The sequence below is a fragment of the Microtus pennsylvanicus genome, chromosome 2 (assembly GCF_037038515.1).
Source record: "Microtus pennsylvanicus isolate mMicPen1 chromosome 2, mMicPen1.hap1, whole genome shotgun sequence".
In the NCBI taxonomy this organism is placed as follows: Eukaryota; Metazoa; Chordata; class Mammalia; order Rodentia; family Cricetidae; genus Microtus; species Microtus pennsylvanicus.
In genome coordinates this window covers 2,631,446-2,919,803 of record NC_134580.1, presented here as the reverse complement: position 1 = coordinate 2,919,803, position 288,358 = coordinate 2,631,446, and the positions used below count along the sequence as shown (strand labels likewise).

The 288,358-nt window shown below is 50.8% G+C and overlaps 3 protein-coding genes across 5 annotated transcripts; 1 reads left to right on the top strand and 2 right to left on the bottom strand.

The window, feature by feature from the left end:
• Positions 1-169,368: 169,368 nt before the first annotated feature.
• Positions 169,369-172,861, bottom strand: C2H8orf90 (chromosome 2 C8orf90 homolog). Its single transcript, XM_075959501.1, has 2 exons — positions 172,795-172,861; positions 169,369-169,829 (listed from the first exon to the last, which is right to left on the bottom strand). The coding sequence occupies exons 1-2, from the start codon at positions 172,859-172,861 to the stop codon at positions 169,369-169,371; spliced, it is 528 nt and encodes a 175-aa protein (XP_075815616.1).
• On the top strand, positions 169,868-245,222 carry LOC142842935 (maestro heat-like repeat family member 5). Its single transcript, XM_075959502.1, has 30 exons — positions 169,868-170,505; positions 187,514-187,695; positions 188,653-188,798; positions 189,575-189,703; positions 204,404-204,563; positions 205,705-205,757; positions 211,755-211,862; positions 212,128-212,244; positions 213,003-213,122; positions 213,956-214,114; positions 214,658-214,780; positions 215,424-215,503; positions 216,622-216,757; positions 218,634-218,729; positions 219,793-219,897; positions 221,086-221,221; positions 221,507-221,676; positions 223,970-224,119; positions 224,961-225,115; positions 233,915-234,074; positions 235,160-235,341; positions 240,100-240,237; positions 240,680-240,794; positions 241,567-241,710; positions 242,841-243,017; positions 243,571-243,726; positions 244,235-244,357; positions 244,508-244,610; positions 244,764-244,838; positions 245,087-245,222. Exons 1-30 carry the CDS (start codon positions 170,465-170,467, stop codon positions 245,185-245,187), a joined length of 3,840 nt encoding a protein of 1,279 aa, XP_075815617.1. The 5' UTR covers positions 169,868-170,464; the 3' UTR covers positions 245,188-245,222.
• A 1,735-nt stretch (positions 245,223-246,957) lies between these two features.
• Positions 246,958-287,830, bottom strand: Ptp4a3 (protein tyrosine phosphatase 4A3). Of its 3 annotated transcripts, none has more exons than XM_075959498.1 (6): positions 287,713-287,830; positions 252,444-253,844; positions 250,296-250,388; positions 248,753-248,883; positions 248,104-248,178; positions 246,958-247,398 (listed from the first exon to the last, which is right to left on the bottom strand). In XM_075959498.1, the coding sequence occupies exons 2-6, from the start codon at positions 252,546-252,548 to the stop codon at positions 247,281-247,283; spliced, it is 522 nt and encodes a 173-aa protein (XP_075815613.1). In that variant the 5' UTR covers positions 252,549-253,844; positions 287,713-287,830; the 3' UTR covers positions 246,958-247,280. The 3 variants fall into 3 exon arrangements, with proteins under 3 accessions (XP_075815613.1, XP_075815612.1, XP_075815614.1); XM_075959497.1 differs by lacking the exon at positions 287,713-287,830 and adding an exon at positions 256,350-256,464; XM_075959499.1 differs by lacking the exon at positions 287,713-287,830 and adding an exon at positions 255,689-255,916.
• Between the last annotated feature and the right edge of the window lie 528 nt (positions 287,831-288,358).

Below are 288,358 nucleotides of genomic sequence, written 5' to 3'. Positions count from 1 at the left end.
ATAAAACTTCTTGGACTAAATCACACTCTCCCCAGTGCAATTAGAATGTGCTGCTGCCGCCCGCTCTCTCTCTCTCTCTCCCCCTCCTCTCTCTCTTATCTCACTCTTCCCCCCACCTCTCCCCTGTCTCTCTCCGTCATTTTGCTATTTTTTATAGAGATATAAATGCTTTACCCATTTTTTTTGTCTTTTCCTTGTTGATTGACTTGCAGATGTTCTTGGCAGCCTGGAGATTAATGTTTTGTCAGTTGTACACATGAACATCACTGTCTCCCATCACTGAACAGAAGAGTCTCTGTAGTCTGTCTGGCATCTTCCATTTGTGCCAACCCTTTAAGAGTTGATAAACTTGTAGCGTGGATCTATAACTTGTTCCTTTTTACAGCCAAGTGGTATTCCATGGATGGAATCAAAGTTGCTGTCACTATCGTGAGCAAGCTTTGCTGGGATCCTTCCCCTCCAGGGAGGATGCTGGGTCACTTTGTGACCATCCCAAGCTTTGCTGGGCTGCTTCCCCTGCAGGGAGGATGGATGGGTCACTTTGTGACCATCCCAAGCTTTGGTGGGATGCTTCCCCTGCAGGGAGAATGGCTGGGTCACATGGTGAGCATCCAGGGCCTTTACTCTCCACTGTAACAGCATGCCTGACGAAAGTAATGGAGGGTGTGGAGCTGTTACCTTGGCTCAGAGTTTAATGGGAAACTGTCCATCCTGGTGAGGAAGGCGTGGTGGGAGACCGTCCCATGATGGCAGGAGTATACAGCACTTCCTCATTCCTCTCATCTCCAAAAACAGAAAGCAGAGACAGGACAGGAAGTGGAGCCGGGCTACAAACCTCACCCCCACCCCTCTATCCAAAATCTATTTCCTCCAACTAGGTCTCACTGCCCAGCATCCAGGAAACAGGTAGCAAAACAAGAGGCCATGGGGGACATTTCCCATCTAACCCATAATAGTATACTTGGTTTCTAGGAAGCAAGCAAACACTTTCCAAGGCCATGGTACTGTCACACGCAGTGTGAGCACTAGCCCCATTCCCCGTGTTCACTCTGACGCTGTGTGGCTCATCTTCCTAGCTGTGACTTCCAACAGGTGGTCAGGTTCCCCGACATGGCTTTCCTCCACTTCCAAGGATGCTCACTACCTTCTCACACACCTATTTGCTCTCTGTGGAGAGTCAGTTAAATCTTTCCTCACTTTTCTTTTTATTAAGTGTTCGCATTTTGAGAGCTCTCTATGCATTTGGGTTAGAAGTCTTCCATTCAATACATATTCAATTCAATATTTTCTTCCGGCTTAGGTTAGTTACTTTGCTTGTGCTGTCCCAAAATACCCAACAGAAGTCACTTAAAGAAGGATGGCTTTGGCTTATGATTTGAGGGATGGCCCATTACGGTGACAGGAGTCAGAGGCAGCTGGTCACACCGATTCAACAGTAAGGAAGCAGAAATAAATTCTGGTGCTCAGCTCCCCTTTCCTCATTCAGCCTGGGACCCCACTTCCTGCTATGATGAGCAACCCACAGTAAGGGTGGGTCTTCCATCCACAGCTACCACCACAGACACACCCATAGGTGTGTTTAGTTGATTCTACACCCAGTGATGCCGCCCATGAAAACAAACCATCAAACTACCTGTGACCTCTCCACATTCTGCCAGTCATGCCTTGTAAAGACCAGTTAGCATCTTGCTGAAGTCCACTTTACCACTCTTCGTGTCTGCTTAGCATCCTGTGATGAAATATTTGCCTGACCCACAGTTAAAAGGCATTCCTCCATGTTTCCCTCTAGAAGTTTTATAGTTTTGCATTTCATATTTAGGTCTCTGATCCATTTTAAGTCGTTTTTACATATGGTGCTTCCCTGGGGGTGTGCGGAATGTATCATTGTTCGACTGTTTGTGGGAAAGCTGGTCCTTTCTCCTACACTGCTTTGGCACCTTTTGTGAAAATCACTTGTCCATATGTGAGCAGGATTATTTTAAGCTTTATATTCTGTTCCGTTGATGCGTCTGTCCATCTTGTGCCAGGGCCGCACTGTCAGCTCACCGTGGGTTTCTAAGTCTTGAAGCCGTGTGGTCTTTGTCGTCCATTTTTCAGGGTGTGTGCGTGTGTGTCTGTGTGTGCATGTGTGTCTGTGTGTGTGTGTGTGTGTGTGTCTGTGTGTGTAAATTGTTTTGCTGCTTCCAGACCTCCATAATTACCTCTGAGATTTCAAACTAATTGATCAATGTCCTTAAAAGGAATTTCTTCTGCTCTGATTGAAATCACATTGTATCTATAGACCAATTTGGAGTCTTCTGACCCACTTGGGATAGATACCTCTATTTTTGTTGATGTTTCATATCTGCGCTGGTTGTTTGTTTTTTGTTGTTTTTTTTTTCAACTTGACACAAGCTAGAGTCATCTGAGAAGAGGAACCTTAGTACAGAAAAATGCCCCCATTGGACCAACCTGTAGACACACCTGTGGGGCATTGTTTTGACTAATAATTGATGCAGAAAATCCCAGCTCACTGTGGGTGGTATCACCCTTGGGAAGGTGGCCCTGGAATGTACAACAGCATACCGAGCAAGTCATAAGGAACAATCCAGGAGGCAGCATTCCTCCGTGGCTTCTGTTTCAGTTCCTGCCTCAACTACCCATAATGAAGTATGACCCGAGAGTTGTAAACCCTTTTCTCCCCAAGTTGCTCTCGGTCACAGAGTCTTATCACAGTAATGAGAAGACTAACTAAGGCTTTGAACACAAGTTCAGCAACGTTTTGTGTTTTTTTTTTTTAATGAAGGTCTTTCATGTATTTTGTTAGGTACGTTTCTGAAGATTGATGTCTCTAGAATACTCTTAAATTTGGCTCCTGGTTGTTTCTGTTTGTGGAATATCGTGTCCTCTAAAATCTCTGAACAGAGGTATTGGTTCCAGCAGGCTAAAGGGCCTTTCAGACTCTTGTCAGATTCCTACAAATTCAGCCATATTGTCTGCTAATGGAGACTTTATTTCTTCCTTTCCTACTTAGATAAATTTTCTTTCTGTTTCAGACTTATTGACCTGGCTGGAAATGGTGAGACATCCTTGTGCTGGTCCCGACTGGAGGGACAGCACAGTCAGCCTGCATTAAGAAGGGTGTTGGCACAAGCTTTTGTGGTACAAGGCTGTCATCAATTTGAGAAGCTTCTCTTTCTCCCATTTGCTGACTGGAGGCAGACCTGGTGGTACAGACCTATAATTCCAGAGCCTTGGGAAGCTGAGGCAGGGGAATTGAAAGTTCAATACCTGTTTAGGCAACTCAGTGAGACCCTGTCTCAAAATAAAAGACCAAGGTCTGAGGTTATAACTCACTGCTAGCATGTGAGGCTCTGTCTTTGATCTTCAGCACTACATAAATGAAATAAAGAGAGAAAGAAAGACAGAGAGAGAGGAGGAGGAGGAGGAGGAGGAAGAAGAGGAGGAGGAGGAGGAAGAGGAAGAGGAAGAGGAAGAGGAAGAAGAAGAAGAAGAAGAAGAAGAAGAAGAAGAAGAAGAAGAAGAAGAAGAAGAAGAAGAAGAAGAAGAAGAAGAAGAAGTGGCTTTGTTGGAGCAGGTGTGACCTTGTTGGAGGAAGTGTGTCACTGTGTGGGGCAGGCTTTAAAGTCTTCTATGCTCAAACTATGTCCAGGGGACACATGCTCTTTCTGCTACCTATGAATTAATATGTAGAATTATCAGCTCCTTCTCCAGCCCCATATCTGCTACAGACTGCCTTGCTTCCCATCATAATGATAATGAACAAAATCTCTGAACTGTAAGCTAGTACCAATTAAATGTTTTCCCTTATAAGAGTTACCTTGGTCGTTGTGTCTCTTCACAGCAATAAAAATCCTAACTAAGACAGAAGCTGGGACCAGGGACTGGGGAATTGCTGCGCTAGGCCTGACCATGTTTTTGTTTAGAGGAATATTGACTTTGGGACTTTGAATTAGAAAAGAAGTTGAATGCTCTAAGTGGGGATAAATGCGTCATCCCATTAGGAACATGGAAGACAGTGGTACTGAGGGTGGTGTGAACTGTGGGGACCTGGCTCAAGAGGTTTCAGAAGAGAAGAATGTTAGTATGGGGCCTAGAGACTGGTCTTGTGATATTTTGGTGAATAATGTGGCTAATTTTTGCTGTTGTTCAAGAAGTTTGCCTGAGGCTAAAATAAAGAGATTTAGATTAATTCCATGGGCATAGGAAATCTCAAAATAGCCTCCTATTAACTCTGTCCTGTGGTTATTAGTGTTGACTCTAATGAAGATTTACAATGAAGAGGAGCAATGTGAGAAAGGCAATAAACAAAACATACAATTTGAGGAGAAAATGGACACCAGAAGTAGAATAGAGCTAAATCCTGTGTTCAAGGAGATAAAACAGATTAAGAAATGGAATAAAGAAAGTGGGGACCTTAGGGCAAAATCTGACCCAGCTAAGCTTCCAACTTGTGAAAGGGATTAAAGAAAAGTTCAGAGCCAGGTGTGTTAGTGCACACCTTTAATCACCACACTCCAGAGGCAGAGGCAGGCAGATCCCTGAGTTAGAGGCCAGGCTAGTCTACAGAGCAAGTTCCAGGACAGCTGAGGTTAGGCCGTGAAAGTCACCAATGAAAACTGAAAGCTGATGAAGATGCAACTGAATGAGAGGGCCATGTTCCAGCCCCAGCAAGCAGGAGGACTTTGCAGCTTTGGGCATGTGGCCATGGCTTTAGAGTCGAAGATAGAAAAAATGGGTTATGGGTTCTTCCTCAGCGACTAAGGAAAGTTTTGAGGACAGGCATGTGTCAGGAGTGTCTCTGAACGCAGGCCTAGAGAGGCCATTGAGTGTAGCTGTGAAAGTGAAGCCTGAACTGCCTTGGAGACTCCAAGATGTATTTAGATGACAGAGTCATGGGGTACCTGCTGCGGACAACTGCTAACAGGAAGAACCAGCCCAAGAAAAAGAACAAATCTGAAATGAATTGGAGATCTGAAGAGCACTTTGACATCAAGCATAGAGATACAGAGTTTGTCCAGATAGTTTCCAGTCTTGTTTTGGTCCAGTATTTCCTCACTATCTTCCCTTTCCTTCATTTTGGAACAGTAATGTATATCCTATGCCATTTTATGTTGGTTGTATGTGATCTTTTCAATTTGACTTTAGAGAAAATTTCAGTTAAGAGATTGTATGAATCTCAAGAGAGACTTGAAACTTCAGACATTTGAATAAGTTTGAGACTGTTATAGTCTATGAGGACTTTTAAGGTTAGGCAGAATGCATTTTTGCATTATGATATGGCTATAAGCCTATGGGAGTCAGAGAGTAGAATGTGATGGTTTGAAAAAAAAATGGTTGCCACAGGGAGAGGTACTGTTAGGAGGTGTAGTTTTGTTGGAGTAGATGTGGTCTAGTTTGGAGGAAGTGTGTCACTGTAGGGGTGGGCTTTGAGTCTCCTATGCTCAAGCTATGCCCAGTATGGAAACAGACTCCTTCTGCTGCCTGTGGATCAAGATGTAGATCTCTCAGCTCTTCTCCAGTACATATCTGCCTGTGTACCACCCACCATGAAGATAATGGACTAAACCTCTGAACTGTAAGCTAGCCCCAATTGAATGTTTTCCCTTATAAGAGTTACCTTGGTTATGGTGTCTCTGCATAGCAACAGAAACCCTAATTTAAGACAATAAATAAGCAAACAAACTAGAGATTGCCTAATGCTTTTAGAAACCCATGAAAAAGAAAACCTTCCAAAAGGTTTTAGTTTGTGTAACAGAAAATGGTATTGATTGTCTTTTATTAAGTGTTAAACCAACCTTGCATTCTTGGTAAATAAATGCCACATGATCATGATTATTTTTCATATGTTGTCAGATTTAATTTGAAATAATTTGACTTCACATTAACATCTCTATGTACATAAGAAGTATTGGCCTGTGGATTTTTTTCCCTTTGTTTGAAGATGAGGGTCATACTGGGCTCATAGGACGACCTGGAGAGAATCCTGTCTTGTTCAGTTTTCTGGAAGAATATGTGTGGAACTAATACAGTTCCATCCATAAGTGCTCAGCTGAATTCTCCAGGGAGACATTTGGGGCTAGCTTCTTCTGGGGAAACTTTCAACTGCAAATGAAATCTCTTAGATACAGGATCATGCTGGTGGCCTATTTGTCCTTAAATAAATCTGTATGTCAAGAAAGTCATCCATCATAGGTGCCAGATAGATTAGCAAAAATTGTTCCATGTTGTCCTTTCATTACTCCGTCCACAGCTGTGGGATCTGTGAGTATTTGAGATCTCCCCTCTCGACCCTAAGATGGGAATGTATTTTCTTAAAATTAGTCTTGCCTAATGAGTTTAATAAGAGATTTATAAGTTTTATCCATTTCAAATAATTACCTTTGTTTTGTGTGGTGGGGTTGTATTTTGTTTTATTTTCTTTTGTGATAGGATTTCATGTAGTCCAGGCTAACATTGAACTCTGTGGTTGAGGATGCCCTTGAACTCCTAATCCTCCTGCCTCTACCTCCAAGTGATGGTATTATTTGTACGCATTACCACATTAAGCCAAGAATTTTTTAATTTTATCAATTTTCTCTGTTGTCTTTATATTTTCAGTTTCGTTGGCCTTTGATCTGCTGTTGATTTTACTTCCTCTGGGTTTAATTTGTTTAACTTTCTAGTTTCTTAAGATAAAATTTAAATGTAATGACTTTGGATCTTATTTTTAATGCAGGAAAATATTTCTGTAAACAAGCAAACACTCTCACACACATACACACACACACACACACACACACACACACACACTGTCATGATGCTAATCCCGATGTCTCATGGTAATGGGTAAAGATACTTTCTAATTTCCCATTCAAAGTTTTTTTTCTTTTCTTTTCCTTTTTTTTTTATTTAGACTCATGCATTCATTTCTCAAACACCTGGAGATACTTCGGAAAGCTTTCTGTTATTAATTCCCTTTCTCCTTCCATTGTGGTCAAAGCACGTACTATATATGGATTGATTCCTTTTAAACTTACTGAGTGGTCTCATGGTTCCCAAAGGCAATCCAGTTTTAAAACGATTCTTAAATATTTAAAAATAATGTGTGTTCTGCTGGTGGCGCCAATTGTTCTTTAAATGTCAATTAGATCAGGTCAATTGTCAACATCATTCAAATGCTATGCAACCGGAGTCTTACCAATGTCTTGGGTTGGCTCTGGAGAGAGTGGGCTAGCTTCTCCTGTATTACTGCACACTCCGCTCTCCTCAGCTCTATTGGAGACTCGTCGTGGATTTTAAGGCTGCTATTAAATGTGGGAATATTGGATTTCATCCTCTCGACAACCCAACTCCTTTATCATAAGATAATATCATATCATGGTATCATAAAATGAAATCATTTTTATCCTTGGCAATCTTCTTCACTCTGAAGTTCAGATAGGAGCATAACCACTCTGGTTTTCTTTTTGAAATTCATAGAGCAGTTTGGTAGGAAACTTGAACAGTGAGAGAATGCCAGTCCCCTCTCAGCAGCTCGCCTATGAACCTTGCCTTGGGAATTCGTTAAAACTGGCAAATGACAGAAATGTATTAGATACAAGCACAGTCTTATTAACTAAGAGCCACAGATAACATTAGGATTACACTGTACACAGCTCCCCCATTTATGTGCATCTGGACTGGTGTGCGATATCAAGCATCCACTATCAACCACACACATTAACTTCACTGCCCAATCTTCTATGACTCCATTTAAGTTCCCAGCCAAATGTCATTGGTTATATAGCTAACTTTCACTCTGACCCTTGTCATCTGTTTTAAAAGTGCACTTTTATCCATTTTTTAAAATTTGTTTCTTATTTCATGATGTTAACTAGACCTGTCTGGGTTCTGTTTCCCAGCCTTGGCTTTGTGATTCTAGGGAACACCCTGAGACTTCTAGAATGCATGTTTAACCTTGACACTGAGCCATCAGGCAACATTTCATGGCTGAAATATAGACTAAAGGTCTTGCTGCATTAATCCCCACAGGATCATGGGAAGTTTGCCCTGCTGTGGTCATGTGTCTGCTTTTAGATCTTTTATACATCCCATACGTCTTGAGTATCTGGGTGTGGCTGTCTGTTGCTACTGCCCTGCCCTTTATATAAACACTCAATTTTCCTTCAAGGGTGTTTGACAATGAGGGAAAAAAGAGTCCTATGTGCTTCTAGTATGGTGCAGCTCCATTGTCACCCTACCTGTATAGTTTACACAGAAAAGTTGTCTGCCATCCTAAATCTTCTACTATCTGCATGCCTTCTGCCTCCAATATCCTCTCGTCTCCTGCCTTCTGATTCACCTCCCACTTCCACCCACCTCACACCTCTCACCTCCTGCCTCAACCAGGACCTCGATTCATTAAATATTCCTCCCCATCACTAGCTTCAAGCAGGTTGTTTATGGTATACCTGGGTATAGATCTCTTCATCATTTCTGACCTTGAAGTTGACAGGCTATAGGGGGTCCTTCAATCATTTTTCCACTAACTTTAAGTTCTTTCACCACTTTGAGTTTTTTGACCCACCCTATCCTATAGACTTTCATTATACACATACTAGGCCATTGAAGTTGTTCACTGATTTTTTTTTGTAGCATGAATTCTAATTGGTCTTAATAAACAAAGCCCAGGGCCAGAGATTATGGGGTGAAAGCAGTCAGAGAAGCAGTGCAACCAAGCATTAGAGAGACCTTTTACTTCTACCAATGCTCAGACCAAAGGGGTGATTTTGTCCTCAGACTGTCTCCTCAGATGCATCCTCAGACTGCATGAATAAACTTCAGACTGCACTGAGCACTTGTCTTCTTCCTCCTTAAATTCCTCTCTCTGCCCAGCCATCGCCCTTCGTGTCTCCACCTCGCTAATGCTGGGATTAAAGGCATGAGACTCCCAAGAACTGGGATAAAAAGTGTGAGCCAACACTGCTGGCTTCTAGTGACTTTGGACTTGGAATAGTCTTCTTGAAACTGCAAAAGCCCAACCCCAGTGACACACTTCCTCCAATAAAGAACAACCCCTAATCCTTTCAGAGAGTGACACTCCCTGGTGACCAAGTATTCAAATCTATGAGCCTATTGGGGCCATTCTCATTCAAACCACCACAGTAAGTAAGCGGTGTCTTCAGAATTAGGGCCTTACCATCAAGTAAGATGAGCAATGGATAGCCCTAGCCTGTGACGTCTGGGTGTTCCTATGGAACCCCTTTGGTCAATGGCTCAACAAGATGTAACCCTTTCCTGGCACTGGAGGTTTTACTTGGTGGCATAAGATGTCTAATTGGGATACTGTCTCCTCAATTACATAACTCCTTTTAAATTCTTTTCATATATGTGTATATTTTTTCAGAATATTCTACAGCAGTAGGCTTCCATCTGGTTTGTCAAGGCCTTTGGTGCTAATTGTCTCTCCCCATATTCCCTTCTTTACCCTGCCCTCCCATCCTCCTCCCCACTTAATGTTCCTATTCTAGTTTCATGTCTAGAAATCTCACTTCTATAATACCAAGTAACATCCTTGTTCCATTCATTAAACCTTTAATTTATTTCTTCCACTTCTACCATTGTATTTTTTTAACTTGGGGTCTCACAGTGCAGGCCAGTCAGGCCTCAGACTTGCACCCCCTTGTGTTTCTATCTCAAATGCTGTGATTATATGCAAGCCCCATCACACTCAACTCATTTTGACTTAATGTTAAATATGCATAGTCATGTGCTGACATCTGTGTTCTGGATTTATTTCAATTCATTCTTTTCTCCACATTAAGCATCATATTGTCCTCATATTGTTTGCTCCTGCAAAGCATTGTAAATTTTTTTTCTGATTGCAAGATTCCTTTGTACGAGTATTTTTGAGTTTTCTGGGATGCAGGCAAGTTCCTTGGAAGCAACCTGATGCTTTCACACTTCCATTGCACCTCACAAGTCTCTTGCCTTTACAGCAAGACCCCTTGTGTATGCTCACTATCCACCCATGCGACTAGTTTTCCAGGCTAGTTGGCAGGTCAGTTACTATTCCCGATTGTGCCCCTGTCACCTACTCTCTTCAGGTGACTCTTTCTCACCTGTAAATCTCCTCCCACGTGTGTGTTGTTTAGCAGCTGGATGAACAGTAAAGGAAACCCATTACCTCTCTCCATGTTTTCTTCTCCAAGGGCCACATGCCCTTCATTCTTGAAAAACCTCAGTTCCGTCTCATCCCCATTCCTTCCAGTGAATGGAATTCCACCCATACCTACCCACTCCATGGACTGCTTTTGTGGTTGCAGTGGTGGTGGCAGTGGTGGTAGTGATGATAATATGTGTGACTTTTTCTGGGGATTAGTGAACAAATATCTGTTCGCCCCAGATAGGAAGTCAATGGGCAGGCTGAAGACATGTTTCCAACTGTCTTGGTGAACCAGTGAATTTATTAGGGTTACTTACAGGAGCATGGGTGACTCAAAGACAGTTGCATCATTGGTAAAACAACACTAACATGCGTGATGACTCATGAAACCTGCATTCCTGGAGCTCCCTACATGACTCGCTGGCAGCTCTGCTGGTCAGAGTCTCCTCTCCCCCAGCAGGCCTTTGTATCTACAACCCTGGAGAAGGGACTTGAGAATCATTTAAGTTTCAGGAACTTCCTAAGACTTGTGAGTTGTTTATCTCCTCATTCTTAAGGAGCCTCCCTCCAGGGAGGAATGATTCCATTCAGAGGACTTGCTATGCACCATGTATGTGCACTATGGGTAGATTGCATGTGTGCATGTGGAGGCCAGAAGTCACAATCAGAGGACTTCTTCAGCCACCCTCCACCTTATGTTTTAGACAGGGTCATCTTGCTGAACTTGGAGCTCACCAATTAGCTAGGCTAGATGGCCAGCAAGGTCCCGGATCATCCTGTCTCTGCCTCTTCTATGCTGACATTACATGCTCATGCCACAAAGCCTCTCTTTGATGTGGGTGCTGGGCATCTGAATTCAGGCCCCTTATGTTTGCACAACAAACACTGTGTCGACAACTATGTCAGTGACCCCACTCCTGTGTTTCTGCTTGTGCCTCTCAAGTGTTATTGATAAGTTCTTCAGCCAGCCTGCCCCTGTGTTTTGTATGATCCACTGAATTTCATTTTTAAACCCATTTATTTTGTTTCTAATCTTATTCATCTGCCTACCTATTTAGCTGAATTATTTATTGATTTTTACTTTATGTTATGTATATGAGTGTTTGCCTGCATGTATGTCTGTGTATCACGTACTTGCCTGGTATCCACGGAGGACAGGAGAGGGCACTGGTTTCACTGAAACTGGAGTTTCATTACAAGGTGATTGTGAGCCACCACGGGGGTACTGGGAATCAAGCCCAGGTCCTCCGGAAGAGCAGCCACTACTGCTGAGCCTACTCTCCAGCCCTGCATTTTAGTTTTGATGACTCTCTTGTTCTGTATCCTAGACTTTTAGACTCTACTTGTCCATCTGCTCAACTTTGCTCCTTTTCTGCTTTCCTTACCCACATTTTCCCATCCTCTCTCCTTTTAAAATCTTCTGTAGGACTTCTATTTTGATTGACCTGTCACTTTCTGTGCAATCCAAGCTTGTCTTGAACTCACAGCAATCCTCCTGCCTCAGCCTAAGTGCTCTTATTCTTTCTTAATAGAAACTGTATCTCCATTTGTTCCTTACACATACTGGAAAGTCTTTCTCTGGCTGTCCCAGTGGTTAATCTCATCTGGAGTGGATACGGGATCCTGTTACTGTACCTTTTCCATAGAAGCCAAACCACTGGAGAAAGGTAAAGAGTACAGTTGGTCACTCTCCTGGCCTCCTCACTCATGTCCCTCCGCCGAGACAGTGTCAGGAATAAGGCAGGAAGGACCCCCCCAAAGATGTCAGACAAACCATGGCTCCCTACTCAACCACTCCTGGCTCCCTGTTCCTCTCCCCCCCAACACCTTGAAACCTGAAGTCAGCATGAGCCTTGCTTCTCATCCCTGCTTCATGAAGCCTGGTGTTTGGCCTCAGCCCTAGGCTCTGCTCCACCCACTGTCCCCATCCTTCCCTCTGCTATCACCAATTCCCTTCCTACCCTGGCCCCTGGCTGCTGGCTGCTCCCTGGTGCTGCGCTCTCCTGATGCACAGAGAGCTGTGGTCGGTATCTCTTTCCTTCCCTTGTCCTCCTCTCTTTGCTCCCCTGTGCACCTCTCTAACCCCTGTATACCGCCTAGAACAGGGATCCAGGCCATTCCTCAGGCCAGGCTGAGGAGTTCTCTCTCTCTCTCTCTCTCTCTCTCTCTCTCTCTCTCTCTCTCTCTCTCTCTCTCTCTCTTTCCATTTACTTAACTCCCTCAGCCCACTTTAGGCCAGGTTTGATCTTGATCTTATGCTTCCTTATTGCTGCCTTGAGCAATGAAAGACAGCCTGGCTATGAGCCAGGAGTCTGGCCTCAGGCCATTGTCCTGCTGGGCTTTTAGTACCATTTACCTACAGGAGCCAAGTATCCAGCCCCTGCTGTTGGCTTTGTGCCCTCAGCTCAGGTCACCTGTGGCTTCAGCACCCCTCCCTGAGCCATGCCCCTCCTCCCCCACCCCCATTTCCCAGCCTCCCTTACTCAGCCCCTTTCTCTCTAGAGCCTTCCTTTCTACTCTTCCTAGGAGCCTTCCTCTATCTTTGAAGCTGCATGGGGTGGGGTGTCACCTCCTCTGGGAAGTCACCTCCGCGGTATCTCCTTGACTTACACTGTGGGCCCCTGTGTTTGATCCATCCCCCATCTTCTGTATTTCTGTCCTCCTCTGAGGCTTGAGGCTGTGATGGGCAGGCAGGCCCTGTTCCTTTTTGATTTCCTAGCTCCCACATGATCCCATGGAGAGGAGAAGGAGCTACATAAGTGTCACAGTATGAATAACTGCATCCTGAACTCCTGTTTCCTGTTAGCGAGCCCTGGGAATCTCGAGTTTCACCTCATCTCTGGATCCCCAGCTTCAGCACAGCACAGCTGATGCAAGGTGCTCCCCGCCCATCACTGTGGGCATCGCCCCACTGCCATCACTGTGGGCACTGCCCAGGCCCCATCACTATGGGCATTGCCCCACTGCCATCACTGTGGGCACTGCCCAGGCCCCATCACTATGGGCATTGCCCCACTGCCATCACTGTGGGCACTGCCCAGCCCCCATCACTATGGGCATCACCACACCTCCATCACTCCGGGCATTGCTCAACCCCCATCACTTTGAATATCATCCCACCTCCATCACTCCAGGCATTGCCCAACCCCCATCACTGTGGGCATCACCCCACCTCCATCACTTCAGGCATTGCCCAACCCCTATCACTGTGGGCATTGCTCCACACCTATCACTGTGGGCATCATCCCACCTCTATCACCGTAGGCATTACCCCATACCTATCACTGGGGGCATTTCCCAACTCCCATCACTGTGGGCATTACCCAAGCCCCAGTACTGCTGGCCATGGACCCTTCTCCTAGAAGGGATCATACAAGAAAGTCTCCTGCACTGTTCTGCCTAGTGGGACCCTAGAGCATCTTGTCACCTCAGCCTGGCTACAGAGTGAGACCACCTGGGAACAAGGAGGAAGAAGCTGTCCCTGAATCCAACCCACAACAGTGTTAGGTTAATGGAGAGGATCTTCTAGAGACCAAGGGGCTGTGCACAGAACTCACCACCCTCGGGGTACCTTGTCTGTCCTTCTTAGTGAGGGCTTGTTCCATGCCAAGGACTGCGTAGCTAGAAAAAGCTAGAGACAGGTGACAGGCCCATCAAACACTCAAAGAAAGAATAAAAAGAAGCTGACATTCAGGGAGTAGTAAGAAGGGTGACCCCTGACCTGTGGCATTCAACAGGAAGAAGACACAGGCTGACATGGATGGCAGCATTTCACAGGCCACAGATAGCTCAAGGATGGGGGCGTAGGAGGGTAAAATCCCAGATAGTTGGAACATTGTCAAGGTCACAGGTAAGATCTAGGCCTAAGTAGAGGTTCAGAATTCATCCTGGAAGCTATGGCCAGGACTCTGCTCTCGGGTGGGACATCATCATAGCTTTATGACAGTATGGAGAGCTTTGCTCAGACAATGTTAATCTGGCTCTGGGCCCTCTCAAGGGACAGAGACCAGGTGAAGAGCTTCATCATGGGGAAATGCAGGTAGGGCTCTGTCAGGCGGGGGCACCTCTCACAAGACAGCTTGAGGCCGGTGATAGAGTAAAGTGGGCAGTTGAACAAGGACAAGGACAACACCACACTGGAGACACTCTGAACCTAGTCTGCCTTTCCCTAGCGGGAGGTGCCGAAAGGAAGATGCATGGGGAACTATAGGGGCACAGAGAACCCATGTGTGAGCTGGTCATGGGGCAGGAGTAGAGGGTGGGAGATCTGGGCTGCAGGGCCAAACTTGTTACCATATACCAGGACAGTTGCTTTATGTTTGGTTTGGGTTTTGGTGCTGAGGATGAAGCCCAGGGCTTTGCTGATGCTAAGCAAGTACTCTACCCCCAGAGCTAAAGCCTTATTCCTTATTCCTAAAAGGAGAATGCCACAAGAGACTATGAGGATGTTTGAGGTCCTTGCTAGGGAAAAGACTCAAGCAGCATGGGATCTGTTGGGAGCCAAAGAGACCCTCCTGCCAGGAGCATCCTCCTCCGAGTCCACATGGAGCCCCTGCCACTCCTCTGAGATACACAGGCCACCTCTGGGACCAATGGAGCCAGCCACGCACCACAAGACTCCCACCACCATTGAACTGCGCAATTGCCAGCCCTTGCAAGCTCTTTAGTAACTGCGATTGATTCCCAGGCTGGGGTCTAATTGCTGGTCTGTTGCTGTGATCTCAGAAAAAGGCTGCCACCATGGGGGAGCGGGAGTACAGGCTCACCGCCTTCCCTAGATAAAATGAAGGAGGTTTTCTCTTTCCTCCTTTGAATGGCTGGCGGGCAGGAAACTGGCGATTATGCATCAAAGCTCAGCATTTGTGCTGCAGGACTGATGGGAGAGGACTTACTTGCAAGCACAGTCCCCGGCAGCAGTGTTCCAGGAGCCTGGGGTCATCTGTCCAGCTCCTCCCAGAGAGAACCTGAACTGCCTACCTGCCTGGAGCCACACAGCAGAGGGAGTGGCTGGCCAATGCAGAGCCCCCCCCAGGTGGGAGCAAAGGTCATTCTAAATAGCTTTGCCAAGCCACCCAGAGCATGGAGGTCTCCAAGTGCATGGTCTCCTGGAGCTCAGGGGTGCTGCACAACTTAGGTAGGTGATGGTCCTCAAAGAGTGGCCCTCTGGTCAGTCATCACGGCAGATAAGGAGTACAAACAAAACGGGACTGAAGTCAGTGGCACTATGTGGCCTATCTCCTGCTGCCATGCTGCCTAGGACCACCAACCAAGCCTCTCCCTCCGGAACCAATGTCTCCCCAGTCCTCTGTGACGGTGGTGCTATGCAGGGTCACTACCGTCAATACACCCCGCCCCCGAGTTCTCTGCCTCCCACCTTGGACCATAGTCTAAGAGAAAAGGATGAGGTGCTGTGGGGTGCAAGTGAGGAATGGGTGAGTTGGGTTCCATTTAGAGCAACAGACTTTCCTCCAGGACCTGGGAGAAAACAGCCCAGCCCGAGAGCCCAGGTCAGGGCACTGAGTGCTAAGCAAAGCTAAGAACCTCAGGCAGAAGAGGCACCATCTCAGAGCCCTTGGTGTTCTCTTCACCCTTCATCTGGTGCTGATCTTGCCTAGAAACTGCCTGGCTACGGTTTAACCTCTTGCTACCATTTTGAAATATGTTCCCCAAGTACCACGTGTTGTCTTGGACCCCAATGTGGCACTAATGGCAGACAATGCAGCCTGTAAGTGGTAAAGTTTGGTGGAAGGTCTTTGGGTCATTGGCACGGCGGGGGGATGCCCCCAAGGGATTGTGGAACCCTAGTCCTTCCTCACTTTCTTGCTACCTAGGCAGGAGGTGATTGCTTTTGCTCCAGCATGCTTATCAGCCTCGTACATAAGCCCAAGAACAATAGGGCCAACTGATTGTTAGGCTGGGACCACCAAAGATGCCACCCATGATAAACCTTCTTGCTGTATAAAGTGACTGCCTCGGGTGTTTGTGACAGTAACAGAAAGATAGCTGCCACATCTCCCTATTGCCCCACCAGAATCCAGCTCCCCGCCTTCTCCCTGATCCCAACCCCAGCTCTAAGACTGTACCAGGTCTCCAGGGCCTTGCCATTGATCTCTGCAGATGCTCCTCCCAGTGCCCTCAAAGAACCGAGCACTTTCCTGCTGGCTACTGTCAATGTAGTCCCCGTACACATGCATGTCCCAGAGAACAGGAAGGAAGCCAGAGAGAGAGAGAGAGAGAGAGAGGAGCTCATTTACCCTTTGACCCAGACACCTCACGTATCCATTGTCTACCACTTGTGTGTAACACCACCTTCCATAAAGAAGTGTGTGTGCAACACACGCACACAGCTGTGCAGTCACTCCCATTTTCACTGTGGGAAAGGAGGATTCAACCGGAAAGGGTAGAGTCAGGGCTAATGCAGCCCAGAAATCTAAAAGCCAGGCTTTTTGTCATCATCCAGATACTACAAGGACACAGTGCGCGCGTGCACATGCACACACACTCACACACACACACACACACACACACACACACACACACACACACGCCTGTGCCAAGTCTGCAGTTTACAGCCAAGCCCTCACACTTACTTTTTCTTTCTCGGATTAACTGTGGACATTTTTGTGACCTCCCAACATGTGCCAGGAGCTCTGTGTCCTAGCTGAGTGGCCATTCTGTAAGCCTGGTTTTTCCACAGTAAAGTGGGGATTAGTCCTCATGGGGTCATTCTGAGCATTTGTTAAAGAGTATGTGTGTGAAACACCTAATAACTGTATAAATAGCTATTGTGCCCAACTGCTGAGGGGCGGCTGAGCCTCAGGCTCGTGCCCAGTTCTGTGATGACATTGAGGGCACTGTGTTTATTCTCCATCCATAGAAGAGAGCAAACTCAGAGAAGGTATCAAGGTGCCCAGAGCCACCCAGCAGAGGGAGCTGACCTCCACGCTGAAGGACCCTGAGGGAGACCAAGCATCCCCTCTCAGTCATTGGCTCACATGCTCACCAACCTTCTCACTGCCCACTCTGCATCCAGCGTGTGGCCCACCAACAGATGGTAATGCAGAAATGGACTGGCCTTAGGCTGACATGGACAAGGCCAGTCAGGGAGCCGGATTTCCTTGTGGGCTGGGGTACAAGGAGGCGAGACCACACAATCCAGGCCCCAAGACCTCTTGGGATGGACTGTGTCCCTCTCAACATCACAGCTGACTCATGGTTTCTCGACTCTTCCGGGTGCTGTCTGGGAGTTGGAAGGTTTGCTCCAGCTGCTCCTAGGAGTCTGCTCATCTAAGTAGTGGCTCTACAGAGCCAACTAGATATTTTGTCATAGAAGGAGCATCCACTACCCCTGCCCAGCCCTTCAGGCATTAAAACTGAATTCTTTGGGACTATGGCAGATCAGAAGATGAAGCAGAGTTCCTGGGGCCAATAGTTCAGGGCCACTGAAGGACTCAGTGGACATCAGGAAGTGCCACACAGAGAGGGAAGAAGAACCAAGGAAGCAGGCATGATTTGTTCTGTCTTACCATATGAGGCTGTCCCACCTCCACTGGGACAGGAGTACAGAAAGTAAGACCCACAAAGGAGATACAATGCTCTTGTTACATTGATACCAGAACCTCTTTCTCCTGGTCACTTCATCCTCCCTGATTCCTGTCCACTCTGTCACCACTGAGGTGAGGGTGAAGTCCAAAGAGAATGATGTGAGTCAAGGAAAGCCAAATTGTCCCTAAGTGCTCACCATGGGGACATTAATTCTCTGGGAGCTCAACTGACCTGTGAAGCCAGGAGCCTGAGCCATGTGCCCTGACTCCTGAGCTCCCCACGCCCACTACCTTCTCTATAGCTCAAAGCCTACCACAGTGCTGTCCACAGTGCTGTGGTGCTGAACTGAGTGGAAAAGATGTGGGTGTTGATGGCTCTATGATATTGACAAGGATGAGGATGGTGGAGAAATGACAGCAGTAGTAATGGTGACTGGTGGCCCCAGAGAGACGCCCCACTTTGGATTGAGAGATGGGACAGATAGTGGAGTCTAGAACATAGTTCCACTACTGCCAGAGGGTGGGGCTCTCTCTGATCTCTGCCTCGGCGACCTCTCAGATCTGTAGACTGACACATTAAAATAGAGAAGAGTTGGGAAAGACCATGTCCTGTAGCAGAGCCCACAGACAGATGGTGCAGGCTCTGGCGGGCAGGGCCTCTGGCTCCTTCAAGCCCCAGCCAGCAAGATGCATCTTTGCCTGGCACTATTTTTAAAGGTTATTTTTAGTATTCTTGGAAAGCTCTGACTCTAGACATCAAGAGTGAGCAGACCTGCTTGCTTTTGCTCTGTTTCTAGATCTGGATGGTCCACACAGGAGCCACTGGTCACCGGTGGCTCTTTGGAGGTTAAAGAACTTTGAGCATTGGCTCCTCATCTCATGGAATCCATTCGAGTCTATGTAGCCAACTATGGCTGGTGGAGATGGTGGATAACTCAGATGTGGACCATTCCCACCATAGAGATCTCCAATAGAGACTGTTGTCATATATATCAACCCAACCACAGAGACCCCAGACCTCTTGAAGCCTGCAGTAAGGTCATGCCTCTAGTCCTTCCAGATTCCAGGCTCTACCAGATGCCAGAATGCAGAGGTCAATCCTAGCTGAAACTCTAAACTCAATACATAGAGCTACTGTTAAGGTTATGGTTTAGGCTACTGTGTAGAGTAGGGATCCTGTTGGGACTTGAGAGGTGTAAGTGAGCCCACTTGATTTAGACATGACACAGACATTGCTGTGCTCTTGGCTGAAACCATGTTCCCACCTGGCTAGTGCTATATCCTTAACAAGCATCACTCAATGGTGGCTGGCTTCTGTACAACTAGTGACCACAAATTAAGTTATGAGTGACACAATCACTGTCTATATAATGATGACCCTTCACACTGGCAGTTTCTATTGGTTAGAAGCAAATTATAGCCTTATCCATCCCCAGGGGAAAAATAATACAAAAATATGAATACTATGAGGATCATCACTGGCTTTGGGCTAGAGACTGGCTACCACAAATGTATCCTCAACTTAATGTATGGGAAAACTGAGGCTCAGAGGCAAGTATCTCCCCACCCTCATTCACATCCTCACACAGCCTCTCCTTGCAAATGTGAGATAAGAACATCAGGCCTACACTGTTACCTTCTCCAGATGCCCAGGAAGCCAAATGGCAGTTTGAGCTGTCACTCTGGGGGCCCAGATCCCAGCCTAAAATATGATGTGACATTCTTTAGTACACAGGGACCTGGGCAAAATGAAAATGATCTCATAAATATGTAAATCATCCCACGTTGCTTCCCCAGGGAGACTGTCCAGTGCCATCTCCCCTACCTGGACTCCCCACCATCCCTCAGCACCTGCCTCAGCAAGATCCATAATAGCCTTCTTAATGAGGATAGAATTGAATGGGGACCAGAATGTGACTGGTATAGAGTAGGGAGATGCACCTCTCCTTCCTGAATAGTGGTGACATGGGGGGCTCAGGGCAGCATGACCTCTGTCCATGGTTCCTGGGAAATAATTTTCCCCAGTTCTGAGAGCCCCTGTCAGGACAGGGAGGGGCCCTAGAAGGCTGGGAAGGCACTGGGCCAGGTTCCTAGGTGAATAAAATGGGAAACTGAGTCCCAGGGTAGTACCCTAACAGGGCCAAGGACACACAGCAAGGCCCAAGGCAGAAGAAACAGCAGAGGCAGAAAAGTTACAGCCTCATCCTTAAGGCCAGTTCTCCTGCTTTTCCAGAGTCACCCAAATTCCCTCAAGCTGAGGTGTGGTCTTCAGAAGGCCAGTCTGCAGCCACATGCAGCTTGGTATTGCTCCTCTAATCTGACCTTGTGTCTCCTGCCTGACCCAACGTGGATGGAAATGAATGCACATGCACATACAGTGCTCAAGAGTCAAGACTGCCAGGACACCAAAGACGCTGTTCTCCAAACTCTAACCAAGCCCTCAATGACCTTGACTCTGTCAGGGCTGTCCCTGTCTGGAAGCCTACCCCAGAGTTCCTCTCCATCACTGTGGTCTGTCTGCCCACCCTCAGAGGGCCTTGTATTTCCCACCTCCTGCCCTACCCATGCTCTTTCCAGTGGGCAGGACCATTTCTCATCTCTAGCAAGCTTAGAGTCCTTACGGCCATTGCTGGCCTTTCCTCTCTCTGAAGGGTCCCCCTGTCCCCAGCCACTCAGCCTTTCCGCAGTTAGTCTCTACCTAGAACTGGCCAATGGCCCACCTCGATATCTCCACCCTAAGTTGAGTGGGACAGGAGAGGAGGTGTTGAGATGGTCTGGGTGTCATGTCATATCCTGTGGCTTTCTGTCAAAAGGTGGGTTTCAAGCCCTGTGCAGATGGCACATGGAGTTTCTGACACTCCAGAGGTTGGAAGAATGAAGGACTCACTTGGATCTGAGACAGGCAGGTGAGCCTTTACTTGGGCGAGCCTCAGGATTCCGCCCAGGGAAGTGCTGTAAAGTGCTAAGGAGCAGCCTCCTCCCAGGAGCCCCCAAATCCAGCAGTAGTTATGATAACACGAGGTGGGCAGTGCCAGATCATCCGGACCAGCTCAGACGCTCAGTGTGCCCCTCTCGTTCTTGCTGTGGGCTTTCACTAGTACGCTGGAGGTTGGGAGGGAAGAGAATGGACCAGTCACCTAGTCAGCCAAACCTACAACACAGGCAGGTTCCACAGCCACCTTCCTCACCGAACCACCCTAGCCTGAGACCGGAGTAAGACCTATGACAGTTCCCAGGTACCATGAATTCATGAGGAAGACAGACCCAGGCGCCATGAGGTAGCAGTTGAATCCGCAAGGCACTTTGCCTGTCAGGAGATGCAGCACCCACAATCTGCCGAGAGGGCTGTAGAGTGTATCCCAGAGCCTAAGCTTTGGGTTCTGGGTTCCAGGGCTGACATCAGGGGTCCCACAGAGTTATGTGGATCTGAGCTGCACTTGGGAGCTAGCTGACTTAAAGCCTTATGTCCTATAGAATGGGAAAGGAAATGTACCCTGCAGAGTCACTGTGGGACTTAAATGAGATAATAGATCAAAGAAGTTGCTGCTGTGTGGCCGCAGACGCTGAACTATCAGTGGCAGAAAAATATCTTTTCTGCCTCAGTTTCCTGGTTAGGGAAGATGAAGGGTTCTTGCTTTGCCTGAGTGTTGAGAGGGACAGGGGCTGCAGAATAAACCCCAGAGAAAAGAGCCAGCATCCTTGCTGCCTGCCCCCCATACCTAGCAACGCTCCTTGCTCCTTGTCAGTCATTGGTTGTCCCTGGGTCACGTGCACCTCCCTCAACCAATCACCATGGATGTTGAAATGTGATGCCGTAATTGGTTGAATTCTGGGTCACATGTCTTCGATGGTTTAATGTCTTCTGGTCTCCAGAGCTGGAGGGAGGAGGGGAGCCAGTGGGCATCAAACACCAAATATCCTTCACACTGACCACACTCTGAAGAAACAGAACCACCTCTACGGGGCCCTATCCATACCATGGGAAAGGGGGGCGGTATGGTGGAAAGAAAGAGCATCCAGGAGTTTCCAGCTCTGGCCGGGAGCATCTGGCTCAAGCAGAGAGGAATGCAGGAAAGAAACAGTGCCAGTCCAAGGTCAAGCCGAAAGTGAGGCTCAGGAGAAGAAATTAGACTCCTTCCATGGACCCAGGGAGAGCCACACATCTTCTAGAAGGACCACGAGCAGGCAGGGATGCCCGGAGGAACATGCTGCCCACAGGGGCACCGCCCACTGCCTGCCACAGCCCGAGGCCTCTGAAGGCTGAAATCCGCTCCAGCTCGACCCCTGCCAATAAAGGTTTGTGAAGCCGGTGGTGCAGGTGGGAGGCAAGTGTGTGAGTCATTCCCCGAAGGAAACAGAGGAAATGCAGAGCCCGGAGCTGGAGGAGGAGAGGAAGGAAGAGGAGGAGGAAGGAAACAGAGCATGGGGAGGAAGAGAGAAAGGGGGAGGGAAACAAAGCAGCTTGATCCCTCCTGTGACGGTGCCCAGCCCAGAAGATGGAACTGTTTGTTTCAAGGTCACATATAGGGTTGCTCATCCCCTGGTGCTGAGATGAGCGAAGAATTGTGTGGGCCTTTGTCCCCAGGTAGGTAAAGGACAAAGAGGCCAGTGAGAAGCAGGGACAGGGCAGGAGAATGGAGAGTATGTGTCAGGTCAGAGTCACAGGAGGAGTGATGAAGCCAGATCATTCTACGTGCCTTGTCTGCTCTGCTGCAAAGTGGGTGATGAGCTGACTCTAGCTGGGGAGACTGAGGCTCCCCCAAGGCTGGGGTGCTGGCATTCTGTAAAGAAGCTACAGATAAATCCTGGGTACCTCAGCTCCAGGGCTTTCCACACAGGGAGTCACCTTGAAGAGGTTTGGTTTGCTACAGGGGTCTATTTTAGGCCAAAGAATCCTAGGGTACTCATGCTGCGTGAGCCTGGGCACCGCTCTGAAGTCGAGAACCTTGGCTACAGTGATAGGGAGGGCAGTACAGTGCAGGCAGGGAAACCTGTAACTTCCAAAGGCACTCTGGATGCTAAGAGGAAGTCCTGAGGACCCACACTCTCCCACTGAAGGCCACTCAAAGCAGAGCTTGGGCCAACAAAGAACAAGACCTGCCACCTGACCATGCCAAGGCCTGCTGAGTGAAGGGTATGCAGGGTGACTGAAGAGCTGTTGGCCTGAGGTGGCACAGGCCATAGTCTTTGTTCTTACCCCTGCTGAACCTGTTGGAAGTCAGCATTGCCCAGTGGCCAAGGACTAAAGGGCATTGAGATCACACGGATATCCATCCCTCCAGGAGAGCAGAACACCTCAGAATTTGTCCCCATCCCACTCATTCCCTTCACAGCGACCCCAGCCTTGTCTGACCTCCTGTCTCCAGCCCCCCTCCTCCAGGAATTCTAAAAAACCTAGGAAACACAGAACAGAACCACTCACAATGAGCACCAGCCAGCTCCCGAACTTCCTACAGCACTGGCCCCACTCACTTGGGGCCTCAGACACAAAGCCAACCTGAGGAGGCTTGTTCGCAGGCACCCTGCTTAGACCCGGGATCCACCCTAGATCCAGTGTTGTGGTCCTTGCTAGCCAGCCTGATCCAGGTAATGAACCCTAGGCACTGAATCCTGCCGGTATCCTTGAGCCTTCAGTGTGGCTCTTTCCCTAGTCCCGACAGAAGTCTCAGCTTCACCCCTGTCTCCGAACTCAGTTCCCACAACCTCCATTTGAGGACTCCTCCCTCTTGGCTGGAGACCCTGCTCAGACGCCAACTCATTCCATCAGCCCTCAAGTAATTAATAAGACAATCTACCTCAAGACATGCAGAGGAAATGGCACAATGGGGCAGACAATGATGGGGCAGGCCGGTGGACCGGGCACAGGTGTGGAGACATCCGGTGTCCATCTTAATCCTTTTTTTAAAGAACGAGCTGTTCGTGGCCAACAATAGAATCGGGGAGAGTGGGCAGGAAGTCCAATAGGGAGGGTGGCTGTTGTTCCCAGGAAGGAACAATGGCAGCATTGGTTCGGGGAGGCAAGACTGGCAGCTGCTGAAAGGTTGAGACCCCTTTGTGTACACATGACAGACCTCAGAGATGGCTGAGCCAGGAAGAAGGTGGCAGGAACGGTGGGGTAAGGCCTTGAGGACTAGATGGAGGGAAGAGCTGGATGAGGGCCAGGATAGCAAAAGCCTATTGTGAGTCTGAGAAGACTGAGCAACTCCAGAGAGCCCATGTCTTAAAATCCAGGCCAAGAGAAGCCTGCTCCAAGATTCAAGTCCTGAAGCTCGCCTTGCATCCAGGGACCATTCTTCTCTACATATTATGTTGGACCAAGAACTCAGCAGACTTGGGTTCTAGGATGCACCCAGCCTGGCACTTAAATGCAATGCTGCAGGGTTTTGTCCTCAACCAGTTTCTTCTATGTACCCAGGAGACCGGAGGCAGAGTCCAGTGCCCCCCAATGTGTTTCCCTCATGCCTACTCCCAAACCCAGCACAGAACTCTATAGACCAAGAGCCGGGCAGCTGGTTGCCCAGGGCACAGGCGGGTCTTGGAACAGGACCAGGGCTACCAGCAATCCAGTGGCCCCCAAGACTCTTCACCCCATCACTGGCCCTGGGGTACAGCCCACTCCCACAGGAGCTCAGTCGGAAATCAGACTGTCTCTGACTTCAAAAACACTTTGAAAACTGAAAATTACTGCCGAGCTATTAATACAGTTTATCTGTAGGCGCCCCATGTTGTAGATAAAGCGCCTTGACCTTCCTTACCCTGGAAAGAAGCCATAGCAAGCCATTTCACTGCCAAAATCTGAGTTCCCAGCACCCATCTTCTTCTCAAGGTCAAAAGTGAGGGAAGGCAGGGCTGACCCAGGCCACTCCTACATCTGCTGGAGCCCCTGTGGTCCCATCCACCCACTGACACCTGCAGGTCCTCCGGGGAATCATCTTACCAGGGCCTGGCTGAGCCCACACCTTCCCGGCTTCTCTTTCACAGCCTGGGTAATTGGCACAAGAAGCACAAATACTTTGTTCAAATGCTGGGAAGTGGAAAATTTTCTAATCTGTCAGGCAAAATCTCCCTTTCTCCTTCTGCTTTTTTCCCCAACAGGAAAAGGCTGCATTTGGAGCCCTTCAGATGCAGATGTGTGAAGACTTTGGAAGCGACTACTGGGGGACTGAGCGGCTTCTATTGATTGGAAAAACACACAGCCCGGGCACTTTGCATATCACAAGTCTCATTTTTCAGGGTTTGAGCAGGCTGGAAGCCAGCAGCAGGGCCTCAGCGCCCCCTGTGAGATGAAGGTGGTATTGCAAAGGGGCAGGGACAAGCAGAGGCTGATGAAGAGGCAGCATCCTGGGGGATAGGGGACAGCAGACACACCCACCTGCCTGTCACCCACTGGAGCTTTTGCGAGAGTCAACTTAACCTTCTCTGTCTAAAATTTGGGGCCATTTAAACACTTCTGCCCAGGACACACCCCCAGCCTCCCAAAAACAATTAGGAAATCAGATTATCACTGTAAAAATTGGAATACAACCTTGTACCCCCGAGAACCTCGAAAACAAGCTGCGTGCATGACTTGAAGGCCAGGAGGCTTCTCTGTGCACCACCCACCACCCCCACTCCACCTCATATCAGGCACTAGAACATGTGTGCAGAGCCAATCTGAGGACGACCCCATGGAACAGCCAAATGTTTTTGTCTATACCAGCCTCTTTGCATTTGATAGAAGGACAGACCACCTCCCTGCCAGCTTCTGAGTCCCACCAGTGACAGAAAAGGTCATGCAAAAACCAAGGACAAAGGGATGTCCCTCATGTGAGCAGATTTGGCCCCGCCATCTCCTAGGGAATATGAGCAGGGTCCTTGGTTGTGAGCCCCTACCTTTGTGGCTAGTCTCTGCCTCAGTACCCTCTTCCCATTTTTATATGTGGACAAGCAAGAATAGAATCCAACTGTGCCAATTCCCCAGGCTGGAAAAGCATCTCTGCAATGGTGCATCCCTAAACAGATGCAGGAGTTGGAGGTGGGAGTTCAGGAGCAGAACAGGTGATGGAGAAGCACATGACCATGCCAAAAAGGGACTGATCCCTGCTGTCTGTCGATTGGGACCATCCAGCCCCATTCAGCTTGTAACCTACTCAATCACCCCACCCCCGCAACACACACCCATCTGTAGAGCCACCAGTGGCCAAGGACACAGAGTTAGGGTCTAGACTTGAAGTGGTCCTTTTGTAACATCCTGTAGTCCTGGGCCAGTCAGCGGCTCCTTTGGAGGGTTAGGCCTCTGGAGCTTTGAAATGGGGCCAACATCAGTATGTATGTATGTGCTGTCCCTGCAAGGCCAAGCAGCTATGTGCCCCTCCATCTTTCAGAGGCATCCCTGGCTCTCCCATGGGGAACTAGGCTCAGAGAGGCCACAGGGTACAGGGCACAAGGTGGCTAGATTGACACCTTCCAAAGCTCTGGAGTCAGGAATGGCAACTTTACCAAGGCAGTCTGCCTCCCCGTCTTCCAAGGGGCACTCAAAATGTCCCCAGTACTCTTAAACACTTCTCACAAAACAGACAACTAAGGCCATCTCCAGGGTTTTGTTTGTTCACACAGAACAAGCCTGGGGTCACAGACATAATGAGCAGAGTGAAGTTCCAAATTCTGTGTGTAACATCTGTGAACAAGGCCAAGGACACCACAACATCAGGAGCCATGGGACCCTGGCAGAAAAAGCCCCAAAACTAACCTTGCCTCTTCACACCAGGTCTGGTGAGTGAATCTGACCCAGGCTGGGCTTGCAGGGCCAGAAAGGAGGAGATCCCAGGAGGAGACAGGAGACCTCAGAAAAACAGAAGCGCCCATCTGAGTGGCTAGGACAAGGAGGCGGTAGAGAGTCCCAAGTGGAAAGCAGAAGGGGCCGAAAGCTTATGTTCCCAGCAGATGCGGCTGCTCCCTGGGCTGTGGCTCTGTGGGAGAAGAGGCCTGAGAAGTAAATCTGGTGAGACAGCGTGAGCAGATGGACTCACAGCTGGCCAAGCACATCTGGATTCAACAACTCTGCTGCCCTAGGGGTCTCCAAGGGTCAGTGGGGACCTCTGGGCTTGCCTGAAGAGGCCAGTTTTAAATTCAATCTAGGGAGGGAATGTTTGTGAGACATTCCCCGGGGTTCGGGTGCTTGGAGATGGACCTCAGGATCCCAGTGTCCCGGCAGATACCATCAACATTAGGGGGATAGGAAGGAATGCCCTGGAGAGCTCCGCACCTGGGATCGAGTCCACTTTCGCCATTGCTTCCTAGATTATCTGTTAGGAACTGACAGTAGAACTTCCATACCATACTCCTGGATCCTCATACCAGTCAAACAGCCTGGGAGAAGGAAGACATGCTCGTGAAGGCTGACGTCCAAATGTAAGAGGCCTTGGGAAGACAGCAGAGAAACTGAGGCAGAGCCATGGGCAGCTCAGGAGCTTTGTGTTCACAGTAACAAGCCCTAACAAAAGGAGTTCCCAGCTTCACATTGAGGTCACAGGCCCAAGTACTCTGCCAAATGGAACCAGTGCCCAGGAGTACATCCTGAAGTCAAGGACCAAGCCCAGCTTCCAGGTAAAGTGCCAGTCCAGCTGCCCTCTACCTACCACTCCTTGGTCTCAACTTCACTGGGCATCCAGGAAGCCAGAGCTCAGACCTCTGCTTCAGAGATGACCCAAAGAAGCTAACTGTGCTCCACGTACGGAGCCATCGGCTCTAGGGGACGATGCAGAGTCAGATTTCCCTGGTGCTGCCAGTGCGTGTGATTCAGGCCCAGAAGGAACCAGTGCTAGCAACTGAGCTCCCCAGAGTTTTGAATGCCTCCCTCTGAGCTGCCAAGACTTCTTGAAAGAGACATCATCATTGCTGTATTCTGCTCCCTTCAGTGAGGTCGAGTCTCTCTCCTGGATTCCAGAAAGCCATCTTCTCAGTACAGGACAGTAGCCCTAAGAAGAGAGGGTGACAGAGCCCCATCCAGACCCTTGGCTCAGGCAACTTACATAAGGAAAGTCCTGTCATTGGGAGAAAAATGGAGAGAATGGCTGCACCCCAAAGTCTGGCTGCTGTGAGGGGTGCCTATGCATATGTAGGGCCTAGGAAGAGAACAGGAATGGAATTTTTTAGTTGGGGAGACTGAGGGCCAGAGAGGTGAAGTAACCTGTTCAGACCCCTCACACCAAGCCACTGTTCACTGTCCTTAGATGCATGGCATGCCGGGGTGGCTACTGGGGTCTCCAGAACCCCCGTCAGTCCTGCCTTAGGGCCAGAGGCAAAGGAACTGGGACCTTCAGGCCTCATCTTTGCCTACCGTGTGACTTCACAGTTTCACCCAGGGCGGGACTGGGACAAGGTTGTCCCAAGCTTTGGTGATCAGCTCACAACAGACAGTGCAGTTCTGCTGTCTCTACCACCCTTGTCACCCGGCTGAGGAAATGGGTCCTTCATCTACTGAGAAAACTCTCTTAGTCAAAGACCTTAGTGAAGATGTGGTGGCTAATTTGTGGGCTAAGCGGTGCCAGCAGCATGCACCTCCCCAAGCCCTCTCCTTATTAAATTGTTGAGGAACTAATAAATGACAGTATGACATGCCGTTCCAGGGAGCTTTAATATCCGCGCTGACATTTGGAGAGAGACGGCAGCACTTTGGCTGCCCCTGGCAACCAGGACTCCAGAACCGTAGTGTCGCCGGGACTGGGGTCACCAAGCAGTCTACTCCTCCTCAACATGCAGGTGGGGAGACCTAGACAGGACCATGACGTACTCAGTGCACAGAGACACACACTGAATGCACGCATGTCCAACACCCAGCAAAACATGTCCCTCCAGGTGACAGAATGACTGGCACATTTTCAACTGAAGTTTTCCTTCCATCCCTCAATATCCCCCACCTCATAGTAGGATAAGGTGGGGCAGCTTAGAGAATCCACTGAGTAGCTAGTCACCCCACTTACAAGGTGGGGAACCCCTGAGACATCACAAAAAGCAGAGCACTGGTGGGGGGGGGAGGTGTCTCCCCGTCCAGCCAACAAGCTGTTAGAGAGAGAAGAAAGGACCAATCTAAGCTTGCTGGTCCAGGGCCTTGCTGATCCCTGGGATCCTGGGGGGCCGTCACAAGCAACAGTTAGCTAGCAGAAGTGAGCTGACCTCAGGATAACTGGATCTGGAGAGGAGGAAGAGACGGGCTTAAAGGAGATGAGCAATGAGCCAGGCAGGGTCAGGGTTGGCTCCTCCCTACACACTCCCCCACTAGTGCACCAGCCCAGACTTGTCAACACTCCTCCTGGGAGCCCCCCTGGGACCTTGATAATTAGGTTGGAGATCATGTAGTAGCAAGAGTTCAGCTTCATCTCCGCCAGACCTGGGCTCCAGGGAGGCAGGAAGTGTCCATCTGTCATGCTGTCATGCTCACTGTGAGAGCTCCGTGCCCAGCACACACCAAATCGGAGGATGCCCTCCTCGAGACGTGACAGAGCAGAGGCAGCCCACCTCGAAACAAGCAGAGTTTCCAAGCAGCTGGGTCACAGCGCGGCCACTTGGGCTCCACCCTGGACACGCATGTGCAGGGGCACGTTTACAGACCCCACATGACACACAAATACAGATATGTTCAAGCTCACTCAAGTTAAAGTGACAGGATGCTGAGAACCCCAGGCTGGCTGTGGTCATTATGAAAGGTCAAAGTATAGGGCCGGCCAGCCTGTCCACCCTCAAAAGAGATCCACACATGGTCTCTGAGCTGTGGGTTAGGTCAGCTTTCATGGGTCACCTTATTACCACTGTGGCTGTGGGGTCACCTCCAAGTGATCCGATGTCTCGAACATTCCTAGTCCCTTGGTGAGATAGCTGTACTCCAAGGGTAATGGGGAAGATTCCAAGTGCTGCTGGGACATCCCTGAGCTCACACACAAGGGATTTGCTGCTTTCTCGATGGTTTATGGCCTCAAAGAGGTAAGAGGGTTTCACAGAATAGCAGTCTCCCAAGCCACCTGCAGAACCCCCAGCCTCATTCAGGCAAGACCCCCATTCTTCCCTGGAGGCTGGAGGGAGGAGGGGCAGTGCTGGAACTGTCTCCATGGAAACGCCTGGGCTGGGAGAACTGAGCATTTCCTTTCCATTCTGTGCCGTTATAAGGTGACTTCTAGGGTCCCCACTACGCATGAAGCCCTGTCTTAGGGTGCTGAGATGGGGTGGGAGGGATTTACTTTCTACCCAGGAAGAAGCCCTGGTCTACAGAACATCGTGAACATCTGGGCCCTGCATGCATCAGATGCTCAATGGGTTTGTGCTGCACCGGTGAGAACGGGTACATATGTGCTCATGTTAACATTGACAGGGCACATCTCCCCTTTCCCATAGGGGGTTAGGGAGGGTCAGACATGCCAACACTCTAGCACCTGGACCAGCGATTGCACCTGTGAACCTAGGGAAGCCCTGTTCTAGAACCATCCGCACCTTCTTGTGCAAAGGGGAGGCAGGCACAGAAGTGAAGCAGCCTCCTGAATGAGGCAGGAATGGAGCCGGGGACAGGACCAGCCCTGCACCACAGGCCAGTCTCACCTGGCCTCTGCTTCCTTCTTGTGCACCTTCAGGCTAGCCCCTTCACCTTTCTGAGGCCCTGACTGCCTGACCTGGGAAATGTCGGCTTCCACCTTTCTTCTGTGCCCAGCTTCTGTCCTCTGTCCATGACCATCTATGCCAGTTCCACTGTGGCTATGACACTAAAAAGCCACCAAGGGAGGAGAAGCAAAGTAGCTCTCTAGGTAAGAGACTTTGGTGGAGGGTCCCAGAAGCAGAGGACTGGTGGTGGGCCCAGGCACAGGGAGAAGCAGGTACCTTGAGCTGACATGCAGAGGATGTTCTTGGCCGCCACCACTTAGCCCGCTGCTGTTCTGCCTAGACCCCCAGAGTCAAGAAGTGGCTAGGAATTTAGATAGCAGAATATGACTTCCAGAACCTGAAAGTATGCATAGGACTATGAGGGGGAGCCGCGGGCAAAACCATAGATAGTCACGTGAGAGGGGATCTGGAGGACATGGAACATAACTTGTGTGCAGGTAAAACCATAGCTTGCTACAAGACAGTCAGGCCCCAAGCCTCTGTAAACAGAGTAGCTGAAGCATGGCTGAGGGGTGGGCATAGAAAAGATACAAGCCAAGATCTCCTGGGAACATCTCAGCTGGCTGGCCCAGCAAGTGATGTCTTCAGTGGGAGGCTGTCCTCCTCTGGGGCCTTATCAGATACATAGTCGCCCCTCCAGCATCGTTTCTAGACACTCCTCAGGGGTCAAGGTGCAAGTCTGGCTAAGCAAAGCAACATCTGGACACTAGGGATTTGGGCAGTTCTTTAGGAGTCCACATGGAGTATCTGCCAACACACCTTACCCAGCGGACCTGTGATGACAGGCCAGTGTCCTGCTGAGCCAGGTGGATGAGGCTTTCTCTGCCAGAGGCCTTTCCTTAGGATTTATGATTGCTCAGTCCTCAGGCAGGGGCTGATTTTCAGGGACTCATGGTACCCTTACAGTCAAGCCACCTCACCGATGGGGTCCTAGGAGAGTGAGGATGCCTGGGATGTTGGAGCTGCTAATCCTCGCTGCCCTCCCAAGTCAGCCTGTTATCCTGACTCCCCAGCCAGGTTGTCACTGCAGACAGAGCACTGAATGCCATGCAGGGTACACCACACTCATTAAAGGGCATAGTTAGCAGGAGTTAGCACTGTGAAGTGGGGTGGAGGGTCGCTGATACATCCCAGCATATTCTGCAAGAGTAAATGGCCATTTCTGGGAAGGACGCCCTTTTGCTGAGTCTAAGGAGACAAGCTTAGAGTCACCGTAAGGTCCAAGACTTGCTCCACGACAGTAGAGCGGCAACAGAAGACCCTTGACCTAGAAGAGAGTCAGGAAGGGTTATTACAACCTGGAAGCCTGGGACCTATCTCAGACCCCTGTTGTTCCCTGCCAGCTCTCACCATCCAGTAACCAAGCCAATGCTACCTGCCCCTAGAGCCCAAATCGCATCATTCCTTGTGCTATTAGCAAGATGGCATCCTTGGCATGTACAGGCACCTCAGCGGTAGCCAGCTCTCCTAGCCTAGCTCCTGGACTCTGTTATCTGAGTCCTCCTAGAAGTAGCTGCTGTTGCACATGCGTCTTGGGCCCGGTGCCTCCTAGAGTTGGCCACAAATGAAGGTTCCTCTTCCTGAACTCTCGAGCTTGCAAGACCCTTCCTACTCAGAGCTCCTGCCCTCAAATAGAGTCCCTGCTCTTTGTCTCTGGAGACCAGTAGACAATGTTAGCCTATGACACAGGGGACAGACACTGCATTGGAGACTGCTTATGCCCGGTGTCCAGAGGTCAGGGTGCAGCAAGCAGGAGTCACTCCTTGGCTTCTAGACCCCAGAGCCTTGGAGAGGAAATTATGCCAGGGTGCTCTCCAGCTTCTCAGAGCACAGTTGTGAACAGGTGATATTAGCCAGGTCCTAAGATGGCTCTCCAGCCTCTCTGCCCAGAAGGAATGCTGCTCAGGGAGGGACAGAAGCCAGCGGACAGACATGAATAAGCCAGAACCAAGCCCTGAGGGGGGCTGCTAGCATGCCTGTCCAAGGGTTTTCGCTACAAAAGTGATCAGAAGCCCCCGTGTGAATAAGGATTAGGGTTGCCACCTTGATCTTGGCTCCTGGACACAATCTCATGGACTGCGTGTTCACCTCTCCTTTATCTCACAGAGCCTATGGGCAGAGAGACAGAAAGGAAGGTATCGCCCAGGCTTCCTCCTCGGGATTCCAGCCCCACCTTCCCTAGCAGGCAGATGAGAACTGGAGCCCCAAAGACAGCTGCCTAATCCCTCCATTGCTGGACATATTTGTGGTCCGTTATGAGGGAGCCTCACCATACCCTGGTAGAGTCATGATATTTGGTGAGACTATGGAAGAAGTTTCCGGTAAGATATTGGGTGGGGGGTTACCAGAGTGCAGCTGTGGGCAGCATGGGAGACAGCACACCCAGCTAAGCAGGCTTCAGCTTGCCCCGGGCACCTCTCTGGTGACACAGACCCTACCCTGCCCAGTTTCCCAGCCAAGCCTGGCAGCCTGCAATGCCTAGTCTTTCTTAGGGGTCTTCCCAGTGTCCCTGCCCGGCTCAGTGTCCCCTCACTATTTGGCCTGTGTTGGTGTGCACATCCTGTCCCTGTCCTCAGTCTACTGTCACCAGGCTGCCACATGGCCTGTCACCTCTATACGTCTGCAGCCTGTTTTCTATAGATCCCAGTGCTCATTCCACCCATGTTCCACATATGCTAAACTCCGCTAGGTGCACCCTGGGTCCTCCATGGCTTCACCATGGCAGTCAAGGGCTCGCCCCCGACTGGATCAGTTTCAACTTACTTGATGCTTGTGCCCCTTCATGTCCGCCACACTCCCAGACCACAGGACCTTAGCATAGATGCTTTCATTCTCCAATCCGTGTGTCTCTCCTTCTCTATGTAAGTCTATAGCTCTTCATATGAGTTTTTGTGACATCCCCTGTCACTCTGCCACAAAGCCCCAAGGCTGGATTTTGTATACGTTTTCCCCACCAGCCACCCCCTCCTAGCTTACTCCTGGCTCAGGTTCCATAGAAACACATTAACTGGCTACACAGATGACAGGAGTGTTCCCCTGCCCTTGTCAGAGAGGCCCTGTCTCTGTGCCAGATGGCACAACTCAAAGAAACAAACCTTCAGTCACGCTCCTGAGAGAGCTGTCACCCCTCACAGAGGCTACCTCCTGGCAGACCTCATATCCTACATCTCAGACATGAGACTGTCCATCCCTGTGACAGAACTGACTGCCTATGTATGGGGACATTTGCCTATGTCCTGGTCTGATGAATCCAACATCATGGGTACTAGTTACTTGACTGTGCCTACCCTGGGCCCACGAAGAGGAGCAGCAGGGACTTGGGGCAGAGTGAGGATCCATAGCACAGCCAACCCCTTACTTTTGAGCTCCCGGGGCTCTGCACATGGAGCGGGATGCCAAGGTCTCATTTTCCAAACACGTGTGCAGCTTCCCAGAGCTCATGAAGACCCCTACAACATCTGGGGAAGGCAGAGGACGGGGAGAGGAGGCATCCAAGGCACAATCAGAGGCTTATTAACATTTTGATTGCAGCTCAGCTCCCCTGGCGCCTTGGCCTGGACACACACATTCAATCTGGGAAGAAAGATTGAGCTGGAGAGAGGGGTATAGAAAGGAGCGAAGCCGGCTTGTTTTAATGAGGCTAAAAATAGCTGTGTCAATATCCCCTCTGTTTGGGGAGTCACGCTGGTTCTCAGTGCACCTTCTCAGCTTGGCTGTCCAGGACTAGGTGAGAACCAGAGAGAACAATCTCTCCCAGGCCGCCCACAGGCTCCGGGGTGAGCCAAAGGCTTCACAGGGACCTCTGCACCCTACCTGTTCCCGGGCCTCAGTAAACTTGTAAGAACATCCAGCCTGTGGAAAAACTCATGAGCCTGTGCTGAGGCCAGGATGGGACTTCAACAGAGGAGCCCTAGATGGCTGAAGGTGAGTGAAGAAAGACCTCAGCATCGAGCCAAGAGTGCTCTAGCCAGGCCTGGGTCAGTAGAACTAGAGTCTAGACTTTCAACCACCACCAAGAAGCACTTGTGAGCAGGCAGTGTGGCTAGTCCACTGAGGTGGCAGGCCCACCTGGTGCAGCGTGCCTGTGGGCTTCTGATTGAACCCAATTCCTTCATGTGGCATGATCCTGGGCCCTCTCCACCCGGATGACTCATGACTGTGTCCAGACCACATGCTAACTTCTACTGGACCTACCCATGAAGCTGACCTTTCTTGAGGCAACTCCTCAGATTTTTCTGACATGTGACCATCCACTAACACTTCCTGGACACACGCCCTGCCTCAGGCAAGCCGCTCAATTATATACTGTGTCAATACTTTAGAGCAAGTGGGGCTTTGCCGAGCTCCTGGGCTGGTGATATGGAGTGCTGGATTCCAGATCCTTAAGCTAGACACATGTGGCGCTGGCTTCCAGACCTCTGGTAAAGGGTCCTGTGGCCTCCCATAATTACATCAACTGCTCATCATGCCAAATAACTAGTTCTTCCGCCATCACCATCACCACCATGTGGCAACACCATCACCATCATCAGCATCACCATCATCACTGTCAACTCCATCATGCTTATCACCATCACCACCACCACAATCATCCTTATTCCATCACCACCTTTACCATCACACCATCATCATCACCATCACCATCAACTCCACTGTGCTCATAACCATCATCATCATCACCACCAGCATTGCTCCACCATCACAGTGACCAGGACATGACATCATCATCACCATCATTATACCATATCCATCATCATAATTGCTCTACCACCATTACCATCATCTCCTTCATCACCATCATCATCATCACTATGGCTCTACCACCATCTTTACTATTTATCACCATCGCCAGTACTTTAACCATCCTCATCCTCACCCACTGCAGCAGCGTTTCCTCAGTGGCCTTCCTTCCATGCTCCTTGCAGGTAAGAACATGCATGAATCATCATTGTCTCCCAAGCATGTGACCTGGCCCATAGCAAATGCTTATGGATGTTGGATGATAAAATAGCTGGGCAGGTAGGCACAGGAATCCGTGTGCAAAGAAAGGGTAGGTAGATAGCTGAATGAATGAGACTCTGTGTGTGTGTGTGTGTGTGTGTGTGTGTGTGTGTGTGTATAAAGAGGGAGGGATGGATGAATGAGTCAGTGAATGAGGGAGTGTGCTGCGTAAGGAAGGGCAGATGGACGGGTGAGTCGGTTCCTCCCACACCCACACTGCAGATGCTGGGCCTCTTAGCAACGGCAGACTCTGCAGCGTCCCCATGGAGCCATGATATTAAAGTCCCTGAGTGCTGTGCTATCAATTTCCGGGGGAGACTATCTCCAGAGCCATCAGCAGCAGGAGGGAGCCTCCCCATTCTCAGTCCTCCACCCTGCTGGAACAGCGACACATCCATTCTTAAGCTTTCACGGGGACAGATCAAATCTGCATAGACTAGTAGATTCCAGCAAGCTAGGCTGGACAGCCCATGGGAGCCACAGAGGACAGAGGGCTGGGGACAGTCTGCACACCCTCTCCATACTCTGCCAGGCCCTTCTTTTCACTACCTGTCACAACCCCGCCCAGCACCCCTGGATAGGAGGAGCTAGCTCTTGTTTCTCCATGGGCCAGCCCTGCCCACCCAGCAGGGCCCCTCCACGGAGCCACCCAGAACTCCAGCTCCACCAAGAAAAGTCCATCCATATACCTCCAGATGGAACTAGCTCACCAAAAGGGTCCCAGCAACCCACAGCCAAAGCAAACACAGGGCTTGAGCCCCTGCTCCTCAACTCTGAGATAGACCCCTTGCACACACCAGAATCTGTGACACCCCCAGAAAACATATTTATGATGCAGTACAAACAACAGAAATGGAAGAAGGAACATTTTTTAAAAAACATTTTTTAAATGGCTCCATTAGGTTAACACATGAACTACTTTTTTCTCTTTCTTTCTTTCTTTCTTTCTTTCTTTCTTTTCCCCCCCACATCCCATGCCCTAGCAGAATCCACACCTGCTGCCTCCATGCAGGCTTCCTGGATTGTCTTACTTTCTTCCTCCTGCACTTGGCTGGATAGGGCTGAGCTCTGCCTCCTGAAGCTGTACTGGGTGTGTTGACATGGAGACCAGCTCTGGGCTTGAGCAACTTGAATTGTGTGGTTTCCATGAGACTCGGCAGTTTTGTCTATCACGTTGGCATAAGAGGCTCTCCCATGACAAGTCATAAATAAGCAACCCTCTTTTCCCACTGTGAACTGTCATGGTCCGGCAGCTAGGGCAGCAAGCTACTGTCTAAAGGAACTGACCATCTTGCCCCATGGTGAACTCCTGCCTAGGGCCAGAAATCTGTGTCCAGGTTCCCTACTTCATGGAGTCCATCAGATTAGGGCGGTAGTTAGGGAGTCAGCAGCCAACAAGGAGGGCAGCAGATAGATCCTGTAAGAGATGAGCCTCCAGGAAGGCCTTGGGGCTGGGGTTGGAGATCTGGAAGCCCAGAGGCCCGGGAGGAAAGAGGACCTTAGAGAGCCCAGGGAGGCTTTCTCATTGCTGAAGTATCGGGCAAGCTCTAAACCAAGGGGCTGAAGAATGTTTAGATTGAGTCACAGCGGGAGCTGAGGGATCAGGCAGAGGACCCAGGAGAGGTGGGGTTTAGGGTTCAGCTAGGTGCAAGCCACAGTGTGGTAAGGAGAAAGGAGCTAGAGTCCGAGGCCTGAGCCGAGAGCTGCCGGTCAGGACACTCCTTGCTGAGAGCCTAGTGCACACAGACACGGGACAGGGCGCTCTAGACACGTGGAGGGAATAAATGAGACCACTGCGAAAGGACACAATGGCCCAGGCAGTCATTAGTGCGGAGCAGATGCGCTTAGCTGCTCCTATTGAATAAAGAGAAATTCACAGGGGCCTTTCCAGGGAGACGTGAATGGGTTGGCAGCCTCCAGGACTATCCCAGATCTGAGAGGCTAGAAAGGTTAGGACCCTCCTTCCAGAACCAGGTCCCAGTTTCTGAGGGGTAGAACTCGACACAAAGACAGGAACCTGCCTACAGGCTGACATTCAGCTCTGCAGCACAGAGGGCCCCATGTCTTATCACTGAGGAGCCAGCCTGCCCACTGTGCCTGGCCTCCTGGTCAACCTCTGCCCCTGAGCCCCAGACAGCTGATGTGTCTGTCACTCTGTGCTTCCAAGGCTTTTCACAAAGCCCCACCTCCTAAATTTTCCACCTCCCTATGCCACGGGCTATAACCAAGTTAGTATTTGGGTCTTCGGAGAATATTCCAGACCCAACTGTTGCACGTGGGTTTACAGAGAAGGGGTGGAGCCCAGGAGCACAGACAGCTCTGTCCTGTGCAGGCTAGGGGCATGAAGAGGGGCCAGCCCTGTATGCTTGCTCGTGAGTGTGTCTGTGTGGAGGCAAGCATTCGTGTGTCTGCTTGTTTGTCTGTACCCCTAAGTGTGGTTGTGTGAAAGAGGAGGCTACAAGGGCAGGTTAGGGCCCCAAGACAACGACCTAGACTCAGATCTTCTGGGACAGTGCTGTCCTAGAGCCCATGAGCAGGTGAGATGGTCTCAGGACCTTTGTCCCTTGGATCTAAAACCATGTCATTCTTCCATAGAAGACTCAAATTCAGACTCAATTGGTCCCAGGCCTGATATCAGCCAGCCAAGGGTCTGCGGAGATGGCAGGAACCCTGGCCTCCGCTTTCAGATCCTCTCCTTGCCTCTGCCTTTTCCTCTGTCCTTTGACCATATTGGCTGGGCCATCCCATCAAGTCTTGTGCCCCCAGCCATGGCCTTCACAGAAGACCGATGAGACGGTTTCTTTAAGAAAACTATAATCACAATCCCCTAAGACCAGAGCAGAAATTCCTGTGGAGCTCCCCAGAAAGTGCTGTCCATCTCTTCAGCAGGTGTGCTGTGGTCCTGTGTTGAACAAACTGATACAGAGTGTAAAGTCCATGCCTGCCTCGCTCCAGGCCAGTAGCCCCAGAGGCATCCAGGAACTGAAGGACCCCCCAGCTATCTCCTCCCCTGGCCTCCACACTGCTCCATAGTGACATCTTGTGGTTCTCACCATTGCTCTGAGGCAAACAGAAAGAGCTAGTGGGCTCCCCAGCCTGGCACGTAGTAGGTACTCAGAGAGGAGAGCAGAGTAAGGGAAGAGAGGTCGCCAGTGGCTTTCTCGGAAGCAGCCTTCCCTTCCTGTTCCCTCCTCTCCGCCCCCCTTCCCCGGTTGGCTGGGCTCCCTTGTCCTGAGTCAGCATGCCTTGTGCATGCGCCTGTGTGGCCGTGGGTGGTGGCAGTGGGCTGGGACATTCTCATGCCAAGCAGGCGCTTCTTGCTGTCCTCGCCGCCTGCACAATTCTCGCTGCTGCGTCTGAAAATGTCAACTTCTTATCTCGCCAGAATTTTTCCTGACTTGGAGAATTCAATAAAGCGGCTGAGTAACACTTAAAATAATAATGAAGGCCGGTGTTTCTGCAACTCCCGGCTGGCTCCGCGGCCAGGCTGCCTTTCCGCCATGATCAATCTTCATTTTCACACGGGGCCAGACAGCTCTGTGGGGTGGGGCTGGCCGGAAGCCCTGGGGAATTGGCAGGCCACCAGGATGCCCAGGCACTCACCTGCTGCTCTGAACAGTGGTGCGGGGGAAACTCCCAGGCCACACTCAACCTAAATACCCTCACAGGTTAAGCCCCTCCGCAACCCAGTATCGCATCCACATCTGTTTCTGACACCTGCTTCCCTGTGCCTGGGCCATTGCTGTTCCATCCACCCAGGGCTTTCATCAAAGAAACTCCTATCTACTCAAAACCCATCTCAGAGTTCAGACAGGCCTCACTGATTCCACAGCTTTTGACGACGCACTTTGTTCAGAGGGGTTTGTGGATGGAGCCCCTCAGCTGCTTTCCTGTTTTACTGCCGCGTGTAAACCAGCTATGCACCCTGCACTAGATATGCAGAGACAAGAGGCTCACCCAGGATTTAGGGCTGCAGTGGCTGGATCCAGACAAGAAGGGGACTGTCTGTTAATACCCAGAAGCCCAGATATCATTATGGGGACCAGGCAAGTGAGCTCTGGGTCCTGGCTGACCTGCCCCTACTTGTTCAAGTTCACCAACACTGGAGGAGCCCCACTGTGTTCATCTGTGAGATCAGAGCCTAGCTGTCCAATCAGCAGGGTGTGTGGGGTGAAGAGGCAAAGGTAGGCCCATGTCCCCAGGGGAGAGCTATGTGAGATCCAACCAACCATGAGCTGCAGCTTGTCACTTCCCGCTCTCCAGTCCTTCCTTGGTCCCTCAAGAGCCTCGCCGTTTGGCTTGAATATACTCCAATTTGTCAACAGCTTTCTTTTCAGGGGCTCTTACCGAATGTCTGCAAATTGACTCCTAGGCTAATGAGAACCAATTAATCTTCCCTCCTCCCTCCAACCCTGGTGAGTATCAGCATAGCCCATCTCTCACTGGTCTATTCTCTAGGTATAGAGTAAGGCCAGAGCTAAAAAGTTCCAGCCTAGAGCAGCCACAGGACTGGAGTGAGATAAGAACTCTGTGGGGGGGGGACCTAAAACCCAACCCATAGCTGATTTGTCATCCCAGAAAGGAGAGCAAGTCTCCACTGATATCTCAAAGATGCTTCGATGTTTGGATGGGGAACCTTTCAGGGATCTAGGAAAGCCTTGGAGATGGCCGGAATGAGAAGGGGAACCGAACCGACTGGGAAGGAAGCTCAAAGAGGAAACAGTAGGATATGTCTCAGTGGAATGCTTGTTCAGTATTTGTGGATCGCTGCATTTGGTTCCCAGCACCCCAGAAACCAGAGGTAGTGGCACAAACCTGCATTCCTAAAACTCAGCTGATGGAGGTGGGAGGATGAGGAGGATGAGGTCATCCTTGAATACACAAGTTCAAGGCCTGCCTGGGCTACATGAAAGCAGGTGTTAGCAAACCACCCACCCAACATCCACCAAATGGTTGTATGTATGAAGGCCCCGTCACTGACACAGCCTTACACACTCACCACCATGGAGCCAGGCTGTGTAGGGAGCTAAGACAGATGAGTTTTTCCCATTGGTGCCCAGAATCCTTTCGTCTGCCTGTGCTTCAGAGACACACTGCTTTAGAGGACTGACTGGGGCGGAGAGAGACCATTCTGGCTGGGTCAGTACAGCCGTGGTCATTCCACCATCCTAAGGCTCTCAGGATACCGAGCAAAGCTAACTGTCTCTGCCACCAACCCACTCCTCCAAATGAGGATTCTGCCTGTCTCAGTGTCTGCAGCCCAATAGCCTTGGTGTGGCAGGATGGTGACTCTGCCCATCCATGCCTGTACGTGGGGGACAGTGGCCTCCCATTTCCCCAAAGGCATGGCTGTACTCAGCCCTTTCTGCTTGCAGAGCTCCAGGCCTCCCAGGGATGAACCCTGGGCCTGGTGTCTGAGCAGAGTCACCCTTATTGAGCTGCACCCCAGACAAGGTTGCAGTCTCTCCTGAATATGAGGTGGTATCCAGAAGAGGATGCTGAAGCATGCCGTGGGGAAAAAGAGACACATATGGGCCATCTGTATTTCTCTCCCAGGCTCAGGAGCAAAAGCAGACACTAGAGTCTGTAACAGCCCTGTTCTCTCCAAGTTCCTGGAGTTTCAGAGGAGTCCTAGGAGGAACTGGAGGTGTCAAAGGCTGGCCACGTGGCCCCGGGAGATCATATGCGTAGGCAGGAGAGATGGGAATGACAGGTAAGGGTAGAGTCTTGCTGGTTGTCAGGGCCTGTGGGACTCAATCTCCAGTCAGCTTGCAGCAGGCACCAGAGCAGAGGAGGCAGGACAGCCAGGCCCTCAGTCTCAGGAAGATCAGATTTGTGCTGGGGTTGAGCACTGATCACCTGACCCCCCTCTAGTCGTGTTCAGGTAAGAAGTGACACTATGACAGCAGTGGTGGAGAGTGGAGGGTGGACCACGACCCTGGCCTGCAGGGTCCAAGCATGTCTTACCTGATAAAGGAGAAGCCATGGTCAATTTGGACAGCAAGCACTAGCGTGGACTGTCACGTCCCAGGTGGGCAAGAGGGTTTGGAGAAGGCCTGTCTGGCAGAGGTGCAGCAAAGTTGAGACAGGAAAGCCCAGAATGTGGAAATGAACAAGAGGTCTCGGGAGTAAGGATAGGAGCCTATGTGCTACAACATGGAGGATCTAGGTCATCACAGCCAGGGATAGACCTGACTTATGGAAAGATGAAGACCTGCCTGGCTTCTTAGGGAGACCCCCATGGGGCCTCCCGTAAGGACTCAGTAGTGACAGAAAGATGGAGCCAAGAGACGTTGTAAACTGGTGTTAGTCACAGCCTGATCTTCCCAGCCAATCAAGTACTAACAACAAAAAGCATGACTCAGAAGCCAGGGCGCCAGTGACACTGGAAGCTGACATCTGACTCATTGGTGGTCCCTGAACGGCCTGAAATAGAAAACCACGTGCCCTTCCTCCTCCTTCCACAGCCAGCCCTGCCCCATCATTCAGCCTTTATCTTCAAGTGATATTACCCACGATTACGTGTGTGACTGTCATAGACACCAGTTATCGCGGCCTAATTGGGTCATAATTTTGATAAATTGTCATCCTGGAGATCCTGCCTGCAGAAGAATCTCGCACTCTCAAGGGGGAACAGCTTGCTCCTTACACTCTTGGTCCTTCCTGTTGGTTCCTCTGCTTTCATTACCATCTTCCAAACAGAAGTATTGGATCTCTGTTGGTGGGACCCACCAACCTGCCCTGCTGGGGGTGCTGGAGATGTTTGGTCAGTGTCTATATGGAGATGAGGGACTCAGGGCAGAGAGGGAAGGGAGGCTCAGAGCTGAGTTCATGAGCACAGGATCTCAGCAGGACTTTGGTAGGAAGAAGATAAAGGCTGGATGATGGGGCAGGGCTAAGACCTTCCAGGCCACCCTTTATGTAGTCAAAGAATGGCAGATCCAGGTAACAGCTTGTAATGTTCCAGTCCTCCAACCTGGGCACAGAAGTAGTTGTCCAAGTGAAGGGATAGACAAGAGGACAGCTATGAGGAGCATCCTCCAGCCCACAGTATCCTTGTCTGGTCCGCCAGGAAGGCAAGGTGCTGACAACCTTGGTCAGTTTATAACAGACATTGAGCTCCCCAGGGAGTCTGGCATGATGGACCACAGCAGTGCCCAGCCCTCACTGCCCGGTGATGTCGTTACTGTTATTGCTACCATCGCCAGCATCATTAGGATCTCACCTGGGAAAGCTCTGTACAGAAAAACTTCTGTCCCAGCAAAAGTAAAGTCAGAGCTGGACCATATGGCACAGAATGATTACAAGTTCAAGGCCATCATGGAAAACTTAATGAAATTCCATCTCAAAATAAAAGTAAAGAAAGAGCTTGACTTGTATCTCAATGGAGGCTCGTCCCTATCGGGTGCCAGGCCTAAGTCCAATGTCCTGTACTGCCAGGAAAATAAATAAAAGTAAAAACAAATAGATAACATACAAACACCAATGTCTTGACAGAGGAGTCCATTGTACCAAACCACTTTTCAAACTCCTTTGGTTCTACTTTGTAGTCAAGGACAAGGGGTACTCCATCAAAGTCTTTGTTACCCTATCCAGGGTCCTAAAAATCCGCACCTCTCTGGACATTATAGCCAACCCTGTCTCCTTTCACTGAAGACTTCAGAACATCAGGCTGTGACAATAGGGACAATGTACCCTGCATGTCGTGGAGATGGGACTGTCCCAAGGACTGGGCTCTGGAGTTAAAAAATACCCAGGGATTCACCCTGGCCCTACCTTTGTGGCAAGAAGCCCTCCACACTCCTGTGTCCCCAGCAGAGTGGGAAGAGGCACTCCGGGTGCCTGGGAGCATGTAGTGGGTGGCATTGCGTCGAGGAAGCATGCAGAGAGGAGCCTGGCCATCCACACACCTCTCTCCTACGAAGAGAAAGCGGGAAAGCTGTTCTAAAAATACTGCCGTGTCGCAGGCTGTGTGGGTAGCTGGCTGCCTCCTTCATCTGCATTTAAGGCTGGCTCTGCTCCAGGGGCCCAGGGGACTGCCAGAGAAGAGAGTTCAGTGGTTCTAATGTCAGTACATGCTCCCCACCTACAGCAGCCTCAGGGCCTGCTCAGCCTGGGTCCACCATGGCTAGGGTTAACTTCCTCGGGCCAGGGTCCAAGATACAGAAACATTCTTTGCGGTCTACTGAGAGGCATTCGTTGAACAACCAGAAAAACAGAGCCCCAAATACATAGAAATGGGGTGGGCTGTGACCAGTATTGTGGGCGGAGGATAGGGAAGGCTAAAGATTTCTTGGGAAAGAAAGAAGAGCAGGAGTCAGGGGCTGGACTCTTGGGCAGGAAGGGGGATGTTCTTAAGAAAAGATAGGCAGAGAATGGACACCCCTACCCCAGGCCTCACTCTGGCTCACCCTAAAAGTCAACTTCAAGGCAATGCCCAGATCATCTCCATTCCCTGAAGTCACGGTGACCACTGAGTGGCCCACCCATGCCTTGGAGCCCGGCGTTTTTCTGCTTCCTGAAAGACAAGCAACTAACTATACATCTCTACAATGCCAAAGGGTAGCCCATCCTTGCCAGTGTCAGGAGCCAAGCAAGTGACAAGGCCTGATGAGCCAGCCACCAAGGAGATGCTGATATGTCTCTGGACTCAGAGATTATGTTCTAGGTGAGATTTCTTAAAAGGACCAGGAAAAATAAATTCTGTTATAGGATTTTATTTCGCAGTCCCCCCCCCCCCCCGAGTTGAATAGCAACTGCCGACATGGGGTTGGTGTTATAAATAGAAGAGCTTTCAGGGCTGGGAGGCCTGGGGACTGCCTGCCACCCCCTCACTTTGCAGGTGGATTTCCTTTGTCACCCTGGGCTGCTGCCACAGAGGGCTGAGAGGGAGGCGGGACAGAAATGCCATACCCCTAAAACCAGTGGCACCAAGCTACAGGGTGCTGTCAGCGTTAGGGAGCCTTGCTAAGATCACCCCACACACACCAAAGACAGCCCTCCTTTCTTTAATAAATACTGAAGAAATTGCTAGAATATGGCAGGCAATATGAGGGGTAGGGGGAGAAAGGGGAGGGAAGAAAAGAGTGGATAATGGAGGGGCTAGAGAGAGAATAAGAGAGAGAGATGAGAGTAGAGGAGATAGAGAGGGAGGGAGGGAGGAAGGAAAGGAGGGAGGGAAGGAGGGAAGATCTCTGTTGCCGGGGGGCTTTGCAAGTAAAGCTAAGGATGCTCCCATGGCCCTGAGTACTAGAACACAACTCTGAAGTAGCTGGAGTCAAGCAGGGTGAAAACCCTCCCTGAGTGCCAGAACAAAGGACCTAGGGAGACAGGGGACAGAGCTGTTGGCTGTGACCCCTCAGGAGCAGAGGGTCTGATCCCAAAGGCAAAAGGTGGGAGGTCCCAACTTTCTCACCTAATCCAAGGGCCTCAGAGCAGTCCTCAGAACCCTGCAGAGGGGTAACAGTGCCAAGAAGCCATTTTAGAAGCATGGTGTAGGCCCTCTGGGAAGTGGAAGAAAGTGGGCCACAAACAAGCTGGGACATGGGAGTAAATCAGAAATAGTCTTAAGCTTTCTGCCAGCGACAGAAGCAGAAATGGCCTGCATTTGTGGGGAAATACACATGGTCCAGCATGTCGTAGACAGTATTTTTCTCTAGACTGGGTGGTTGCTTTGCACCACCTCTCAAAGCCCACAAGGACACACACATCCTGCACCGCTGGGTGGGGTCCTAGGCCAGGCCAGTGCAGACATCGAGCAGTGTCAGGGATGCTAGCTCTTTCCAGCATTTCTTTGTTAGGTTCTAAGCCTCAAGATGGAATTCAGAACAGTCCCGTATGTACCGAGGGAACCAGTAACACCAAGAATAGATGGCCACTATCCCTGGGTCGGATACAGAAGAACAGGTGGAGTACTAGGTCTGCCTTGGAACCTCAGATGGGCCTGGACCTTGTGCTCTGGGAACTGTCCTTTGCAACATGTCCTGAAGAGGCTCCAATTGTCACCGAGGCACCCAGAACTGATCATTCTTCCCCGTGATGATGCCCGCCCCCCAGAGCCAGGCCCTCCTTGCCCAGAGCAGCTGTATTTTCCATGGCCCCGTGATCCCCTGGACCCCAGCACTGCAGATAGCCTGCCTGCCTCAGTCTATCCGAGGAGCTGCCCTTGAAGCTCCTTGTCTCTTGCTCTGGGAAGAAGCCTGACAGAATGGTGTGGCATGTATGCCCAGCAATGCTGCCCCTGTAAGGTGGAATCTAGGGGAGGACCTGAGGATGACGCCCTTCTAGGCTGTCCCAACAGCTCAACAGCACTGGGAAGAAAGGAAAGGACAACAGAGAGAAGGGACTCTCATCCCAGAGCAAAGGCAGGATCCCTCACCGCCTTTCTGCCCTCACTGGAGTCTGGAGGGGCTGTGTCCTCTGGGCTGGGGCAGACTCCTCTGAAGTTGTGGCAGGGGTTTGAGTTCATTCTCCACATGAAGGACGAAGGCAGTCTATGAAGGACAGGCCATGGTGCAGGAAGTCACAGCGACAAGCCTTTCCTTGCCAAGACTGGGTGCTCAGAGATCCCCTCAGGGTTTTAGGGTGCTTATGTCTCTGGCTATCATGGGAGAGGGGCTGGAGAGAAGGATTTGCACAAAGGGGAATAGGCCACTAGGCTATTTTCACAACCTGATTTTGCCTCCAACTTGGAAGGAACAGGTGCCACCATTCCCTGTGGCTCCAGGCTAGATTGCCCCTCCCTGCTGCTGCTCAGCCTTCATCTGCCCCCCACCATGCTTGCCCTGCTCTCTCTGGCTCTCTTTCTTCTCTTGTCCATTCTCTCCCCACCACTCCCCTCAAACACTCTTTATTCCTCTTCTCCTTCTTCTCAGTCCCCCTAAACGCTGTGTTGAGGGAAGAATGAGCCCTGAAATGTCCCTGGCGTTTGGCAGGGATATGCCCTGGTGAGAAGTGGATTCCCAATCCTAACCTTACTCCCTAGGAACTGACCATGGTCCTGACCAGCGCCGAGTGCTCTGTGATACCTAGAACTCCAAGACGGCCTTAGTTATCCTTTATAGGATATTCCTTCCTTTTCCTCGCGTGGGTGGCACCTGCAGGGTTGGGAGCCCGAGAGAGATACAAAGAAATTTTACAGATACTTAAAGCCTATCCAGTGTAGCTTTGAACTGAGCTAAAAGCTCCTTTTTAGAAAGGTGGTCCCTCTTGAGCCCAGAGTACCTTCTTTGGGGACGCAAGCTACTCCACAGCATCTCACAGCTGCCTACCCATCTGAAAAAAGGCCCAGCCATGGCTCCAGGCTGTGGAAATGGCAACGTGTCAACTGTGCACTGCACTGAGTGGTACTTGTCATGCCCCACAGCCTCTGATACCCTCTGTTGCATTTCCGGCCTCCCTAGGTGGCCACTACTTGGTTCACTCAGTGAGTCTAAAAAGCAATGGATAGAGCTGCCCCCAGGTCTGGCCATGGGAACCTTTGACACAGCAGAAATAATTTTTAAAATAGAAGAAAGGAGGGCAGGAGGTAAGGAGACAGGGTAGCCAAGGCGGGTGGCTCCCTGCCCTAGAATGCAGACTCAGAGCTGAGATGTGTGTGGCTGTCTTCTGTCCCCTGGGAAAGAGTCCTGCTTGTGGAATGAGTGAGTTGCTCTCCTGAAGCTTTTGTGGTTTGGGATCCTTGATGTCCCCTCTGACCTCAGAAACCCCATGACTGCCCAGAGTGTACCGTTTAAGGCTCCAGCAAGTGGGGATGCTTACCTAAGGCCCACAGCTGCCACATAGTAAATGGGAGTGAGCCTCGCATGGGGCTTCTGACATCTCAACCTGGGGTCTAATCTTCAGATGTGTAGGGTGGGGATGGCCAAGGGTGCTGCATCATCAGTGTTTTTAGGACTGGCCAGGTGCTGAGGGGCTCTTGGGTGCCTGTGCCTGCCACTCCTACTATCTGTACCACCCTGGAGGGAAATATAATGGAAACAACATCCTCCTACACAGTGTAGACAACTACAGCTTCCCTGAGATGTGTCCAGATCACAGACTAGCATTGCAATGAGAGGACCCGTCCTATGGTAGTGTTGTTGGACCGTGCAGGTCATGTTAACTCCCAAAGCGGGTTACTTGCTGCAAGATTTAACAAAAGGTAGGAAGTTCCCCATGAGGACATGGGATCATAGTAAGAACACAGCTAAGGACAAAGCTCAGAGGAAAGGGAAGCTTCCTGGTCCAGAATCAGGGGCCACCATGAGGGTTTGAACTTGAGATGTCATCTGTAGGCTCAAGTGTTGACAACTGATGGGATGTCAATGGTGACTGGACTGTGCCGGTCCTGACCCCGATGTGTTAACCTCTGATGGCTGCATTTTTGGGTGTAGTTGTTGAGAAAGAGATGGCAGCAACTACAGGGTGTGGCATGGTTGGAAGCTGTAGCTCGCTGAAGTGTGCCCTGGAAGGATGTCTTGTTCCCGGTCCCTTTTCTCTCACTCATAGCCACCGCTCTGAAGTGAACAGCTTTTCTTGGCCACACCCTCCCTTTGCCATGACACTCTCCCCTTACCATAGAACCGTGACAGCTAACCATGGATTAAAACCAAGAGCCAAAATAAGTCCTTGTCACCTTTAGGGTCATTTGGTCAGTTTATTATGGAGACAAAATCCAGTCAGCCTACTGTCCCCCGTGTGAATGGCTACCCTAGTATCCCCAACCATGGGCAGTTGGGAGGCAGCAGTGTGGCCACATGCAACGATCTCAGAAGGCCTGGCTGGGTATAGTCAAGTGACAGAAGCCGTGCTCCTGACCATACCAGGTGCCCAGAACTGTTGTCGGCAACTTAGCTTCAGAAGACCATAAGCCATGTTTGCATAGGGATGGCCTGAGATGTGGCCATTCTAGCATGTTCCTTGGCCTCCAGCTGGCCCTTGAATTGTTCAGTAAGTTCATAATAGCCCAGACTTCTCTAAGTAGCCATTGGTTCCTACCTAGATTCTAGGTGCCAAGTGGACAATCCAGGCACATCTGAAGCCAGCCACCGAGGAGCCCCTGAACACCCCCTCAGAAGGCAGGAAGGACGGGGCGATTCTGTGATTTCTCACCCAAATCATGACATGACCAATAATTAAGCTGGGACCAGAGGCACAAAGAGGGTGACGTCTAGTGACCCTGCATATGTGATAGTCAGAGACTAAAGGTCAGAATAGCTGCTGTGTCGTTAATGTGAAATCTGTCTCTCCCCCTCAGGTTGGTGCCTGAGAGAGATGTCTTCACACAAATACCTATCAAACTTACAATCTGTGTCTCGAGTTCAGCACGTGCCCCTGTGAACACAGCCAGGGTCCCTGGTGGCCAACACCTTCTTGCCTGCGTGGATTTATCAGGCATGTTCACACCTACCTCCAACCACATACCTGACGAGGGCTCCCTGGGCGAGGAGAAACCTGGGCGGGGTGCTGTCAGCAAGCCTGACTTCTCCTCTGTCATTTATTTTTCACAGCTTACTAATCGTGGCGTCTTCCCAGGTCATGCAACAATCATCCGCCACAAACCGTGTCTCTTGTGCTTTGGGAGGCTTTTGCAAAAATATGTCTGTCTGGCAAGGCAAAGCAATCCAGGTATGGAGAAATGTGGAAACGAAGAGTAAATAAGACAAATAAAACCATGCCTCCGCCCACCAGGCAAAGACAGCCAAAGCCAATGCCGGAGGCAGGGCCTTCCATTATTTTTAATGCGCTTTGTTTCGTTGCCTTTTTTTAATATGGTGTGATGTCTTATTTCTGCATGGTTGGAATTGGATCGTATTATATTACCTATTAGGTTCCTCCTGTTCACTCCCCGGGCACCCTCCTTTGCATACTCCTCACAAACGTTATTTTTTAATGGCTGTAATATTCTCTCAAGTGGGTAGACCACCGTTTACTTAAACGTCCCCCCACATTCAAACACTTAGGTTGGCTCTAATTATTTTGTTACAAATATATATTTTTTGTGTGTTTCAGATTGCTTTCTTGGGACGGCATCCTCGCAATCATCCCGCTGGCCTCCGGGAGTGTCTCCGCAAGTGTGACGTGAGTTGACAATTGTCTGCTTGCCCCTGGGGGGGTCCCTGCCCTCCCTCAATGCCACCGTGAGCACACAGCTCACAGCCCCACCACACATGCCAGCCATTGCCACACTTTAATGGCTGTTCCCCCATGTGCCCCAGACTAGGCGTTTTGTCCAAATGTATACCTTTATTGCCAGTGAGGGGAGCGCTTCTCCAAGTTAGTTTCCTAATTGCATTTGTGGTTCCTGCAGGCTGGGTCGCCATGTACTTGGGCCAGTAATCTGTTTGGGATCGGGAGTGTTACTTGGGACTTCTTATAAACTCGTTACACACGAAAGCTATCAAGCCTTAGAATGCCTTTGCTGGCAGCTTTTCTCTCCCCGTGAGAATTGCCTGTCACATGCCTCCTTCTCTGTACTGTAGAAGTTCCTGTTTGCCTGCTAGCCTTTCCCTTTGTGATGCTGTCTACTGTATGCCTGGCTGTAAACTGCCCTCTTTCTCAAATTTTATTCCATTTTATTTATTCAGCGTATGTGTATGTGGGGGTGGAGAGGCGCATATGCCATGGTGCCCATGTGGAGGTCTGAGGACAACTACAGAAAGGTCAATTCTCTCCTCCTCTGTGTGGATTCTGGAGATTAAGCCCATGTCGTCAGGCTTGTCACCTGCTGATCCACCTGCTGGCCCTGCCCTCTTCCCTTGAAGTCTTGATGCTCTGATCCCTTTGGGTTCCAGGATTTCAGAGACCAAATCAGGAAGCTGCTTGGTACATGGTGGTTATCTGCTCTCAGCTCCCAGACTATGGGGGGGGGCACTGTGACATGGGCTAACCCTGGGCTACCTCCATTGACCACAGAAGGCTGGAGAGTGGATAGCCCCTGGAATGGAACCTGGAAGCCCCACTGACGGTCCCTAAGGACCTTACTTCTCTAGATATCTTTCTTCCATTTTTGCTTTAAATCAGAGATTCTTTAGCAAGGACTATTTGCTTCCCCTAACCTCACAGCACTGGTAACTTTTGTCACAAGTGGAGAGTGTTACTAACCTCTGGGGTGATCTGGAGTGGTTATTTTTCCAACTCCTGTAGCCAAATATTGGACAAGAAGCTACTTAAGAAAGGGAGGGTTTATTTTGCCCAAAGGTTTGACAGGACAGCCCATCACAGTCGAGAGTCATGGTCCACAGTAGTGAGAGACTTAGTCCCAACTCACTCAGGTATCTGCATCAGAAGCAGGGCCAGTCTTTAATCATCAAGTCCTGCCACCAGTGACCCTGCCCCAGCCAGACTCTACTTCCTAGAGGCTCCACAGCCAACAACAACAACAACAACAAAACAGTGCCCCCTCCTGGGAATCAAGTCTTCAATCACATGGTCCTATGACATTTCATATTTAACCCATAGCAATGTCCTGCCCTGCATAACATGGAGGCCACTCCCATCCTAGAACAAAGGCTCATTCAGCTCAATTAACCAGCAATCTTTTTCATTTGTGTGTGTGTGGGGGGGGGTATTCTGCTTGGTTTGGGTTGGTTGGTTTTGTTTTTGTTATTCGTTTGAGACACAGTCTCTTCTATGCCAGCCTGACCTCAGGCTCCCCATATTGGTCAAGATAGAGACCTCAGTCCTCCTGTCTCCACCTCCCAAGTGCTGGGATTACAGGAGTGTGGTGCTGGGGATGAAGGCCAGGGCTTTGCACATGTTAGGGAAGTTCTCCTCCAAGTGAGCCACACGCCACTGCCCGTCATAGTCTTGAAACTGAGAAGTACTACTTTAAACTGAGCAGAAGCTCCCTGGGGGGGGGGGGACAACTTCAGACATGACACAGGATTGTGTGCGAGGCATCTGGTCCTCCTCTGATCTCCATCCTTTCTTGAAGACGTGGTTTAGCAGGAGCCCCGCCTCCCCACACACATAAGTTTTGCCCTATCAACAGGCCCAAGCAGTTTCTTTATTCACCAATGGTATTCACAGCATACAGAGGGGAATCCCACATTGGATGCCCAGGATCTGGGCTGCCACCTGATGCCATGTTGGTATCCAAGAGCCAGGCTGCTGCTGGGCCATACTGATCCGAGGGAACAGCACTGCCACCTAAGGCCATGGTGATGCCCGGGCCTGATCTGCAGTCAAGGGTCATGCCTTGACTATCTGTATCTGTGGTCCTGATGTAGCCAGGGTCTGTATTGATGCTGTGGCCACCCAGGCCCACATCTAGGCTTTTGCATTGTCCCACTCCAACATCTTCCCCATCTATGACTGCTGGAGTGTGGAGGGACTGATCCTGAGGGAACCATAGCTGCAGGATCTCTATGACTTGGGGTAACAGTAGGATATCTGAGAGGAGTTTCAGTGAGGGTCCAGAATTGATGGAGTTCCAGAAGCCAAGGCCTTGAACCTAACCAACATCTCATTATACAATGGATGTTTTGCAAATAAAGCTGTTTGGACAAAAGGGTCTGCCTTGTGACCCACCACAGATTCCAATATCACTATGACAAATGAACACGTGATTGGAGAGGCGAGAAAAAGAGAGGAGCAGAGTGGTTTTGGTTTTTGTTTGCTTGGTTTTTTTATGATTTTGTTGGGGAGGGGAGGCTACAGGGGTGGAGGACAGACATGAAAGGACTGGGAAATGAGTGAGATTGAAGTGCATGAAATGAAATTCCCGAAGACTCAATTTAAAAAAAAAAAATGTTTAAAAAGAGAAGGAAGAAGGGCCTTCCGTTCATTTATACCTCTGCTGTTTTGCCTCTGTGTTCTGCCACTGAGTCTAACTGCTGCAAAAGGAGAAACGGGAAATGTTTACAAAGTCTCCTTAGAAAAAAACCAACATGACATTAGCAGAATTAAATAGAGTAAAATATGCAAATTGCCTAGCTGGTCATGAAACCCAGCAGGCACTCAACAGTGAGCTCACTGGGCTATTGTGAATCCTGCCCTGTGGCAGGCACCATGGCACATGGCTTACACCCCATGTCTCAGTTCTCTCCTCGGGAAGCTGTCCCGTGGCCCGTGTTAGAGACACAGCAAGCAGCAGACAGGCACTGCCCACCGCGTGCACAGCGACACTGCCAGGGCAGATCAGGCCAAGACCCCACACTTTGGAAATGCTTAGGATGTCTCAGCCGTAGATCGAATCCTCTTCTACGGAAGTTTGCTTGCTTACCTAGTGCCATTAGCTTTTTGCTGTAGCTCAGCGCGGTCGCTTCAGCTCCAGCTTTCAGAGCTCCATTCTCGAATGCATCTCTAACCTTGACAGATATTTCTGGTGGCCCCTGAGTCTTCACAAGGAGCCCGAGGCACAACAAGAGCTAAATGACTTTGTCCAGCATCACACATGGTGTTTCAGAGCTGCGACTCAAACCTAGAAATATGGCCTATCAGTCTATGCATTTCTAAGCCAAACTGACCCCACAACCAATGCCACTCATGACGGTGGGGACAGAGGTGACGCATACTGCAGACATGTACTGAGACACACTGATTCATTCAAGCCCTGCTGACTCTCATTGCACAGATAAGGAAATGGGAACTCCAAAAGCCTGCCCAAGGCCACCAGTCGGGCAAATGTTGGAAACAGATTGTGAAATAGTAAACCCCTCCTGCCACGTCTGTGATCAGTAGTCACTGGAGTCTCTCCCCCAAATTGTCCCAACTGTCGCCTTGGCCCTGAGCTCCCTCCAATCAACCTGGTGTCTGGGTATTTAGCTGACCATGATCCAGAAGAGCCTACATCCTGAAGACCACCTTTATCCTGACCTCAGCCAGGACTGCAGTGCCAGGAAAGAGTGGGACCTCGGGTCTCTTTGGGATCCTTCCACCACAGCAGGCCTGAATAATGGCCCTGTGCTGAGAACCACAAGTGATAAACCCATTTTTCTTTTACTGATGTTCAGGAAGAGAGGGTACCTCTCATGGCAGGGTGGGCAGAGATGTGGGGGTTCATCTGTATTGTCAGTTTGACAGGAATTAAACACCTAGGAAATACAATTTTGAGAGTGTCTATAGGGTACCTACCTATTCAGAGAAGATTAACTGTGGAAGAGGAGGCCCATCCTGAGTGGGGGCAGCACCATCCTACAAGACAGGATCCCAGGATGCAAAATTGGGGAGGAAGTTAGCTGAGTGCCAACATTCATCTCCCTCCACTCCCTAGTCCTCCCAGGTGTGAGTTAGCACCCTCGTGTTCCTGCTGAGAGCCTTCCCTGCCAGGACAAGCCTTATCCCCTGAACTGGGAGCTAAAACATAATTTCCCTCCACTTGAGTTGTTTCTTCACACTGAGGAGCAAAGTCACAAACGCAGAAAGCTTCCTGAAGGAGGTGAGATGTGACTCTTGCCTGCAGGACTGAGGCCACAAAGCTCTGGTCCCAGTCCTGGGCTACTGGGTTTCCTGGATGGGAACCTGCGAATGCAACTGGCCTGAGAACTGATTCAGGCCTGGGAAGAAGGTGCCATCAGTTCAAGTGCTCATTGGGATTGTTAACTCCTAAAGAGGACATAAAACTGACTTATGAGCTGAAATCAGGTGTTCAGACATAAACACGCCGTGGCCTATGATTGATTTGACTGGGTAAATAGCTTTTATAATTGGTATGTTTTTTATTAAATTTTAAAGGCTGCGTATTTATGTGAGGGGGGCTGATACATGCTGAGACCAGCATGTTGGCACCCTCCATCCCTCACTGGCTCCCTGCTGGCCGAGATCCAGAACCATAAAGAATCTTTCTGCTGGCTGAGCCCTTGGGACCTGGAGGACCTGGGAAGAAGACAGGGAAGGATCATGGTCACTCAATTGCATGAGATGTCCAGGTCCATCCTAGACACTGGAGTGGCTCTCAAGAGGCTTAGGGAGAGAAAAGGGGGGTCAAAAGGTCTTCTTTTTCATGATGAACACTTAAAATGTCAGATCCATGGGTGCAGAGGGAGGCTTAACTCTACCTGCCTCCTCTGTACACACCAGACCAGGCTGCAGGCCAGGAGGGAAGCATCACTAGATCACAGGAGCTTTGGAAGACGTCGAAGCGCAGGGCCCCTGGAATGTCTGGGCTCTCATTAGGAGCCATCTGAATGGTGAGCAAGGCTGCTAAGGTCCAGAGACCCCAAGTAGTCCTAAGCAGAGAACCTTTGCCTCAGTTTTCCTATCTATAAAACAGGTCAATGGTCTGTCTTCCAGGATGTCAGGACCAGGGTGGAAGGTATGAAGAGGAAATCAAGTCCCCAGTCTTCTCAGCTGCCTGCTTTATCTTATTTCCAGACAGCGACCCAAACTGAAATGTTTAGACATTGTGGGCAAAGAGCTCATTCTCCTACTGGAAGTGACCTGAGTCCCAAAGACAAGGAAAGGCAACTTAGCCAGACTCACACTGCACGTAATTCCTTAGCTTCCAGGTTGGAGAGGATTGAGGCTGACCAGGTTCAGAGCTCACTGTTCTCAGTGTGTGACCAAGATCCGTACCAGTGTGTAAGTATGGACCAGCTCAGTGTGTGAGCATGGTCAGGCTCAGTATATGACCAAGATCAGGGACCAGTATGTCAGCATGGGCAGGTTCAGTTGGCACCAGGATCAGGGACCAGTGTGTGGCCAGGATCAAGGACCAGTGTGCGGGCATGGGCAGGTTTAGTGTGTGAACATGGATAGAGTTCAGTGTGTGACCAGGGCCACACTCATTTAGTGAACAGAGTTGAGGCTCAACATTAAGTTGTGGTATTTTTAATGAGAATGGCATTCAGGCTCATATGTTTGGATGTGTGGTTCCCAATTGGTACAACTGTTTGAAAAGGATTAGGGGGTATGGCCTTGTTGAAGGGAGTGTGCCATTGGAGGTAGGCTTTGAGAGGTTTTAAGACTTAAATCTATCTCTCTGTCTTCTACTTCCAGATCAAAATGCGAGCTCCCTGTTGCCGTGCCTTTTTCCACTGTCCTGGACTCTAACCCTCTGAAACTGTAAGCCCGATTAGACACTTTCTTTTCTAAGTTGCTGTGCTGGCTAGTTTTGTCAACTTGACACAAGATATGGTCATCTGAGAGGAGGAACCTGAAGTAAGAAAACGCCCCCATCATTGACTCCAGCCACAGGAATGCCTATAGGCATCTTCTCAATTGGTAATTGATGTGGAAGGACCCAGCCCATTGTGGATGGGGCCACCTCTGAGCTGGTGGTTCTGGGTTCTATAAGAAAGCAGGTTGAGCAAGCAAGTAAGTAGCACTCCCATGTGGCTCCCGCCTCCAGGTTCCTGCCCTGACTTCTTTCAGTGATAGACTGTGATGTAGAAGTATAAGCCAAATAAACTCTTTCCTCCCTAACTTACTTTTGGTCATAGGTGTTTCGTCACAGCAATAGCAACACTAGCTAGGACTGTTTTGTTGGTCGTGGTTTTATCATGCCTTATCATAGTGACAGAGAAGTAAGACAAGAGCCAGGGCAAGGAATAAGCTTGTGCTGCATCTCAAGATAAAGTCTTCAGCATTCCCAAGCTCAGGACCAGGACCAGGACCAGGGCTCAGTGTGAAGTAGAATAAAGAGTCTTGCATGATGAGGATCAGGGCTCAGCTTATAGATCTGTGAGACCCCATTCCCTACACGTGTCTCTCTGTAGTCTTGAGACATTTGAAGAACAAGAAGTAGGAGGTAGGCTCCTGTTTGAGACACCCAGAAAGGGACTAGTCACCTCCCCTCCAGAGCAGGTGACCAAGGCCAGACCCCCTTGGGCTGATACTTGGGCAGAGATGCGGGGATAGATATGCCTCTCCTACTTCCTACTTATCCAGCTTCTGTCTAAGCTCCAGCAAATTCTGCTAAGCTGGGCCTGAGCCTCAGCTACTCATGGGAGCTTTCCATCTGAGGTTACAGCTGAGGCTCAACCTGGCTCCCACCTCCCTGTCTGGGCTGCAGATGGCATTGGAGCAGGGGAAAGGGTCCTATGTCTGGCATTGGAATTGACATGATGAGGCATTGGTTCCTCTATGAAAAAGTCCTTTCTTCCCTCCTCACCTGCCAGCAGGCCACAGTTGGGGGAAGTGAACATCAGTGGTCCCAGTCTGGCCTACAGCAGGGATAGGAAGTGTAAAGAAGTGGCCACTCTCAACATCCAGTGTGAAATTCGGTGTCCAGCTGCTGGGTTCTGCAACCCTTAGGGGCCTGGTTATCATTAATCTCTGGTGGTCCCCTGTAGTCTGAGCTTCCACTGTTCCTGTAGATGGGGAAGAGGAAGTGGTCTCAGTAGAGCCAAGACATTGCCCTGTGCCCCACAAATGACAAGCTGAAACTGGACCATGGATTCTGAGCCTATTTGCTTGAGGTCTAGGCAGAGGAAAGAAACCTGGTAGTGAGTTCTATGGATATCTCTATCAACCCTGAAGTTCCCCAAGGAGTGTGGATGTAAAGCCAGGATCTCAGGACTTGGGAAATAGAAACAGAGCAAACTGTAGTCAATCTTATCTAGATCAGCTCTGGCTGACATCCCACCCCTCCCTGCTGTGCTGGGCACCACAACCCAAATTCTCACTCTTGACCTGCACACCTGGCCAGCTGCTTGGCTGCCCATAAGCTACCCACCCTAGATCAGGATCTGACCTTCTCCTAAGACTTTTTCCAAGATGTCTTTGGACTCACCATTGTGATCAGGGCACCGATCTTTCTGCACAAATGTCACTGACTGATGTAGCACCTGTCGCCACATTCTGTTCCCACACATGGAGCCAGCATGAGGGCATCGTCACACTGAGCATAACTCTCTGCTAGGTGGCAGCTGGTCCACGGCTACTGGGAGGCTGAGAGAGAAAGGGTCAGGGTCTGTGGTGGTTTGAATAAGAATGACCCCCATAGGCTCATAGATGAAATGCTTAGAAGGGAGTGGCCCTACTTGACAGAAATTAGGAGGTGTGGCCTTGTTGGAGGAAGTGTATCACTGGGGGTGGGGCTTGGGGTTTCAAGTGCTCAAGCCAGGCCTAGTGTCTTTCTCTCTACTTGCTATCTGCCTATCCAGATGTAGAAGTCTCAACTACTTCTTCAGCACCATGTCTACCCGTGTGCTGCCATGCTTCCCACAATGACAATAATGGACAATAATGATAAAATAAACCTCTGAAACTGTAAACCGACCCCAATTAAATGTCTTCCTTTAGAAGAGTTGTGGTCATGGTGTCTCTTCACGGCAGCGGAATATTGACTAAGACAATGTCCAAGGCCTACCTTTGAGTGGAAGAAGCTTGGCCTCACTCCAGAACTGCCCAGTAAAGGAAATGGGAAGGGACGAGCCAGTGCCTAAGAGCTTGCACTAGGCCTGGCAGTGGGCTTACCCAGGCTGAAGAGGCATGTGACAGGAGGGGTCGTCAGAGGCAAGTAACATGGCCTGGACTCCATCCTGAGGCAAAGGGAATGTCTGCAGGTCAGACATTCGTGAAAAGGGATTCTAGAGGTCCAGAGGAGTGAGGCCAGGTTGGGGTGCTTGAGGTAATGGTAGACTGTAGATCAAATGAAGAGATGGGGGCATTATCTTGCTGTAAAAGCACCCCCAATCTACAGAGCAATGAACCACATTGAAGGGAAGTTATAGAAAAGTACTTCCACCATAGCTTCCCCCAACTCTTGTCCTCCAGAGAGCTGCAGCCTTTCCTAAAGAGGACTGGCCTAAGAAAGGTGATGCTGTCTCAGGCTCTCCTAGGTGCTGGGGTGCTGTCTAGAGCAGCCTGGTTCCCCTCTGAAACACCTGAATCGGGCTCACCAGAGAGGTAGAGGCATTCCGGGTCCAGAGTGCAGTATGGAGATGCCCAGAGCTCTGCCTCCAGCCCCCAGAGCTGTGAATGACACAGAACCCCATTCTGACATCACTAGCAACCCTCCCCGAATACCCAGCACCTCTCCCAACCTGAGTCAGGCCACCACCTTGTGGGACTGGTGTGGGGGAGTCCTACACCCCTCCACCTTCAATCCTTCCTACCTAGTACCAGTGTCCTTCCCCAGCATATACTTCCCTCTGCTGAAACCCACCAAACCCAGTCAGACTTTTGCTGTGGAATGTACAGATTCAGAAAGTGGCAAAGATGATACAAAAGAGAATTTTGTCACCTAGCATCATCCAGGCCCTCTCCAGCCTCGGCACACAGGAAACTCAAACCCACTCCAGTCCAGACCATAGGACCCTAAGCCTTTTACCAGATGTGTGTGTGCACCTGTGTATATGTGTATCTGTATATGAGTGTACCTCTGTGGATGCATATGGCTGTGTCTATGTGTGTATATGTCTGTGTGGGCCTATATGTGTATGTATTCCTATGTACATGTGTATCTTTGTACACATGTCCCTGTGTATGTATACAAGTACCTAAATGTACATGTGTGTTTGTATACATATGAGCCTCTTGTATATTTGTATCTATGTACTTATATATGTATATGTATGTGTGTCTCTGTATCTGTGCCAGTATGTAAATGTTATCTCTAGGTATATGTCTATATGTGCATATACATGTGTTAATATGCATAAAAATGTATGTATTTGTCTATATGCATAATGTATATGTATGAATAATTTTGTATCTGTATACATAGTATATATTCGTGTGTGTCTATATGTATCTATATGTGTAAGATTGATCTGCCTTTATGCATAGCACCTATATACATCTATACATGTAACATGTATCTATATATGCCTCTAAGCGTAGGATATATGTATATCTATGTATGCGTCTATATGCATCATGTCTGTGTGTATGTATGTATGTACATATGCCTATGTGTAGAGTGTATTTGTGTGTCTATGTGTATCTATATACTTAGTTTCTCTGTGTCTATTCTGTATGCATGCATTTCTTTGCAGTTCTTCCCACACACTCTGAGAGCCACCATTATAGTAAGTAGCACAACCCCAAGGACCTGGCAAGCTTAGAGAGCTGCCCTCCACACTTATGCCCGTCCTCACCTGACCTCACCCCTGCAACCACTTGCCTGCCCTCATCTACATAATTTCATCATTCATAGAAAAGCTCTCAACTCCCTCAGTGAAATCTTCCACGGCAGTAGTCTTGAAGGCCAGCCAGAGTCTAGGACTCCAGAAGGAGCCCACAGACATGGTCCAAGATCCCTTTAAGGGGCTGGAAGGGAATTTGGGGGACCCCGAAGTCTTGGTGCCTCCTGGTTTTTAGTCCAGAGAGAGCAGTGCGGTGTCTTATGTGGCTCTGAGTCAGGCTATGTTGGGAGGTGGCCAGACATGGCATGAGAATTTTCAGCTTTCAGGAAGCCCAGAGTTTCACCAGCACTACCACGTCGGTCCCATGTACATCACCAAACCCGCAAAGGCTTTGCTTTAAACAAGCCACGACTCCATTCTGCAGAAGCAAGGAAACAGAAAGAGCTCTGGAGACCTGGAGGTAGAAAGTCACAAAAGGGCAGAGTGGGGAATGAACTCCCCAAGTGTACATGGACAGGAGCAAGCTGGAGATGAAACCAAACCCAGGGCTCACAGGAAGACTAATGACAGCTCTCCCAAGGGATGGGGCTGGAGTCACCTGGGTGTTCTCATGCTGTTCTTCCTTGTTCTATTTTGGAAGTTGATGTGATGAAGAGGCCATAAGGGGTAAAGATAAAGTAAATTAAAGCATCTGAGGAATGGCAGGAGGCAGTGGGGTGTGGTCCCCTTGCAGAGAAAAGGGCTTGAAGCTGAGGCTCTGAAGCAGGACAACCAGAAAGAGGTGAGCAGAGCCAGAGCACTTACATACACTGGGAACCTCAGCCGGGGAGAGGCATGATCTTTGCATGCATGAACCCAACTGAAGCTTGGAAGAGAGGGGAACCTGAGCAGGAACCTTGCGGTCCAGCGGGCCCCAAACCACTGCCAACCTTCTTCTTTCCTGGGGCCTCAGTTTCCTCAATTGTACAGTGAAGTGACAAGATTGAAAAACCCTCTGGAAGATGTTGAGGGAGGACAGTGTTTAGCCTCATTTGGTGATGGTGTGCAAGCAAAGATTATATGAGATCAGAGGCACCAGAACCAAGAAGTGCTAGGGAAAGGAGAAGCTGTCCCCAGCAGCCCCATTCCTGCTTCTGAATATGTACCAGCATTTCCCCAGGACAGCCAGCTTGCCTGCCTCAGTTCTCACTCGAGTATAGATATCCACATAACCAAGGTGCTGGAAGGGCCAGGAGCAACATCTCGAGCATCCAGGCTGCCCTCCCCATGTTCACTAGCATCCTCACACCTGCTTCCAAAGAAAAGTCACTAGCCCCCCTCTGCAGCCAGCTTCTGGTGCACATCAGGTCACCAGGAGCCCCAGCCCTCTGCCACTGTGAGCATGGGCCGCACATGGCTGCAGTGAGAGCCAGACAAGGGCCCGAGGCTGACCTCCACGGCTCCCCAGGCTCCCCGCCTGTTTGCTCAACACAGAACCTGGCAGACGTGTTTTCTCCGGCTCCAGCCACCTTCAGAGCCAAACTCAGTTGGTTTCTCATCTTTATTTTGGCAGGGGAAAAAAAATGTAATTTCTAATTTAAAATTTAAAAACACCACCACCCTCATCAACATTCACCAGGCTCAGATGGTGTTTGGGAAATTATCCCTGTCACTCTTGCACACACCGGCACACGGGCTGGCAGCAGGGATGGGCTCTCTTGCCTCGGCACGCCTAAACAGCGCCACTCTGTCTGCCGCTATTTACCTTGTGGGGCTGTGCCGAGAGCCTTGGGCACTGTGAGAAGGGTCTGGGGAAGGGTGGTAGATGCTGGGAAAGCAGGACAATGAACAGACCTCCAATTCATCCCCACCCCTCGGCCCAACTTGTTGGGTGACAGGTAATAGCATCCAGCACTGACTGCCTCCCTGAAGCTCACAAGATGAGTGGAGAGAGGTTAGAAAAGACCCCAAGTTAGAGGAGCAGATCAAGTAAGGATTTGCCCTAGGTGGACCCCACACCTGCTGGGCAACTCAGAGAGCCACAGACCCTCCCTTGCTCTTCAGTTCCCTCCTCTGTAGATCTTCAAAAATCTGGGCCTCCCAAAGTCATCCTGAGGCAGGCAGGCAGTCTGAGTGCCTTGAACTTCCATCAGAGTTCAACCCGGTGAGCTGTCAGGGGGCCGCTCGCATCCTGTGCTTTGAGCGAGAAGATCAGTCGGGTTGTTAGAGATGCTACTTGTGGGAGGTAAGGCTGACCTCCTCAAGTATGCACTTCCCAGCTGGAGAGACAGATGCTAAGAGAGGCAAATTCATCCCCACTTCCCTGTGTGTGTGTGTCAGGAGGAGAGACCCACATTCCAGGGCTGTGATTCTCTTCCGCTCTACAATGAGCCATATGAGATTCAGCTTCCCACAGCATGTTGAGGGGCTGCCAAGCACCAAGCTCTGGCTTCCATCTTTCAATCTGCAGGTGGAAACCAGATGCTGAGGGGCAAAGAGACTAACACAGACCAGAGACGTCCCTGTTATTCAGGTCTTCTCTTTATGCAGGGGAAAAACACAGACAGAGGTGAAAAGTGCTTCCAAAGCTCCCAGCAGCCACCACCTCTACTCAGCTAGCCCAAAAGAAGTCTCTCGTTCTCCCTAACAGTGTGAGGCAGAAATGTGTAGGAGGTGTGGGCGGTATGGGGACTGGATGTCTGTGAGGTCTATAGTGAGAAGACTAAGTGTGTGAGTTGTGTGCAGTGTGAGAATTGAGTGTGTATGAGTTGTGTGCAGTGTGAGAATTGAGTGTGTATGAGTTGTGTGCAGTGTGAGAATTGAGTGTGTATGAGTTGTGTGCAGTGTGAGAATTGAGTGTGTATGAGTTGTGTGCAGTGTGAGAATTGAGTGTGTATGAGTTGTGTGCAGTGTGAGAATTGAGTGTGTATGAATTGTGTGCAGTGTGAGAATTGAGTGTGTATGAGTTGCATACAGTGTGAGGCCTGAGTGTGTCTGAGGTGACTGCAGTGTGAGGACTGAGTATCTACTTAGCTAGCAGTGACCTCAGCACTGATAACATAGAGATCATCAAGGTAAGAGGTGCACAATTAGAAAATTACAGGGGGCTGAAGAGATGGCTCAGCAGTAGAGAGCACTGGCTACTCTTCCAGAGGTGCCCGGTTCAATTCTTAGCACCACATGGTGGCTCAAAACTATTTCCTGCAACTCCAGCCCCAGGGGATGCAGTTTCTTCTGGTTTCTGTGGGCACCAGGCATACATATGGTACACAGACATGAACACATGGAAAATCTCATATACATAAAAGAATAAAGCAAGAAAAGAAAAGGTTAGGGAGTACCAGAGTGTGAGGACTCAGGCAATGACAGGATGGACGTGACGGGAATATCTGAGATTGCACATGTGGGCTCTTCTCTTTGAGGATATCTAGGCTCCATGAAGCACTATCTTAGGTCACCATCAAGTGCTCCTTCTGACCTTTGAGTGTCAGCCTCCTTCTCTACCTACATGAAAGGATGGCTGCATCTCACACTGAAGAGCAAGCCAAGGCCCAGAGTCTTTGTGACTAGGAATCTTAGCAGAGCACTTTAATTGGTCCAGACTGGAGTTGGTGATTCTCTTAACCAATGAGCAACAGGCAATGAACAGGGCCAAGCGAGAATCAGCCACTGATACAGCACACACATGAGTACAGAAGGAAGAACTCGGGATCTCTCAGCCGCACCAGAGCCAGGATTCAAACACAGGTCTTGCACTCTTCTTCCTACCTACATAGATGCCAAAGTACTCAGCATTTTCCTACCCTCTGCTCAGCACCAAGCCCACAAGGAAAGCTTTGTGGGCTTTTCTTTGCCCTCCTCTGCCCTGAAGAATCCATTGCAGCTCTTACCTGAGTACTGACCTGGGCATTGTCCCACTTATCAGGCTCCCTGACTCCCAAACTGTGAGCATCAGCTGCCTCTATGACCCAGCAGCTGCATCCACTCTGAAAGAGCCTGAAGGGTATCATGAGTTGTGAACAAAGTGGCCTTAATCACGTTCCAATTTTATAGAAGTCTCAGCTTCTTACCTTCAAGTGCAGAACCATGCCCACCTCCAGGGTTGTTGCCTGGAACCTAGCATGTGGCTCTCAGATGTGCAGGGGCTGATACTGCAGCTGGCCCATGTGTAAGCAGAGGATGTCTGTGCAGATGCTGAGAGCTCTAGGCCCTGGGTGCTGTCCATGGAGACAGATGCTGAAATTTAGCTTGGGCCTGCAATGGGAGGGTGGGTAGGAGGGCTCAGGGCCCTCTGGCATGCAGATGCTATAAACAGTTGCACTTCCTAATTCCCAGCCTCTTCACCAAAGGGTCCAGATATGCAGGCCCAGGAGGAGTGGGCCTTGGAGATAGGAGAAAGGACTCTTGGCCCAGTCTTCCTTAGAACTGCTTGTTTTGATGCAGAGCTCCATAAAGGAGAAGAAATTACCCCCTCTGGGTCTGTGGACAAGCCCTCCAGGAGGCACCTGCCCATGCAACCTATGAGTCACATATCCCTGGGGAAATGGTAGCTCCTGCAAAGCCATCTTGAAGCCCAGCTGAGGTGACAGCCACATAAAGATGATCTCTAGTCCAGGAAGAAAAGCCAGCGGGTAATCCAAAGACATTCTCCACGCAGATACAAGGAGCATTGGAGGCCAGCAGCAGCCTCCATTAAAGTGGTCTCCATTTCTCTCTACCAGCCTCTGGGTATGTGTTCATTCTCATAAGAAAAGAGGCCAGCCTTAGTCATGGGCAGTAGCAGCAACAAAACGACCCAATGACACCTTCGCTCCTTTGTGTCTTGTCATGGCTAACATCACACTATAAATTCCCCATTCCTTGAGTCACCACAAGCCTCAGCCTCACCACATCAGCAATGCCAGAGGAGACTTGGCCAAATGTCAAGCTGGGGTCTCCTGCCCAGGTTTATCACTAAGGTGAGTCTCATGAGACTGTTTCCTCCGTCTGTCCGCCCCACCATCTGGATCCCAAATTGGACAATGGGGTAAGATTATAACATATAACTTTCTGTTGAGCACCTGAAAAAGTGACCCAACACCTCCCAAGGCATCCCATGTAACAAGTGAGGACTTGGGGTCCCCGTGACACTGAGAGAGTCAACAGTTCTGTCTACTTCTCAGGAGAGACCCTGCATATCCACTATATCTTGGAGGTACCTAGCTGCACCAGGCCAGATTAGTCATCACAGAGATGGATTCTTGGGACTATAGCTAGGACAACTAAGGTACAAGGATGGGGGTTAGGTTGACAACCAAGCCTTCCGGGGAGCTGTCCACAGAGACAGGTGCTGAAATTCCAATCCCTCCAATACTGGGACAGAGACAAAGCCAAATAATTTGGTGGATGAAAAATAAAAGAGATAGGGAGCTAGCAAGATAGCTCAGTTGGCAAAGTGCTTGCACTTGCAAGCACTAGAATCTGAGTCTGACCCCAGAACCCATATTTTTAAAAAGCAGACATGAAGGTACCTGTTTGTAATCTCAACACTAGGAAGGCGGAGACAGACAGATCCCTGGGACTTGCTGCCTGCCCTTTACAGAGAGCTCTGGGCCAATGTGAGACCCTGTCTCAAAAAGCAAGATGGATGATGCCTGTGGACTAATACTCGAGCTTGACCTTTGACCTCCCTGTCACAAGAACATATATGTACATGTGCATGGCACATGTGTGTACACCACATGAACTTTCACACACATGTGCACACACATACAAAAAGAAAGAGGTTATCACATATACTGACCTTATTTCTGCTCTGAATGTGAGTCTTCTATAAGAAAATTAGATGTCCCCAAACTCTCTGGCTACTCAGTCCTCTGATTTGCATTGCCCTAATTTCACTTGTATTTATCCTCTGTTGGGCACTAAGCTCTTGTTCCCACTTCTTGGATTATCCTCTTAGCCTCGTTGTCAAAGCCCTGCTACTTCTGGAAGGCCAGAGCTCAGCTAAGAAGGCAAAAAATGCAATGTTGAGCACAGCAAGCAGGGTCAGCACAGCACAAGTCAGAGAACCAGAAGGACTAGAGAGCTAGGTACCTGGAGCAATGGCACCAAGCCAGATGTTACCTACAGACTGGGTCATGGTACAACAGGAACGGAGGGGACAGGCAATGTTTGCAGAATCTGCAGTGGAAATAGTGGTGTGCAGCTCATTGCTGTCCATAACAAACATGGGAAGGACTATGTAGGATGCTTAAGCCTCAAGCAAGTGCCTGGCCCCAGATGAGAGTGATCTCTGATGCTTAGGGGAAACAGCATTTGTTCAGCAGCCTTGATCAATGTCTTTTCTGTGTAGGCATACTACTCCCTCCCCACAGAAGTCTCTCAATAACCACACTGGTCATGTGGCCTGCCACCTTCTACAATGAACCTTAGGTGCCCAAGGGTAGAATCATAGCAGATGCTCTCACCTTCAAGCCTTAGGACATAGCAAACACATAACATTTTTTTTAAATATTTATTTATATTTATTTATTATGTATACAATATTCTGTCTGTGTATATGTCTGCAGGCCAGAAGAGGGCACCAGACCTCATTACAGATGGTTGTGAGCCACCATGTGGTTGCCGGGAATTGAACTCAGGACCTTTGGAAGAGCAGGCAATGCTCTTAACCACTGAGCCATCTCTCCAGCCCAACACATAACATTTTTGAATTGTTGAACAGCATTATCAGAAGATGGTATTTTTGAGTAAATGTCAAACAAGAGCTTCACCATCAATAGGCCAAGTTCAAGGCATGCACCTGTTTTCACTAAGGCCCCAGCATGGTGCAGACATTGTCTGTTTTCTTTATCTGCCATGGAGGTAGTGGCCATGGTACAGACATCTCTTTCTCTCTTGGCACTGTCCTGAGAAAAACAGGAAGTGACAGATGTGCATAGCTTTGCCACGGCCAGCGTATGTGTGGATGGTGTTTCTTTTCCAAAGCATGCTGCCTCGAGGGGGTTCTTTTACAACCCATGTCATGGAGAATGGAGCCTTATAAGGTGCAGGAACTCAGACCTAGAGGCCAGAATGAGATCATTGTACTACAGCGGGCACAACAAGCTGCTGGCCCAATACCGGTTGAGTCAGCTTGGATAGAAGAGAAAATTTTTAGTGAGTTGAATTGGTGGCAAGATTGGGTTAAAAGACAAAATTCTGGCATGGGGACAATTGAAATGAATTGAAGGAACTGAATTTAGTCCCGCTGGAGAAAGGAAATAGGATTGAATAGGAGGGGCCTAATAGAACAGAATTAGGATGGACTGAATTGGTGCTATTTGTTTTGAATTGAAAATTACATGGAAAATGACCAGGAGTTGAGTTGGGGTGTGAGCTGAGCTGGAGAGAAGGAGCAGAGAGGATCTGGGGTGAGTGAGATAAATTGAGTTGAGCTGAGCTTTGGAATAAGAGATGATGATGTTGGTTAAATTTGCTCAACGTCGGGCAAGCCTCCCACCCAATGTTCCCCAGCAGAAGTGTGTTTGTGCTCTGGATCTGGAAGCTCAAAGAGCTTCTTGAAGCACCTGCTAGATGCAGAAACTGGAGGCTTGTACCTGACCAAAGAGTGTTCAAGCTTAACTTCATGTCAGTTCCAAGGTCCTGAGATCAAGCCCTGGAGAAGAGCAGCAGGGCCACCTAGAGAAGCTTGACTCCCAAGAGGCACAGTGAGGCCATCCAAAGAAGTGCAAGTCCCTACAGCAGCATCAGGGCCACATGGAGAAGCTTGAGTCCTGAACCTTGGGAGAAGAGGAATCCACCCTCCTGCCCTCTGTTGGTATCCTTGCTTTGAGTCATAATGAGAACGCTGCCCTTAGGACAGGTCACAGGGATGACAGGATGTCAGATTGTGAGACACAGGCTCTGAATCTCCTCTGTCTCTTGTTTTTTCTCACCTTCAAAAAGGGGAAAGTGGTAGTTCCTTCAGAATAATACATTGATAGCCTAAGAAACCAGTTTCTTCTCTCATTATTGGCAACACTGTTGGGCAATTGTTTCTAGATCTTTCACTTAAGTTCTGAAGACACCCAGGATTTGTAGAAGCTGCTTTGAGAGGGTTTGGCCATCTTATGGAGGTTGGTGACCCCAGTACCACAGTCATGTTGAGCCATAAGGACCTGCATTTCCTTATACAGCCATCTCTGCCTCTGCATAGTGGCTCTGACCCCCAGCAAATGAAGCACTTTCAAACCTTCTCAGATGCCCGTGAGCCTTCATCTTGCAGCAACTGCAGCCCTCCCTCCTAGGCTTGACACCACAGATACCGCCTCCAGACAGGCCTCTTGTGATCCTGGGCACAACGAGCACCACCCCATGCTCTCTTGGTCCCTTCTACCAGAGCTACCTGCCATGTCCACTTTCTCGAGTTCTCCAAACCCATACCCCCACAGACAGGCTGGGATGTCACTCCAAAGTTCAAAGCAGAAGACAGAACACACACCCTGGAATCAAGGTACCCAGCTCACCAACATTGGGGCTCTTTTCTGGGACTTTCATCTCCTAGTCTGATCCTGTTGGAAGCCCTTCAAGGACTTTGGGCAACTTGTCTGAGTACACAGTATAACCATTTTGAGAATTTGCCCGGGACAGCACGCACCATCCAGAGACAACTCGCCAGCTACCTCTGAGTGCTTTTGTCTTTTCTGTTAGTTTCTCCAACTTGTATTGAGTCTAAGGATGTTTCATCAATCAATTAATCCAGGAACACCTTAGCCTTGTTTTCATGTCACAAACACGGGCAACTTCACATAAGGCTCCTTCTGCCCTCGAGGGGAGCCATCTCAGCTGCCTGCACTGCCTTCCAGGTTTTTGTCATTGTTGTTTGTTTACTGGAAAGAGAAGATGAAGCAACAGGAGCAGGGGTACACTTCCCTTTCCAAGTGGCAAGGGTTCTCTCGGCCTCTCCATACCCACTCAGGGCTGGTCTAGGTGGGAGTGGAGCATGGAAGGCCAGGGCCCCTGTTCTGAAGATTTTGGGAGCCAAAGCTTCATGTGAACCCATCAGAACCCCAACAATTAGCTGGCATCCTGCCCTTAACCTTAACCCTGCTGAGCCTTGGTGTTCTTGTCTTTAAAATGAGAATAGGAGCAAACGCTGCTGTGGGAAGGGGAGAATTAGCGCATGGTAAATGGGTGGCTACACAGGACCTGCTTGCTGCACAGCCTGGGATGGCTACTGCTCAATAATAATGGGTCACCGATACTACTGAGCACATATCGCTTATATTTATGTTTTCTTTCTTTTTTAAAAGCAAAACATACTCCCCAAAGAAAATCCACATAAAAAAAATCTACTGGAGCTGGAGGGATTGCTCAGTGATTAAGAACACTGGATGTGCTTCCAGAGGATGAGGGTTCAATTCCCAGCACACACATGGCAGCTCACAACTGTCTGTAGCTCCCGTTTCAGGGGATCCAACACGATTTTTTTCCCTCCACAGGCACCAAGTACATGCCTGGTACAGTGACATACACACATCCAAAACATTTTACACTTAAAAAATTTACAACAATAATTGGAGTAATAGTTTTAACATAATGAATGGGAGAATGAATGAATGGCAAGGCATTGTTAGCCCTGCCCCCAGCCCAAACTCTGCCTGTCTCGTGGCGCTGGTGCGGCTCTTCCCTTGGTTACCTTCCGCTCTTGAACACAGCCTGAACTTCACAGCCTCGTGTGCTCTCCCACATCCTCTGAGAAAGTTGAGAAGCTCTTTCTTTAATAAAGAAATTAAGCCTCGCCTGTCACACTTGCCGCAGATGTCTTTTCTGGGCTGCGCAGCCCGGGCCTTTGGCTTTGGCAGTTTTATCTGACACGCACAAGATTTTCATTCCGATGCAGCCAAGCCTGTCCATATTTTCTCTCCTGATTCCTTGTATTAGTTCTAAACTTAGGAAAGCTGCTCTCTCCCGAGGCGGGATGAATATTAAATTCTACTTAATTCTCACTTTTCTGGGTCCCCCTTTTTTTTTAATAGACTTAACGCTAATCCAGATGGAATTCAGTTCCACGGTGGGAGTGGGAGGGTTCCAGTGGGCTGAGTACTTGCAGGGGAGGAACAGCCTCTTCACACCCATCACAGAGCAGACCCCAGCAGGAAGTCTGAGCCCACACCCAACTCCAGCAGGAGATACAGTGCCTCTGCCCACAGCCTGCACAGATTGAAGAGGGAGCACCTCTGTCCATAGTCTCCGCCAGAACAGAGCAGGAGGCTCAGACACCTGAATGATTAGAGGTGAACTGGGGGGGGAAGGGGGGTCAAGAGTGCCTGCAGGTCCTGGGTACAGGACAAGAAGTGCTGGGAGTCAGGCTTGCATTTTAGGGACAGCCCTCCCACAGGACCAGGGACAAAGTCTCCCCTCACCAGCTGGATTCTCCAATGGCAGTGAACAGAACCTATGCTCCACCATCCAGTAGCTCCTCTAGTACCCAGGCTGCTGGCTGTTGGCTGCCGCATTCCTCCCTTGCACAAGCAGCAAACACAAGCATTAGAAACAATACTGGTGGGGGTCAGCAAGAAACCCAGAGCTGACACTGAGACCACCCTGATGCCCATGTCCAGCCTGGACACAGCTGATGCAATAGTGAGCCCCACAGCCATTTTCTGACTTCCCGTCTACAATTCAAGTACTGCAAAGGTCCATAGATCTTAAGCGGTTGTTGGATGGGGGTGGAACCAAACTGTTCTCAGCAACTGAACTCCAGAACACGTATGGGATTGTAAGAGCTAACCAAGAGCTGTGGAAGCATAGCCTGGGTACAGTGACTCTCACAGTATTGGCTAGCACACAGCAACCTTCTTCACCTGCCTGTGGAGATCTTAGAACAGTCTGCCTTGTTTTACTGGCCTCCCTGCACCCAGCAAAGTCCTTGGTCTTCACCATGGTGACCTCAATCAGGGTTCACCTGGAGCCTCTGACTTAGATTTCATCCTATAGCCTACCTGGATGGGATCAGGCTTGGAGCAGTTAGTTAAAGGACCTGTCTGGGGTGCACTGCCCAGGAATCAGAAGCCAAGCTATGAAAATGAGCCAGCTTCTTCATCCCTGTGAGACAAGCTTGAAAGACCAATGAACCAAAGCACACAGGGAGAGAACTTGCCATGTAGAAAACCACCAGGCTGGGCTCAAAAGGTATGGACATGTGCATTGGACCCCAGCATGGCCTGCCTACATGGGCCTGAACAAAGACAAAAGATGACACCTGCTATAGAGGCCTCAGTGTCTAATGAAGGGATGGGTGCTGGTCAACAAGAACGAGTGTGCAGGGGTGGGAGTGTCATGGGGGCAAGAAAGGGACCTGTGTATAGCAATGGTTGTGCAGATTCAGTGGGACATCATGGCAATAGCCATTGACACTTGGTGAGTGTCTCTGAGTGGCCGGTGTGTGTTTAAATCATGGGTGCAGGGAGGCCATGAACTCCAGAGCAGTAGATCTTGCTCTTGATGTGGTCCTGCCAGGTAAGGGCCTGGCACTGTGGTGTGCAAGGCAACTCTCTTCCTCAATGAATGGATGAGTGGCCGGCAAATGTGCCCTGGAGTACTGGTTCTGACAGTGCAGAAGTCTGTGGGGATGTGTACCCCTGGGTGTGGCTATTCTCCAGAGTCAGGGGTCCTGTTCCTCTGGGTGGAGTCACTTGGGGTTCATGGATAGGATTATCTCCCAGATGTCAATCTCTTTGCCTCCCTTTGGGTTCTGTAGCAAGTGTCACTGCTCTATAGAAACACATACTGTGATCCTGGCGGCCCCGCTCCACACATACCGTGGGTGGCTAGAGTTGCCCAGGTGGGCTGTCCTTCATCTGTGAGCCATGTTTTCCCTCTGCGAATGCCCTGGACACCACTTACAGCACCCCACAGCTTCCCTCATCCTGAGAGCTTCAGCCCCTTCTGCACCCATGAGGACATGGAGTGTGGGGAGAACAAAGAGCCAGCAGATGGCAGAGGCCTGAAGCATTTCCATCAGTGTCGCAGAGGGATCTGGAGACACGACCGATGCGGAAACCCTCTTTTTTCTCTGAGTTTCACCTGTAACATCAGCAAATTTCCCTCTGCAAAATAAAGGCGCCTCTCAGCTGATTCAGTCCAGCAACTCCTGCTCAAAGGCTGGGAGCCAATCCAGAGCCCCAGGGAGCTTATGTGTGCTTTCCATTTCTAAGTTAGGGCTGTTTGTACAGCCAGAAGTTGGTTCATCTACACCCCCAACCAGTATCAAGCCCAGACCCACCAGGATGCCAGGGAGGGAGAGAGGGAGGGAAGGAGCAGCAGGGTCTGAGCCCAGGCTAAAAAGGGCATGGAAAGGAAGAGCAGGAGGCTGGCTTAAAATAGGCTTAGGACCCCTGAGCTGAGAGCTGCCTGGGCCCAGGAAAAGGCAACAGGTACAGAGACCCTGAGGCAAGAAGAGCTTGGGAAATTTTTCTGATCAGGACTGGATAACATGAAGCCACAAACTGCACTCAGGACATCTTCAGAGGGGAAACATGGCTCACAGATGAAGGGTAGCCCACCTGAGCAACTCCAGCCATCCAGGTGGTGTGTGGACCATGGCCTCCAGCATCATCCACCAGGACCACATCAGCTACATACAGCCGGTCCTCTCCTAGACCGCTGCACTTTTCTGACCCCCAGCTCAGCTTCTGGGCCTCTCACCCCTCCTTTCTACCCAAGGCATATGTTTGAGTATGATTCACCTCTGCTCAAAGCCCCCCAAGTCCCCCATGGACTCAGCTACCAAGAGCTACGCAACATAATTTCCAGCATCCCTCTCTAACACCCCACCCATGGAGTCCACACCCCTCGCCTTAGGGACCTGTTTCTAGGCTATGTCCTCAGCCTGGCTCATCTTTCTTATTTTCCCTTTTATTCCTTCCTGTTTTTCTCTCTGTGCGTGCACATTAGTGTGTGCGTACACCAATGGACACATGTCGGTGCACACACATGTATGTGTTGGTGAGGATGAAAGCCAGAGGTAATCTCAGTATCTTCTTCAGACACTGTCCACCTTTTTTTTTTTTTTGAGACAGGCTCTCTGGCTGTCCTGAAGCTCACAGGTTAGGCTTCATCGGCTTGCCAGTGAGCCCCGTGGAGCTGCCTGTCTCTGCTAGGAACAGTGCTGGGGTTCCAAACAAGCCTCTTCATGACCCAGTTTTTACATGGGTTCTGACTCATATCCCCATGCTTGCACAGCAAAACATTTAACCAACTCAGCTAGGTCCCCAATCCCTTTATCTCCCCCAGATCATCACCCAAGCCTACTGCCCTGAGGGGCCTCATCTGCTCTCCTAATCAGCTCAGACCCTACCGTAAGATCCATAAATCACCTTCTCAATCTCACAGGATTGCCACAGCCACCACTTTAACCTGCCCCGTGAGATGCTGGCCGGGCACTCCTGGAGGAGTATCGCCCACCGCTTCTGTTCGTGGAGGCCTAGGGCCTCTCCGGATGACTGTGTAGCAGCCGCAGCACTGTTGATGAGCTGTGGAGAAGAATTCTCACAGTAAGCAAATGTCATTTAACAGGCAAGATGAGGCCGACTCGGGGTTCAGTCTGGGATAGGCAGGTGGAAGATGAATGTCTGCCCAGCAGCCTAGAGAGGGGCCCCTGGGAGCTGAGACGCTGGGTGATTCAAACCACTTCCTTTTACTTCCCAGGCTTTGAACTAAACAGACCATGATCAAAAACCCACCACAGCAAGCAAAAAAGTGCTGACCTAAGTACTTCTGAGGCGAATAGAGTCTGGGAAGCAAAAGGCAAGAGGAACTGTGTGTATGCACCAGCTGACACAGCACTGCAACATGCGGGTGGGCCAGCCACACCTCCGCTCCTGTTCGTGCCCCAAAGATGACCCCTGGGATGGAGAGCTAGGGAGATGCCTACCGGTGAGGGAGGTCAGAGACAACTAATGAGGGGCCGGAATAGTCCATGTGGCAATGGAATGAGGTGGCGGGACCTCAGATGGACATGGGGAGAATGGTCTAGATGTGTGCGTGGGTGAGTGCACACACTCACCTCCTGGACCTGTGAATTGAAGCATCCAACAACAGTGCCATATCAGCCGCAGCAAGCAGCCCAGCAACCAAGTCTTGTTTCCAGAAACGTCTCCAATGAGAGGCAGTAAGACCCCTTGGGACATGGCTGAGAATGAGCTGGGGTAAGAGGTAGACAAGTTGAGCCTGGAGTACCATGTAGCCAGAATGTAGGAGAGAGCTGATGCGACAGGGCCCATGGGGGCTCACAGGGGCCACTGGAAAAGAGAAGTATGAAGTTCATAATATGCATGACTGACTTCATGTATGCTTACATGAATGGCAAGAAGGATGGATAGATGGATGGATGGATGGATGGATGGATGGATGGATGGATGGATAATGGATGGATGATGGATGGATGGATGGATGATGGATGGTGGATGGATGGATGGATAATGGATGGATGGATGGATGATGGATGGATGGGTGGATGGATGGATGATGGATGGATGATGGATGGATGGATGGATAAAGAAAGAGTGTGTAGATATATAGAATAGTTTGTTCTAGAAGGCTCTACATCTTTCATGTAGGTTCTCCATCCTCCATGACATGATACATGCCTCCCATTCCTCAAGTATGGGGCATGCATAGGATGTCTTTCCAAATTACAGTGTAGAAAGTGGATGGGGTGAATGACAACCTAATAATCATCACCCAAGCCTAAATTCAGCATCCACAGAGATAAGTCGTATGAACAGGAGGATGTTATGAGCCCCTTACCCTTGGAGATCCCTCCCAGGGACACATTTGACAGCTTGAAGTTCCACAAGAGATCTGGTGGCTGGGCAAGGCGGGTAGGAGAAGGGCCCCGCCACGAAAAGCCTCACCCTGAGACCCAGCAGGAAGTCACTGCCAGCACAGAAAATGGAATGGCAAATGAAGTTAGTTGATGGGCCGTGTGTCAATGCTTCACAATTCTGACGCTTGCACCACAGCCACATGCTCACAGAAAAGGGGGGCCTCCTGGGAGTGCCACCCTCGTTGAAACCGCTCTTTCTATCTAAAACCACTACCAGAACATTTGTTTTAACCCATAATGAACTACATCAACCGAGTAAGGAAACGTGGCAAGCCAGAACCTGACATTCAGAGTCACGTGGGATACCTGATACCCAGAGTGCGGAAGAAGCCCTGAGACAGTTCAGTGGTTGCAGCTGACATGCTCTTGTGCTGTGCAGGAGCATCTCTGGCTGTGTCAACAGCACAGAGACCAGATCAGAGGAAGGGTACACACCTCCACACACTGGCTCACTGGGTAGCTCCCAACACATCCACTGGAGGGACTGAGAGTTGGCGCAAAAATGCTGCTGTCCAAGACAGGCTCTCTTCCTCCCTTTGTCTGGACTGCCTCTCTCCCTGTCTGCCTTCCCTGCAGATGCCAGGTGTGTCTGGGGACAGCCGGCTGTGTGGTCTCAAGAGACCCAGGTGTACCTGGAAGGAGAGCTTTCCTACTATCAAGTAGCCCAGTGTCCCTGCCAACAGAGCAAGGGACAACATCGAGGCCATGTCAGTACCTTAACAGCCAGCCCGGGCTAGACAAGGAAGGTGTGCAAAAGGGAAGGACAGTGAACAGGTGACTGAGTGACCCAATGAGAGAGCAGGTGTGTAAGTGACTAGCAAGTGAGTGAGTAAGTAAACAGGTGAGTGTGAGTGAGTGTGTGAGTGAACAACGGGGGGGGGGAGTTGTGAACAGCCAAGAGAGAGTGAGCTGATGAGCAAGTTGGTAGCTGAACGAGCGTGTGAGCGGGTGAGGAGTGGAGGGGTAAGTAAATGGATGAAGGGGTGAATGAATGAATGAGTGAGTGAATGAATGATAGTGGGGGAGTGAAGGAGCTCCCCAGGCACTGATCCAGCCTGCCCCGTGTGCTTGTCTGGGCACTTGTCTTTCCTAGATGTGTGGTCACAAGGAGTCTCCAGGCTTCTCTGGTTCTGTTTCCTTACCCACGGCCAGGGCTGAGCAGGTGCCACTGAACATTTGCTGCAGAGAACCCTGCCAGGGTGGCAGGGCATCTATAAGAGACTCCCACTGACACCCAAGTCCACCAACCCCAGGGGAGGCACAGAGATGGAGTGAGCTGGAAATACGCTGCTTGAGGAACAAGATGGTTGATGGGAAGACAAGCCACGTGGGTCAGGGGCAAACTTCACCTGTGCTCTTGGCTGGGTCTCCAGCACCTGTGACGTAAGCACTTCCTTTCTGCTGTGGACCTCAGTATCCTGACTTGTGAGGCTATGACCAACCCTAAATTTGCCCTGCGATGGTCACCCTGGTGTCCCCTTCAACTGATGTTCCTGCCAGCATCTCATGGCGGAGGCTAAAAGTGCCACATGCCCCTACTTCCCTGCCCAGTCTCTGCCTGTCCTAAGCCTGCTGAGAGACACACTTAGGAGCTGATTTGTCTCCAAAAGGTACAGTGCAGCCCTGGGGCAAGAAAGCCAGACAGACCTCAGTGCCCACACGAGTTGTGCCAGGAGAAACTAGGGCAAAGGCAAAAATGGGCCCAGGACTCGGTACTCACTACTGGACCTGAGCTGAGGCCAACTCTTCCCTCACCTGGGCCTCCATTCTCCTAACAGTAACGCCTGAAGGGATTGTGTCTCTGTCCACGGACTTCAGGGTCCTCACGGATGGGCAGAAGAGGGATCCATGTCTGCGTCTGGGGCAGCAGGTTGGATCCCTCTGTGCTGTGGAGTCAGACTGAGGCAGTGTAGACCAGAGCTGAAGGGTCCAGACTACCAGAGCAGCTCACCAAAATCCTCTAAACCAGTGGTTCTCGACCTTCCTAGTGCTACAACCCTTTAATACAGTCCTTCATGTTGTGGTGACCCCACCCATAAAAATCATTGTGTCGCTACCTCATAACTGTAATTTCGCTACTGTTATGAATCGTAATATAAATATCTGATATGTGACACCCCCCACCAAAGGGGTCATGACCCACAGGTTGAGAATCACTACTCTTAATACATTGGTCCATCTCAGTGCACAACTCTGATCTCAGGACAGGCAGGATAGACCCAGCTCCCTTTTCTGACCCCAGGCAGAGGATGGGCAAGGACTGCCCATTGGCTGCTCATTTCACAAGGGTCCTTCAGTCACAGGAGAGCAACTCTCCAGAGGAGGAGAGAATACATTCTTCGTGTGTTATGTCACCAGGAACTTGTAGTGAGCAGTCTCCCAGATCCATATCCACCCAGAATCCTGGAAGAAAACCATGTTCGGGGAATGGGGTGTTTTCTTAGAAGAGTTAACGACGTTGAAACGAAGCCATCTTGGATCTACAAAGTACCCGGATTCAATGATTGATAGCCTCATAAGAGAAATCCCAAGGGTCCAGGCTCAGGGACATAGGTAAGCCATAGGGAGTCACAATAGAAGCTGGGGTAGAGCCCAGGGCAGAGCATTTATCTTCTATGCTTAACCCCTGGCCTTAATCTCCAGCACCACCAAAAAACAGGCAGAAAACTCGGAGAGAGCAATCAGAAAGTGCCACCGTCTACGCGAACACACCCAGTTGAGTGACTAACAACTGTTCAAGAAATGTCACAGACAACCTTCCTTCCTGCAGGGTGAGTCGGAGGCGTTCTGGAGACAAGGTACCGCCTTCAGTACCAAGTGCAAAAGAATGGCTTTAAAAATATAAAAATAACACTTTTATGGTTATTAAGGTAATAAGCATTGACTGCAGAAAACATCAAATAAAGAAGGGAGATGATGCCTAAAGGACTGGGGACGTGAAGGGAAACTGCTGACGAGCTTGTCCACTGGAGCCATTAACGTCCTGGTAAACAGGATGTTAAGATGCGAGTTATTCTCGCTCGGAGCTGGCAGCCTAGTGTGGAGACGTTTCGCAGAATGGCCCCGCTTGGACTCCCAGCCTAGGGTCTGCATTCCTGTGCAATAATGTGCTCTGCAGGCATCTTTCCACACCAGTAAATGCCGTCTACCTGCTCCACTGCTGCCAAAGTACATCCAGCAGAAGGGCTGACCTCCACTGGAACACCTGCTGCACGGACAGGACACTATTCCAGGTATGTGTTAGACTGCAGGTAGTGAAGAGGTCATCCATGATTTAACAGGTGCCCTAAATCCAACATGTTCCTGCCAGGTGAACGACAGGGCCCTGGGCCCTGAGATACAAACAACACCTGGAAAGACACCAGAGAAGGCTGGAGGAAAACAGGCAAGGACTGCGGTATGGCCTGATGAGAGAGCCCTTGCCTGCCATCCCCAGCATGGGAGAGAGATGCACAAAACCTGTATGAGGTTGAGACCATAAATAGCCAGTCATTGGTGGGGTGGGGCTCATGAGACCCCACTCCAGCTAAAGAACTGTTAGTAGTCAGTCACCTCTGGGGAAGGAGGGTCATTTTCTTCAGTGGGGTAGCCACTGGCAAGTTGGCCATGCTCCAGAAAACAATGACTTCCCTGCTCAGTGTGTGCCACCATAATTAAAACTCAGGGGCTCTCTTTTAAAAAGACATAAACGTAAGAGGAAGACTTATTGGAAGAGGTGGGGGGGGGATAAGAAGGTAATGAAGTTAAACATGACCAAATATATTTACACATGCATGAAACTGTCAATACTTTTAATTATTTTTTAAAGAATAGCATTGTATAAAGTTCATTCATCCACCATTATTTCCTGGAAGAGAACCACTGCCCTGAAAGTTGAGCATTTTAAAGTCCCTAGCAATGAGGGGCCAATGCTTGCCCTCTAGGAAGACAGCCTCAACATCCCCCAAACTCCAACAGCAGGCTTTCTGCCCTTGCCAGTCCCTGCATCCCATCTAGCCTAAGCAGCCTGAAGCAGACCCCATATTTGCTCTGATGCTGAGGGGAGCAAACATGGACAAGACACTATACATACAGGAAATATGTACCGCTGGCTGTCCTCACCCCCTTCTGGGGGACTTAATGCCTGGGTCCTAATCTTTTGCTCTTGGGTTCATTTATCGGGCATCATTTAGAGAGCTTGCGGTGATGTGACAGACAGGGTGAAGACCAGAAAGAAAAGAGTCCCAATTTGACCAACCATATAGGGTCCACATTCTCAGAAGAAAGTGGGCAGTGCGTGTATACACACAGACACACAGACACAGACACACACACTCTTATGTCCACACATGGATATGCACTCTCAAATGTAAACTCACATACACAAAGACAGATGTCTTAATTAGGGTTTCTATTGCTGTGGTTTTTTTTAAAAAATGACCAAAGGATTTATTTGGTTTGTGTATCCTGGGTCATAGTCCACTGAAGAAAGCCAAGACAGGAACAAGAGGCAGAGCCACAGCAGAAAGCTTATAAGAAGGCTGTTTGTTCACTGGCTTGCTCCTGTGTTTCACTCAGCATGCATTTGATACCATTCAGGATCATAGCCCAGGGCAGGCAGCTCCCCCAAGCAAACTGGACCTTCCCATACATAATGAAGAAAATTCCCTAGAGACTTGCACATAGGCAATCCAATGCAGGCATCCTTTTCTCAACTGAAGCTCCTCTCTGATAACTCTAACTTGCATCAAGTTGACAAAAAGAAAAAGCCATGACAACAGGTGAACTCAGGAGCCAAAGAAGGCACAGAGTGGCAGGAGACAAACAGCACAGGCAGGCCCAGCAAACCCCTGGGTCTAAAGCACACAGCCCAGAGACTGAAGGACCCACGCATGGAGTTTGAATTCTCACCCTTGCGCCTCACACACAAGTACCTGACAGAGAAATCCTGACATCCTCAACACTACAGTGAGGAAACTGAGGCACAGAGGGGCAACACACTTTGTCAGGGGACATAGAGCCAAGATCAGAGCTGACTCTGGGTATTGTGGTCAGCAGGAGATGAGGAACATTGGCATAGCTACCCAGCAAGAAGCAGGAAGTGGCACACCTGAGGTATACAGTGGTATGTGAGAGGAAATCACTCTTGGAAACCCTGCTGGTACCTCAGTTTCCCCATCTGTAAGGAAGAATTGGCAGTGTCCTTCCATCACACTATCAAAAGACTCGATCAGGTTAATGGATGAGAAAAGGTTTTGGTGCCAGGCGGTGGTGGAGCATGCCTTTGATCCAGGCATTCTGGAGGTAGAGGCAGGCAGCTTATCCTACATAAGTGCTGATCTGTGAGGGACACACTGGAGAGAAAATACGGCTTTGTTCAGTGGGCAAGGAATAGAGATTTGCTGGTCAGTCAATCTGCCACTCCACAGGTATGAGGGGACACAGAGGACAGGACTAGTGAGGGACGGATGTGGGTTAATGAATGGAGGCACATTAGTCTGTCCTGAGGAAAGCTGGAGCCTCCTAGAACTCTCCTTGCTCCCTTCCCTGTCCAAAGTTTGAGGTCATGGTGGACAGTATGTGTCTTTAGCCTTGAAGAGGGATAAAAGAGAGTAGCTAAGTCCAGACCAAATTCAGCCTGCATCCCAGTTCCCAACAAGGCACCTCTCAGTGGTCAACATGTGTGCATAGAGGCAAGCAGGGTCTGATGCAAAGGTTCAGCCAGTGAAAGGTACAGACACACTATAAAGAGACACTGGGCATCCTTGCCTATTAGCTGCAGGCGAAATAGGACTCAGTGTTTTCAGCAACAGTTGCCCAGGTCCATGCAGAGTCGCCTAGGCAACCGTTAGCCCAACACACAGGGAAATGCTGGCGGGAGCTTCATACTGTACTGCCCAGGTGGGACTTCTCATCTTAGAGATCTGTAAGCCACTTAAGAGTGAGTGAAGCTAGCTTTGTTTAGGGTTTCTGAAGTTACAAAACTACAGCAGCCAGAAAGTCAAAGCTCAGTGCACAGTGGCACAGCAGGGTGAAGAAACCAGAGAGCATACTTGAAGATAAAGCTACAACAGCAGGGCTACCTCACCTAAGTAACAGAGTGGGAGTTGCTAGGGGGGAATGAATGAGCAGAGCATCGGGAACTGGTGGTCTTCGGGAAAGTCCCATTCTAGAGTCCTTGAGGGAGAGAAAGATGGAGGGAGGGAAGGAAGGATGCAAGGAGGGATAGAAGGAGGGAGGGAGGAACTGGAAATGTATTTGAAGAAATAGCGGCTGAAAACTTCCTAAATTCATCAATACAAAATACATAAACATTCAGATTCAAGGCAATATGTGAGCCCCAAGTTGGTCGAAAGAACTACACACAAAGACATCGCAACCCAGTCCCTGGAAACAAAGTTTGGAGGGAGGGAGGGAGGCAGGGAAGAGCAGTAACTTATCTCCGAGGAGGGGGGGGGGAACAAGCAGGGTGACAGGGACTCTCTCATCACAAATCTCAGGTGCTGTTAGAAGGAAGGGACAACATTTTTTAAGCGCTGAAAAAAAAAATCTGTCACCCAGCGTCATACATCCTGAAGAAAGGGAGTGAAGACATTCTCGGGAGAAGGGAAATGTAGAGCCTGTTACCAGTGACCCTACTCCTGAAGAATGGATGACAGAACCTCTCTAACGGGAAAGGAAAGACAGGGGCGGGTAGAAGGCTCAGTGGGTGAAGGCACTTGTGACTGAGTCTGACAGTTTGAGTACAATCCATGGGAACCACGTGGTGGGAGGAGAGAATCCATTCCCTCAGTTGTCCTCTGACATGGATGTATATGCCATGGTATGTACGCACACACACACACACACACACACACACACACACACACACACACACACAGATTGTCATTGAAACAATGTTGAATCCTGGCTTATTCCATAGGAGAAGCAACAGTGGACATCAAGAAGGAAGAACAGAAGGAGAGAGATGGCTGCTTTTCCTTTTGGGGCTTCCTGTGTGCAGTACCACAGTCCTATTGAGGGGTTTAACCCATGCACAGAAATATTTATTCTATTATAGTAAGGGGATGGCTACTTAACAGAAAAGGAAGCTTGCTTCTCTTCACTCAAGCCAATAATGGTGGCATCACGAGATTACACAAAGCTACATACATGAAGTACCCATTACAAGCACTAAAATAGAGACACAGTCAAAAAACCACCTAGATAGACCAAAGGAGGAGTTCTCTGCAGGGTAAGTTCAGTGGGCCCATAGGATGACCAGAAAAAGAGAAAAGCGGGACACAAAACCAACATGGCGGTCCTCATGTAACAAGAATTACATTAGCCAGCCTGGTGGCACATACCTGCAGCTACAGCACTTGGAAAGTGAGGCAGGAGGGTCATGAATTTGCAGCCAACCTGGGTTACACTGTGAGACTTTGCCTCAAAATTGAAATCATATTTAATGTTAATTTCCTAAAACCACCAGGTGAAAAACAAAATGACAGAATACATTGATCAATATGGTCCAACCAAGATACACAAACATCACTTCAGGGGTGATGATGTAGGTGACTTGAAAGGAAAACATGGAAAACTATGAAACAGTCATCCACAGAAAGGATGTGTCTACATTGAGCTCTTACAGAGAGAGGGAATAAGACTATAGTGGTAAAATATCAATCCTCCCCAAAGGTAAAGCTTTCTAAATGTATAAACATCAAACAACACAGACACAAAACACTTAAAACATAGGAATGAAAACAAAATGGTGTAGCCCACGATTATAGTTGGATGCTTCAATATTAATCCATCAACAACAAAATAACTAGACAAAATCATCACGGATATGAAACTTCAGCAACACTAAGGTTCAGGAGAATCTAATGACATTCACAGTAGTCCCTCCATGCTATGACAGCAAAACCACATTCCTTGTGAAACCCACTGAAAAAAAAATCAAGACTAGACATGTCCTGGGTCAGAAAAGAAACCTCATCAAATGAAAGATTACCAGCATCAGAGTGTTCTCAGTCCAATCAACTCCAGCTGGAGGCTGATAACACTAAACGGCAAGAGGAAAGCCTTCAAACACTTGAAGACTACTTAACCCATCAGTCAGAAAGGAAGTCTCAGGGTTTTTTTTTTTTTAAAAAAAAAAACTACATTGAACCAAATAAAAGTGAAAGTACAGCACACCAAAATGTGTAGGACAGTGAAGGCAATGCTCGGAGGGCCTCTTATGGCACTAAATGTCTGCCTTAGACAAGCAGAACACCCCTAGTCAATAATCAGATTTCCTACTTCAAGATCCTAAAAGAAGAGGAGCCAGGATGGGGAAAAACAAAAGCTGAAATCGATGACATGGAAAACAGAAAGCAATGGAAATCGATGGACAAAAAGCTGGCTCTTTGTAAATGATCAATAAAATTGATAGTTCCTCGTGTGCTGAGGAACTCCACACTGTGCGCTCCACTGCACCCTCTCCTCTTAATGTTACAGGGTCCCTGCCCTCAGCAGCACGACAGACCTTCAGAGCACCCAAGTCTGTTATACTACTGCATCATTAGGACACTGCCCCAGTGTGGACAGAGGCTGCCACCCAGGTCAACCATGGAAGCAGGGAAGGGGGTGAACAGCATCCAGACTGTGATCCACTCCAAAGAAAACAGCAGTGGGGAGCAGAGTGATGGTAGTGGAAGAGTGGGCTCCTTGGTTTCTGGTCCCCACTCAGTAGATGTGGGGCTGATGCAGGGCATGAAGCTTTGTGTTCCCTTCCAGGAAGCCCATCTACAGGAGCACGAATGGAGCACACACCTTGGTGTGGCCTAGGTTGGGAAAGAGCTCATGGGTATTGCCAGCTGGGTGACTTCCCGGCGTTCATCCATTACACTGGCAGGGTACACAGAAGTGTGGTGAGCTGGAAACGCTGTCAGTGTGTAAGGTGTTGTAGGCACCAAAGCCTACCACTTGGGTTGAACCCCTGCCCTGCCCTGCCCTGCCCTGCCCTGTGTACTAGGCAAGGAAAGCTGACCTCACTGAACTCCAGAGTCCTAGCCTGTGTGTCAGGAATAGTGATAGCAAGGTGCTACCTCACAAGCCTGTGTCGACAAGGAGGAGCAATGCAGGCAGTTTCAGGCCATACCTAGAAGACCCTGGAAAAGCAGGCATCAGCTGGCTCAGATCTTGCCACCCCTTAAACCATATCACAGCTGGTACTCACAGCACCAATGTAATTGATGACCGTAAGTCATTGATGCTGGCATTGTTGAAGATTTTGCTGATATTGATAATGATATCGTCATTGATGTCAGTGGCGATATTACTGATGTTGTGGATGATGTTGTCATTGTTGATGATAGTGTCATCAATGATAATGATGTCACTGATGTTGCTGAAGGTAGTGTCATGGATAATAGTGTCCCTGATCTTAGTGATGTGGATTGCATCATGATGGTGATAGTATCACTGATATTGCTGATGGCATCTCTGATGTTGCTGTGTTAGTGTCACTGGTGATTATGACTTTGATATTGCTGATGATGCCATCATTATTGTTAATAATGCCCTGAATTTTGATGGCCACATTTTGCCTTTATGTATTTGGCCACGTGTTGCTTGAAATTTGATGCCACTCCTTTCCTTGGCCACCACTTGAAAGATCCTCAAGCCCACTCCTGGGAGGGCTCATGGACCTCCTCCCAGAGGGCAGCTTAGGCTCCTGCTTTCGCCAGGCTTGTTGCTATGACACACACCCCAAACAGTATGACTTGAAGGAAGAAAGGTTCATCTCAGCTTGTAGTTTCACATGTCTCAATCCAAAGTCAGAAGGGTCTGAGATAAGGCAAAACATCATGGCAGAAGGAGTGGGTGGCAGAGGCTGCTCACCTCATGATGAGGAGGAAGCAGAGAACGAACAGAAAGGAACCGCAAACAGGATACACTACACAAGTGGTTCTGGAATCTTCCTCTTGCAGCCAGACCCCACCTACAAAAGTGTCCACCTCCTCCCAAAATACCTACCACTTCCTGAGGACCAAAGGACCAACACATGAGCCAGCGGGGACTCAAGATTCCAACCAGGAGTACTTTGCAGCAGGGGCATCATGGTCTATGGAGCTGGGCAGGTTTCTCTTAGACACAGTGAACCTGAGCTCTACAAAGATGGGTGTGGGGACACTCACCAAGCTCTTCATGACACTGAAGCTAGTAAGCCCTTAAGGAGTGAATCCGTAAGTGCAGGACAGAAGGAGTGGGCCCCTGAGCGTACATGAGAAAGCTTGACAAAGTCACCGAAACAAGAACCAGGGTTGGCACTGCGGGGCATACGGCATCAAAGATCTCATGCTGGGCGGGACCTCTTCCAACTGTGTGGTCTCAGTTTCTTCATCTGCAGCATGGAAATAATGATATCACCTCTCTCATAGGATCATGATGAGGTCAGACTTCAAAGATCCAGGAAGTGACCCAGGCCCAGGTGCACAGGTAAATGGGACCTGTTCTCTAGCACGGAGTGGCATCACTGACAGTCTGGGTGCAAGGTGCAACTGTTCCCCCTGCTTGCTACATGGCCATAGAAAATCTAGCTGGCTTCTCTGCATTGTCCCTGCCTCATCTCCTGAGAGGACTCCTCCCTGCCATAGAGGTGAAAGGATGGCTAGACAAACCAGCCATCCTTGGAGCCCAGGTTGGGGTGAATTCCATGTCGGTTCATTATCATTCAGGAGAGAAGCAGGCCGTAGGATGTGGAAGGAAGCCCTCCCCACCCTGTCCCCACTTGGCCTGGAACAGACATACCCAAAGAGCCAAGGGTGCTCTGCCGTCTGTGTCCTGATCCCAACTGCTCCTCCTGTTTTGCATTCTCCTTTCATGAATGGCTTTAATAAGCAGGGTCCTGCCTGCTTCCCAGGGTACAGAAGGAGGAAGCAGTGCAGTGCCTTGGTGGAGCTTGTGCAAGCCAGGTACCCACAGCTTCCTCTCCCCTCGCCCAAGGCCCAGAGGCCCTATGAGGTCCTGATAAGGCCTGGAGCACAAGCACAGAAAGGAGGGTCAGGGCCTCCTCACGCTAGTGGAGTCCACTTGCTGGACAGCCCTCCCTACATCCAGATCTCCAGGTCTCTAGGGCAGAGAGTAACCCCTCTGCAGACACCTACCACCAACCTGATGGCTAGGAAGACACAGGCTACAGTGACCCCGTAGTGCTGGGTACAAGAAGCTGAGAACTGCTTATCTCAGGACCTAAACCACAAGGCCCAGGACAGGGTGGAGACAAGGCAGTGTTTTAAAATGAGTCAGGGTATTCAACCATATGTGGACCTGGGCTTTGGCTGCACCCCCCCACCAGGAGACAAGAAGTCACCTCCATGTCCTTATCTGCAAAATGAATTAGATGCCCTCTACTCTGCTGTGTCTTGGGACTGCTCTGAGATGAACTGGGTGAGCTTTGAGAGAACAGAGCCACCCCAAACCCCAGAGAGCAAAGGAGCAAACACTGGCTCACAGCTCAGAAACATCCAGCAGTGAGGACTCACTGGGTCTGTCTGCTCTATCCTGCACCCAGATTTTTGGCAGAGGCCAAAGTGAAGCCAAGGTCCCTGACACCCTGGGAGGATGGTCTCGAAGCAGACAAAGATGTGAGTGAGGCCATTTGCTAAGCGGAAGGCACCACCATCATGTTCCCGCATGGTAGACCATCGCCAACTAAGCTATAAGTGGTACCCATGAAAGCCCTGAATAGCCACGCAGGGTCTCTTGGCTTAGAATGACTTCTGTGTCTCCCAAGGCATTTGGCAATTTCTCCTGTTATCAACTGCTCCACGTGGTCTGTGTGAGGCAACTTTGTGCCCTTCTTTGTCCTCTCTTCCTCTCTCTAGGTACACCAGACACATGAAGGAAAAACAGAACTGCAGCAATTTCTGCAAAGATAAGTGGGTAGCTACATTCTTCATATCGAAGAAAAGCCCTGCACTCTGGCTCAGCCTTGCTTGGTGACAAGCCCATACTGTGCTAAATCAGGCTGCAAGCTTCAAAGTCACTTTAATTTTTTAAACTTTTATAGACTTGTTTTATTTATTATTCTGAGGTGGTGGAAATGTGCATGCCTTGTGTGTGTCTGTGTGTGTGTATGTGTGTCTCTGTGTGTATATATGTGTCTCTGTGTGTGTCTGTATGCATGTCTATGTGTGTCTCTGTATGTATCCGTCTGTATGTCTGTATGTTTGTGTCTCTGTGTGTGTCTGTATGTATGTCTATGTGTGTCTCTGTATGTGTCTATATGTGTGTCTCTGTGTGTATCTGTATGTATGTCTATGTTTGTCTCTGTATGTGTCTGTATGTATGTCTCTAAGTGTGTATATGTGTGTCTCTGTGTGTGTCTGTATGTATGTCTATGTGTGTCTCTGTATGTGTCTGTATATGTGTGTCTGTGTGTGTATATGTGTATGTCTCTGTGTGTATGTCTATGTGTGTCTCTGTATCTGTATGTGTGTGTCTGTATGTATGTGTATCTGTATGTATGTCTATGTGTGTCTCTGTATGTGTCTGTGTGTGTGTGTGTGTGAACATGCACATGCCATGCTGTGTGAGGGTTGGTATAGGTCAGAGAATGTGCCTACTGAGCCATCTCATCAGTTTAGATCAGACTTAAGATACAAACATCAACAATCCACATGTCTCTCAGCTGAAAAGACAACACAAAAACCACTCTATGCTAACCACCTATTACTGTATAATAAACTACTCTGAATGAAGAATTTCTTAGGATAATCTTATCCAAACAATGCTGGGACTAGAAAGATGGCTCAACAGTTAGGAACGTGTATTGTTCTTTAAGAATACCCAAGTTCTATTCCCAGCACCCATGTTGGGTGGCCCACAAACACCTGTAACTTCTGCTTCAGGAGGATCCAACACCTCTGGGTCTCTTCAGAGCTAGCGTTAACATGTACTTACCTACACAGAGACACACACTTATACATGTGATTTAAAATAATAGAATAAATTGGTAACTTAAAAAAATACGACTACTTCAAACCATAGAGTTGAACAATGAGCTCAGAGATGAGGGGTCCATGCCTGGCTCTGGGCTCCCCAAGGCTAGTTCGACCAGCTCTGAGTGGGGAAAGCTAGCTCTTCTGCTCTAAGCTGGTTGGTGACTGGTCCAGAATGGCCTTGGTTAGGACACCTTGGCTCATCTGCATGGTGGTGATATCTACCCGAAGGCTCGGCTGGGCTCGTCCCAAGAGAGTGGGTTCTGACACCAGACCTGCATAGCCTTCCTGGGGCTCGGCTCTATGCTTCGGACATGATTACATCTTTTCTTTAACCATTCACATGCCTCTTCCTAGCTTTGGGTACCGGGACATCCTGTTGGCAGCTAGAAATCAGTGTGATGAGAGTATTTACATGTAGTATCTTCCAGAAGTATGCACAGGGCTTTAGGCTTTGGGTGGAGAAGAAGTTCTTTGTTAACACACAATTGGTCACATTCAACTAGCCAGACAAGAGTCACTGAGTCAACCCTGACCAGGGAAAGGAGGGACAACAGACCAGCTCCAGGTTCCTGAATTCCCCCTGCTTTATCCTTGATAGTTTTACATCCCTTGGATCTCCTCACCCAGGACAATCCAAAGAAGGGGCATCTCTGGGACCTCTCTTCACAGAAGTGTCACAACACGTCACATTATACAGGAAAATCAGGTAATAAAGAGACGTGTAGACATGTAATCAACGCCCCATCAGCTCTGACCAAGTTCCAGTTCACACATGAGCAAGGCAGGACAGCTGTACCTTAGCTGTCTCCCCGCCACAGCAACCACGATACCCCAGCCTTATAAAAGCTCCCCAATCCAAACAACTAGGAATTTGCAAAAGTTATTGCTGTAAAATTGGTGAATGAGCCCATTAACGATATGGGCAGTGAGCCTGGGCCAGGCTCTGAGCCGGTAACAAAAAGCGAACAGGGCTGTAGTGAGGACACCCCTGGCCGAGCTCTGAGGCACTCCTGAGTCCCAGAACAAACAGTGTCGGCCTCTTTTCTTTTCCCCTGGGCAAGTGTGCACCTCAAATGGCTTTTTTAAGTCCAGCAAGCTGGGGCTGCCGGCTCCGCGTGGAGGGTCAGGGGAGTGACAAAGTGGGGTCTGTCTGACTTGGGCATCCCTGGGGGTGACAGGCCAGAGGTGACCAAGCACTCAGGCTTGAAAGGATTCTGCAGGTGGATGAAAGAGGAGGGAGAGGGGAGAGGGAGGAGGGAGGAGCGGGAGGAAGGAGAGGGAGGCGGGAAGGAAGAGCTACAGCACTGACAGACCAGATAAAGCGGAAGAATGTGACAGCTCTCAGGGAGGGCTCCTACAGCTCACAGAATGACAAATCGGAATCCGAGATCCCAGCAGGCTCTCAGAGGGGTGGAGGCCGCCCCAGGGGACACTCGGTAATGTCTTGAAGTGTTCTCATTGGTTTAACATGGACAGAGGGTACTACTGGCATCTAGTGGGCAGAAGCTGGACATGGAGCTCCCAGCCCATTGTGCACAGCAGAGCCCCCAGCAAAGGAGTCCTGACCCCAGGCAGCCTTTGAGTGCAGGGTCCAGAGCAAGAAAGCAAACGCAAGCATAGCAGGGACAGCTTTCCCAGGCCAGACAAAGACCTGCCCACCACGTGAGTCTGTGCTTACCAGAGTCCAGGGGTCATGACACCTGAGCCCAAGAGGACCTGCCTGCCAAGGCCCCTAGAGCCAGCCACCCCAAGTCTGCCTGTGAGGAAGCTGCTTGCTATTCTGCCCCAGACCCCAGCACAGCTGGCTCCCAGCCCCGGGGGGTGGAGGGCCACCCTAATTACTCTAATGGCTTGTAATCAGGCGTAATGGGGGTGTTTGTACACACCAGCGAGTGAGCTGCAGGTGTGGAAGACAGGCGAGTCCCATGGGGCTCCCAGAGGCTCCTCTGTGTGCCAGCTGACAGGCCAGGGGGGCCCACAGGCGACTTTGTTTACCCCAGAATGCCTTGAACCTCCAGTGGGCTCCCCAGCTGCGTGAGAAAAGCCTCTTCCCTGCAGACCATTCATAGAGACACCCAAAGTTCTCAGCTGTGGATCCCATCAGCCATTGCTTACTGGGCCTTCAGGCTAGCGATGTAAAATGCAGCCTTGACGTGGATGATCCCCAAGTCACAGTGGGGAGGAGGGCACCACCGCTGGCCCAGGGTGTCCTGGTCCCGGGTTAGCCCTGTAACAAACAGTGATCACAGTTGATACTGCTGCTATCCCCAGTCTTCACGGAGCGAGCATTTCCCCAAACATGAGCCCATTCCATAGTTGGGGCACCTACATAGGACATTATTGCTCTTGTTCCCTTTTCATAGACTAGGGAAACTGAGGCTCAAGGAAACTGATTCAATCTATGACCACACAGCTACTCAGGGAGCACATGCTGCAACCAAATCAGAGTCTCTGTCCTGGGGACTTTCAGTGGCCATGCTGAGGCAGAAATGGGTCAGAGGGAACAGAGAGGAGGCATGGACTGAGCACAGTGTGTAAGAGATTTCAGGCTAAGATTCAAGAGGATGTGGTCCTTACAAAAGCTCAGGAGAGTCCAGTGCATCTAGGGTCAAGTTGTGAAGCTTTGACTTGGATCTACTTTCTAGAGTGTCCCTCCTGCCTCAGGTGAGGATGCCCTTCAGGTCAGGAAGCCCAACGCAAGGTGCTGTGCTTTCCCAAGCTTAAGGGACCAGAAAAAAAACACCACACACACACAAGACAGGAGGCATCTTTAGACACAAAGCTTGGCTCTACCAGAAACATGCTGTGTGACCTTGGACAGAGCTCGCTCCTTCTCTGTGCTGTAATCCACTCACAGGCACATTCAAACTATCATGTTTTCCTGACCAACTTAGACAGGTCTGGGAGACCAGCTTGAGGGAAGAGGAGGCCACTTCAAGTGGCCAATACTGAACTCCAACCCTCCATCCAATACCTGGACTTCGCCTCTTTGCTGGGGCTGAAATGCTTCCAACGTCACCCCAAACCTAGGTCCTTCATGGTGCCCTTCATAGGAGCTGTAGCTATGCTGTCAACAGGGGAGCTAAATATTGTCCCTCCTGTCTTCCTCGCCGTGACAAGTTCTACCTTGTAAGGACAGGTCTGCCCCCCCCCACAAACAGTCCACAGAGAGGAGAGGGAGGCAGAGGGAGATGGAGGAGCTGATGTGGGCCCCCTCAGAGGGACCTGCTCCATTCAGTACAGACTTCATTTTGAAAACAATTTCAGCAACGTAATATATGCTAGGATCAGACAGATTGGAGGCCACAAGTGACGCCAATAAGGTGTCATTCTTTCTCAGGGACAGCAGGACAGGAGGAACGGTTGTATATTTTTAAGAGCCCTCATCTCTCAGGATACTCTCCTGAGTGTTTATGGATAAAAAACGAACTGTTCCCTGTGCGCTGACATGGAAAATGCCCATAATTTATAACTCTAAGTGAGCGCGGCATAGTGCAGATCAGCACATCCAATGGGTTCCAATTTGTTTCAGAAAGAAACTGAGCTCCATGCCTGCCTGCCCCCACGCACTTGCTCACACTGGAGAAAGATCTGGAAAGGCCATAGTGACTGCTGGCACTGGGCAGCACCAAAGGGAGGAGTGGGGGGTGACATGTGGCTCTCAGCCTCTCTCTTAGTGGAGGACAGAATGATGTTACCAATGGGCAAGCTCCAGGGCACAGAGAATGTGCATATAGATATCAGCCATCATCAGCTGTGACAACCCCCAAGAAAGGAGTTCATGCTGGGAGAACCCAACACCCACCCAGACAGGAGTCCTAAGGCATAGCCATCAGCTCTGGAGATAGCAGCAAAGGGTCCCATTGGGACATGCCACAGTCACGCAGGTTCCACGACTCTAGCTGAACAGAAAGGAAAAGGCTGAATGGGAACCTGTGGACAGCACTGAATGCCAATGTTTACGGTGTTCTTGGGTCTGAGACCCAGGTGTTCTGGAAAGCTGTGAGCCCCCAGGCTGGACCATGGGCCCCATGCTCTCTCAGGATGTTTAGAAGCCACAATGGGGCTTTTAAAGATCCACTGTATGGATGCACAGAGAGATGGACAGACATAAACGCACTGACGCCTGGAATTTATTCCTGAATGCTAAGTGGTGGGGCAGGAGGCAATGTGTTGGCACATTGAAGTCAAGACAGGTCATGGGCAGCTGTGGCCAGCATGGTAACCAGAGAAGGGCACACTGCGCAGTCTTTTTCTGCTTTAGCCTATGTTCAGAAGATCCCTCGTGGTCGTTAAAATTATTACAATGAGTTGTACTGATGAATCAATCATGTTTGAAAGTGGTTCAATGGGAGGTATTTAAGATAGCATGGTACCATGTCTACATAAGAGGGGATGTCAGGAGCAGAGTCCATTTACAAGGTGAGCAGGATGTTAGGGCAAGATGCTCAGCCATTCTGCGGCCTGTCGTTTCATCCTCAGAGCAGAGGAGGCAACATCCACTGAGGATGATATTCATGAGGTTGGAACCCATGGAGAGACAAAATTACTGTTCAGGACCCAAGAAACCTCTTCCAGAAAATTCCAGAACACTTGGGTCCACCAAAATGTGACCCTGGGGCCAGAAGCCTGTGTTGGCATCTTCCACAGACAAGGAAATCAGGTAGCACCAACAGTGGGACAAAGATGGGACAGGGTCCCCTTGGCCACCAGCTCTCCTGTGGACAGACTTGTCCTATACTGAGGCGCCTGCCATATACAGACAGTCATCCTAAAGTCATCTCAAGTCCTTGCCTCACTTTCTCTCTCGGACAGGACAGGACACAACTTGCTGCCTGACGCTGGTCAGCAGGAACACTGTAGATACAAGCAGGGGAAGACGAGAACTTCTTCATACACAGGAAGTGACGTGGATCACATCATCTGATGCTCCATGCATGGGAAACCCACCTTGAGCAGCCATGAGACCCCATGCAGCGTCCATATCCCACCTTTAGGATGAAGATACTGTAGGGTTCTCTGTGAGAACGCCTGTCATGATGATAGAGCTCTCTGCTCTGGCTCTTGAGCTCTGAAAAAGCACAGGGTAAACCCTGTTACCTGTCAGGGACCTAAGGTTCAGTGAGACTGTGATGTGCCAAGTCACAGCTCAGAACATGAGCTCGGATGTTCCACCTCTGGTCTCTTCATCCCAGAACACCCAAGCCAGGTCCTGGCTCATGAAGCTGAAATTCTGCTTTACCTTTCCTTCAAGTTTCTCCCAGTAAACCTGGCTAAAAGATGCCAGCACTAACCATGCAATGCCTTGAATGCTACGTTGCTCTGAAACCTCCTCCATCAAACTAATTAATCCAATACTTTTGAATTCAGCATCAATCAGATTTTCAAGACACAGACACAATGCAGCCAGGTTCTTCACCAGAACATAGCACAAGTGGCCTAAGTATTGTCCTGGCTCCCCTGAAGCCCTGTGAGCGGTCTATGTTTCCACTATAATCCCATCCTCTGAGCACTCATCACTATGGCTCATACGCTCTCCCAGATCCCAGAGCCTCTAGAGCACAGGTCTCCAAACACGTCAGCATTCCCCCAGCAATTCAGTTACGAAGGTGTAAGAACCATATGGTCAAGTCCATCTGATATCACCAATCCATAGCAACGGCTTGGCATCAGTGGAAACAAAACAGCCAACAGACTCAACTTAAGGAAGGGTAGGTTTGCCTTGGTTCACGGCTTTGAAGGAATCTCGGTTTGGCCTGACAAGAAATGCATGGTGACAGTTGTGGGTCCAGCCATGACTGGGAGCAATCAGTGGCTACTCACGTGGCAGCAAACAGAAAGTAGAGAGATCTCGTCAGAACCAGGGATTCATGCAACTTTCAGACCCCTATGACCTGCTTCTATCAGCCAGACCTTGCATCCTAATGACTCGCAGTCTTGAAAATAACACAGAAACGGGAGGTCACAGAAAGCATCAGCCTTTGGGGGCTATTTCAGACCATGATACCTCAGAAAGTTCAGGAACAAGGCCTTGGTTGGATCTATGGAGCCTTCCTCTGCCTGACAGATAATGGCATGCTTCCGTATATTGCCTGGCTGGCAGGCTTATGTGGTCTCCTCTCCCCAACCCCAGCTCCCAAGCCCCCCCTCTATCAGCCCACTCCCAGTGTAAAGAGTGGCCATTGCCCTCCCCACTGTGTCTCCAGGTACCACTAGCCCCGTCTCCCTTTGAACCAAAACACCGCCCTGCACTCTGTTCCATGTCAGAGAAGGTTTCTGACTTGGGATTCATCCCTAAAAGTCCCTCCATCCCCAGCTGAGCTCTTAAGTCCTGGTTCTCAAGTTTGTATGACATAAGTAGGCTTGGAAAGACCCATTCATGGTCCTTGTTGTACAGCACTCTGAAGGCATTCTCCCAAAACTGAACCATGGGTATTTATTGTTTGACTGGAGAAGGTTAAGGCAATGAATGATTTGCTGACTTGGCACAGGTACCACTCAGATCCTCCCTCAGTGTGTCCTGGTCTGGGTCCCTCAGTTCTAATCCTTAAAGCCATCAGTCACCTGGAAGGAGGGACATGTCAGAAGGATGAAACTGAAACCCTAGCCCTTGGGCTTCAGCTCTATCTCCATGGGCTTTGTGATCCACTATGAACGAGCCCCCAAAATCTCTCTGGGTCTCAGTTTCCCCATCTGTAAAGTGGACCTGAGAGTGCTTTCTTTTGTGCTTGCTCTTACCCAAAGCAAGGGCCCCTATCTTCCCCCATGTCTGGAGCATCCTGACATCAGGACCCAAGCCTGCCTTGACAGCCATCAGTCTTTCAGTCAGCTCCACTGAGCCACAGGGGGAGACCTGGAAGGAAGGAAGGGCAGTGTGTACTACCTCACAGGCTTTGCCACCTGAAAGGCTGTCGTGTTCTCTGAAAAGGACAAGTTCTGCTGGTTATTAAGCGCACGCAGCCCGGCTGACTGTAGCTGAGAGATAAGGGAGCCTCCCTCGGCTGGGAATAGAGTTTTTATCCTGATGCTTTTTGTGGCTTTTTTTTCTTCCTTCCTTCCTTTCTTTTTGGTCTTTTCCTTCTTGCCTCAACTTCAGTGTATTCAAGCTCAGAAGGGACTCTTGTAATCAGATGAGAGAGCAGTGTGGCAGGAGGTGGAGCTGTGCACAGCAAATGGAAGTTAAAAAGAACACACACACACACGGGGCAGGAGGATGCCTTCTAGAGACATGGAAAGGCATAGCAGGATTGCATGGAGATGCAGGGGTCCCAGCCTTCACAAACCATAATTGTCCTCTGTCCACTAGCAAAGGACAATGCCTAGACTTTGCTGGCTCTGTCTTAGAGGAAGCAAGGCTCCAAAGGGACAGCAGAGGCACAGCCATACTTGGAATTCTCCAGACCCCCCAGTCCAGCTCTCAGCACCTGCTGCTGACTTCCCTTCAAGGCCCATACAAGTACACCTGTCGCCTCCCAGGACTGATAGGCCCAGCAAGAGTGGAGAAGGACTCACACATTCCCACAGCTCCCCTGGGCTCCAGGAATGTTCGCCTGAGTCCTCATATCTCATGTCACTGTCCATTTGACACCTCTAGTGGAAGCCTCAGCAACACCATGGCTCCCAGAGATGTCAGCTCACATCCAACCTCAACCTTCACATAGAGGTGAATCTGAAGGGCAAAGACCCTACTGTAAAACACTGCCAGATGTGACCATGTCCTTGCATGGGGACAGTAATCTCTCTCTGTCTCTCTCTCTCTCTGTCTCTCTGTCTCTGTGTCTCTCTCTCTCCCTCCTCTCTCTCTCTCTCTCTCTCTCTCTCTCTCTCTCTCTCTCTCTCTCTCTCTCCACCAGCCTCTAGCACCTGACTAGTCTCCTCTCTAAATCTTGCCTTCCTGGTGTCCACTGCCAGGGTAAGAACCACAGCTGTATCTCTGACACACACTCTACGATGGACAGAGTCTGCTGACACCCAGGAACCAGGCTGGCTGTCATTTTGTAAGCCACAGACTCTACCTGGAGAGGCAATATGAGGGTCCAGAGCCTGGTGGCCTGGCAATGCCTATGCTCACTGTCTTAGAGACCAGTGCCATGCAGAGGAGTCCACTGCCCCCTATCCTTCTCATTTATACTCTGTCCCACCCAGGCAACAGCTCTAAAGGAACCCAGGGAGGGTGGCCTTCAATGTGACAGAGACCCAAGCACCAAGCATATCGGCACATAGGATAGCAGCAACCAGCCACCTGCCTGAACGTATCTTTGATCAGAGTCTCGGGTTCCTGCTATTTGTGTGCTGTGGAGGACGCTACTTTCAACTCCTGGGGATTTCATTTCTTGAAGGATTCTGGGAGAACAGAGTGCAGCAAGTATTTTTTTGAGTAACCCTCATCATAGCGCATCCTTTAAACAAGAATGTTGTCCCTTATGGATAAGACAGAGAGTAGGCAGGAATTTCCAAGAAGCAAGGATGTCTGTCCATTGGTCTTTCCATTCTTTCTTAGCATCAGCTGTGGTTAAAGCCAGCCAAATCCCCAGCTAGACCTAGGCCCAGGTACCTGCACTGCCAGGGTCACAACTTGTGAATTTTCATATCAGACCATTTTCCCATGTATGGGGTTCAAGGACCCCAGTCCCTCAGACCCCAGCAAGAACAGTTGTGGAACCCTTCAGCCACTCAGACCCCTGCCTCATCCACTATACCCACCCACTCTGCTACAGTCTCTGCCTGGTTTCCCTGGTCCCCAACATCACCATGCTCTGCCACCACAGGTCCCTTGTCAACCTGACCTAGAAGAGTCACACTTCCCAGTGCCCAGAGAAGATTGTGCCCGTGACTCACCATGACTTGAGCTCTTACACCCTTGTTTTCCATTCATTCATGGCTGCCTCTTAGGGAAGGCAACTCTCCAAGCTAGGGTCATACTGTGCCTGGCTCAGCAACATGGTCAGGCCACTAGCCTGAATCTACAGGGTGCCAACACCACCTTGCAACTCACTGGTGACAATTAGGCATGTCCCATGACACTGATGATCATCACATGCATGGACAGATGATCCTGGAAGTTGGCACCTCCCCTGGCTCAAGGCTGATCCTACCTCATACTCTATACTCACAGAAGTCAGCTCTCCACAGCAAGGGCCATCCTGTGCACTAGGAATGTCCACAGCCTCTGGCACTGAGCAGGAAAATATGTGAGCTGGTTCCCACCATTCGTCCTCAGTCCCCAGAGGCTCCACTTTGAGGGCTCTAGACCAGCAAAAGACTGGGTGCTACAGGCACCCAAGACATGTCCAGTGTGGAACATTTCCAACGTATCCCCTGAGTCCACTGCCCTCCCCCTCTATATCCACCATTTCTGCTGCTGACTCAGCCTTAGCCAGACCCCTCTGGTCCCCAGCATTGCTATGCCTTACTGTCAGTGTCCCTCATGCCAAAAGCAGTACCTTGTCACCCTAACCTAGCAGAATCACACTCCTCAACAACCCCCAGGGACGGTGTGGCATGCCCAGGCATCAGGGGCACGTGGAGACACAGGTGGGGGTATTTAACCAGCTCTGAAGGGGACCAGGGGTGAACACTGAGTCCAGAGACAGGACAGATCATGAGACCATGGACAGCTGAGGGGTATGGCTAGGACCTGGTGACTGCCAGCAGATGAGTGACTGGCTGCCCTTGCACCCATCCCCCGCCCCATTCTACTCATACCTCAGCCTGCATAGTGCTCTCTTCCTACAGTCGACAGCTGGGCCTTAGGAGCTGGGCCTGGGACAGGGAACCCTGGCTACAGGGAGGAAGTTGGACCACCACTGCCCTCCAGAGGCTAGGTGCTAGTCAGGATAGCCAGCACAATGACAACCTTGGAAAGGAAACCCCACTCAGTCAGCCGGGCCAAAAACAGGAATCAGGCTTACCTGAGCCCAACTACTCCCTCTGCAGATCTGGGAGCCCTCAGGGCAGATTCTGAAGCCTGAGAAGACCAGAGTCACCCAAGGACCCAGCAACAGGTACTGTAGCCTTTGGAGCCTGTGCCTACTTCCCCCAAGCCAACAATGTTTCTTGAACTCACAGAGGGAAACGGATGTTCCTCAAGTCCCCTCATGCAAGGGTATCATTGCTTGGCTGCACAGCCTTGTTGAGTAAAGGAACCTGGGGCCTTAAAAGCCCGTCTGCCACACGGAGTCCCTGACTGCTCCAGGACAGGAATTCCTGAAACTCCAAACAGAGCTAGCTGACCCAGGGCAAAGGCTGGTGAACTAAGATATGCAAAGGCCATGCCAGCTGTCCAGAGTCACATAATCTGCCTCCCACATCATCTGAGCTCTTCAAAGGCCCTCAGGTTCCCAGGATACACTCACCTACCTGTTCTACTTACCACCAACATCTAAATGGGACTCCACACCTCACAGCCCATCTATGGGCTAGAGCCAAGCCTCTAGCAGGGACCATACATACAGTCGTTCCCATTTTACAGAACTGGATGCTAAGATCCAGAAGGGAAAATGAGATCTAAGGACTCTGCAGGTGAATGAACACAGGGTCCAGTATGGAGAAAGGCAGTCACAGACAGTCTTGGGTCAAGCCGCATCATCACTGCCCTCCAGACACTGCAAGGTATCACACAAAGATAGCTTTCCTGCACTGGGCCTCAGGCATGCTTCCTTCCCACAGAGCCTCAACCTTAGCAGGGGCTACCCTGGGGTTGTCATTGTACACAAGATTCTATGCAGCTTCAGCAAAAGGCCTAGGTAGGACTTGAGCCCTAAATGAACTAAGGGCCCAGGACATAGTGCTTGGCAAAGAGGGGCAGAGCACATGGCTAACTTCCCAGAAGCCAGGGCAGAAGGGACCAGAGATGCCTACTGTTGAAAGTCCGTCGACATGTGATTACCATAAAAAATTCATGGTCCTAACAGGGGACCCGAGGTCAGACATATTGGTCTACTCTCTGTGCGGGTTCACTGTGATGGTCCACACTTCCCTGGGTCTCTGAGGCCAAGGAAGAGTCGGAGCCCATAAGACAGGGTTGAGTCACGGTACCCCCACCAGCATCTATACTGACCACAGGAAAAGGCAGGGGTCTCCTGTTTAAAATGTACAGGTGTTTCAACCAACAAACACGTGTTGGGCACTGTGTCCAGCTCTGGAAGGTGCCCTTCTTTCCATCCTCCCAACTGCCTAGGAAGCAGGTCATGACCTCCCTGGTTCTACAGCAGGATAGCCCTGAGGATATCCAATCTTCAGGAAGAAAAGGGGAGGAGGACATCCTGGACAGAAGAGCTCAGATTCTGAGACATTATCCCCAAGGACTGCTGCAGTGTTCACTTTGAATGCACTCACAACCACAGGTGTCTCTCCACCGGCTCTGTCCTGTGGTCACTGTGAAAGAAATCTCTCTCTCTCTCTTTCTCTCTCTCTCTCTCTCTCTCTCTCTCTCTCTCTCTCTCTCTCTCTCTCTCGGATATCCTGCCATTCAGTTCCTTCTCTTCTATTGATGGGATGGTTGGGGAAATAGCCTACAGAGTTACCTGATTAATACCGACACGCTGTTCTCAAAGATAATATCAACCATGCCAACGTTAGTTCCTGACCACACTGCCAGGTAGCAGCTGCCTGGGGCCAAGGAGGTAACTGTGTCCTCATCTGGGGAGGTCACACAGGCAGACAACCCCTTGCAGTGCTGAAATGACAGCCTGAGACCTAGCTGGCACCGCTCAGATCTCACCAGGAGGCTGGCATGGACTGGTCCCCTCAAGAAGGTACCCCAGCAGGCCACCTGCCAGTCTTTCGGTCATAGTCATCTGAGAAACCATCCCCTGAGAGAGCCCTGTGATAAAAGTGGATCGGGGATGAGGAAGCGGCCCTTGCCCAAGAGGAGGGGAGATGACAGACTGGGTAGAAGACACTGGTACTGTACCCGAGCAGACGTGATAGGTCGGTGGCCAGCCACCTTTGTTTTGTAGATGAGGAAATGAAGGTCAGGAGGGTAAGCAACATGCCCAAGATCACAGTGGTAGGTGGAAGCTAAGCCCAGGACTTCTACCACGTTCGTGTTATGAGGAGTGTTCCAGGGGTGGCATAACTAGCAAGGTCACACCTGTGTATCCACTTACCCGGCCCATCTATTCATCTGCCTATCCTTCACCCATCTATCCTCCCACGTGCCATCTGTCCTCCCACTGGTCCACTCATTCATCTTTGTGTTCCCATTTGCACCCAAACCACCCCTTCTTCCTCCCTGCCATCTACACATCTATGCATCCTTTATCCATCTACATCTCTGTGCATCCATCTCTCTCTTACTCATATTCAGCCACCCATCCATCCTTCATCCACCCTTCTACCACTCATCCATTCACACACCACCCATCCATCCACCCATCTGTTCATCTCTGTACATCCACCCATTCACTCACCTGCTATATATCCATATGCTACCCGCCTCTTTGTCCATCCATCCACATACCACATATCCAATCCACACACCATTTACCCATCCACACATCCACCAATACATCAGCCTGTCCACCAACCAAAGGCTACCTACTCACCCACCCATCCATCCGCCTGTCTACCCGTCTCGCCACCATCCATCCCGCACTTCTCCATCCATCCATCTTCCCACCTCCCACCCCTCAACCTGATCATCCATCTGGCTCTACACACCACTGTGATGGGAGAAGGCATCTTGTTCAATATTGGCATCATGATAATGGGGAATCAGCTTAAGAAGGAGGAGGAGGGGGAAGAGAGAGAAGAGTCGTTCTTAAAGACACCCACGACAGACTCTACAGAGGTCACACACCTCACCCTTACCATTTCTTTACCAGGATATGGGTACCAATCCCTTGACTCTTCCTTCCTCTCCCTCCTCAAGCTTAAACAAAATCACCGTGGGCCCTGCCCTCATGTTGACATAACCCTGAGAAGCAGATTGGGGGTGTGGCGGTTTGTGTGATAGATGTCCCCTCTAGTCCCAGCTCAATGGCTTTGCTTTGGGCTTTCATTTGAAGAAGTGATCTCTCAGCTTCCTTCCTGCTCTGGCAACCATGCCTACCGCTGGCGGCTATGCTTCTCTGCCATGATAAACTCTTATCTCTTTGGAACCAGAAGCACAAACAAACTCCTCCCATTAGCTACTTTTTGACCTGGTGTTTAATGACAGCAACAGAAAAGTAACGGGGCCCTGTATCCCCAGCACCCACATCATAGGACTCTCATGACTTTCTCTAGACCTTAGTCCTTCCATCTGCACCATAAAACAATGTGACCAGAGAGTCTCCAGGGCTCAGAACTCCCTGGTTCATAGACATAGCAACCTAGGGGAGGGGTGAGGCCTGGGTAGGTACAGTAAGCATGTGGGGTGGTTAGTTGCCAGGCCCGCCTCCCACCCTCCTTCCCCATGACTCACCTGTCAACATTTGATGAGTCAGTGCTGTGAAGGGGAGCACGGCTCCAGCCACCCCCGTAACTACCGAGGACGGGTGCTCTGGAGGGAGTTGCCCAGTGTGGGTGAGAGTATCCAGGGGATTATCTATTTCAGTCACTAAGGTTATCAAGGCCCAGAAAGGTGACCTGCCTTGTGCAAGCCACACAGGTGGGGGCCACAGTGTAAGCTCAGCAAATCTCCCGCAGGACACTGGGCTGACCTTTAGTCTGGGCTCAGACTTCAGTAAGGCCCTGGACTGGGCAGAAAAGCCCCCCCCCCCAAAGTCAGCTTCCTATATTCCCACCTTTTAGTCTTGATCCCTTCATCCTCTTTGCTGCCTTAGAAAGGAGAGGCTAGCTGGGTTGTTCCATGGGGACCTCTGCATCCTCCTGGCTCAGGGCTAGCCCCACACTTGAAAGAGTTTCTAGTCCTGGGTCAGGGAGAATAGCTTCTGTGGGTTGTAGCCCTGTTCCAGCTCTTGGATTGGCAGGTAACCCGGAGATCCTGGAGTGGGGTCTGCCTAATGTCCAGCCAGGGTATCTTCAACATTACAATGGGTAGGACTCAGCGGGAGGACTGCATAGCCCTGGATCCTAGGGTCCTGGCATTCCCTATAGAGAGGATAGAATCCTTAGTGACCATCTTCGGCTTCAGGCAGCCACTCATTTGCTCTCTCACTCGTTCATGGCTGATGGGTCCACTGAGCATGTACAGGGACTTAACAACTACCAGCTCTTTCTGCCCTGGATTCCTAGATGGGGCCTGCAAGGCTGTGCGGGCTAATTTTATATCAACTTGACACAAGCTAGAATTATTTAAAAAGAGGGAAGCTCAATTGAGAAAATGCCACCATAAGATTCAACTATAGGGCATTTTCTTAATTAATGATTGATGGGGAAGAGCCCGGCCCATTGTGGGTGGGGCCATCCCTGGGCTGATGGTCCTGGGTTCTGTAAGAAAGCAGGCTGAGCAAGCTATGAAAACCAGGCCAGTACCCGTCATGGTCTCTGGATCAGCTTCTGCCTCCAGGTTCCTGCCCTGCCTGAGTTCCGGCCCTCAGGACTTTTAATGGTGATCTGTTCTATGGAACTGTGGGTAAAATAAACCCTTTCCTCCCCAAGTTGCTCTTGGCCATTGGCCATCACAGCAATAGTAACCCAAACTAAGCCACTTGTTCCCCCTCTCTGCCAGGTGCCACATGGCTTGGGCACTTGGTCTATTCAGGACTCACAGCCTCAGGCCCTTTGTTTCAGCAAGCAGAGTAGGGTATGCAATGAAAACCATGCAGCAGTTTCCCCTGAGGTGCCCAAGGCTGCATCCCTATGCTCTGGGAGCAGAGAGCGGTCACACTGAGTCTCCATAGATAGGTGAGCACAGACAGAATCAGGGAGCAGAATCCAGTATCTGTCCTGGTCATAGATTCTGGAAACCCAGTAGGAGCCACAGTAGGACTCTGAAGTGGAGAGGCTGACACTGACCAGACGTGGCAGAGGCCACAGAGGGAAGAAGTCACCTCTAGTTCCTCCTCTTGACCAATGCCTTATTAATCTCAGATGTTTGGAAGATAGCAGTGTGGCCAGACCCAGGAGCTGCTCACAACTCTTTCTCTCCACATTGGCTCTTTACACAACTCTCTGCAGAATCCAGAATGTGGTGGGACTACCCTCCACCTGCCTACAGGTGCCCCCCCATGTCCATGCCCACCCCTACGGCCTCTGCCTGATATAAGAGCAGGCCCACAGGCAATGACCACTCTGGACTAAGCACTTAATGAGTGACAGGGAGGTGAAGAGTCCATCTGCCATGTCACCAGCGCCCATCTGGAGTTAGCATGCAGAGCTATGTATACTCTGAGCTGGGAGTTCTGAGCAATGGCTGTCAGGCCACTGTCCTGTGGGAACTTGTGTGGAGGTGTCCTCAGCAGAGCCCCCATGGAGGAGAAGGTGCCCTGCTTCCTCCAGGACACTATCCATCTCCTGCTGCCCTGCGGTCCATTCTCGCCTGCTTCCCTTAATAGTTTTTATTATCTGATTCACGGGATCACTATTTTAATACTTAAAGTGGATTTGAATTAGTATAACTGGCCCTAAGTGAAAATAAATTAATGTTAGCACATAAGAAGTTTCTCCAGACAATTAGAAACCAAACCAGATAAAATTAATATGTCTCATCTCCCCCGCTCCCTCTCAGAGGCCGGGCATCCAGATGGCATCGGGTGGCAGGTGGAGATGGATCTTGATGGCCTAGACCTTCCTGCATCAGGGAGGGAAGTGCCCAGCATCGCTTCTGCCCACAGCTTCATAGACAGGCTAGGCCAGGAGACAGAAGGGAAGCTAAGCAGCCGTTGGACAGCTGAGGGTGGGGGAGAGCTGAGCAGGCAGAGGATGGCATCAGGATGGCTTCCTCTCCTCGACACAACCCTCAGCAGCAGAGGTGAAATTGCTCACAGCACACTTGCACCCCAGTCAGAGGAATGAAGGCAGGGGATCCACCAGGGCCTATGAGGACCTCCAGAACCACCTACTTCTTCCATGGCTGTGAGTCACCCATAGTCACTACATCCCCATACCTGCCGCTTGGGGTGCCAGGGGGCTGGATGCTAGGCCTTCCCAGAAGCCTCTGATCCAACCTACCCTTCCCCAACCTCCACCAGCATCTTCACAGGAGGACATTTCTGCTCAGAGATGAACTGGCCTGCTCAAGGTCAAATAGAGCTGGGTCTCTGTGGTCCCCTTCCTACCTGCCCTCCAGCTCCTTGGGGGACCAGAGTGGCAGGTGTCTCATGGTGGGGAGGTGTATCTTTGTTCCAAGGACTGCCTGAGGCATTAGCCTGACTCCTTAAAATCCTCATTTCCCAGGTAGAAAAGAGGTTCCCGAGGGGGGGCCCAATCAGTGTCACCCCAGGAGGACACAAGCCCCCTGCCCCGCAGGCAGCTGTTCCCAGGACTCCCCTGGAATGAATCAACTCTCCTGGCAACAGTGACGCACGCCACCCACCTGCACCCGCCAGCCTCGCGCCCTGTGCCCTTGCCGTCAGCAGTTCTCTGAAAGATATTCAGGTTTTTCCTTCTTCCTTTTTTCTCTTTCTGTGGGCGTTGAAGGGAGAGACAACGTCACCTGGGATGACTTCTACCAGAGACGGCATCATCGACAGATCTGCCCAGCAACCTCCTCAGGTGACCTGTCCTCCGCCACCTCTCACTGCCATTTGAATGCTGCTTCTGGCCCCTCTGTGGTTCCATGGCAACTGACAAGGTGGCCCTGACCCTCTCCCTTGTGACATGACAACTGTGAGCATTTCAGCCTCTTGCCACAGGCTGGGCAGACAGCTGTTTGCAGAGCACCCTCCACTGCCCACAAACCACGAGCATTTACTGGAGACTGGTGCCTCCCACCCATCTGCACTGCCCTGAAACCCAGAGGGCTCAGTCAAACCTGTTCCCCATTCCCCTCTTCTTATCTGTACCCCAATTCTAGCAGGTGGATTCAAGCCAGATTCTCAGAAAGTCTGTGCCCCATCCCAGGTACCCAAAACCAAACCACACCCTCAATTTGCATGTGGAATGGGGAAGCCACTCTACCCCTCACATCTGGGACAGAGTCAGTCACTTCTCTGTTGGAGGGGGCCTGGGATTCACCTTGGTGTGGGCCCAAGAGCTTTCCTCACAGAAAGAGTCCATCCCTGTAGGTGCTGCAGCCCTGAGAGTCCCGTTGTGGATAGAACCACACATGCCCTGTTGTTCAGCTCTTGCTCTTCAGAACTCATTCTGCAGCTTGACCCTGGAGATGAGGGAGTGCTCAGTGCAAGGCCAGTGGGAGGAGTCCAGATACATGTGAGGAACACAGCACAGGGGACCAGGTAAGCAGAGCCACCACACAGCCATGTCGAGAGCCACACAGGAGCATGGGGAGGAGTCTACTTGAAACCTGGCATAGGCCTGCAGGACAAGGACAAGGCTTTGAGGAGTTCAGCAAACCTGAGGGTAACAGTCAGGAGAAAGGGTGGATGGAGGCACAAAGATGCACACGGGAGCACCGGCCACTGGGACATACTGTGAGCTTGTCACAGGGGTGGGTGGATAGATACATCGCCTTCAAGAGCAGCCTCAAGAACCTAAATGTGGTGCTGGAGAAATGGTTCAGTCAGTAAAGTACTAGCTTGAGGATCCCCACTCTGGGTCCCTGTCATCCGTGTAAAGAGGTGAATGCCGCAGCACATGTCTATAATTCCAGGACCAAACAGACAAAACGAGCAGCTTTCTCTGGACCTTAGTGGCCAGCCAAACTAACTGAAATGATGAGCTCAACCTTAGAGAATAAAGGGAGAGCAATATAAGGTGATTGACTGGGCTCAGCCTCTGGTCTCTACATGGACAAACACTTGCATATACACAGAAACACACACACACACACACCAAGATAGAAAAAACAAAAAGCTAACAGTGCCAAGCATTTTGACTGAACTCATCCCTATAGATAACCTCTCCTCAACTCTGGTCAGTACTGCAGGTGAGCCAGAGCTGCAAACCCCATTTTTAGAAGACAGACTTGAGGGCAGGGCAAGAGGTATGCAGGAAGGTCATCGCTCGGCAGAACGGTGGTGTTAACTTAGTTGCAAGAGGCAAAGAGCCGGGCCCTCAGGGGCCTGAGTGCTGTGCTGTGCATGTGGGTGTGGGACTCAGGCACTGACAGTGTGGTCATGTGACTCAGGAGAGGCTGGATCTGGGATCCCATGATTCCTTCACTCACTTGGCACTGTCCCCTTTCCAAGGCTCTATGTGGTGGCAGCAAAGCCTTGCCAACTCCAGGCCACATCACCCCAGGTCCAAGTTCAGAGGTAGCAAGCATTCAACACAGAGAGCACTCATGATCACAGGAGCCGAGCATCACATGGCCTGGATGCTTGCTGCCGCAATGTCCTTCGACACACATGAAGGAGCGTAGCCATCCTAGATCCAACACTGGGAACCACTGAGCAGTTTCCAAGGTAGATTCTGCAAGGATTCTTTCTTCTGCCGAAAGGGAAGAAAGGACCAACTGTCTCCAGCCCAGGCCATACTGAGGAATCCAGGACCCCAGCCTGCAGATTTGCAAACTCAAGCTCAAAAATCCCAAAGAGTTCTCGAAGCATTCTAAGTAAGGAGAGATGGGTGAGGCCTGGAGGTGCTTGTTCCTTCACCCTCAGGAATGGGGTGCCTTTGTCAAAAGGACCTAGGCTACCAGGGGGAACAGCTGGACTTAGGGGGACCATGAGACACTCGCTCTTGTTTCAAATTGCCAGAGCCAGAAGTTAAGGGGGCTTTGGGATGTCTTCCTGATATTCTCTCCTCATAGAATGCTTAGCCAGCCTGTGAAGCTCCTGGACAGCTCTGCATACATGTCTCTCATGATGTGGTTTGCGGCAAGATTTCTGTCCAGAAAGTGACTTTTTATGCCTATTTAAAGAAATCATCGATCTGTATATAGGGAATTAATTGAGATAAGAAGACAAAAAAACAAAAGACTAGAGATGGCAGGGGCCACAAGCACTGGCATGGTGTCCTGGGAGAAGAGCAGGGAGGAGTCCAGGAACCTGCTGACACTGTCCAAATGTATTGTCTCTGTCTCGTGCACCCAGGAGTACTCGTCAGCCAAGTACAGGGATGGGGGGGCAGTCACTATGAGACCATGCTGCCCCTACGGGAAGTGGCTGGGAGACATCATTATAGTGTGGTTCAGCCTTGCAGCAGGAGAAAGCTAAGCTCCTGGCCAAGGGCCCAGGGTGTGGCCTCTTTGTTGTAGTCTAAGGAAGTGGAACACTGTTGTATGGCCAGGTATCACAGGAAGACGGGCCAGGATGTGCCATCTAGCCAATGCCAAGTGGTAGAGCCAAAACAACCCATGCCAGTCTCGATAACCTTCCCGTCAGCAGGAGTGAGGGGAGGGGCCCATCCTGCTCCATTCACCTGAGCCTCCAAGGCCTTGTGCTTGCTAAACATTGAAGCCACTCCCCTCACACAGCTATGAATCCAGCTATTTGTTCTTCCTGCCATCAACCCCAAAGCATGTGCACGAGGGGAAGCTTAGTCTCTCTGTTGATGCGGGGCTCCCCTGCTTGAATCATTTTCTAATTCTTGGCCACTTATGACTTTTGAGGTAGGGAGGGACAAAGTTTCATGGATCCCAAGCTGGCCTAGAACTTGCTGCGTAGCTGAGGATGTCCTTCAACCTCTGATTCTCCGCCTTTCTCTCCCTGCTGGGATGAGGGGTGAGCACCACTGCACCTGGTTTCTGTGGTGCTGGGGTTGAAGTCAGACCCAGATACATGCCAGGCACCACTCTGCCGATGAACTACTACAATCCCAGCCTTTTTTCTACTCCTTTTCTGTGGTTGTGTTCATCTCGTCTCCAAGCTGACCACACCAGTGGTGTTTGATTGCATTATTGCCCACAGAGCTCTCTCTTCAGAAGCAAACATCTCCCCGTTGCATTCTCAGCTTATGTTTGCGCTAAGGTACAAATTCCGCATCAAAACCACCTTTTTCCAGTGGATCAAAGAGGGAGCACAGGGGCCTGAAAGCCTGTGTACCCCCTGCGCTCCACAAGATGGGGACTCAAGCAGAGAAGAGCCAGCCAAGGACCCTGGCATCTCTGACAATGCTCAGTCTGACTGTCCCAAGTGTGAGGACTTTGCTCTGGCTCCAGTCAGGCCCCTCCCAGGGTCGGGCTGTCCTGCCAAAGGTGACAGGATTCCAGAAGAGGCTAGTAGCAAAAACAAACAAACAAAAGCCACAGATTCACGTACACATGGTGACACTACAGGCTAGGAAGGGACTCTTGTGGCCTGTTCCTAACACCGTGCACTCACACAGGTGAAGAGGGCAGCTCTATGCAGCAAGTGGCTTTCACATTGGGACTTCCTGGGACAACCCTCTGGACTGAGATCCAATGCCTTGGCTGGGTGCCCAGATCCCTCTCGTACATCCACCCAGGTATCTAAACACCCTACAGCCAGCTGCTCAAAACCGGAGGCCACAGTGTTCACACCACCCAGTACTGGATGCCATGGTCACCAGTTTACAGCCTCAGCCCTTCCCATAGGCAATGCCCATGTGGGGTGAGAGGCCATGACACAGAGCTGTGCAAACAAAGTCTGATTACAGTGGAGATCCCAAGATGTTGGAACTGCCAGAGCTGCGGGACGTCTGCCAAGGGAAGCTGCATAACACAAGAGGTGGAACCAGCCCAAGGGAGAGGTGTATATAGCAGGCAGCAAACCTGGGAGGGCGGAGCTAAGTCATCTGGACATCAGACACGGTGCTACAGAATTTGGTGTTTGCTCAGCTCGGTTCTGGTCTTGTTTTGGTCCACTATCTCCTCACTACTCTCCATTTTTCCCCTTTTAGAATGATAATGTATTGCCTGTGTATTTAAGTGTTGGAAGTATGTACTTCAATTTTTTTTTATTTTACAGAAGGTTGCAGTTAAGAAGTTGCCTTAAGTCTCAAAGGGAACCTTGGAACTTATGAACAGTATTGGTGGTATTGAAAATGTGGTGGACCATAGGGACTTTTTAACGTTGAACTAAATGCATTTTGCATTATGATACGGCCACGGGAGACTGTGGAGGCCGTAGAGTGGAATGCGACGGTCTGAATGAGAACAGCCTAGGCTCGGGTATTTGAACACTTGGTTCCTGGTTGATATTGCAATCTGAGGAGGTTTAGACATGCAGCCCTGCTGAAGAAGTGGGTCACTGGGGGGCCTTTGAGATTGTGTAGCCTCCCATGCTCTCAGTTTGCTCTCTCTGCTCCCTGCTTACACTGAACAATGTAGGCTCTCGGCTTCCTCCTCCTGCCACCACACCTGCCTGCCACTTGTTGCTCTGCCTCCCTGCTGTGATGAACTCTTACCCCTTGGGAACTAAGGCCAAAATAAGCCCTTTATAAATTGACTTGACTGTGGCGTTTTATCACAGCAAGAGAAAAGCAATCGACACGATGGCTCACAGATACTGTTTACTTGATGTTTCCATAGAATAATTCTCAGCCTTTTAGGGCTTTTCCTCCACCCAGGCCTGAGGAGCAGGGCCTTGAGCTCTCGGCCACCCTAGCCTCACCCTTCATCACAGAGGCATCCCTTGGACCCGGGACACTGAGAGAGCCACTCAGCTTCTGCAAGCTTCTGGGGTTGTCCTGTGGAAGCAGAAGCCCTTTATCTTGTGGAATCAGATGACAGTGTCCTGTGAAGGTCATGAAGGCAGAACCCTGACTAGAAGGATCCCTGAGTGACCAGATGCTAAGGACAGGGAGGAAACAAGTGTCCCAGAGAACAAGGAAGAAAAAAGATGGCAGGAAGGGCCAGTGAGCCTCAGCACCAAGGTTGCCTGAGCTGAGGCCTTCAACCCCAGCTCCTGCTTCTAGAGGGTCGGAGCCTCTCCACGGAGGGGGCTGATGAGGCCACAAGGTTATCTGGGCTTTCCAGGACTGAGGCCAGTGGAAGCCAGCATCCAGGGCCTTTGAGGGCTCTGCTCACACAATGACCTTAGAAGCATCCTGAACCCCTTCCAGGTTTAAAATTCACAGATACACAGATTTGCTCTAAGGGAACAAGCACACTGAAAACAAGGTCCCCTTACACTGGAAGCTTGACCATGCAGCTGCAGTGCCAATGCGCACAAGTCACGTGACACTATCACTCATGCAAGACCTCAGCTTTCTACCTAGTCCTTCATGGGGTCTAACAGGCCTCCACTCCCTCATGTTATCAGAAAAGGTCCCAGGGACTCAGGGACCCTTGCAAGCCCCCAAGGAACTGTCCAGAAGCATTAAAGTCTGAGGCCAGCCTTGAAATCACACTCTCACCAGGCTCTCAGCCAGGGAAAGCGAGCCCTGTGGGCATGAGGCAGTGGGGAGCTTTGAAATAAAAACAGGAGGAGCCAACAGGATTTGATGTTGCAGGACAAGGTTCTCCCTAGCAGCAGCTCAAACCCGGGATCATGGCTGACAAATTGATCATCTCTGTCCCTCAGCACTGAGGGCTGAAGGAACAAGAACCGGTAATGAGGAGCAGTAAGGACAGGCCACACTTCCTGTCCACCACAAGAAGGCCTCAAGAAGACCAGCATGACCTGAACCACCAGAGAGTTCTCTCCCCTCCCTTAGGCCATTACCCTTAACATCACCCCATTCTCAACTTCCTCCCAGCATGCTCACTCTCCAGGCTCTCACCTTCTTGTTCTCTCTCTTAGGAGTCTGGTGCCCTGAGCTACACGGCTGACAGGGCCACATCAGGGAAGCAGATGGACAGATAGGGACAGCTGATACTGGCCTGAAAACCAGCTACACCCAGAAGCACAGGACTGCAGACAGTTCAAGACAAAGCTGAGAAATAGAGGGGCTGGGGGGTGAGGGCATGGTGGATAGGGTCTGCTGGAGGGGAGCCTGGTGGAGGGGTCTAGTGAACAGGGCCTGGCGGACAATATCTGGTGGACAATGTATTATGGATGGGTATGGTGGACAGGATCAGTGGACAAGGTCTGGTGGGTGGGGTCTGGTGGGTGGGATCTAGTGGATGGGGTCTGGTGGATGGAGTCTGGTAGATGAATGTCTGGTAGGTAGAGTCTCGTGGGTGGGGTCTGGTGGGTGGGGTCTTGTGGGAGGGATCTGGTGGGTGGGATCTGGTGGATGGGGTCTGGTGGATGGAGTCTGGTGGGTGGGATCTGGTGGGTGGGATCTGGTGGATGGGGTCTGGTGAATGGGGTCTGGTGGGTGGGATCTGGTGGGTGGGGTCTGGTGGATGGAGTCTGGTGGGTGGGATCTGGTGGGTGGGGTCTGGTGGATGGAGTCTGGTAGATGAATGTCTGGTAGGTGGAGTCTGGTGTGGGTGGATGTCTGGTGGGTAGGTACCCTGCAGGATTGAACTCCAGGTGACAAAGGTAGAAGCCCTGAGCTGGGCCAAAGGAAAGTGTCTCCTTGGACCAAAGACATACAAGGCTCTTCTCTGAACACTACTGCATGTGTTTCTTGCCTTATTGCTGAACAGAAAGGAGGTGGGTGAATAGGACAAGCCAGGCACCCCACTTACTCAGAAAACCAGTGAGCAGTGTAGCTGGAGGAAATACTTCCTTCCCTACAGTAGAAATACTGCTGCAAAAACAACAAAGGGCCCTGTGGTGTCTGTGGAGTGGTTCTTAACCTGCAGGACAACGACCTCAAGGGTCATAAATCAGGTCCACTTTAGACCCAGATTCTCTGCTCTCTAGTCCTCCAAGAATGTGAGCATGCAGCTACATGACCGTGGTACCATGGCTGTGAATATCTCTCACTACCACGTCGTCTCCACCATGGTGGACTGTGTTCTCTCAAACTGTAAGCCAAAATCAATCTTACCTCTTTTAAGTTGTCTCTCTCCAGGTATTCTACTACTGCAAAAGGTCTTCCCTCGAAACCTTAGAACTTTGCCAAGGTTTCCAGAGGACCTCAGAGCCCCTTGGGCATGGAGCAGGGGCTACTAATGGAAGGAGAAATAAGAGGAAGGGCCTCAGAGAAGGGAAGGAGGGTGACTTCTCAGTTGAATGACACAGGCCTTTTTCACCCACCACATTCTCAGAGAAACAGACCATAAATCATAGGAGGCTTGTGAGACAGTCACAGCTATTTTCCCAGCATTTCTTTTAGACAGAAAGCCTCAGTGGGGGTTTCAGACAGAGTCATGAGGAGGAGGTGCCTGACCAGCCTGGGAAATAGCTCCTGAGAGCCTTGTTTTTAAGGAGAATATATGAAGAGCCATGTCAATTTCCACTTAAATCCCAAGCCTGGGACGCCTTCGCCTAGAATTCTATTTTAAAACGTTGAAAGCACTATTTCAGAGTAGAAATCAATAAAATACACCAAAAAAGAAAAAGAAGAGAAGAAAGGGGGTCCTAGGCAAAGCATCTCCAGGCTCCTACTAAATGCTATTTTTTGAAAACATCAATAGTTGCAGCTTTTAACTTAATTCTCGAGTATGCAGTTGGCTCACTTAGAGGTTTTTATGGTGAGGTAGCCCCACTCTCTGCCTCAGCTCAGGTGGGCAAATGAAAGCCAACCAGGATCACATAGCTGCCTCCTGCCCCCCTTCAAGGTGGGCACCTTGGCCACATGAAGACCACTATTCACAGACCCTGGCCCCTCTCAAATGGGTGCACACGGCTTAAACTCCCTCAGTTCGATAGACATAGCTTAAAGAAATGAGCAACCAAGCCTCTGTCTGTAAGCTGGGCCATTCTGTGGCCACATGGGGACAGAAGCAGACATGGAAGGACAGAGGACAGAGCAGAGCCAAGAGACACAGCCTGGGCCCCACCTGCTGACCCCTAGCCTACCAGAATACAGGAGGACAAAGCACACACCCCTCCAAACACATTCCTTGAGCCAGTTTCTCCCACATTCTATGGAATTTTTCCTTTGTCTTTCCCAAGAACTGGCAGCTTGACAATTGTCCCTGCACCCCAGTGTTGGGTGGCAGCTATGTGGAGAAGACCCACTGGCACAGACATGATCTTTTGACAGTCTTGGAAAGGGGCTATAGCTTTGCCAGGTAGATGCACAGGTAACTTGGTAAGAAGTAGGGTGGGGTGAAGGTAGGGTACTGGTTCATGGCTCATGTCAGTCCCATCTCTGTCTGACTAGCAGACAAAGCACTCCCCCGACCCCCGCCACTTTGAGCCCCAATCTTACTGGGCCAAAGTGTCTACTTGGCAGAAATTAATTTAGACCAGATGACATCCCAGGTTCCTCTTCAATTCTGGGATTCAGTTAGGTGCTGGGAGGCTGGCGATCTGGGCCGGAGCTGTGCCAGCATCCAGCACACCTTACCTCTCTGCACCTCAGCTTCCTCAGAGCTGTGTAGCCTGGACAGGGAGGAAGGAAGAATCAGGGTCAGACCCAGAATCTTTCCTACCTGAGGGCCACCTGCCACCCTCAACAAGAGAGAGGGGCCCAAGGCCAAGTTCTTGAGGGGAGTGTGATGAGGCTCTCTCAAGGACAAGCATCCATTGAGGCCAGCTCTGCCACCCTTCTTGCCATGATGCCACCAATCTCCCAGCGGGAAGTCAATGAAGACTGAAATTACAAAACATGGTGAAAACCAATATGTGCACCTTTGCCCAGCCCCCATGGCCTTGCAATGAAGGCATGGCAGATAAGTGGTAGCCAGAGATTGGGGGAAGGACCACAGGAGCTAATCCTGGGCATCCTAGCCATGAATGTCAGAATAAGAGGATCAAGGTAATGCAGAAAGGTAAGGCCGTAAAGCCCATCTGTAACCTTAGATATCTACCTTGAAGTAGCTACATTGGAGCACTATTATAGTTTCCGTGACTAAAGGACAAGGAGACAGTGTCTCCCAAGGCTTGCAGAGTATCTCTGGTCTTGGGATCAGCTCTGGGTCACTGCAATGAAGCCAGATGGGCAGACACTTCCCAGGTAAGCTTCCAACTCAGCAGCTGCAAAGTAAGGGACAGAACGGGGGCAGGACAGGCTGTCCCATCATCCACCCAGCCCAACAGGCCTGACGCAACTCTTTGCTCACCTCCAGACACTCCCCATCCAAGTTAAAACCTACCTCAAAGATCCCAGAACCAGTAGGCCTCCTCTGACCCCAAATCCACCTTAACACAGAACCCCAAAATGCACCTTAACACTGCCTGCCCACACAACCCTGGTTTTCCCCCTGTCTGCTTGATGACCATGCTATCTGTACAAGGCCCTTTGACACCTTATCTCCCTCTGTACTAAGGTAAGATGACCTGGCACAAGGGGACCTAGATCTGTGGCACCTGCTGCCTGGGGCTTGATTGAAGCATCCAGGATTTCAGAGCACAGATGCTGACCACCAGGGCAGGTGCACTGGCCTCCTAGAGCCTTGAGTCCTGGCTGCTCTGAGTTCCTTCTCTATTCTTTGGGCCCTCCGGAGCCAGAGGCTCTCCCCATAGCATCCTCATCCTCCACTGAGGCTTTCTCATGGCCACACCCCTTCCTCCTCATTGTCTGCACACTGCAATGTCAGCATACCCTGTCATTAGAGCACTCCAACAATCACAAGCAGCCATCAAGGCCCAGCATCCTTTCTGAGCCTACTTTCTTGCTTCCTGAGGTGGGCCAGGTAAAGCTCAGGAGAACCAATGCCCAATGGTCCACCCCCCCCCCCATAGACCTGTTCAATTCCCCACAGACAGCACTCAGCAGACCCTCCCCACCCAGGGGACAACATGCAGGGAGAGCAGCAAGGTCATAGCCTCTCTGTCTTCCTCAGTGGATCAGGGCCAGAATGGGACTTTCTGTAGAGCCCCTCAGGAGCTGTGTCATTGGTAGTGGCCACAGCTTTCACTCTTTGTGCCTGGCCACTCACCTTCAGCCTCCTGGAACAAGAGAGGAACAAATAACGGAAAATAACGAACAGGATACAGCCAGCCATGGTAGACCTCACTGCCCCCTATCGCTCTTCTATGAGACATTGCTGTGCAGTGTAGTTACTCAAAAACCAGATCTCTCTATCCTTCCTTTACCTAGCCACTCTTCCCACTATCCTTGGGCCGTTCCTTCACTAGCTGCTGCCCAGCCCAGGGTCTCCACACAGCCTCAGAACGCAGACCACCCACGACACAGTCTAGACCCTAAGCTTCCTCAGTCCTCATCACTGTAGGAAGGAATGAGGGTGTGACAGAGCTGCGTCCCTTTGGCCTGAGAGCTGGACAGCACCGTTGATAGGTTTTGGCACAATCTGATTTCCTGAACCTGCAGGAAGCCTAATTAAAGATGCTGTTAACTGGAGGCCATGCTGGGTAACCTGAGGGAGCGCTTCCAATGACATCTGTCCCAATCCATAGGGAAGAAACCGAAGGAGACTTGAGAGAAACGAGAGGCCACATGAGGACAGAGACGGAGATTGGAGGGACATAACCACAATCACAGAACGCCTGGAGCCTCCAGAGGTGGAAAAAGACAGTCTGCTCCACTTCTAAAGAAAGCTCCTCGGGACACGGTGGCCTGTGGCTTCAGATAAAACCTGAGCAGTTCATTTCTGCTCACTAACTGTGGCCATGCACAGCAACCAACACCCCTCCCTTCCAGGAAGGGAGCTCTCAGTCATGAGGAAATGACATCCAAGGCCTGTCAATGATCTGTTACCTGCCGGCCCAGGCCAGTGCACAGTAGACCATTCTCTAGACACCCAACACCCCCTGGCCCAGTCACCCAGGCAGGCAGTCGTGAAGAGTCTGGAGTTAGCCAGAAGTTTTGGTTCAGCTTCTGATTCCCAGGAATCCCCAGTTGCTTTTTGGCCAATATGCACTGCCCAGCAGTGACCCCGCTCCTTGTTGTGTGTGCCACAGGCTAAGGAACCCTTTCACTTGGCATTCTTGCTCATGGGCACAGGTTCCTCAGGCTGTCCCTCATCCATCATCCCACACCATCCCGCACCCCATGTGCTTGCCCCTGCTCTGGACCCCCTCTGAGGTTCCCACAGGAAGAAGAAGCGCTTTCTGCAGACATTCACAGTACACCCCTCACTCGGAGCAGCCGCCATTGATCCCTTCTGCCCAGACTCTGAAAATCAGACCACACTCAGTTTCCCGTGGGCAAACATCCAGGAAAAGCCCTCAGTGGGCATCCATGCCAGTGGGGAGGATGGACTGATTGACAGGGAGAGGAGAGAAGGCAGCAGGAACCAAGGCAGAGCCTGGAGAGGCCAGGAGGTAGGGGTAACCTCTGCACAGTGTGTTCTGAGGGAACAGGAACTCAGCCACAGCCACAGCCACCCGCTCCGAGACCCAGAGGGCTGTGTGCAGCTTGTCCTCACCCTGGGAGAGGGAGTGACAGGGGTGACAGGCCAAGGCTTAGGCTCCAGGCTGTGCAGGTGGGAACTGAAGGGATCTAGTCAGATAAGCAGATGGGGCAGGGGTGTGTCCCAGGGTGAGGGACAGCCCATAGCCAGGATTTAAAGTGCTCCTGATTCGGTGCAGGATGGGAGGGAGCATCTACTTGGAGTCTTCCCAGCAAGTCACTCGACTCCTCAGGGAAAACCTTGGGGACCAAGGAGGCATATCTGTTACCTTCTACCACACACAAGTAACGTAAGAAGGGAAGACTTATTTTGGTACACAGTCGTGGGGACAGTACAGTCCCTCACGGCAGAGAAGGATGACATCAGGATTGTGAGGCAGCTGATCCAGTTGGGTTCAGGCAGGGAGCAGAGAGACATGCACACTGGCGGGCCATGGCGTTGTGCCATCCCCAACGAACCTTTGCTCCTCCTAATGTCTTTCCCTCAGGTATTTTCTTACAGCAAACAGATGCTGCCTGACACGAAGTGAAACTCTTTGGGTCTGACATGTCCCCAGCGGTCATGTGTGGAGAGCTGGGTCCCCATCTTGGCGCTGTTGTGGATAGACCTTTTGAAAGATGGGAGTGGTGGGAGGTTTCAGGAGGAAGACCCACTGGGGCTGTGCTCACTAAGGGGACTGTCGACAGGTTGACCCTCCTTCTCTTTCATTTCTTAGCAAACCACAAGGCGGGTAGTTTTGCTCCGCCATGATGTGTGATCTCATCCTGAATGCAGGCACATGAATCCACCTGATTCTGACAAAACTGAGCCAAAATAACCTGCTATCTTTATACAGTGACTGTCTCAGGTGTTTTGCTACAGTCGCAGAGAGCTGACTAACGCACCTGTGAGTCTCATCATGGCAAACTAATCATAAACATCCTGGGCCAGGCTCTCACAGCTTAAAGACCCACATGACCTCATCCCTCCACCAATGGGAAAATGGGTGATTGGGCTGTCGATCAGTTCCCCCAAAGAGGAGGTCGGAAAGGGAAGGAAAGTGTGTCCACCACAGGTACTAGTTAGAAAACAACCATATTGTATCTGCTGAAACTTTAACTATCTCAATGTCTGCCATCTTTATTCTGGTGGAGAAAACACCCAAAATTCAGAGCTATATGCCCAAGGACATACACCTCCCAAGGAGAGAACCAAGGTTAAAATCCATTGTGGGAGTTAGAAGTCGAAGGTCTCGGTATCACAGGACCATGCTGAAGGCTCCAGGGTAGGCTCCTTCCTTCCTCCCTCAGTTCCCAGTACCTCAAGGGCTGGCATCATTGCCTCAGCCTCAGCTCTTTCCACATAGACACTCGCTGCTGTGTGTCAGTGCCTCTCTCTTAGAAGGCCATCAGCCGTTGGACTTAGTGCCACCATAACCCAGAGCTGTCCCATCTCAGGACCCCACTGTAATTGCACCTGCATGCACCTATACTCTAGATAAAGCTCATGCTGTGAAATCCAAGTGTACATGCTTTGTGGGTTCAGAGGAGGCACCCCCCCAAAAAAAAAAGGACAGAAGTGTCAGGGGCTCTCTCTTGCCTTGGGCTGCCTGGCCAATAATAGCAGGAGGATCCCCCAGCAGAAGTCAGTAAGGGGGTCCTGCAGGTCCAAAACCTCACTCTCGCCCTTACTACTCAAACACTTCCCAGATAAACCTGTGGTCCTTCTGGATGCCCTGACAAGCATGCTGGGCTCCCTACACGGGGGATGTCAAGTCTGGGGAACTTGTGTGAATGACAAGGAACAGTCCCTTCCTCCCTCCTAAACATGCCAGCTTATCTCTTTTAGACTGTTTAACACTGGGACCTGTTCATGGCATAGAGCCCTCCACATGCACACCTGCCTGACATTCTGAGCCCTTATCTGGATGCAGCCTGTGTTCTGGGGAAGTGATGTATGGAACGTAACTGCCTCCTCCTGTCTCCCTGGGTGTGCCTCACTTTACCCCCCTCCCACACACACATCCATCCTTCCCGTCTAAAAGAGATGCCAAGAACCTACCAGTGCATTCTGGGATCCAGCTAGAGAAGACCAACAAGAGGCAAAAGAAGCAAGCAATACAGAAGGTCCTTTAGTGACCAAGGGGCGCTATAAGCCCAGAGATGGTGATCGAACTGCTCAGAGACACACTGCCCTGAGCCATAAAGGCAGGCTCGATCACTCCTGTTGTGTGTATCTGAGACCACCATCCAGCATCCACACGCAAAGCGAAGCCGACTGCTCACCCACAGCCCTCCCCTCCTGCCTCACTTCTGCCTTCCCAACCTCCTTTCTCCAGGGGAGCCAGGCCTTTTCACATCACAGTTCCGTAGCAGCGATTCTCCCATTGCAAACGCTCGGAACAAAAGCGTGCCCTCCCAGCCAGGTAGGTGTCTCCCTTATACTGGCATCTGTTTATTTGATATTAATGTTCAATCCAGTGCCGAACCCCTCCATGGGCTCCACCGCGTTCAGAGGGAATTGCTAGCTGGCACTGAACAAGATAAGATATGTTAGGCCTAACTTGCTGTGACCTTTCCTTTCTCTCTGAAAAACCACTTGCTTAAGGAAAATCCCAACCATCATAAATCACCATCACTCAGAAGCATGTGGGCCAGAGCAGAGAGCATGGGGGGCATTTATCACAGTTTGGGGACTTTGACAGCCAGTCGCAATGGAGTTTACAAACCGTAACCCTTCCCCTCGGCCACTACCCTTCCTGTAGTATAGAAATCTCCACCAGTCCCTCCACTCTCCTCCAGAACGTGTCCATGTTTCAAGGCTCTGCAGACACACCTCCTCCAGGAGGCCCAACCTACTGCTAAGTTTGCACTTGAAAAGAAACTAGCTCTAGCTGGGTAAGGTGACCTGGTTGGCAGGAGACTCTCATCCCTGCAGAGCACTATAGAGGGGTTTCCCATGAGGAGCAGCAGTCTGCAGCCTGTATAAGTTGAGCCTGGCCCACAGCTTGTTTTATAAATAAAGTTTTATTGAAGCAGCCACTCTGTTCGTCTGTGCAATGGGAGCTGTTGTCAACTGACTGACCTTAAACATAGTACAAGGGCAGAGCTGAGGGGTGACCACGAGGATCTCACTTCCACAAAGCTCCATGCCTGCTATCCTGCCTGTGTCCTGGACTCCAGCCTCAGGTGGATGTCCTTTCTACTGGTGGAAGCAGAGAACTAGATGAAACAGCCTGCCATCCAGTGAGCACAGAGCCTGCAAAGGGAAGAACCAGGCTACAGACAGAGCAGGGGTGCAAGACAGCATGCTTCAAGAGTCCTAGGACCAACAAGAAAAAAGTTCATCTTCCCCAAGGTCGAAGCCTCTCGGGGGCCTGGAGTTGGAGACTGGGGTATTTCAGAGGGTATGGTCAGTTTAGCGATATGAAACAAGAGAGCTATTTGGAGGTCCTAAGGCAAAATGGCAGAGGCAGTACAGGTGGCTAGCTCCCAGGGTCCAGGCTTAACTGGCACCTTAATGGGGGGGAGGCCAATCCAGTGAGCAGTTTTTCCATGCATGGAAGGCCCCATCTTTCACTCTCATAGAGACCCAGAAGAGGCTTGCCCAAACAGGGGGGCTCTATGCACCTTGATCTGGTGCCCTTCTTCCTAGCACACTTGCTACCCCTTGGAAACGTAGCTGTCTAGGCCAGACCAAGGCCCATGACTATTGACTTAACCTTCCTGATTCTCCAAGGGGACACAGGTGGGAAAACGCAGAGGACACAGCTTGCAGGACAGTGCTTGGCAGAGCCACCTCAGGTCCAGGACAATCATGGGCACAAAGCCCAGATCTGTCTGTCGGAATTTTCTTAAATGCCTGGAGCTACAGTCTTGTGAAATCTGCATACATATTCATGCAAATCATATGCAAATAACACCTCCCCCAGATCAGCTGCAGGAAGGCAAGGCGGCTGCTTGTCCTTCCTCTCCAGGGTCAGCTCCACCCACACAGCCCAGCCCATGGAGATGCTTGGCCAGCCAGAGAGCCCGCGTCAATGTTATCTGCCCTTGGACAATGGACAAGTGAAGAAACTGAGACGGGAGGCAAGAATGGCCAAATGGACTTGCCCATGTCCAGAGCTGGGCAGGAAAGTCTATGGCCAAGACACTTCCAACCCAGCAGCCGCCTCTTTACAGAGAGAGGGAAAAAGGCTGCGTCCTGGCAGAGAGCCAGGCACACAGGCCCAGTACTCTCTCTGGACAGAATGAGCATCTGCGTAGGACCACCCCATGCTTTCTCAAGAAACAGTGACATTTACTCTTAAATCCTCTCTCAGGGGACCCCGCGAGCAATCCCTCCCCAATCAAAGGCAGCTCCAAAAATAAAGCCTCTGCCAGCCCTGCATGGATTAAATGTCACCAGAGAGTGGAGGAATGATGAATCTAGATTATTGGAGCCAGGGGAGAGAGCTGGTACCCCTGAGGGGGTACTCACACACTCAGACAACCGCAGGAGCCCCGCTGTCCTTGCAGCTCTAAGCACCTGGCCCCTGTGCTCAAGTGATGAAACTGAGGCAAGAGGTATGGTTTGAGGATGAGTCTGTGCAAAGACTGTGATTACAACCACCTCTTGCTCCTCCTGGTCTCTAGAGAACTCTTCAGAAGCCCCGATCTACCTCTTGAGGGACTGGCCCCTCTACTCAGCAGCCTGAGACCCTATGGACCACACATGCCCAGGCCACTGGAGACACCCCAAGTTCTCATGGGATCCCCTCTTACACCTCATTCTTATTTCTGCCTAAATTTCCCATTGGACCCTTCCTGTACTTTGTACCTGACCCCCAGTTCTGTATCCCCAACATTCTCATCCCCTTTCTGTCTCTCCCACTTCTAGCTTCCTTTAGATCTCTAGATGGCCCTGGTTAAGAAATCTGTTGGACACGGTCATACATCGTGGTAAGTTTGAAGAAGATGTCCTCCACAGTCTTGAGTGTTTCAACACTTGGTCCTCAGTCAGTGGTTCTGTTTGGGGATGCTTAGGACATGTGGCCTTGTTGGGGGTTGTATGGCACTGGGGGCAGGCTTCACGAGTTCAAGACCTACTCCCAGTTCATTCTCTCTGTTTTCATGCTTGTGGCTCTAGATGTGAGGTCTCAGCTTGCTGCCCCATGCCTTCCCACCTGTCTGCTGCTTCTGGTTTGTCCCTAAAGTCTCTAACGTGCTGTCCTGCAGTAGACAGGTTCCACGTCTGCTGCTGGCAGTACCCTGTGACTGGAGCCCTTGACTTTGCAGTGGCCCATTGGTCACAGCACCCTCTTTCACTATACTGAAGTCCCCCAGATTCCTGCCAGATACGTGGGAAAGGATAACGCTATGCTAGCACGCAGCCCATCACTGAACAACCCTTTCTCACCAGGACCTCAGCACTTAACATCTGTCTAGGAACCAGTTGGGCCACCTGCTAACTGTAGGCTCCTCAAGGTCCAAGCTGGACAAATAAGGATCCTGGGTCAATGCCTGTAAGCAATAGTACCCTGCCTATCCCCATGACAACAGGAACAAGCTATAAATGCTCATGCCCCACATCTACCCACAGGGGTCGCTGTCCTTTAAGTATGGCCATTATCAGGCTGGTCCAACCCCAGAGGGAAAAAAAGGTGCCTCCTGGGTTGCAGAATTAACTTCACAGCTAGTGCACAGGACTCCTATCCATGGTCAGGGGCAAGGGCTCCAGTGGAATAGTGAGGAGAGCAGGATTTATGGGCCTGCAGAAGACACTGGCAAAGGAGCTCTCTAGGCATGAGTCCCAGAGTTTTGGCTGACTCCCATGATAAAAGCTACTCAGTTCAGGTGGACAGCACCAGAGCGCCTCAGGACAAGGGAGGCCGAGGCGTCTGTGCATATTCCACACTTCATCTCCAAACACTGAGACTCCAAACAAGGATTAGACCAATGAGGATTCTGAGATGCACGTGATGAAGACAGATTTGGCTTGCCCAGGCTCTGGGTCAGCAGAGCCCCGTTGCTCAAAGTGAGAAGAACCGTCTCTGGCCATTGTGTTGCTGTGGTCATACTGAACCTAAGGTTGTCTTGCCTGGGACAGGGAGAAGAAGTCTGCCAAGGGAGTGCAGGCCTGGAACAGGGGCATCAGCATGAAGCTGGGGTTTGTCTTAGTCTGTGTTCTATTGCTGTGAAGAGACTCCATGACTGTGGCAACTCTTAACAGCAACAACAAGCATTCAGTCGGGGCTTGCCTACTGCTTCAGAGATGTAGCCCATTATAATGGCAGGGAGCACAGCGGCACACAGGCCGACATGGTGCTGGACAAGTAGCTGAGAATTCTACATCCAGATCCACAGGCAACAGGAAGATAGAGAAACTGGGACTGGTTTGGACTTTTGAAACTCCAAAACCCATCCCCAGTGACACACTTCTTCCAATAAGGCCACACCTCCTAATCCCTCTCAAGTTGTGCCACTCCCTGATGATCATGTATTAAAGTATATAAACCTGTGGGGGCGGTTCGTACTCAAACCACCATGGAGCTGAAGGTCAGCAGAGTGTCTGCAGCCCCATTGCACATCTATGACCCACAGTCCCGCACTGCACCCCACAGTATGGCTAGCAAGCTTCTGAGGTCCTACCCTACAGATTTACTGAGACCAGAAAGAGAGTAATAAGTAAGAGTGCACTGTACAGCGAGGTGGGCATTGTCATGGCAAGGAGTACCATGCCAGGAATACCGAGGCAGATAGCAGCATCTCCAAGGGTGGGGCACCCTGGCTGAGGAACCCTTGCCCTGCAGGACAAGGACTGATTTCTAGCTCTTCCACAAGAAGCCCCCACTACCAGGTGGTGGTAGCACATGCCTTTAATCACAACACTTGGGAGGCAGAGGCAGACAGATCTCTGTGAGTTTGAGGCCAGCTGGGTCTCTCGAGTGAGTTCCAGGACAGCCAGGGCTACACGGAGAAACCTGTCTTAAAAAAAAAAAAGTAGGATGTAGTAGGAACACAGAGAAAACCCAGCTACAGGCACATGGACACCTGACAGGCCCACTGCCAAGTAGACATGGGCCAGGGGACCACTTAGAAACTGACCCTTGCAAGGCCTATTCTACAGGTAGCCAGGATGGGGCTTTAAACTCCCACATGCATCAATACATGGAACATTTATGGGCTCCCAGTTAAATAGTTCCTGTCCCCTGGAGAAAGGGTAGGGCCTTGAGTCAGGATCCTCTGCCCTAGGGACCCTACAAAATCTCACCTAGATGGGCTCTTGTTCTAAGAACTTGGGATCTGGCCTCAGGCAGCTGCCACCAGTATTCAGTTGGCCAGACGACCCATTAGTAATATATATCAGTAAATATCTCGTTGTTTGCCCAGCTATCCTGCCCTGGAGATGAGGTGTTCCACCTCACTCCTACAGAGAGGAGCCATCCCAGCCCCTATATCCTGGCACACATGACCCCCTTGCTCCCTGTGACTCAGCTCTGTGGTGACACCTATTGCCACCTCTCCCTGTGGAGGACCACCATGTTCCTCCTCTCCACAGGGCTCCTTCATGTAGTCCTTGCCCTCTGAGTAGCTGGAAGGTGTCAGGTCCTAGGCAACGGCACCTTCATGGCCAGCTCGGGTCCTCAGCCTCTTTATTCCATCCTTTGCCATTACAGCAGCTCCCCGCCCCCCGCATTTGAATCAGAAGTGTCCAAAGTCAACGACCCAGGATCCTTGAGCTCCATCTGCCAGTTCCTGAGTAAAGATCCTTCCAGAACCAGGAGACAGCACCTCCAGGTGGACAATGCCTCATTATCCCACGCTGGGGCTCCTGCCACCAGGCTGTGTATGGCGCCTTCCACCCACAGGTGTCAATCAGGCAGGTTACCACTTCCTCATCCTCAGCAGAAGGCGGAGCTGAGGCCCACTGTTTTGAGCTCCGCCTCTACCCTGGGTCTATGGAGCATCTGGAAGATTCCTTGGCTGGTGACAGAGTCCCGGGATGCGAAATCCAGTTAAGGACTCTAGATGCCTCCAGTAACAGGGCCCGCTCTTTCCCTACGGACCCCACCTGTGATGTGGACAGACCGCTCCCCGCTCCCAGAGAATCTGCCTGCCGGCAACCCCAGTTCTGGTTCAGCACTGCTCATCTGCAGATAATAAGTTTCTTTCCCAGAGCCTCAAGGGGCCCAGTCCCTGGAGATGTGCTTGAAATGATGACTCATGGGTCTGAGCCTGTCATTTTCTCTCTGTATCAATGGCTCTTAGCAACAGCCACCTGATTACCATGCTCCAAGCTATGAAACCTCCCAGACTCTTCAAAGCAAAGCCTAGCATCCACTCCAGTGTCTCCTACTGACAATCACAGCTTCCTATCTCACCTAGCCCCCAGATTATCCACCTGCTTCCCTCTCTCTTGCCCCGCCCCAGGCCACTCATCTGCTTCCCTCCCTCACACTCACCACCCCATGCTTCCCCGACAGTAGAGCTGCTACTTTAGCAGCCCCAGCTGACCCAAGGAGGAGCCCAGGAAGGCAACAGAGCCACCACTCCCCAGGGCTACTTTCCCTTGGCCCAATTGCTGGGGCCATTTGTGGTATCTGATGTCTTAAGTCCATTCCCTAAAGATGACAGTTCCTACGCAGGGATGGGGAGGGCCTGGGGAGAAGGCATGAGGACAAAGGATGGAGCAAAGAGCTGCAACCCCATAGTTACTTGGTCAATGGGAGCCAGTATCAGGCCAGTATGGGTCTCAGAGGTCCACTGAGTTCGGCAGTAAGGGTCACAAGTGTCCTGGTGAGTTAGAGAATGTCCTCCTAGGAAGTAGGCCGTGAAGCTGGGGCAGATCTCCAGTAGAGGGAGAGAAGGCAGCCAGGGTCCCTTGTGCATGCACTGTGAGAAAATGGGGCTGGGTGGGGCTGCCACTCTGAGGGACAACATGTCACTGCAGCTCCAGGATCTGGCTCAGAACCCCTTCGAGAACTCCAGCCAGTGTCCCCCTGAGCACTGTTCTCTGTAACCAGAGAGATTGATGGGAGACAGCATGGCAAGGCTGAGGTGGGGACAATATCTGCGGTGGGAGCCTGTGACCCCGGAGAAAAGTCTTGGGGTCCTGATAGACGATTCCATCAAAACCAGCTCATGATAACTGTCTTAGGAGACTCAGCCTGTCTCTCCTCCCTCTGCACCACCAGGCCCGAGCACCTCCCCTCCTAAAGGTCTAATGGATTTCCTGGGCTTCCAGGGTTCCCAACAAAAGGAAGGGAAAGTATTGAAAGGGGAGGGACAGTACCCCAGCTCTGCCTTCTGCCAGAACCTTCAGTGCAGGGCTGGCGAGCCCTCGAGGACTGCCCCAACCCCTTCCTTTACTCCTCCTGCCCCAGCTCCCCAGCAATTCTCCCAAGAACTTGAGAATCATCATTGACTCATGGAGAATAATAGTGGGATAGATAGACTGCCAGGATCATAGAGTAAAGTAGCGAGATTGCAGGATAGACTGCCAGGATCATAGGGTAAAATAGCGAGATCGCAGAGTGTGTAGCAGTCAAACCCACCCAAGCCACCCAGAACAGCTCTGTGGCACTGAAGTATAACCACAGAGGTGAGTCACAAGCCACCATGCAATAGGCACAGGAGGCTGAGGGATGGAGGAGGAGAATCCAGGAACCCACAGGCCAGCCTCCATCCATGAGTCTGGGTTTGAAACAAAATTGAATATGAAAGCAGAGTCCCAATCCCACAGTGCAGACGGTTCTAGGATCGCCCCAGGTGTGGATGCAGCCTGCTGGGGCTGTGCTCAGTACAGCCCAACAAACAAGGTCTAGGCAGCCTATACAGGGAGGAAGGGCAGCCTGTAGGGGAAGGAGGGACATCCTGCACAGGGATGAGGGGCAGCCCGAGGACACAGGCCTACAAGTAGGATAGTGAACAAGGCTGGAGTTTGCCCTCAGGAGAGGTATATCATGGAGCCTCAAACAGGAATAAGAATTTGCTGAGTGAATAATCAAGCCACCAGAAACACACACACACACACAAAAAAAAACCTGTGAGAATGAGACACACATTCATATCTTCTTTTTTTTTTAATTTATTTATTTATTAAAGATTTCTCTCTTCCCCGCCACCACCTCCCATTTCCCTCCCCCTCCCCCAATTAAGTCCCCCCCCAGCCCGAAAAGCAATCAGGGTTCCCTGTCCTATGGGAAGTCCAAGGAACCCCCACCACCATCCAGGTCTAGTAAGTTGAGCATCCAAACTGCTTAGGCTCCCACAAAGCCAGTGCATGCAGTAGGATCAGAAACCCATTGCCATTGTTCTTGAGTTCTCAGTAGTCCTCATTGTCCGCTATGTTCAGAGAGTCTGGTTTTATCCCAGGCTTTTCCAGACCCAGGCCAGCTGGTCTTGGTGAGTTCCCAGTAGAACATCCCCATTGTCTCAGTATGTGGGTGCACCCCTCGCGGTCCTGAGTTCCTTGCTCATGCTCTCTCTCCTTCTGCTCATATCTTCTGTAAATACATTCGTGTCTAGTAAAAATTACTTTTTTGGTTTTTTTGAGACTAGCTTTCTCTATATAACAACTCTAGCTGTCCTGGAACTTGCTTTTATAGACCAAGCTAGCTTCAAACTCCCAGAGATCCGCCTGCCTCTGCCTTCTGAATTGCTGGGATTAAAGGCATGCACCACCACTGCCCTGCACATTTTTTGTTTGCTTGCTTTGTTTTTTTAATGAGGCAAAAATCTGGGCATGGTCTGTAACCTCAGCAGTAGAGAGGGAAGGCAGGTGGATCTGAAGAGTTCATGGGCGGCCAGCCTAGCCTGAACTGAAAGTTTCTCCTTCAGTGAAAGATTCTGGTAACAAAGGTGGGAACCAGCAGAGGAAGATGCTCTACTCCATGTTCTGACCTCTGCATGTGTGTATGCACCAGCATGACACCCCACAAACTCATGTGCCTCTGCACGTGTGCGTGCACCAGCATGCAGACCTGCAAATGCACACGCTTCTGCACATGTGTGTGCACCAACATGCAGCCCCGAAAACTCATGTGCCTCTGCACGTGTGTGTGCACCAACATGCAGACCTGCAAACTCAGGAGCCTCTGCACGTGTGCATGCACCAGCATGCAGCCCCGCAAACTCACATGCCTCTGCATGTGTGTGTGCACCAACATGCAGACCTGCAAACTCATGCACCTCTGCAGTGTGTGCACCAACACATCACCCCACAAACTCATGTGCCTCTGCATGTGTGCGTGCACTAACGTGCAGCCCTGCAAACTCAGGAGCCTCTGCACATGTGTGCACCAACATGCAGACCCGCAAACTCATGCATTCATGCACCACACCACATCCCATAAGATGATTTTTGCCAGCTGAACACAAACCTAGACATCCCTGGGGAAAGGGAATCTTAATTGAGAAAACACCTCTGTAACAGTGGCCTGTAGGCAAGACTTTAGGGCACATTTTGATCAACAGTTGAGATGGGAGGCCTTAGCATGGACATGCCTCTCGGAGGAGGTTGGCCCATAGGGTCTTCCCACACTGACATCATCTGAGACTTGAGTTCACTGCACCCACACTCATACACCCACCCCCAGCCAAGACTAAGCTATGTGTTCTTGCTGACCCCCAAGGATGGCCTCAGCACTGAGATGCCATCACAGATGGTCCTGGATACATGGTCCTCACTGACTTCCTGCTTCATCCCTGAGTACTTGGTAGCCCAACCTTGGGTTAAGAAATTGTCTGGAATGCAGTTTTGCATCTGTGAGCTCTTTGGGGTAGTGAGGTAACAGAAAAGATCAAGACTCAGTCTGTGACCAGTGTCAGAGTTCAATCAATAGCCAGGATCAGGGTTCAGTTTATAACCAAGATCAGGACTCCATATGTGATCAGGATCAGGGCTCAGCATGTGATTAGGAGCAACCATTGGTCAGCGATAATGTCATGCCTCAGCCTGGAGCTAGGATCAAGACTCACCATGTGACCAGCGTAGGTGCTCAGTGTATGAGGAGATCACAGCTCAGCCTATGACCAGAGTTTAGTCTGTGGCCAGGACCAGGCTCACGGTGTGATGACTATCAGTACGTGATACCCACCATCTCCCCCTAGATTTCCTGCAAAGCTGGAGGAATCAACAGACCTCACAGCACCCTCCTGGGCCGCACCTCTGAGAGGCCAGACTTCAACTCCTGCTCATCAGGGCCTCATGCACTTCCTCCATGCTTGGCCTGCAGTGGATCTGTGGAAGCCCCAGGAAGGAGGAGATGCTGCCAGTGTGGCTCGTGCTTTGTGCCACATCCCACCCTGCATGCTCTAACCCACATCCTTCCTTCCTGTAAAGTCCAAACAACTGTGATTCTCCAGCCACCCATCATGGTGGTCACAACCCTAGACAGTGCACACTGCTCTCTCAAGGGAAGAGGGGCAAGGCCATATGGTCGCCATGCTGATCCTGGCCTGAGGACATCTCAGAAGGTGCTCACACCTTGCTCTCTGGTCCTTGTCCTTGGGACAGGATTGAGTTCTGCAGATTACCCAGGGGCAGGGGCATGTGGTTCCCAGAGATGTGTACTCCCCCTCCTCCTGCCCTTGACGTTTGGGAGTTGATCTGATGGCTTTACCTTGGGATTCTCAACTTCAGCCCAGGCCTTTCTGCCAGGGTCCAGACATGGAATCCCACTTCCCTAACTCAGCTCACTCATTGCCACAAAATGAAGTGTGGAGAGGCTTGGACCCAGGGCAGATACCTGGGTTCAAAACCTGGGTATTTTTTTTCTACTTTCTCACAGTGCTACCTTAAAGAGCCTCATAGACTTCCTGAGGTTACTTCCTTTGAGACAGGTGAGGATCATGAAAACTGTTTTGTAGGGCAGAGGAGGCCCATAAAAAGTGGCCAGAAAAACACTGGGTACACAGTGGGTTCTTAAAAAATGCCCAGTGGTCATGCTGGATCACCGTACTGGGTCATGCAACCTACTCAAGGGTATCTTGGACCCTGGAACTTCAAGAGGGTCAGTCTCCGATCCCATGACCCCAGTGACAGTTTGGTTCTGAAAGGACAGGTCCCAATGGAAGAAAGCTTTCCAGGAAAGATATTAGAAGAAAAAGATACCAATTGTGCCTTAGAAGCTTCCCTCGGGATCTTGGAGGAGATGACTGCGCGTCAGGTGAGCAGGGAACCAGGACAGGAAGAGATGGAATTTCCACAGAGGCACAGGAAGGTTGTGGAGGTCAGGACAGTCAGACCTGTTGGACCCAAAGGTCAGGGTGATGAGATATTTGGAGGTTCTGAAGATGAGCAGTATATGCCCACCAAGAATCCAAGTAATGTTGCCATAGGTTATTGGGATTTAGGGTCCCATTAGTCTCTTCCCTTATTGGACAGGTCACTGGTCCTCCACACCCCCTCCTTCCATTTCCCCTTACCCCTCTGCTGCAGCTAACTTTATACTTCCTCTTCAGTGTGGTCTCAGTGCAGGGGCCACCTCCTCCAAGATGAGCACCATGGTACCCACAAACCAACGTGTACCAGGCCAGCTGCAACCTGTCATAGGGCTCCACCCATCCAGTGCTCATTGCTTCAGGGGCCAAAGCCTTGTCTTCCCAACCTCCCACACCTAGGATAAACAGCAAGGTGATGGAGCCAAACCACTACTATGCAAAAACTCATCCTACATGCCCCTGGGTGAGTCATATGTCCTCCCATGCCCATCTTATGCCTCTACAAACCAATGCCCTCATACCCTTCCAGGGAGGGGTCGCCAGCATGATCATGTTTGTAGAGTGTCTTCTTCAGGAGGACACCTGGGCTGGACCTGAAGTGTGAGTCACACTTATCTTGGATGTGGTGGCAGTTACAGATTTCTGGCTCCAGAAAATGCTAAATCCAGGCCCACCACTGCCTCTGTCTCACTGAGTTCTCAAGAATATCTCCTGAATGAACAGACAAGCCCTGGCTCTCAGAATCCTGGAGTAGCAAACCATCATCACACTAGGCTAAACCTGCCAGACAGCTGCTGTGGGCAAGGGACACTGCCTGCCTGGGTCTCCCACAGAAGATAGAATGTGGACAGTAAGCTGCAAGCCCCTCGTCAGGTACCCAGAAACTTGAGGACCCAGGCCGGCAGTCTGGACCTTGCAGCCCTCTCCAGAACCTTCTGCAGATAAAGCGAGCTGGCTACCCTTCCCTCTGCACACGCAGCCTGGCGTGCTTAACTAACGGGCCTCAAGCTGTTTCGGATGACGTCTGCTAAAAAGCAATCGCGCCCTAATTTATTCAGCTTGTCAGCTTCCATCTGCCACCCACAACTCTGGGCAAGTGTGTCAGGTTTGGAAGCCAGCACGAGCCAGTCTCCTCTCACGGGGCTGCCTCCTGGAGGGAACCCAGCACCACTGTTTTCCTCCAAGGGGAGCCAGGCTCCTACAGACACTCAGGGTCATCCCTGGTGGCAGCAGAGATGAAGCCCAAGAGGCACCGCTGCCTGTGGCTGGAAAAACAGACTGATGTTGCATGACATAGACCACCCAGAACACATACTGGTCACTCATTTAAAATACGGAAATTGAGGCCAGGGTCTGAGATACTGCGGACCCCATTCGAGAGCCTACAGTACCCCACAATGGGGATTTTAGCACTTGTCCCAAAACAACGTGGCATCTACTGCCAGTGACCCAGGTTCAAGTCCTCATGACACTGTTCAGCCAAGCCAGCACCTTAAGTCCTATGATCATGCTGAGCTACTGTTTTTGACCGTGAGGTCCATAAGAACATAATCCACAGCAGAGCAAAGCAGGTTATCCTGGCCTAAGGTACCAGTGCCCTGAACAAACAGAGTCCCACTGACATCATCTGTTATACCGTCAGATACACACTGTGTAGCCAGATGAGGGTGCCTCCTGTGTCCATGTGAGGCAGGCGCCTCCCACAGTCAGACCCAGGCCTGAACCCTTGAGCTGAGCTGAGGTCTTAGAAGGAAACTTCTGGGTCTAGGAGACAAAGACAGACACAAGAGGCCTCCAGTACTACTGTACCACTGTCGCCTTCTGCCTAGATACAAAGGCAAGGGCTTGACGCCATCATGATGCCACCTGGGGAAGAAAGAGGCTGGTGGAGCTGGGAGGGCCATGCTCACACAGCAGCAGTGCCCATGTCTCCAGCTTCCTACACTTCCAGGCCACTTGCTGCTTTCCAGTGGATGACACCTCCTTCCTCTGGGCTCAGCATGGCCTCTGGGTTAGTTCAACCCGCAGCACTGGTTGGTGCCTCACTACTGTTGTGTGTTATGACCTACATGGTCTTCTGTTCCCAACAAACTCCTCAATGCTCCCCACTGAAAGGTCATCCCCACACACAGCCTGCCTTCTGGGCTCCTATGAACACATGGATTTGCCCCACCACAGGGCACCCCCCTCTGGGCTGAGACTGCCTCCCCTCTCTGTGCAGGGCGGGGCATGCCCTCTACTAACCACCCCTGTGGGTCCCTGCATACAGAAATAGATGCTCTGTGCAGAGATGAAAGGGTGGGACCTGTGATATTCCATCTCCTTGAGCCTCGCCAGCACCGATGTGTAGAACCTGCTGCTCCGGTCTTCCAGGGGCTGCAAGGGACATGAATTTCTCACCACAGAACTGTGCAGATCTCTGGTCAGGGCTGAGCTCTGACCCTGGCAGTTGTGTTTGCTGTAGGAGAGCCCTGGTCCATGGAGAAGCAAGGTCACCGGAAATAGCTAGGGCAGAGGACTGGGGGTTAATAACTAAGGAGGGAGAAGAGCCAGGGGTTTCTCTCAGAGAGGACAGTACAATGACCACCTACTATGTGTCCTACTGAGAAACGTCTGTTGTTTAGACGTACTCGGCTGTTGTCACTATGTGGGTTCGTGAGTCCTCAGTTTCCCCATCTGCAAATGAGAGAAGACATGGCCCCACTATGGCTGAGGTGAGTCACCGGTGGAGGCACAACGTATCCAGCATGCCCTGTGGTCTTCTCCTCCCGTGCTGCTGGCTTTGGTCATCACATCTGGTAGGGTCTCTCTGGGTCCCCAGAGGAACTCAAAATCTCTCTTTGTTCAGGTTCCTGTGGGTCTGTGGGAGCTCAGAATAAGCTACTCATTCAGCTTTAGGCCAGAGCTCAGCCTGGACCCAGGATGATCCTGAGGGGCCCTGACCAGCCTCAAGCCAAGCATAGTGCAGGAGATGGAGTTAATTGACCCTTGTTCCTATGCTCAGTCTGTCCTGGGCTATTAAATGGTTAGTAAAGCTTAATACTAAAGACATGTTCTCAGTTGATTAAGATTTGTGAGCAGCGCAGGTTCCCTAGGCACAGGGCTTCTGAGCCCCAGCCTTTCCTCATTCCCACCTCCTGCCCCACCCCACCGATGCCAAAGAATCTCTGGAAGTCTCCAGAAACCAAGTCCAGAAGTGGACACAGATCTAAATCACTGCCACGCAAGAGACCCTAGATGTCGCTGGAGAAATGGCTCAAAGGTTAAGAGCATTGCCTGCTCTTCCAAAGGTCCTGAGTTCAATTCCCAGCAACCATATGGTGGCTCACAACCATCTGTAATGGGGTCTGGTGCCCTCTTCTGGCCTGCAGGCATACACACAGACAGAATATTGTATACATAATAAATAAATAAATATTTTTAAAAAAAGCCGGGTGGTGGTGGCGCACGCCTTTAATCCCAGCACTCAGGAGGCAGAGGCAGGCGGATCTCTGTGAGTTCGAGGCCAGCCTGGTCTACAAGAGCTAGTTCCAGGACAGGCTCCAAAGCTACAGAGAAACCCTGTCTCGAAAAACAAAAACAAAAACAAAAAAAATAAAGAGACCCTAGATGTCCCCACTGACCACTCCCTAGGGATCTACAGAGGAAATCTGGAGCCTGTGATGGAAGGCCAGGCTCTCCAAGCAGAGAGGTCCTGAGAAACCCATTCTCTCTGGCAGTGAAGCCACTCCATTTTTGGAGAGGGGCCTGGGCTCTCAGCCATGCACTAACCAGACCAGGCCTGAAGTAGGCACTAGTGGATGAGTAAACAGACCTGTGCAGCCCACAGTAGGTCTTCAACCAGACACTCTTATCCCTTCCCCCACCTCTCCCATGAAGCTGTGCACCTGCCCTTTGTGGAACAGCCATCAGCACTCATGAGAATGGTATTTATAATTAGGCTTGGGCTATGAGGTCTAATTTAGTGTATTGAGCAAGCTTCTACCCTAATCCCAGCTCTCCAACTCCTATGGGGCCTGGGATACAGCATTTCTTCTGGACTTCTACACTGTTAATACTTATCCTGAACCCTGTGGGTGGGTTCAGAGCTACTCAGAAGGTTCTGGGGTCCTAGGTGGACTCTAGATTCCCCAGCCACCCCATAACACCTCTCAATCCACAAACCTGCAGGTTTTCTAAGATGCATGGTTTTGTAAACCAATGAGTCCAAACACACTTTCTACAGATATAAAGGGGCATGATTGACTGAGGGTCACTACTGGGCCATGACCTGGGTGCCTTAGCAGTAGCCTGGCCTTGTGCCAGCTTCCTCACCAACATTCAGCCCTTTGCTCCTCTGCCCTCCTCTGAACAAGAAAGCCTCAAGGTCACCATCGCTCCACCCCACCCTACTCCCCACCACAACTCCAAACACTCTCAGAAATGGACTAAGCAAGAAAAGTCAGCCCGGACTGGGGAAGAATTGCAGGCAGGTGGGAAACCTAGCCAGTGGAGATGAAAGCCAGGTGCCTCCACTCAATTGCATCTTTTCGGGAAGCTGAGCTCAGAGGAGCATCCCACCCAGCAGGACTGGGGCCCTGCTGCTGCCTTCAGAGACAAGAACCTGAGAGTAGCCAGACTGTCTGCCTCTCTACTCCCTGCAAAGTGGATTGAGGCCGCCATGGGCTGGCTGCTAGTGGAGTCTGGGCCGACCACTTCCTCCTGGGAGTCCTGACTCAGCAATCCCACACAGGCCAGGATCACTTCTCCTTCCACTTGGCAAGCAGAATTCAGGGTGTCCTACTTGAGGCCCCTTTTTGTCCCTCAAGGGACCCAGGCCTTAGAGCCCTATACCTCCCTGCTTTGCTGTGGCTGTGCCTGGGTATTTCAGTGATTTGCCCTGGGTTCAAGGCTTTGGGCACACCTGTGCTAGCTCTTCCTGAGGCCCTTCTGGACCCACAAAGACCATCACACAAGACAGAGGACATGAGCCTTGGAGAAGCCAGATGATACATCTCGCTGCAACCTTACTGGGGTGGAAGTCCTCAACTCCAGCTTCTTAGAAAGTGGAATCCCCCTAGATGTGGCTGAGACAAGACTAGATCATAAAGATTGTGAAAATGGCCTTGACCACAGCTCCTCTCGGGATAAACATACTGCATTCTCATGTCAAAGTCATGTAATAACAGCTGTTGACCCAGGATCCCCACACTGCAGGTGACACCAGCTCCAGGACCCCCAGAATTCCTTCCAGGTGACAATGGAAAGGTGTGTATGCTAGCTCAAGGCAGAGAGCAGCTCAGAGTGGGCCACAGCTGCATGGTAGGTTCATTACATCTGGGGCTCCCAGAATGCTGGACCTCCTCTTCTGGGATCCAGCTAGCTAAGAAGAGTTGCTATCTCTTCTCGGGGTTTGCCCCTTACCTGGTCACTATAGGAAGGCTGCTTGAACTTTAGGGCCTCCTATAGCCCCTCTCTGCATCAACACCCATGCCCCCCAGCCAGACTCCGGCTGGCCCTGTCACCCTCGAGGTCACTGACCACCATCATTCTGTAGGAGTCACCACCACTGTGCCCATGGGCTTCCAAGAAAGAACACAGAAAAGTCATTCCTTCCAGGGGTGACTCAGAGGGCATGCTGGTCCCTGGGTTCTGCAGGGAATCGGGAAGAGAATTACAACCTCTGCTTTATTAGTGGGTATAAACGTCCTGTGTATTTGATGCCCCCAGCTCCCGCCACACGGCCGTTAGGAAGAAGGATCATATTTCTCTGTCTTCCCATGGGTCTCATTCTTGCCAAACCTGCCAAGTCATCCAGCCGACCTGCCTTCCAAGATATCTCCTCTGTACAGGCCTGCCGGAGCCATGCTGTCTACAGAGCCAACCTCTGGAATGGAGCGAGTACAGGATCACAGTTGGATGCCAGGAGAAGGGAAAAAGGGAAAGTCCCTATGTCCCTCCTCTGCCAGTTCCAACCACTGATAGCTACTCTCAAAGCTTGCATAAGCAGTCCATCTCAGGGTGTTTTTGTGGTGATGCAAACAGCATTTAGAGGGATGTGTCTATGCTGATAAAGAGAAAGCCATGGTTCAGGGTGTACCTGGCCAAACCACCCAGCAGAGGGCAGCAGGAGGGCCAAGTTATGCTGCTGATGTTGGGAAACCAGGCTGGATACGCAGCACACATTTCGTTGGCCTCATGCTCAGCCTTCTCCGTATTGAGTCTGATTTTCACTCTTGCTGAACTTGCTTGGTCTACAGCAGAGTTCAGAGCTTCCAGACTGCACAGACGCAGACCTGAGACTCAGAGAGGAGAAGGGTGACCAAGGCCTCTAGCAGGGCTACCTAGACCATGAGTCTGGCTGGAGGAGAGAACTGAACATGTTCAGGTGAGGTGCCCTGGAACACAGAGCCTGAGGTCTTTCCTTTCGGGCTTCAACTAGAACCCCCCCCCCATCATGTGTGTCTCCATAGAAATGGAGGGAGGTCTTGAACCTAGGAGTGACTCCATTTATGCCTCTACTCCTAGGCATTCTGTATTGGTCTTCCATCGCATCCTCAAGGCTGGGCAGAGACAGTAAATGTGTGAAGGTCAGACCCCTGTGTTGGTCTAAGAGTTGGATGGCAAGGTCAAGGGACTCTTGAGAAACTTCAGTGTGCTCTGTCTCTCTAAGTCCTCCCTATGACATCTTTTGACCACCCCTGCCTTTCAAATTTGCCACCCTGTCCTCTAATTCTGCAGGAAGTATGGCTTGGGACACAGACTCAACTGGTGAGGAGGTGGTGCTGTCCGTGGTGCTGAATAGGGAGCGCTCTCACACTGAGCAGCTATCATGGAAAGAAGTCTGCCCCATTCCACAGGCCTCCTGGAGCTCAAAGTTTGATCCCGCTGTTCACATGATCGCTAGACCTCTCACCAGACTCTGGTCCCTTCATAAGGATAAAAGTGACAAGCTGGAACACAACACTGATGACCGGGCCTGCTTTTATCCCCCAGGGGTGTGGGTTGAGGAGACCCTCCCCGCACCTGTCTGCATCTCTGAAATCAATATCCTTTTGAGATGGTGTCAGAGCTCCACTGTTTGATCTTTAAAAGCCTTGTTCTTCTGCAGAGAGACAGGCAGGTCGCATTTACTCTCAGATCCCCAAAGGAGAGTCCAGGACCCCATCTTTTAGGAGAAGAACAAGAAAGACCCCAGGCCTGGCCTCAGTGCTCAGCCACAGCAGGCTCAGAAACACGGTTCCAGGTCCTCACTGGCTCAGTCAGGAAAATGCCAGATTTTAGCAGTTATAATATGTTTAACATACATGAGTGAACCTCTAATGTCCATCAGACACAGAGATACCCGGTGCACAGTGAGGGAAGGGGAGGTTCAGGGGGTTAAGAAACTGAGGTCACACAATCATGAGTGTAGAAACCAGCACTTTAACTCAGGCCCCAAGCTCCAAGGCCAATGTTCTTGTTATATGCTGAGAATGAACATCAGTAATAAATCCAAACTCTGCAACAGCCCTCCATGCCATTGACACAACCAGAGCCAAAGGCACTTGTGCTCCCACAAGGATAGTATCCAGGCCAAGTGTAAGAGTGCACAATGGTCTTCCTCAAGCCAAGAGACATCTCACTATCCTTCAGGGTCCACAAGTACCCTATAACTGAGGGCATGGAGGTCCCAAGACCCCCATGGTGCCATAAGAAATTTTGGTTCAGAAATTGATTTTACTTCAGACAAAAGGGAGCGCTAACCTGAAGGTTGCTAGTACCAGGCATGGCTTCCTGGTCTGCAGAGAACACATTTACACATCACATCTTGGAGAGAGGAACTAGTTCTTTTCTCCTCCCCGTAGGTCTGCCACCTCAGATCTAAATCCAGCCATTATGATTCTGAAATGTCTCCCTCAGGCTCATGTGTTCAATTGGTCCCCAGCTAGTGGTGCTATTTTGGAAGGTTCTGGAAACTTTGGGGGGTGGAGCCTATCTGGGAGAAGTAGGTTACTACTTATGAGTATTTGGGAGTTCCATCCAGTCCCTGGTTCTGGCCTCTGCTGATTTCTGGTCTTCATGACACAAACAACCTCTACCACATACATTCGCCTTTATGATAGCTCTGAGTTCCTGAGCCAAATAAATCTTTTCTTCCTTGAATTGCTTCAGTGGGACATCCTGTCACCACAATGCTGAAGCTAAAATGCTGCACTTCCTTCCCTGAGGATGAGCACAAGATAACATCCAGCCTGTGGTAGCCTTGACCTCCTGCCCATGCCGGCTCCTCAGTCAGCCTTCCTGTAGTTTCTGCTCCAGCTCCCCAAGGACTGTCTCCTGCACCCCATCACTACTCCATCAGAGTTGGGCTTCAAGGATTTATACTTAGCCCAGTTGGCCCACGAGGATGCGAAGGACATGTTCCAAACCTGGCATTCAAAAAAAAAGTCCAGAAGCTACAGCAGGCTATATGTTTTGGACTCAGTGATTAGGAGAGTTTGGTCCATTGTCTGTCTCCAGAAGAGCTCTGAGTATATCTTTTGTTGTGAATATCCCCACCCAACCTCATTTTCTTAACTAGGTTCTTGGCTGGGGTGAGACAGACCCTCCAATCAAACTGAAATATTTTTAAATGTAAAAGACAAATTTAGAAGTTACATGTGTGTCTCATGCTAACATAGCACACTCTCACAATATGCCCAGCACCATTTTAAATGCCTGACTTAACTCTTCCAGTGCCCCACTACAATCCTGAGAGAGAAGGTATCATAATTAGCCTTATCTTATAAACGAGAAAGCCAAGTTACAGAGAGAGTGGTGGCTTGCTCAAGTGGTCAGTGGATCCCTCCCTCTCTCCAGACCATAGTCATCTCTCTGACCCCCTCTCCTTCAGCCCTCCCATATGCCTCATCTGGCTGCAGCACAGAGCCAGGGAAGGGGAGGAAGCATGGTTTACCTATTTGCATAGACTTCAGGGTAGGGCCATGGGAACCGTCCATTCCTGACCTCAGAGTTATCATAAAGGATTAACATGTGAATACTTAATGACAGGATGAGAGCTTGGAAACTGGGTAAACTGGTTAGTGGATGGACAGACTGGGGGTGGATGAATAGATGGAAGAAGTAGGTAGATAAATTGGTGGATATATATGGGGGAAATGGATTAATAGACAGATGTTTAGGTGGCTAAGTGGAAGAACTTATGAATAGGCAGGTATGGATGATGGGTGGATGATGGACAGATGGATGGATGGATGGATGGATGGATGGATGGATGGACAGATGGTGGTTCTATGGATGGATTATGAGTGAATGGGTGAGTGAATAGGCAAATAATAAATGGATAAATGCATCACTTGGAGATATATAGATGATAGATAGATAGATAGATAGATAGATAGATAGATAGATAGATAGATAGATAGATAGATAGATAGATAGATAGATTTGTAGGTGGGTGGAGAGATGGGTGGGTGATAGGTGGATGTGTGGGTAGGTGAGTAGGTAGATGGATAGAGGGATGATGAGTGGATGAAAGATGATCAATGGAAGGGTGGATGAATCAATGGTTAAGCAGATGTGTAGGTAATGGAAGGATTGATTGAATGGATAGGTGGATAATGAGTGGAAGATGGATGGATGGATGGATGGATGGATGGATGGATGGAGTGCGGTTGAGTAACAGGTAAGTAGAGTTGGTATCCACCACACCATATTATCTGCTATGTATCTGCTTATATCGTGGAGTAATGCAGGAATTAGTCATAGTTTAGGACACCTGTGAATCGTCTGCAAATTAATTTGCTCCTGTGTTTTCCATACATGGCCATCATTTCCGTACTTAACAGCAACATCAACAGTGATGACAGACATGTGTCCCAGTAGGCAGCAGCCAGATCTCCTACTAGGCCCCATTACAATCTTGGTGTTGAGGTACATCCTGGATCCCCTCACAGAAATAAGGTCACTGAGGGCAGAGAGGGTCATTGCCATAGCTTCTGGGCAAGAAACATATACAGCTGAGTCACTCTGCCTATATGTACACATGAGTCAGAACACACAGGCAAACAGCTTTCTATGTGTGTGGTCTGTAAAGTTGTGGGGCAAAATTCTCGGGCCCAGTGCTTGGTTTAATATCCTCTTGAAATCAACCAATTTTTTTTTTGCTGTGGACTCACAGATTCCACAGCTGGTCCTGGCCATGAAGGCTGCATTTGGGGGACTCAGACAGAGCCCACCTGCCCTACACTATTACCTCATGAGGCATAAGCATCTCCTTCCTTGACAGGAGAAATATGCACAGCCCTCTGTGGAGGGTTAGCCACAGACCCTTGGCATTCTGCCAGGCCTGGCATGACACAGGCTCTGGACAGGCACCAATGCTGCTTGCTACCCTCTCCTCAAACCTGGCTCCTGCGAGTCAGAAAAGACCGTCCGGGGATAACAGATAGTGCCATTAGGAAGCGGAGCAGCCCGTTCTTCCAGGGGAGAGAAATGAGGCTGTCAGTCGGTGGGGGCCCCGGGCCTCCAGGCGTGATTAACGGGATCAGGCGACCCACACGCTGCAGCAGAAGGTGCCAGGAGATGATTGCTTACAAAATGTACCAATTACCTTCGCGCCTTCCCGCCCACCATGCCGCCAGGCAAATAAACACATCAGCTGCCAGCCTGCACTTGCCTGGGCTTAGAGAGGGCCCAGTGTCCAGAGCCATGGGAAGGGTACCCAGGCCGAGACAGGAGGACCACCCCAGCCCCACGAGTCCTCCACAGCTGATGAAACAGACAACTGGGACAGGAGGTGGTGCCTTAGCCACGGGAGAAACCGCCAAAGGTGTCCCCATAAAAACCTGTTGTGAGGGCCTCCCTGCCCTGCTGGGAGGTAGAGCATTGACTGCTCATAAGCTATCAGTAACCCCTGGCCATTCCAGACCCATTAGCCATGGCCCACCAGAGAGACGTGTGTGCATGTGTGCACCTGTGCATAAGCCTATATCCATGTATGTGATCTTATCTGTGTGCTATGTGTACATATGTGATGCATGCAAGTGCTTCCATGCAGATATGCACATAAGTGTGTCATGTTTATGTACTTGCATCCATATGTATCAGAGTCCATATTGTGCACGTATACCTATATTTAGGTGTGTCTGCTCTGTGTGTTACATATGCATGCATCCATGCATGTGTGCACCATGTCCATGTGTATGGTTAGTGCATTGTGTGGACTCATACTTGCATCCGTGAGGATATGCTGCGTATGTATGCATTCATGCAGAGGTTTAATGTTCACATCTGTGCCCACACATCCAGACCTGCCTAAGTGGGCAGAGGGAGGTGCTGGTGATGATAGGAACTTCCTGAAGGACATCCTGTAGCTGAGTCAATCATGGCTGGATGGAGGTAACCGGAAACTGGTTTCCCCATGAGGAGGGAGGGCACAGAGCAGCTAGTTAGCCTTCAAGGGGCTGATGCTGTGGGGCTGATGCATGGCTCAGTCCAAGAAGAGGCTGTCTCACATTCTCCTATGCAGAGGAGTTAGTGGGGGCATCTGTGAGATCCTGAGCATCCCAGGTCAGGAAGAATGTAAGCAAGCAATCTCTCCCTCCATGGAGTCTGCCTTCCAGGTCATGAAGTAACTCATCCCTAATTGGGGATGGGCCAGAGTAACAGAGGAAGCTGAAGGAGGGAGAAATCAAGAAAGTAGGGAGCAGAGTTATACATGCATGCACACATGTACCTGTACATGATCAAGCATGAACATAAAGTGTCCCATCCTCCCAGCTCCGGAACCAACTCCACGTTATTTCTTTACAATTAGATATGGGTACAACTTGAGCCACGCTGCACACCACAGGGTCAGGGACCTCACTCCCGTTGATGGGAATGGAGCAATGAAGAATCTTTTTAAGGACTCTCCAATTCTGGACCCACCACCTGTGACGTGGCTGTGACCACAGGCTAGTCACTCACCTCTCTGAACTCAATTTTCTCACTTGGAAATGAGCTGCAGAGTAAGTGATCCTCGCTGGGAAAGGCAATGCAAGCATTGCTGCTGGGCTCTGGTTAGAGCTGGGTGTGGGCACAGACTTTGAGAACAAAACTGCCGATGTCCCTCCCTCTCTCCACCTCCATCCAGGCTCCCTCTAAGGTAGGAACATGCCAGTCTGACCAACCAGACCTGGGAGAGAATGATGCCCAGAGCATGGATCTGATACAGAATATGACAACAAAAGCCTTCTGTGTCCACCCCAGGCAGCCTGTGCTGACTCCCGATTCTCAGTTGGAAGACCCTTCCCTCTTTCCTACAGACCAGAACATCGTGACACCCTAACCTCCCACCAAGCCCTCTGCTGGCATTTCCAAACAGGGCACAAGACAAGGCTGCAGTGGCCCATCGCTGCTGAGGGATAATGCTCTTGAATAGATTTGTCACTTGTATTGGTTTAATAAAACACTGGTTGGATAGAATCCAGGCAGGAAGTATAAGTGGGGCGACCAACTAGGACAATTCTGGGAAGAAAAAAGGCTCAGTCTGCAGTCACTACCCAGAAACAGAGGAAACAATGCAGCACTGGAGAAAAGGTACCAAGCCATGTGGCTAAACATAGATAAGACAAGGGTTTATTTAAGTTGTAAGAGCTAGTTAATAATAAACCTGGGCTAATAGACCAAACAGTTTATACGTAATATAAGCCTCTGTGTGTTTCTTTGGAATGAACGGCTGCAGGACCAGGAGAGACAGAAACTTCCATCTACACATTGTCAAATAGTCTGGTCTTTGCAGCCTGTTCACACAGTGGCCAGCAGGGCTATAGAAAGACAATAGGACTGTTGGGGGTTGGTGTGGAGAACTTGTGATCCCCGTGTGTTGAAGGCTTGGTCCCCAACTGGTGGGACTATAGGAGGTGATGGAAACATGCAAAGGAGAGGCCTGATGGGAAGAAGTGGTTGCTGGGGGCTTGCATTTAAAGGGGGGTACTGGGACCTTAGCCCTCTCGGTGTGTGTGTCTCTCTGTCTCTCTCTCTGTCTCTCTCTCTCTGCCTCTCTCTATGTGTGTGTGTGTCTCTCTCTCTGTCTCTCTCTCTCTCTGTCTGCCTCTCTCTCTCTCTGTCTGCCTCTCTCTCTCTCTCTCTCTCTCTCTCTCTCTCTCTCTCTCTCTCCCTCCCTCTCTCTCTCTCTCTCTCTCTCTCTCTCTCTCTCTCTCTCTCTCTCTCTCTCTCTCCCTGTCTCTCTCTCTCTCTCTCTCTCTCTCTCTCTCTCTCTCTCTCTCTCTCTCTCTGGCTGGTTGCCATGAGGTAACAGCTCCTCGCCCACTTTCCCTTACCCTAGTGCTCTGCCTCCCCACAGGCCCAAAGCAGCAGAGCCAAGTGCACATGCACTGAACCTCCACAGAGAGTCCTTCTGAGCCCAACCCAACTTCCTCCTTTATGTTGTTTATCTCAGTGACAGAAAGTGACTAACAGGAGCCCAGTGGGAGCTGAGCTGATCTGGCATTCCCAGTAGAGCTGGCCTCCCACTGGCAGGCGAGGAAAACCAGCTCCATAGACAACAGCCCCTGGTTACTGAGCCTGGAGGCTTAGGTCCTGGGAGCTCCTGCTTCTAGGAGTCCCAGGCCTCCAAGTGCCCACTAGATTCATCAACTGAACCTGGGATTCCTCTGCACAAAAATGGAGAATTGCTAGAGGACCTGATGGCTGGGGACATGACTGAGGGTGTCTGTGAGGTGTGGCTGTGGGAATGTGGGTGTCTCCTCATGTCCTCTCTGCTCAAGAGGGTCCTCTTGCCATCTCTCAGCCCAGTCAACCCCTGACCTTGCTGAAACTCAGTTCAGATGCAGCCATTTCCAGGAAGCCCTCCCTAACAGCCCTCCTGGGTCATCTTTCCTGCTGACCACATACAGATGCTGCAGCCAGAGCAGAAGCCAGTGCCTTTGTCCCAAAAGTGTCCGTCCCTCTGTCTACTTTCCCTCTATCCCTCTGTGCTCCTGCCATCCTTCACTCTGTCTGTCCACCAGACCTGCATCCCTCTGTGTGCCCTCCGTCTATCCTTCTACTCTGTCTGTCTTGTGTGTCTTCATCCATTTGTCTTCTATCTCTTTATCCATCTATCATCATCTCCCAAAGTATGCATCAAACATCAATCTTTCCATCCATCTGTCACCTTCCTCCCTGTAATCCTTACCTGCCTATTTATCTATCCATCACCTCCCGTTTCTACCCATCCATCTATCTGTCATCTTTCTCTCTGTCTACCTTTACACCCATTTGCCTGTCCATCTCCATTGGTCTCTGGAGAGACCATGAACAATTCACAACCCACTGAAAAGCAGGGGCTCCAAGATCAACAGTGACCATAGAAAGGCAGTTCTAACAGGGATGTGGACAGCGCATTGAGCCACTAAACCGTGTACTCATGGCATGAGCTATCTCCAGTCTGAGGCTGAGGGTATCATCTGCCTAGAATGTCACGGCCATGTGTGGCAGAGCCAGGAAGGACACCATGGGCATACAGTGCCAAATCCCAGCCCCCTAGGGTCTTACTCATTGGCAAGGCACGGTAACATCTGGTTTTGGGGTTTTATCTGCCTCCTGCAGCTTCTGGCACAAGTCCCTGTGTGGGCTGAATTCCACCCCACCCCATCCCCACACTGAGACACATTACAGGCACCTAGATGCTGGCTGGGGTTTTAGACTGATGTTGCAGCAAAGAGAAGCTAGCAGCCTGTGGGTCGTGCATGGGGATGGGGCATTTATCTTGTTTGACTGTTCTTGGAATGCCAACAATAAACACCAAGATGAACAATGCATAGAAAATACTCCCCAAAACAGCAAGAGAGCTGATCTCCCGAGGTGGACCCATGGAGGGTCTTGGAGGAGCAGGGACTGGGTAGAGAAGTTCTCAGCCAGGATCTCCCCCGCCTCCACCCTGCTGGGATGACAGGATCCCCAGGATAAGACAAGGAGTGCTTCGTAGACAAGAAGGGGCCTGGGAATCCTCCCAATGCTCCCCCACTACCTGCCTGATACCACTTCCATCCACCTACGGGGAAAGTGCCAGCAATGGCTGCCTCCAGCAGCACAGCAGTCAGTGGGCACTGTTCTTGCTTGTGGGTGGCTGTGCTGGCCCCAAAGAATCAGGAGACTGGAGACAAGCTTCTCGGCATGTCATCTGGTAACTTGCCCTTTGTGGGTACTCTGTGCCAGGCTGAAAAATGTTCCCCAACAGAATGTTGGTCAGAGCTTATGAATGTGACCCGACTTTAGACAGAGCTTCTGGATGTTACCAAGGTCATGAGCTCTGACCAGATCTCACACTGGACAAAGGTAAACAATGTGGCAAGTGTCCTCAAAGGAAAAGAAATCTGGACACAGACACAAAAGGGAAGAGGGCCAGGTGAGAAGAGCCCAAAGTGGCAGGAAGCTTCACATGCTAGGGGCTAGGGACTTGCAGGGCTGGAGAAGGCAAAAAGGACTAGTGACACTTGACTCTAGAGGGCTCCAGAGGCAGGAGGATAGGTAGCTGTTGCTTTGGGATGGTTTAAGACACAACCCACTCACCTGCTCTCTCCAACCTGGCTGTGGGCTTCATAGCCCACTGGCCTTGGCCATGTGCTTCTTCAGGGCTGTTTTGTGTTCATGTCTCCAGATTATATGTACCAACACACACACACACATACATACACACACACACGCATGCACACACTGTTTACTGTTTATAGGTGTTAGCCTGAATATGTGCACCCTAGGAGCTCAGGCCAATACTGGAACCTCAATTCCTCTGTATGCAGTATCAGGCGAAGGCCTGGAGAGAGACTTGGCTCTGGGGACATAGCCTTACCAGTAAGAGTGGAGGTAGGCCATTATTCTCCCCCAGCCCCACACCCCTTCTGCTCCCTGCCCTGAATGGCAGGTGTGCTAGACTCCTATGTCCCCCTCACCACACCACCATGATGCAGCAGCCTGCCTTTGACCTTCCCAGCTCCTTGAATGAACTTCCTCCCTTCTCGGTTACCCAGGTTCAGGCATTTTGTCTCCGCAGTAGAAAATGAGCTAGGACAGGGTGAGGAGGTCACAGGACTACAGCCTCGTCAGCGTCATTACCGCTGGGAACAGTCAATTGTCTTTCTCTATTTCTTTATTTTTTTTTCCTTTTTTAATTTCTAACAAGGATGCTAAGAGACTAGGTCCATGAACCCATGTCAGGCCAGGCCAGAATGAACAAGTTCAAGCACAGGAAGCTGAAGCCACTGAAGGAACAAGGTACCTCCGAGGAGGGGGAAGAGGAGTGTTTACTGAATGGCTGGATGGACTAAGTCCCCACAGGAGCTGCCATTCCACCTACTGCACAAACCTCCAAGTCCCAAGGACCTTCTGAGGGCTCCCTCCCTGTGGGTAGTTCCGGGGCATTGTGGTCTGAGCCTGAGTCCCTTCTGTCCCTGCAGAACTGTCACAGGAGCAGTGGTCAAGGAAGGAAAAGCTGTAGGCTCGGGCTACGCAGAAGGGAGGAGGACGTGGAGTGGAAGGCTGCCTTGTTAGCCGTGCTCTTTGCCTCCCGCCGTCCATTTGTTCTGAGTAATTGTGTGCAAGGTTGGCCTGGAGCAAAGCAAACACATGAAGCAATTCTGTGTCCTGATCAAAATGAGATGAGGTTAAGTAGGAGACCAAGTCCATGGGAAATTCAACTCGGCAACCCACTTAGTCCACTTTGGCATTGAGAAGGAATGGGTTTGGAAACAGAGACAGAGGGAGTTATAGCCCAGGGTGGGTAGAACAGGATTACTATTCCAGGGGAGCAGGGGGCTGCAGTGCAGAGGGACTGTGTTCAAGCAGAAGGGGTGCAGGATGGATGCTGTTCAGTATCCCCATGGACTGGATGTCAGGCACACAGAGAGGACATAGATGCCATACATAGGGATGTACTGCTCACCGACTGCATGTGGACTTGCTCAGACCCTGGCAGAGACTAATGGTCCCCAGAGTTCCCAGCATCAGCTGTGCAATGTCCCAGTTCAGAGTGCTGGCCCTCACCCTTGCTCTCCCTTGCTCACCAGTGGAGACATTCCTGGTCAGGTACATCCTGCTGCAGGCCATGCACCCCATTTTCCTCCCACTAATTCACCTGGCTCATCCTGCTGACCACGGTGTTCCCCCATAGAACGTAGCGCTAAGCCATACAGATTTTGTTATAAGACAGCTGACCTCCATAGAGAGCCAGGAAGGATGAGATGCCCATGGGACACCCAGCTTCATGACCCTACTCAATGTCTGAACAAAGGGCAGAGACGCCATAGAGCATACACACACACACACACACACACACACACACATACACACACACACACACTGCATAACAGAAGTCTGTGGGTACCACGAACTAGGTCTTGCCTATCCAGATGAGCCAATGTGAGAAGGCATAATGAAGCGACCACAGGCTGTCTTGACATCTAGACCCACAGAAAAAGGTGACTTCTTCATGGCGTCCCTGGTTCTATATGACCTGTGTTTTATGGCTAGGGCTGCAAGAACCAGCAGAGACCAGCAGTCAGCGGAGGACCCAAACAAGGAGGCTTCCCAGGGAATCAAACCCTAGCCCAACCTCAGAAAGGCATGTAGGACATGTAGCATAAGGAGGGAGGGTGGGATCTATCCCCGGCTTGCCTGAACTCAGCCCAGGAAGAAATGGAGCACGGACAGTTCTGCCTCCATCTCAGCAGCATCTACCAGGAGGAAAGAGGCCTGGTGAGGGACTGAAATTTGGCCCCTTCCTCAGCCTACTACTCTGAGGATGGCCTGCAGGGTTCTTCCTAAGGCCCAGGAAGATCTAAAGTTTTCCACACTGACCCTTGCTTCCCACCATATACAGTTCCAGTAGAAAGGAATCCCAAGGTTGAGGATGCACCACACCACATGGCCATACGTAGGCCTCTGCCCTCGCTTGGTGGGATGGTTAATTTGAGTCAGGAGGTTAGGAAGCTCGCCTCTGAGGTATCCGTGAGTACTTAAGAAGGCTGTGGTTTAATCTGTTGACGGAAGCAAGTATGAATGGACCATTTAGGGTGGTGATAGAACTGTAAATGGCGGACCCTGGCTGGAGGATGAGTCACGGGGGCACATCTTTGAAGGGTATTACTTGACCCTGGACCCTTCCTGTTTCTTCTCTTCTCTCTGCCTGCTGTAAGCTGGCAGCTTTTTACCACTGCCATATTCTCCTTGTTGTGGTCCAGAAGTGACAGAGCCAAAAAGTCACGAACTGAAACCATTAGCCACATTACTGAACCCTTCCTTCCTCAATCTGTCATGGTCCCTACAGAGCTGCAGAAGCCGGGAAAAGGAAAGTGTGGACTTTCCCGGCTCTGTTCCTTTGGCTACTCAGTGTAGTGTAGACCACTCCTGCAGACTCCAAAGTGACAGCCTGGATGTAGAGCGGAATACACAGGCCTACTGATCATCACGTGGAAGAATCCTTTAGTTGTCACATTGGACTGGGGGACACTGCCAAGGTAAGGAGTTAGAAGTATCAACCCTGAGCCAGAATCTGTAGATTTTGCTTCAGGCCACTATGAGGGAGGAAGGGCCAGATTCCCCACACTTCCCCCCTCTCCGTACTCCCTACCTCATCCCTCATCCCCGTTCATCCCCAATGGGGCCTCTGCTTAGGAAGAGAGGACAGAGCCTTATCATTGTTAACTCAGCAGCTGTATTTAGCTCTGAAATCCTGCCCGCATGTCCCATGCCAACTGAGCCAGGTGGCATGTAGCTGCAAATGCGACCTCTGCCCCTGGGAACACTCAGTGTGACACTCAGCTGCTAAGTGAGCTCCTGGCTGCCTCCTCCAAATGTCACTCACTGAAGAGCATCTTGGCTCTGCTGTGGAGCCCCGACCCACCCCCATTCTCACCGTTCCCTAACCTGGGGCACAGGAGGCAGCAGAACTTGCCCCAGTTCTCCCAGAAGGTTGTGAGTTGTGATTGGAGACATTCAGTCGAGGCCACTGAGATCCCAAAGGGCAGACAGCTGAACCTGCCACCCCCCCCCTTTTTCTGAGGCTCAGCAGTGTCCCAGAATTGGGATCTCTATTGTTCATTGTTTCCAAGTCAAGTGACTCTGCAAAGCAGAGCTCCTACCTCTCCACCATCCCCACCTGTAGCATCGGGCATGAGCAAGAAGCAAATGCTGACTGTCCACACTGGTATGAGGACCAGCAATGCAGCATTGCGTAACTCTCTGCCAACGATTGGTTTAAGCTGGGTCAGAACAGGCTCTGAAGTCCCAGATGATCCACAGGGTCCCACAAGAAAGAGTCCGACTATAAGGCCCATTTCTTGGTTCTTTCCTGCTCACCTATCCACCTATCCTATATGGTCCCATGGTGGGCCGCTGATACCGCATAACACAAGATGGAGCAGAAGGCCTGTCCCAAAGCTGTAAACCCCTAGAAGGCATTTTTGGCACCTAAAATCCCATATCTTGGATGAAGATACTTCATACCCTTTCACGGGTCATGGTACCATCCAAGGACCAGAAAGCAGCCATCAACAGAGCTTGCTTAAACTTCTAGACTTCAATACAGGGGAACAAATGTCTGTTATTGTTTTTGGAGCTCTCAGTCTGTAGCATTTTGTCAAAAATGCCAAACGGACCAAGATACCAACTTGTAATACACTTTTCTTGAACAAGAGACTTATGACATGATGTCCCAGGATTGGGTGTGTTTGTTCCTGTAGCCTGACCTCATCTTGCTGACTGATACACCTGTAACTCAGGCTGGCTATAGAGCAGCAGCCAAAAATAACCCAGCTAGAAGTCTAGGGGAGTGATAGGTCCACTTGGGACTTCTACTGGAATTTCACTTTTCCCATTTTTTTAGAGGAGTCTCACCCATGGCATGGAACCATATTTGAAGGACCAGACACTGCAGCCCAACTTCATCCATGCCCCAAAGCCACTCAGTCCATAAGGATTCCACAGGGCTTTCACCTCCACACAATGGAAAAGGCTTTCCCTGGGCTCAGAGACAGGCATCTAGCCCACTAGTCACTGTCAAACAAATGTTGGCTGCTCCAGGCTCTGACCCAGATGAATACATGGGCCTCCAAAGACTAGAAGGTCTCAACAAAAACCATGGTGAGTCCCAGCCTGAGAACTCCATCCACCCACAGTTGTCATAAACCCAGGGTTTTACATTCCATGCCTGTTACATAGATGGTGGAGGTTGAAAGGAGGGAGCCCTGTCTCCATTAAACACCTCATGGCTTTCTAGATTTGAGTGACAGGTCAAAGCAGTGCTCTTCCTCAGGGAGACACAGAGGAGGACACAGATGGGGTAAGAAGCAGGACACAGAACACTTTGGAAGGTCAGGCAATCCCCTTCCCTCCCCCTGCTTAAGGCAGCTGTCTCAATGCAAGTCCAGCCCCATTGACATCAGTCTGCTTAGTCTGTAGTTGAAGATACTGTCTATGAGCAAAACCTTTTCTTTGCCTACACACAAAAAGCAGCCAGAGTAGGGGATAAGAAGGGGGTTGGGCTCTGGAGTCTGTGTTAGATGTCTGTCTTGTGTAACAAACACGTAAACACAGACCTCAGGCCTTCAAACATCTACACGTAGGCTAGGCTTGAGTGTTCCCTGTAATGGTAGCAGCTAGGAGGTAAAGGTGTAAGGGCTTCAAACTCAAGACCAGTCTGGGCTACATAGTAAGATCCAGTCTGGATGGATAGATAGATAGATAGATAGATAGATAGATAGATAGATAGATAGATAGATAGATAGATATCTGTGAATCTCAGGTTCCTTCAGAGGCCAATATAGCCTGGCTGACCCTTGACTCAGTCACACATGTCAAAGCCTGGTTGTTGTCTGTCAGCTTCCAACACCCTTTAGGCTGTGGAAAGAATTTGGGACTGAGGCTGCAGGACCTCAGTTTGCTGTTGTGTGACCCAGGGCTCTTGTCAGCCCTGTAGAATTATGGGCAGTTTTAGTATTATGAGGACCTTGCTCTGGGCTCCCCTCAGCTGCTCAGTCCTTGTGATCTCCTTCATGAGACACACTGAGTGTGGTAAGGAAGACAGACAGACTTTATTCCAAGGTAAAGTGGAACGTTCTCAAGGGTGAGAGTGAGCAGTGGCCAAAGGGACCGCTCAGAGAGAAACCCTCTCACAGACGGAGTGGGCAGTCCCGGAAGGACCACTGGGCCAGTTTATGTGTTTACAAAGGCTTTATACTATTTTCTTCAAGTCTCTAGACATTGAGGCAGTTGCCGGAGAGACATTTTCCCACCCATGTGATTGACAGGCCCATTTGGATTAACTCTGAAGGGAGGGGGCAATGGTCTTTATCAGAAAGCCTCTGCTGGATGGCAATCTTAGCATCTTTAGGACAGTTTAAAATATCCTGTCTCCGCACAAGGCCAGAGATTCAACTCAGATCCTAGTAATCAACGTTCTGCAGCTCCTGGTTTCAGATGCTGCAGATTATGAGAGAGGGGTTTGTCCTCAATGACCTTCAGGCCTGCTGATAGCCACAAAAGCCCAACTCTGACTGCCCCACAGGTTAAGCTCGGCCACCAATCCAATAAAGTCAATGAAAGAGATGCAGGATGTTAAAAAGTCAAGGAGGTGACTTAGTCAAATGCTGGGGAGCAGAATGAAGGAGTCCAGGGAACACAAGCCTGTCTTCAAGGTGCTGACATGAGGTTTAGGTTTAAAGAAAGGAAGGATTGGGGAGGTGGGTGAGACAAGAGGTCTGAGTAATTAAGTAGTCCGGGCCGACGTACGGTCCTTGATCGCTGGGTTCTGATTCCACAGGATGAATGGAAGTTCTTGTTGCTTGAGGGACCGGTTGGTTCCTCCTAGATGATGTGCCCAAAGAAGAACCTCTCTGCCATCAATAAATGGCCCCATCCTACTCTGATGTTCTGGAATCTGGAACATAGAAGGTCACCCAATACAAGTACAGTACCACGGCCATCAGCCTACCTGGCCCACAGGGGAGAGAAGACTGGGAACACATGCCTCACAAGGCACAGGAAAACTTGCATAGGAAGGTTCCCAGTATACAGAAACACACAGCCATCTTGATCCCCCAGAGGCCCAAGAGTTAGGATTCAGAGCTTGGGTCTCTAGTCTCCCCCAGGCTCCCACAGCACAGTGAGCTGTGTGAAAAGGCAGCTTCAGAGGTCTGTGGCCATGGGCTTGGGTTCCTAGTTTGCTTTCTCTGTTTCTGTGATAAACACCATGACCAAAATCAACCTAATGAAAAAAGGCTTTATTTATTTTTTATTTATTCCATCTTACATGTTACAGTTCATCTTGGAGGGAAGCCATGGCAGGAACTCATCAAGTCAGAAAGAAATCTGGAAACAGGAACTGGAGCGGAGACCGCACAAGTACTGGCTTGCTCCCATGGCTTGCCCAGCTCCCTGTCTTATACGATCCAGGCCCACCTGTCCAGGGATGGTATTGCCCACAGTGGGGTTGGTCGGTCCTATCACATCAATCAGCAATTAAGAAAATGCCCCCACGGACATGCTCCCAAGCTAATCTGATGAAGGAGTTACTCAATGGAGAGTCCCTCTTCCCAGGAGTATCTAGATTTGTGTCAAGATGAGAATTAACTGTGGTGGGTTGATTCTGTGTAACCTAACATTGACCCTTCTCCTCCCGTCTCTCAGATAGAATTCTGCCACATGCTTCCGGGGTTAGGTGAGGTTGGGTGTGGCGTGAGTAGGGCTGGATGCTAATCAAAGCATCACTTTCTGTTCAGGGCTGGACCCAAGGACACAGCTGGTGTCCAGTCAACCTGAAACACAAGTGCCACAGCAACGCTATCACCTAGGAAGAAAAGACTTGGGGAGGAAGGAAGCCCATGCCCAATGCCTTCCACCCACAGAAGAGTCAGCCTTCCCACTCTCAACTCCTGTGGCTTTGAAAAGGAAAGACGGAACACAGCCCAAGGCTTTGAGGAATTTCCACACAGTGTGCTGTGTGGGCTAAGAGGCTTGGGATTCCACAGACCCTGGGGCAGAGGGACCAAGGGATGTGGTTGCCCCTGAGCAGGTCGGCTTGGCTGCACTCCACAGACCCAGTCATCCAGCACTGACACTGGGTGCCAAGGACGGCACCCTTGGCTGGGCAGAAAGGCTCCCGCACAGGCTGGGGCCAGGAGACAAGCACTTCCTGCCTGATCCTCATTTCTCTCCCTTTCATGGCAGATTTCCGCCTCAATTGCAGTAATTACTCTCTACTCAGCCTTATTCTTGCCTTCATTCAAGAAGGGGAAAAGCACACCAGAGTCTCTTCGGAGGAGGGAACTCTTCGAGACAGTGCATCTGTTCCCTTCACGGGGGCGGCGGGGTGGGGGTAGCGCCTCGAAGTTCCACTCTTCTGTCCTTGTCCCCTCTCCGTGTGGCTTCTAGTCTACCATCCGGGCATCCATACAAACCCCCTCCCAGGGATATGAAATCCAAAGGTGGCATGGTGTGGCAATCGCAGGCTGGCAGGTGAGATGGGGCATCTCTTCAGGCAGAAGGTGAAGAGATTAGGATCAGCACACAAGGCAACCGACACCCTCACCCAGCTCTGCATGCGTGTTGGGAACCAAAGCCTGAGAGCTGCGTTCATCGTTCAGCCAACCTGGGGTGCTCCTGCACTCGTCACACAGAAAGGCAGGTCAGATCACACGTTCACAAGTTTGGCCAGCATTTACCAGGCACTTAGGTATGCTGCATGGGGAGCAAACTGGGGACACTGTGTCCCCACGGCTCTCAAGGAATGTACAGCCCAGCAGGGGGGAAGAAAACAGAAATCACAGCCATACCCCCAGGAAGAGGTGGCATCACCGAGCAGGGTGCTACAGGACCCAGGCACAAAGCTAGGAAAAGATCTCCAGGGTAGATGGCATTTAAATAGGCCGCGAACCCCTTGGCACAGACCAACCAAGGCAGCCCCTGAAGGCATCGCACGCCTCGCCTCCCACAGAGACCCAGACCTCTGAATGCACTGCTAAATGCCAGAGCATTTAGTATGATTTATTAATCTGCCAGGAGACTTCTGGGATCTTAGTGTGGTGCTTGGAATCATTTAACTGGGCAACAAAAACCCCCAGCACCAGGCAAAAGGAGATCACGAGCACTGGGCTTCGCTGGCCCCGGCTGCCACTCCCTCTCTGTACGCTCCATGGCTCTCATTTGGAGCAAGTGTCCACTGCATCAAAGAAGGCACCACTGTGGGCTGGGGGTGGCATAAGGGACCCCTGTACGTATGTGATTAGAATGCAAGAGGGATGTTCAAGGTAATAAATTGTTTTTAACTTAGGAAAAAAAATAGTTTCCCATCAGCTCCCACACGCCTGCGTGAATCCTATCTGCTTATGTAAATAATGCTAACAATGATAACATTAATTAGCAGAATAAGACTCGTGCTCACCCGGCTGCAGATAGCAGGTAGTTGGGGAGAGGATTAATTTCTGTTTTAATTAGAAATGTATGTTTTCGGCAGCTTGGCCTCCAGCACCAAACAGTGTCTCATGTCCTGGGACAAACCTTGCTTCCTTCCAAATGTGGTGACTTCCTAAAGGACACCGGGGGACATTTGCTTCCAAAGAGCATCCCTTTGCCAGCATAGAGCTGGCTAATGACAAAGGAAGGGACGGGATAAAGACAGTCCAGTCCCAGGGGCCACGGGGCCTGTGCAGGGCCAGCTCCTCGACTGGCCCACCTACTCTGTTTCGTCTGCAGCAATTGTCCAGGTTGTTCCAAGGGCTGAGATGCAGCCAGCCCTGTGATGCCGTGATGGCGGAGCTGCAAGGATGTGGAAGGGTACCAACCATGGGAGGGGCATTTGTTTCTGATGCACCCAAGGCAGGAAGGAGCCATGACGTCAAGAATGAATATAATAGACCAGATGACTGCAGAGAACCCCTGCCAGAAAGGGCAGAGGGCCACACCTGCTCCACTGTGCTCCTAATGCTGTGCTCCCAGAAAGAAGGGACCAAGACTCTTACACACTGTGTGTCTGCAGCACTGTGCTGGCATAAATGCTGGACTGTGGCTTTGCATTGGTATGCAGGAATGGCAGTGGGCCTGGAATGTGTGCATGCCTGGGAGGGTGGGGTTTGTTTCTGTTTGATACTGCACACAGAAGGCTAAAGGACACTACCCAGTGGACAGCGATAAGTCAGGGAGAGAATGGCTCTCCCCTGCCCACATCCTAAGGGAACTGCAAACTAAACTGTGTGTCTCATATTCCCACGCTGAACCCCAAAGAGCTGTCTCCCCGGGCTGAAGCTGAACTTTGAAACTAACCTTTAAGGTGGTGGCAGAGACAGCGTGAGGCTATTGAAGTCCTGTCTGTGACATTTGCCACACAGCCTGGCAAACCACACTGGGATGGGAATCTTCCATTCACAGACCAAAGAAAACTAAGGTGCTATGTGACAGGAAGTGGATCCCACTGTGGGCTTGCCACTCCACCTGCAGAACAGAGGCAAGCTGGCTGGCAGGACAGAGGTTGACCTTGGAACTGGACTGTTGCCAAGATCTAGGTGTCCATGGGGATACTCCTACTCAGTCGGCCCTGGAGCTTGCTACTGTCCCCCTGAAGCAATGTATCTCCACCTGTGCTGGGGACTATGGAGCCAGTGAGAAGCACTTCAGTGAGTTCCTGGGCCTAGTCAGACCCTTTGTTCGTTGTCCTCCACAAGGTAGGCAGCCAGGGACAAGACATCCTGGGTCTGCACCCATGTTTGTGTGATATGTGTACACATGTCTGAGTGAGTGTGAGAGGTGAGTGTGTGTGTATGTGTTGGTGTGTGTTCATTTTATGCATGTGTCACTGTGGGAGGTGGGGGTGGGCATCTGTCCCACGTGGTAGGTGTAAACTTGGGGTCCAGCCCCACCCAGAGAAACCCAGTGACTGGGCTATAACCTAGATACACTGCCTTGCCGCTCCTGGCCTCAGTTTCCCCATTTGAGAAATGCACCTTGGAGCCTCTGTGTCACCGATATCCTACTGCAGTGTTGTGGAGTGTGCTGGACTCCTCTAGGCCCATAACTGCTCTGAGTAGGGAGGCCGGGCCCCCCACCTACACTACCTCCAATGACTCCTAAACCCCCAAGGTTTCCCAAATCCAATCTCCTGCTCCCAAGTGACCTCCAGAGTCCAAGAAAGCCCTCAGCCCAAGTTTCTGAGGCCGGCATAGACCTAGGACTATGGACGAGCACCACGGCTGAGGAAAAGGAACTCTCAGAAATCTGGGGGTGCCCAGGGGTGTCTGGATGCCACCAATTTCCTCTCACAGAGCTGTAACAAGACACCAAGGAAGGGAATGATGTCCTCTGTCCCCACCTCACTCTAGAGGAGGAATGTAGCATGAGGGGCCTGCTTGTTGGGGTTTCTGTCCTGTCCAGTTCCCCACAGCTGGCAAGCCCCAAAGAAAATTACACACAGGTCCACATAGGTTATAAACTGATTGGTCCATTAGCTCAAGCTATTTATTAGCTCTTGTAGCTTATATTAACCCATAATTCTTATCTATGTTAGCCACATGGCTCAGTACCATTTCCAGCGGGGCAGGTCACATCCTGCTTCTTAGGTGTCTGGACAGGAGCAGCAGAGGAAGCTTCCTGCTTCCCAGAATACTCCTGTTCTCATCGCCCCACCTCTACTTCCTGTCTGGTTGACCCGCCTTTACTTCCTGCCTGGCCAATCAGTGTTTTAAAATACATGATTGACATAATACAGATAATTCTCCCCCATCAGGGGAAGCCGAGCTTGATGAGGAGAGCTTTGCTCCCAGCAGCACTGCTTGCTATTTCTCCCCAGCTCAAGGCTGCTCCTAGCAGCAGGCAAGAATACTGGCCCTCCAAGTGAGTGACTGAGTGGAAGTCCCTCCTACAGCCCTCTCAACCAATCAGGTTCTAGAAAGTGGCTGATAGATACCACAGCATAGAATTCAGGACAAATGAGAAAAAGGACTTCCCAGTCTCTAGAAGGGACTCTAGAAGTGGGAAGGGGCGACTGATTAGAGCCTAAAGTGGGCCCCAAACTCTGCTCAGGTCACACAGACATTGATCATCCTAGTCCTGAACCCCTAGACTAGCCAAGACACTGACCTCACACCATTAGGCCTGCCAGTCAAAAGATGATGATTCCCCCGCTGGCTCCCTGAGTCAAGCCCTACACAGTATCCAGGAGCGTCTAACCACAATAAAAAGCCCATCCCTGGAAACTAGCATGTGCCAGGCCCTTCTGTGCCCAAGAGTTTCTATCCCCATGGCTTTCTCTCATATAACCCTGTGTTGACGTGGGGCCTATTTTACACTTTATCCCACTTTACAGATGAGGAAACTGAGTCGCTGAGAGACTGGCTTGTTGGAGGGAGTGACAAAACTGTCTGAGTTTCCTGACTCCGTGTCCGGCCATCTGTGCTGGGAGTGGACAGGGATAGAGGGGAACAAAGAAGGGGAAGCCTCACTGGTCTCTGACCCAAGCAGCCCCAGATGGGACTGATATCCAGACTAAGGAGCTAGGCAGCCAAATGTGTGAGCCAGCTAAGCTAAAAAGGGCCTTTGGGGCAGTCCTGAGAGCTATGCCGAGTCCATCACCCTTGAGTCAATTGAGTCCCTGAGATGGACTCGGCATAGCCCTCAGGACTTAATGAGCCAGGCCAAGTACAGGTGAGAATCAGCCCCAGCAAGGGAACCAATGAACGAACGAATGTCTGCTCTCCACCCTACCAAGGTCGGTGCGCCCAACCCCCACCTTGACTTCAGGCAACCTCACCTTCTGTGGGACCTGGTGAAGTCTTGATCTCACTCCTCAGATTTCCTTACCTAAACAAGGGAGCACACACCTGCCAGGTAAGTCCTTTGGGATGCCCTAGGGGCAGAGGTGCAGCAGCTGGCATGGGTTAGGGCCTCCCAGACTCAGGCCCTGTCCATCTCCCAACCTTCTGAGTCAGTGACAGCAGTAACCAGGCCCATAGCGCTCAGGCTGGCAGCGTGAGAGCTCCAGCTCACAGCCCAGCCCCTCCTGCTGCTGGCTGCCTGCCGCCTCCTTGAGGCAGCATCTGTTCCCGGCAGGGGTGAAGCTGCTATTTTTGTGCATGTTGGGAGTCTGAGAGCTTTGTCTAGACAGCTTCGGGCACACAGGGAGAACCCTGCCCTGCCCTGCCCTGCCCTGCCCTGCTATATCCCATCCTAGCAGGAAAGAACGGAGCCCTCAAAGTTAGATTCAGCTACAGAGCCGTTCTGAATCCCCTGGCAGTAAGAAAGAAGCAAGGTTACAAGCTTGCCCTCTGTGGGTCACAGGAAGAGCTGGGACAAGAACCCAGAAAGCACCAGGTTCTCCCATGCTACCTCCAGGTACAACCTCCCTACTGAGCCAGCCAGTCCTCCCCCACCATCATGCAGCGGTGAGAAAGCAGGTCACATGATAATGGCCAGGCTGCAAGTCCCAGATGGGTGATGCTCAACATGTTGCTCTGCAGAGGCCTGAGCTGCAAGAAAGGGGGTCAGTCACTCACTTCGTGCCCCTGGAGGAGTCAGGCCTTCCAGAGCCTCGGATTCCCCTGCAACACAGAGGGAGACCTCTTTCTTGGGGTCCTCAGGAAAACTGTCGCTCCCAGTAAGCACTGGTATACACCCAGCACTCTGCATACACCCAGGCCCAGAGGAAACTTTCTAGCAGTCTGGCAATCGAGCGCCAGCACCACGAGCAGGGCTGCTGTGGGCGTGGTGGCTCTTGAACACAGTGTTACCCGGCTCCAGCCCATCACTTTGGGTCCATCATTCTCACGGCAGTGGAAGAGGCAGTGTGCAAGACATTACCCAGCCCTCCCAGGAAAAGATCATCACTACTTGTGCTTGTCACTCAAACAAGGATACAAGAGCTCTCTGAGGACTTCTGCCCTCACGGGGTACAGCAGAGTGTCCTTGTGCTTCAGGAAGCTGGGGACAGGGCTGGAATGTCTACCTACTTGGTTTGAGCCAATAGGGGAGAGCCCTGGACCGTGGAATAGCTGGAATCTGCCTTGAGATAGAAAACTGCCCCACAGAGCCTAGGCAGTTTGGATGCTCAACTTACTAGACCTGGATGGAGGTGGGGGTTCCTTGGACTTCCCACAGGACAGGGAACCCTGATTGCTTTTCAGGCTGAGGGAGGGGGGACTTAATTGGGGGAGGGGGAGGGAAATAGGAGGCGGTGGCGGGGAAGAGACAGAAATCTTTAATAAATAAATAAATTAAAAAAAAATAAGAGGACATAAAGTTAATGAAGTAATAGCGAAAAATTTCCCATATTCTTTCAAATTTGTGTACTTAAAGAATAGAAACAAATAAAAAATAAAATAAGAATGGAGGGCTGTCTGGACAATTGAAGGAACTGCTATGGATTGGGAGGGATGTGGCAGGGGGTAGGATTGAAAGAGGGGTAGATAGACAAAATCACCATGCATTGTGTTCATAGATGGAAGTATTACAGAGAATCTTACTAACGTGATTGTTAATATTACAGGTTTAAGAACCAGAGAACTTTCAGCTCATATGTTGTCACATGTTTCAGCTCATATATTGTCAGATATAGGTAACAGTTGCCTGTCCTTCGGGGTGCATGGCACTCCCTTAGGGTTGGAGGGGTTGGGGGGAGGGTCTGTGGAGGAAGAGGGAGGGGACTGGGAAGAGGGCAGGGACTGGGAATTTGGATTGGTATTTTTTTTTAAGTAATAAAAAAAAGAAGAAAAAAAAAAGAAAACTGCCCCACAGATCTAGGCTCAAGGTCAAGATTTTGTAAAATAGATTTTTTTTCTCCATGCATCTTCAAAAGCGGCCGTAAGTGAAATGGACCGCTTTTGGTTTGTTGGATGTTTGCAAGTCCGTGTGGCTGAGGGTGTGCTACCTGCCTGAGGCACCACTCCAGGCCATCACTTTGATCTCTCTCCTGACGTGAGAACTTCACCTTCCCTTGCTCCTTCTCAGGCCACAGGGCAGGCAGCACCCAGCGTGGACACAGAGGAGGGCAGGCGCAGAGAAGCCTGGGGCATGTGCACAGAACCAGCCAAGATAGCGGAGACAGCGCTCAGACTGTGCTGTGGGTGCACACACAGGAGAGAAACGGCCTCACAAGGGCCCTGGAAGGTACAGTGTGAGTGTCACATGCCAGAGCTAACCAGACCTTGGGGCGGGAAGACTTTGGTGGTGCTGTTCCCATAGACACTACGTAGGAGGGGCAGCTGTTCCCAGCGTTTAAAGATAGAATGATGTGGTACCATCTCTGATCTGGGACCCGAAAGCCACCAGGAACCTTCAAGTGAACGTAGGAGAGGGTATTCCTGGCAGAGGGGACAGGAAAATATGAGGGTCGTGAAAGATGGGGTGAGCCCTCTCCAACTATGTGATTTACATGACCCCCAGGTTCTTCAGGAATCTTCAGGCTGACAGAATCTAACATCAGCATACTAGAAGACTGGCCGAGGAAACCGCCATTTGCTTGTGACCTCATCCAACAAATACCAAACACTCCCTCAGAAGAAGACCCCTGACGGAAGGAGACACATGGGCATTGAGGAGGCTAGAGGAAGAACTCAGAAACCCAGACGATGGCAGTGCTAGCTTCCTCCTCTGAACTTTGGGAGCCTCTGAAGGTTCATGGGTAAAGAAGAACCATAGCAACTTCAGCATGCAGCAGCATCTTTGGGCTGTGAAGTCAGAAGGCTTGCTGACATGCCAGCACCACAGAGGACACAGTCTGCCGTGGAACGCTGGTTCTGTTGCCTCCGGGGAACAAGCTCAGGGAAACCCTTGGGATTCAGCTGAGCCCCTGCTCAGAAAGGTGTCATTTTTTTGAAAAATATGAAAAGGGAGACTTATTAAAGAGTCAATTGCACCAATTAAAGCGGCTTTTCTTTGGGCGAAAACTCATAAATATGACACTAAAATATGCAATTTGCATAATGTTTTCATTAATTCGATATTTTCATTATTGCCACAAAATAAAAATGACAGATCCCAACAGTGGGGACCTTCTGCCAGCACCCAGCTGGGTAGAGTCCCTGCAGTGACCATCTACCAGCACCCACCAGGCACAGACCCTGCAACCATCACCTGCAAGCACCAGGCCAGACAAGGTCTCTGCAGTAATGCCATCCTCCAGGTGACAGGGTAACAGATATTTCCATGCTTCTCCCTGGCAGATAACCCACTAGGTAAGGCAGCAACCCATTGGGCTACCAATCACAGCTGCCTGTTAGACCAACAGCAGCTGATTGGTTCAGGCTGTGAGCACACCACCCAATGGGACCAGTCAGGGACCTTCCCTGGAAGCCTTTTAAGCTGGGCCTCAGGAGCCTTCAGTTTTTCTCAAAGAGCTGCTGTGGGTAGCTTTTCTCCCTTCCTTGCCAGAACACAGCAGAGAGCTGAAAGCTTTCCCAAAGCAGGGATTGGGCTCAGCGCAGGGCTCCAACCCTCCACAGACCCCCTCCACAGTGCTTCCCCAACACTTGTACACCCTCCAGGGGTTCACTGAACCCCTGAATACCCATCCTGCTGTCCATCTTGGGAGGCTGGAAAAAGACAGCCTACTGGTCCCAGCAGTCATCCTAAACAAGATACACCATCTCCCAGAACCAGTATGTTATGATCTGTAAAGAGAAGAGAACAGAACCTACCTGCAGAAGGTTGGGGAGGTCAGAAGCAGGTTGTGCAGACCTCTAATTCTGGCTGTTTAGGATGCTGGGACAGGAGGATCACATGTTCAAGGCCAGCCTGCGCATTTCGTGAGAGCCTGTTTTAAAAGGTAAACGAGAGGTTGGGGCTATAACTAAGAAGGGTGGGCACCCAGGACTCCTGGAAGAACTGGATGTCAATGGTAACTCCCTCTCCTTCCGAGCACTCCCATGACAGCTCCAGGGCATTGAAGGGACCTGCACTGAATAAAAGGTGAGAGGCTGTGGGTTGAGAGGAGGGGACATCAATACATCAATACATCTCACATAGGGGCTTAAAGGACACCCACTGGGGATGCCAGCCCACCCCCGTCACCTTCCCTAAGGCCCACGTTATCATTCCAGAGCCTGCAGGTCTTCCCTGAATGCCACACCTACCGTGTTTACCTGCACGAGAGGCACCAGCAGAGGGCACTGAGGCCTTGGCACATATCTGACGCGACCAAAGATCTGCTGCACTGAGGTCATAGTTCAGACCGTGACCAGCAACTGGACTATAACTGTAACCAGGACTGAGGTTCAGATGGTGCCCAAGATCAGCTCTCAACCTATGGCTGACATCATGGCTCAGCCTAAGGCCAGGGTCAGTGCCCAACAGGTTACTGGTATCAAGCCTCAAGCCTGTAAGCATGGATTAGGGCTCAGTGCATGGTCAAGATCAGGTTTAACATGCATCTGAGATGAGGGCTCAGTCAATAGTAGCAAGAGGAAGCCACCTCACCACAACCCCAGCTCTCGGGTCCATCCAAGGAGACCCAAATGAACTGACTATCACGTCTAATGACCAAGCACACTGCTGTCTGGTTCTCTTCCTTCCCACTCCCAGCCCAGCCAGGCAGCAGGAGAAGGTGTAATTAAAAATCAGGTTGGTTAACACGAGCACAACGTACATAATATTTAAAACATCCGAGCGCCTTTAACTCGCTACCAACGTGCGTTCGCTCATTAAGCAGGCATCTTTTTTTTAACAGCAGCAACACTGCAAATAGCTCTTTATTAAAATGCTCAAAACACCATCTGGTCCTTCACTGAGACTCCAAAGCTGGTGGAGGTAGACCAGCGTGCTTGGAGACACGGAGATTCCCGACTTTATCTGCCCCTGACCCCAACCCGTGTTCTGGGTTCTCATCTGCCACGTCGTCACTCCCACTCACCTCATCCTCACAGCATCCTGATTTACAGGGTGACGCAAGGTGAGGCAGGGAGATGTTTGTCCCAGTCAATAGTGGGAAGAGGATGTGTAGATCTGAGCCTGGGTCCTTCTGACTTTCGTCCAGGCTCTCTCCAGGAGTATATGAGGTAGCAAAGAGGAAGCAAAGAATTGGAAGCCTCACCAGTCTTCGCAGCCAGAAGGGAAGATGGCACCGTTTGCTCAAATGTCCACCACCACCACTGCGGCTTGGAGATGTGGGTTGGGAGCCCATAGTTCAGTCAGAAGGCCAAGCAGGCAGAGGTGGAAGTACTTTTGCAAGCTGCACAACGAACACAGGGGCTCCAGATAAGGTCAAAGGGGCTCTGGAGCTGTCCCTGGAAATGAGGCCATAACCTGGTAGGACGTGGGAGGGTCTTGAGTCTGGCCACAGCTGCTGACCTTCTGGTGCTAGACCTCAGCAGTGAGACAAGAGGGTATGGTGACTCTGGAGAGGGATTGATGAGGGGGGACAACGACCTGACAGAACCCAGGGGCTCAGAAGGCTAGGGGGAGCCTCAAAGCAATGTGTCCCACCTCTCGGGTGTTTGGCAGCCTGCCAGCTCTGTGCCTCTGTGTGAGATGCTGGTCAAGACTAAAATCCAAGGATCCCAGGCCACATCCTTCTGGGCCAGTTCTTTATATGGACACTCGTCCAGCCCTCTACCCTCTGCCTCAGTCTCTCCTCAATGTGAAATTCACAGGGCTACAGAGACAGAGTGTGAGACTGCATGGGGATCCAGAGCCACAAAAGCCTTCCTGTTACTCACATGGAAAATAGCTGGCATGGGAGCCCAGAGACACACACTCACATGCATGTATCACACTGACCTCTGTGTACTCCTGTGTACACAAGCAAGAACATGTGTTTACACACAGGTACACACATGCATACATGCAGGTTAATGGTATGGCACAGTACATGCACATCAGCAAAAACACTTGCATACATACAGGCGCACATGTGTCCACACACATGACATAAGCAAACACAGACACACATGGAGCAGCATTATGCATACACATGGGTGCAGAGTGCTTGGGTTCCAGGTCTGTGTTCTACTTATATCCTGTGTTCCCCCGTGTATATGGCTTCATTCAGCAGTGAGTTGCATCAGGCATGACACTCTGTTAAAAAATAACAGCCAAATTTTCAGTTTTAAAAAATGATTTAAGACATGTTCCAAAGAAACAAAAGTATAGAGAGGTCTTAAAGGGACAACGTGCAGAAACACACACACACACACACCTATTTTCTGGGTCCTTTGAGGGGAACTGGTCTCAAATCCTGCAGGATAAGAACACATGTAAACCCAGCCCTATGCCCCTGTGGACCACTCCACTGTCCCTACTGACCACTTAGAAAGCCTGGGCCCTGGCCACCAGCTCTCTAAGCCCAAAGGTAGAGTAGAACTTGGCTAGAGGAGGGGTATCTGGGACCACGGGCTGGCAAGCGCAGGCCCCCTTTTCCTGCACCAGTCCCCAGCAATAAGTGGAAAGTGTCAACTTATTCCCAGCTGTTGTTGCCAAAAAAAGAAAAGAAAAAAAAAGCCCTCGGGGTTTCAAGGAAACTCACAACAACTTTAGAAAATGTGAGAACAAGATAGATGTTCTGTTTCTCTGTGCATTCAGCCAAAGCCAGGAGCCTGCGTTTGTCACATGCGTTTTTGGAAACCCCTGGAAGTGGACCCAGTCAGGGGACCTCCTTCAGGCCTGCCATTGTTTCTCCTCAGGCCAGGCTGCCTCCCTGAAAGGAGATGTCTTTCATTTCTCTTTATTCCCAGGAATAATGGTTCTTGACAAGAACGACTCCCACTAGCAATTAGCAATGATTAATGGAGAAGTCCACTACAGCCCAGAGGAAGTGCAACAGGCGGGGTGGGCAGTGTTGGCATATGCATGGCCTTGGCATAGGTGCTGAGCCCCAGCAGGGGCAGTGTGGAGACTCCCAGACTCTTGTCCGTGCTCTGGGATTGGGACTGGGCAAAGGGCAATGGTGGAATGGCAGGCTGGGATCAGAAGCCGCCATGGCTCCTCCACTCACACACACACACACACACACACACACACACACACAGAGAGAGAGAGAGAGAGAGAGAGAGAGAGAGAGAGAGAGAGAGAGAGAGAACATGCAGACTCACAGACAGCGTCAGGCAGAATCCTATCTACACAACAGTCCTTTCACTTCCCAGGGAGAACAGGATTGAGACCCATTTGCCCAGGGACTGGGTTGCCCAGAGTTGGTACCAGACACTCTTCTTGCCTTTGTTGTATGTCTCTGTTTCCACAACTGTTTCAATGGGAGCCACCATGAGGCCTAGGGCTGGGGAGTTATTTGGCATCGAATCTCTACTGTCACTCTGGGTCACTCCCTTCATCCCTGTCTCCTGGGGCCCACAACTCCAGATGCCTGGTAACGCACACAGACCCCCGCTCCTAGCAGCTGTGAGGCACCTCATCTGCCCCGCCATCCTGAGGTTCTTGCTCCTCTACCCAAAGCTCAGAGAGAAGGGACACAGGGTTGTCAGCTCCTTCTCTTAATTGAATTTTAGGGCTCATTAGTGTTCAGTAATTAGGGGGCCAGGGAGCACTCACCACCCCAGGAACAGCCCAACTATTTGGGCTTGAATTTAGTCTCAGCAGACTGCCAGGAACAGCCCTGAAGAGAAGACCCGCATAGAGACTAGTGTTTGCCAGTCCATTTCCCTGATGAGAAGCTCAGGGCCTGCCTGCTGGGAGGAGGACTTGAGGACAGTTATCCTGGGGCCTCTCAGTACTCAGGCACCTGTGCAGCCCTCCTTCACGGGGCTCATATCCTCGGCACATCCTAGAAGGCCTCCAAAGCTAAGCCTCAGCTGCTCCTCCAGCCTTTGCCTCCCCACCCACATCCCGAGTGTGGTAATGACCTCCACAGGTCATTTGGGCATCAGGACACCACCCCTGAGCCAAGCATCCTGGCTGCCTCCAGAGGCCTCCTCCCCCTGGTGTGAGAATCCAGACCAGGCCCTGCCCTTCCAGCTCACTAGCACTGCCCACAGATACCCTCCAATCTCCCACCTATCCCCCAAATCTGATCTCGGAGGAACATCCTGGGATCCTGTTCGAAGTGGTTACATATTGCCTGCTCACACTCCCATGCCCAGATTTACAAGTGAGGAAACTGAGGCACAGAGAAAAGAAGTCATGAAAAAAAAACCACTTCCCAAATAAGCCTAGGTGTGTGGTGGGGCCAAAATCTGCTGCTTGTAGGAGCTGGGTTGTCACACAGAGTCACAGCCCAGAAGGACCGAAGCCATTTTCATAAGTCCTATAGCGAGTGCCCTCGCCCCATGCTACCAGGACACAGCCTCACATCTCAGAGGTTTAGTTCCTATCCTCACTACAGGACCCTGACCCCAGTTATCCCCAGGACTTGAACTATGGGAAACCAAGGCACAGTTGCCATCAATCACCAAAACAGACAAGGGGTTTCTGTTTCATGTGCTCACTCCGACCATGACACTTTGGCCCATGAGTGGCAAGGACATAGTGCCTGCATTTCAGTGGCTCTCGGGGTCCCTTCCTGACCCCACCTGCTCCTAACCCAGGGGAAACAACCACTCCCAGAAATGCCAGCAGACTTAAATGGGCCACTCAGCAGCCTGCAGAGGTGACCCACCTGACCGTTCACACTAGATCCGCCCACCAGCAGTCTCAACCTTGGCCTTGAGGTCTGTCTCCAGGCGTCAGGGTCTGCCCCTACCCGGCTCCCCTTGCCCTCCTGCCTCCCCTGCCTTGGCTGAACACAGGCTTTATCTACAGGGGAGGGACGAAAACTAGATCCTCACAGCGACTCAATTATGCCTCCATTGGAAAGTCTAACACAATCAATCCAGGGAGCCGGCTGACATCATAACACAGTAATTAGGAGCAACTTCCAACCCAGGGCTTCCTTTGAAGATTGTAATTGCAATTAATTACACATCCTCACGGCTCCTCAGAATCTGCTCCTGAGGAAACCTGGAGAGGTGGGTCCCACTTCTATTCCTAGCAGCCTGGGAAGCAAAGCATGGACCAGTCTCCTTTCAATATAGCAAGGCATGGAGTCACCTAGAGCCGCTGTTAGGGGAACAGGACCCAGGCTGCCTCTTGATTCTGTTTGTGTACCCTGGACTCCTCCCTCCCTCCCTTCTCTGCCATTCCCAGAATGGTAGGGGCCCCAGGCTGCCCTGCCTTGGCTCTGAAAGGTGATTATCCCAGATCATAGGCTACTCAGGGCACCTGCCGTGTGCACACCTGGCCAGAGATCCTACCACCACGGGGTGGTGCTTCACCCAGGAGTCGGATCCCCTACTAGGTGGATACATCCTGAGGCTGAGACAGATAAACCGTAGGCAACTCAGGCTCCCACGAGGGCGAGGGGCCCTGGGAAACACTGCTACACTTGGTGCAGAGGACTGACTAGCCCTTAAGGTAGGGGAACATACAAAGAATAGCTTAGAAACGCCAGTGTGGGTGTTCCCTCAGCACCCTAGCTCCTTGTAAAGTGGAGGTAAAGTGCCACCATTCAAGGCCAAGCTCTATGACCCTAGAAGAGACACTTCCCCAACTTCTGAAGATAATTTGAAGGCTTATTTGGCTTTTGCAGTGTTTGCTTGCTTGCTTGCTTGCTTGCTCGCTCAAGACATGGTATGCAGGTACTATGCTTGCCTGGAGCTCACTATGTAAACCAGGCTAACCTTGTACTCAAAGAATTCAGCCACTTCTTTTAAGCACTAGAATTTAAGGCATGTGCACTATACCTGACCTTGTTTGAGGCCTTATGATGCTTTGCCAACTTGGTATAGCCTAGAATCACCTGAGATAAAAGAAAGAGGTTGCCTATGTTGGATTGGCCTGTGACTTGTCTGGTATGTGGGAGGGTTGCCTGAATTTAATTCACTGATGTGGGAAGATCCAGCCTGCTGTAGGCAGCTCCATTCCCTAGGCAGGGGACCTGACTCTGACTATCTAAGAGTGGAGGACTGAGCTGAGCACAAGCAAGCAGCCTTTCTGCTCTTGACTGTGGGTATGATGTGACTGGTTATTTCAAGTTCCTGCCTTGACTCCCCACAATGATGGACTGCAACCCAGAACTGTTCATTGAATAAATCCTTTCTCCCCTAAGTTGCTTTTAGTCAGAATGTCACCACCGCGGCAGAAAGGAAACTAGGACATGCCTCATATATTTATGATCCAGACGTCAGGAGACTTGGAAGGCAGACAGCTGGAGGCAGCATCGGTGCTAGAGAGGAGGGGCCACGAGTCCCAGAAGATGAAGCCCAAGGAAAGTCATGCCAGTGGCCATAGCAAAAACAGCACTGTGAGTGCTGCCCCTGGCGGCTGACAGCGTTGTGAGTGCTCCCCCTGTGTAATGAGGGGCCACAGGGGAAGCGGAGGCCAGGAAGGACTGACTGCCCACCTCCATCCGAGAGCTCCTCAAGGCTGAAGCTACCTTCACAGCCTCAACACCACCTAGCACACATAGGTGTGTGGCCAGACTTTCCACAAACTGCAGAGACCCCAGTCCACAGCTCTTTAAGACAGCATGCTCCCTGGGGGTACAGTGGAATGTGGGAGGTTCAGCAGGAGGTGGCCATGGAGTCACACCCTTGGACTTCTTGCCTGTGGCTCAGCTCTCATCACCCTTTCCAATCTCCCCCACTGTGGACACCTCTAGAGAGGCAGGGATTAAGCGCTGGACTTCCTGTCCCAGGAGCATAGCTCTGTGGCATACCCAATATGTCCCCCCGTCTTCCTGACTCAGGTAATAGAGACTAGTGTCAACAGATGTGTGGCACTTCCTGGGGCATGGGAACACGTTCACCAAGGGCCACATGTGAGCCCCTGGGTCTTCTACACGTCTGTTCTTTCTGAAACAGCTTGTGGAAGCCTGCGGCCCATGGCTGTGGTGACGGTGAAGGTGGATGCTGTGTCAGGTGAGCTAGCCCAGAGAGGGAGCTATCTGAGGGCACAACCAGCAAGCTGGAAGACAGGGCTTCTATGACAACCCTGAGTCCAGGGAGCCATCCTTTCCTGAAGTCGATGTTTCTGGCTATTTCAGTTACCTGATCACCCCAATCCCTCCTGTGGTTGAAGCCCACCTGAGATCAGCCTGACAGAACTCCTGGGGGAGGGGCTTTGATCCTTGCTGCCACTCCCTGGGACTGCCTGGCCTTTGCCTACACTGTCCCCTCTGCCTTAGGCACCCTTCCCTATCCACAGGGCACCTTCCTCCTCACCCTGTCATTAGCTAAGGCGCCACCCCCTCCCAGAGGTTTTGACATCCTGCTGGGAATAGTTCGTACCATTATTGCTCACGTCACTCCTGCATCTCCTTGTGATGTTTAATTTCCTGTTTGATAACTCACTGGGGGGGGGGGTCTTGGTGCCCTATATTCTAGGATTGGCTCAAGGCTCTGTCTCTGAGCTCTTAACCGCATGACTTTGAAAACTATTTTGAAAATCAATTTCCAGAAAAGCGAGGTTAAAAACATGAAAAGCCCAACCCCCACATTTTCGTTATTATAGCATAGTCATAAAATGACTTCACGGATGCTATGAGAGAGGAGGCGTGTGCTCCATTCCCCCACAGGGCAAGCTGACCTGAGGGACTTACTGGCCTAAAAGACTCCTCACTAGGACAGAGAGGCAGTGATTAAGTGCTTGACTTCCCGTCCCTGGGAGCATGGCTCTGCGTGGGAGCCAGAGGGCACTGGCCTCCAGTTGCCCAAAGTATAAACTGCTTATTCTGGCCCCCTTCCCTACCCAGTTGGCTTCCTGGATGCCCTGTCTGTGTTCGGAGGGTGACCTCCAAATCTAGATGCTGTCTTTAAAGAGCCTAAACAGATAGTATACCATATGGACAGACAGACATTAGCCAGAGTCAAAACGGGTGTGGCCTGATTAGGAATCTAATGCCAGGGAGTGTTACAATGATGCCATCAGACATCTCTACTGAGCTGATGAGATGCCCAAGTGGAGAAGCCTAGAGGGAGACTGCAGTTGAGGCCAGTGCAGTGGAGGGGAGGAAGGAAAAGACTGCCTCCTCCATAGCCCCAAGCTGTCTCTGGTACTGTGCCTCCTCCTCCCCCTTCTCCTCCTGCTGCCCCTGCTTCTCCTCCTCATCCCCCAAAGTGAACATTCCGTCTAAGTTGTTCTGCCAGCACTTGGGAATTTTTTTTTCTCCTCAGCGCTGGGAAATTATAAATAACTCCTGGATTAGAAGAAACAAACAAAAGCTGAACCAAAATCTGAGTCCAGATGCTCTTCTCTTGCGTGGGAACGGGCCTGCAGCCCACCAGCCCCCTTGTACACCAGGAACCCAAAGTCTCCCAGGCAAGAGAGAGACTGGTCATTTCACTAAAGGCCACTCGGCCTTGCTGCTTGATGTCCCACAATTTAGAGAAGCCTCCAGGGCTAGGCAATCCTTCCCTGCAGCCCACTAACTGTTGACACAAACTCCTCCCTGGAATTTGCAACCTAGAAAGGGACAAGTTGGAAGCCCTGGTCACATGTGCCACATCCAGGAAAGTCTCTCAGATTTTCAAGAGACTCATCGACAGCACGCTCTGGGAGGGGACCGAGAGGAAGACAGGCTGGAAACTGTCAGAACTCCTTCCTGACACTGCCTCTCACATGCTCTCCGCGCACACACTCTATCCCTGTGCATCTCTAGCGGCTGTCATGGAAACCAGCAACGCTGTGGCACTTGGAGTGAGGTAAAGGGCAGTCAACATCCAGCTACTCCTTGGAGGCCAGACTGTCCTCGCCTTCCTTTCTGCCAGGTGAGATCATAACTTCCCATCCTGGTGCTGCGTGAGAGAGCCAACACTGGGGTGGAAGGCCTGACTTCCCACCTTCCCCGACCCTTCTCCTTCTCACAGCCTGCCCGGGTCTCCTTTTCCATCTGGCTCACAGACTCGCTAGGTGATGGAGTTCGTGCAGGCATTGTGTCCCCCGCCCTTTCCCGGGCTTCTCTGGCGCACGGTGCAGGGCGATGCGGAACGAGGGGACAGGAGAGGCAAAGGCTTTATTCGCTGTCGCGACCCAGGGCGCGCCAAGCAGGACGGCCCGCTTCGGGCGGGAAGGCAGCGGTCGCAGGTGCCAGCAGCACCAAGCCGTGAGGCCGACCCGCACCCGCGTAGCTCAGCGCCAGGCGCTCCAGGCGTCGCTTGCGCTCGGCCGCCTGCGCCGTGGCGTGCAGGGGTTGCAGCAGCGCAGGGGGTGGCGCGCCAGGGCCGCGCAGCAGGAAATCGAAGCCCGCGCGGTCCCGCGGATCGTAGAAGAGCGGCCCGGTGGCCGGGTCGGGCCCCGGTGGCCAGGCGAACGGAAAGGGCAGCGTGAAGTCCTCTGTGAGCACGCGGATGGCGAAGTCGTCCTCCTTGCCCAGCGCGCGGTAGGCGCGCCCGATGCCGCGGAAATGCGCCTCCCAGAGCTGCGCGTCTCCGCCGTAGATGTCGGGGAAGCGCGGTGCGGGGGGCGCAGCGGGACCTGCGACAGGCGCAACAGTCAGCGGGGGGGGCCCACGCTCGTCTCTGCCGGGAAGGCTAGGGGCGCAAAGGGCCGGGAAACGAAAGGGAAGGCCATCCGGACAGAAGAACGAAGTGAGGGCCACTCGGGAGTGAGAGCTGGGGCCCCCCTCAACACTGAGGACAACACCTGCGAGGCTGAGAGGCTCTCAACCCTAGATGGAACCAAAATGGCCTGCCACTATCCCTGACCCTTTTCCTGCCTTCTTGGTCACCTCTCCCTCCAAAAGGGAAGTTGTCCTCTTTGCTGAGGGACTGCATCAACAGATTGTGGAGGCCAGCAAGGTCCCAAGAGTATGAAAAAAGTCAGGCTCCTGGGCAGAAAGCTCAAGATGGGGAGAGAGTAATTTGTCCAGAAAGCTCAAGATGGTAGGATTCACCAAGCAGGTGGTGGGGAGGCAGCAGTTGGGGCAGAAAGTGACTGAGTAACTCGGTAGAAACCACCCTGACTGCTCTGGATACAGAAGACTATGGACCCAGCCTGGGGTCTTCAACTTGGCTCCTATGAGGAAGAAATACGGATAAGGATAGTGGAGCACTCAGCCGGAGAGATGGGGTAGAGGAGCCTGGCATGGCAGCAGATGCTGGGACCCCAGGATGGGGACCAGTCCTAGGAGTTGGAGGATTCCAGCTTGCAGGTATGTGGGTTCCCACAACACAATGGGGGTCAACATTGCATCTTGGCTATAGGCGAAGGTCTAAGAACATGAAAGTCATGTAGGAGGTCTGCTACACTTATGCCCTGGAGCCTCTTGGTTATAATTCTTACACAGTGCACTTACTGAGCACCTGCTGTATACAGACAGTATACTAGACACTCTCTGCAGCCATGAGTCAGACCTGTTCTTCCACCTTCAGATAAGCAAACACCTTCTTGAGTATGAACCCTGGGCAACACTAACAGTGTTGTGCCAGGGCAGGAGAGATGAAGCGAGTGTGACCTGCCTAGCCCAGTGGGCTAGGCCAGGCCTGCAGATGGCTGTACCCTCGGTGTACATGAGATCCCATCTCCCTGGCTGTTTTCTGAGGTCCCTGCCTTACTGCTCAGTGCCAGGGTGTGGGGAGCAGCGACAGAAGGGGCTGTAGGAATTCCTCTGAGATGCTGGTACTGAAAAAGGGGACTGCAGGTAGGAGTGGAGACCCCATCACGGCCCCGGGCATGGATGGGATGGTTTTATCAGACTGGCCTTGTTCCAGGTAAGTCTAGCTTACAGAGGTGGGGGTAGGAGGGCAGTGGCAGGGAGATCAATAAGGCAGCAGCCTCTGGTCCAGGTGAAGGCATCTGGAGCCAGGGCAGCAGAGAGGAGAGCCCTGCTTCTGAAGATGTCTTGAAGGTAGTTAGAGTGGAGCTGTGGAACGGGAGCGTTGTGGGCAAGGGAAACTCCAAGGCCAGCAAAAGAGAAGCTGCTGGGGCCAGGGAATGGAGAGCTTGATCTGGGACAGGTTGAAGCCTTCAGGTGAACCAGTGGGGAGCACTGTCTCTGACTGAGATAGACTCTGGGATGTAGTAGTTAGAGCCTAAAGAGTAGATGAAATTGCCAAGGAAAGGAGGAAAGGAAGGATGGAGGAAGAGAGGGAAAAAGAAAAGAGGAGAAGGGAGAGTAAAGGGGAGGGGAGAAGAAGAGGAGGGGAGAGAAGAGAGGAGAGGAGAAGAGATCCAAAACCAAGCCTGAGGCCGGCCATCTGTCCTTGACAGGTCAGGGAGAGGAGTAGCTAGGGAGGGGACCAAGGAGGAACAGAGAGGGGCTGAGCCAGTGCTGTCAGTGGGTCACAGTCAAATGAGGCCTGAGTCTGACCTCAGATTTAGCACTGTGGAGGTCATCAGTGACCTTGACCTGAGTTGCTTCAGGGAAGTACAGAAACTAAGCCTGATTAGAGTGGGTTCAAGAGCAAATGGGAGAGAGATTTGGAGGCAGTGCGGATGAGTGACCTTCTGGCAGAGTTTTGCTATAAATGAAGAGCAGAGAAGTGGGGCAGTCACTACCAGGGACGTGAGGTTGAGAGCGGTGAGGGCTGAGAAAAGCCTGAGGTGGGAGGCTTGGCCACCCACCTCTGAGGAAAGCCTGAAGGGGGGGAGCGCAGCTTGGGGTGTGGCTGGGTAAGAGAGAAGAGCGGGCAGCTGGCCTTGGCTGGGAGTGGAGAAGGTGACTGGAAGCGGGGTCAGTACCATTGGTACCGGAGTCCTGTGATGGCTGCGGATTCCTGGAGAAAGAGGTTCACAGCTGAAGAGGGGCACAGAGAGAGAAGGCCCCTGGCTGCTGCTTAGGACAGAAGTCAGGCAACCAAGGAGTAGCCAGCCACCTGGCTTGCTGGAGCAGCCTACAGGCAGCTGTCAAGAGGGTGAAGGCCTGGTTCTGTCTGTCAGCTTAGTGGACACAGGCAAGGGTGAGATAGCATTGGGGAGAGGGATTTGCCAAGTAAGGACAGGAAAAGGAGAAGGCTGGGGTGGGGTGAGTGAGACAAAGCTGGGAGTGCAGGCAGATGGTTTAAAAACAGAGAATGTGGTTCCGCCAAGTAGGACAGGAGCTTCCTCAAGAGAGAGAACCCAGAAGAATCCCGAGGTCGATATAGAGGAACCATAGTCTACCTGCTGATCAGGTCCTGACCATGCTGGGGAAACAGACTCCTAGGAGCAGAGGAATCCAGAGGCATGAGCCACTGGGAAGGATGACAGGAAAATGGTGACCAGAGAGGGTGGTGTCCCCATAGGGGTGGAGGGCTGAGGTCCTGGGGTCTTAGAGGTGTGGCCAGAGCAAAGGAGGCTGTGTGTCTGTTCTCCCCTAGAGGGCCAAGGAGAGAGGAAGCAGGAAGGAGCTCAGCTAGGAGGAAGAGCCCTCAGCTGACTGGGCCCCGCCCCCACTTTCTGGACCACTGCTCCCAATTCTCACACACCCTCCCCCACTTCACTCATCCTCTGGGTGTCTCACCTGGAGTGGCCACAGGGGGCGGGGGCAGACCAGTGGGGCTAAGATGCCCAGAGCAAGGGGAAGCCATGTCAGAAGCTAGGGTCTCACTTTTGTTTACCTGGCTACCCAGGAGACTGGGAGGGGCCTTTTGGAAGACAGAACCTTGCATTTAAAGGGGCCTCATCTGTGGGGGGCGGGGGGGCTGGGGCCCAAGGGTGGGATTCATAAGAGTCAGAAGGTGACTGTGTGTCCCGTCTTGTCTCGGCTCGATCTGGTAGCCACATCCCAGCCTGTGCCCACAGGACTGCTGAGAAATGGAGTCCCCTCAGATTTTCCTGCCATGGGCACCCCAGGATTGTCCCCAGAACCCAGAAGACCAATCATCAGCTCCCATCCCAACTCTAGATTTGGACCCAACTAGGTCTCCTATCTCAGAAAGCCTCTGTGGAATTGTGTCCATCCTGCGCACACACACACACACCGCCCTATTGGACATAGCACCAGTAGAAGAATCAGGGATGTGGGACTGCCAAGGTAAGAAACTCTAGCGGGAACTACTGTGGGCAGCCAGGCTTCCTGCCATCAGAACACTGAGCACTGTAGTATAGCCATTCTGTGGTGCCACCCAAAATATTCATAGTCCAGCAAAGCCATAATTCCTGAATGAGGCTGGGCTGTGTGGCTCCCCTCCATCCATGCCTGCAGGCTGTAAGAAGGCTCAGAAGCCAAGGTAACTTTAGAAGAAGTGAATGTTCATGCCTGTAACTGGGCCTGGGGCCTGGGGAAAAGACCCAACCTCCAGCCATCATGTGAGGAAGTTCGCTGCCAGGGGCTGTTTGTTACACGGCTGCGCTGACTGATGCAGCAGCACCACAGTAGGAGAATGGGCCCACCTTCATGGAAGAGTCACCTACACACACACACCCATCCTGTAGGACTTTGCCATCCTCCACAGAGCAAGCACACTCTTGCCCTTCAGTACCACTCGCTGTTCCCTTCCAAGAAGCCCTCCTGGTCGGCGCTGCACCTCCAAGTCCACAGAGCCTTCATGGGAAGTCAACCAATCTGAACTGGTCCCTCCTTGACTTGTGTGGCTTCCTGTGTCATAAGAAGTATGTCTTGCTCTAGGCAGCCCATACCAAGACCATTCCCTTTTCTCTGCTCAGTCATGGCGGGAGGGCTGAAGTTCAGATCCCCAAACAGCCACAGCCCTCCTTCCCCCATCTTCACCCAGATTTGCCACAAAAGAGCCCCACAGAGGCTGGGCTCAGAGTGAGAGACTCGCACTCACTGTGGCCTAGGTCATCATGTCTCTTCCAGAGCCTCTGTTTTCCTGTCTGTAAAATGTGCCTAGAAACAGTCTACCTACATCTAACCAAGAAGACAGGCAGACTTCTGAAAAAGCGTAGGATGCACCTTGCTCGCATGACTTCCTGGCTCCCCATATCACTCCACCTCAGCAGAGCTTTGGGTCTATGTCCCATGATCCCCACATATAAGCTTACACCCTCAATATGTCAGCGCGCCTTGGTTCATCTTCCAGAGCCTTGGGCCAGCAGCCCCCATCCTTCCCCAGCCCTGGCACCCGCATCCTGCTCCCCACTGCTGGGCGTCTACCGGCTTCGTATGATGTAGCCATGCTGTCCGCTGCGGCAGCTTTTCCCTTAGCACAGGATCTTCAGGAGCAGCCTCACACCTGAGGTGTCAGCTTTCCTCCTCATTAAGAGCGAGATGGTATTCCCCTGGGTGCCTCGTCATGCACCCCCATCCACCCAGCCGTAGATGGACGCACGTCGCCCCCGCACCCTGTCCTTGTGGCTGCCTCGGCAAACAAGGAGTGACACCTCCCGAGATCCTAATCTTGATGCTTTTGGATGTGTGCCCGGAAGGGCGATTACTAAATCATATGGCAGTGCTATTTTTAATTTTCTGAGGAACCTCCATACTGTTTTCTTGACTGGCTGCACCATGTCACACTTCACCCACAGGGCAGGAGCATTCCCTCCTCCATACCCTCAGTCTTGCTTTCTGACAGTCCGCCCTGACAGGTGAAAACTGACAGCTCACAGAGGCTCTGATGGCCCTGCCTGGGTTTCCGGTGATGGAGACACCTGTTTGTGTACCTGCTAGCCAGGTGTCTGTCCACTCTGGAGGATGTCAGCCTGTCCTGCCCTGCCCTTTTGTCAGGGGTTATCTGTCTGTTGATGAGTTGAGTGTTTTCTTTCACGGTTTGGCTGTAACCCCTTCCCAGAGAGACAGCCGCCAGTACCCTTCCCTGGCTATGGGGAGCTGCCTCTGCATTTTGCCATTTCCTGTACTTTACTAGGGTTTTTGCTCAGATACTGTCTCTCCCACATCCATCTCCACCCTTTTAACTGCGGTTTGGTTTTCCATTCAGGGAGACCAATGTCCACCAGCTGCCCCACCCCCCGCTGCCCTGAGTTTTCTTCTAAAGGTCTTCCGAGCCTGAAGCTGATGTCTCCAGAGGGTGTGGGTTGGTCAAAGGGCTGCACTGTATTGCTGAAAAGAGGGATACAGGTGTGTACCTGGCCCCTCCATCAACATCAACAACACTCTCTCTCCCACTCTGCCCAACACTCTTCAAGGATCTGCATCCCTAGAACTCAGACAAACCAGGACTGGCTTCCCAAAGACCAGGACTGGGGCATTCAGGAAGAGATAGGAAGGTGTACTGTGTTTCCTTAGGAAGAGGGCAAATTCCAAGGACCCCATGTTTTAGGGGGAAAAAAAGAAACAAAAACAAAAACCAGCATCGCTGGAACACTGAAGGCTGGGGAAAGGTAGAGGATGGGCCTGGAAGCAACTAGGACTACCCTGTGTGGATCAGGTCTCTCTGCTTGGGGAGCCAGTATGCAAGGGTTTGGTACTGGGGTCCAAGACAAAACCACCCTAAGTCCCCCCTAAGGCGGTAAGACACTGGCCTCCCAGCCCGTAAGTCCCCCACTGCTGGATTTCGGTTGGAGGAGGGTAATAAAGGGGAGCAGCTCACTACAGGGGCTCCAGGGCTCCAGGCAGACTTGGTAGAGTCCCAAGCCTTCGCATCCCCTCCTCAAACTTCCCCCACCACAGCCCTCTGACCACAGGCCTGTCTGTGACCACAGCACCACCTACTGGCCATATGAGGGAGCTGGGAGGCCCAGCAGGTGAGACACTGAGGCAGGACCCAGGAAAACGGGTTCCAGATGGCCACGGGGCTTCATCCCCACATTGGACTTGTTTAGTGTCCTGAGTTTGTGTCCCGCTTCTGCTACTGACAGCTGTGCTGCCTTAACCAATTTATGGCCGTCTCTGAATTTCATCCCAGATCAGGACAGTGGGCACATCTGACCTTTGGGTAACAAGAGGAAGCAATGGCCCCTACGAGACAGAGAGCCTACATCTGGCAGAAGCTGGTGGTGCTCACAGGCAGACTAACACAAGCATGGAACAACCAGGAGTTTGGCTGAATTCAGGTTTTCATGAACACTGTGGATGCTTGTGGCTCCCACAAAGTCACTCACTGGTACATAGTTTGGCAGCCACACAGGTGTAGTGTACGGTAATGGTCTTAGCAGCACAGAGGACAGCCACTCGGCCACAAAACCAGCAAGGGAGAGTTTGGGGACTCAAGATAATGCTTAAGCTTTCTGTGGCTTTATTTAGCAACCAACACCCAAAATTCCTGAAAATTCAGGAATCCCCCCCCCACGAAGCCTGCTTGGCTGGCTCCAGCACACCTTTGGTCAAGGGTCCCAGACAAAAATCTTTATGGGGCCCTTGGAGCCACCACACACTTGTAGAAGCCACAGAACCAGCTGCGCTGTGACCTCCCTCGTGGGTGATTAGGTGTGAGCCTCCTTATGACGGGAGGGGGCTTTAGGACCTCCAACAAACCTGGGTCCCAACTCTACTGCTGAGACAGAACGCATGGCCTGCGGGCTCATGAGCATCAGGAAGTCTGGACCAAGCTCTGCCCCCATTGAGGACTGGTTTCCTGCTTTGTGTCCCGCACTCTGGGAGTGAGACTCAGCAACCCCCAACACTGAGTACTGTGACACTTAGCACCATCAGCCGGGACTGGCATTGTTGCCATCTCGGCAGACTATTGTTGGACTGGGATGGTGGCTACCATTTAGCCCCAGAACCAAGATGCCACTAGCCTGTCCAGGCTCTGTATTGAGGTACTTTGCCCTCAATAAGCCTCAAAGCATCTCAGGAGTTGGGTAGACATGCTCCCGTTTCACAGGTAGGGAGACTGAGGAAGGGAGAGGCTAAATAGCTGACACTGGGCCTCGGAGTCACTGAGCCTCAGGTCAGTAAAAGGTAGACTGGGCAGTTAGTCTGTGGAGCAATTTGCCCTGCCCTCTACTTGGAACCTCAGCCTGACCTCACTCCAGCTGTGTTTGTGAGGGACAGTGGGGGGGGAGTCTATGCAACAGCACCCAGATGGGAGAGTACGGCACCTTGTGTGCTCAGCTAGAGCCCTCGAGAGCAGTCCCAGGCCCAGCCTAGGCCCTGCTATTACCACAGGGTCCTGGACTCATCTAACAGATGGTCCACTCATCCACAAATCACAGAGAATGTCTGAAGTCTGAGGACCAAGAGACGGACACGAGGCCTCACTGGGCACACATGTCCTCAATGCCTAGTAGACCCAAGCACACACATCCCCAACCTGCCATCCCCAGATGTTGCTGGCTCCACACCACTATCCCTGGAAGGGTGCTGTGGACACTGAAGCCATTGTGACCTCAGGGTGAGGTCAGGGCCAGTCAGGGCACCAAGAGAAAGGACAAAGCCCAGGACAGAGCTAGCCTGTTGGTGAGGATAAGGCTGTCAGTTGGGACCTGTGGGTCTCCCGCTCTGAGCCTCAGCATGGATAGGCAGCAGCCTGACAGGTCACACAGCCGCAACTCAACTGATGGGACCTCCTCAGCCATGTCCTACAACCCCAGGTCAGTTCAGCCCCGGAGGACATGGGAGAGCCAGGGGCCACGCATCCTACAGGCACCTGGCTTTTTCACCTTCCAGAGCAACACCCCAGAGAGTGCGTCCTGGGCAGGCTGTGCCAGCACAGTGTCTAGGGGGGTCTCACCTCCAAGAGCAGCCCCTGAGGGACTTTGGGTGAGTCCTGTGATGATGCTGCCCTCAGAGTAATGGGGTGAGTGGTATACCTGGACCACAAGCTCTACCCTTACCGTGGAGGAGAGGGTAGTAACTGCTTTTAAGGACCAGAGATGAAGATGGACAAGGGTCACAGCACAGTGTGAGCCAGGGAATGGAGAGCTGGACAGACAGGGACAGGCTGCTGCCTACTTCTGTGTCAGCTTCTTCAGGGTGGAGTGGGAGAAACACAGCAGCTTGTGTTCTTACAGACTTGACTATGAGGAGAGAAAAGAGCTACTACTGTTCATTCATCACATGTACATGTACAAACTCCTATACACACACACTCATACAGATATACATATATGCAGACTCCTGTATGTGTATATAGATACACACATACACATGCATATACACACATGCGTGCATGTATACACAGGTATACACATACACATGTATATACACACACATGCACACAGGTATACAAAGTACACATAGGTCTACACACACATACATACGTGCATGCACACATGTATATACGCACAGGTACACGTGCACACAGATGAGGCACCAGCAGGGTGGCTTTGCCCACAGGTCACAGCCTTGGCCTAGCCTTCCAGGCCTGCTATTTGAGTTGACTCCTTCCTTTACCTCATAGTCCCCTGTATCTTGGCCCAGACAACACTGTCCTTAGTTCCTTTGTCCAAACACTTGCTTCTGCATTCCACCCCATCGCACTGTCAACCCCATGAAGGAGGGAACGTTGAGAAGCCACAGTTGCTGACAAACTTTACTCCCAGATGTCAACTCTGCCTCAGTCCCGTGAGTCTCAGTGAGGACTCGGGCCACTCTGTGCAGTGACAGGGCACCCAGGACTGGACATCTTCCACCAGACTTGTCTCCTGCTGTTCACTTAGTGAGCAGAAGTTCACTCTGGGATGACTTCTGATGAGTACCAGTTCCTAGCTCAATGACAGCCACCCTCCAGCTGTGTGCCCACATGGGGAAAAGAGACACCCTCCTATGGAGACACTAACCCTATGCCTGGGCCCCATCCTCAGCACTCAGTTTGACCCCAGTCCTCCATATGGTCAAACCTCCAAGGATACAGTGAGGCTTCCACCTGAGCCTGGGAGCAGTGGCAGAAGTCAGTCCATAGCAGGGCTACAGCCCACTCCACAGCCGGGGTATCACTGCTGGCCAGTCACCTGCTCCCTTCTCTGCCCAACCTTGTAATAGTTCCTCCCCAGCTTGATCACAGGATCATGGAAGCAGTCTCTCCCAAGAACATCCTGCCGGGTCCAGAGGAGAAAATGGAAGGCATAAAAGTCCAGGTGTCCCCTGGAGTGCCCTTGTGTAGCATACTACCTGAGCAAAAAGATTCTGAAGGCTATTCCAGGGCTCTCTATGCAAAGATCCAGAGAGGCTGAGTTGCCTAGCAGTTGAGAACTGGTAAGGTCCTGACAGTTATGCCACCTGACAAGCTAAAAAGGGGGTGAGCGTCAGGCTGAGGTTTCCGACAACTAAGTGAGACTTGAAAGAAGTGAGCAGCTGGGAGCTGGAGAGATGGCTCAGCAGTTAGAGTGTGTACCACTCTGTGAAGGACCTGTGTCTGGTTCCCAAGCATCCACATCAAGGAACTCACATCCTGTGACTCCAGCTCCAAGCCATCTGACACCCTCTTCTGGCCTCTGCAGACACATGTACATATACACATATATTAAATAATTAACTTAAATTTAAAAAAAAAGAAGTGGTGGACCAGGAGAGAAGTGTGGGATGGGGCGGGGTGGGGCGGGGGTGGGGGGTTGTAGTGATCTCCAGATCAAAGAGAGCAGCCAGTGCAAATGTCCTGGGGTTGCACCTTACCTGGTAGTTTAGAGCCAGCCTGAGCTCACTGGACTGGAGTGGAGTGAGCAGGAGGCAGGAGGAAATGAGACCCGTCAAGACGGGCTCTTTTCTAGTCTCTTTTATGTGTTCATTTTTTTTTCCTTTTCCTGCACAATCTTACTTACGCATAATAGAATTCACGGGTTTGAGTGTGTCCTGGACCACAGGTTAGACAAGAAACAGCTGTCTCCGAACAGAGCCCCACACAACCTGACAGTGAGTCCAGCTACGCTTGACCCAGGAGTCCCCGACCATTGTAACCTTTTCCATTATGTCAGAAAAATAACACGAAGTGTAGCCTTTGGGTCTGGTTTCTTTCACATGTCATACTTTGTTTCTGATGTCCTGTGTCATCGTTGATCTGTTTCTCCTGGATCCCTGGAATGTGCTATGGCTTGTTTTAAAAACACATCTGTATGCTTTGCATTTTTAGCTGTTTTTAAGTCAGAGCACTATTAAATATCTGTGCGGGGACTTGTATGTGACCGTAACTCACTTGAGTGAATGCACAGGACCCGGGCTGAGTCGCATGCCCTCTGTGTGTTCAACTTCACCCAACTCTTAAGTGCTGCGGCTGGGAGCTGGGTGACAGCTCCGCCCCAGCTCCGCAGGGACTTCCTACTTCCGCACTCCCACGGCTTTTGATGTATTCAGTTTTCCTGATTTTATTATTTTAGGCCTGCACAATGCTTCCCTGCTGTGGCCTTGGTTTTTTTTTTTCTTTCCTTCAAGGAGGACAGTATGGCCCTGTTCATCTGCTGCTCGGCCATCTGTTTCTCTCTACAGGTAGCTGTCCCTTCAACTTTTGCCTGTATTTTGTTCAGTTGTCTGTGTCTGAGTTGGGCTCAGTGTTCTTAGTCTATTTGAGATTCATTCCTCTGTTTTCTGTGTATCTGCAAGGACTGCTCCAGGTCTGCCGCTCACCTTTCCTTCTGGATACCCTTCCTAAGTTCTGTTTCTATTAAATTATACACACACACACACTCTCACACACACACACACACACACACACACACACACACACGGGTATTGCTTTTGTTGGCACTCAAGGTCATAATTTTCTTCTCCTGTTCTCTTCTAGAACTTTCAAGAGTTCAATGGCCCTCCTTTTATCCCCATGCTGTTTTGAGTTATTTTTTGCATGTGTTTGAAATATAGACAGGAATTGTGAACCTGTGTCAAAGCATTTCAGTGTGATACGCTGACGAATCCAGCCTGCTTTTCCTATTGGAATTGCTTTTGTATATCTGTCAAAAATCGGGAGCCCTTACTAGGCGGTGGTGGTGCATACCTTTAATCCCAGCATTCAGGAGGAAGAGACGGGTGGATCTCTGAAGCCAGCCTGATCTACATAGTGAGTTCCAGGACAGCCAGGACTACCAAAACAAAAAACAAAAACAAAACAAAAAACAACCATTTGCTCTGATCTGGGGATGTTGCTCAATGGTTGGAGCACTTGTCTAGCAAGCATACAGACTAGAATTTGGACCCCTAGAAACTCAAGGATATACCAGGTGGTCGTGTCCAGCCTCAGAAGGCAGACAGGGAGTCACCTGAGCAATCTGAATAGCAAAACTAACCACATCAGTGAGCTCTGGATTTGACTGAGAGAGCCTGCCTTCATGAATAAGGTGGAGGAGTAAGCAAGGATGATTCCCTGCATCAGCCTCAGGCCTCCACATGCATGCACACACAGGTGCATATGCATCCACACTCATGGGAGCAGCCACACACAAGCAAAAAAATGCATACATGCATACATGTACACCACACATGTACACATACATGTGTGCAGAAATTCCCATGAATGTCGCATTGTGTTCCATTTATTTATATTGGTTATATTGGCTATTTTCTCATTGCTAAGACCAGGACTATGCAAGAAGCAACTTAGGGAAGTTAGACTTTGTTTTGGCTCCTGATTGGAGCCTAATGGTGGGGAGGGCTTGACAGCAAAAGCTCCCTTGGCTGTGGTAACAGGAGCAGGAGGCTGCTATGAACATAGTTGAACAAATGCTTTTGTAGTATGATAGGGCACATCTTGGGTATATTCCCAAAAGTGATATTGCTGGATCCTGGGGTAGGTTGATCCCGAATTTCCTGAGAAACTGCCACACTGATTTCCAAAGTGGTTGCACAAGTTTGCATTCCCACCAGCAATGGATGAGTGTGCCCCTTACTCCACATCCTCTCCAGCAAAGGCTATCATTGGTGTTTTTGATTTTAGCCATTCTGACAGATGTAAGATGCTATCTCAAAGTTGTTTTGATTTGCATTTCCCTGATCGCTAAGGAGGTTGGGCATGACCTTAAGTGTCTTTTGGCCATTTGAACTTCTTCTGGTGAGAATTCTCTGTTCAGTTCAGTGTCCCATTTTTTTTAATTGGGTTATTTAGCATTTTAAAGTCTCGTTTCTTGAGTTCTTTATTTATTTTGGAGATCAGACCTTTGTCTGATGCGGGGTTGGTGAAGATCTTCTCCCAATCAGTAGGTTGCCTTTTTGTCTTAATGACAGTGCCCTTTGCTTTACAGAAGCTTCTGAGTTTTAAGAGGTTCCATTTATTCAATGTTGCCCTTATTGCCTGTGCTACTGGGGTTATATGTAGGAAGTGGTCTCCTGTGCCCCATGTGTTGTAAACTACTTCCCACTTTCTCTTCTATCAGGTTCAGTGTGTTCAGATTGATACTGAGGTCTTTATGCTGATGAAATGTGTAGATGTTCTAAATCCGTTTCATAGTTCTATCTTCTCTGTAAATTCTCTGGCACTTTCTCACATAGCCAGGCTTCTGCAGACAGGGCTGATCTCTTCCTTTCCTTTCTGTAGGTTTCATTTCTCTCTCCTGGTTGTTTGCATCATCCAAGCCCATGGTGCGGTGTTAAATGGAGTGACAAGAGCAGATACCCTTTTGTCAGTCTTAACTGGGAGGGAGCAGCCTGTCTTTCATAGAGTGTGTAACAGGGGGCATGGTATAGGTCTCTATGTCAAGTTGAGGGGCTCCTCTAATTTCCATTTCTAGTGTGATTAGTTGTCACGTGTTCCAGCACATTCTCAGCATCTGTTGGTTGTGGTTTTCTTCGTTGGTCTGTTGTTGGGAAGTTACACTGATTTCCTTGCATCCTCAAGAGAAGTCCCATTTGGTGAGTTCTCTGTATTTTTAAGAAAGCTTGTGTCTGTAGATGAAGTATATGCACCTGTACTTACCTTTTTAGCAAGTTCATTGATGGCCAGGTGTGATGGTACACACCCTTAATCCCAGCACTCAAAGACAGCAGCAGGTGGATCTTGTGAGTTACAGGCCCCCGGCCAGCCAGGGCTACACAGTGCGACGCTGTCAGGAAGAGGAGAGGAAGAAGAGAAGGAAAAGGATGAAGAAGTAGAAGAGGTGGAAGAGGCTTGGGTATCTCACAGAATGAATCAGACTGTTATTTCCTCTTCTGTTTTCTAGATAAGTGTCAGTATATACTGTTTCTCCACAAAACAAGCTCTGTAAAAGTCGGGAGCTGGCAGGTCAGAAGTGTCCATTGTAGGAAGTTTATCCTATGTGACCTTTCCTTGTTATCTGCCTCTTAAATGAGTGTTAGCCTTTCATGGCCTTAAAGGATGTGCTCAGTCTCTTGTCACTCTAGCTTGAGTAAAGTCATGTGCGGTGTTCCCTTAGCATCCTACAGACACCCGTAGGCTCTGTAGTTGTGTACCTCTCTGTTTTAAATTAATGATTTGTGTCATCTCCTCTTTGCTTCTTCACTCCAATAATCCCACAATGAGTTTGTCAATGAACTTGGCTCTTCAAAGAACCAGTATAAGGATTCTTTGGTTTTCTCTATTTTGGGGAGGAGAGGGGGAGGGAGAGATTCACTTTTTATTTTGAATTTTTTATCTAGCATATTTTGATCTTATTCTTTCCCCTCCCTTAACTCCTCCCAGGTCCTCCCTACCTTGGTTTGCTGCTACTGCTTTCCTTTCCATTAATCCAATCTCTTCTTCCATCATGTGGGCCTTGGGGGTCGATCTGGGGGCTGACGGACAATGTCCTCACTGCTCGGCCATCTCGGCATCTGTCTAGCTCTCACCATTTTCTTTCCTTGGCTTTGATGTGTTCTGTTTTAGTTTTACAGGTAGATACTAGTCGCTGGAGATTTGTCTATTATGTGTATGGGTGTTCTGTCTGTGCGCTGAAGCAGGCCTGGTGCCCACAGAGTTCAAAGGAGGGGGTCAGACATCCCTGACACTGGAGTTACAGACAGTAGCCAGCCACAGTGTCAACGCTGGGAACCGAATCCAGCTCTTCTGCAAGAACGACAAGTGTTCTCAGCTGTCTTCCCAGCACCTGTTTCATTTATATTTAGACAGGATCTTACTATGTAACCCAGGCTAAATGTAAACTCATAATTCCCCTGCCTCTGCCTTGGGAGTACAGATTACATCTGAACATTGCCCCTCACATCATAAATAGAGTTTCTACAGGAAGCATGCTTGAGTCTCACTGCCTTCCTTCCCTTTAACAGTCTCTGCTGCCAAACCACAGTGTTTGAATCATTTGCGTTGAATGTGACTGTTGGTATGACTTGGCCTTCTTCACCTACGTTCTTTATTGTCCTTTTGCAGCTTTGATTCTGTGTTGATGCTCTCCTTAGTCACTGCTTAGGTATTTAGAGTACACAGTACAGCCTGAGTGCCGCCTCCCTTTGAGCTGTATCACACCATACACGGTGCCAGAACTGCCAACACATCACTCTTAACTTTCCCGATCTTACATTGGCATTATCTATTTTTTAATTCTACATTTGTTATAGACTCACAATGCATTATTTCATGTGAAATTTTAAAAGCGAGCAAAGACTTTTCCTACTTTGCTGAGTACTTAGCCTCCCCAGTGTTTTTTATTCAGCTAGTTCACATGGTGATCTCAGTCTCTGGCCTCAGAGGACGCCTCGATACTATCTGCAGTCTGGGACCTCTGGTGGTGAATTTCGTGGAGGGGGCAAAGTACAGGTATGAAAGGCACTGGATCTCATCTGAAGGTCTCGAAGAAATTTTCTTGGGTAGCACCTTCTAGATTGCTGGGATGTCCCCCCTCTTTCTGGTCATCTGGCTTGTGTTCTGACAACACTGATATTTTCGTTTCCTTTCATGGGTCTTTTTTTTTCTTGTCTTTGGTTTTAGGTGGCATTTTCTTGATGTCACTTGGTGTGTTCTTTGTGTTTCTTTGCTTGAGGCTCATTGAGCATCCAGGATGTGTGGATCTGTAGTCTTCATCAAACCTGAAAAAATGTTGAGCTATAAGTTGTCCCACCTTGAGGATTCTGTCCCATCTTTTCCTCTCTGCATCTGCGTTTCATTTTTCAGATCTTTTCCATTTGTCAGTTTCTCCTTCCAAGGTATCTAGTCTGCGGTTCAAGTCACCCACTGGAGTCTTAATCTGAAACATGATTTCCATCTTTTTTATTTCTTCCATTTCTCCTTGGCATCCTTTTGTCTCACTCTTCCATGTTGGACATACTTGTAATGTTTTAATGTCCTTATCTACTGATTCTGTGATCCCTGCGTTAGTATGTATATGTTTGTGACAGGATTTCACACTGTAGCCTTGGCTAACCCAAAACTTACTGTGTGGACCAGGATAGCCCCAAACTTTCAGAGATTCCCCCACCTCAGCCTCCCTAATTCTGGATGTACCTCACACTTGGCTCTCCATATGGATTCTAGTCTGTTAATTTTCCTGCCCGCCTGTTGTTTTTCTGCCATGTTGCATGCCTGGTAAGTTTTGAGTGACTGTCAAATACCATGAACTAGACCTTGCTGAGTACGGCGCTGTTCCTGCACACATAAATATTCTTCAGCTCTGCCTAGACTCTGAACCGTTAAAACAGCTGGTCTCTGAGCCCAGCTTTTTAGAGCTTTGACAGGGAGAGCAAGAGCATCCTTGTTTGGGTAGGCTTTTCCCTGTGGCTGATGTGACTTCTTAAAGACTTCGTTGTGGAGGTGGGAGAAGTGTGCTTCCTAGTACCTTCTTGGCTTCAAAATGTGGTTCTTCTGCTCCTACCCCAGTGCACACCAAGTGTAAACATAGATGTCATGGGGGCACTCTGTAGACCTTCAGAGTTCCTCCTAGGCCTCCTCCACTCAAATACTGAGCCACTGTGGTCTCCCTACACTATCACTACCATACCATGTCAGCAGCTCACTAAGGTCACAGGATTTCGTGGTCCCCACTGGAAACTGGGTTGTGGTCCATCAACCAGCTTTTATAGTCAAAGGTTCACCCTGTAGGTTTCCCATCCCTTGGGGACCATTATCCTGCACCAATGTTGCCCACTTTCTGATGACAATGATCTTATTTGTCTGTGGCAATTTCTTATTTGCATAAGATAAGAAGGAAGCCTGGTTCTGGTTGTTCCATCATGGATACACAGATGGCAGGGATGAGACACGGCATGACAAGTGTCACATATGAGACAATGGATAAATAAACATTAGAGACTGCTACCTTCTAGGACAACCATGAGGACTTTCAATACACAGAGATGACTGCCTTCTAGTACACCCCTTGATGGCTGCTTTATAATGTTTCATGATCTTCTTGTTTAGTCTGCAGATGTATTTATCCTCCTCATTTGTGGACCTAAGGAGCATCTAGAATAAACCTTCCCCATGGATGTGTGCAGAACTGAGAATTACACATTACCAATCAGATGGGGTCTTCTTGAAGCAGGGAACAGAAGCCAAGATGGAGTCATGGGAGAACTAGATTTGAGCAGCATCCAAAACAAGAGTATCTTTCTTCCGGCCCTTTGTGGCAACTGCCAGTCTGGGGAAATACTTCGCGCTTTTTCAAAGCTGAAGGACCTCCATCTTCTGGGCTCCTACCCCTACTGCTCCTGCAGATCTGCCCACAGAGAGACCCCTCAGGGGACATCTGGTTAGTCAGGGTATTCCCTATGCCACTCTGAAAACCCTGGCTCTACAAGTCAATAAGAGAGCTGGGGTCAAACTTTGAGCCCTTCTGGGTCCTTAGCTTGTCTGTCTACCACCCCTGCTGGGCCAGGCTGTCTTCTCCAGACCTTCAGCTTCTCCACTCAGGAGAATCTTTTGTGCAAGGAACTTTTATAAGACCCCGGGGATACAGATGTATACAATAGGGATACAAGCCAAACATTCCCATGGATAGGAACATACAACAGGCATACAAGTCAAACACCGGCTGATCATAAAACCGTGAAATAATTCATCTTAATTCAATTATCTGGTATTAGGATCTTACCACTTATCAAAGATGAAAGAAAATTAGTTACTAATTATATGGATGGGCTTGTTTTCCAGCACAATACAATTCAAAGTTGTGCTGATTTGATACTTAGGTCCTGAGTAAGACTGGCAGGGGACTATCCAAAACCTTTATGGCACTGTGTACGTGTTTGATTTTGAATTTGTTCTTGGAGTCGTATGTTCGGAAATCTTTCACGCTAACAAGTTTCTTGGAACTCTGACATGTAGTTTATGTGGCCCTATGCAGGGTCAGACCCAGTTTAAGAAGCTTTGGCTTATTCAACAGTGTCCTGGAGCCTCGAGGCATGCGCACTCCAGGCCTGCCAGCCCACTAAACAGAAGGACAGCCACGTGGAAGGACAGACGCGTGGAAGAACACTGTAGAGGTTGGCCCAGAGCAAACTGTGCCAACGCTCCCTGCACTTGAACACGTGTAAGTACACGCGATGTTTACATGCGGAACTTGCTCCATTTCAGAATCTTCTCCCACGTATCTGTTTCTGCGAAGGAGTCACTGTGCACCAAGGAATCTCAAGATTATGCCTCCTGGGACAGACAATCCCATCCTGCCACCATCATGCTATGCAGATCCAAGAGCAGCCAGGCTTCCCTGGTGCCCAAGGAACACCAGATGTTTATGGAGGAGGCCTACAATTCAGGTGAGGATGCCCTGGATAGGTCAGGCAGTCAGTCCATCAAATCCCGGACCAGAAGGAGGCCCTCTCCAGGACATTATGTATCACAAAAGTTGTGAGCAGCTGTCTGTGAGACCCCCTACCTTGTTCTTGCCTCCTGGGGCACCAACAAAAGAAATAAAAAATTGTCCCCTCCTCCTCTTAACCACACCATTTTACACCTCAGAGCTTCAGCTTAGGCCTGCACCCCCTCTTTCTGGAATGCCTTCCTCTTCACCCCAGTGCCAAGGGGTGTCAGATGACTGAATAGACAGTGGGGGAAAAAAATCAAAGAATTGATGTATAGAATGATAAGGAATTGATGTATGGAAGGATAAAGAGATGATTTTTGAGTGAATTTATGACAATATGTGTGGATATATTGTTAAATTGATCAAAATATATATGAATAGATAGTAGTTAGCTAGGTGGGTGAGTGGACTGGTCAGTGGGTGAATTTATGAGCGCGTGAGTGAATGGGTGGTTAAACAGATGTGATGGACAGGCAGGTAAGCGGAGAGCTGGATCACTGGACAGGCAGGTAAGCGGAGAGCTGGATCACTGGACAGGCAGGTAAGCGGAGAGCTGGATCACTGGACAGGCAGGTAAGCGGAGAGCTGGATCACTGGACAGGCAGGTAAGCAGAGAGTTGGATCACTGGCTATGCAGAAACAGGATGGGTGGGTGTGTCGACAGATGGGATATGAACACAGGAACTGTGAATGAGAGAATAAGGATATGCCAATGAGCATGCATTTCTGTTGTGCCCCCCCCAAACCCCATGAGGGACTAAGTAAAAAAAAAATGAGACCATCAGACTCCTTGCCTATATGTCCAGCTCTCGTTTTCACTGCACACCCATCCCTCTTTACCCCCCAACCCTCTGACACAATATGACCTCTGCAAGGCCCACCCTCCTCACACCTCTCTTGTCAACTTTAGCCATCTGCTTCAAGATGCTGCGAGACATAGGCACCTCAGACCCTCTGCAACTAAAGTACATCACCAAGAAGATGAAGAAGATGGCTCAGAGGTCCCCCAGCTTGGTGATGGAAAGCATCCATGACTATTTCAAAGACAACCCAGAGGTGCTATTTCTTGGGACCCTGGGGCAGGCGTGGGAGCATAGGGGACGGTTGGATCCCAAGTGGGGCTTAAACCCTGAATCCTACATAGGACAGTTGTACCATTCGGATAAAAAAGGGTGCAACTCAATCTCCTTGTGTGCCAATAGACTAAATAGGGAGGAAGGAAAGTGGACTCACGTGGTCCCAACATGCTCAGAGCACTCTCATGAGGTAGAGGTTATGACTCTCAAAGATGAGAAGCTATGGCTTAGGGAAGAGAAGACTTACCTAAGGACACAGAACCAGTAAATGGTAGAAACTGATGGATAAATACGTTGGGGGGGGCAGTGGACAAATGGATGGATGATAGGTTGGTGGGCAGATGGATATAGTGATTGATAGGGAGATGAGTTGATATAGGGAGGAGAGGAGGGGATGTGGGTAATGAGTAAACACGGGGATGGATACATTCATTTTCTTGGATGCATGAATGAATTAATGCATGATTGAGGAAAAACCAGTCTAAGTGTTGATAAAGAGATGGCCTCCCTTTGGAGGTGAAGTTTTTAAATCCCACAGCAGTTTCCTGAGGACAGAAACAAGCTTTTCTTCCTCTCAGGTCTGTAGGCCAAGCTCAAGGTCAGCACAAGGCGGGTGTCCCCTAAGAATTGCCAAATGAATGTGTCTGCGTGTCTCCCTCCCTCCAACCTCCCTGCGTATCCTCCCACCCGTGTTCTCCTTAGCAGCCCCTGGACCATCAGACGCCATCATCCCAACACAACCTCTGTCCTCCACAGATCTCCAACCGGCACAGGTTCCGACTCTTCCATGTCCTGCAGGCCGTCATTGGAGCCCGTGATGTCTTAGAAGAGACATGGCAGAAGTACTTCATGCAGTTGGCCCTGGAGCACATGACCAAGTCCACGGTAGGCCTCCCTCCCCTAGCACACTGACTAACCCAACTTTGACTTTGAGGTTGAGTCATTTGCCTGGAGGTTCAAATCACATGGGTGCATAGGATTTCTGAACTCTCCCCTGCATTTTCGTATGTCCATGTCATTGAAATGCCTCTCTGTGCAGGATCCTGCTAGATAGGACCCTAGGGTTCGTATGTAAAAACCAATAATCTGGCTGTAGCCTCACTCTCTCTTCAACATCCTTTTCCTGATGCCCACACACCAGCACCTGAAAGGCCTACTGCAAGTCTCAACTACTCTTTCAGCCCTAACCCAGCTTTAGCTCCTTCCTGCTTGATGGAGACATGCAAGCATGGGACTCAGCTGTCCCAGCCCACAAAACCAGGTGGGAGCCAGAGATCTTAGTGAGTTTGAGGCCAACCTAGACCACACAGTGTATTTAGGGCCAGCCTGAGCTATGGAATAAGGCCCTGTCTCAAGAAATTGAAAGAGAAACAAACAAGCAAACAAAAATAGCGTACACGCGCAGGTACTGGCCTGTTGTAGTAACACTCTTTGAGAAGGGACCATGGCTAGAGGTCAGGGCTGTTGGTCAGCTTGTGGCATGATCTGGCTTCTATCTCCCTGGAGTGGACAAGGTCCCTGAGGCTTTCTGACATAAGATTGGGATTTGGCAAGCTAAGTGTGGGCAAGGTGACGGGGCAGGGCCAGTCTGCGTGTTCTGTCTCTGCATGCACCCACGTGGGCCTCCACCTCTGCACCACCCAGTTGTTCCAGGACAGTCGTGGTTTTGGGATTTGCCATGGGCTCATACTATCCAAACAGAGATCATATTCAGGCATTCCAAAGACCAGGCTGGTGTCCTGGGGTTGCCCTGGCTCTCGAGGTTCCTATCCCTTCCTCACTGAAGCCTGCTCCCTACAGCCCAAGCCGCCACCTTCTCTGTCTGCTCTTAAGTTGGACATTACCTGGCAGCTTCCTCAAAAAGAACATTTGGAAAGTACAATTTTGAGTTCTCTGTAGGAATCTCTTCATTCTCTTGTACCGTGAACTGAGAATCACTGTCCCCCGATCTTCGTGCCCTCAGTGTGGTTGTTAAAATCCAGAGCCATCTGAACCCAGGTCCTTCATATATATGCCCTGCTCTTCCTCCAAAAGCCTAGCATGACTTTGCCTTGCAGGCTCCCGACTTCCCCGTAGTACACGGAATCTAATCACCAAACTAGTCATGGCCACACCTACTCCAACAAGGCCACACCTCCTAATAGTGCCACTCTCTAAGGGCCTATGGGGACCATTTGCATTCAAACCATCCACACCGTGTGTCCTCAATCTGGCACCAGCATCCTTGGATTCTGGAAAACTGATCAGCATCTATACTGATGACACTATTCCTCAGTCCTATGTCGGTGCCGAGACAAAGCTCCCTCTCCATGCTTTTCATCATCTCCTCTCCTCTCCCCTCCTTTCCTCCTCTCCCCTCCTCTCCCCTCCTCGCCCCTCCTCTCCTCTCCTATTTCATCTTTCTGTACTTGGAGTTCACAACATTTCAACCTTTTCACCAAGTACTATGGTGTTGCATCTAGAACTTTCGGGAGAAAACCATTCTATTGTTATTAGTGTATATTCACTACAAAACAACGGGCTTTGCTATGACCCGTAGAAATGTATGCATCATGTATTTTGTTTTTATTCATCCTTGTTACTCTTTTCTGCCCAATTCCCACTAATCATCTTTCTCTCCCCCAAGTAGTCTTCTGTCTATTTTCATGTATTTTTGACGTATTTTTTTCAGTCTCGATTCCACCTATGAGACAGGCAATAGTCATTTCTCCATCTGGATTATTTTACTTGATCTCCTGTTCCATCCATTTTCCTGGAAAAATGAAAAATGGAAAATGTCATCCTTTGCGTGTCTGAATAAAGCTCCATTGTGTGTTTGTGCCACGTCTTCGTTATCTGTCCATCTTCTGATGGAGAACAAGGCTGAGCTGGCTATTGCAAACAGTGCTGTGTAAACATGGATGTGCGCTTGTCTCTGTGGTATGTTGACGTAAGACCCAGGAATGGTAATGGTAAATTGTCATGCGGTACACCTAACTTTGAGTTCTTGGAGGAATTGTCACACTGATCTCCACAGGTGCTGCACAAGCACAGGTTTGCACTCCCAACAACAGTGTGTAAGCCCCACCCCCAACGTCATCCACACAAGGACTTGTTTCCTTGATGATACCTTGTACTGGTTAGGTTTTGTTGCCAACTTGACATAAGCCAGAATGGATTGGAAAAATGGGCTGAGAGCATGTTTGTGGGATGTTGACTTGATTGTTAATTGATGTAGAAGGGCCCAGTCCATGGTGGGTGTTGCCATCCCGAGGCAGAAGGCCAGTTGAGCCGAAAGCAGTGAGGGAAGCAGCAGGCAGGGTTCCTCCGGGGTATCTGCTCCTGCGCCTGCCCTGACTTCCATCCGTAATGTATTGTGACCTAGGAAGAGAAGCCAAATAAACCCTACTTTACATTGATTCAGTCGCTGACTGGTTCACCACAGCCACAAAAAAAGCAAACTAGAACACAGCCATTCTTCATGGGGCGATAGAGAATCTCAACATAATTCTGACTTGGATTTCCCAGGCGGCTAAGGATGTTGAACTTTCTTTTCATACGCTAATCGACCATTTGTAGTACTGCTTTTGAAAACTGCCTGCTCAATTCATTACTGGATGATTTGTCTTTTGGTGTTTAATTTTCCTCATTCCTTAGATGCTCTTGATATTAATCCCCTGTCAGATGAATAGCTACCAATGATTTTTCCCCACCCTGTGGGCTGACTTTTCACCCTGGTAATTGTTTCTTTGGCTGTGCCAACACTTTTTAATTTCATGCAATCCCATTTGTCAGTTTTTGCAGTTGTTTCCTGAGCTATTAGAGTCCATTTCAGAAAGTCCTTGCATCTGCTGTGTGAGCGCGAATTCCTGGAAAGAAGCTGTGTCTACAAAGGCTGATTAGCTGACTAGAACTTCAGGCACGTGGAGAGGATGGAATGTTAGGGACCCGTAGACTAATTACACTTTATCTTGGGCTATCTTTAGCCTATGGGATAGCCGTGCCTTGCCCCCTCTGTGTCAGAACAAACACTCCATCACTAACAGACAAAGACAGACCGAATATCCTAACAGGTTTAAGAAAAACTTCAGGAACGTGTTAACTTACCAAAACCCTAGTTTTCCACCAATCAACTGGATAAGTGTTATCGTATAGCATCTAAGGCCTAAAGCAGAGCTCCATTTTGCTTTCGTCCACCTACAGGCTGTCCCCACCAACCTATCTGGATTTTTCTTTGTTCTGTAGCTATAAAAAGTTCATGAAAATGCTACCTCATCAGGACATGGGATTTTGGATAACCTAAATCTATGTTCCAGAGCCATGGTCAATCATACTTGGCTCTAGAATAAACTATCTCTTATCCCCTTTGAGATGAGATCTCTGTTTTTTATGTCAATACCCATATCTTGAATGTTCCCTCTATTTTTTTTTCTTCTAGCAATTTCAGATTTTCAGGTCTTCCATGAAGGTCTTTGAACCAACGTGAATTGATTTTTATACACAGTGGGAGACAGCAATCTAGTTTAAGATTCCCACATGTGAACGACTTGTTTTTCCCAACACCGTTGTGGAAAGCCATGATTTCTTTAACATATGTTCTTGGCATATTTGTTGTAAATCAAAAAGCTATAGGTCGCTGTGTGGGTTTATTTCTGGAGCCTCTCTTCTATTCCGCTGGTTTGTTCGTCTGGTTTTGTATCGGTACCACACTAGTGTTGTTACCAAGGCCCTGTAGTAGAATTTGGGATTAGGTATGATGATAGTCCAGCATTGCTGACGCTGCTTAGGCTTGCTTTGGTATTCAGTGTCTTTTGTGATTCCATATGAATCTAAGGATTTCTCTTTCTGTAAAGAGCATCTATAGAATTCTGATAGGGGCTGTAGTGAATCTGTAATCTGCTTTTGGTAATATAACCTTCTTCATAATATTAGTCCCACCAATCCATTAACAGTGAAATGTTGGGGACTGCGGACCGCCAGACCCTGAATTTCTTGTAAACAACTTGTTTTCGTCTGCTCTGAGCAGCCTGCAGCTGCTCTGAGCACGAGACCCTGATGGCAGGCTGGTGGGGCTGCAGCTGAAAGATCCCGAGAGCTGGGGCCTGGCCAGAGCCCTATATAAGCTGCTCTGAGCACAATAAGGGGGGGCATGCTTGGCATTCCTATCTCAATGATGGCCCGTCTCTGTCTGTCTGTCTGTCTGTGTGTTTTTAAATTTCAGCCTAGTTCCCATAGCACATAGCAAGTAGTTTTACAGTGAAAGGTCTGCCTTCCAGTGCCTTCTTTAAACTCTTTATTATGCAGTGTTTCGGTTTCCATGGTCTAAGTCTCTCACGTCCCTTGTTGGGTTTATCCTTGGTTTTGTTAGCTGTTTTTGAGGCTATTATAGTGAATGAGATTTGTTTCGTTGCTTTCTTTCTTGGCATGTGCATTATCACTAGAAGGGCATTACTGACAGAAAGCGACGGTTTTATATGTTGATTTCTGTATCCTGCTATTCTGTCAAGTGTTTGTCAGACCTCGGAGTTTCCTAGTGGAGTCTTTAGGGTGTGTAGTGTAGAGAATCGTGTCGTCTGTCAACAGGATGGAGATAATTTTGAGTTCTTCATTTCCTCTTTTTTGTCACTTCCGTTTCATTATCTTGTCTTTGTACACTAACGAGTAACTCAAGATCTATACTGGATACAAGTGTAAAGAACAGATGTGTTTATCTTGCTCCTGATTTTAGTGGAAATGCTCTCGGTCGTCTTCATTATTGAATGTTGGCTTTGCCTACATGGCCTGTATCACATTTAGTGATGTTCCTTTTAGTCCTCTCTTCTTCAGAGCTTTTATTTTGGAGGGATGTGAATGTATTCAATTGCCTTTCTGCATCTATTCATGTGATTTCCGTCCCTGATTCTATTTATATCCTATAGACACTTAATTGATTTCCATATACTAAACTATCCTTCCATCCCTGAAATGAAATCAACTTGATTATGGTATGTGATTGTCTTGGTTACTGTTCTGTTGGTGTGAACAGAAACCATGACCAAGCAACTCTTATTTTTTTAATAATTATAATATTTTATATATTATATAAAATATAATATTATTTAATAATAATAATTAGGGGCTTGCTTATAGTTTCAGAGGGCATGTCTGTTACCATCAGGGAGCATGGTGGCAGGAAGGCAGAAGTAGCTAAGCACTCTACACCCTGATCCACAGGCAGCAGACAGAGAGAGAGAGACTGGACTTAGAAAGGACTTTGGAAACCTCAAAACCCACCTCCTCCAACAAGGCCACACCTCCTAATCCTTCCCAATAGCCCACCAACTGAAAACCAAGTGTGCAAATATATGAACCTATGAGGGCCAATCTCATTCAAACCACCACATTCCACTCCCTGGCCCCCCCAAAGGCTTAGAGGAGCCATATCATGATGCAAAATGCATTCAGTCCAACTTCAAATGTTCACAGAGACTTTCACAGTCTCAAGACTGCTTCTAAGTCCAAAGTCTCTTCTGAGACTCAAGGCAACTTCTCACCTGTAATTTTCTGTAAAGAAAAAAAAAAAAAAACAGACCGCATACTTCCAACAAACAATGGCACGGAATATACATTACCATTCCGAAAGGAAGGAAAGGAAGCACAGTGAGAAAATGCTGTATCAAAGCAAGATCGTCAAACCACTCTTCAGAACTCCATCTCCTCCCAGCATTGTTGACAGCAACACACTTCTCTCTCTCGGCCTGGTTCCAAACCCAGCCTGCAGCTCTCCCTGGCAGGTGCGCCACAGCCCTGATGTGTCCGTGCAGAGCCTCCCCTGACCCGTGCCTGGCAAATTCCACACCCATTTCCTGTATTCTTTACTCTAAAGCCAGAACCACGAGGCCAAAGTTGTCAAGTTCTTCCCATGGCTGGGGCTGGACCCTGAGCCCCTCCTTGAATTACATTTACATCAGCTTTGCTTTGTTGATGGGTTTCCTTAGCTGTTTAAGCTTTCCTCTAATTCCCTCTCACAGACTGGAAGCTTACCCAGGGGCGATATTGCCCCGAGAGCACCACACTTTTTATTCCATTTAGCATCAAGCTTTTCTTTAAACATGGTGCTCCCTGGAACACAGGACTCCACTCCAACATTATATTTCCTTGGATTCTTTTCTCCTCAAACTGTGCATTTTCTGTTTCTTTTGGTCCTGTTTGCCCTTTTTCACTACAGATCTGCCTGGGTGATCACTAGTAACCATGGGACACAACCTAGCCTTGTGTCTTGATATCTCCTCTGCCAATGATAGTAACCCAAAACTCTTCAATTTAGCCTCCGGCAGATTTTTCAGACAAAGGCAAAAGGCAGCCACATTTGTTGCCAAAATATCACAAGAATGGTCTCCAATATTATTCTCTGAAACCTCCTGAGCTGGGCCCCAATTCTCCACTTCACCCTCAGCCCTTCTGTCTTCCATGTTCCTACTAGGATGGTACAGTAAGTGCCACTTAACACTGCAGGGTAAAGGGGGCAGCCAAAGAAACCCACTCTGGCTCCGAACCCAGAACCAGTGACAGAAACACAGGCAGGATCTGAAATCAGAGCCATCTCTGTCCCTGACCAACTGACCGATCCCTGAGTAGGGAAAACTAACCAATCCCTGAGCAGAAAAATTTCTCCCTGGGAAAACTCCACCCCTAAGAAGCCCTATATAAGGCCCACTGCCTAGTCAGTTGCTGGCTGTCCTTCACCAGCCTGGCAGAGGCAGCTCTGCCCTGGACTACTCTTTCCCAAGACTCTCTTGGTGCTTCTGTTTTAGGAGGCTATGGGGCCTTTATGAGGTGGGACCTTGTTATAGAAAAGGGGCCACTGGAGAGCAGGCTTTGGAGGTGATAGAATTATCCTATACAAGCTCAAGTTCTCTCCGTTTCTAATACACCCAGGAGGTGAGGAATCCCACCCACATGTTCTGCGATGCTTCCCCCACTACAAGGGACAATACCCTCTCAACCTGAGCCAAAGTCAACCCATCGCCCCTTGAGCTGGTTACTTTTGCCAGAAATTGTGTCACGGCACCAGGATAATAATGGTTTGTAGAATGAGGTTGGGATAGTCTCTCTCTTTCAATGGAATGGCATAATTTGAGGAGCCCTGATGTTAATTCTTTAAAGGTTCATCCAGTTCTGATATTCCTTTGTTGGGAGACTCCTCATTGCTGTCTGGCCCTCACTGCTCCTCATACATTTGTTTAGGTTGTATACAGGTCGTTTCTGGACAGTTGACTTATTTTGTCAGGTCATATGTTTCTAGAAATGTGTCCATTTCTTCTGGTGATCCTCTGGATTGTGTTGGTATCTGTTACAATGTCTTTCTATCCCCCCATCCCCCAATTTTCATCTATAATTTTTAATTGTGTCTTATTTTCTTTTTTTGGTTAGTTTTGCTGAATCGCAGGGATCTCAGCAACCTTCATAGCAGTAGAGTATGAAGCCTTGGGAGTTCATCTCAAAACCACTCAATATCCAGGCTGGTTTAAACCTCAGGAATCTGACCCCCAAGTGGTTTATCTTGGGCTTATTTCAGCACAGCCCAATCTGGTGAAAACTATACTTGTAATGATAAACTAAATCCCAAGTGAACAGCAAGGCATATCCAAATCTCTTAGAGGAAGAAAGTAAGTGAAATACAGATCAGCTGTGACTGCATGGAAACTCTTTGTAAAGCACCTGTGACATCTTCCATAAAGATGAGTTCTATTGATTGAGAAAAACAAGTCTACGAGGGTCTGGACGAGGGTCTGGGGCCAAGACAGTCCCTTGCCACACAGATTGTGCAAAGGTCGCCAGGCTAGAAAGCACATCTGCCCCAGATTTTTGGGCAGAAAAGACAATTTTCATTCTTTCCCTTGAAGGAACAGTACCATGTGGTTAACATTCCAGGTTCCCATAGTGCATGTCTGCGAGCACAGAGGCCTCTGTGTCCCATACAGAGAGTTTGTAATACTGTCTATCTCTACGAAGAATCAAGTCATCAGTGCACTGGTTACTTTTGTTGTTTGTATACACCCATCACATTCATTCTTCCCCAGTCTTCACCCCATCTCTTCGCTGTATGGCTAGCTTGTCCTTGTTCTCTAGGAGCTTGAGGTCCATCCTTGAATTTTTTTATTTGAGCTATTTCTCTTCCTGTTTGTTGTTGTTGTTTTAATGTAAGCAGACACAAACTTCCCTTTTAGAATCACCTTTGCTGCATTCTGGGAAGCCATGTTTTTATTTTCATTTGAGTTTTAGGAATTTTTTTTTAATTTCCTTCACAGTTTCTTCAGCAACTCTTTCAAGAGTGTACCATTTTAGCCACTGTATGTTTGTTTAGTTTCTATAGCTTTTCTTCATATTTATTTCTAGTTTTGTTCTGTTATGGTCTGATAAGGTGCAATACATTTATTTTGTGTATTTCTGCATGTCCTGACTTGCTTTATGAACTAAAAATGGGATCTGTTTTGGAGAAAGCTCCATGGTGGTTGAGTAGCTTCTCGTGCTTGCTTTGGGTTTCTGCTGCTTGGCATATTAACCTCTGCCCTTTCACTTTTAGTCTGTGTATATCTTGGCCAGCGGGCATGTTTCTTTTTCCTTTTTGCCAACAGGACTACTCTCCTTATTAGATTGCTTGTGTAGGCTTTATATATCTCAGACTACATTTTAAATTTAACTTTTGAAAACATAAATTAATTTGTCAGGAATGATTCAATCATAAATGTTGCCATTGTTTATAGAATTGCTTATTGTGCCCATATTTGACATACACATATCTACTAGAGAAAACATACCAGCTCTGGTATAAGTCAGCCGACACCATGGGGCTGTATTATATACTTGTCTTCTCTTTTTCCTCACTGATTATAACTTTAAGTCTTTTGAACTTTTTAATGGTGAATCGCTTTAAAACTGAGTGGAACCAGGCAGTGGTGATATGCGCCCTTAATCCCAGTACTTGGAAGGCAGGGGCAGGTGGATTCTTGGGTTCAAGGCCAGCTTGGTCTCTCAGGTGGATCCCTGGGAGCAAGTTCCAGGACAGGCAGGGTTACACAGAGAAATCCTATCTCAAATTAGCAAAACAAAACAAAAAAAGGAAACTGTTCTTCTCATTGTGGCCATGTTGAATAATCTTCCTTTTCTGCTTTTTTTACTAAAAAAAAAAAGGAGGAGTTTAATATTTCCTAAAATAGTATTCTTCACATATACATAAAAATAATTGTCAGCAAAAAGAAGTCAACAACTCTGACTTTTACAGGCTCTCCTGCCAGGATTGACTTACCCATAATGTAAACTCTGAACACTTATCAATGTTCTCAACTGGCTGTGTTGTCTTTAGGAAGACTCTGTGTATTATAGGCAACAAATCAGTCTTGCTTGTAAATCCAATCAGCAAGTCTGTGCCTTTTAATTGGAGAAATGAGACCATTTATATTTAGTTTATTGTTGAAATGTATTTGCTGATTCCTACAGTTTGGTTTTTGTCATCATATTCAGTTTAGGCAGTGTTCTTTTCTTCTCCCTTATTTATCACAGAGATTTGCTTGTTTATTGAGCTGGGCGTGTTTGATCATTTCCTACTTCTCCTTTCTTTGTCTCTGATGAAACTCACTCTTTTCTGAGCTTCTGGATTTGTGACTATCTCATCTTCTGCAACATTGCCTAGTAGTCATTGAATTCCTTTGGTCTGTGTTTATGATGGAAAGTCTTTATTCCTCCACTGATGTTTAAAGGTAAAATTGGTGGATATGGCGATCTTGGTTGGCAGTTTTTACTCTTAGATCTTAAAAGAGGGTGTGAAGCTTCTGCCGGAGAAGTCTGGTGTCCGTCTGATCAACTGGTCTTTGAGTTGGCATTTTTCTCTTCAGCATTGTACCTTTGTTCCATAATCCTGGCTTTTTAACTATAATTTCCTAGTCAGTCTGTTTGGGGTTCTAAGTTACTCTTGTTTGTGGATGCCCTCTCTTTCTCTGGATTTAGGAGTTTTCTGGTATATTTCTTACTGAATAGGTTTTCTGTGCCTTCCATTTGTATTCTGGCCCTGTTCCCACCCATCAGTTCTCATTTTTGATTTTGTGATTGTGCCTCAGAATTCCCAAGCTGTGGCTACACTTATTGGTTTCTTTTATTAGTCTCTGAATATAATATCTCCTCAACCTCGTGCTAGATTCCTAATATTTTTTCTACTACTTGCCCTAATCCATTGCTGGTTCTTCCTTTGCAGTGTGATCTATTTGAAATACAGAGTTTTTTATTTCCAGCATGTCTATTCAACTGTTGTTTTATTTGCCCCAGCTTTCTTGTTGAACTTTTCGGTATTGCTGACTTTCTTGACCAGGTGCTAAGGTGCCTTCTTACTTCTTGATCTGCTTGTTTGGATCCACTTTGATGACACTTTGTATTTTTTATTAATGCTCTGGCATATCAACTATTTCCACATCTTTGATTTAGTAGTTGAAGAGGCATGGTCTTTTGGAGGAGTTACAATGCTTTGCTTTTTCATGTTTCTTGTGTTTCTGAGCTGTGATTTGCTCATCTGTTGGGACAGTTGTCTCTTCCAATTTTATTACAGAGTCTTCCTCTCTCTTTGAGGGTTTAACCCCAAGTGCCACTCGGAGAAGAGAAAACAACCTGCTATAACAGCGACAGCACCAAACCAAACCAGATAAGGAAACGTAACTAAAAATCAATTAAAGATAACCGCCATGCCACCAATAACCCTAGAAAATAAAACATAAAATGTTATAGAGTACCTGTGAAAGTAAAATGATTGTGGTAAACAAGAAAGTGTGTGTATGATAACAATGAAGAATGAAATAAAGGAAGGGGACAGGAAAGGGAGAAAGAGAGCTTAAATAAAAGAAAATAAGAAAAAGGCAAAGAAAGTAAGGAAGAAGGAGGGAGCAAGAGATGAAATCTGAATAAGAAAGAACAATTTTTAAACAACATTAGATAAAGATAAAAGGGGGATGAAAATACAAATACTTTTTAAAAGTAAAATAAAATAAACCGCCCAGGGCTGGTGAGTTGCTTGATGTAAACCTTGAGATCTGAGCTTTATTCCTGGAACCTCCACGGCAGCGGAATAGAAAGCCAGCTCCACAAAACTGTCCTCTGATCTCTACACGCATATCTTAATACATGTGCCCATGCACACACTAATAATTTTTAAAGACTTATTTTAATTTTTTTAATGATATGTATATGTGTATACATGTATGTGAGTGCAGGTGCCCAAAGAGGCCAGAAGAGGGTGCTGGATCACTGACGCTAGAGTTCCAGGTGGCTGTGAGCCGCCCAACATGACTGCTGAGACCTGAATGTGGGTTCTCTGCAAGAGCAGTGTGTGATTTAATGCAGAGCCATCTCTCCAGCTTCCAACTCCCCTGACCTTTTCTTCCAAATTTTGTAACAAACACACGTGAGGTTTTGCAGCTCCCTCCTGCAGAGGAGGGGCCGGGGCGGGGCTAAGACTCTCCTGTGTCTCTGCTCAGCTTCTTTCTCTCCTGCTTCTCTCAGGAGCCCTGCTGCTCCTCTCACTTGCTCTTTGGAATAAAATCCGCCTTCTGTTACCCCGACACCTCTCATTCACAGTCACACACAGGCAGCTTCTAACATGTCACCTTACACAGAAGTCTCATTTTCAAAAGATCTTGATTTTTTTTTTCACAAAATTTCTCCCTGGGTGTTGGGGAAAGCCGACATCTTGTCTGCACTTTCCCACTTCAGGAGCCTGTGACCTTGGAGAGGCGCGGGTGGCTCCCATATCAAGCAGTTCTGTGGCTGTACCCAGCAGCAGGGCATCCCCCCCCCAAAAAAAAAAAACAAGAAACAAGGAGGTTCCAACACTCTCTACCTGGTGGTGGCCTCATTTCCCTGGGCTGGAGCTCAGTCCCCAGGTTGCCTGCCCCTTTTAGATACTGTCACAACCCCAGCTGTCATGCCCGTTCCCCTGGCCAACAGTCACTTGATGGGGACTCCCCCACCCACCTCCTCAAGCAGCTAAGGGAACTCGGGGAAGACTCTCTCGAGCATATTTGTTTGTTACAAAAGATACTGCAAAGCATACAGATAAACATGCGTAGAGAGAGGTGTGGGGAAGGAAATAAGCATCCCTGCCCTTTCCAGGTGCTCCCAATCTCCAGAAACTTCTCTGTGTTGAGCTATCAAGGAAGCTCTGTGAACTCTGACCTTTCTGGTTCCTCTGCATAATCTATTCCTGTGCAATGATCTGGCAGGGGGAACATTCAAGGGCCGTGTGCTCAGGTGCTTCCTGTCGTGTGCGTGCGTGCGTGCGTGCATGCGTGCATGAGTGCTTGCGTGCGTGCAACATTACTCCCTCCGGAGTCAGCCTGGTGGGTGGTGTTGCACACCTTTAATCCCAGCACTCAGGGGCAGAGGCAAGAGGATCTCTATGAGTTCGAGGCCAGCCAGGTCTAAAAGAGCTAGTTCCAGTACAGGCTCCAAAGCTACAGAGAAATCCTGTCTCGAAAAACCAAAATAATAATAATAATAATAAAAGAGGAGGAGAAGAGTCATACAACCCAGACAAAAAAAGCAAGGAAAAATGAGGATTTCTGCAGCCTGCCCTTTGGGAATGTGATGGTTCGTCCTTGCTTATTAACTTGATACAGTTGGGAATAGGGACCCTCTGCTGTGTGCACGTCTGATTTTCTCGATTGCCAGTTGATGTGGGAGGGCCTAGCCCACTGTGGGCAGCACCATCCCTAGGCAGGCGGGCCCAGGCTATGTAAGTAGGTAGCTGACTGTGAACCTAGAAGAGGGCCAACAAGCAGTATTTTTCCACGGTTTCTGCTTCAAGCTCCTGTCTTGAGTTCCTGCTTTGGCTTCCCTCACACAGCAGACTGTAACCTACAAGGTGAAATAAACCCTTTCCTCCCCAAGTGCTGCGGTTGTGGTGTTTTTCTCAGCAAGAGAAAGCTAACCAGGACATGGAAGATAAGTCTAGATTTTGTGCCCGTACCTTGGGGAGAAACCTGTGAGCAAGGAACCGGGCATAAAAGCTAAAGGTGTATGTTGTCACACCACATACTGTGTGTCGCATTCAGGGACGCCACATCCTCTCCAGGTTCTGATTCCATCAGTATTCTATTTTTTCATGCATACATATTCACGTGTCTGCAGGTGCCCGTGTGCGCGAGCGCACACCCATGCACACGGAGACCACAGGTCAACCTCGGGTGACTTTCTTCAGGAGGCACCGGCTCTCACTGAGACCTGGAGCTCACTGATTGGCCAACCAATAGTAGGGATCCGCCCCTCCCTGCCTCCCTAGCACTGGGATTACAAGCATCACCATGCCCTGCTTTTTCTATGGTTACTAGGACTTGAACTCAGATCCTTGCACCTTCCACAGTACTTTACCAACTGAGCTGGCTCCCATCTGTGTTCAGCCTCTCGCTTCTCCACAGCTGTTCCTCAGGTGGACTGGGTTGGCAGGTGGAGTGGTTTCGTCCCTGTCACATCCAGAGCTCTGCCCAGTGTGACTTGTCTCCCAGACTCTTCACTACTGCCCCAGTTCCAAAGGTTAGCGAGCCAGGATCATCCTTTCCTCCGAATGGGAGGGATGGGGCTGAGCGAGAGGAGCCAGACCTGTGTGTTCCCTGCTGCCGACAAAGCTCTCTGTTTTCGGTTTCCTTGTCCTTCCGCTCCTGGCTTTCAGAACATGATTGCTGTTGCTCCCTCTTTTTAATCTCCTAAATATAGTTTTAGATGAGGGACTTCTTTTTTTTTTTTTTTGAAATTGCAAAATCAGTTTCAATCCAGTGTGCTAACAAGAGGCTTTCGCAGCCGTGCCTATAATAAGCTGTAAGTGGTATATTGATTTCATAGGACAATTTCCTACATCACAGGAAGAGTGGGGGGGGGGGGCTCAGACATCTATCACTACAGATGCTGCCCAGCCATCAAATGCATGCAGCCAGCTGTGCCCTGCTGCACCGGCCTCTCTCTAGTCCCATCCAACAGCACCCTGAGTGGATGGGAGCAGGTTCGGTAAACCACAGCACACGTGCTGAGGAGAGAGTTGTGTAGCACTCAGCCAGGCTGCAGACACTGGCTCCTGACTATCTGGGAGTGACCTTCATGCCGCAGACGGGTTGCTGGTTGGCCAGACTCTGCTGTGGAGCCTTACACACACTGGCTGTCCAGGCCGAGGTCTTCAGGTAGAAACGTGGCCTCTGGTCAAGGCTCATGGTGACAGAGAATTAGAGGGGGTGACATCCTAAGCTGCCTAGGTTCCATGGGAAAGGTGACGTTAGCCCAAGGCCCTGTGAATGATGTCCTGATCACAGGCCTGGGAGTGGGCTTTAAAAATGGACTAAGATTTGGATTGGGATTGAAGCTCCAGGCAGGGTCAAAGTAGTAGCAAAGGCTGAGGAGAGAAAAAAAAAAACAGTGCTTGTGTTCTGAGATTCTAGCCCAGCATCAGAAGTGGGCCCATCTCAGGCTCCATTCGTCTGTGTTCTATCTAAGAGATGGCTTAGTAAAGACAATACATGTGCCCAGTTTGGTCGGTCTAGACCACTCTCACCCTGTTCGTCTGTCCCCACTCCCCCTGACCACCCTCGCCCGGCCCAGGAACTGGATGATATATACCAGGATGCAGCCAGCAATGTGTTACTGGCCCTCTGCCGGCATTCGTGGCCAGCAGTGGCCAAGCACTTGGAGACGGAGCTCCTGACAGGTGTCTTCCCACACCGCAGCCTGTTGTACGTGATGGGCACCCTGTCCTCCCAAGGTATGTGCTGCCATAGGATAGATCGAGGGCCAGGCAATGGAAGGAGACTGGGAAGGGCCTCTGGGACCACCCCTCCATGGCTGTGGCTACACATGGGCCATGCAGGCTGCAGCTCTAAGCCCCTGCAGTCCAACCGGCCCTCTCAGCAGCTCTGAGCTTCATGTCCCAAGAGCCTTTAGCAGCCTTGGCCATGCTAGGGACCTTCCCACAAGGCAGAAAGGGCCTCCGCACCACTGTCTGATAGATTCACATGGTTGTTGGTCCAGGAGTTGGTCCAGAAGTTGCCATTCTGCCTTGACTGTTCCCTAAGTGGCTGATTAATTGGTCCCCTCCCTTGGCCACACAAGGAAGATGAGAGCTCAGAGAAGTAGTGATGATGGCCAGGGTCACCCAGGCTGCCTCACCTCGGACCCTCAGCTTCTGCCTGCTCTCATTCATCACTCCTTACCCAAGCATGTGCTATCCTTATAAATGCCCAGTTGGAAAGGTGCTGGCCCACGACAGGAAACCAGCTGCCCAGAAGGTCACTGTAGGGGCTAAGCAGAGGGCTTCCTGTGAGCGGCAGCCAATATGAGCCCTATCTAAGTCAGGTCGTGGGAGCCACAGGTCAGCAGCCAACAAGTTCAGGCAGAGAAGAGACGTGGGGGCTCCAAAGAGTTCTAGAGAGTTTGTGTTCAACCCTGGACCCAAGCAGGATCTTGTTTATCTCACCCTGCCCTTCTTCAAATTGGTAGGCTGGATGGAAGGACCCCCAAAGTAAGCCCTCCCTACATGGTAGAATTTCCAGATTTCTCAAAAGGCCTTCCAGTACCACAAAGTATCCCCTCCCAGACTTATATTTCCACGCATGAAGGGACCACAGCACATCCCAAAGGGCCGGGCTTCAAAAGTGTCCCTCCACTCACCTACCAGTGGAAAACAAGGTTCAGAGAAGGCAGACAGCCTGCCTGGGCACAGCATGCAGGGAGTGCCAAGATTATAGGCCAGCTCCCTGGACCCTGATTCCCATCCCAGCTCACGTTCTTCCTACTGGAGAGTCTCCTACCCTACGCACTTCCCTGTGGATCCCACCAGGCAGGAGCAGGCTGGTGTCTGAGGGATGTGTGACACCTGGCCTGTAGCCCGCCCCCTTCTCCCACAGAGGAGCTTCTCAAGAAAGAAGACAGAGAGAGCTGGAAAGATCTGCTGTCCCAGGTATGGAGGGAACCTGTCGCCCTAGACCTTCTGAGGGTCATCAGTGAGGGAGAAGCAATGAGCTCATGTGGAAACCCCTGCTGGGGCCTTGGAGGAGGAGGAAAGAGGGAGAGGTGGGGAGGATGAAGGAGTGGAAAGGAGGAAGGGGGGATGGGGGTGCTAGGGCCATAGACAGAGAATTTCTCTTACAGATAAGCACACAGCAGAGAGGCAGGAGGTGACTTGACCAAGGTCACTAGAGGAGCCAGAATTTAAATGGTAGTCACAAGAAACTCAGCACAGAGCAGATGCTCAACACAGACAAACTCTTGCCACTCACACTTGGGAGACCAGAAAGGACACAGGGGCCAGAGTTGAGACCTAGGAAGGATGGAGGAAGGCTGGGGTCAACTGTGTGACAAGGCCTGAAGTAGAGTCAGGGCAAGCCTATCTCTGGCCCTCTCCCAAGTGAGGGGCTTGTACTGGGTTCTAGTCCAACGTCAGTTATTCGCAACAGCAGCCTGGGCTGACTTACTTTGCCTCTCTGCGGCTTAGTTTGCTCGTCTGTGAAATGGGTTAGAGGTGGTTGTGAAGGGCTCGTCCCTCAGTACTGGTCATCAGCACCGTGGCAGGCAGCAGGCAGAGAAGCTGGAGTGGGCTGAGGAGATGAAACAGAACAAACAGCAAGGACTGGAAGACCAGAGACAACATTAGGCACATTTGTCTGACGGGTGCTCCTCGCTACTATGAATAGGACTTGTCTCTCTCCCCCAAAACGCTGGCTACCTACCAACGCCCAATAAATTTAAAGGGACCGAAACCAAACAAGACTTTCTATGACCAAAACATGAACTAAAGGTCAGTGTTAAAATATATCTGAAAACATTCCAAATGGTTGGAAGGTAAACAACTCACTTCTCAGTAAAATGTAGGGGAAAGATATCAGAAGGAAAATTAGAAAATATTTTTTGAATGTTAATGAAAACACATTTGAACATCCTGAGGTACAAAAAGCTTTTTATATTAGAAAGGGTATAAAACTTCATGGTTGGAAGTTACCAAGGGATAGCAAACTAAACCCAAAATAAACAGAAGGAAGAAAATATGCGCTCAGAATGCAGAGGCAGGAGGAATGCCCTAAGCCTGAGGCCAGTCTGGTCTGTGTAGCAAGAACAAAGAAAGCAAAGCGAGATCATCAGAAATATCGCTACTGAATAGTAGGGGGGAAGTGTCACTTTCAGAAAAGAATAATTAACAGTATAAACACATTACATATTAAAGGATTCCCTACAAAAAAAAAGATTATGAGAACTGAAACAAGAAAAAACAGAAGGTCTCAGTAGTCCTGTGTCTGTAGTAATATGGAAGGTGGCTGGGGTTTTGGGGACATAGATCCCAAATTGGTGTGGCATTGTTTGTGACTTACGCCTTCACTGTGTCTATTGAAGAATTGAGAATAGCTATGTGAAATCTTTCTGTTCCAAGCTAATCCTGCTTTGCCCGCCACTGAACAACATGCTTGCAGAAAAACAAAGAATTTATTATTTGGCTGCCTAGCATGTGGACACAGGAAAACAGATCTGAACTCCACTAACCGGGCCTGGGGAGAGGTGACTGGGTCATGCTTTATCCCAAGGCATGGTAGGCACCACCATAGACGGCTGAGAGCAGCTAAGCAGGTGACGGGGGAGGTCTGTTCAGGACAGCAGGTGGCTTGTTCAGGTTTCCCCCTGAGTTTTGCTTCCAGTAAGGGAAACTCCCAGTTCTACCTGGAGGATTTCTGTGCAGTTCTGTGGACCCTGCACAAGCCTACAAGAAGAGCACAGCAGCCATCTTGCTCTAGCCTCAAACTGGAGACACCTGGGGCTGGCAGAGTAATGTCTCCAGCTGGAGATCTGAACCCGTGACTCAGTGTTCTTAGGAAGCCAAACAAGGAGAACCCTCCTGAACCCAAACCAACCAAAATCTACATTCAAAAAGAAAAAAAATAATGAAGTTCTGATGCAGGCAGCAGCATGGATGGATCTCAGAAATACACTTAGTGAAAAAACATCAGATACACAGAAGTATGCAGTGAAGGACAATAAATACATATAGTTCCAGAAATTCTGCTTCCTTATGATGAAATAATCAGAAAGGGTTGTGCCGGAGTGAGTCTCGGGAGCTCTGCGCAGATCCAGTAGCTGGAAAGCACATGAATCTCACAGTTCTAAGGTGTGTTCACATCTCTTGCCTCTGCACTGTGAATTTCACTGTAACTGAACGACGCCTGAGTGTTTTAAATGACGAGAACGCCCTGTAAGTAACGGGGTGTGCACCAAACCCAGTGACCTGAGTGCAATCTGCAGGACTCACATAAAGGAGAGAACTGACTGCCACACACATGCCATAGCACAGGTATACGCGTGCACGCACATGCACACACACACACACACCATCATCATCATCATAAATTAAATCTACTTTTTAATTTATTTTTATTTTCTGTGTATGAGTGTTCTACCTTCATGTATGTTTATAGATCATGTGTGTGCTATCTACAGAGGCCAGAAAAGGGCAATGGATCTCCTGGAACTGGAGCAACAGATGGTTGTGAGCCACCATTTGGGTGCTGGGAACTGAACCCAGTTCTTCTGGAAGAGCAGCCAGTGCTCTTAACCACTAAGCTATCTCTCTCTCTCTCTCTCTCTCTCTCTCTCTCACACACACACACACACTTATATATGTGTGTGTAATATGTGATATATAATGTGTAATATACTATATGTGCTATATAATATAGTATGTAATATAATGTATTATATAATGTATTATATATCATATAATATGCATTGCACATATGTGTGCACATATATGTTGTACATACATGATGTATTTAATACAATGTGTTACATATAATATATACTAACATATTATATAGTATAATACGTGTTATAATATATTACCCATACTGTAATACATATGATACAGATTATACATATGTTATAATATCTATATTATAATATATGGTATATTGTTGTATGATATAAATTATATTATGTATGATATAATATAGTATATATAATATAATTCATATGTATTAATTGAGGATAGACTTAGGTTTTTCTAAGTGCAATGGTGCCTGCCCCGTGTACCCTCTGGCTGCTCTGAACAGAGTGTGTGTAGCCCACTCACAGACAGAAACACTAACCCCCTCTGCTGCAGGGAGTAGGTATGCACAAATCCCATAATCTATGCCACATCAGCTTGGGTCAGGCTGGGCCACACTGAGGACACTGTAGAGCTATAGGGAGGAAACTGTTTAGTTTTCTGAGTTTTGAAATTTGCATTGCAGACAAGAGGCTCTGGTACTAACATAGTGAGCAGACAGAAAGGAGTGGGAGAGAAGACAAGAGTCCACACACACACACACACACACACACACACACCTGCTTCTGGGTAACCTGGAGGCTTCCCAGCACCCACAGTGCTCTGGGATTAAGCTGGCATCTATTCTGTATCCTAGAATGCAGGGAGAGAACCAAGAACAGGGCCCAGGCTGGACAAGCACACTCTAATCAGGTTCTGCCATCTGTGGAGAGCAATTGCCATCTCAGGGATGAGAGCTAAGGCTGGGGATGACACAAACATTCCTACCTACAGGGGCGCTCTAAGTTAGTCGTCTGTCCTGCAAGACAGTCCCTCTTGGGATCACAGTGTCCCTAATTTAGGATTTCTTTAGGATAAATTCCTAAAAGCTTAGCTGCTTAGACAAATGTATTTTAGGTTTTAATTGGTGTCAATATTGTTTTTTAATTGCTATTGCCAAAACCTTTACACGTACATACCACACAAAGCTGTCAGCTCTATCACCCTGCCACCAAACAACGCTTCCTTTCACTTACAGATCTGTTGGGCATTTTCAGTGCTGCGCACACAGGGCCTTGATGAAAGCGAGAGACAGTGCTCACAAGCTGTATGGGGCTGCTGCCTGCTGACACTGTTATACAATGACTTCTCTTATAAGCAGGAAGTATACTCAAATAATGATCAAAGGAGTGGCTGCATAAGCCAGCAACAGAGTCGTTTATCATGATCAAGGACTACACACCTCACAATAATTGTGTGTGTCAGGCTTGACAGGTCTGGTGGCGTATAAGCCTGTTCCCACCAGCATCACCACATTACCACAAAACACACACACACACACACACACCACATGAGCAAAGACACTATGACAGCTGGAATAGAAATCTCCCAGATCATTTTAACTTTATGGGACCATATTGTCTATGGTCCTCAGTTGAAGGAAATGACCGTGTGCGTCCAGCCTTTATGCAGTCTTGTCCCCAAGTTATGTAATTACTTTCATTTCCATTTGTTATCTATTTATTTTGGGGAGATGTGTGGAGCATTACACGAATGTGTCCATGTGCACACCCATCCGGACATCAGGTGTCTTTCTCTACTGCTTTCTGCCTTGGTGTCGTGAGGGTCTCTAACTGAACCTGACACTCACCATTTTGGCAAGGCTGGCTAACTAGCAAGCTCCCAGAATCCACCTGGTTTCACTTCCACCCCTCTCGCCTCCCCCACCCCAGTGCTAGGATTACAGATACATGTAGCAATGCCTGGTTTGTTGGTTTGTTTGACTGGTTGGTTGGTTTGTTTGTGTGTGTTTTTTTATGTGGGTGCTGAGGATTCAAACTCAGGTCCTCAAGTTTGCCCAGGAATTTCCTTTAGTCACTGAGCCATGGCCTCAACCTCCAATGTCCACCTCTTAAATATCTGACAGGCGGAGCTTATGCCACCTTCATCATACGTCCCCTTTTGTCATTTCCAAATGAATTATCAGAGATATTTTTCTATTGCTGTGAAGAGACACTATGACCAAGGCAACTTATAAAGGAAACCATGTAATTGGGGGCCTGCTTGTGGTTTAGAGGGTCCATAACTATCATGGCGGAGCACATAGCAGCAGGCAGGCAGGAATGGCACTGGAGCAGTAACTGAAAGACTATATCTGGTCTACAAAGAAGAGAGAGAGCAAACTGGAAATGGTGTGGGCTGTTGAAATACAGAGAGACACACCTCCTCCAACAAGGCCATGCCTTCTAATCCTTCCTAAATAGTTCCACCAATGGGAGACCAAGCATTCCAATATATGAGCCTATGGGGACTATTATCATTCAAACTACCACATTCTACTCCCTGGTCCCCAAAGGCTTGTAGGTATATCCGAATGAATGTAATTCAACTCCAAAAAACTCCATAGCTTTTCACAGTCTCAACATTATTGAAAAGTCCAAAGTCTCTTCTGAGACTCAAGGCCAGCTCTTAATTGTAGCCCCTGTAAAGTCAAAAAGCAAATTACATGTTTCCAACATGCAGTGGCACAGAATATACATTACCATTCCAAAGGAGAGGAAAGGGACACCTTATTCTCAACTGTATCTTTTAACTTGATTTATGTTTTCTAAACATTTATCAATATTTTCTAAGATTTGGGGATTCGGAGGATGTCCCTAACACCAGAGGAATGCTGAGGACAAAAACCTCAGACTTGTGGGCTTGTGGAATCTGGGAACACTGGAAAGGAAGATCTCATAGCCATCATGACAGCCGTCCTATTGAGCGAGGCTGAACACTTCCAGAATCCTGTATCTAGAAAGGCCATTGCATTCATTCGCTTGATCGCTCATTTCCCTAGGAAATAACGAAGTATGCAGGCTGCCACCCTGCCAGGCACAGGGAGCACACTTCAGAGGAAACAGGCTGAGTCTTGCCTGTGGTCCCCACCCTGTCTCAGGGCCACTTTCACTGACATATCTGGTCTAAGCCCTCAGTGCATGTTGGGAATGCAGCTTCCCAGACTTGTGGATATCCTAAACACATCTGGGGGTACCTTGAGGAATCCAACAAGCCAAAGAGCTGAATTCTGGAAACCCGGGAGGATAAGGGAGTAGGGTGATGATGGGGTCAGGGCTCTCGGGCTAGCGGGGGAGTGCCTCCAGCCCTGCCCACCACACCTGCTCACAGATGGCCAGAAAGTCGGTGCCATTCCTGAACACAGATGTGTGGTCCAAGGAATTGCTGTGGACCCTTACCAAGTCTGACCGGATGCAGCAAGCACAAACCCCAGAGAAGGTAAGCCCACTGCCCCCAGGGACCCCAGCCATTCACCACACAGGCCCATGGACTCTGTCATAGGACACATAGGGTCCTTGAAAGAAACTGGAAGGGCTAAAGGGAACAGGATCCAGGCCTGGACAGCTGGACTAGAAGTGTCTCCCTCCCTCACCCTGGGGCAAGATGGGAAGGGTAGCCATAGGGTCAGGGAACCCAGGGAGGTTGGGCATAGGAACTTAGGGCAGGCAGGTCCCACTCAGGACAGGATGTTGAACCCCACCAGGACTTCCTGTTCACCTACTATGGGCTAATCCTTCAAGCTGAGAAGAAGAGCATCACCGTCAGGACGCACCTTAAAACCCTCTTGGAAACATCTCACCAGTGGCCCAAGCAGCGGGAGGTGAGGGCCCAAGGGAGGGGGAAGGTGAGGGCCCAATGGGGGGGAGGTGAGGGCCCAAGGGGGGGAAGGTGAGGGCCCAAGCAGGGGAAGGTGAGGGCCCAGTCTCCTTTGATCCTCTAACTGCCTGGCCCAAACCACAGATTTGGCCATGGTCACCACTGAACCCTGATCCTGGTCATAAAGTGACTTGTGCTGGTCACTTACTGATCCCTAATTTCCATCATACACTGAGCCCTGATCGTAATCACACACTGAACCTTGCTGCTTACAATCTGAGACCCGACCATGAACACTCACTGAGGCCTGATCCTTGTCTTATACTAAGCCCTGATCATGGTCATGGACTCTAATCCTGGCTACATTCTGAGCTTTCTTCCTGGTCACATCCTGATCTCTGGCCCTCATCACACAACTAGGCCCTGATCCTGCTCCCACCCCGAGTCCTGAGCCCTGAGGCCTGTACCCTGATCACAGCATGAACTCTAACTCGGTCACAAGCTAAACCATTACCTCATCCCTTTCTTCCTCCCTACTCCTGAGCATGTCCGCTCAGAGCCGGCATGAGGGACAACCAACCAAAGGCTTCCTCTCTACCTCTTTCCTCCCCAACTCCACCCACCAGACTCCACAAGAGACACCTCATGGGTGTCTCAGCTCTGAGCTGCGGGTTATAAAGCGTGTGTGAGTCCCTGCAACCCTGCTGGTGGGCTGGGGAGGCACTGAGTCCAGGTCACAGACTCAGGGGACTCTGCCCACAGGGCATTGCTCTCACGATGGGACTGGCTGCGGTATGCCACTTGGACGATGCCTGGGCCGTCCTAGAACAGTTTGGAAAAAGCACGTCCGTCAAGTGGAGCCTGCAGAGCTTCTCCCTGAAGGTATCAGCTCAGGGCTCCTGGGGTTGCAGGGCAAGGGGCGGGAGGGACATCAAACCCCACACTGCCTGAAGGAAGACAGAACAACTACTGTGGGATTACGGTTGTCATTGAGGCGAGGATTTATTTGAAAAGTGAGACACTTGGCCTGAGAAGTGCTTGCCAACACCGGAGGGGGCTTGTGCTACCTTACTGCAGCCTACATGATTCCCCCTGGAAGACACAGTGCCTGGGGACCGCCCCGCTGGGATTCCTTGGTGGGAGAGGCCTCTTGTTGCTTTTGCAGTTCTGCTCATGGTTAAACCCTGCAACCCGAAGGCCAGCAACCTCTAATGGGTCTTCGTATCTGACAAGTGACAGAACTGGGGTACATGCCTCAGACTCTCAGAGGGCAACTGGCACTGAAAAATAATATCACCATGCTGGTACTCTGGTGTCATCTGAGAGAAGAGGTGACACTTGGCCCATTACTGTCTGCCTGGATAGGAGCATGATCTTTCCAGGCCCCCAGCAGCCCACTAGGGTACAGTGCACCAGACCCTGTCTCATACAGTAAGAAAAGGGGCGCTGGGCTATGGGGAAAGGGCTATCACAGGAGACACCCCAACTCTTCCAGTTCCAACAGAACCAAGTACCCTGCACATAGCCCTGGGTGTCCCAGTATAAATCAGTCCAACCCTCTAAAAAGCCAGCTCGGCTTCTGCTGTTCTCAATTGGTGAACAAAGACCCTCTAGACGACCCCTCTCCCACCTTGCTGGGTTCAGGGTGCACCCCTGCCACCAACTCCCCAAGTAGACTGTGGGCAGAGCCTGACACCGAATCCACCCCTCTCTAGCCCCACGGCCAGAGCCTCGAGGACCTTCGGTGGAAATGGGCTGGCAGCACCATCCTCCTCTCCTATGGCCAGATGGCAGCCAAGGCCAAGAGCCACATCCTGCCGTGGGTGGACAACATCCTGTCCAGGATGATCTTCTACTTCCGCTTCAGCTCCTGGGTACGGGTCGCCTTGTTCACCATCAGCCCCGTCCTCCCCCACAGATCACCCCCCACCCTGTCCTGCACCTCCTCCCCGACGGCAGAGCCAGGATTCCAGCTCTGCCCTGCCCCAACTGCGGAGTCAGAGAGTCCCAGGGCCACCTTGGACCTATGCCCACCTCCACACTGCCCCCAACTCCTAGAATCAAAAAGGGAGGGCTCTTACAAAGCAAATGTTGGATCTTCACTGGGGGGGGCGGGACATGGATGCTGAGAGGCCAGAGTGATGCTCGCCTCTAAGGAGCACCATAGCTCAGGTTGTCGTGAGAACCAGCAACAAGCCTTACCCATCAAGTTGTAGCCACCAAATCCCAGAAACCCTCGCAGGTGCCCCTTCCTAAAGGAAACCCCATCCACGAGCTCCCAGCCCAGACGTCTCTGCCACATCCCTCTCACCCTGACCCAACTGCTCCTGGAGATGATGTCCTTGGCCTCCCCTCTTGCTCTCTCCCGTAAGCTGGGCTCTCAGGCTGATCTGTGCCCTGGGGCCTGACCTACACAGGATGAGACCCTGAAACAAAGCTTCCTTACGGCTGTCGCAATGCTTGTGGGAGCCATCAGCCGGAGCGAGGGTGCCCACAGCTACGAGTTCTCCCAGACTGGCGAGCTCCTGGAATGTCTGATGGTGCGTACCAGGCCCTGGGCACGGGCAGAGCCCCCTCCCTCAGTACAGGAAGCCCCTTCCCCCAGCCCATCTGAAATACTCCATGTCCTCCAGGTTACCTGGGTCTTGCTGGGACCCTGAGAGGACCATGTATGCCCACATTACAGCCAGTGCCACTGAGACACAGAAAAGTCAGCACACTCTATTCTACATGCTTTCTTGACTGGGGTCCCAGATCAATCACTTAGGATTCTGGCTCCCTAGACAGATCTGCTGGAACAATGGGAAATGCACGAGAGACTGGGCAGCAGTGTCAAAAGCAAAGAGCATTGATAAGACGTTGGCTCCTGTCCCCGGCCTGGAACCCAACAGCAAAGTGGAATAATTTGTAAGGAAACAAGAGTCAGTGCAAGCTGGAGCTAGTCCCTGGAGGGGCAGGCAGCTCGAACTCAGTATCCAGGACTCAGACCTGGCCTGTCTAATTCCAGAGGCCACGCTGGCTCTCTAAGTGGGAACCAGGTCTCACCACTAGGTGAATAAAGACAGACAGTGTCATCGCCTGAGTTGCATAGCGTGCTGAAATTCTGAGGTAGGGCTAAGATTTGGTGTCAGGGGCAGAGTCAGCTAGGCCTGAGTCTCTGCACTTTCTCCCGTGGACTTACAGATACTGATGGAGAAAGAGCCACAAGACACGCTGTTCACCAGCATCCGCCAGCAGGCCATCCGCATTGTCACCAGCCTTTGGTAGGTTACAGCCTATGGGGGCTGCCTTGGCCCAAAAAGGCAGCTCCCTGGCCAGGATGCTAGCTGGACAAGGTGGAGGGAAGTCAGACATGAAGGCCCTGCTGGGGAGAGCTTGGAGCTGAGCCACTGCAGGTCACGGGGCGGGGAGGGGGGCAGGAAGGGGGCTGGAACATTTATCCTGAGTACAGCCACTCCACACAGCGAGCCGACTCCCCATCCTAGGGTTCAAGTAGGGAAGAATCTAGAAGGAGGCCAAAGGATAGCTGCATCTAGCTAGCCCCAGTCAAACCCCAGGGCATGGGTCTAGAGAGCTTGGGGAGCCCCAGACCCCGGGGATACAGGTTCCCGTTTATCTCTCCACCCACAGATCAGGGAGGAGGTAAGACCGGGGAGATCAGAGTTGCCTGCTCTCAGACCATAGCAGGCAATTCACACGGCTCTTGGCAGAGTGGCAAATGGAACTAGGCGGGCATCCACGCTGACTGCATTCCCGGGTGCTTCGTCTCTGCTAACCCACACTTCGTATTCGGCAAATGCACAGTCACTATTGATCTCTGGGTGCTTGGGGACTGTCTGGTCTCTTAGGACCCAGCCAGAAACCAACAGCAAACACCCCTGTTCTCCCACGATGCCCCTGGAAATGGGATGCATACCACATATAGGGCTGGGAAAGGTGCCCAAAGAGACCGAAGCAGGAAGTAAGATAGGGAGGAACGTAACATCCTCACGAGGCAAAGAAGGGTAGGAGCACCAGCACTGCGTCAAAGAGGCTGACTGACAGCTGGTAGAGCATTGGTTCATAGACTGCTCCTATAAGCCTGGTGTTCTACCAGAGTCCAACGCATGAGGCTGGCGTACGTTGGCTGAAATGGAACTGTTAAGCAAAGTCCTGCTTGGGTGAGTCAGTGAGCCCTGCAGGTACTTAGCTGTAGGAACTGCACCTTCAAAGGCCCTCACAGGGCACGAGCTTGGGTTGACCACTAGGAGACTGGGGAGGTGGATGTGTGCACGCACGAATCTCTGTTGTGAGAAGCAAAGGCTGTGGGTTAGGTGAGGTCTGTGCCCTGACCGCTGCCCTCCTGGTCCCAGGCCCTCAGGATGCTTCACCTTCCCAACAGCGCACTGAGACCACCCATGGATGTGGACAGGAAGTCCCGGCTCCTCTCCATCTGCTTCCACAGCGTCTTTGCCCTGCCACTGCTGGATGCCCTGGAGAAGCACACCTGCCTCTTCCTGGAACCACCCAACATCCAGGTACAGCCTGCACTTAAGCCCAGGGGACTCTCAGGTAGGACATCAGGCTCAGTCTTCTGTGTGTGGCAGGGTGGGGAACATGGCCTGGCCAATCCACAGGCAGGGTGAAGGTCCCACATAGTTGCCTAAAGGCTCTGGGTCCCCATTTGCCCTCCTAGAACATGACCCATTATCATCTTTTGGGCCGTGCTAAGGTAGGTGGCTTACCTGGTGTGTGCCTGTTCAGCAGCTGTGTACATGATGATATGCATGGTCTCCTTGATGACCTAAAATCCATGCAGAATAGGCAGAGTCCCCACTGTGTTTCCCTCCTTCCAAGTCCCACGGCCACCCAAGGAATTCACAGAAGAGAGGAGATGGCTCTTTCAAAGGGATGAGTTCCCTGATATTACAGGGATTGGTCCTGTCGCACTAGAATGGTTTACGGAGTCACTGTCCTTGCGGGCTGGATTGCATTAACCATGCCTGCCTGCCTGGGTCACTCACTAGATCAGGTCTTTCCTGTTTAATACTAAGCAGGCCCTGCCGGAAAGATGCTTGCCATGTCTCATGGCTACCACCAGAGGGCGCATGAGATCGTCAGGCATAGTCCCAGCCCCACGTGACTGGTAAAAGGCGAGACAGCTTTGTACCCGGTCGTCTGTGAACCCTCCCCACCTTCCCACAGTGACTGGGGGATGATGGGGTGGAGCAAGGAGTACACATCTCAGAAGAATAAAGTCAGCAGTGGGAAGGCCAATATCTGAACCCAACTCCAGGGTCTCTACTTGTATTACACATCTGTGAAGCTGGGCCCAGGCTGCGTGAGGACAAGACAAGCACTGTGGGACAGGTGGTGACAGGGGAGGAGGAGTACCTGCCTCAACACCTTTCAAAGCACCTGGTGACCAGAAGACTACTTGACCCTGCAGGAAATGCCACCAAGGACTGAGTGTCAGTCCTGGGAGCCAGTAGCATTGGTCCAGGCCTGTCACATGGGACCAGCTGCCTGTCACCCCTGTAGAGAAACACTGATCTAAGAAATGAAGCCATCCAGGTCACCAAATAGCAAATGGACAGAGCTCCTAATGGCCTCATGAGAGTCTGTCAGGGCGTTTCTGTGATACACACACACATATCCCTGAACATGCCAGCAACATTGTTGAGGGCCCTTACATGAGCCTCAGAAATTTCATCAGCTTTATAGCTTGCAAGACCAGGAAAAGGTAGATATCCATGCCCCCCCCCAAAAAAAATAAAACTTTTGAAAAGGCTGGAAAGACAGGCAGATCTCAGTGAGTTCAAGGCCAGCCTGGTCTTCCAGGACAGCCAGGACTGTTACACAGAGAAACCCTGTTGGGGGTGGGGGGGGAACTTTTAAAAGGACCAATGAGACATTGGTGTGCAAAAGCTCTTGCCACTCAAGTCCAAGGACCTGGGTTGGATCCTAGAATCCATAGTAAACAGAGGACACATGACTGAAAGTTGTCCTGTGCTCTCCACAGACTACAGTATGCATGCATGCACACACGTGCACACACACAAAATAAATTGTGAAATTAAAATTTACTAAGATTTTCAGGAAGAAAACTACAGTGTTACTTCCAGTAATCGTTTCCCTTTTTCCCTGGGGTCCTGGGACAAGGCAGGCCTGGTCACATGTCTACACGTCTATGGAGGCAGCCCTGCTGGGACTGAGTTTTCCCTCGGGGAAATTCCCAAGGCCTTCCTGGCCTGTCCCCATGCCTGTATGGCAAGTCCTCTTGCAGATACGGTAATGAGCTCTGTCGGTTGTGGGAATGCGGCCTTTGGACACACAGAAGTGGGTGCCGCTGGATACTGCAGTGGCCTTGGCCCTCATCCCTGAGGGACCTGGCTGACCTCCTCCCTTCCACAGGGACTGTACAACCAGACCATGGAGGTGATGGACCACATGCTCCAGTGCTTCATGATGCAGAACCCCACAACCAATGAGCTGTACTTGTTGTTGTCGGTGAGGGCTGCTGGCAGCGGCGGGGACGGGGGAGGGGAGGCAGAGATGCGCAGCTCTGGCCTGAGAGTCCCAGAGAGGGCCCTCCACAGGACCCAAGACCTGGCCAGTAGACTTTCTATGCCTAGAGGTTTGGAGCATCTGGAGGGGACAAGGAGGCATCAGTCAGCCTAGCCAGAAAAGGATCTGTTGAAGTGGCTTCCCCTACCACCTGTGCCCATACCACAGTGTCCCCCAGGGGCATGGATCCCACAAACCCCCTCATCTGCCCCCTAGGTATACATGGGAGGGAGACCACTCAGCAGATGGTGAAGGCCTAGTAGCAGGGCCTAGATCCAGTGGAGAGGCCCGGTCCATCAGGCCAGAGGTCAGGGCCAACGGGAGTTCCTACAGAGCCCTGAATAAAACTTTAGCCATCCCTGAGAGGAGAAGGACCCACAAGAGGAGCCTGGAGCCAATCAGAGGCAGGAACCAGCTCAGTAGGTCAGAGTAGAGGTAACCCTGCCCACTAGAGCCTGGAAGGTGAGTGGTTATGGTGAGGCTCAGTCACACAAGAAGCTAAGAGCAGAAGCAGGATCACCAAGCCCTGTGGTGCACAGGTGAAAGTCAGGAGGGAGAACACAGGCGAAGGAACCCCCCAAGAGAGCATGACAATCTAGGAATGTGTCCAAGCGGCAATGGCTTCTACCAGCGGAAGCCACGATGAATTCCTCACCCATTCCTGGGTTGCTCTATCTCCAAATATCCTGTGTCTAGATCAGCTGACCACACAGCCCCTCAGCCGTGCAGGGGTCTGAAATCAGTACCCACCCTCTGCCAGAGGCAACTGCGTCCCTGCTTGTGCGCACAGCAGAAGGCTTTAGAAAGGGGCATCCGTAACACAGTAGGCTGAGAGCTTATGGGGAAGGGAATATTTCTGCTGCCCACGAAGTGACCAGTCCTGAAGGGCAGCTCTAGAGACAAGGACTGGACAAGAAAAGCTGGACCAAGGAGCCTTGCTGAGGGGTGGGCATGGAGGGCCATCTCTGGGCATCTGGCACAACGCTTGACTACACCCACCCTGCAGCACCTGTATGTCTGGCTGGCATCAGAGAAGGCTCACGAGCGACAACGGGCTGTGCACAGATGCACGATCCTCTTCAAATTCCTGAACTATAAACGATGCCTAGACGTAAGCGCCATCTCCGCAGCTCCTCGCCTCCCCAGCTCCTTGCCTCTCCAGCTCCTCTCTCCCCAGCTCCTCTCTCCCCCAGCTCCTTGCCTCCCCAGCTCCTCACTTCCCCAGTTCCTCTCTCCCCCAGTTCCTCGCCTCCCCAACTCTTCGCCTTCCCAACTCCCTAATCATATACCTTCAAGGTGTATGAACATCCTACTATCCGACTGAGCGCCATGAAAAGGGAATCTAAAAGATATCCCTTTTTTGTTGTGGTTCTTTTATTTTTAATGGAGTAAATAACTTTTTTAAAAAATTAATTTTCTGGAATTGAGCCAAAAAAACCCCACTCCATAATGAAAATAAATCACATTTTAATGTGATCAGGCACTGCTGTGGGGTCTGGGGAAAGGGCTCAGCAGTCAAAAACACAGGCAGGCTGCTCTCACAAGAGTTCCTGGCATCCACCTGGTGACTCTTATAATCCTCCATAACTCCAGTTCCATGGGGCCAGGCACCCTCTTCTGGCCTCTGCCAGCACCACACACACGGCACACAAATATACATGCAGGCAAAACACTCATGCACATAAAAGATGAAAGGAAGGGAAATCTTTTTTTTAAATGTAACTATGGTCCACAGGATGGCTACGTATTTTATAAATAGTTTTATTGACTCCAGAATTGAGATCAGGATAAGAGAAGCCAGAGAGCCGGGCTGTGTTGGTGCACACATTTAATCCCAGCACTCAGGAGGCAGAGGCAGGCAGATTTCTGTGAGTTCGAGGCCAGCCTGGTCTACAGAGTGAGTTCCAGGACAGCCAGGGCTTCACAAAAAAAAAAAAAAAAAACCCATCTGGATAAACCAAGAGAGAACTGGCGGGAGGGGAGCCAGATAGTGTCCTATGAGGTCACAGCTGGATCCTGTCCTAAGACCTCAACACTCTGTTCCTCCAGGAGCTTTCTGCAGTTTTTGTTGTTGTTGCTGTTTGTTTTGAGGGTTTGTTTTCATTTTTCGTTGTTTTTTTATTATATAATCCCATTCTTTTTTTCTTGATTACCAAGTTTTGGAGTCAAGTCCTTATATTTTTCCTAACCCCAGCCCTGCTACGCAATTAAAGGGATCCTCTGGTGGAGGCCATTCTGAGTGCATGAGTAGCCATAGGATGCTGTAGGTAGGCGCCATCAAACTGTGCTCCCTACGTAGATCAAGGAGCCCTTCAGAAGGATGGGGAAGCTGGTGGCCATGCTGGGGATCCTGTGCCAGGACGCAGACAGAACCATCCAGGGCTTCAGTTTAGAAGCCATGGGCCATCTCTATCAGCTTCTGATGTACCACAAAGGTGAGTGTTCTCCACACCACAGCCCACCTGGCCCCTCCCTACCTCAGCCTGGGTGGACTTATTCCAGCACTCCTGAACGCCACCTTTACAAACCAAGTCCACCCTCGGCCCAACCTTGATTTCAACCTTGACTTCAGCCATAACCTTCTAGTAACAAACCACCAAACACAAATACACACAGGCCCGCCTCCAGTCACTAATGCACCCAGCCTGACTCCTGCTCTGTCCCACATAAACCCCAGCCCACTCTACCCTGCCCTCATCTCTGCCTGCCCTGACCAGCAGGAGAAGTTCCAGAGGTGGAGAGGGAGATCCTTCAGGAATTCCCTCAGCCTGAGGTCATTGGAACTGCCCTCTGGAGCAGTGGAGACCAGAAGGACACTCTTCTGATCCCCCAGGATATGGCATCCAAAAATGACAGAATCTTCTTCATGGACAGCAACCAAGTTATAAAGGTCGAAGCCTTTAGTCTTTCTGGATGGATGGGTGGGTGGGTGGTGGGTGGATGGATGGATGGATGGATGGATGGATGGGTGGTGGGTGGATGGGGGTGGGGGATGGTGGATGGGGGTGGGTGGGTGCGTGGATGGGGGGGTGGGGGGTGGATGGATGGATGGATAGATGGGTGGATGGGTGGATGGATGGATGGATGGATGGATGGGTGAGTAGGTGGATGATGGATGGATGGATGGATGGATGGATGGATGGATGGGTAGGTGGGTAGATGTATGGGTGGGTGGGTGGATGGATACATAGCCAGAGCAGACTGCCACATCTGTGGGTGGCGATAAACACATTCTTTTCTAAGTTGTTGAAGGGGGACCAGGCAGAGTGGAGGGACACTGGGACACACTAGGCCATGTGTACCTTGGACAGGAGCCTTCGTAGGTTTTCTCAAAATCTCTTTCTCAAGTTTTTCCAACCTTCTCTAGGTTGTTTTCCCATTTACCGCTCTCCCACCCCATCACACCGAGGTGTGAACTGTGTGATCCCCAGAAGCCGCTACCTGAGGCTGTGAGCTAGGGACTTCCATTAGCTGGTGACCCATACTAAAGTGGCATCAGAGCTGGGAGTTCAGGAAGTCTGTGAGGTGTGAGCTCTTGCTTGCTCAGGTTGGGTTGAACTTTGGCTAAGAATGACCCCTGTGATTGGCATACTTGCCGGTCCTTGTGAGACCTAGCCTTCCACTTCTCAGCAGGGTCCATGTGGGGCCTGGTGGTTTAACTGGCCTTCAGTAAGCAGCCATGACATCCTACATAAACAGAAGACAGAAAAGTGGGGTGCATGGCTAGTGAGTGCCCCAGCAAGACTTTGGTCTGATCCCATGGACTCCAGAAAACAGCATCTACAGTGAGCTGTCTGAGTATTAGGCCCCTTAGAAGTTTCATACAGACTCTCTCAGTCCTTGGGGCCAGCACCTCCATGGGCCTGCCTAAAATGAAGGAAATCTCAGTTAGCTGTAGTTTGTATCACAGAACCTGTGCTGGGGGCAGAAGCAAGGCAAGAAGGGATGAACTCCACTGGCCGCCAGCCCAGCAAGCTCCAGAAGAAAGGGGAGCCACTGGAAAGCTTAGAGTCCAAGGTCTGGAGAGAAGCAACCTGCTCTCCATCCATGGGGGAGGCACAGAGGAGTAGGAATGGGAGGATCTGCTGACTTCGAGATGGAGACCTTGGAGAATTCCAAAGGAAAGCAGATATTCTGGGCCTCAATTCCCCTCCCACGTCTGTACAGGACTCCTCAGGTGGTCCTGGTGTGCACTACACATTTATCACCGTCCTCTTCATCTTTACCAGCAGGTATCACTATCACCATCATCACTAATACCCCCGTCATCATCGCTATCTTCATCATGCCATCGTCCCCACCCCTACCCTCACCACTGTCATCAATAATACCTACAACCTCACCAACAGTCACTACCACCGCTCCCGTTGTTATCACTAATACCCCATCATCACCACCATCATTATCATCACCACCATCATCATTGCCACCTCCATCATCCCCACATCATCACCCCCTCCCACACCTGCCGTAATCACCATCACCCTTATCCTCACCCTTGCCATCACCACCGTCCACCCACCATCTCATGCTTACTCATGGCCTTGGTTAACATTCAACTTCACAGGAGTCTCTCTCTCCTGTGCCTGTAGTACTCTGGGCCCCGAGCAGCTCACCACTATTCTAATTTGAACTTTCTGTAAGGTTGAGTGCGGTCTACATCTGTGCAGATCAAAGAAGCTGCTGGCCCCATGTAACTGCTGAGCTCCTGGCGTGAAGCTAAGGCTGCCAAAGAACTGAAGTTTTAGTTTTACTAAATTAAATATTGATAGATTTAAGTATATCATGGATCTAAACTACTGAGTAGCAGGTATATTATAGTGAACAGTCAGTCTTTCCAGAAGGTTCTGTCTGTGTGTGATCTAGCCCAGTTTTACCCTTCAGGGTGCTAGGGAGGGTGAAAACATAGAAACTTAGACTTACCACCTGAATCCAAGAACAAGCCAATGTTGGCTGGGAAAAAGAGTCCTATGTCTACTCAGAGCTAGACACCAAAACCGGTCCTTCCTGTCCCTAGGCATTGACTGAGGCAGAGAGATGTGGAAGATTGTGTACTAGGCCCACATAAGAGAGCCTAGAGGAGTGGTGCCTAGATGTTTGGGGAGTCTGACAAAGAAGAAGGGTTAAAGATGACAGACACAGGGGTTTGGCATGATAAGCTAACAGGCTCTCCACTCTCACAGGAGATCACGGGTCATCTTGAAATGGCAGAGCTGACTGATCTCATCTGGACAACCATCGATGGCTTGGGCTCTACCAGTCTTTCCTGGGTGCAGGCATCTTCCAATATGCTTTTCCTTGTCATCCAGGAGCATGGGGACAACCTGGCAACTGTGAGGGGTTGGGGCCTCACCCAGGGCCAGGGAGGAGAGGGGAAGAGTTGAGGACTAGGTCACAGGCAGCATCTAGGGACCTTCTTTAGAACAAAATGGAGAAGACTGGGATCCCACACAGGCAGCAAACAACCCAATTAGTGGATGGATAGATAGATAGACAGATAGATAGATAGATAGATAGATAGATAGATAGATAGATAGATAGATAGATAGATGGATGGATGGATGGATGGATGGATGGATGGATGGATGGGCAGGTGGATGGGTGGATGGATGGATGGACAAATGAGATGGCAGATGGATGGGCAGGTGGACGGATGGATGGGCAGGTGGACGGATGGATGGGCGGGTGGACAGATAGATGGGCGGGTGGACAGATGGATGGGCGGGTGGATGGATGGATGGGCGGATGGATGGATGGATGGATGGATGGATGGATGGATGGATGAATAAATAGATGGACAGGCAGACACAGGGGTAACTCAAGGGAGCCTTTGTGGTCCTGGTGACAATTGCAGGGTCATGGGGTAAATATACATTGATCAAGTATAGCTACGGACCATAGAGGAATGAGGTGACATGGGGGAAAACATACCAGAACTTGTAGAGCTTGTGGTCTGATGGGTGACAACATACAGACAGAGGTGGGCAGAATGGCCCAGTAGGGGCAGAGAGAAAGTGATGAACCCTACAGAGTGAGAACGGAGCCCCAGCAGGAGACAGCTGATGCCAACTTCTCCACATGCCTCAGACAGCCCTATTGGGACATCCCTTCAGGCAAGGTGTGCAGCGCAGGTGGGCTCTCCCCTTCAGAGCCCTCCCACTACTCCCCGAACAGGTGGGTAAAATGAGCAAGGCCATCCACCACCACCTCTGTGCCATCCAACTGCCCCAAGCCAAGAACAATGTCCTGCATGTCATCAGCCTCCTGGCCCGGAACCACATCCCAGAGCTGGTGGCTGCCTTCCTGGACTTTTCCACTCCCCTGGACAGGTACCTAGCCCTACTCTCCCCATTTGATCCCATTACCTACCCTTCATCCTTCCTCAAGCCAGGGTCACAGCTTCTGCCCTCCTGTTTGTCCTTCACAGTCCACAGGAACCCAGAGTGCTTGGCGTAGGGAGGGGTTAGCACCTCTGTTCATTTAGGCTTGCCTCCGGTAGGCATTCCACAGAAATGTCTGCCCCACACTCCGCTACCCATGCTAAGCAGTCCCTAATTCCCGAGTGCTCCTGGCGGGACCCCATTCCTCAATGTGGACCCCTCTGACTTGTTCTGCTCTTCATTCTCTTCTTCCTGCTGAGCCTCCTGCCCACTCAGGTGGAGCTGCCTCTTCTCCCATACCCCTGGACCCCCAGCTCTGGGGATAGACCAGGGTTCTTGGTACTTTTCATGTCCCTCTTCCCCCCAAATCCCACCTCTGGATCCCATATCCTCAGTCTACAGCACCCACCATTCATTCATGACCTGGCACGAGTCACCCCGCACTTTTTGATGGTATAGCATCTGCTCAAAGATAGACTCTGCTTTCTCCCCTTTCCAGACTAGAAACCCCCTCTGTCCCTCATCTGCTTGAATCTCTTATTCTCTCCAAGATCCAGCAAGCCTTTACCTAGTGGGGTCCTGCCTACCTTCTCCACCCCTGCTCCCACACATATCCTCCCCCTCCCCCTGTCCTCACCCAGTTCCCAGGTCAGATTCCACCAATCAGTCCCACCTGGCAAACCCAGCTCCTGCCCTGGGTGCTGTCTTTGCCCCCACCTGCTCTGGGAACTCTGGAAACCTGGGAGAGAGCTCTTCCAGAGCCTAGAGTCTTCTCGGTGGAGAATTCAAACCTCGGCAGGGAGGTGTCCTGTTTGCATGAGCAATTCCTATTTCCCTTGTGTTCACATACAAATGCTGCTCTTTCAGCTCTGAACTTTCTGGTTCCTTTAAGATACTGTTTTGAGCAGGAGGTGGTGGTGCATGCCTTTCATCCCAGCACTCTGAGAGGCAGAGGTGGGTCTCTGTAACTTAAGGCCAGCCTGGTCTATAGGGCGAGTTCCAGGACAGGCTCTAAAGCTACAGAGAAACCCTGTCTTGCCAAAGGTTACATTTTATTTTGTGAAAGTCAGAGGACTACTTGTTGGAGTCAGTTTTCTCCTTGGCTGTCTGAGTTCTGGAGCTAGAATGCAGTATCAGGTTGTAGGCCAGTGCCTTTACCTGCTGAGCCATACAGATGGCCCAAGTTTTACCTTCTTCATAAATTACATGGTCATGTGGCCTAGATGATATTCTCTCTCTCTCTCTCTCTCTCTCTCTCTCTCTCTCTCTCTCTCTCTCTCTCTCTCTCTCTCTCTCTCTCTCTGAAACCTAGGTCTTTTACTAGGTGAGGTACTCCAGCCTAATTTTCCCATGCAACTGTGCATCTTTGACTATGTAAGCAAGTCTTTTCGTTCTTATTTCTGAGACGTTTACTTGACTGTGTTAAAATGTGGTCTCTGATTCTACTTTCCTCCCGCCTCCCTCTTCATGGTCACACCTGCTGATGCTCCTGGTTTTTCCCTAAACTCACTGTCCTCCTCATTATCCCTCTTCTGCCTTGCCCAAATGTCCCTTATTAAATCTTCATCTGAGTCGTACCTCTTGTGGCCAGCCTTTGATTTTTTTTCTCATTTCCAAGATTTTTTATGTGTGTAATACACACATATGTATATGATGTACATGTAGAGACCCAGAGCTGACACTGAGCCTTCACTGAGGCAGGGTTTCACAGTTTACACCAGAGTTCACGGATGTGGCTAGTCTCTGCCTTCTAAGGGCTGGAACTGCAGGTGGGCTGCCACACCCACCTGGCATTTATGTGAGTTCTGGGGACCTGAACTCTGGTCCTTATACTGGCAAAGTAGGCTCCTTAAACCACCATCTCCCAGGCTTGAAAGTCTAGTTTGTTTGCTTGCTTGCTTGTTTTTAAGACAAGTCTTGCCAGGCTGGCCTTGAACTCCTCCTCCTCTGCCTCAGTCCTTGAGTTCTAGGATAACCTAGCTATCCTCTCTTTTTTTCTTCCTTCCTTCCTTCCTTCCTTCCTTTCTATTTCTTCCCTGAGTTCAGCCAATTCTTTTCAGGTCATACTGAAGATTTGTCCTTTCTTGAGCATATTCAAGATGGTTGGGTCTCTAAGCACTTGCTTGCTGTGGGGTGAGGAGTCCAGGTTTCTTCTGTAGAACTAGCACTCTGAAGCCGTCTTCACTTTGTTGACTCATAGGTTCTAGTATCTGCAAATAATCTGTAGAGCTGTTTGTCTTGGTGTTCTATTGCTGTGAAAAGATGCCATGACCAAGGAAACTCTTAAAAAAGAAAGCATTTAAGTGGGAGGCTTGCTTACAGTTTCAGAGGGTTAGTCCATTATCAACATGGTGGCATCATGGGAGCAGGTGGCAGGCAAGTGTGGGACTGGAGAAGTAGCCGAGAGCTACATCCTGATCCATAGGTCAAGAGAGAGACTGACACTGGGCCTGGCTTGGGCTTTTGAGACGTCAAAGCCCATCCCCAGTGACACACTTCTTCTAACACGGACACACCTCCCAATCCTTCTCAAGAAGTGTCACTCCCTGATGATCAAGCATTCAAATATGTGAGCCTATAGGGGCCATTCTTAGTCAAATCGCCACGCTGTTCATTTTGTAGCTGCTGGAATGTTTCGTGGGCTTTCAAGTCCAACGGCTCCATCTTCTGTTGGCTCCATCTTCTGTCAGTACAGCTGAGAGCTGGGCCATCTCAAAGACTTCGGGATTGGTGATAGGCCAGCACATATGCCCTCTAGTTCTTTGGGCTCCTTTTTCTCTTCTTTGACAGGAATGTTTCCCTCTTTCCCTTTCACCGCCAAGTCTCCTCCCCTCTTCCTCTTCCTCCTCTTCAACCCTTCCTCCTCCTTTTCTTCCATCTGACTCCTCTTCCTCCTCCCTAGTCCTCTCCTCTCCCTTCTTCCTCCCAAAGCTTTGCATTTGAAGATGACAAAGTGTTTAACTCCTTCCCTGTGTCCTCTGAGGTTGGGCAATTAGTGAGAGCCAGTAATGAGGAGTAAGGACGAATAGAGTAAGACATGCAGACAGACACTCCTCAGCACTGCTGGTGAAGGGAGGTGCTCTGGCCTCCCAGAGTGCTCTCTCCTCTGGTGTATTTTAAGACTTCAAGGGGATTAATCTTCCTGAAGGTGACTTTGGCCCAATCTGAGCTTTCATTTGCCCTGTGTCCTCTTCCCAAAGGTTTCGCTTATCCGCTTCTGTCTAAGGCAGAGCCATGAGGTGGAGGGTAGAGCTTGCCCACCAGGGCTGGTATGTTTTCTCTTTACTCCCAGTGAAGGGACCATGGTTGCACTGCTCCCTCCCGGCTCTGTGCTATCTCTCAAAGAATCTAGGAAAGTGCAGATCTCCGCAAGCAGCACTCCCCACTCCCCACCCCCACCACTGCCTAGTAGGGTTCCATCTCACTGCCGGAGTTTATACCTTCCTGGTCCCAAGCACCGTCCCCATGATAACAGTTATAGAGCCTGAATGTGCTGCACACCAATGGAGCCTCTCATAACTAGATTTCTCTGGATTGATATTGGCTTCTACCAGTCACCTGGGCACCGTCATTTGTGATGGTTTTAAACATAAAAGTCCTGCTGGACAATTTGAGGGCTGCATTGGTGGTGGGAATTTAAATATCAAAATAGGCTTATGGTTCAGATTCCCAGGACAGCACCCACCCAGGGTGCTGAAGTGGGGAAAGGAGAGGGGTTCCTCTTTTTTTCCCCACAGGAAAGAGATCTGTTTGTGTACTGCTTCCTTTTTTCTCTACCCTAAACTATGCCCATAACGCTATGGAGAGATCACCTATTAGGTGCCCCTCATGGACAACCTTCATTTAAAAAAAAAAAAAGAAACTGCATATCCTAGCTAGATGTGGTGGTGGATGCCTAGAATCCCAGCACTCAAAAGGCTGAGACAGGAGGATTACAACTCTAAGGAGAGTCTGTGTACAGACCCTGTCTCTGAAGGAAAAACAAATTGCCACCTTGCCTCAGGAAAAGAAAAAAAAATGTCAGGAGTAGTAAGGCAGGCACTCCCTCCTCCTCCAAGTTCAAAGACAGCCAGGTCTACGCAACAAGTTTCAGACCAGCCAGGGAGACAAGAAAGACCCTGCTTCAAAAAACGTACCATCCCAACGGTGCAATGTGTGCTGAAAGCCTAAACAGAACCATGCAATCTGGACGCTTCCAATGTCCTTCTTCTTGCCTGCCTTTGTTTCCCTCTGGCTTCATGTTTAAATTTCATGGTGTCCCCCTGCAGCTCCCTCCTCACTGTTGCTGTGGCACTAACTCTGTGAAGGCCAAGGGTCCTCTTCACTGTAGGAGAACATTTCATTGTTCCCCACTAGAGACCTTGACAAATAGTGCATCTGTGAACTTGCTTGTCTGTGTCCTAACATACTCGAGGACTGGATTTCCCATGTTGTGGGGAGTGTGTGTGTGCGTGTGCACATGTACGTATGCATGTACATGTGTGTTATCAGGGACAGTGCACCTAGAAGAGGAAGCTGTGTTGTGTCCCACCTCCATGGAGGGTGGGGGGCATTTCCCAATGTGCTCCTGCCGAGTCCCGCCCCAGGGACAGACTGCTATTCTCTGAGTGTCCCTCTCGCTTCACAGCTTCACCAGTGCTCAGCACCTGCATTTTAACCAATCATCCACATTTTAGCTAATTTGGTGGGTGCTGTTCACCTTATGTTCATTGTTACTTCCATGATTGAGCTTGACACTTTCCTGATTCATTTTTCTTTCATGTATGTGTGTACAAACATGTGCATGCATGTTTGCATGGGCAGATGTGTGTGAATGACCATAAATGTGGAAGACGGGGGTTCATGTCTGGAATCATCTTCAATTGCTCTTCTACCTTATCCATTGAACCAGCATCTCTCAGTCAAGCCGAGAGCTCACTGACATGGCTAATCTCATTAGAGCCAGCTTACTCTGGGGACCCTCTTTCTGTCTCAGCCTTTGGGGGCTGGAATTACTGATGGATGACTACACCCACCTGGCATCTCTGTGGTTTCTGGAGATCAAAATTCTGGGCCTCACACTTGCCTGGCAAACACTTAACCACTGAGCTGTTTCCCATCTTCCACTTCTTGCCATTTGGCAGTGAGACTATACAAAAGCCTGGTTTCCCACTGGCTGTCCCTCTTTTATAATATAAATATGGGACTCTTTCCCGAAAGCTGGACACGGTCCCTTCTTGCCTGCAATGTTAGGAATATCTTCTCCCATGCAGCAGCTGCTTTCTCACCCCTGACACATCCTCTGGTGAGCAGGTACCAATCCACACATCCTCAAGCACTGTCATCTTTTCTGTTGCCATTTTTTGTCTTTTTGAGACAGGGTTTCTCTATGTATCCCTGGCTCTCCTGGAACTCACTTTGTAGAGCAGGCTGACCTCAAACTCAGATATCCGCCTGCCTCTGCCTCCCGAGTGCTGGGATTAAAGGTATATGCCACCACACCCCTGTTATGCGCTGTCTTCTAAGGATCTCTTAATGGTCTTCAAGTTGACCTCTCCAGCCCATCTGGAATGATTCATGTATGATGCAGATATGGTCCCAGAATGCCGGCTCACCCCTCTCCCTGCTCAGCATCCCTCACAAATCAAGCACTTCTTGTCCTCAAGGGGCTCTACTTCTCCACCCCCCAGGACAACACTCAGAGTTCTAATTCTGACAGCTTTGCAACAGTTGTCCTCTACAGAGCGGCCTCCCCTCTGACTTTCCAAGAATGTCTTCTCTACTCTTGGCCCTCTGCACATCCACAAAACACTTGAGAGTCAAGAGCCCAAAAGGCCTTTCTTCTTTTCCACCTTTGATGGCTGTTTTTACTTGAGTGTTCAGAAGCACTCAGCACTATGTGAGGGGGCTGGAGAGATGTCTCAGGGCTTAAGAGCATTTGCTGCTCTTTTGGAGGACTACAGTTTGGCTACCAGCACCAGTGTTAGAGTGACTCACAACCACCTATAGCCCCAGCTCCAGAAGACCTGACACCTTCTTCTGTCCCTCCTTGGCTACATAGACACAGATACATACACTCACACACATACACACTGCTGCAGAATTTGAGTTCACACTGCCCAGTCTTTAGACTGCTCAAACCCTAGCCTAACCACACCAATTCTTTTGGTTGGTATTGCAACTTTGACTTCTAATATTTTCACACTTTCATTTCAGACTTGTCTTTTTCTTTATTTTTCAACATGCGTGTGCACACGCGCGTGTCTGTGCGCATGCAGGCAGACGCCTGTTGAGTTTAGAAAAAGGTATATCATCACCTGACTCTGGAGTTATGAGTGTTGTGAGAGGCCCGATGTGGGTACTGGGAATGCAACTTAGGTCATCTGTAAGAGCAAGGACTCTTGATCATGGAGTCCATCTCTCCAGCACCCAGACATGTCCATTGTAGACAGAATTTTATCAAGTTTGTCATAGCCAGTCTTTGTTGGAGTACATGTTCTATTTGTGTGCACTGTAACTGTCAATGTGTTTGGGATTGGCTTTTCTACCCTTACTCTTTCCATCAATGTGTTCAGGATTGACTTTTCTACCCTTACTCTTTCCATCAGTGTGTTCGGGATTGGCTTTTCTACCCTTACTCTTTCCATCATTGTGTTCGGGATTGACTTTTCTACCCTTACTCTTTCCATCATTGTGTTCGGGATTGACTTTTCTACCCTTACTCTTTCCAACAGTGTGTTCGGGATTGACTTTGCTATCCTTACTCTTTCCAGACAAGTAAAGGAGCTTCAAAGTCCTCGTGTGAACTTCTACAGCCCTGGACTAATGCCTAGACTCTCCCCTGGGTATTGCACATTTTTTTTCCTCTATGCTAAAAACACGTGTCGTAACTTCATTCTTATGGCTGGGCAGTGTTCCCCTGCGTGTACTCTATGGTGGGTGCGTATACATCAGTGTGTGTCCATCCACATTTGGCTCATCAGTTCATCTGGTGGGAGACACCTAGGTGGTTTACACCTTTTTTCTGCATGAGTTATTTGCTGTCAACACTGGCAAACAAGAATTCCCCCCCACTTTGCATCCCCAGCTCCCACATCCATGGGGTCAGAATATTTCTCCAGAAACACTACGCCTATGCTGACCCCACACATGCTCATGACTGCTTGCATGGAATCTACCTCCTAATATGTCCATATAATGACAGTGAAGGTTAAAGGCTACCTGAAAAGGGGTGCATGTAGGGTATATGCAAAGAGCTCACCATGTTATACAAGGAACTTGTGCCGGGTTTATTTTGATTTGGATTGGATTTTTGAGACAGGGTCGCACTGTAGCCTAGACTGGTCTAGAACCCACTGTGTATCCCAGACTACACTCACACCCTTGCAATCCTCCTGTTTCAGCCTCCCGAGTTCTGAAATGACAGGCCTAGGCCACCATGCCCAGCTAGAGCATCCCCAGATTTTCATACCCAAGGGAGCCCCTGAAACCAACCCCCTGCTGCCAGCATGGGACAACTGTGTACGTTTGCTCTGTTCTCTGACTTTGGGGGTGCCTGCATTTAGTGAAGGCACAGGCTGTGTGGCAGCATCACATCAAAACCCCCCCCCCCCCAGGAACTGCTCCAGCTTTCCAGAGTGGTTCTGCCTCTTTACACCTCCCCCAGCAGCACACAGAGTCCAGTTTCTCCACATCCTCGCCCAGGCTTGTGCTCTTCACTCCTTGGAACTTGCCATCACAGTGGGAGTGAAGTAAAATGAACTGGTTCCCACTGGTGCCCACGTCGTCCATGTGATTCTTCCATGGCCATGCATCTCTCTTTCTTGAGAAGGTCTCTTGGTCTGTGGATTCTGGCTGTGTCTCTCTTACTCCCTGCCCCCACTCCTCCCAAGCCTGCTTAGCTCTAGCGCTCCCAGGGTAGCTGAGAGGAAGCTGCTCTTACCAACAGCTTCATGGGACTGGGGCCATGCCCAACTTGGTTAGCCGTCGGCCTTCAGGCTTTCATCCTGCACATGTGGGTACCATTGCTTCCTAGGTTTTCCTCCCTCCTTTTCCCACCCCACTTTCGTCTTGCCCTCAGCATCCTCCGCGATTAGCGTCAGACATATCCGCGGTCACCACTAGGCTGTCACCCCTAAGACATCAAAGATTTTTGTCAATTCTGCATGTCTTGCTCTCCTGAATGTTGCTTCAAGATGCTCAGCACAAAGGAGCAGCTGAGGAAGCAGCAGCCCAGGGAGCAGATGGAATGACTCACCCTCCAAGCTCTCAGAGACTTGGGCAGACTCCCTCTAGCTCTTGATGCTGCCATCCTGTGGCCACTCTGTAGAACACTCTGGGATCTTCTGTGCCCACCAGCTGGGACTGGCATGATGTCCTTAAAGGTGGCCCCCTCAGGTCTGCCTTGCCACTTAGGCGGCCACTCAACTAAGTCCTTCTTGTCTTGTCCCCAAAGAGCCCTTTCCACCCAACACTAAAGCCCTGAGGACACTAGGGTAAGACTCAGAAAACATCATTGTTTCCTCTCAGGGCAGCTCTTACTTGCGCTCCCTGCCTCGGGCCTCAGATGGCTTCAGGGCCAGTGCCCAGATACCAGACAGGGCCGTGATCTGAGTAAGCCTTTCTCTGCAGGTCTCAGCATCCAACTCCCTTCAAAGTAAATACAAGGCCACCCTGCCCTTCACTAGGGCCCGAGGCACAGGGCCTACCAGCCAAGTCCAGCAGGCATGAGCCGTAGCATGGTGCTCACAGCACCCCCTCTGCCCACAGCCATGTCATTTGCCTGTGGAAGGCCCTGGGAGCCGAAGAGCCTGCAAGCCATTTGGTTCTCACTGTGCTGATGGCTTGGCTACAGAAGAGGCCTCTGCCCTCAGATGCCAGCGACAGCAGTTCCTGTCCCAAGGAGAAGCCTTACTTGCGTTCATTGGCCGTGAGTCTCTCGCCCCATCCCTGGCGGGCAGCTGTGTGAGCACATGAGTCAGTGTGCCAGGTTGAGGAGGGCTGAGACACAGTCCACTGCCTATCTGGAGGAGAAGGTATGGGCAGCCCAGCCCACAGGCAGACTCCACACTCTGTGGCCCCAGGCTCGGTTCCCAATGACCAGGCCCAGAACTCTGAGCCCTCAGCAAGTAAGTCAGGAGTGGCTGCCTGTAGGACTGCTAAAGAGACTTAGGGAGGCAGCCTTGGAGGGGAGGGGCCTCTGGCAATGCACAAACGAAAGCCTAGCATTTGGGGCTCAAAGCCATGCCCCATATTGGGATCATAGACTTCTGGACAAGCCATAGGATTGGCAGCAACTCTGTCCCTGCAGGTCCCTCTCTCCAGTTTCTCCATCAGCCTACACCATATCTGCAAACCCTGGGACAGGACACCTGATTGCTAAGGTGGCCATGTCTACACCTGGAAAGGCAGCAGCTGTGCCAAACTCTATGTAACACTTTCTTAGACAGAGTCCTGACCTCCAAGCCCTCCCAAGTGATAGCCCAGATATCTTCTGGAAGATAGCTGCTTCCCCACACCCAAATCCTCCCTAGATAGATAATGACTTACAGACATAGTGCTGAGAACATAGGAGGTGCTTAGGTTGGGGTGCACTGGTTAGGAAGCATGGGTTGGGGAGCACAGGCTGGAATGCGCCAACTGCTGATGCACCTGCTGATGGCTCTAGAGCATCAGATAAAGAGCACAGGCTGGGGCACACCATTTGGGGAGCACAGGCTAGAATGCGCCAACTGCTGATGCACCCGCTGATGGCTCTAGAGCATCAGATAAAGAGCACAGGCTGGGGCACACCATCTGGGGAGCACCAGCGAGACTAGAGCAGCAAGTCCAGAGGCTCTAATGGAGGGTGCACAGGTGACATAAGCCAGCACAGGTCAAATGACATTGCCTGGACACGTATGGTCTTGAGCCATCAGAACAGCGGGGAGAAGTGTGTTTGAATGTGGGTTTTGGCTAAACACCCCTGGCCGGGAATTCCAACACTTCAGATCCAAACCCGCTCCACTCCAACAGGCCATGTACGCAATCCACGAGCTACAGTTCGCAAGAGAGTTCAAGAAAGCCGTGCGGCATGCCTTTCCCCAGCTGTTCCTGGCCCTTCTGGCGCAAATGCATTATACCCTGGAGCTGGACCAACCCACAGAGCCTGAGCAAGAGCAGAAAGCCCAAGAAGTAGCCATGCCAAGTCCTCAGAGGTGAGCCCAAGGCTTCATGGACAGCTAACTGCAGGCCTTACACACACCTATAGGAACCTCCAGGACAAAGTTAGCTTCCTGCCCAGGGAACAACAACACACACACACACACACACACACACACACACACACACACACACACAATGTGGGGGTTGCTTAGATAGCAGAATCTGATCATTCAGTTCAGAGGTCAGATTCTTTGGTAGATCAGAAGTCTAAATTCAGAGGGTCTGCAGCCTTACCCCTATTACTTCCCTAGCTTCGGCTGTTCCCAGGATATGTCTGTAGCTTAAAGCTGCATGACCTTAATCTCTGTTTCCAACATCCTATAATACTGTCCTCTGCCTGTGTCTAAAGGCCCACTTCATATAAGGACACCAACCACTGAGTCTGGGCCACCCTAATAACTGCATCTCAACCTGATGGCATCCACACGGTTGGTGGGAGGGTAGAGGGGCGTAGCTCCAACATATCTTTCCAAAAGGGACAATTATAGTCATGATCCCAAATGCCATTCATGACCAGGATAGCAACCAGAACAAATAATCCCCAAAACAGGTATGTGCCTGCTTTCTTTGTCCCCCTAGAGTATCTGGCTCCACAGACACTTATCAAAAAGGGGTCCCTGAAAACAGCTACCCAGTTATGACACAGGGTACATTTTTTAAAGAGGGATTTTCAAGACACAGTTTCTCTATGTAGTCCTGGCTGTCCTGGAACTCTCTCTTTAGACCAGGCTGGCCTCGAACTCAGAGATCCACCTGCATATGCCTCCTGAGTGCTAGGATTAAAGGCATGTGCCATCACCGGCAGGGGACTTCTTGATCCATGTGCTCCTCGCAATGGGCCTAGGACATAGCCATCCCCCCACATCATGCACACGGGACAGCAGTGGTTCATGGTGGCTCTGACATTCCTCTAGCCAAGAGGCACTGAGCTGGACCACAGATGACCATCCAGCCCTCTCTCATCATAGCCAATGCTGTGGCTACCAAAGTGGGCCATTGCTTGTCTCCGGGTAATGTCATGGATACTAATGTCCCACCCACCAACCCACCTGGCCAGGATGTCAGGGGCATCCCATCCTGCCACAGGAGGGGCCCACTGCCTTGGGCTTCCCTTGCACCTGGTCACATGTCCCCAAATCCAATAAGCGTGTCTTTAGAAGCCACCGGGGCTCACTCTTTTCATTTGTTTGTGTGATGGGGTGCTTCAGCAATTTGTCAGTCTTAACAGCCCTCCCCAAGGCACAGCACAGGGAAAGAAATGTCACTTCTCAGATTGCTTCTGAATTCCAATATGCACGAAATCTCTTTTTTATTCACATCAACCATGCAAAATGCATGAATCTTCCCTAATAAGCTAATAAAACACTCTCCTCCCAGAGCTCAGCAAGGTGGGGAAGAATGCAAAGATGACTGCCTCCTCCCTCTGCTTCTCCACCCTCCCCACTCTTCCCCAGAGCCTGCCACCCTCAGGGCTCTGCACACCGGAGAGTCCCTTCAAGGCCTCCATGGCCACACCCATAAAGAGCAACCCCTCCCCCAGCCCATACCTGACCTTGGGCCCTCTTTGTCTTTCCTGGCTTGTGGCCTCCGCCCCTTGGGTGGAAGGTTCTAGAAAGCAGGTCTGTCTGTTTCCACACCCAAGGAAGGTCTCACATTCCTGGGCTCATGGGTAGCTTTCCCTGTGGAAGGAAAGCCGAAGATGTATCCCTCTCCACCTCAGCCTCTCCTTTCTTCACTGGTCACCCTGTAGCCAGGTCCTAAGTGTGGCTCCAGCAGCCAAAGGCCCCGAAACATATCCTGGGTGGAATACATGAGCTCTGATTGGCCCAGATTCAGTCATCTACCCAACCAATGAAAACGTCCAAGGCTCTGATTGACCAGGCGTGGCTCCTATACCCACCTGGAGCTTGAACAAGGCTTGGGTCTCCTTCCCCAGAGGAAAGCAGCCTGGCTGGGACCAACCAAAGGGGACCACTCATGGGCAGGCCACATATACAGGAGTGGCAGTGGGGTATCAGAAAAGTGGCTGGCGCTCTTTAGGCCTCAGAGGGTAGGTGGCATCAGTGAGATATATCACAGTCTAGGGCCTTGTGCCAGGTTGGCTGGCACTATGGAGAGAAAAAAGGGTGCTGAAGAGTGGATATATGAACCCACTGCTGAGTGTTATTGCCTGCTATTAGTCCCCTTAGGGTGGATGGCACAGAACGCTAGGTGGCAGGGCAAGTGAGCCTTGACACTGGAGGTTCCTGTCATCCTGCTCAACGAGACTGGGCCCCATACCAAGAGTAGGGCTTTGGGTGGGGTATGCCTTTGGCAGGCAGGGGACCTCCCTGAGTCACAAATATGTGTGTCAAGCACCCAGGTCACTTCTCAGTTGTGTCCCTTGTCAGCCCTTGGAGGACTTCTCACTTAGTCAAACCATTAGGGGCTGACTGACCCATTCGTGAGACATGTCATATTTCTATTCCAACTCACTCTTCATCCTCACTCTCATCCTGGCCTCAGTGTTGACCTTTGCCCTTCTGGGCCAAGGGACAAAGCCTAGTAATAGGAGAAGAGAAGCAAGAAGAGCACACTAGGCTCAGCACTCACCACCACACCTGAACCAGGAGGACCCTGAGTTCAAGGCCAGCCTCAGAAAGAGTTTGAGGCCAGCCTGAGCTACGTAGTAAGATCTTATCTTTAAAAAAAAATAAAACTAAATGGAGGAGAAAGAGTCTCACATTCATCAGGGTGGGTACAGCCACAAGCAGGACAGGAGTGCTTGGTAAAGATGTGGACGGAAAAACAGCCAGGCAGTGGTGGCACATGCCTTTAGTTTTGGCACTCGGGAAGCAGAGGTAGGCAGATCTCTGAGTTTGAGGCCAGCCTGGTCTACAGAGCAAGCTCCAGGACATCCAGGGCTACACAGATAAACCTTATCTTGAATAAAAACAAACAAAAGTGGGGGGAGGTGTAGGAAAACAAAGAGCCTTGCCCAGTAACAGCCAGATGTGAGATGGGGCAGCTCAGAAAGGACGACCGTGGCATGTGCTTGTCGTGCCAGTACTTAGGGAGCCGAGGCAGAAGGATCACGAGTACCGGGGCCAGCCTGGGATATACAGAGAATGTATCTCCAGAGAAGAAGGGGAGGGGAGTGCCCGGAGAATATCCATGTGGCCCAGCAATCCCACTTCTGCTCTGGGTTTTCTCCTGGAATCAGGCAGAGATACCCAACAGTGCGCATATCAGCTAATGATCATCTCTCTGAAGTCCTGTCTGTGGCCATGCGGACAAATCAACCATGAAGAATAAGCTGTCACCACGGGCCCAAGGTGCCCCAAGACTAGAAGATTCCAAAATGTCTGAACAAAATGCCCTCTCACCCCTTCCCCTTCTGAAAGCCGTCATCTCTCGGTGGCTGTGAGCAGTGACTCGGAAGACGTTGTCTCTTTTTATTGCCAGCTTGGGGGGGGGGTGAGAGCTCAGCCATCGCGCCATGGCAAGCCCATGTGTCCGGCTCGTGCACTCCCAGCAACTAATGGCAAGGAGCAGCCAGATGGTCAAGGAGCCAGGCCACCCTGGACCTGCATTCCCAGCTTTCTACCTGTGTTCAGTACCACTGAATACACTGGACTGAGGCCCCTCACAGATACCCCACACTTAGCAAACACCAGGTCGTTTTTCATGGACACAGGACAGAGGAGCCTCGGGTATGGAAATAAACCCTCTGAACTTCCACAACGCCACACACCCTAGCTCACCTCCCTCCCAAGTGCTCCTTGCTCATGTTTCTTTGCCCATATTTAAATATCTGCATCCTTCAAGGACACATCTTGGACCCTTCCCACCCTAGGTCATGGGAGACCCTAGAGCCCAAGACTTCCCAGAGCTCACTCTAGCCCCAAACAGCTGCTGAGCAACTAAGAACTCCCGCCTACTGTGAACACATGACTGTCTCCCGCTCTGGTGGTTTGAATGAGAATGGTTCCCATAGTACTCAGACATTTGAAAGCTTGGTCCCCAGTTGGTAGAACTGTTTGGGAAGGATTGGGAGGTGCAACCTTATTGGAGGAGGTGGACTTATAGGGGGTGGACTTTGAGGTTTCAAAATCCCAAGCCCTTCCCAGTTCTCTCTCTCTCTCTCTCTCTCTCTCTCTCTCTCTCTCTCTCTCTCTGCCTCCTGCTTGTGGATCAGATGTAAGTGTTCAGTTACTACCCCAGCACCATGCCTGCCGGCCTGCTGCCATGCCCCCGGCCATGATAGCCATGGAATCTATCAACACTATGGGACCATGAGCCCCCTGATTAAATGTTTTTTGGTTTGTTTTGGGGGGTGTTGTTTTGGTTTGGTTTGGGTGTGGTTTTTTTCAATACAGGGTTTCTCTGTAGCTTTGGAGCCTGTCCTAGAGTTAGCTCTTGTAGAACAGGCTGGCTTCAAACTCACAGTCCACCTGCCTCTGCCTCCTGAGTTCAGGGATTAAAGGCATGCGCTACCACCACCTGGCTTAAATGCTTTCTTTTGTAAGTTACCTTGGTCATGGTGTTTTGTCATGGCAATAGAAAAGTAACTAAGACACTCACCCCAGCAGGACCTAGTAATGGGTGTGCTTTGCTGTGTCCTTGTGCCCTGCACACTCTGCCTCACCCTGGCCCTTAGCAGGAGGCAGGCTCCAGAGCCAACACAGCCTGGGACCCCATCCCAAGAACAAGAGAAGGCTCGGGTGGCATCTGCCACTCTGGATAGACCCTGCCTTTCTGCTTGGCTGTAGCACATCACTGGAGGCCCTGAAGAGTCTGCTGTCCACCACGGGACACTGGCATGACTTTGCTCACCTGGAACTGCAGAGTGCCTGGGAGCACTTCACATCTATCAACACCTACCCCCAGGCCGTAGGCCTCCTTGCCAGGTACTAATGGGACAAGGGAGGGGAGGCTGGGCCAATGAAACCACAGTGGGCAGGCCCTGAGCACTGTGCCTCACTTGAGGCCACCCTGGGCAGCCTAGAGGCAGCACCTCTTGGGTCTACATATGCTTACAGTACCCTGGAGCACAAGAGGCATGGGCTACACTCCCAGGCACATGAACTCAGAGTGTGCAGGCGCAGAATCCTCCCCCAGTCCCACCCTGTCCTGGGACCTCAGGAACAAAGGCTATCTCAAAGGCTATCTGTTCCTCCTCTGCCTTCCCCGTGCATATAGCCCAGGCCTGGCACGTGGGAGAAGAACACACAGAGACACATGCCTGCTCCATCACACTGGGCTGTACCTAGCTGCCCAACCTGGCCAGCCTGGGAGGTGGTAGCAGGTACACTCAGGGGCAGTGACCACAAAACCAGGCCCCGCCCCCAGGGCCATGGTGCAGAATCACTGCAAACAGATCAAGGCAGTTCTCAGCTACTTATTGCCCGGCCTGCAGAGCCAGCAAGAGCGAGAAAGGAAGACAGCCATCCTGGTCCTCATTGAGGTAGGGTGGGGAGGTTGGGGTGGGGGGAGCAGTGGGCCCCAGGTAGTCTGTGTCCCACCCTCTGGCTTCCTCAAACCAAGACAAGATGCCCATCTGACTCACCCCGTGGGGACAGCTGCCCAGACTGACCCCTTCCAGCTCTGCAGGGGCCTCCTCTCAGGACCTTCAACCTACAGCCTTGGGGACCTGTCTTTTCACCCTACCCTGCCCACGATGACCCAAGCAGAGTTGAGGATCCCTGGGTATGGACTCGGCAGATCGTACTCAAACATGGCCTTGTTCTGCTCATATGTAACTCCGGGTCCCCACCCACTCCCACCCTAGAACCGTGAGCTACATACAGGGTAATGGTTCAACAAGGGCTGGGATGTGGCCACTTCACCACCGTGGGCTCCGGCACAAGCAGAGCCTCAAAGGAAGGGTCGCTTCCATAACTGGCATCAGTTACTAGGTCTCTAAGCTGAGAGGGGGCCTTATGTCTCCTTCCAATCCACTGGAAGGATTTGAGAGCTGCCCTTCCTGGGGTCCTGTTTCCCTATGTCCCATGCGTGTCTATGGGTACAAGTTAGCTCCAAGCTCGCTAAATAACTTCCCTAGGCCTCAGCTTCCTCAGCCATACATAGAAAGGTTTGGCCACTGAAGTTTTAAATACTTGCTAATCCTGATACCCTGGGCATGCTAGTCAACCATCCTCCCCTAAGCCCACAACAAAGACACAGGCTGCCCAGGACAGAGTGCCAAGCCTGAGCCACTTATTCTCCGGGGCCTCCAGTTCCTCTATAGCCCTGCCCTGTTGGAGGTGATTTCTAAACAGGCTGCGCTGACGGTACTGGCCCAAAGCCTCCAGGACACCAGCCCCGAGATCCGTGTGGCCAGCCTGCAGGGCCTTGGAAATATACTCTTCCACGCGGAGAAGGTGAGGGCCAGAGTGCCATGGAGCTGCAAGCGTTGGGTGGGCAAGATCCAGTGGGCTGGAACCCTGGCTCTGTCACCTGGGACACACTCTAGGAGAGGACACCCATGTTCCCCTGAGAAGGGATGGACCCTCTTGCACAACCCAGAAGCCCACTGAAAAACCAGGCAGACAGAACCCTTCACCTGGCACAGAGAGAACACCCCTTGAGAATCATGTACCCCTTATCCCCCCAATTCTCCATTTCCAATGAAGTCCGCTATGCCACCACCATCACAAGCCACATCCCACATGGACAGCCTGTGCTGAGGAAGACTGCAATGCTGCCTTTGGGGGCCTGCCCTTCCCTCGTCTCCCCAACCCAGTTCAGGCCCTAGGGTTCTGGGCATCCTCCTCCACTGCAGGAACCATGTAATGAACAACAGCTGAGGCCCTGGTAAACCCCTTCCCACATTCCAGCAAGAAAGTCCGTTCGTCCTCAGCAGCCCGCCTGCTCCCAACCAAAAGACATGCTGGCGGTGCCCATTGCCCCCTTAGCTCCTCTATCAGAACCCCATCCTACCATGCTAGACCCCAGGGCCCAGCACACTGACCACACCCACGGGTGCTCGCATCTGCCTGGCCAAAAAACAACTCTGTGAAGGTGAACCTAGTATTTCAAACCAAACAGAACTTAGGAGACAAGGTTTGTTTATAAGAGGAAAGCCACCCTGAGAAAAGACCCAAATATCCTGTGGGAATATCCTGTTGACTTCTGACCACTCACTGAGAGTTCAGGACACACAGCCAACAAATGGGGCTGGCAGAATGGGCTGGAACAACAAACAGCAAAGTGTAAAAATGGCCCACAACGATCCCTTGCAACACAAAAGTTCTGGAGGCCCACCTCAGTAAATGCGACCTGACCAGCCTTTCGTACAGCTGACCCCATCTGACCTGAAGGGAGCCAGACACGGGAGTGGAGCCCCTGTGGGGCTCAGAGGAAGGAAAAAGCAGCCCCAGGCCCAGAAGGGATAAGGACCTGGGACTCAAGGGCAAGGCAGCAGCAGGGCTCAGGTCGGACACCCCAAGTGAAGCCAGGTGAAGGGGGCAGACCTGAGCCTGCCCCCCACCGTCCACTGCCTTCCCCATAGGGAACCCTGCTCAGAGGTCAACTGCCAGTTTTCCTCAATGGCTTCTTCCAGAACAATGAGGCGGTGGTGGTAGGCATCATGGGCATGGTATCAGACGTACTGCACCGCCTGGGCACAGAGGGTGCAGGCGCCCAGAGTCTCTGCATCTCTATCAACACCCGCTACTTCTTTGATGACGTAAGCATAAAGACAGGTGCGGCTGGGCTCGCCCCCTGGGCCCTCCCAACAACTCCCTGGCTTCAGGACCCCTTCCGCCCTCCCACTGCACCTGACTCTGAACCCAGGGGAACCAAACCCATGGCCCAAGCTGTGAGGCCACAGTGCACCAGATCTGGCCAGGTGTCCACCAGGAAGTCCACCACGCTTCCTCATGGCTGAAGTGCCAAGTCTTACTTGTCCAACCAACCCTTCTGTGTCCTGGCCTACTACAGACCACATGGGCAGGTCCCTTTGTCCAAAACGATTACTCCCCACCCCGATTAGGAAATGGGGAATAAGTCACCTAGCTGCCTTCATGGTCCTGGTTGTCAGGGTAACACTGGGCACCAGAGGACAGGGCGATTCTATGGGAGGATGTCCTGAGACCTTGTCTGAGAGAAACTGTGACCCTCCTCTGAATCTAAGGGAGGAATATCGACCTCACCCTGGGTCCCTGAGCCTGAGGAAGTCCAAGGAAGTAGGGGCTCCAAGCTGGGGAGCACTGGCACTTCGCTAAGTCCCTGCCTCGTAGGAGCGGGACAATGTCCGAGCAGCAGCTATGGCACTGTTTGGGGATCTGGTGGCAACGATAGCAGAGAGGGAGCTGAGTGGCCTGCGGTCCCAGGTGTGCCTAAGTATGGTACCTCTGCTTCTACACCTGAAGGACCAATGTCCAGCTGTTGTCACGGTCAGTGCGTACCCGCAAGCCTTTCATCTTGGTCAAAGGACAGGGCAGCCAAATCGGGTTGCCTGAGGGTGGGGTAGAGGGCAGCAGCAGGTCTGGCCATCTGCAGGGCTTTCCCGATCACTGTCCCCTCCCGTGTGTTCCCACACTCACTCTGGCCAGCCAGGCCTGTGGGTCTACCGGCTAGAGCAGAGCATGATGGGACACAGACACACAGTGCACCTGCTGACACACAGACAGAGCCCTCTTCATTGTGCCCCGCTCCCTGGACTCCCGATCATCGGAAGAGGAGACAATAGCAGCCATCTCCCCAACAAGCTCAGACAGAGCTGAGTACCTACCTACCTTCCACAAGGCACCATGACCCTAGGGTAGGAGCAGCTTCCCAGACATCAGCACAGAGGGCTGCTGAGGCGCCCCCACCCATTGCAGCTGTGGTCTCAGGGAATGGGAAGCCCAGGCTCAGCCACACACGGGCAGTGGGTGACCCCTCCCATGGCTGTCTCCACAGCAGGCCAAGTTCGCTTTCTACCGCTGTGCCGTATTGCTCCGCTGGCAGCCACGGCACACCCTGTTCTGTACACTGGCCTGGGAGAAGGGCCTCAGCGCCCGCCACTTCCTCTGGACCTGTCTGGTGAGGGGCGAGGGTGCAGGGTCAGTAGTGGGGACCTGAGGTAGCTGCACACCTACGGACTCTCCTTCCCAGGGAAGTGAGGCTGATGGGGGCAGAGGTCAACAGTCCCTGAGGCGCTTGGCAGTGACAGGTGGGCTCTCCTCTGAACAGATGACACACAGCCAGGAGGAGTTTAGCGTCCACTTGTCGCAGGCCATCAACTATCTGCACAGCCCTCGCCGCCACATCAAGACCTGGGCAGCTCTGTTTATAGGTGGGCAGCATGGGCCAGGCTCACTCACCCTGCCCACCCAGCACCACAGCGGAGGAAGGGGTGGGGTTAGGGAGTTGGGGGGCTTCTGGAAGCTCCTTAGGGCTGGGCCAGAACTTCCTGCATCCAGCAGTCGTGGCTCTCCGTCTTGCACAGGGTACACCACCTGCTACCAACCCCAGGCCGTGTCACAGATGGTCAACGACATGGACACCAGGCTGCTATTCTCCAGTGAGCAGCCCACACCCTGGGCCTGTCTCCACACCTCCCAGCTTTCTGCAGCATCCCTATCTCAGATGGTGAAAAAGACAAGGACCCAGGCCTCCTGAGCAGACCCCCACCCCACCAGGGCACTCCATGCTGGCCAATGGACGGAAAGAACCCTCTTATCCTCCTACCTCTTACGGGACTGACCTTGTAAGGGTGGGAGGTTGCTCCCAGGCCAGAATCCCTTTTGACTTGTCCTTTTTCTCTTGAAGCTTTTAAAGATCTCAAAAAAGACCCGGAACCTGGCATCAGGGAATTTGCCACCAGACAGCTCGCGTTCCTTCGGGAGGTGTCAGCCGAATCCAAGAAGTGACTTTGAGCCATCCTCTCCCAGCATCTCACCCGGAACAGCCCTGCCCCAACCCTGTCCATAGAGCTTGGTTGTGTAACATTTTTCCATTTGAAAGAAAAATCTAGATTCAACAACAACAAAAAAAAAAAAAGCGTAGTAGCTGCCGGCTTCCTGCCTGCTACAAGGACCCTCTGCCGTGGCCAAGCCAAGTCCTTAAAAGATACTAGCAAGATTCAGAGGCACAGACGGGACAGACAAGCAGGGGCGGAACAGATCAACTTGAAGATCTCAGGGGTGGAATCAACTCCACGTGACCAGGGCCGAGGCCATAGTGCCCACAGCTAAGCATGGTCATTCTCTGGGAGTGGGGCCTGAGAGGAAAGTCTCCAGTGTCCCCAGCTGAGAGCTATGCAGGGCACGTGGAGCAGGTGGAAGGGAAGGGCACCCCAGCAGGCTTCCCCATTACAAGGCAGCATCTTCCTCTAACAGGGCCAGTCAGCCCCAGCTGTAGACCCCCCCACAAGTTTTCAACAATCTAAAAGAGGTTGCCTGACTCCCTGAGAGTACCCCTGAATCCCTTCTCAGGCAGAGCTTAGGAGACTCACCATGGCATGTCATTCTCAGGACCCATCAGATCAGCCAGCTACAGCAAGGGACCCTCTAGCTAGCCCTCCAAGCTCAGGCTCTGTGCCCACCACCCAAAAGCCTCCACGCTCCACGCTCCATCCCCCAGGTCTTATGGAACCTGTCAGGTAGACCCTGCACACACACCCTCACCTGAGGGGGATCCCCATTGCCCATATCTCCCAGCTCCTGGACTATGTCCCCCCTGGGGCAGGGACATCGTGTGGAAAACTTGGATGGCAGACTGAAAAAAGAAACAGTGACTTTGTGCAAACATGCCACAGGTGTCGTGAGTTTCCAGCACACACAAGGTCACCACTACTGAGTTTGGGAAAGGAACACCCCCAAATGGCTGCACCTCGCCACAAGGCCTGCCTGACTGAGACAGGCAGAAACAGTGATTGCTGGGGCTCTAAGCAGGCCCCTGAGGTTTCTGGGATCTAATTCAGGGCTAGGTAGAACAGGAGGCCACGTGCAGGCATGAGGAGCTTGAAGAGGGAAGGGTTCAAGGCGGGTGACCAGTGCAGGTGAGAGAGGTCCTGGGACTGTTATAGGCACAGAAAGGACAGGTTTGTAAAGGCCTGAGGATTATGTCCACAAGTGGTGTCAATGCCAAAGGACAGAGAGCATGTCCACAGTGACATGTGTAGCCAGCCCTGTCCCTCACTGTCCCCTTTCCTCAGCTAAGAGCCAGATCTGCTCAGAACTTGAGAGCAGGAAGATCAGGCCCTCCACGGGCACCCAGCCTTCCCACACTCTCAGAGCTAACATACTCCACACCACTCTGCTGCCCTGCCCTCCTCCTCCTCTGAGCAGTGGAAGTCATTTCCCAGGCTGGTGGCCACTGTGGTCAAATCTCACAGATCACATGGGGCAGGGGAGTGGAGGCCACTGAAAGTTCCAAGTGAACCCTACTCTGTCCTACAGAGGTGACCCAGCCTCACCTTCTAATGTTCCAACCCCCAAACTGTCACCAGTCGGAGCTGGGGATCCAGGCTGAAATGTCAAGAACTTGTCGAAACAAGGCAGACTGCAGAGAGCTGCATGGCCACCAGAGGATGCTAGGGAGGCACAGAGCAGCAATTCTACACAGGACCACAGAGGAGGGAACATGGCCTCCCAAGATTCAGACCCCATTCCCCGGCTCTGCACCACTCCTTACACACATCCACAGCTCCTGATTTATTGCCTTGAGAGTCCAGAGCACCTGAAGGCCCAGGATCTGGTAACAAAAGGTGCTGAAAACAGGTTAGGGTGAGGGCAGCGCCGCTGAAGCCCTGGGCCCAGTGGTTAAAAACACCCACCTGTGGTGCACAGGCCAGGGAAAGGCCTGGGCAGGGGATGGTGGGGCTGGACGGAAATGGCAGGAGGTCCAGGGACAGCCGTGGGCACAGACAGGGACAGAGCAGGAACACACACGGCCACTGGGCTCCTTAGACACAGACACACTGAGGCACGGGAGTAATGGGTAGACAGGGCCAGGGCCTGAGCTACATGACACAGCATCTAGTCTTGTGCGTGTGTGGGTCTTTGAACCGCAGTCTCTGCTTAGGCCGGTACTTCTCCAGGTAGGTGAGCTGCTTGCTGTTGATGGCCCCACGGCGCTTCCTGCAGACAGGGACGGAGGATCAGTAAGCCTGGCTTGGACACCTTGCTTTCCCTCAGGAAACTTCAGACCCTGTGGGACTCTGGGGGAACTGGAGTGGATAGACCCACAGGAAGTAGGCTAAGCTGGGGCTCTGGGGAGAGGCTGGGGGCGCTGGACTTAGTAAAGGCTAGGGTGCATTTCACCCTAGCTAGCCGGCACCTCTGCAGGGCTGTACCACGGTAAAGAGAGCTGTGTGCCTGTGCTAAGCATAGCTCTTTAGGTTGCCTACCCATCTCTATAGTCCAGGCTCCCCTAAGGATGCCTGCAGGCTAGTAGGCCCATACTGCTACAGTCTTACAGGGCCTGCCCAGGGAGAAGAGATGTGTGCCTATTTCAGGCAGCACAAAGGCATCCACATATCCACGGTGGATATCACACACACACACACACACACGTGCACACATGTACACACACGCCACAGGCTAGGACTGCAGCATCAACTCTTCAGTCCTTGCCTGGAAGATCGGAAAGACGGGATCCTCCAGGAAGGCTACCATACCACAAGGAGGTACTGGCTTGGGAGCAGCCAGGAAGGGCAGAGAGGAAAGACCTAGCTACAGAAGTAAGAGGTGAGGGGCAAGGAGAGGCCAACAGCCGAAGCCCCGCCCAGCTGCCGAGATCCACGGTGGAGCCCTACGTGCCATCCCCACCCACTGGTTACTCACTGTCGGATGAACTGGATGGCATCCTCATACTTCATCCCGCTCTCGATAAGGGCAAGAGCCACGAGCACTGGAGCCCTGCAGGGAGAAGCAGAGCTGAGATTATCTGAGACCCCATACCCCATCTCGCCCCTGCCTCGGGCCACCTGACAAAGGTGGGCACATGAGACCCAAGTCCCTCCGCTTGCCCATGGAGGATACAGACTCCAGATAGCTCAACTAGCTGCTCTAGTCTGGTTCCCCTTGCCCCTCCTGTGCAACCTAGGGCAATGTAGAAAACCTCTTTGTGCCTAAACTCCTAGAAAAAGAGCTACAAGCATACTGGCTATTGAGCATGCCCTCCAGTCCATGCTCCCTCGCCTGGCTCATTTCCAGCTAGTGTGGACAGCTGTTCCTCCTCAAACAGGGGTCAGACCTGGGTGACCAGTATGTCTCTGCGGCAGCTCTTTTGCTGCATGGGGCGCAGTGACTGGATCCTAGCGGGAAGCCCTCCCTGCCAGGCTGGGAAAGGACTTGCCTGGGAACCCGGGGCCTTCAAAAGGTCAAGTGGATATGGCCCACATCCAAACTCACAAAACAATGAAGTCAGACCACAGAAGCAAAAGTTGAGCTCCCAGCAGCAACGGAGCCAGGAGCGCCACCCACCACTCACCTTCCCAGACCCGCCACACAGTGCACAGCCACGCAGCTGCCCGGGTCATTGTAGAACTTGGCCTTCAGTAGGCTCAGCCAGTCCTCCACCACCTTGCCAGGAGGGGGCGCCCCGTCATCAAAGGGCCAATCCTATGGAGAAAGATGCTTAAGGACTTGCCCTATGGATGTTAGCTTTCCTTCCCCTGTCCCTCAGGATTTTAGGAGGGAGGGGAAGACCGGCCCACACGGAGAAGGCTCCAGCCCAAGGTATGCTGGGACATAGTGTGGAGAAGACAGAGGTGAGACTCATCACCTATCGGTCCAGACTTGGACCCGCTGGTTCCAGGGAGAACCAGCATGGGTCTGCAGGAGCTGGCTGATGGAGGGTAGCTCTTGGGGTCTCTACCTCTCGGCAGCTCCTGGAGGTCACCAGCTTACGTGGCTGTTCTAAGTCTAACCAAAGTGTCTCCTGAGGAAGGGAGATCGGCTGGGGAACTTGGTACGGAGATGCTGACGGGCCTTTGTCTCACACTTCCCTAAACACCCACACTATGGGAGGCCCTTGAGGGTCAAAACAGCCTGTAGGATCTCACAGCAGGAAAGGGTCCACGGGAGGAGTCCTGCCAGGCCTAGGTGACCCCAACCTCCTCCCTCCTGTACAAACTGCCATGCAGTGGATGTGAAACCCCGTCAACACACGGTCCTCACAGAGGAGTAGCCCAGGGTCACTCTGGTGTTGAGGACAGGACACCAGGGCCTCAGCACAGTCAGACAGGGTCTGGTGCGTGAGGCCTGACTCATCCAGGCTCCACACTGGGAAGAGAGGCCTTGTGCCCAGGAATTGGCTCTGCTCTGACCCTCTAAGCACCAGAGTGCCTCTCTGCCACTCAGCCCCCAGGGTCAGGACGCCAAGGAAACAGCAGCTAGGATCCCTACCCATGGCCTCTGCACAGGGTCTCCTGGGACTCACTGCTGCCAGGAGACAGGCTCCCACATGGCAGGCAATGAGAGGCTGAACAGAGGGCCCTGGAAGCCGCGGGGGGAAGCCAGGCAGGCACCTGCTGAGCCCTACCTCATCTGAAACGGGGTCTCCATCTTCACCAGCCAGAGCCAGCGGGGCCCAACCCCAACCCATAGTGCAGGTGGAGAGGCAGCACCATTAGGGAAAGGCCACTCCTCATGTACGCCCTCCTACTTCAGCTGTGGTCTCAGAGAATATCTGACTCCAAGCCTCAATTGTTCCATAAAGGAACCACACAGAGGCTACAGGCTGCCAATGGACTCGGAACACCTAACAGGACCCACAGACTCCAACACAGACAAGCCAGGTGTTTAGAAACTACAGTCAAGAGCACTGAGCATGTGCAACCTGACCTCGGAGGCTAGTCTGGGAAGGTGGGTGCCGTGGAGACGACTCTGTCAGAGTCATCTGCCCCAAACACCAGACTAGGCACAGAGAGTCCAGCATGTATCAGGTGGCAGCAGAGGACCCAGCCTCACAGTGAAGAGCCCCAAATCTACTGTCCAGACAGTCACAGTGCCCAGAGCTACATGTCCCTCACCACAACAGTGATGCCGTCCTTCTCCAGAGGGGTCTTATCGTAGGTCACTTCACACACACGCACCACGGTGGTAGCCCCATACTTCTTCAGGTCCTGGGGTAGGAAGAAGGAAAGACCCAGTGGTTCAGAGTTCAGCCTAGAGCTCTGCCCATGCTGAGTCCCCAAAGGTCTGCCTGCCCCTCTGCAGCCCCGAAACAGAGAGGTGTCCCCTATGACTGCCTCCTCTGAGACAAGCAGACTTCATAAACCAGCAGGTGGGCCTGAAGGCTTAGTGACTGACAAAGTAACCTCCGCTGGTGCTTCCGGGTCATCTGCCCCTGTCCGACCTGGAGATGCTAAGGAGCCCGCCTGTGTTCACTAACATGTTCAACCACCATGATTTCAGCCCCATCTTGTCCCCCACGCCACTGCAGCATCCAGGACAAAAGGTCTCAGCAGCAAGGCCTCGCTCTCCAATAAAATCACCCAGTCCTTGGAAGGGTAGCCCAGGCCTCAGGGAGCCCCTTGCATCTGCACGGCCCGCTCTTCCTGGACTGCAGGAGTGTGTTCCGCAAAGGTCCTTTGGAGTCTCCAGCAAGAAAACCTCAGGGGCTGGAGACTCGAGTCAGCAGGGTGGCACCACACACCACTGGGGAAGCCCCATCCCTTCAGAGGAAAGTTCACACAGCTCACAGCCAACATGGGGTATTTATACCCAGGGCCACAAGCAGGGCCAGCCCCCACCTACCTGCTCCCAGTGGGTATTTTGGGAATGGTGAGGTATGACTGGGTCTTGCTGCCATGAGATGGGAACACCAGACACAGCAAGGCCAGGACCCTACTATTCTGAGAGTGCAAGGAAAACGGGGGAGCGTCTACCTCAGAGACCATGGGAGCCTCAGAGACCATGGGGACGTTGCAGAGTCCATGAAGGAGAAAGCTACCACCCAGCTCAGGACTCGGTCCCAACCCTACTCACACCTTGAACCCTCATCACGCTTACACTCTGACCCCTGGCCTTAGCATACTGAGCCTCAATTCTACTCACTTGCTGGTCTCATCCTGGTCACATGCTGAGCCCCCATCCTGGTCACTCAGTACTTTTTCCTAGTCTCTCCTTGGGTCCTGCTATTAACTCAGTTATCAACTCGACACCTCATCTGCAAGAGGGGTAGGCTCTGAAAGTAGAACCTCATCCTGGTCACACGCTGAGTCCTCATCCTGCTTCCAGTCTGACACTGAGCCTTGATTCTGGTCAGGAAGCCCTCACGCTGGTCACAAACTGAGCTCTCATGCCAGTCACACACTGAGCCCTGATCCTCCTCACACCCCGACCCTTTTCCTTCATTCTGGTCACTAAGCCTTCATCCTCATCACACACAGAACTTCATCCTGGTCACACACTGTGCCCTTAGTCCTGGTCACTCATGGTGCTTTTTCCCCCTCTGCTGTTATCTCAAGGTTCTCAACGGTAAGAGGGGCCATCTTCCCTGGCGGAGCACCAAGCTAGGTGTCCAGGGCCCAGGTTCCCTGACATAGGGTGCCCATTGCCTTCCTCTATGCATTCTTTCCTGTTTTGATGCCTACGAGCCCACAGGGCTTAGCCCATGCCACAGAGGAGGACTAAGAACCTAAAACCACAAAAGTCTATTCCACGAACTACCCAGCACTCGGCGTCAGACTCTCTGCAAGCAATTCCAGGTCTGCAGCAGGAGCCCTGCACAGGGCCCCAGTGAGGCCATGCTGACAGTCTCCAGCTCTACCCCACACAGACTCTGAAAAATGCTGGAGGTGGAGTGAGGGTGGCTACAGACATGGGTAGACTCTCCACATGTCACCTCCCAGCTGCAGAGGTCACTTTCCTTTCCCCAAGAATTCCTGGAGCCTGAGCTTGTGGGCTGGACTAGCCATGAGGTAGCCCTTCCAGCCCATCTTCCATCTGCCTGTCTCCAGGGCATTTCCCCATCAGCCCTTATCCCACCAACCTCTTTCTTGCTCAGTTTCTAAAGAGGCCAAGGTCACCCAGGGTCCGGATGACCACAGCCTAGTCAATGCCCCGTGCCCACAAGCCTGAACGCAGCCAGACCTCCAGGAAGCCCAGCTGATCACCAGCACCCATCACCCCTCGAGCCACCCAGGACACCCATCCAGCCCCGACAGCCCACTCACCTCGATGAAAGTGCTGAGGGTGGCATTGCTGGGGTTGTGCGTGATGAGGAAGCGCATGTTTCGGTAGCTCACCTCCACAGGCGCGGGCCGGTTCATGCGAGCCATGCCTCCTCCGGGAACCCAGAGAGGACCAGCCAGCAAGGGCTGCACGGGGGGTCCCCCAACCCCCCACACCAAGTCCAGTGAGACCCCCGTGCTTGTCCAAAAAAAAGAAAAGAAAAGACCTTCTTAAAACCTCGTCCCCACACCCCGCACAAATATTGTGCAAATACTTGGGAGGAGGAGAGGAAAGCTGCCTGGTGGTTGATAATTCCAAAACAAAACCCGACTCTAAAAAAGAAAAGGAAAAGAAAGAAAACCCCCTCCCCCGGGAAGATGGGCAGCTCCGAAGTCCTGTCTCTCAGAGTGGAGTAGTTACAAAGTCCTGTCTCTCAGAGTGGAGTAGTTACAAAGTCCTGTCTCTCAGAGTGGAGTAGTTACAAAGTCCTGTCTCTCAGAGTGGAGTAGTTACAAAGTCCTGTCTCTCAGAGTGGAGTAGTTACAAAGTCCTGTCTCTCAGAGTGGAGTAGTTACAAAGTCCTGTCTCTCAGAGTGGAGTAGTTACAAAGTCCTGTCTCTCAGAGTGGAGTAGTTACAAAGTCCTGTCTCTCAGAGTGGAGTAGTTACAAAGTCCTGTCTCTCAGAGTGGAGTAGTTACAAAGTCCTGTCTCTCAGAGTGGAGTAGTTACAAAGTCCTGTCTCTCAGAGTGGAGTAGTTACAAAGTCCTGTCTCTCAGAGTGGAGTAGTTACAAAGTCCTGTCTCTCAGAGTGGAGTAGTTACAAAGTCCTGTCTCTCAGAGTGGAGTAGTTACAAAGTCCTGTCTCTCAGAGTGGAGTAGTTACAAAGTCCTGTCTCTCAGAGTGGAGTAGTTACAAAGAGGCAAAAATAAAAATAACAACAACCAAAAAAACTGAGCAAAGAGAACTTCAAGTTGGTGACTCTGGCCGCAGAACACTGTCCTCTATGGGGCCGTCGCCAGGGACACCCTCTCTGCATGGGTGGGTAAAGGAGAGTCCCCTTTGGTCTGGACCCAGCACTCAGGACCAAACAGAAAATGAACTTGAACTCAACCAACTCTGGCGGCTCTGGGCCGTGGTGGGCAGGCAGCCTGTGATCCGGGGCGTCTGTCACGTTACCCCATCAGGGAACGGCAAGTCCTGGAGAGGGGCAGCGGGCTCAGGCAGCAGTGCTGGCCTCTGGCCTGGCAGCAGAGGCCATTGGGAGGCAAGGGCAATGGTGAGGGCCAGAGAGGCACGGGCCTCCTCAGCAGCAGCACCCACGATGTTGGGAACGGCAGTAGTTAGAGCTGCTTTCCTGGAGTTCCTCCATCAATCACACACTGGTCTTCGGAAGGCACAGTCTATGGGAGGGAAGAAAGAAATGGGAGGTTCCTGTTGGGCCTCAGAGTCTCCATATGAAAACACAGAACAGACAGCTCCAGCCAGGGCTGCCTAGGCCCCTGGGGTGAGAGAAAAACCACACACAGACACAGAGACAGGGTGAAGAGGGTATGAGGGCTCACCCCAGGAGCAATGAGAACCCCACAAGCGTACACCCACAGCAACAGAAACCAGTCCACCAAGCCTGGTCCCCCATCTCACAGCCCATGAGGACAGGGCCCTTCTCTTGGGACTGCTAGCCACAGAACAATGTACAAGTTCAGATCGTTCTGCAAGGGTAGGTCTCGGGGACAATGGGTACTGCCAGAGGAACAGGGGATGAGTGGCCTCAATTGTTGCCCCTCAGGCTTTCTGTAATCTCCACCCACAGCCACCCCTTTCTGGGACTTGCCAGGCACTAGAGGTAAACAAGATATTCTGCCACGCAAGATACCACAGTCCAAAAGGCCAGCTGCCAGGCTCATGCCAAGGAAATGACAGAATAGGTAGCCAGGAAGGGGGTCACACTGTGGCAGGGACCGGGGGAAGGACACTACTGGAGGGCATTAGCCCTTCCACCCCATCCTTCCCCTCTCCAAATGTACTAGCTACAAGGGCCCAAAAGAGCAGCTAGCCCCCTGTCACTCTCTGGAGGGCCTGGGACACCCTGGGCACATCACAGGCCTCTCCAGACCTAATTCCCACCTACACAGTGAGGGGTTGAACAAGATGACACCACAATCCCTTGGGCTATGACCCAGTGCAGAGCCTGAGCCCCTGGGCCCAGCCCACACCCCACCCATCATTCTTCTGCCCAAATGAAGGCCCCTCCAGGACCCCCATCAGGAAGAATTAAGCCCATATCTTCCCCCTGTCCCGGCATCCACTTCTCCAACTGCCCACCAGGCAAACCAGGCCCTGAGATGCTCAGCCTGGCTGCAGGAAGGGCCTAGCCGAGGACCCTGGACTCTTGCCTCAAGCCGTGAGCACAGGCCCCACCGTCCAAGCTCTCTGTGCCAGGCAGCACAGGCTCCTCACTCACCACCTTCTATATCTGGTAACACTCAACACTCCAGGCCAGGTCAGCGCCTCAGCTCACAGCTCATCCTTGCCATAATTTTGGCAGCACGCATTGTAGGGGCCCCTTGTGGGGGCACCTTGTGGGGCCTGCTTTGGCCAGCCCTAGGCATGCAGAGCCACGACCAGCCCGAGTATAAGCAAGGAGAGTTGCATGCTATGACACAAACACCTGGGCCTCCTGGGAGGGGCATCCCATGTGTGCACACTGCAATGCCCTCGTGTGCACAGAAGAAAAGAGAAGGCCCCCAGGAAGCTAGAGAACACTAGCAGGCTCTTGTAGGGCTGACTGCACCTATCCGCTGCAGAAGAACAGAGGGGCTGTGAAGCCCTAAGAGCAACAGTCATGGTCTACTTCCGCTACCCTTGGTTACAGGCTGGTCTTCTGGGCCAAGGAAGCCTGAACCACCTACAGTGCTCACCCAAGGCCTAAGGGGATGGAGGTCAGGGTTTCAGGTGGAGGTGTCTCCAGGCTGGGCTGCATCTTACAATTCGCTGTACAGTCCACTGCAATCTGGGCCACAACCCCAAGGGAGGGCAAAGGAACATGCCCACAGCGTGCTCAACCACATGGTGGCTGCCCCCCCACAAAAGGAGCCCTTCCCTTGACATATCACTTCATGGGACTGAGAGGTCCAGAGAACAAGGAGGCGGCGTCTCCAGAACTCTACCCAAGGCTCATGGGCCCCCCAGCCACCTACATCCCCTAGCCCAGCAGCTCTGGGTAAAAGCAGATGGCAGAGCTCACCTTGGCTCACCATCGTGGGTCCAGGCACTCAGTCAAGCCACCACATCCTCATGCTTATGGACCCGACTAAGGTCTGGACGTTTCTCTGACGGGCCCTTCTCTATCCCAGCCTCCTCTAGCAGTATTCTAAGCATTCTGCTGCTCGCAGAACTGGCCTGTTTTTCAAGACCCATTTTTGTCCCTGTTTGCCAGACGAGGACATGGGCCAGAAGGGCGTGGAAGGACTTCTCTGGACCCTGGCCAGCACCCACCCTCCAGCAACACAGGTTTTCTCAACTAATAATTGGGAACACTTGAACCCCAGGGGAAAAAAAAAGAAGGCACAGAGAGGTTCACAGAGGCTCCACCCTCGAGTGATGGAGGGGGAGTGCATCTGGCCTCAGAAGGGACCTAAATGGGATCCTGTGTGACACTAGGAGTCAGGGGTCGCAGTTCAGGGCTTTGCGCTGTCACAACAGGTAAGGTTGCTAGTGGATGGGCTGGGGACCCCAAGAACCCGTGGTAGGGTGTGGTGAGGGCGCACAGCTCCCGGACCTCAGAGGGGCTTCCCACCCAGCCCGCCAGGGAGCCGCCATCCCATATAGGGTCCATCCCAGTAAGGGGTAGTAGGGTCCGGGAGTGTCCTCGAGGCCGGGTCCCCGCCGCCCGCAGCCCGGCTCACCCGCGCCCACAGGAGTGCGGCCGCCTCCATGCGCCGGCCGGCCGGGCCGGGACCCGCGCGCGCCCTCCGCAGCGGCGCCGGCTCCGGGCGGATGCTGGGCGCCCGCGGCCCAGCTATTTATAGCGCCCAGCGTCACGTGGGGGGCGGTGACCGGCGGGCGACCCGACTCGCTGCGGCTCCCGCACCTGCTGCCTAAAGATAGCGCGCCAGCCGGGCAAACAAAGGCGCGGCCAGCAGAGGAAGAGGAAGGAGGAAGGGTAGGACCACCGCGGATCCGCCTGTCTTCCCCTCTCTGCATCCTGCTAGGCAGATGCAGAAGGGCCACTGGCCTGGAGGACCCCTCCCAGCTCTCCAGCCTCGCATGTATTTACTGAGCAGCTACTGTGTGCCGGGCATCAGTACTCACTTCACCTTAGGAGCCACTTCCCGACCCCACCCCTCCAGCCTACAGTTGAAGAAACTGAGGCACTGAACCTAGGCACACTCCAGAGTCACACACAGCAGACAGGAGCAGACTCTACACTGGTTCATCTTCAAGGCAACTGCAGCCTTCCAGGGCACTCCCCAGGCTCCTAGGCTCCACCGACAGGACAGAGTCCTGGTTTTGTCCTGGGGCACCCCAGGCAGGAACCCTGTACTCTCCACCACGTGAATGGAGACAGATGTCAGTCCACACCTGCCCCCAGCGGCTGCATCGCCCTGGAAGCTTTCTGGAGCAGAATTTGTTGAACTCCTGTTCTCAGAATCCCTAGAGGCCTTGCCTTGCTGGGAACCCAGCTCCAAGCCTGACTCCCAGACAGAGGCCTGGCCCTTCAATCAGTAGTTGGTGCTAGGGAGAGGAATGGGCCCTGGAAGCCTGGTCCTGGGCCAAGAGAGACATGCCCCACCCCATACTACCAGAGAGCAGTCACATTAGCCAGCCTGGCCCAGCAGAATCTGCCATCCCTCTCGCTCTTGACTGACCCAGGTAAATAGGGCTGATCATGTCCAGGTTGAAAGGTCCTCATTCAGCTAGCCCCAGAAAGCTAGGCAGCCATATGAGATCCCCAGAAAATACCATGTTAATAGACCCAGTACACGAACAATATCATCTCAGCTGTCCCACCAGCTCCCAGCCTCACCACAGATCCTGCACCCACCACAAGGCACCAGCATCCAGCAGAGGAATTGAATAAACCATCCAAGTCACCCAGCCAGAAAGCTGGACCACGCCTGGGGAATTGCCTACCCACAGAGATCCTGCTGGTCCCCAGCCCAGGTGGCTGGAAGAAAGATGGCACAGATAAGTCACCTCTGGCGGCTCATCAGTTTCCATGTCTGGAAAAGGGTTTGTCAGTGGCAGGCCCAACAATTTCTGAGATTCTGTACCAGCCAGGGCTGCAAACAGGGCCCCAAGTGCTCCCACCACCACCACCCCCCCGCAGCTGGGGCCTTTAGCTAGGCCTGGGGGCACCTGCTACAGCTGGCAGGGCCCCAAGCCTTTCGGAGAAGTCTATATATACCACAGCCAGAGCCTTCTTGGAGTCCTCCCAGAATGCCCATCTCAGGGGCCAAGAGGAGAGACCCTAGCAAGCTCCACCCACACCAGTCCCTAGGAAGCCACCCAAAGCTCTTGCATCCCTGTGCCCCACTGCTCTAAGGGTGGAACCCCTCACAAAACATTCACCCTAACCCCATGCCACCCCCACCCCCTTTGGCCATGTGCCCAGCCCCAGGGAAGGCATCTCTAATGAGAGGAGGGACCTAGCACTCAACCCCACCCCGACCCCACCTCCCACCCAGCCCTGGCACCAAGAAGCTCCCATTTGTTTATGGAAGGAACAAATGTCCCAGCGTTCTAGGCAGAGGTCCAGATGGGGGAACCATCCAGAACCTATCACGAGACCTCAGCCCTCGAGGTCTGGGGTAACCTTAGAGGAGAGGATACCTATGCCACCTAATGGCAGCTGCATGCCTTCCCAGAGGAAAAGACCATGGCAGCTGCCCCTTTACCCCATGCCTTGGAGGCAGGGCTTCCCCAACTTAGTCCCTCAAGGGCTACTTGAAACCATGCACGGGATGGGGGGCATGAGAGAGCCTCAAGTGGCAGGTGATCTGTAGGGCAAGGTGGACAGGGAAGGGTCCACAGAGCAGCTGACCCAAGGAGATGACACACTCCTGGTGCCTCCACTGATCATCTGCCCGGATGTCCTGCGCCGCCTGAGGCCAGTGCTAGCCCCTCTGAGCCTAAGGCTAACTCTATAAATGGACGCACTGCCAGAGAGGGAAGCCACCTTCTAAGGTGGTGCCAGCACCCTGCATGTCATGGAGCCCTTGGGCTGTGACCAGGAAACAGCTGTGAGGAAACAGACCTGGGTTTCCAGTGGGCAGGCACCTGCTGTCCCCACCAAGGCTCAGACTGAACAGTGCCCTGTGGGGCATGGTGGCGATCTGCTGACCCAGGCTCCCACTCTCCATGGGCACCCTCATATTGTCAGGCACTGGCTCTGCCTGCACCACTGCAGACCAGAGGCTGAAACTGTCACCCCTGAGGGCTGGCAGTACCTAAGGGGCCCAGGTAATCATTCATGAGGTCCACCAGGCACCATAGGTCTCAAAACTTGGGACCTCTGACCCCCAACAATTAACCCTCAGCTCTCTGCTCATCAGGTAGACTTGCCTCCCAGGAGGTGCCAAAGACACCTGGCTGACAGAGTACTCCTTCCCTTACACTGTCCTTCACCTACCAAGAGCTCAGCCCATGTGAGCCACATGCCTTTTGCCTTTTACAGCCCATGACCTCCCCTACACTAAAACAGACCTTGGGTCTCTTTCCCAGAAGCAAGGGGAACTAGGAAGACATTCATTCATTCATTCACTCACTCACTCACTCACTCAATCAGTGTGACAAGCACGCTGAGCATCCCCTGGTGCCAGTCACAGGACTGAGCGGGATGGCGACAGGGAAAATGGGGAGAGGCCAGCTGAGTTGCATCATGGGCAGGCATCATTACTGACTCAGGGTGCCTCAGTTTCCCAGGCTGTCTCTCACTAAGGACGTGTGCTCAGAGCTGAAGGGCCCTGGGCCAGCTCACCCCACCTTCCCCTCTGCAGTTCTCCACTGATGCCCACCCCCAAGCCCCTTGCCCTGGAGCCATGGCTCCTGGCTCTTCTTGCTCCTGTCAGCAGGTTACTCTCCTACAAAGTAACCCCTAGCAGGAATTCTGTGCCTCAGTTTCCTCACCTATAGAGCAGGATGAAGACAGCGACTCAACTCCCTTACCGAGTCACCAGAAATAAGAAAGCTCCAAGTTGTAGCCATTCCCAGAGCACAGCACTGCCTCCGCTCCCACTTCTGTCTACACCCGGTAAGTAGAGGACCACTTGGACCTGGACGTCCCCCAAGGCCACATGCCCTCAACCTTGTCATCTGGTCCCTACCTCACAACATCCAGCACCACCAGGAGGCTCAGGGCTCTGACTAGAGACCCGTCTGCGTCAAAGGACAACAGTCATGGAATCTGCCCCTGCCAATCGAGGGAACTTGAGGGACCCCCAGGTGTCCTCAGGCCTCCCGACTTTATTAAGGACTCCTCTGCAACATGGAAGGTGTTGGTAACAGACACACATGTCCATTTGGAAGGGCAGCTTGGTGTTTCACATACAGCACGTATTAGCACCAGAGCTCAGAACCTGTTCATCTGCCAAGCAAGCCACCACAGCTTGCTCAAAGTTTGACTTAAACTGCCTGATCAAATGGTGGCTCCCACCTGCCACAGCTCACACGTCGCCCACGACTCCCATAGCCTACAAAACTCACTGTCCTTTGGGGACAGGACAAGACGGTATGGGATTCACACCTCCAGGTACCCTATTTTCTCCCCCTGAATGCCTCGGACACTCCCAGAGCCAGGGCCTCATTCTTCAGGAAGCCACCAATCACCCTCAGTGTCCCAAGCTCCCTGTCACATGTGCATCTACAAAGCACTTCTGGTCTCCAGGCCCCATGGTTGTACTGGGTTATGGGGAAGCAAATGCCATAATCGACTCCCAGAGATCACAGGGATGGAGTCTGCAGAAAGAAGCATGAGATACCAAGCAGGGAGTTGCAGCACAGGCAAACACGGGCTGGACAGAGTCACCATAAAAAAGAAGAATTGAGAAGGCAGCATTCAGGCAAACTCTGTTCCCAGGGTAGGGATGCAGAGACCACATCCTCCTACAGCAGCAGGCACCAGGTCTACCAGTATCTCAGTCTTTCCATTATCTTTCCCCCATTGCACACACAAACCCCACCTGAGATCCAAGACTAAGGATTCCTATTTTACATGTGGCCAGATAGACAGACAAAGAGGAACAAGACTGCCTGCATCCTGCTTGCCTTGTCCTAGCCCAGGCTTCCTTCCTATCTCCCATTGTGTGAATTCCACAGACTCGGAAGCTTCACACCCAGAAGGCCTACTGGGCAACCGACGGAAGTGGCAGGGGGCCCACTCCACCTAATCTGCCATGCACCTTCAGACACCCTTCAGAGCTTCTCCAGCCACTCCTTGGAGTCCAGAGACTGTCACTTTGTGCATAGCTATGACCAGCATGAGAAGAAGTGACTTTTCAGAACCTCACGGGGCCTTCAGGCTCAAAATAATGACAAACCAGGCTACCACGTGTTAGCAGTGGAAATTAAGAGTGACATCTACCACTGGGAGGACCCACAGTCATATGATATAGACAGACAGATCCTATGGCTGACTGGGGGGGCGGGAAGTCTCTGGACCTCACTGGTCCTTCTGTGCTGCAGGCTTAGCCCATGGCTGTGCTTCTCCAGGGCTACACCACCACATGGTCTCCTACTGTAGTCCTGACCCACTTTCTGATGATGTGGCTGGCATGGAAGTAACAAGGGACACAGGGATCAGCCTACAATGAAGCTGTCATACCACAGTGTGAAGGGCCAGGTACCTCACAGTAGGCAGAACTTGAATCCTACAGGAAGAAGATGCCACCTTGGCCACAAGGGTGACACCCTTCCCCACTCGCCCTAAGTGTGATAACACCCTTCCCTCTAGGGTCTGCTCTTCTACCCTGCTGGCCTCCGCCAAGGACCCACCCACGCAGAGCTAGTAACACTCACCACCCTGGTCCTCAGCTTAGCCTCCACTGGCATCTACTTTTATCTCATCACTGCCATACGTGTCAGGGGTGGAGGCAGGGGCCTGATACGGCAGCACCAGGATCCAGTTCAGGGACAGCCCAAACAGGGTAGGGACTTGGGTCACAGTCTGGTACAGTTCTCACTACTGAGCAGGGGTTGGGGGAGCAGGCAGTCCTCTTGGGGGGGGGCTGGGATAGCAGAGGCATTGGAGGGTATATGGCAGGTCATCATGGCCCAGTGGGGGGGGGGTCTGCCTGGTGCAGACAAGAAATAGAGTCTCCGTCCACTCTCCAAGTGAGCAACCTCATGCCCAAACCACTGGCCAGATAACCCCAGTAATCCGTAACCTGGGTTTGGCCTTGGGCCCTATGTCCCATCAGTTCCTCCTGGGGTCCACATTTCCTCTAGTATGGAGTAGAAGGAGAAAGTGGACCAAGCCTGCACACCCAACCTACCCGGGGCCAGTCCAGGGGCTCATTTATGCTCCCTCCTGCTCAGCACTAACCCCCACTCCTCATTCATTCCCCAGGAAGTGGAAATTCCATAAACAAGGGAGGGGCTATTCCTGCCTCTCAAGGACAGTCGCTTTCCCCTCCCCAACAGGACGCTGTTCCAACCATGGTAATGTAAGGAAAGCTGGACACACACTTAACACACATGGGCATGCACACACAGAGAGACAAGCTCCATGGGAGGATGTACTACACACCTGCACACACACAGACACATGTACACAAAGGTATATACACACATGCCTCTCCACACAGAGATGTGCACACTCCAAGACACACACACAAGACATGCACAGTCATATTTCTGGGAAAAAGGGTGATAATCAACCAGATGTCTGTGCCAGGGAAGGAAACCCAGTATCCTGCAGTAGCGGGACCCACCAGAGTCTCCAGGGCTGTGCAGAACCTACTAAGTTTTCCTATCCTCAGCCAACAGCCCCTCTTCCACTCTGCCTGCCCCCATGTGGCCAGGAGCGTCACACTGAGATGTAATGTCACCCTTACTGCAGTCCAGGTCCACTGGTAGAGCCCACTGAAGGCCTGGACCCCTCCCTCCCTGGGGCAGCCTGGCTCCGTTCTTCAGGGAACACTGGACTCAGGTTTCCATTGTGCCATCTATATACACAGCCTCCCAGTCCATGCACACATGAGGATTACCTGCATTCACGCTTATGACAGGCAAGTGGGAACCCAACCCAGTTCTGTAGCCCTGGAACCCCAACAATGCCCTATGTGGAAAGCCCAGGGCTCCTTCAATGGGACACTGGCAGCCATAGCCCATGATTCTGGGATACCAGATGCTGAGACAGGAATTCTGCCGGTCCAGGATCCCAGTGGGAGAAGACAGGTTTGAAAGCCCACCGTGGCCTCAGCATAAGATTTTATAGTCTTGGCATTTCCCTCCTCGGAATCATCCAGGCTGGTGCCAACTACTGGCATAGTGCCAACCAAGCTACAAGGCCTCCAAAGTCTAGTACCGATGAGTGGGCACAGCATCACAGAGGGAACAGACTTTCTCGGACTAACTTGGTGCTAACAGCCCCTGAGGGAGGGTCCCCACTCTCACAAAAAGTCCCCACCAGAAGCACAAGGAACGGTCCAGTGGATTTCTTTTGTTTTAATATTTTCAATGTTTATTCTTATTTTATGTGCATTGGTGTTTTGCCTACATATATGCCTGTGTGAGGGTATCAGATCCCCTGGAACTGGAGTTACAAGCAGGTATGAGCTGCCATGTGGGTGCTGGGAATTGAACCCAGGTCCTCTGGAAGAGCAACCAATGCTCTTAATTGCTGAGCCATCTCTCCAGCCCAAGTCCAGTGATTTCAATAGGTACAACCCCTAGAAGGGAACAAGAGCTGAGTGGGTCCCTGGCCCAAGGATACCCTTTTTTAGTCCTATTGGCTACCAGGTAAGTCCCACCTATTGACTCAGAGGTGCCAAGCAGTCACAGAGACCCACACTAAGTGTCCAACATAGCCCCCGCCTGATGCCCACCAGGCACTGAGACCTCCTGCAGAGCCAGGATGCCTGTGGAATCGGGCCACCTCCAACCTGTGCTTTGAAGAGTTGTCACAGTGATGAAAGGCACATGAGACAAGAATGTGTGAGGGGCACCAATGCTGTAGAAGTTACCTGCCTGCAAGGTGCCAAGCCACAGGCCACAGTTCCTCTCCACAAGGAACAAGCTACAACTCCTTCTTGGGACTCTCCTCCAGGAGTCAAAAATCCCAGGACCATCAGAAGACAGCTGGCCATGTGGCCCTTCCCTCATGGCCGACCCCAACCCTGAAAACAGCTTCTATAACCTGTTCAGCATGCCCACAGACAGATGGAGAATTTTGCTCTTGGGTGGGGATCCAATCTCCACCCCCACCTCCTCCAATCACCTGGGAAGTAGGAACCTAAGCTATCCTGTCCCTCTAAAGCAGGACCAATCAGGAGGCTACCCAAGAAGCTGTGGTCCCCCAGGATGTCAGGATGAAGTTCACATGCAGGAAGCATCTCAGAAGTCTCTGACAGGCAACAAATACGTATACCCAGGCCACAGAGGAAGAGACTGGCCCAGTGGGGGAACTCAAGTATCTGAATGGTTCATAGTTCAGAGGATTAACCAACCAGTGACCAGCTCAGAAGCCATATCCACCTCATGCTGGCTCCTCTCTGGGCCCACTATCCAGACCCACGAGTTGAAAGAAGCGCAAAGCCTCTCTGTGTGGTAGTCATACACCACACCAAATCTCAGAAGAGGCCCAGAAGGTGCTCATCACCACATTTTCTGAATGAGGAAACTGAGGCACACACAGAGCCAGCCCAGCATATCACTTCCTATGTGTTTTCTCCTTACAGTGGCCAAATCCACTAATGCATGGCAGGCTCAGACAGTCCATCCATCACCCACAGTCTGCTACATGCGATTCCTCCTCAGTCCCACCCAGAGCTCAGGGCTCGGGGTCAGACGGGCACAGGGGGGGGAGGGGGTTGAAGATCACGTAGGGAGTAGGGCTACATGCCAAGGCCCTGGGATGCACGTCAGAGGGGCCCAAGGAGCCGCGGGAAAGAGCTCTGACCTGGCCTCAAGAGGCCATGTCCAAAATAGCTGGCCTTCACGGTGAGCCGACTTGGCCTGGCGCACGTAGGCCTCTGGGCTCCATCATTGCCAGGCTGGCCACAGAGGTCACAGCTATTTCTGGGCTAGCCTGGTGGTAAGAGACATGGTTCCGACACCCCAAAAGGGTTAGTGTGTGAGGGACAGCAGAGGCCCAGCTAAACGAGAGCCCCAGGACACAGGTGGAAGACTTGGTCACCACAGATCCATGACGTGCAAAGAGAGTGTTGGGGGCCTCACTCCCTCAGGCCGCCCTGTCCACAATACCTTGGAACATCAGTTTATTGGTATCCCATCCACCCACTGGCTTCACAGGCCACCACAGAAGTCAAGCCTATGCCAGGCATATGGGCGTCAAAGCAGCAGGCCTCCTCCCTGAGACAATGATGTGATCACATCAATGGGCTGCTGCTGGCTGTCCCCAGCTGCTGTGAATCTGAGTTCACAGCAGGAGATTGGTGCCACTAGGCACATGCATTACCCAACACAAGCACACAGCAGCCCCACTCCTGGAGGCCACACTGGCAGAGCCAGTGCTGGCCCAAGCGTACAGCCTCTGCTGAGCCCTACCTATCCCCAAATCATTTTCCTCTCTTTAGCCTGGCCAGCCCCTGTGACATCATACGACACTTGGAGAAACTGAGGCAACTCAGAAAGACTTGGCTTATCCTTTAGCACCACCTTAAAGCTTTAGTTCCCTGGGGTTGCAGACAGGGGACTTACTCTGTCAGCTGCCACACAGCCTTGCCTAGCCTCTGACGTCTGGCTGCGGAACCTACTCCTCACAGAGAATCACTAGCTTGGACCTCCGGTTGGCTCCCTGCTACCCATCTCGAGTATGAGCTGTGTGACACTGAGTGGCACCCTCTACCTTTCTGTGTTCTGTCTGCTCATCTGTGAGATGGATGCTCTAGACGCCTGGTTCTGATGGAGATTCCTTCAGTGTCCAGGATCTAACAGACCTCCTCCCCACCTTCCCAGAGCCCTGAGAGCTGAAATGGACCTGACTCTAGGGCAGGTCCCCACTAGGGCTGAGGACTCACACTCAGGTTGGTATGCCTCCTGGGTTCTTCAGGAAACAGTCTAAGCAGTCTTCCTGCAGGACCCCTAAGAAACCTCATTCTGGACATGGACACCTCAGGGGAGAGACAGCCAACAGGCTTTCCAGCGTGTGTCTGACACCAATTTAAGTACGGTGAAATGATCTAGACGCCCAATACAGCAACATCAGACTAGGTCATCTAGGCCCCGCCCTTGATACCCAGCAAGAAGGCACTAGCCATGGCTCACTGCTGCCCATGCCACTGCCTGGTCACCTTGCCCAAGCCAATAGGACCAACTTCCCACATGCATAGAAGGAGTAGGTCACTCAGCAAGACCTGGGAGGTGGGCATGAACACTGAACATACCGGACCCAGACCGCCTATATGACCTACATAAACACCTTCCCAGCTCCTGGATTGAAGGGAAATTCCACCCGGCATCTGGGGACCAAGTGCAGGCTGGGCTTGCTGGGACGGACCTCCGGACGCTTGGTGAAACACCCACATCCTGGGCTGCCCGCCTTCCTATGGGTCCCAGCAGGAGTGGGTCAGAGGCACCAACACCAAGTTTGAGGCAGATAGGGAGTTATGCACCGTAGGGGCTCCCAACCCAGGATCATAAAGCAGGAAGGACCTGGTGCCCCAATAATAACTCTCAGGGTAAGCTGGGACTTTTGCTCCCAGCCCAGGGCCATAGAGCAGGACCTGGTGTCCTAATAATGGCTCTCTGGCTAAGTTGGGACTTTTGCTCCCGGCCCAGGATCATAGAACAGGAAGGACCTGGTGCCCCGGTAATGGCTCTCAGGGTAAGCTGAGACTTTTGCTCCCAGCTCAGAATCATAGAGCAGGAAGGGCCTAGTGCCCCAGTAATGGCTCTCAGGGTAAACTGGGACTTCTGCTCTATTTGGCATCACTGTGGCTGAGCCACTCACACGTCAGCCAGACTCTGCCGAGGCTCCCAGGGATCCACGGCAAAGTCAGGATCTTTGACTTGTAGAGGCAACACTGTTGACATCTTGGGGACCAGGAGCTAGGGACACGAGCCTTAGCTGCTCTTGTCATGGCTAGACTCTGGGGACCCACAGGGTAGACATACAGAAGCAAGTACCTGAACTGATCACAATGACAAAGAACAGGTCCCCCTCATGGTTCCAGACTCCCCACTGTGTTCATTTCAAGGTCCTCAGGCAGAAGGACAGCAGCACCCCAGTTCCTAGCACCAAACCTTAGTTGTCTGAGTCCTATCACAACCACTAGGCAAAGCCAAAGGCACCTCAGTCCTTTCCCAAACCCCTGAACACGAGCCCCTAGGCGAGGCTGTTTTCAATGCCTCCTTTCCCATAAAATCCAATAACATGGAATTCACCACCGTATTTTACTACTTTTGTTTGTCTGTCTGAGGCAAGTCTTGCTAGCACAGGCTGTCCTGCAGCTCCCTAGCTGAGGCTGGCCTTGAATTCTTCCTACCTCCAGCTCACAAGTGCTGGGATTCCAGGCATGTACCACCACACCTGACACATGCTGACCATGTGGAGAGCCTCCCTCTGGGTCCGGTACGCCAGGCACAGTGATGCTCATCTGTAACCTCAGCAGTTGGGAAGCCGAGGCAAGAGGATTCTCATGAGTATGAGGCAAATCTGGGCTACATAGTAAGTTTCAAATCAATCCAATCCAAGATGCTGTCCAAGATTGCAAGATGCTATCGATGATGATGATGATGATGATGATAGTGGCCTGGAAGATGGTTCGAACAGGAATGTGCTTGCCACACAAGCATGAAGATCCGAGTTCAATCTCCAGCATCCAGTGAGAAGTGCAGCGGCATGTTTGGTTTCCTAGCACGTGGAAGACAGGGACAGGCAGATCCTGGGGTCACAGGTCAACCAGCCTAGCCTAATTGATGAGCTCCAAGTCAGGGAGAGACCCTGCCTCAGAAAACAAGGTACATGACTCCTGAAAGACTCACTATACTCAAGGCTGATCGCTCTGGCCTACACATATACCATACACGCACACACACAGGCACAAGGTGCATACCTACACACATACAATACAATACGAAAGTGTTCAGTGCCATGGTTGTTAGTTCACAGTTTAGGCCATCATCGCCATTTCCCCAATTCCAGAACACCTTCATCACGACAGAAACTCTGCAACCAAGTATGGTGGACACAGCTGTAATGCCAGCACTCAGGGAGCCAGCGAGATGGCTCAGCAGACAAAGATGCTTGCTACAAAACCTGATGACCTGAGTTCGATCCCCAGGATCCATGGTAGAAGGGGGAAAACAACTCCTGCAAGTTTTAATCAATAAATCTGCCAATTAGTCAATCGATGATTGAGTAAATAGATTTAACTAAAATCTATTTAATCTGAGTAAATAGATTTAACTAAAAATTGAAGGGGAATTTTGCTTTTAATCCTAGCACGCATGCAGGTGAGGCTGGAGAACTGTTGCCAGTCTAAGGTACACAGCAAGACTTTAAAAACTTGGGTTGGGGCTGTAGCTCAGAGGCAAAGTACTGGTAGAGAATGTGTGAGGCTCTGGGTACCACCATGCAGCACAGAGAGCAGCCACAAGCGCTCATTCACCTCTTCCCCATGCCTCCATTTTGGTTCCCTGTCCTGGGCTTCTCAGTAGAAAAGGATCTCCCATGAAACCACTGTGCTATCTTTTCTTCCGAGATCTCTCGTCTACCATGCCAAATCTTCACTCGTTCAATTAGCTGAGTAACAGTCCACTGTAGGAACACACCATATTTATCTAGTCCTCAGTTGAAGAACACTTTGATCATTTTGAGCCCAAAGCAGGGACAGTGCTAAACATCGCAAAGGTAGGGGAGGTGGAGCATGCCTCTATGTGTTCTGTGAGATGCTGGGGTCCAGGAGCCCTGGGACAGACACACTGGGAGGGACCACGAAGCCTAGGACTAAGTCTGAGCAGGGAAGTTGTTGCGGGAGGTCCTCCCACTCCTCCAGCCTATCGCTGCTGAGATACCAGCCCCTTGGGGCGTGGTCTCTCTCCCTTTAAAAAAGCGGCCACTTCCCTCTCCTCTCTCTCTTCACTTCCTGCTCCACCGGTGACTTGACTTCCTTCCTGGTTACGCAGAGGGCTGAAAGTGATCTGTAAGTTTTTTCCCCTTTAAATAAATATCACCCTATTAATCATAATCCCAAATTGGCATTGTTTGTGACTTACGCCTTCATTTGGCGCCCAACGTTTGGTTTTAGAACCTCTCCCGGCTCGCAGCCGCGAGTTCGGCTTGGCGGCCGGAAGTTCGGCTTGGCGGCCGCAAGTTAAGCTTGGCGGGCGCTTGTTCAGCTTGGCGGGAGCAGTTGCTTCCTCAGCCGCTGCCTGTGGATTTAAACTCCACAGGCCCGCGAAGTCTCTGCCCGCGTGATTTGCTCTTTTCTGAGTCGTTTTCAAATCTCCCTTGCAAGCACAGCTCTTAAGTGGCGCGAACCAGAGCACGCGGTTGCTGAAAGCTGCAACCCCTCAGGGTGACTCTGTCACGTGGAGGCATAAGCGGCTTCCAGGTTGCTCTTCTCTACCCCTGGATTCTGGTTTCTGGTTCCATCTCTGGAATTGATTTAATTACATTTACTTTGTTGAGCAACTTACATTTTCCAGTTTTTAACAAATACTAGGCGGACTCTGAAACAGGACCGTGTTTTCGTCGAGACTTGGCAACAGCGCCACCTGCTGGATAATAGGTAATATGGCAGTTCTCGTTTCCAACGCGAATTTTACTGTTCTGGTTACCAATACAATGGGTTATATCATGCAAGGTTTATATGACTATGGGGATAGCTTAATTTACTGGTTACTAGGTTTCAGTATTTTTTTGCATATTTTATCATTTAGGAAGATCATGGCACTCCTAAGAACCATACAATCTTTACTAGAAACTCATGCAGGTCAGGAGATTAAGGATTCAAAAGAGACAATAATAAAAAGACTTGAAATGATTGAAGAAATGATTGGAGCTGGTGAACAGAGTAATAAGGCACAAGGACAGGATACAATGCCAACACCAGCTATTAGAACTGGCTTACCAAAGGTTTTAGCAGCATACCCTATACTTAATTCTGACAAAGCGTCAACTTCTAAAGGCTCAAAGGGAGTCAGAGAAGCTAGATGGACGCCAATAGCAATGAATGATCTAAAAGAAATTAAGCAAGCTATTGTTAATTTTGGCTTGCACTCTGCATACGTAAAGGAAATGATAAGGACTTGGGCTTCTAATGCTAGAGCTACCCCCCATGATTTCCATCAGTTAGTGTCTGCAGTTTTAGATAATGGACCTTCCTTGATGTTTGGAATTTATTTCAGAGAAGAATCCAAACATATGGAACAGCAAGGAAGAGCAAAAGGTATTGAGGTTTCCCAAGATCAAATTCTTGGTGCAGGAGAATATGCTGATCCACAGGTCCAAGCTCTTTATGATGATGAAGTACTGTGTCTATGTCACCAAGCAGCTTTAAATGCTTGGAATAGGATACAAGATCCAGCAAAAAGGGTTGAATCATATACCAGAATTAGGCAGGGACAGAGAGAACCCTTTATTGACTTTTTGCAAAGATTAATTAAGGCTCTGGACATAGGGGTAACAGACCCAGAAGCTAGACGAATACTTCTTGAATCTCTAGCTTTTGAGAATGCAAACATAGAATGCAAAAAGATAATTGGGCCTTTAAAGTCTAGATCAGCACCTATGGATGAATGGATTCAGCATACGATGAATGTTGAGACGTTTAGTTATAACGATGAATCTTGGGTAGGAGAAGCGATTTCCACAGCAATGAGGAGACATCAAACTGCCAGGTGTTTTAATTGTGGTAAATTAGGACATCTGAAAAGGGATTGCAGGCACAGAATTTCTAGGAATATTATCTCCTCTGGGAATGACAAAGATAGGAGACCTAGGCCTTCAGGTATATGTAGGAGATGCGGTAAAGGCCGACATTGGTCCAATGAATGCAGGTCAACAACAGACAAACAAGGCAACCCGATACCGTCGGGAAACTCCTTGAGGGGCCTCTCGCAGGCCCCCAAGCCAACAGTGGCCCAGTCATTCCCAGTCACAGTGGAGAACGTGCCTCACCAAGAAAATTAAAAGCTCCAATTTCTGCTGTAAAAAGTAATACTGGTCTAAATGATGAAATCCATGTGGAGGATGAGTCAAAAAACCCAGTTGGACAGAGTAAACGTATATTTTGGCAGACTTCTATTAATGATCAAAGACCAAAGCTAAGAGTCTGTATAAATGGCACTTTTATTGAAGGCTTATTAGACACAGGTGCGGATGTAAGTATCATTACCCCAGAATCTTGGCATCCGAATTGGCCTCTTAAAGAGGTAGATGTTCAGTTCCTGGGAATTGGAACCCTATCTCGTGTAAAACAAAGCACAAGATGGGTTGAATGCATAGGGCCCGAAGGGCAAATAGGAAGACTAAGGCCATATATAGCCAATATTGCCATAAATTTATGGGGCCGTGACCTGCTACAGCAATGGAATACCCAGATTAACATTCCTGTAGTTCCAGGAACTCATAATTCTGGGAAGGATATGATGAGGTATTATGGAAAAAGGTCACTAGCCATTCAGGCTGTACAAGAACATACAGCAAATACCAAACCTTTAGAGGTACCAACAGCCCTACCTTTAAAATGGCTAACTGAGAAGCCAATATGGATCAAACAGTGGCCTCTAGCTGAAGATAAACTTCAGGCATTGGAACAGCTGGTGCAGGAGCAACTAGATGCTCACCACATTGAAGAATCAACCAGCCCTTGGAATTCTCCTGTGTTTGTTGTAAAAAAGAAATCTGGTAAATGGAGAATGGTGACAGATCTAAGAGCTGTCAACAAAGTAATTCAACCTATGGGCTCACTACAATCTGGAATTCCTTTGCCTTCTCTGTTACCAAAAGGATGGCCTCTTATAGTTATTGATTTGAAAGATTGTTTTTTCACTATACCGTTACAAGAAAAGGATAGAGAAAAATTTGCCTTCACAGTGCCTACTTATAATAATTCTCAGCCCAATAGGAGATATCAATGGACTGTCCTCCCACAGGGTATGCTCAATAGTCCTACACTGTGCCAATATTTTGTAAGTAAGCCATTGGAAATAATTCGTAAACAATTCCCCAAGTCCATTATTTATCATTACATGGATGACATCTTGTTATCTGATTCAAATAAAGATACTTTAGAAAGGATGTTTGAAGAAGTAAAGAAAGTCTTGCCTAGGTGGGGATTACAAATTGCCCCTGAAAAGATTCAAAGAGGAAATTCTATTAATTACCTAGGTTACAGAATAGGGTTAGAGAAAATTAAAACGCAAAAGGCACAAATTAGGAGAGACCGGTTAAAGACTCTTAATGACTTCCAAAGATTGTTAGGAGACATTTCCAGTCTACGACCAGCTGTTGGGATAACACCTGATCTAATAGTTCATTTAAACAAAACCTTAGATGGTGATAAAGATTTGAATAGTCCAAGAGAACTGACAGCTGAAGCAGAAAAGGAACTGACAATGATTGAGGAAAAATTACAGGAGGCACATGTGGATAGGGTGAACCCAAATCTTAGCTGCATCCTAGTCATATTGCCTTCCAGAATTTCTCCTACAGGGATTCTAATGCAGAGGGAAGATATTATTTTAGAGTGGATATTTATACCTAATAAACCAAGTAAAAAATTAAAAACTTATGTGGAAAAAGTCTCTGAATTAATTATAAAAGGTAAGCTGAGACTTCGTCAACTAGCAGGTATAGACCCAGCAGAAATTATAGTGCCTTTTACTACTGAAGAAATAAAAAAGTTATGGGAAGACAATGAACCGTGGCAAAGAGCTTGTGCTAATTTTTTGGGAGAAATTAATAGCAACTATCCCAAAAGTGGTAGACTTAACCTCATAAAAAGAACTTCTTGGATTCTTCCTAGAATTGTACGTGATGCTCCAATAACTGGAGCCCGTACGTTCTATACTGATGCAAATAAATCAGGGAAAGCAGGTTACAAGTCAGATGAATTGAGTAAGGTGGAACAAAGCCCTTATAATTCTGTCCAGAAGGCAGAGTTATATGCCATTCTTATGGTGCTAAGGGATTTTAAAGAACCTCTTAATATAGTTACAGATTCACAATATGCAGAAAGAGTTATCTTGCATATTGAAACCGCTGAATTTATACCAGATGACACAGAGTTGACTTCATTGTTTATCCAGGTACAAGACATAATCAGGAACAGGCTTTGTCCGATGTACATAACACACATCCGTTCCCATACAGGTCTGCCTGGTCCTCTAGCCCAAGGCAATGCTGAGATTGATCAATTATTGATTGGAAGTGTGTTGCAGGCCTCAGAATTTCATAAGAAGCATCATGTCAATAGTAAAGGCCTAAAGAAAGAATTTTCCATTACTTGGCAACAAGCTAAGGACATTATAAAGAGATGTCCTACTTGTTCTTTCTATAATCAAACACCGTTGCCTGCAGGGAGTAACCCAAAGGGCACTAAGAGAAATGAAATCTGGCAGATGGATGTGTTCCACTTTATGGAATTTGGTAAATTAAAATATGTACACCACACCATAGACACGTATTCAGGTTTTCAATGGGCTACTGCCCTGAGCTCAGAAAAGGCTGATTCAGTAATCACACATTTATTGGAAGTTATGGCCATCATGGGTATACCTGCACAAATAAAGACAGACAATGGTCCAGCATATGTATCTAAGAAAATGAAACGCTTTTTTGATTATTATAATATAAAACACATTACAGGTATACCAAATAATCCTACAGGTCAGGCAGTTATAGAAAGATCAAATCGTACTATAAAGGATATGCTGAACAAACAGAAAGGGACCGAAAATACCCCCAGAAATAGATTACATAATGCTTTATTAACCTTGAATTTTCTTAACGCTAATGAGAAAGGAACGACAGCAGCAGAAAGACATTGGATAATGGAAAAGTCTGCTGAACTAAATCAACCGATTTATTTCAAAGATGTGCTGACCTCTCAGTGGAAGCCAGGAGATGTGCTACGTTGGGGAAGGGGTTTTGCTCTTGTTTCCACAGGAGAAGAAAAATTGTGGATACCATCAAAATTAATAAAGTTTCGATTTGAAGAGGAGAAACCTCTTGGAAAGGAGAAATGACAACTTATCCACAATGATGATATTCATACAGGTGGTAAGAAAAACATATAGAATGGGGGCAGGGTTCTGTTCTTATCTCCACAGGAAAACACTCATCTTTGAGAAATTCAAGGGACCCTGGATGTTTGGATACTGACAGATGGAAAAATACCTGCCCGATAGGAAATATCAAGAAAACTGAATGGGTTGTGTAAGTAATATTAAACCATATTTCTAAATTTATAAAGCTGGTTTTGAAGTTGGACTCTGGCTCAGTCCCTCTCCAATTCCAAGCCTGTTAGTAAGAGAAAAACCCAGAGTTTCTGGAGTTTCTGTCTCATGTCAAGAGCCATGATGTGGGACAGAAAGAAATATGAGTTTAGAAAACATCTTTGCTTTTCTTCATATCTATCATACTTTTCATTGAATATATCTATCATGTCTTTCATTGAATATATATATATATATCTATATGATTAATGCTTAAGTTTTTCATAATGAACAATGAGTTTTTCCTGAAGTGACATTTGAAGTTTCCAGGAAGAAGATGGGGCCCCATAACAACAACTCCACCTGGTTGATATGACGTCAGATACTGATAGCGCTACAACAAGACCTGCTTTGGGTACCAGCTGCACAAGACAGTTCCAACTTGGTTAGCTGAAATGGTGCACATCTTGTACAACATTCTGGCCAGACCTCCACAAAATACTCAGAGACTATTTGCAATTTTAAAAGACATTGATCTTGAAATTTAACCATCATTTTACTTTCACAGGATCCCCCAGAAAGAACGTCGCCCCTATGACAGCTGGAAGTAATTTTAGAGGACGACGTCCCCTCTCCCAGTAAAGTTTGCCCTTGGGTTTAGGGACATCATTTAGGGGTTGATTATAATTAGTATACGATTGAGGGTTGGGGGAGGAATTTTATAAGCTCAGGGATCATTTTGAAAAAAAAAAAAAGAGGGATGATGGGATAATAGATTTGTAATTGTGAGTTACTGTTGTTAGACAAATATATTGATATAGATTCTTGTATATTGATACAAAGTTAAATTGTATTGACTATTGTATGCATTCATGTTTCTACCTCTGTTTAAAACATTTTTTATGTATTGACATATATATATTGTATATATTTACCATATTGCAGTGTACATTTCTACCTCTGATTAAGATACTTATATAATGTTCGTGTATTGGTATATATTTACCCACTGCAATGTATATTTGTACATTGTTTATATTTGGAGGTCATTGTCCTCATTTGTTTCACAGTCGTTTATTGTCTTAGTCTTTAAGTTAGATAGATATTGAGAATTATATAGACTAATAGTCATCTAAGTTTGTCATTTATAATTAGACTAATCAGGTTCTTTAGATATATAGAGATTATACTCAGTATAGATAGATAATCTTCAACTTCTTCAAAGAGCTGTAGAAAATGGCCTTTAATCTAACTCAGAGTTTTGTGGTAGTGAGACACAATTGCTCCTGGCAACACCACTCTATTCCCGAGAGAATGTTGAGCACCAAAGACACTCCACCTGGAGCATTTCTTTTTGGCAGAACTGGCCTTGGGGCAAAGAAATGCCCATACCTCAACCACTGACAAAGATACAGAGCATGCATCAATGGATAAAACAGGGCTGTCTTATCCTGCCAAGACAGGGTAAGATAGTTTTGAAAGTTGCTTGCCTTTGAAAATGGTGTGTCAGTTATGTTAGGCCTTAGCCAAAGTTGGTTGCTTCAACGCTGCTAATGTGACTTTGGGTGATTGCCTAGGTAGCTAGTTGTCTCTGTGATTTGTTGCATGTTTTGGAAGTTGTTTTACTGAACTTCCTAATTACCCAGGTAACATTATTTCCCTTCTCAGATCTTTGATGGGGTTGAAGACTATATAAATGTAGTTACTTTCTCTCATGACTTGGCCAAGTTATTTATTATACAAGACCTAAGCTAGTTAGAATAGCATATTTGTACTTATTGTATATAATTTCATAGTAGGTTTAGAACTCTCTTATTTAAACAGAAGGGGGAGGTGTTGCGGGAGGTCCTCCCACTCCTCCAGCCTATCGCTGCTGAGATACCAGCCCCTTGGGGCGTGGTCTCTCTCCCTTTAAAAAAGCGGCCACTTCCCTCTCCTCTCTCTCTTCACTTCCTGCTCCACCGGTGACTTGACTTCCTTCCTGGTTACGCAGAGGGCTGAAAGTGATCTGTAAGTTTTTTCCCCTTTAAATAAATATCACCCTATTAATCATAATCCCAAATTGGCATTGTTTGTGACTTACGCCTTCAGGAAGTGGGTCATGGTAATAGGGGCAAGATGACAGAAACCAGCCCATACCTAGGGGGCACCTGGTCAGCCCCTTTCCTAGGTCTGGTGGAATTGTGGCAGCATGCAAGGGAAGGTGCGGGCTGCTGCCACTAAAGAGACACAAGGTAAACTAAGGGGAGGAGAGGTAGGAGCTCTGGTTGGCCACTGAGCAATGGGGACCTCAGGAGAGTCCAGCTCTCTCCCCTGAGGACAGGAAATGTTTGTCTTGGCCAGTCACCACCACACGTGCCAATCACTGTCTGCTCACATAGGCCTTCATGGAGTCTACCCAACTGTGTAGTGGGGTACGCATCCCCAGGATCAGGTCACTGTGGGACTGTTAAATACACTCCAACAAGACAATGAGAGACAGGCCATCCAAGGGTGGGTGTCCATGGGGGGACCCAGAAGGAGCAAAGGCAGCAATCTTCGGCCACTGTGAGATAAAAGAGTCAGCTTTGGCCAGCACTCGGCTCTCAGAGACACCATGGGCACCAACAGTCCTATGGTCTTCATCCAGGATGGTCCCAGAGTCCAGCACAAGATGATGCCACAGCTCCAGACAGAGGATAGCTGGGAAGGGGGACAGGTGAGATGCGAAGTCAACCGCCTGAGGGCCAGGCCTCTGGAGGCAGGACAAACTGAAGTCTGGCAGCTCCCTCTGGGTATCCTAGGTCTTCCATCTTCTCAGGCACACTGCAATCAGAACCTGACCAACTCTGCTTAGTTCTCCAGTTGCCCTCACAACCCGGAAGGAAGGCCCCAGAACCTGCAGCTATCCTCTGGCCTTGGCCTTCCTCCCATCATGCAGCTCACCTCCTTTGCACCTGCCTCCCCAGCTGGGTCTGCAAACTGCCAAGCACGGTGCGGCCTCTGGGCCTTTGCACTGACCTTACTGCTCAGTGGTCCTCTCTGCTTCTCCTCCTCAGCACTGAACCTCAGGTCTGGGGACTCTTGGGCTAACACCCATCCATCACCATTGGCTGAACTGTGATCACCGCTGTTGCCTGTCACTCGGTCTCCCCACTGAGCAAGAGCCCCACTGAGGTGCTGTGCTTGTCTACCTGATTCTGAGCATCGCACCCAGTAGGTGTTCACTAGATATACAAGTGCAGGAAGTGCCCAGTGAGATCTGGGAAGGACGGGGATTACTACCTGGTACACCAGGCCTGGCCAGGACCTTGTGGCAAGTGAAGTAGAAAATGGATGAAGGCAGGCTTGTCCCTTTCCACCAAACCTCCCAACCCCAGAGCCCAAAACAAAGATAGGGACAACCTAAAGTCACCACTCAGGATCCCTAGAGAGGGAAGGCTCCAACCCCAGGATGCCCTCACCAAGACTACCCATGGTCCCCCCAGAAGACAGCGCATGTCAATTAAGAACCAGAATCACCTATGTACAGAAACACAAAGCAAGGAAGCTGAGTATACAGGACCAAGTGAGCCAAGCTGGTGGAACCAGGGTGCCAACACAAGACTACGCCATCAGACTTGGGCAGCAACAGGGACCATACAGGTTCCCCAGGCACTCCCCATTCCCTAACTGCTGGGGGCCTGTTCTTCCACACAGCTGTGCTAGCCCCTAAATCTTAGACAAGGAGGTCCCTGGCATTTTCTGTGAGTGCCCAGTGACTCTTCAGCAGTTTCTAGTTAGTGCTCGGTGGGGGCTAGCACTGGTGGGGAGCAAGCATTAACCAGTACTTCTAAACACAGTGTTTCCTACATGACAAAGGGCCGGTGAAGGGCATGGGGCAGGCAGACTTCTTATGCATCTCCATCCTGGATGCCTCCCTCTGGAAGCCCACCAGGGTCCCTAAGGATGCAGCCTCACCCTGGCAAAGACCTCCTGAGCGATGTCTCTGGACCCTTTAGGAAGCACACTGGTCACGGACCTGCTGAGATGCTGCAAAGAAACAGGAAGCACACACCCTCTGCAGACCTCCCTGGCCGGTACAGCCTGCTGTACTCCACTGCTGTCCCCTGAACCTTTGAGGACCAGGACCCATCCGTCTACTGCCATGTTCCTAAGGATTGCATGGTATATCCTGCGGATTTTCTGAGTGTTGCCTTCTAGCCTTGCACACATGCCTAGGACCCCACACCAACCTAACTCTGTTCACCCCAATGCCCACTTCTTGGCAGTCCAATGGAGAAGTGGAGGGAAGATCCCCTAAGCTGTGGTATCAGTGGGGTATACCAGGAAAGCATCGTAGTTAGGGTGGCTCCATCCCAGTAGGCTGGCACTAGGTGGGGTTAGCCTTACCCTGGGCTCCAGACTCCCAGCCCAGAGGCTAACACCTCTTCCACTGTGCCCGATGCCCATGTTTCTTGGCCAGGCTTGGGGTTGGCTGTGGTTTAAACACTCCCGCTCATTCCGCTGGGACTTCCAGTCCATCTCAGATTCACTCAGTATCTCGTGGGAAGGCAAGATTAATGGGCTGAGCCAGCATTGACCCCACTCTGTCCCTCTGGCCTCGCGGAGACAGACGATCCTTTTCCAGTCTTGCCACAGTCTCTGAGGTGGGGTACTCTCAGCCCAGCCAGGGTTGAGTGAGGTTGGATCACAGGATGGGGTGTCCCCAGTGTACACAGTAGATGCTTTGAACCTGCCAGTGGCCCTCCTGGGACAGTCAATGGCCACTACTGTGCCCAGGGACAGCTTCTGTTCCCACCCAGACTGGCCCAGTCTCCCTCCAAGTTCTCATGTTCACTTCCTTCAGCACAGGACAGAGTCTCGGAGGGTACTTGTCTGGGAAATCCCAGCACATCTAGGTCTTTGGATAGGGTCTTAAGCCACAGCCTCCCCAACTGGGAAGGGAGGATGGGGAAGGGGAGAAACTGAGGATGAGGAGGCTGTACCTTGACCTCCCCATAGCTGGCTGGGGCAGGGATGTGTGACCCCAGGGCCCACCCAACTCCCCAGGGCAGGAGGGAAGCCAGGACAGGCACAAGACTGCCAAGAACCCAGGCCACAGGTCCCACAGGGTTCAAGGTCCCTCCTGGGGCAGGGCAGGCCTAGCTGGCAGTGTCCGTGGGAACCGTCCCCAGGCCCTGTCAGTCACACTAAGGACAGCTACTAGACAGTGGAACTGTCGCAAATGCCAGGGCATCTGTACAGGCATGGCCTGTGAGGCAGAAGCTCAGGCCCCTAGGCCTAACCAGCCAGGCGAATGACCAGACAGGAGTTCTGGGAAGACCGAGAAAGGGGCAAAGAAGGATCTGCAGGGCCCAAACCACAAGGACCAGTGCCATTTGTGCCTCCAGATCTGTCTGCTTCCCTCTCCTCTACCCCCAGGCCAGTGTCTGAGAAGTCAGCTTTTCACTCCCAGGGGCCCCTTCCCTCCCAAGGCCACATCCTCTTCCTGTAAGATCTCTTCAGTGTCTAAACCACTCCTCCCCCACGCAGCCTCCACCTGGTGGTCTAGACACAGTAAAGAGTCCCCACCAGTTCTCAAGACCCCACGCACAGCACAGACCACCCCGGGCTAGAGTCCAAGGACCTTTCGCTGGTATCCTGTTAAGTCTCAGGAGCAGAGGCTACTGGGCCTCCTCTGGGTGGGGGAGGGGTGTGTGAGGAGGGGAGGGATAGACAGATTGCCCCTGGATGACTGGCTCAACCCCACTCCAGCCCAAACACCCAGCTCCCAGCCCTGCCTAGCTCTGTTCTCCTGGCTCCCTGCCCGCCTCGCTCTACCAGGGGACTCCATAACACAGACCCTAAGCCACTGGCTGTCCTCACAGGCCTGCAGAGGCCCCTGGGGACAGCCCTTCCGGTGACTTCCTGCCAGGGAGTCTGGGGGAGGGTAAATAAGCCCTCCAGATGGCTTCCTGCACTGGGTAGTCGTGGGAACTGCGGCTAGTGGGAGGAGACAGAGGCAGGGAAGCCAGGAGGCCTGCCTCGCTTCAGCAGAGGCCACAGCAGTGTCCCCAAACAGAGGCTTCACACCTACTGACAGGGAAGGAAACTGAGGGCCTGAGAGTCAAATGACAGCAGAGACCAGCAGCAGGATCTCCTGTGAGCTAATCACATCCTCCATCACTAAAAGAACAGGAGCCACAGCTGTGCTGGGCTCCTCCCACACGCACCTGGAGGCTCCCCTCTCTGGCTCCGCATAAACAAAGAGCCTGAGAGCTAGGTCAGACCACTCACTCTGCAAGGGTATACCAACAATGTGCCTTCCACCTTCCGCTTTGCACAACCACTTCCCAACTGTGCCACCTGCAGGAAGCCAGCCCCAGACGGCGGCTTCCCACCTCAGAAAACTGGCTGGGGTGGAGCGGAGTGGTAAGAGTAGCCACTCCCAGGTTACCTTGAGGACTAAAGAGGTACCCCCGAACTAGAATCCACCACCAACCCAAAAGAGCTTAGCAAAGACCTGTCCAGGTAATGCGGCCTGCACCCCACTAGCCCCTTCCTCCACACCATGAAACCATCACTGCCCAGAAGCCCACCTGATTACCTAGCAACAGGGTTTGGGGGGAGTACCCATCCTGCCACAAAACCTCTAGGTCATAGAGCCATATGTATCAGGAAGGTGATTGCTACCCCCTGTAATCCTGCTCAGTTTGTGTGGGTCCCTCTAGGACAGGGCTACCCCTCTCTACTTTTCTATGAAAAATGCAGCTTCAGAGAGACCCGGGGAGGCAGAGCAAGGCCAAGGCCTGTAGCCTCATCCTCCGTACAGCAGTCAGGACAGTAGCAATGGTATAATGTGGGCTCAGGGCCAGCAGATGGGACTAAAAGACTCACACAGTGCCCAAAAGCACGTCCCTAAGCTATCCAGAATGTTCGTTATAAATGGGGAGGGGGGAAGGGAAGCAGGCAATAAACAACAATCCTTCTAGACCCAGGGACCAGAGGCCCACGGTCAAGGCCATGGGAAAGTCCAAGCACGATGCTGGCATCCTGTTCCTGTAGGGCTGAGCATTCAAGGAAGCTCTTCCCTAGGCTGTTTACAACAAACGTGCCCAAATCTACAACCTGACCCATGAATGGGGTTTAACCATTGCTCTCCTGTGTGTGAGCTCTGGAACCATTGTAGGTCTACACCAGCCCCAAGAGCATCACCTGACAGAAAGGGAAATCAAAGCACCAACAGACAGCACTTCCACAGGTCACAGGCCTGAGAGAGAGAGCAGGCGCGTGCCTGCCTGATAACATCCAGTTCAGTGGAGCAGCCCAGCGCAGGTAGTCAGGAAAGAGCCACCCAGGACAGCTCTGTACTGACATGCCACCATGATTCTACTATGGGGCCTGTGCTCCACTCCAAGCTCCTATCTGCAAGTCTGAAAACTGAAGCCAGGAAGGACAGGGCAGGCCAAGATCCATCCAAGGTCAGTATATTCAGAGCCGTGCCTATGTTCCCCAAGGCCAGTGGAGGGGGCAGGGATATCACTGGGGAGGGACAACCGGGAGTCCTGGGCACCCCTAAGCTCTGCGCAGCAATTCCCAGCACATGTTGGGCCTCTGGGCAGCCAGCCAGAGGGAAACTGACCCTGGAGGAGGGGCCGCAGTGCTGCCCTGACCGGGAGATTAGAGGGAACTGCTTGCCTTGGCAGAGTTTCAGGGCCAGTGGGCATTGCCAGAGAGAGCTTCCAGAAAGTAGAAGCATCCTCTCTGGGGCACAGGCAGCGGGGACCAGCAAGGGACACTGGGAGCCACTGTAGAAGCCATGAAGGATGGGGCAGGAGGGCTTGATCCCTGGTAGGACAGGGGATCCTCCAAACACAGCTGAACTTCTTCCGGGAATCCTGAGTCACAGGAAGGCTCAGGCCGAGAGCAGTGGGAGCCCTGGTCCCATGGGAAGGGGACAGGACAGGCAGGCAGGCCGCAGTAGGCCCACCTCCTCTTCTGGGCCAGCCCTGGCTTTGAGTGTTTCTGGTAAACCCGAGGCCTTGGGAACAGACTTCCATAGGATTCCACAGATCTCCGGAGGAGAAAGAGATAAGAGAAGCTGGGGAAAGAAGGTTCAAAAAACACTACAGAGGGGAAACTGAGGCCTAACAGGACCCTTCTAGCTAAGTGGTCATCTGTCACGTCACTCAGAACTAAAGACGAGATTGGGGCAGCCTGGTCAGCTAGACCTATAGTACCCTGACCCCGATTTCTCTTTGGTTTGTTGTTGTTGTTGTTGTTGGGGGATGGGGGGTTTCTACGCAGGGTTTCTCTGTATCTTTGGAGCCTGTCCTGGAACTCACTCTGTAGACCAGTCTGGCCTTGAACTCAGAGATCCGCCTGCCTCTGCCTCCTAAGGACTGGTATTAAAGGCGTGCACCACTGCCTGGCCTGACCCCGATTTCCTAAGTCAGACCTGTGCCGGCTTACCAGTCCTCAAGTCATTTAAAGCCTCCACCAGATGCCTCACTCCCAGGGGCCTACAGAAATCCACTGGCCACAGGTCAGGCTCCAACCCACCAGCACTTCCCTAGAGTGCTCTGCCGCTCTCTCTTGCTGTCCACCGCTGATTCGAAGGAGAAATTGAGGGACGGAAACACAGTCCTCTGAGGTCAAGGGAAGCCAATCTTCTACCCGACGCCACCTATGAAAGGATGTTAGGCCCCTGGGGATAAATACCTCAAACCGTACGATCAATCAGGGATGTGTCCGAAACACAGCCAGTCATGGGTCTGGTCCAGCCTTGGGCAAAAAACAGGGGGATCCTCACCGGAAGGCCACCCACTAGGGAACCTGGACCCTAATCCCACCTTGATCCTGATCACTGGCCCATTTAGTCCCTTGTACCTACTAGGTCCCAGTAACCTCTGCCTGTGCCTCAACCTGGCCCTGTCCAGGGGCTCCAGTCCGGCACGTCCACGCAGGCCTCTCCTTCCCTCCCTAGTCTGCACGGACTACACAGGCCCCGGAAGAGCAAGCAGCAAAGGTGGAACTGAGCAGAGTTAGGATAAAGGGCAGGGCAGCAGGAGGGGCCATGTCTAACTCAGGGCTGATTTCTGGAATATATTCTCCTAGACTCCTTCTGGCCCCAGTGCCAGAGGATAGCAATGCCTTGCCATAGCGGCCCAAAGGTCACTTCCTTTAGAAGGGCAAACAGCAGTCTGGAGAGACTGGGCAAGTTACCCCACTGTGGTGCCAGACCTGGAGGTAGGATCCCCCTTTTGAAACACTCACCCCGAGCCTCACATCACCCACACCAACAACCCCCACCCCAGTTCTATCCCCCCAGTGATCCAGGTCATGGGACCCAAAAGTCATCACTACTAGGAGCCATTTAACCTCAGGATGTGACAGTCTTGCTGAGCCACACCTCAGGCTCTGCAGCAGGTGAAGGATGGGTCCTATTGTGGCAGACATGGCCCAGGACAGTATCAAGAAGAGCCCAACACCCCGTAGGCCTTCCATACACTCTGGCTAACATAACCCCAGAACCTGTTCCCCACTGCTTTGTAAAACAGGCTATCATTCCTGCCTCCCCAGATGACAGTGGCCCAAGACATTAATGCTGGCCCTGAGGTGGGGGGACGATGGCGGGAATGTACACAATGGCTCACTAGGGGGGGAAAGGCAGCGATCAGAGGCAACCCCCTGCTGGGCACCAGCCTCAGCCAGCAAACTCCTGTCTCCCTAGCTGTGCCCAGTAGATCCTCAGTAGTCTCAAAACAAGGGTCAGGCCCCTGGCTCAGCCCATCAGCTAAACAGTGGCTATAACATGTGACTGAAGAGATACTGAAGTCATGTCCAAACTGGTCCAGCCCAGTTAGGGTCACCTGCCGCATCACCTCTGACTCAACCCTGCAAGTGTGACCTTTACCCTCCACATAGGTACACCAGCACATCACGGACAGCCACACTGTGGGCACTCACACTCTTCATGGACAAGGAGAACCAAGATGCCTGCTGGGAGTTCAACTGTACACACCCAGTAACCTTGGAGCTGCCTGCTCCTGAGGTCCCCAACCAGACCATGAGAACCCACGGCCTTCCACTAACCCATCCCCAGAAAGCACACATAGTACCACAGCGATGGGCCTGGGCTCTAGCCTTAGACGGCAACATCCAAAGCCCTGCTCAACCAGCAGGGTGCCCCAGGCACATCCCTATACCTCTAGGTCCTACAGAGCTGTAAGACAGAATAATAACCCCCTAACCTGGGTGAAGGCATGGAGAAAGATGTCCAAAGGGCCTTGTGGTCACCACCAATGTCACCAGACACTACTAAAGAGTCCCCTCCGGTACTGGCACCTTCCCCAGCACCTGGCCATGCAGTGATCGAAACCTGAGCTTCCACACCGGGCTAGTCGGCTTGCTCTGAGCAGGGCAGAAGGGATCTACTGCAGCCGAGCCAGGGTGGTGTGTGGTCTTCAGTAAAGACCACACAGCTTCATTCCAACTCCTCCGGCAGACTCCACATCTGGGGCAGGCATCTGTGAGGCACCAGGGCCTCTTGTGGAAGGGAGACAGGCAGGTGGGCACCAGGGGGCCCATGTGCTCTGAACTTCAGGGAAGGGTGGAGCTTTCCAGGGAAGGTGACTGTGTACACACTGTCACCCCAGGGTCCCTTTCAAGGGTTCTTCGGAAAAAGACCTGAGAACTAATACTCCCAGGTTGAGAGTTCCATGCCGCATGAACGCCAGGTGGCCAACAGACAGACGCTCCTGAGTCTCAGTTCCATCATTACAGTGACAGCAGAGACCCCTCCAGGCCACCATCTTCACGAGGCTAGCAGCCTGTTCCTTGTCTGAACTATCCCTGGCCTAACAGCCTTGACCCAGCTTAAAATGACTATGGTGAGGTTTTGGTGTGCCGGCCTGAGGCACCCCTTGATAGGAGACACACAACCTCGACCAGGTGAACGCCTCTGGAGCCTTCAGAACCCCACAGCCCCGTTCTCTCCCTCAGACCCTCATCTATGCTTCATTACCCTGTTCACTGTGATATAACACAGCTTGGGGCTGAACTTTTGGTGACCCCAGGACCATCAGGAGTCCCCTCTATGTCCCCCCACTACAGGGCCAATTGGAGGATATAGGGGAGGCTTTTTACATGTACACTGCCAACCTAAGACCAGCCCAGTCCACTGCACTCCAGATCTGTAGAGAATCCACTGGTACCACACCACGCCACAGCCCTCTCCCGAATACAAGACCTCCTCTTGATCCCAGAGGAAGTGCTGAGTGGCCCCTATTGACTGAGCCTTATACCCATCTTCCCAGCACCTATCTATTGCCGCCCCAATCTTACAGGAGCCAAAACTTCAAGACTAGATTGGTCAGAAACTAGGAAGCCAAGCCAAGCAGTGGTGGGGCACGCCTTTAATCCCAGCACTAGGGAGACAGAGGCAGGCAGATTTCTGTGAGTTCAAGGTCAGCCTGATCTACAGAGTGAGTTCCAGGACAGCCAGGGCTATACAAAGAAACCTTGTCTTGAAGAGAAGAAAAGAAAGAAAGAAATGAGGAAGCCAGTTTTGGGCTAGGCCCAGCCTCACATAGCTACTCACATATAGATAGATGGTAAATGGAATATACAGTGACCAAAGGAGCAGGACAGTAGCGGTGGCCAGGGTGGAGTATGCGGGCTTCTTGTAGGAGGCACCCTCACAAGGAACAGATGAGAGGGCAGCCCAGACAAAGGGTCCAGCACGGGCTACCACAGCACACAATCCCATCATAGGTATCAGGGTCCAGCACGGGCTACCACAGCACACAATCCCATCATAGGTATCAGGGTCCAGCACGGGCTACCACAGCACACAATCCCATCATAGGTATCAGGGTCCAGCACGGGCTGCCATAGCACACAATCCCATCATAGGTATCAGGGTCCAGCACGGGCTAGCACAGCACACAATCCCATCACAGCTATGGGGTTCTGTTCTTCAGGAGCAAGGCAAGGCCAGAGGCGTGAGGAAATAATCATTGATCCGCCAGCTCCAGTCCCAGCAACTCTTGGCTCTGTCCCTGGACAGATGCCAATGGGACACTACTTCACCTTCCTAATGCATCACCATCACCGCTAGGCAGCAGAAGGCTTGTGCCATCCCCAGTCCAGCTCTGTGTACGGTATCCCAACACCACGGCAGTGAGATCAGGCAGGCCACTTGGCAGCACTCACACCCCAGGGAACTCGCCAAGAAGTCTGAGGCAGTGAGTGCCAGCTTCCCCAGCCAGAGGTCCTCTTGTCATTTCCAGCCCACCACCACGCAAGCTGCCTGCAGGTCTGAGGAAGAGACCCTCCTTCGGCTCCCCTTCTGCTACACTAACCACACGGGCTGGCCACTCTCAGCCAAGCCCTGTGATGGCAGGAGACTGGGAAAAGTCCTCCCCAGTTTGTGGGGAAGAGGTCCTGGTGGGCTCCTGTTTTAACATCTACAATGACCATCTGTCCAGACAGCTTACTTGAACTCTATCCATCAGCCACCAGGGTCCTGAGCCTACCACCAGCACCTCCACGTCAAGCACCAGGCGTGGCCAAGACAGGGGGCCTAGTAAACATCTTGGGGTGGCCAGCTCCTTCTTGAGGGGACATTTAGGAACATTCCTGTGGCCTTAGAGCAGCCTCCCATTCACAATAATAGAGTAGGGGCAGATGGAAGGAGCCCCTAGGCTGCTTCAGTGATGGCCACAAGCTCCACGTGTTGTCCACATTCCTAGTTCCAGTCCAGGTAGAGGAAGAAGGCTCTGATAAGGCCCAGTCTTAAGGGTTAGAGCTAAGTCCACTTCTCCGGTGCCTGGATCATCTGGGGACTGTGGTTAATAATCTCGTGGGAGGATTTAAGACCACTGGCACTGTGTGCAGTGACTTGTACCACCCAAAGAGTTCACTACACTGACTTAAACACACCAAAACTGTTTCCTCCAGAGCATGCAGCCAAAAAGAGGTGCACCACTTACCCATGGGACGCAGCACACTGTGACTAGCGGCCTGGAACCCACTCTGGCCCTCAAGGATGGAGCCAGAGGGATTGTTACTCTACCTGCCTTGGGACTAAGCACACCACCTAGCTCATGCTTGCCGCTCCAAGCAAGAAGACCCCGAGCCCATCAGGAGTCACCTGCTTAACCCGGCTGCACTGCACCTGGACATGCTGCAGCAGCACCCCTGCTCCTGCTGCAGCCCCATGGATAATGAGGTGCTGTCCATCTGGCCTGGCCCAGGATGCCTGAGTCAGGACTCGGATCCAAGACCTTGTGCCCAGTTTCCAAGGGTGACCTGCTGACATCCACGCGGGAGACAGAGATGGCTATGGAGTCCTACGCCCCAAGCTATGCAGAGAAGGAAACTGAGGGGTGCCCCAAATCCTGGGTAGGGATCTTGGGGAGGATGAAAACCGGGCAGATGTTGGGGAAATTTTCTGCACCTCTAGAAACGGGAGCAGAGTCACCCCTTCCAAACCCATGCAACTCTGATCGACACACCAAGGAAACAGCTGGCTACGTCCCCACGCCTGGCCTCCCTGCGACTCCAGCCCCGCACGTGGCAGCCACTAGCCGGGTTCACGCAGGGGCGGCAGCGGGGTGCGGCCCCCACCGGGAGCAAACACACAGGCCGCAGCGCGCTCCCGCAGGCGCGGCCCCGAGGCGGTGCCCCCGCCGACGGCCCCCTGCGCGCCCCCGCCCGAGCGGCGCGGTGGAGACTGACCTGGCGGTCCGGGAGCCGGCGCCGGCACGACGCGGAGGGCTCGGCACGCGCGCGCACAGGGACGCGGCCTCAGCGCCGTCAGGACGTGCGCGCGCGGGGGAGCGGCCTCGGCGACGCCGTCTCGGGGCGCGCACCGGGTCACGTGGGGGCACAGCCCAATGGGAGCACCCCTGTGCAAGCTGTCGCAAGCGCGCGCGTCTCTACCAGGCCTGGGGGCAACCCCTAGGCACTGACCTGGTCTATTCTTCAAACCCTGACACCTAAGCAGCCCAGACTAGAAAGCCTCCTTGGAACTTCTAGAGCCCCCTGCTTTCCCATAGGTCTCATAAAGCAAAGGCTCTCGCGCAAGGAAAAATTGGCTGGTGCAGGGGCCAGCAGGCAACAGTCATCAAGCCTGGGGATTTATGATCAACTCGAGTTTGAGACCCTTTGCGCTAAGCGGATTCTGGGGGTAGGGCACTTCCGAGAACAGGCTGAAAGACTAGCCCCCCTGCCCTGATTGTCCCCTGCCTCTGTGTTAAATAGACTGTCCACCCTGTGGAACCTTCAAGATGTGCCCTTCAAAGTGCCACACCCACCCAGTCCTGTGCTCCTGTACCAATGCCAACACCAATCCAGTCAATCAACCTTCCCGATTGTTCTCTTC

Bases quoted from the DNA above. Each gene is read 5' to 3' on its own strand.
- C2H8orf90 (XM_075959501.1), bottom strand. From the start codon at position 172,861: ATGGCTTCCCCTTGCTCTGGGCATCTTAGCCCCACTGGTCTGCCCCCG. The intron at 169,830-172,794 runs GTGAGACACCCA...CGCCTGTCGCAG, and splicing joins GCCCCCTGTGGCCACTCCAG to GTCCCGCTGCGCCCCCCGCA.
- LOC142842935 (XM_075959502.1), top strand. From the start codon at position 170,465: ATGGGGACCAGTCCTAGGAGTTGGAGGATTCCAGCTTGCAG. The intron at 189,704-204,403 runs GTAGGCCTCCCT...CGCCCGGCCCAG, and splicing joins AGCACATGACCAAGTCCACG to GAACTGGATGATATATACCA. The intron at 218,730-219,792 runs GTGAGGGCTGCT...CCCACCCTGCAG, and splicing joins AGCTGTACTTGTTGTTGTCG to CACCTGTATGTCTGGCTGGC.
- Ptp4a3 (XM_075959498.1), bottom strand. From the start codon at position 252,548: ATGGCTCGCATGAACCGGCCCGCGCCTGTGGAGGTGAGCTACCGAAAC. The intron at 250,389-252,443 runs GTGAGTGGGCTG...TTCCTACCCCAG, and splicing joins CCCTCAGCACTTTCATCGAG to GACCTGAAGAAGTATGGGGC. The intron at 247,399-248,103 runs GTGAGTAACCAG...CCCTGTCTGCAG, and splicing joins GCCATCCAGTTCATCCGACA to GAAGCGCCGTGGGGCCATCA.